We start from the raw sequence: 277,243 nt of genomic DNA on the forward strand, positions 1-277,243 counted from the left end.
AAGAAAATGTCCATCAACATATCAGGATCAGGCTCAATTGTGAAGTGAAATCACTAATAAGAAAAGAAGTTGCTCTTAGTAATAATCTGACATAATTAATTGTGAGAGCTGGTATAAGAAGTGCTCTGCTGACCTTTGGGGCTCAGCATCTGGGATATTTAAGGAAAGCTGAAGCTACCAGATGTGAGATGGGCTGAGAGAAACCCTCTGCTGACCAAGGCTGAATTTCCAAGACAGGTCAGTGGAGCACATGGAGATACCCAAGTGTGCAGTGGTCACATCATGCAAAGTTCAGATTGGTGAGTCTCCACATTTGTTCCCAAACCTGGTTCCCCAAACCCTTGTGGAACAGGAACAGTTGATACAGGAGGCATTTCAAATAACACACATGAGAGAAAAATATTTTCTGGCTGAAGAAAGGAGAAGAAATATAAGATGTATGACTCTCCCAATATCTGAAGAGCTTTTTTGGCAATTTTGGCTGGCCCTGGCTGTGTTGGCCGTGGTATGGCAGCTCTGTTCCAGCAGCCCTGTGTGTCCCTGCCCTGGCACAATGGGCTCTGTTTACCTTGCACTGTGTGAAGGCTCTGTAAACGTACAGTGTGTATGTAAGTGCAGGTTGTTACACGCACTTACTACTTGAAGCAACTCAGAGCAGCTCTTGGGTCACTATTTGCATGAAGAATGTGTGTGGGTTTATCATTATGCAAAAGGTATCAGACACACCTGCTAGAACAAATGAAACATTTCTAGAAAAAACAAGCCTGCCTTTTGCTGTATTGAATATCTGCAGACTGTTCTCCTGCATGTTGCACCATTTCACCACACTTGGAACGTCAATAGTGCCTTGGGAAAGCTTGTGCCACCCCGTTTCATTCAGCTCCTTAAACAAATGTTCGGGAAACAAATTAAATCTGAAGCAACGTGAAACAGGCTAAAGAGGGAAGAGACAACATCTAGCTCAGGAAAAACTAAGGTTATGTCAACATAGTACAATGCTGCACAGAGCCAGCACATTAATACTCCTAAGCAGCACTGTGCATTTGGATGTGACAACGTGAGGTAACTTCTTGAACTACCTCCATATGACAGGTGTTCGCTTGTCAGAGCTTGGTGGCAGTGCAGCTTGGCATCATCACAGCAGTTCTTCACCTCACATGGAGCTTGTGCTGGGTTTGTCCCATCTTTCTTTCAGGTGTTTCAATAGCTCAGTGCTGTTTTATGGGAAGTCACATCCTCGGGCTGCCTGTGAACCCAGGCTCTCCTTTCCAGGAGGTGCAAGTGTCCCTGGCTCCCTGCTGCCTCTGAGTCTCTGCTGAGATCTGGAGCAGCCTCATTCTGCACAGAGGAACATTCCAGGCCTTCCCCTTTTCACATGCATGAAAGGGGATTGTCCCATTCCAGGAGTAAAAACATGCTTTGGAGGCTAAAGTTCAGTTTACCCTGCCTACCTTTTATTTATTCTGTTTGCTCTTTATTAAATGCAGTCTCACCCACAGACTGTGGGTCTGTGAGGCTGTTGAGGCTTCTGCAAAAGCTCTGTTAATTGTGCTATGCTGAACCAAAAAAAAAAAAAAATTAACTATAGATCATATATATATATAAAGAATGAACAAGGTTCCACTTTTAAAATAAGCAATGAAAAAGCCAAGTAATATAGGAGGCAAACCACAAATGTTGTTAATTATCCTAATTGCTTGTGAACAAGAAACTGCTTTAACATCGAAGAAGTAACAGTGACTGTGAAATAAAAGGAATAGTGAAGCAGTGAATGCCAGTTTAGGGTAAGGTGCTGTAAGTAGCAATGTGTTAAATATATTAATACAAGAGCTATAAAGGGTTCAGGCTTTCCTTATTGTTCAGTGTTGTTGGGCACTAACTGGTGGTGCATGGATGAAAAAGGGTCTCATAATGGACATGAACATAATAGACAATTTACTTCCAGTGTTTCTTGTTGCAAAGGCAGGAATTAGCTCTGTATAACATTTGTGCATAACAGGTCTGAAATCTGTTTTCAGTGTCGTAAGAGAAATTCACCTGCAGAGTCCTGAACCTGTCAGAACAATCTCATGTTTCTCAATCAGTGCAACAGTGATGTGCCAGGTCATCTTGGTTTACTCACCTGCATCACTTAAGCACACTTTGGCTTGGTCTAGTTTTGCTTCCCTGTGCTCCTGCCCCCCCAATATTAAACTGGATTAGTGCTCAGACCTTTGATGGAGAGACAGAGAGAGACTGAAGTGCAATTTCTCTGTTTCTTTCTGGATTTTGTCATTGTTGTGGGCATGGTTAACCTGTGCTGTCAAACAGCAAGGCTTTTTGCTAGTGTCAGGGAAAGAGAGTGAGGTAAGTGCCTTTATTCTTCCTGTCAGGCTGATAAAATGTAACAGAAAGGGAGGGGGATGGTATCAATGTAAAGGAAAGGGTGCAGGCTTACTGCATACACATATCCCCTTACACCTGCACACAAACCATGACATGCATTTAGTGAAACTGTGCTTCAGTTTCCCAGGGGCATGGACGAATGAATAGGCAGGGAAACCAATATGCCAAGAGAATCTTTCAAGTCACTCCATTAAGGACACACATTTTGCATCTTTTGGCCAGTAGAGTGATCTCTCAAATGAATTTGTGCTTCTATTTTATTTAGAAAAACCAAGACCAGGTTTTACACCTGCTTTAAAGCATTTAAGTAATCCTAAAGGATTGAGCATGATTCTTTGCATGTTTTGTATCATCAAATCTGGCAACCCCCCTTGCTGCCAATATGTATCCACATATGAAAATAATTAGTTGAATATCCATCCACTTGTCTGAGAGGCAGTGTCATCTGCTCAGGAGCTGATTGGAAGTACTATTGAAAGATGGAGATATTAGGAGAAATAAAAAAGAACAAGAAGAAATATGTAGTGGTACAAAAAGAAATACTAGAGATGAACATAAAGAGAACTATTCAAGTGATACTGAAAATCAAGTTCTTCTCATTCTTTTTATATATTACAAAAAGAGGGTACACAGTAAAATTAAAAGTATACACTTACAACCACAGCATACATCTTCTTTTCCTATTGTGCTTTTGTGGCCTGGAAGATCTCTCTTCAACTGAACCATCTGGGTAGGAAAGCAAATTCACTGTTCTTTTCTGTCTTGCCCCTCGAAGCAGGAGACAAAAGGAGCAGGAGCACACAGCTTAGCTAGTTGCTGGTGGTGTTAGTGCAGTGTATTTGTCCCTGAGGTTCCTGCCTGTGACACTGCACTCTCCACAAAACCCACTGGTGAATGCTATTCTGGAATGTCCAGGAAAGTCTGAAAGAATCACCTTGACTTGGTGAGACTGTTTAATGATGACTAAATCAGCCTACATTTCTCTGTAAAGAAAAAAAAAAAGGGTGAAAAGCAGAAAAAAGGAATCTTTCATTCTTCTTCCCTTGACAGAGTTGTTTGCATTTTCCAGCAGATGATACAAATAATGAAAAATAGCTGAGGTCTTCCTTGTTTTTACTCAATGGCATTAACTCCTTTGGGCTCTTCAACAGCCAAGATAACTCCCCTATAAAGTTTATATTTCATTTATTTAGCTTAGATTTTTATGTACAAAGTCTTCAGTGGCTAAGTGTTTCTCATCATCCATTATCTTAAAATTAAATGCATGATCACTACAGGTTCATTTTGCTTATGAAGGGAGTAATGGGGCTAGGAAGTTCTGATGCAGTAATATAATCGTTCAGATTACAAACAGCTCTTTAACTTTGCTTATAAATCAGCTAAAGGATTATACTGGGGCATCTTTGTGGATGTATCACTAATTTGATAATGGGTTGTTATATTTTTAACTACTCTGCCTTTCCTGTTACACAACTCTCCACTAGTTCTCCCTTAACAAATGTGAGAGATTTCCCTCTTGGTTTTGGTTTTACCATAAGCAGTCTCATTTACTAACAATATATTAGCTCTGGCTTCTTGTCTATGAATCTCAGGGACAAACCAACATGGTGAACTTTTTTTCATCACATGATATAAAGATGTCTTTCTTTGACTCTTCCCATCTTCTCTCCAAATGATACCCTCCTACCCTCTGCTGATGGGAAGCTCTGCATCACTATCTGAGGAAAGGGAAAATCCCAAGACACGTGTGTTCACACACAAGTTCCAGGAGTACCTTTCCAACAATGCTCTCAGGGACTTATTCCTAATGCAGATCACACAGGCTGAAATCATCCTCCCTTTAAGGCCTAATTACATCCCTTATATAAGTGGAGCCAGCTGGGGTTTTTTTTTTCCCCAGCTTCTTCAATTCCTAGAAGGTTACTCTAGCACAGGGACTATCAGGTTACTGTTGCCAAGGAGTTTACAGCTGTACTCAGGGATGATAATATACTACCAGTCATCTCATCTGTATCATCACACAAACTTGGTTGATTTTTTTTTTTTTTTTTTTTTAATTTAAAATTTCTGACCCTCTGTCCTCCATCATCTAGGTGCTCTTGAAAGGAGAAAATTACTGGAAGTTTCCAGGTTCTTATACTAAAAAAAAATTCCCTAATGGCTTAACTTCAGCAGTGATGGGGGTGGTGGGTGAGGGGGCTTTTCTTCTGACTGGGAGCCATCACCTGTGTAAAAATCATCCTCATGCTGTAGGATGTTTGGAGGAAGGAAATGCATCTCATATTCCAGTTCTTTATTATGCCAGTCACGTCGGAGGACTTGTTTTGAGCTGTGGTAGGAGACCTTTCTTTTTCTATTCAACAAAGAGTGTTTAAACAGTTTGAAGAACTCTTGTCTCCCTTCCTCTATTTGAGCTCAAGTCCTCAATTAGATGTAATTGAAAAAGGTAGAGTAAATGGCAGGTGCCTGCCTCTTTGGAAGGCATAATTATGACTGTCTTGCAGACTTGGAATTTTGATGACTGAATAATAAAGACAGATGTGTTTGTGTACACACTGACATCAGTATTGACAGGATGACACAGGGACGTTTGTAGCTCTGTAGGATGAGGAGGAAAATGAGGGGTTTGGGCTGCTTTCCCCTTCCTCTTATTTAGAAAATGAGCATTTGTTCTGTCTTCATATCTGTGGATGAGGTGAATTTCTGTTGTGCCTATGAAAGGTAATAACAGTTGGAGTTAGGACTTAGGCAGTGATTTGTGCTAGCTAAGGGGGTCTCATTATCATATTCAGTAAGAGATCTTATTTTGTTTCTCCTTCCACTTTTACTCTATTTTAACTTCTTTATCTTCTCAGCATTCTACAGGCAAGAAGTTTCCTTGAGCCTGAAAAGAAATTGGAATGCGTTGCCAAGTAATCCTCTCTCCTAAACTCAAAGGGATTCTGAAAAAAAAAAAAAAAAAACAAAAAAAAAAACAGCTGTGCATAGGACTTCAATCCCCTTCAAAAGCACTATTATATCCATGTTGCTATGTGATAATTGTATCAATCTAAAAAAAACCAAAACAACAAAACAAAAAAAACAAACAACAAACACCAACAACAAGGGCAAGTACTGCTTGGAGGGGAGCAATAGAATATTTAGGTAACCAAGCTCTTCACAAGGTCTTCATTCTCCCTCTGCCATGGCTTGCAGGTGGTGATACTGGGACAAACAAATCAGTTGAGAATAAGCTGTTATCTAATCTATAGCTTAATGAAATATTGGTGCTTCTAGGACATTAACTATCTTTTCGTCATACGTTGTTAACCTGCCTATCATTATTGTGTCTGATATCAAAAAATGTTCTCAAAACACTGTTTGGTCAGCAGTCCTCTGTGTTTTCCAATTCCTTCTATGTTACAGGTTAATATAGTCATCTATTATGTCATTGTATTCTTTGCAAGCAATCAGAGCATGATCACTGTTGAAAATGACTCACCATTTTTGAATTTGCAAAGGCTCTAAGTGAAAACTGTTGGGTATGTTCTTAACACACACCTTGAGCTAAGTTCAAGAATGATGTGTTAGTTTAGGATGATTTATTTTACGTTTGTTACAAAGATTTCATAAATGGACTGACTCTGCTAGACTTACTCTGATGCCATGTGGAAGGAGTTCTACTTTGCTGGGTATCCCAGCTCTCTTCTCTTTCACTGATATGAAAACTTAAATAGCCAGTATGTTAATTAAAATAGCTTGATGATTATAGAAGCTCTGGTGGTGTACACAGGGCTGAGAAATCTCGATATAAGGACTGGTAACACTGACAGTGTCTTTATTTGCTCATCAGTTGAGACTTTTTCTCTGTTGTAAATACAGTTTCTTGAACAGTATCTGAAAAAGACCATGCAGAAGGTGGTTAGGATTGCATAAGGAAGTGGCTTTGCTCATCTGTTTATCCTGAAAAAACTCAGTTGCCAGGAATATTCTTTTATTGTTCCCCAGGGAATAATGAAAGAAAATAAAATAACTGAGTGTATAATATCTAACTGAATAAGAGATAAAACCAGCTTCCAACAGGGTCTCTTCTTACATTAGAATATTACAAGGTTTATTAGATTGCGGGTTCCTTTAATTCAGCTATTCCCCATTAGCTCACATTTCTTTTATGTTTCCCTCCTCTGTTCTGCTCACTGAGATAAACAATTTTGGTAGCTGAGTATCTATGATGTTGTGTACTCATGTCCTTCAAATATAAAATACTTTCATACTTCTCTTTCTTTCAGTTGAAACAAAGGCTCTCATCAGTGAGATATCTGGGTTCTGATCTGTGTGCCCACTGGTGTGGAGTACTTTGTTGTGTTTTATAGACCTGCAGAGTCTCATCTGCCTTTACACACTTGCACAATGTGCGTTGTTTGCTCCCACAGAGCTTTTTTGGCACATGTCCTGTTACTAACACAGATATGTCATTATTCCTCAGCTTCCTCATGCCCTCTGCCAGTTTTACACCAAGTGTAGAAAGTGTAGAGTTTACCAACATCCCGAGGTTCATTTTTGTGGAATTAAGGTCACTTCTTCTTCTGTTGCTTGGTCTTGCACCTCATGGGTCTGTGTTCATTTTAACAGGCACTGTGCTGGTGCTGCCTGCTCAGTGGTGTCACCCAGATCATTGCTGTGAGAGCTTGGCTCTGCTCTTCACATGATAAAGCAACCACCCATTCCATGTGCTGTGGAATAAAAACCTAGAAGATGAGTGCTTACAAAATTTCTAGTATTAATTCTTGCTGGAAGCACTCCTCCTGCTGCAAGCACTCCTCCTACTGCAAGCACTACAGCTAATATAAAGCATTGTGTTTTCTTTACATAGGAAATGAGGAACATGTGCATTTAATAAGAATAAATTAATTTGTTGTCTAAGGTTATCTTCCTGCTTTTACTGGTGTGAAGTAACCCTCGAAAGTTCATTGCCAGAGGAGCTTCTCCTTATGATATGACTACATTCATAGTACCAACATAGCAATTTTATTTTTATAATTTATTCTTTCTCCTGCTTCCTGTCATAAATTAAAAGAAAACAACTCTCCCAAATTGCAAATAAAGCTTCCTCTGTACCACAAAGACAATAGAACAGTTCTCTTTGCCAATGGTTGTACCTCTTCACAACTCTTGCTACTACCAGGACATCAGCTAAATTTGTGATACAACAGTCTGAATTAAGGAAAAATGTGGTGTGAAGATAAAAAGGAGTGCAAAGAAGGAGGGAAAGGCAAGCTCTTATTCCATTGTTCTATTTAATTTTAAAATATTTTTTCCTAAGATTAAGAAAAGTCAACATTGGGATTTTTCCTCCACTTGGTCTGGTTAAGGAGAGAAAAAATAAGATAATAGCTGCAAAAATAAAATTAGAAGTATTTAAATTATAAAGAATTGGGGTACAACAGTCAATGCACATTCATCTGTTGGGTGGAAGTTACATATGCAGACTTTTGTGGGATCTACCCATGTTGTACAATTTGTAGAGCTGGGGACTGTGAGGGAGAGCTGCAGGGGAGAGTTTGCATAAGAAAGGAAACAAAACTAAGGTCCCACACCATGAAATGCATTCCAGCTGTTGTCCTGAGTGTCAGAAGTCATTCACTTTCATGAAAGATTTTGTATTTTTATCAAGTATTTTGAAGAAAAATATTCTTATGTCAAAAATTATTTTGAAAGCTAAAGAAAATGGAATTCACTTTTTGGATAGCAAGGAGGCTTGAATCTTCTGGAGTTTGAACAACTGTGAAAACACAGGTATATGACCCACACCTTAAGAAAGGGAGCAAAACTTTGGTAAGAAGTTTGCAGTTGGGCTAAAAGGTATATTCATCTGGTCCTTAAATGTGGCATGTCCATTTGCCCTTCAGCCCATTTTGGGCTGATGACATAGACTGCTGTGTAAGAGTGGAGTGCACATGAATACTGCTTGCTTCCCCAAAGATCTAGTCTGTGTGCACTGATAACACACATCTGTCCACAGACTCTGTGCCCAAAAATTAAGTTTCTAGAGTGTTCATATCAAATACACCTCTAGTGCACAAAAAATTTCCTTAAAAGTCAGAAGCTTATATACAGAAGCTATTTAGTAGTACCTCATCCAGAAGAAGTAAGGAAGTATTAAACAATGAAAACTCATTATACAATGCATTGGAATGAGGAACATTTAGAATTGTGCAACATGCACTGCAGTGAATGAGCATATTACAAGCTGCATATGACTGATATGACATAAATGATCATCACTTTCAATGCAGTTTGGAACCTTGCCAGTTACACTTTTGATTAAACACTTGATTCTGATGATGTTCTTATGCTGTACAAATATATCCCCTATTATGTGATACAAATTATGCATTGGTGTAGCTCATGTTACAAGACTGTGTCTCATGCTCCAACTTTTAATTGTCATGAGAATTCAATGTTTTCATTGGAAGCTGGTGTTACAGTAGTTATTCTCTCACATGCAATTATAAAATTTTTCACCTGAAATATTTTTTTCTCTGTGGTGTTAGAACTACTGCAAGTTAGCATTTTCAGTGAGAAAAGTATATTAATCTTCTGATTAGAACAAACAAACAACAAGCAAATAAACAAACAGGAAAAGAGTGAGAAATGTTTTGATTGAATTACAAGTAAGCAGGAAAGGAAGTGGTCAGTCACTTCCCCCAAAATACTGAACAGAAGCAGAGTGCCTGTAGTCACATTCAGGCACAAAATCACTGGTTTTGTACACAGACATTTAATGTTTCTGGGCTATTTCTCATTTAACTGACTACTCACTGCTGTATAGTGCTCTGACTTAACATAATGAGTAGTTGCTTCTTTAAGCAAGGTTTTTAAATACCTGAAAATGTCATTGATATCTGATGTAGAGAACATCTTTTATGTCCTTTGATTCACAGTGATGTTCTGCTTCTCATACTTCTGGCATAGGCCTCTTACCTTAAGGGCTAGTTGCACATGTTTAGACAACAAACACACAATTAATAATCCATGAAAGAGTCTTTTTCTGTTTCATGTGATCTGTTGAGTACACACACATGCTTTGGTTGATATTAATTCCGTAGAATAGGAAAATCACTCTTTGGATGTCTAACAAAGCTGTTACATCCTGAACCCAATTTCTATATTAAGATATTTTGTAGGGTTGTTGTTCCCTCAGGTACTCTGCTGTGTTGCTACTCTCAGTTCTTGACAACCTCTTCGAGATGCTTTCCCTTGCAAAGGGCAACACCTGGCACCTCATTGGCAACTCCCATGCAGTACTATTTTTCTTTTCACATAGTTTCCCATCTCTTTGTTTCCTCTCAAGCTCACAGAAATTTCCACTCTGGTATTTTCATTGTGCACTCTATTTTATTTCTGGGTTTGTTTTTTATTTTGTTTTATTTTATTTCCTGGAGTATTTTAACGAATTCTTAGGAGTTTTCTCTGCTTCAGCCATTGGCATAGCACAGCAATGCCCTGACAATGTGTCCACAGTCATTTCCTGTTCCAAGTACTGCTGTATCTCATATTATATCGCTATGCATAACTCTTGCCAGGAAAAAGGGGTCTCAAATTGATTTTTCACAGAAAAACACGGATATATTTATTTGGTTTGCTACTACAAATATTCTTTCTCTAGGTTGTGACCGGGTGAATTCCAGGCCCATTGAGGCCAATGGAAATCCGTCACTTGACTTCAGTGGAGACAGGATTTCCACCCAAATTTTTGCCTGTTTGGAGAATTAGAACTGACAGTGATTGTTGAAAAAAAAAAAAACCTGGAACAACACAGCAATGTAAAAAAAAAAAAAAATAGTATAATAGTAACAAGATTCTGTCACTTCTGGTAGTATCAAATAATGACTTTTCAGCACGGTGTGAAACTAATTCAAACAACTAAGCTTTATGTTTTTGCTTGGCTTTTTTTTTTTTTTTTAAATAATTCCCTGTTGTTATTTGTGTGATGATAGGATCAAGGAGGCTTAGCCACAGATAAGAACCTCAGTGTTGTATAAACAGAGAAAGAAAACAGAGCCTCCTTCAGGCTTCCCAAAAAAGTGCTTACCAAGAAGTGAGGGAACATGGGAAAACAGAACATCTCCACTGATGGCTGTTGTACGTTGGGCAGTGGAGCAGCACCTGGGAGCCTCTCCCCAGGTTTTTCTATAGGTGTGAAGGCAGAGGAGAGCTTTAGGAGGCATTTTGAAGGACAGAGAGTAGCTCTGTGCTGGCAATGACAGATATCACTTCCAAAACATGAAGAAAAGAGAACGGTGTATGAAGTACCTAGGAAGCTGGTAGGGGATTTGTAAGCTGCTGCCTTTGAGAAGAACAGAGGTGAGGGAAAAGCAAGTTTGGGAAGTGAAGAAAAAGCATCTGTGAAGTGGTAAGGGCAGTAAGAGCAGCACTGGAGAGGCTGGGTGGCCTTTCCTCAGGTGGGGAAGCTGTCTCAATTCACCTCTTCCTTCTGTTATTATGTCCCTTAATGCATCTCTCCGGTGTTTCTAGAGTTGTTTGTATTCACAACTCAAAATTCAGAGTCTCAAATAATGTAACTGTCTGTATCCAGATACTTTTCTCCCACCATCAGCTAGTACTCTTGGAACTGGATGCAGCCCAGCTGGAAATAAGGTGAGGACAAATTTTCTTGAAAGATTTCTCATACGGACAACTTTTAGCTGGGTTGGAAACATCTCAAAAGAAGTAGTTTTTCATTCTATTCCAGCATTTCTTCATCCAGTTAAAGCCAGGGAGTGCAGAGATAATTTTAAAAGAGAAAGGGACTGAAGCCTAATCCCAAAACTACAGTAACTGACACAATAGAAATATGACTAGAGATTATTTTTTTTTAAGAGTAATGGCATTTTCATAAAATCTATGACCCAAATGAGGACTCAAGCAGGCCACTCATTTGCAAGCTATGGCTCATCTTTATTTAAAATACACCGCTCCAAAACAGATCCCTACCCTTAAGTATTTTTAAACTTTAAGGCTCTCTGGAACTTGCATCTGCACTTTATTTTCCATATACTGAGAGTATGTAGCTCATCTAAAGTCAGTTCTCACTAAACATACACCACGATTTTGAAGCACAGAAGTACCTGAGAAGGGCAGCTCTGGAGACCATCCTCTTGGTGAAGCCAGGACTTGGAGACAGCCTGTGCTTAGACACAGATGTGCTGCCCTCAGACACCTTGCACACAGCCCAGCCTCTGCCTTTAAAACTGCTGAGTGGAGCCTGTAGATCAGTGTAGGTGTCTGAAATACTGATTTTAATACTGAGGCTTGTACCCCTCTCTGTTTGACTGACATGAGGCAGATCTCTCTTTTCCATCTCAAGTTCGCTTTCTTCTCTTGAGTCATGGTACACATCTGCCTCTGCTCCTTCAGATTTTGATGTGCTGTGATACTTTTTCTAAACTCTTCCTATATGAGCACTTTAGTAATGCAGACACTCTATATTGGACCCTATATTTTTCTGGCAGTGGTGGGAAGAGGAGATAAATGTTGCTCTTGCGTGTGAACTCGGGTGTTATCATGTACATTCTTGTAACTGCTAACCATATTTCCTGCTGGCTTTGTTACCCACAGCAGTATGTAACTTTCCTTCCTTTGTCCTATTCAAACTCTTAAAAAAAAAGGAATCAATTCAGAAAGCAGTTATGGGTTCACACTTTGTAAATTTTATCTTTTCCTTCTTTTTCCTTTTCTCTCTAGTAGATTCTTTATGAGAATAAGCAATTAGTTATTGTGCTATTCCATAGATGTTCAACATGTCTTCAGTTTCTTAACATGAATATTCCTGCTCTTTCTGACTACAGGACATTAAGAGTTAGAAAGGGGTTGTGCAGAAGCTTGCTTGATATTACCATGACTAGTACTGGACCAGGACTACTTTTCTGTCCCCCAGTCAGGTTTTGTAACCATGACTGCAATCAGTTGGAAATTTTCCCCTTGGGCTGTGGACTTACATTTCTACTATAACTACCAGGTAGATATGAAGATTTTCCAAACATTAGTAATTTTTAACTGAAATTGCCATGTTAACTTTTTTTAAAAAACAAGCAAAATATTTTGTTGCTCTAGAAGCATTTTTATTAATATTTTCTGTGTTGTGAAATTTATCTCATTTATCTAAAGTGACTGTTTCCTGAATAATTGATTTCTTTTTTTTTTCAAATTGGTATTTTCTGACTGGGGAAGTTGTATGAAGAAATTCCCAAGTGGCTTATTTACAAGTTTATCAGTTTAGAATAGTGACGCATTAGAGAGCTGTTTTAAAAATTTAATTTTGCTACTCATGCAGGTTTTATTTAAAGCCTGAAACAAAACTTATTGCAGAAAGCCACTCTCTGCATTAAGTGGACTTCACACTCAGTAAAATCAGAGCCATTGACAGCTGTCAGTAGCTTCATGTGGCATCTCTGTGGAACTCAATGAATTTTCTCAGTTTTCCAGATGCTGAATGTGAAGCCTACTGAAGGTGGAGGCACTGGCCCAAGGAAACACTGTATGTCAGTGGTGAGATCCTGAACAGCAGCAGCAGCACCCCAACACTAGACTTTGGCTTTCAGATTATAGGCTCTGAAGCCATTTATGAAAGAACTTTGTCCCAAACGGATTTTCAACTGGCTGTGCCTAATGTTGACGACAGCCTCAGAGTCCCAACCCAGACCTGGAGTGTCTGCCTGAGCAGCTTAAGCCTTTAAAGCACAGTTCTCCATCCCATGATTTCTTTTCAATGGGGTAATAGCACTTAAAACCCCAGCAACCCTATAGCTGTAACCCAACCCACAGGCTGTTACACTCTCTCCGTGGGGTCACATCCTGAGCAGTTGTTCCAGCAAGAACACATTTCATGGTCTCTATTTCATCTAGACAAGGCTTTTAAAGTTAGATTGGCTCCCACCAAATTTAGTTTGTTACCCCAGACTTTCCTTGAAGGCTGAAAGACATATGCCTGCACTATCACCCTCGCTTAAATTTGCTTTGCAGATCATATGTTTTGTAGCTGGAAAAAAAATAAATATAGTTGTCATTTTTTCAAAATGTGTATCTGGCAAAGATGGTAAAGTGTTTACAGTTAATTTGAAGTTCATAAGGTTCCTATCAGCAAAAATATTGAATATTTTCAATCCATGGCTTAAAATTGCAGCAGCCTTCTTTCCATTGTAGAGCTCCTGATGTCTCAAGCCATCAGTTGTCAGTTGTGACTGTATTTTGCTGTCAGAACTTGAACTAATAACTTCCTTGAACAATTTAAATGTTATGCTTTCTGATATATAAGCAGTTCTGGGACATATTTAATTCTTCCAGTGCTTCAACTTTTTACACTGTCCCTGCTCCATCAGACCATGAGCAACAAATGAACACCAAATTTCCCAATACATATTTCATTATTCTGAGCAATATTCTTATGTCTCCTTTGTCTGCCAGAGGCAGAACTCAACTGAAGCATCCCTCCCACCCTTGCACAGGCATTTTCTTGTTATTGTCAATCTAGTACCTCTTTTATTTTCAAATCATTTTCTTCCACTGGTTTTCCCATGGTAAGAAAACACTATCTCTGTTGGATTTGGTGCCTGTTGTAGATCCAGGCAACCTAAACCCTTGCATGTTCAGATATAATTCTTGTGTCCTGAAATTAACCCAAGCTCTGCTTGAGCAAATCCTCCCATAGGAAGTGCTGCACATACCCAGAGGTGTTGGGCAGGATTATGGTGAGCACTAGCTGGCAGAGCGTTTCAGGTTACAGGGACTGTCTCTTGCTGGGTTCCTACTTAAACAGCCTTGCTGCCTTTTGCTCTCACTCTTTTGTCATCCATCAATTATCTCAGATAGGTCCACTGGGCTCTCTTATTTGGGTAAATCTGAACAAATTTTCAAGGTCTTATGTGTCCTCTAGTGTTCTGCCACACGATACCCACAAATTGGGTTCAGTTGCAGACAGGCTTTTTTTTTTTTTCCTTTCTATTTGTATTCTCTGCTCAAGAACTGCCATCTCTGAAATCTGATTTTTCCACTGGAGTAGAGCCAGCTTCATATTTTTGCCATGTGATCTCACTTCTTGCTGTCTCGATTAATGGAAATCTAAAAATCTACCAGCTGCTTCAGAACCCACTGTTGTCAGAAGCAAGAAGAGATTCTGATTACTTCTTTTTCTGCTCAGATTCAAATACATTTTTATACCTTTTCCAGTTCAGAAAAATCTCAGAGAGGCTCATTCGCAGTGGAGCCTCTGGTGGCCAGCGAATTGTCTTCTCTCTTTCATGTGTATAGCACTCAAAATACAATGTACATTAGGTGCTTAAATTAGAATGTGGAACATATGAGCTTTTTATTCTATGTCTGGCTCTATCTGGCTGTCTGTAACAGGAATTTGACAGAAGATTGAAAAGACCCTCCTGGAAAACTAAAAGCAGAAAGACAAAAGCCCCAACAGGAAAAGGAATTATTTAAGTGCCATTCACTAAAGGCATGGAAATGGGTCTAACCATTAGTGGCACCTGTGGAGCAGTAGTTTGGAGATGTCATAAAATGTGCTACAGTGTTGAGCCAGGAGGACATGCAGTTAGCTGGCATGTATGGTGTCTCGGTTAAAATGGAGCCACACGTTAGGAAAGTGTATTTAAATTAACGTCTTGGGAAACAGTGATCATCCTAGAGTGCTGCTGTGTCTTACCTAGTCCAGTGCATTGCCTGTCTCACTCCCTCGGGGACACTCTCTGTAAGAAGCATCTTTAAAACGTCCTGCAGACACTTAAGCCACAGAAGAACAGGAAGGACTGACTTCTTACAGTCCATGGACAGCCCAGTGTCAATGTGACCCAACACTGTGCTCTCTTGGTGGCATCTTGGGTTACCTCTTTGACCCATTCCACAAAAAGACCTGCCCTGTAATTCGTGTATCCTGCATAATCCTTAGGCTATGAGAAGAAAGGGGCTTTCTTTGCCTCTTTCCACCTCTGTACTTCTGTTGTCATGGCTGTTTAACAATAAATAAGCTGTGAGTTGCTGCTTTGCATCCCAGCTCTTGAACTTGGGATAGGGCTGGCTGCAGCCAGGAGCACAATGTGCAAGAGAGGGAAGGTAGTCTGGCATAAGAGGGCAAAAAAGCACTGTGGCTCAGCCCATTGTGTGTGAAAGGGAGGTCTCATACTCTTGGAGGGAATTACTCTTTTGAACTCTCTCTGGGGTAAGAGCAGCAACAGGCTAGCCATCAGATAAGAGATGGAGCAGCCAGATATCTGCTCCTGCACCAGAGCCAGCCTCCCAGCAGTCACCTGAAACCTCCTCCTGGAGTTTTCACACATTTGCCCAGGAGAAACTGAAGATGATGTGCACAAGCTCTGTTGATTACCACCCTTAAAAGTGGCAGCAAGCAAAACCTACTGACAGACAGGTCATACTGGAAGACCAAGGGACCATGAGGATAATGGCTTGGGGAAAGCATCTTTCTAGAGTAACTGTGTATATATGACACACTGCACAGTTCATTTCTTCACATGCATTCACTTGGACATTAACTTTTGTCATGTGCATAGTTACATACCTGTCTTGAAGGTGTCCTACCCCTGCCTAATTTCTAGTACCAAAACAGCTCTGGGACGTAGTTCAACACACACCATAGTGTAACAGGAAATCATATCCTTCCTGGGATGGAAAAAATGAATTGCAAACCAGTATTCTCTCATTTATTTGCTCTATGCATATTGCAGCAATTGTACCAATTATGTCTCCTGGAGCAGATGCTTTCCTTTGGCTTGCATTGATGTGATGCTAAAAGCCCAGTGTTGTTACCAATATGGCAGGGATGAGATTAATGAGATTCAGGTGTGCCCACTGTCTCCCTGCATTTCATGCCATCCCAGGTCTGGAGAGGAATAGGCTGTGACAAGTAGAAAGGCCAGATCTCCAAGAAGTAAGTGACAAAAGCCCAAGAATGAACATTTGGGAAAGTGATTCATTCATTAGTGTATAAATGCTTTAGGATTTATTCCTGAGTTTATATAACTACTTCTACCCCATCTGTTAAGTGGTTTGTCATTGGCCAGTTAAAATCAAGAGAACGCTGAAGTTAACTGCCTGCCTGACTCTGGAATATGAACAGCTTTGGAGTCCAAGAGAGAAGTGGACATTGGCTTTACAGAATTTTAAATTTGTGCCATGTCCTTCCTAATCTGCAGAGTAAAATACAAAGTTTCAATTAAGTTAATGAAGAAATGGCATTCTTAAAAGCCTGCTTACTTGTTTATTTAACAACTGAACTTCATTCTGAGTTCTCTTTTAATTTGTTGATGAGATCTGTGTTTTGGTGAGGATGCACAGTACGTGCTTTTCAGACTGTAGGCACCTCACAGGCACTCCACAAGCACAGAGCTGTCATCCAAATGGGATGTTTTAGACTGAGAGCAGAGTGCCACGGGGTACAGGACAAAGCTTTTCCCCCAGGCTGATGAAAGGCCCACCCTTGGCTTCTGCTGGAATGCTGTAACTCTTCTGGAAAGGAAAGCAGTGAAGATCAAAGGCAAAATAGCGCCAAAGAATGAAATTTAACAAAGATTCCTCACCCTGTCTAATTATCACATCACACTTTGAGGCAACATGCAAAGCTGCTGGTGCCAGCTGTGAAAAAGGCAATTAATAACCTTAAAACAAGCATAGCTTCAGGCTCAAGAGGAGAAGCTGTGAAGAGCTATGTACAAGTGGTAGACCTGTTGTTTCATCCATTGAAGAGATGCTGGTGAAGCATGTACAGCAGAAAATGCCTTTGAGAGACTTTGAGAAATATGATAAAGGCTAAGTAAATGTTAGATTATCTCTGTTATTCCTAAAAAGGCAGGAATGGCATTTCAAGAGGGCAAGGCAGGTACTGCTCATCATCCAGGCTGGTGTGCTGCTCTGCAAGTGCTGTGGGGGAAGTAGCAAGCAGTTTGTGTTCTGCTGCCCTCAGGTGAACTTCCCAAAGAGAATGTGCTGTTTACTAACACATTAGGCTGTTTGCAACTAGTCTGATGCTGGTGTTCACCTGGGTTCAAAGTCCCAGCTCTGAGCTGAGCTGAGGTTGTCACAAGAGGGCACTTTCTTGGCACTGCATGGCTCTGACTCAGAGAGGAAAGCTATGGCTGGGGAAAGGCTGGGTGTCAGGGGTCTTCATCTTGGTGCCAGTCCTTGAAACAAGATCTCTATTTCATCTTCTAAACAGGTCAGTAACCTCTTCCAGGTACCTTGTAACTTCTCACATCACACACCAAGCAATTGTTATCAGTGACAGGCCTGGGAGACCGAAGGCTGTTCCCCAATACCTGATGTAAGGTTTGTGGAAAGCAGAATTTCATGATCAATTTTACTATGCATTAAAGACAAAAAATAAATGCCCAAGCATGTTTTATATATCCATATAAGAAGAAGTCTATGGTATTTCTGAAGTTGTTTAGAAGCCACCTTGTTCCAATTTGAGATTTTGCTATAAAATAAACCTTCTTAAAAGCTGCATGTCATTATGTTTTGACTTAAAATTAAAGGAACATAGTAACTCCTTTTATTTTGCTAATATTCCAAAAATAAACATTTTTACTTATGAAGATTTTAGGAAAATTCATTCCTGTTTACAGTCCCCAGCACATGCACCATGCTGGTTCCAATTCTGTCAGCCAAGCAGCTGTCCTGCCATTAAGGCTCTTTAGCAGCTGTGTTCTTTCTACTACCTGGGGACCTGTTAAAAAGCGTTTACAGAGTTTCATGTGGACAGGTGTCCCTGAAAAAGCCATGCTGCCTGCAATGGAATGCAATAAGAGCAACCTCTCTCCCAGCACCCTCAGATATTTCAGATATTTTATTTCAGTAATAAAAGAGAAAAGCAAATTATGAAGGCGCTCCACCCACCTACCACTTAGATAATTAAAACAAGGAAGTTGTATAAGTTGTACCCTTGCAAAAGTGTCCCCTGGCACGTCTGCCTCTCTTTGTTTCTGCAGCCCTTTCAAAAATGAGCTGGAAAAGTTCTAATGAATGAAGCAGTGCAGCAGTGATCCTGTACCTCCCTGGCAGCTGCCTTTTTGTGCAGGCTAATGCAACTGAAGTGTCTGCTTTCACACTTAGGTGCTTTGAAGAGAGCACAGAACATTCAACTTTGGAGACATTTGTCCTTTTGTTGGACAAATGTATACATACAATTCTCTGCCGTATCTAAATGCAAAAATGTTTTCACTCACGCTAAAACCAGTTGCAGAACTGGATGTGATTGTGGTCTTGAGAAAAATAACTCAGGTCATACCTCAGTGGTAACTGAACTAAATGTCAGCACTCATGAATGTCTTAGTCAGGCCAGCTCACCAAATTTTCAAATGTGCAGGATTTCCAGAATAAATAAAAAGAAGCTACCTGCCAACATTTTCACATATCAAAGTTAGGTACCTCAACAAAAGTCAGATCCAGGCAATGCAGAGCTGAGCTTGTTTGCTCACAGTCAGTGTGGCTTGCTGCTGTGCTGTTGGCAAATTCTCCCTTTGATACTGGGAAATGAAGCTGTGGGTTTTTCTTGTTTGTTCCTCAGCATTACTGTAATTCTTTAAGAGCCCAGTGACGTCTGCAAGGGTTCCTTGAGAGTGTGATGGACATAAGTAAATCCATGTTGTAACACCCCTGTTAATGCTCTAGTGCATTGTGCATTATGACTAGTGCATTTTGTGGTGGAAGGGTGTCATTGTGAGTGGTCTGTCAGAGGCTGCCAGGTACAAGCAAACTGGCAGAAAGCCTTCAGTCAGGTTTGGCTGCCTCTAGCCAAATAATGTTTTGCAGTGTCTGAGATAAGGAACAGTCTCTGAGGAAAGGTTTGTCCCCACATGGTCCAAGTGCCTCGTGGAAGTCCTTAATTTCTGCAGGGGTGTCTCACAAACCTGAGGGTGACCCATTGTACCTGATGAGCAGGAGGACAGATGAGCACATTGCCAGAGCCTCTCTGTAGAGGTGGATGTAGTATTGGAGACATGCCACAAAACAGGCAGCTGGGTGAGCTCCAAGCCTGCTGATTTAGCAGCCTCAGACCCCAGATGCAGCCCTGCACTCAGACCCCTCAGCCATGAGGAGCACTTGTGTGGGAAACAGGGACTTTTGGTCCAGACCTCTGTCCTGGACCTGAGAGAGGTAAAATCCAGAAAACATAGATGGCATTACTGGAAACAGGCCCTGGGTTCTGGGCTATTAGGTAAGGGATCAGTAGAAACTTGGTGTTGTCTGGCTAGCCCACCTCATATTTTTAACTTCTGGTACTAGAAAAAAAAAAAAGTAAGTAACTGTATATCTAATTGTCTAGCCCTCCCTGCTGGAAAAAAAGAAACCAATGGAGAAGGACAACTTTGGCAGTCATCCAGGAATGGGAGCTCTCTTCTTATTTGCATAAGACATAGACCACAGAAATCTTGCTTGAAGGTAGCCTCTAGATTTCAGATCTCTGCTCTGACTTCACCACCAAAATCCTAAGGTTTGTCTTATGGATTAGGAAGGTAGTGCTGTACAATCTCCTCACTTCTACTTTTCTGCCTGACAGCTCCTCTGGGGAGTTCCTCTCCTCTTGTCAGGCCTGTCCTTTTCCATCAGTTTTACCATTTTTCTGGTTGGGTACAGTTAGATCCTCCTTTTATGTGTGTCTGGAGTTGGCACATGGCAATGCCAGTCTTCCCTTTGCAGATGGTGGGTACAACAAATGGGACACAGAAATTCAGGGAGGAAGGCAAAAATCATCACTTCACTTGCTTAGTGAGGCACCTGCAACTGGAAAAGGACTCACACTGGCATAGCATGAAGCCCCTTGGACTAATTTTTTTCTCCTTAACTTTGCTTTCAGGGTTAAAAATTTTCAGTTAAAGAAAAATAAACAAAAGTGGCTAGCATTGCTCTCATAGACGTGACCAAAGGGGTTTAACCAGCAAAGGAAATAAGGCCGAGAGATTATCTTAAACTTCTTTCCTATTAAAACAATTCATTTCATATATTGCCACAATGCAACAACTTGATCTGAACTTCCTTTCAACCTCTATACACATGTCCTTAAAATGAAAGCTGTGAATTAATATTTGAAAAATACAGTCTCAGTGTGACATTGGGCAAGACTTTTTGCATAGTAGTAGTAGTGGAACTTGCTTTAAAATGAAGCATTGCATTATCAGATCAAAGAGAATTTAGTTGGAAAATATACCTAGTGTGTAAACCAGCTGTAAACTTAATGTATTTTTTTTCAGTCTTTTAGTGAGTTTTGTTGCATAAAACTGTGATTTGGAACTAACACTTACTATGGGGCAGAGAATCCATTGAAATAGTTTGAAAACGTTTATTCAATAAAATAGTTAAGGAAAACAATATATTTTAATTTAATGGTATACTGAAGTGAATTGTAAAGTTTTCTGCTAGGGAATAACCCTTTTTGCTACTCAGTCTCATTCTCTGGAAGGTGCAATGTTTTTTCAGTGAGTGATGAGAAAATAATGGATTGAGAGGCAAAGTGCCTGTTTTAGGCACCCACTCAGCAGAGTGACAAGAATTGGTGCTGTCATTCAGCAAGGACAGCATTATTTTGTTACTGCTGGGATTATCTGCAGGAGGGTTCTGTGGGAGACTGTGAAAGGAGTTACAGAAGAGGAAGTTTCTTATATGCATGACCCTAAAATGAATGAAGAAAAATAAGATTGTGTGTCTAGCCTTTTTATTTTTTTTTTTAAATTAACATTTAAAGCCCTTAAATTTGGATTCTCATTTGGTTCCTGCTACTATAATGTGAGCATGGGTAATGAGCATGGGCATACCTGCTGCATTAGCTGCAAAAATATATTCTGGGGAAACCATAGCTACAATGGAAAATTTAAGACTTGAGATCAAGGGAAGGACTATCAGACCTTTCCCATGGCTTTTGCTCTCAGCTTACTGCCCCTGTGTGGCTTCCTTCCCTTTCAAAGCTGTTTCATCACACTCCAAGCAGATTTTCCTTCATGGGGATAGGAAGGGGGTTTATAGATTTTAAAGTTGTTGCCTCATGGTCTGTAGTCCAGTTTCATGTACCATAAGTGGGTATCAGCAAATCAGTGTGGGTGAGGAAGCACTTCACTGTGTTTTGGGTTGGGAACAAGGGGCAGAACCAGGGAAGACTTCCCAAGCCACCCAGGTATTTCCAGTAGGGCTGTGCTTCCATGCAGTGAAGGGTGAAGGGTTTGGGGTGCCCTCCTTGATGTGCCATTAGACAGCAAGTTGCCAGGAAGCAAAGAGTCACTGCTTTTAGAAGACTTTCACAAGGGGACCCCACACCAAAGGCTCAGAGGGGCAAGTAACACTCCTCAGCATGGGGCAGACATCCACAGACAGGGATGCTCAGGTGCACACAGGAGGATCAGCAAGTTTGGCCAAACCCTGTGCCAACAGCAAGCTCATCTTATTTCCAAATGAGGGCTGGGTCCCAGGGGGGACCCCACACCTCCCACCCCACTCCCTCTTCTCTACCTGTGTGTTCTTTCCTGAGGGGATTTTATTTCTTCTCCCCTGGCAACAGCTCCATGGCAGTTTTATGCTGCCAACAGCAGCAGGCAGCAGATGTTTTGTACACCTTGGAACAGCTTCTTTTACAGGGCACACTGTGGAACAAATCTGAGCAGCTGAGTTGCTGTCAGTGCACAGGAGCTAATTTCCTCCATGCATGGATCTGCCTAAATTGGACTGAGCTCCACAGGAGATGTTTAAATGTCTGGTTAGGGCTTCAGGGAAAGCTGTGAAGGGCACACAAGAGAATGGAGACCTAAAGAGTGGGGATTTGTGGTGAATTCTGAACTGCTGTGTTTCTGTAGTTAAAAAAAATCACTTACAATGCCAAGGTGAAAGTTGGTCCATTTTTTTCTGTATTTTTTGGGTTTTTTTCCTTTTTTTTTTTCCTTTCAATTGTACTTGTTTGGAACACATCCTGATTTAGGAAAGACAACTTGTGCCTCTGGAAAGCCAGGTGTTCTGAGAACTAAATAGATCTTGAGAGTCAGTTTGGAAAGCTCAGATGGCTCTTCTGGATGTCACACCTCACTCAAAGGACAATTTAGTTTGTGAAAGCAGTCTGGATCAACTGGAAGACCCCATTTTTTCTGTGCAGTGAAGTTTGCATTTGAACCTGAACAAACATAAAGAATAGAAACTAGAAACAATATAGAACAAGGTAGGGATAACTTCATCTTCAACAGCCACCTAAATTTCTTACATACAATATTTAAGGGTTAAAAGTGCTCTCAAGATATTTGTCCCAAATTTCAATGCCTGGCAGTGAAAGAGTGTTGTTAGTCTGCTGTTCCACATCTGCCTTTTCTGTGTCCCCATCATAACTGATCTCCTGCCTGTCTGCATGCCTGCCTGCCAGGCATTCCCCCCTGCAAGATGATGGTGCCTTCATGCTGGCTCTTACTGGAGAAGCTCATTCTAATTTTCTGTTTATCTGCCAGAGCAGTGTGATCAGGCACGCCATTTGAAAGGTGTATTGGGGTTTCTAAGCCTCATGAAACAAGGCAGAGGTTAACCCAGGCAACCATCAGGCTGTAGTTGAAAATTGGCCTGCCTTCAGAGGATAAAAGAGCAGTGGGAGGGTCTCTTTAGGCAAACACAGCTATCTAGTGAATTGCTAAAAAAAAAAAAAAAAAAAAAAAAAAAACAACAAAAAAACCTTGATCTTCAGGATGCAGAAAGAAGGAGCTTTCTGAACTTGGAGAAGGTTGGTAAACAGGAGGTTGACAGGCAAATGTTGGTGCCCCCCCACATTGAGGGAATGGGGACTGTGTTGCATGGATGCATTCCAGCTGGAGGAGAGCTTTGCTATGCGGAGATGCTCTCGGGTCAGGTGAAGACAGCAGGATTCTTGCAAACCAGATAGGTAAGTCAGCTCCTCAGAGCTGGATTTCAAATGAAACCTGGGCCAGTTCATTATTGCAGGGTGGAACCAGGAATTTCCATGGCTTTGATCAAAATCCTACAAAAGTAATGGTTGTGGAGATGGCTCGCTTTGAAGTTTCGAATTTGGATTTTGAGAGAATCCAAAATGCAAGCTAGAATAGGCTGAAATTTGTTTCAATAAAAACATTTTGGGGGAAAAAATAAAGAAAACCCCAAACTATGAACTCTCATGGAAATTAAGTGTCTTCTTAAATGCACTTTCAAACTCAATGAGAAATGTACATCATGTTTGGAATCATCTTGGTGAAAAGATGGTAACACCCTTAAACTGAAAAAATTGTAATATTTTCAGTGAAGAGCAGACGAGTTTTACGCATTAAGTTTTCCCTCTTTTTTTTTTTTTTTTTTTTTTTTTTTTAATTATTTTAATTTCAGCAGAAAAAATACAGACTTTATTGTGATAATGCAGTTTTATGAGGAGCAAGGTTGGGAATTTTCTCCCTGTTTTCCAACTTGCAAAAGTCTTGAAAAAGATAAATAACCTTTCATTTATTCCCTGAACCTTCCTTCGGGAAAAGCTTTCAACTTTACAAACATTTTTTCCTTCCATAAAAATTCTTTTGAGCCAAAATTCTAACTTGCTATCAATCTCTAGTGCAAATGAAACATAAAATCACTTTGTACAAACAGTGGTGATCAGAGACGGCTGACCTTAGCCCTACTCTGTTCCTTCTAGGGATTACTGTAACTGTGGTTATTGAAGAGGTAGGAGAAATATTTTAATGGAACTCCAGATGTGGTTTGCATCTGTATGTGTGTGTGTACATGAAAATATTATATTTATGTGTGTGTGTATATACATATAGGTACTATATATGTGTGTGTATGTGTGCATATAGAAAGTACATGAATTTGTGTTTTCCAGTTTACTGGGAACTCATAGCAAGACAGTGACATTTGATTGCATCCTGTGAGATGAATAGTTTACACATAGCTGAAGAACAGAGTCACTATTTAAACTGTAAAATATTCTGGTTTGCTCCACTTTCATCTTGATAGACGTTAATGTAACTTTCTTTTGCCAAACTGAAGATAAACTGTTTGTCTTGCAGTCTCATTCCAAAATAGAGAAATTACTTAAGTGCCTCACCCCTAAAAGGAACAGTATGTGATGAAACAGAATATGCCTGAACTTATATTTAATTTTGCTGACAAATGTCTTTTGAATGACTGACTGTACCTCAGCTTCTTTTCCAGCCCTTTATTTTTATGAGTTTCCACAAACTGGTGACACAATGACATTTCAAGACTGGAATTTGTCAGAACATGTCTGATGAAATAAATTTAACTAAAATATGCTCCTTCTTGGATGCCAAAACATCTTGGAGAAGTGCTGGTGTTGATGAGAGGGGAGTTTTCTGTATCCCAGGTTGAGGTCTCTGGTTATGTCTGATCTGAAAACTCAATCTAACTCAGAAATAGATGTTTCAACACAATTCCACACCCTTCCATTTTAGAAGATTTTGTTTTCATTTCAAGACCATACAAAAAAAATTGGAAAACCTGCACATTTTGGAATGGACTTGTTCCACTATCACCCAGCCAGCTCTGCTCGACACCTTCTCTCCCACAAATGACTCCTGCCAGGTTTCCAGAAGTGGGCGTGGGGCTACAGCTACAGCTTTTTTTTTTTTTTCTTTCCCCAGAAGTCACCTGTCATCTCACTGCAGCTTGAGCTTCCACAGGCTTCTTTTTTTCCACTGAGTCAGGCTGTGAGAGCAGAGCACAAGCTCACAAGAAGCCAGGGCTGTGGCTTGGCTGCTTGGCTCCGGGTTGCTGTTCCAGCTGTCCGGGCTGGTTTCAGCAGGGCGACCACTGCGGGTACACAAACAAACAAACCAAAAAAAAGTTTACAAATGTTTGTCTTCAGATTCCTGCACAAGGGTAACTTAATTGAAACCCACACCTGGTTAAGCAGGGTTAGGCTGTGCCAAAGAAAGCCTCTGTGCCTGTTTCATTTGAAACCAATGGAGGGAAGATATTTCGTTAAGTCTGCGGTTTCCAGAAATGTCTCTGATGTGGAGTTAAACTCCTTATGTTTTGAACTCTTGTTTTGTTAAATGAGTGCAGTGTTAGTTGTACAGCCTGAATTTTAATGACCTGTTTCTTGGTTTAGAAGATGGAGTCGCATTTTCAACCTTTGAGGCTGTGGTTGGAGATTAGGTAGATAACTCCCTGACCAACTCCCCTAATTAGGTTTTGGTTCTTGCACTATATGCTGAACTTTACAGGTCATGTTTCCACATACTGAACTCTCAGTCCATTTCCCAACACACCTTGAACTTAGAGTAAAACTTGAAATTTCTTATCAGAAGTATTTTTTCTTTGGATTTCCTTGAAGTCCTAGACTTAACTTTCAGAAAAATACTATTTTTTTTTCCTTTTCTCACAAAATTAATGTATCCTTTGAAATAGTTTTGAAAACTATCTCTCGTCAAAATAGTAACAGCAATTACTATGTTCTTCTTTGAAAAGCAGTAGACACTTCTATCACACTTCTTCCATAGAGGACTTTGTGTTGCCATTCTTGTGTTGCACAAGGGTCAAATTTTCCAAGAGGTCATAACCCACCAACCATATCAGGAATCAAAAAAGTAGTGCATGGAGAGGTGGCCTTTGGAGAATGGAGAACTGGTACCTGTCTGACAGGCTGTGGGCTCCTGATCCCCTAGACCATTTGTGAAAATGGGATTTGGGGTTGTTGCCTTAGGTTTTATATTTTCCAGAACCTCTGCTGCTTAGTGCATAATTCTGAAACTTCATATTGGGTGTTGTAAGTTCTCTTCACAGAGTAGTTAGACAAAAGAATTCCTTCCTAGCTAGAGAATCAAGCACAACTGGTACCCAAAAAGCATAAACAACAGGGAGGGAAAGGGGGCAAGGCAGGGGGCTGAGACTTCATAGCCTAGAGCTGTGGTTGGATAATTGACCCCAATGTGTAGATGAACCAAAACTTATAAAAGTGTAAAGACTTGTGACCAAAATCCATCTCAGATTTGATTTGGATGTAACCCCAGCCAGGCTCTCACACTGCCCAAAGCGTATCCTTTCAATAAATACCTATTTTATCCCTTTTGCTCTGTCTAATCTCTGTTCCAGGGCAGCCTTTCCAGGCATCAGGGTCACTGAAGAGCCATAGGAAAATGACCTGCAGACCTTTGGGAGATGCATCCTTGGGGATGGTCTCTGCAATTGGTTTGACACTGTTAGGTGTAAAATTTAGTCTGGCAGATTGTATGTGTTTCAGCCAGTTTAAACTACCTCACATGTGTGCTCCACAGCTGGTGGGCAGGAATCAAAAAGGAGCTTATAGAGGATGTCACTGAGATGAATGCAGAACATTAAGGCAAAAACATCCAACTCCACCTTCTCCAAGCAGGAATTTATCATTGTGCCTAGCTGTTACAGTGGGTGGTCTCTGTATTGCTAATATGATGTCACTGTTAGAAAGGTATTTCCATCCCTCATAATTTTCTGGTGTTTACTTACCCTTGCTGTGACACTGCTATTGACTCTGAAGTTGTAATTATAACTAATAATTCAGTAATCCTGATGATATATTGCAACAAATTGACCAACAATTACATGGGAAATAGTGCTGTGGCAGTCACCAGGGGCTGCCTGGCATCAGACAACTTTAATTAGATCTGACTAATACCTTATCCAGCCTCCAGGGTGCAGAAGATTTTGAGTGCTAAATGCTAACATTTCTAATAATTTACATGATCTTAGGAAATGTCAGTTTGCTAATTGTTCAAATAAAGGAATCTCATTTTGCAAAAATAGCATAGTTTACAGAACACAGAGGAAAATTATTTCAGAGGCTATTAACTTTAGCTGAAAGCACCAGCATCCTGAGTTGCCAAGATCAATCAGTTCTATAGGGACAAGAGGAAGTGCTTGCAGAAGTGTCTGGCTCCCCTACAGGCATTAAGTTGAAATTTCTTCTTCCTGTATTCAGAAAACATTTTGAAATTCAAAATATGTGTGTAGCAATTTTAGTTGGTTATCCAAAGAAGAACTATGCACATGAACTAGATAGGAAAACTACCCTTCCCCATGCCAGCCTCTGCAAGAATGATGTTTCTATTTCAGTGAAACGTGTCTTTCTCTTTTTTCAATATATAGTGAGATGCAACATGACAAGCTCTTGAGATTTATTGGCTACTTGTAAAGGATCTTTAAACTACAAATCAGGAAAAGATAATCCTTATATTCTGTGTCCAACCTCAAAATACATATCCATTTGCTTTAAAGAAAAATGTGCTGTTTCCACAAGGGGAAATCACAGCTTGCAACAACACCACAGGAGAGATCATCAGATACCTACCTGTCTGTCATGTGGAGGGCTGCCATGCCAGGGATCCCTGTGCTTTCCTCCACAGCACCTCTAATACAGGCACTACCATAATCCCTGTCTTGCTCTTGAACTGCATTCCCAAATGTAGCTCTGCTACGAAACCAGCCCCTCTGTGGTGGCTGCAGGGCAGTGGAATAAATGCATTCAATTACATACACAAACCATGGAGAGCTAAAATGGGTTCAGCTTCTCCCATACCTTCCTTATCTTGCCTGTTTCCTAAGCTTTGGAACAGGAGCCTTGTTTAAACATAAGTTAGCATAACACCCTAATTTTAAATATGGACCTGTAGGCAGCAGTATAACATAAGTGTTAATGCAATAACTTTGAATGCAGACCTTAGCTGAACCCTAGAGCTGTGGTGGTTCTGCAGTACAAATGCAGTCATTCAGTGGTGATCCTTTGCTTGGATAAAATGCTTCCATTCAAAAGAAACGATAGTGTTTGAATTAATTAAGTTATAACTGAAGTTTTTCCATGATGCTATCTTAAAATAATAACCTAGCCGTGGTACCCACAGCCTAATCAAAATCAGGCTTTGTGGTTTTAGGTGATACACAAACACTTCTGTAGACCTGAGGTGAAAAATGTGGAGCATTTCTAAGGGAATTAAGAACCTCACCTTCTGAAGTGATCTTGCTACTTAGGAGCAGCTTTTTCAAAGTGTTTATTGCCCCTTTCAACAGTAGCAAAGGGGAAGTGATAAATAGAGAGTGCAAGCCATAGGTGAGGATTTCAGCAAGCCTGAGGTGCCAGTGCAGCATTGTCTGTCACTAGCACAACTGGGTTGAGGTGAGATTTCAATTAATCTGGTGGAATCAGGAAGAGGGCTTGAGCATGGCTGTGGTGTAAGATACACTTGAGAGAATTTTTACTGTGTCTGAACCAAGCTTGAGTTAATCCTGAAGCTAATTTGAGATCAAAAGCACAGAGACTGTTTGAAATCTTATCTGAATCAGACTGCCAGAGCATTTAAGGCAAACATTAAATAAGATTGCTTCAATTACTCCAATCAGTCAATCTTGGTAACTGAGATTGAGCTCTTCAGTTCAGAGACTGATCAACTACTGTTAGATTCAGGAAATAAATGGGGTAAATTAACTGGCAGGTACTTCTCAGTGCTGTAGCTGGGCATCTGGAAAGATACATCCTGCACACTGGGACCACACCATGGCACAGACACAGCTTGGATTCACAAATCCAGGGCTGTTATCTCCAGCATACAAAGGGCTCAGAGTCAGCATTTGAGTTTTGACCTACTGTCAGTTTAGGCACAAAAATATTTTCACCTTTTCCAGGGCACTGCCTTTCTTAATAGACTTAGACCATTAGATAAAAAAATACTCCATGAAAATTGAGTGGCCTTAGGAGATGATCACTACAATATGAGATAATAATTACAACTGTTTTAACTGAACCTATAGTGCACTAAAATTCTGGCTGAAATCCAGACAAAATCTGCTCATTTAAAAATGCAGCTGTGTGTGAGGAGATTGGCTGTTTCATCAGCAATTGTTTGTGTTAGAAGGTATATCAGGTATATGCACAGAATTTTGCAGATCTTTTTCCTAGCAGAGCTTTTTTTTTTTTTTTTTCCCTCTTTTCCTGATTGATTTTGGTCTGCAGATCCTATGATTTAGAGTTCAAGTTGGGCAGCTGCAACTCAAAACTGGAAAGGTGGGGCCAAGTTTCTGGCCTCTGCTTTCCATTGCCTGTCCCAAGTAAGGTCCCAGGGTACATACTCACCTCTCTTCCCAGACTATAAAATTACTATCAAAAGGTTTGCCTGCCTCAAAAATTAGTTGAACCCTCTGAACAACTGCACAGTGAAAAGGGCTTTTACTTTTCCCCCTGGTTTTAAGATGTTTAGGACACGTAACTCTTGTCTATTTTTCACTTTGGTCATTCCCTTTCTTTTTTGGAGTAGGAAGAAAGTATAAAGTTGTTATAAAAAAATGTTTGTTTCAGAAAAAAAAAAATTGTTGCTCTGAATTACAGATTTTCAGCTCCCAAAGACACGAACTTGTGGTTCAAACTAGAGCCAGGCATAGGTATTCTCTTTTTCCTTGCTATAAATGCAGCTATTTCTGTACCCAAATAGGGACTCAGAGCAAGGCCAGCAGATTCCTGGGGCGGGGTCTGAATTCAGATAAAAGGGTGAGTCAAGCCACCAAGTCACCTCCCATGTGAAAGAGGCCAGAGGAACCAATAACATATGTACTTCACAGCATTGCAGTAACAGTGGAATTTTATAGTGGCTTTCACTTATAGCCTTGAAATTGATTTCTTTACCTTCTGTGTATTAAATATGCACAACACTTACTGGGAGCAAGCCAAGTGATGTGCATCAGATCCCAGTACATCAAACAAGCCCAGTGTAATGCTGCCACCCATTTATTTTGGGTGCCTATGGTATATGGTAAACTATGAAGCTCAAATATGCTTGCCTCTCTTTCCACACATACTTCACAAGTTCACAAGGCATAGCTTTAATATTATCAGCAAATTGTTATTTGAGGGAAAAAAAAAAAAAAAAGCAAATTCTTTGGTAAATATAATAAACATCTGGTTGTGATTGGGGAAGAGATTGCTATTTGAAGTCATTCTGAGAGGCTGATAATGATTCTCCTAAAACTATCTTCAAAATCCCCTCCCTCTTTTGCCCCAAGGCTTAAAAATATATCTTTCTTTTCCCCTTTGATATCCTGACACTTTCTCTCAGGAAAGATCTAGTAGGAAACAGTGTTTAAGATCCAAGGGAAAGGTTCTTATCTATTGCCTCAAACTACAGCTTTTACCTGCTTAACACCTGTAGTTTGATTGATAACACTTTACAAGATGTGATAAAGACCCTTAATGCCATTAGCAATATTCACACCCTGGCAATCTTTGCTCAGAGTTACATGTTCTGTTATTACAGTAGTAGTTTCTATTTTCAACTGCAAGCCAATTTATCGGGGCGTGCAAACTTCGCTGAGGACATGCAGTCCCAGCACAAATATGACCAAGCACATTCTTGTTTCATGATTAGATCTGAATGAAAATGAGGAGGCAGTGCCTGCAGTTGCTTGTGTTGTGAAGCAGCTGTAGACAAACCTGTTGCTGTGACAGTGTGAGAGAGCAGTTGGGAGATTTGGCTGACAAGCTCAGCCTGAAAAAACTTCTTATTTCTGCCTTTGTCTTCTCGGATGTGACGTACAGGTTGGTGAGATCCTACACAGGTTTGCACACCAGCCTCCAGACACCTTTGGGAAAAGACAGATATTTTAGCAGAAGCACAACCCTGTACTTTGTTCTGCAGTTTTCTTAGTGCACAGCCCCAATTTTTGGAATGTCATACTGGCTCAGAGATCCTGGTTTTTCTCTGATCTAGCTTCTTGTGTGGTTACTGTTTGTTTTCACAAAATTAGTGTATGCTGCTCTGTAGTGGTGTAAATGAGTTTTACCAGGTGCCAGGTGAAACATCAGAGATTCAAATTAATAAGAAGAAGCAAAGAAAAGAAAGGAAGGGAAATCAGAAAGCAGGATCATCTTAATGTCCCCTGGGGCTGTACAGTTGCAGCAGTGGGAAAAGAAGATTTCATAATGGTGGATCTGGGAGAGAGGGATAGGCCACCCTATAGGACATCCAGAAGTTAAGGGCTACCACTTGGACTGCTGGCATTTCAATGCAGTCCTGCCAGGTGAGGCTTAATACCTTCTACACCTACCAGTCTACAGGACAGGGCAAGGAAGGATCACTTCCAGGTCCCCAGGTTTGTCTATACTTTGTTCTTCTTCCAAGGCTGTTCTCTGTGCCTCCATAGTGCCAAATCCCACCCTGACAAAAATCTTTTCAACCACTGGGGTGTTCTATAGAAGGCCACATCACTCTGATCAGCTCCTGCATTAAGGTTATTAAATAAACAAATATTCCTATTCATTCCAGGTAAAATGGCAGGCACCAGCTGGCTGGATTTCTGTACATGGAAGAAGGCAGAGGTCTTCTTCCCATCACTCTTCTGCATCACAAAAAAAAAAAATTCTCTTCAGGGGACACAAAGACAATGTTTGTAAAGCTCTTCCTGGTCACTCATTCTGTAGGGAAGTGTTTTAACATTTTTTTGGTGTGTGATATTTTTAAATAATAAGATCAATATTTGCAAATGACAGAAAGTGAAGCCTTAAATACCTGTAAAAAAAAAAAGTAACTGTATTATGATCTCATCAGCAGGATAGTTGTGCTTTCTAATTGTTCACTTCCATTGCAAAGAGTTGCTAATTAAAGATGTCATGTAGACCCACACAGGAAGGAAAGAATTTCACAAAATATCCTGTTTCCCACCCATCGGATGGGAATAGAGTGGGGGGTGAGAGAATGAATCAAAGGATGAGCACAAAAACATAAAGCTAAAGCTGCAATAGTGACAATAAGGGTTTGTTCTTTTCCACAGGAGCCTGTCCCAAGAAAGGATTCCTGATGGGACATTTCCTGTTCACATTACTGTCTTTCTCATGAGAATCCACTCTCAGACCCCGTGCCTCCTTGTGGACTCTGACAGATGGTGGCATCCAACTGGACCCTGGCTGAGCAAAGCAAGGAAGAGTCAGTGACATGAGACAATCCTGGTGGTGCTGGAGTGTGGGGCATAATCCACAGCCAACACTCATGTTCCAAAACTGCAACAAGAATAAAAAACACTTGTGTGATTGCTTGTGGTCACACCAAATAAAAACAATGCTACAGATCTCAAGAATGCAAAGATGCTCCAAGAGCTTTATTCTGTTTTGGTTAATGCATGATAAATTATACCTATGGGGTCCTCTTCCTATGAAAAGATTTCTTGAGAAGTGTTAAGCATATCTGATGATTATCAAGAATGCTTAGGAATAATCAAATATATTTGATACTCTGTATGTCTGCCCTTGGAATAGACATCCTGCCAGTGGCACTTGTGGTCTAAACTCCCACTCCCATCTGTCTTGAGGGTTTCAGAAAACAGTATTTGCTAAGTAGATATGCTTAGGATGCTGTTCAGCTGTGCAGTGGTTTGCTGTGCCTATGCAGGACACCTTGCCTCTCTTATTGGGAAATTGGACCCTTCAATTAGTAATTCACACATTCTGGACCTAGAAGTCTCTGTTGTTAACTTGGTGCTTCTTGTAGATGCCAGAAGAAACCTACCCAGACAACACCCGACCTATGGAAAACACTGAAGATTATTTTTTAAACTGTTGGGTGGCCTTTGGTACAAGGAATTAAAAAAAAAAAAAAAAAAAAAAAAAACAAACCACAAAACCAGGTATCTACCTACAAGTTTCAGAAGTTCAGTAAACACCAATATGTGGAGAATATAACTGGGACATAAAACTATTACAGAAAGCATGTGAGGAAGAAATAGCAGAGAAACTTTATAGGTCTGATATGAAATTTAAGAAGGATTTCCCTATTCAACAGGATTCTGTTGGTTCTACAGAAATAATCTAAAAGCCACTGAGAGAAAAACATTATTTTTTCCTCTAATACAAAATTACCACTTTTTGGAACTACTTTTATTCCCTGTAAGTTGGCAGAAACTTTAAAGAGAATTGATAAGAGAAGGGCAGTGCTGTCCTTTAGACTGTGAAGTCTGGTACTCTTGTCCAGTCATGGTGATGTCTGCCTGGCTGAGTGCAGTCACTAAATCCTGTGAAAAAATGCAAATAAATGCAAAGCCAGAGTTCTGTCCTGACAGAGAGCAAGTTAATGTTTCTCTGGAAAAAGCCTGAGACACAACCTTGGAATATTTATTGTGAAATTTAATGCAAATTTGAATTCCTGCTTCTGTTAAGGTGATACTTTGTTCCTCTACATTTTATGAAAGGGTTTATGAATTACTAATCTTAGTTTATACCATTATTGGATAATTAATGTAGATGGTGGAAAAATGTGAGAGGGTGGATTTTTGAAAACATCATCACATGCTCAAGTTTCCAGTTTCATCCCTAGTGACACTGCCCAGAAAGCAATGACAGTCACAGGAGCTAAGATTTGGCTATGCACTTCTACAACAGCAGGTGTGGATCTTCTTTTCCTTTGAGGGGGGTCTCTAGTGGTATGTTTTGAAGGAGTTAGTAAGGGCTATAAAAGAAATATTTTCTCTGGAGTAAAAAAATGGAAATAATCAAAGGCAATGCAGAACACAAACTTTTGCAATTTTCTGCAGACCTGAGGTATTGGATACACTCATTGCACAGTAGCAGCAACACAGTTTAGCTGGTTTTACATTTATATGCTCTCTATTACATCTGAAAGAACAATTCCAGGAGAACTAAAGTGGAGAGAGCTTTCTCAGTAGTTCCTCTTCCAGAACAACTCTCCTACCACTGTTGTTCAGGAATAGCTGTACACCCTATCTGTGACAGCACCCACTGGAGACAGACCTGCGTTGGCTGACATCAAAGGCAATATTATACATTTCCTTACTAGGTCTGTGAATTGCCCATCAAGATCATCTCAAAAGGGAAGAGAAGTTGCCTATGGGCTGTGAGAGGTGACAGCAAGCATTGCTAAAGGGAAGTCCAAGGGATTATGTGCCTCACTGAAAAAATTCACACTTATACTCCTGTATTTGAGTATTTTCACTAATAAATCCTACTCAGGAAAGGTGGTTTAATTTGTGGTTTGTTTTTTTATTTTTCTTTTCCTTTTGACTAATTGTTACTTTTTACCTGAAATCACTGTTTATATCATTCAGTATTTTATCACCAAGAACACCTGTGTGGGAACTGGAGGTGATAAGGAATTTTTCAATATATCACTGTTTTCTATTAGCAAGGTGTGAGCATGTATAGAAGTTGCTATCTGTCTCCTATTTAAGTAAGATAAGGGAATTACAAAGTGGGGTGTGTTCTACCCATGGTTAATTTGTAAAATCCCACCTGAAGAGATAAACACTAAGAAGCTGTAAATTAAATGCTAAAATAATGTCTCAAAAATGTTCACTAAGGGATTTTATCATTCATTTTTTGTTCCAGAGCAAATCTTGTATTATTTTATTATTTCTATTAAACTTGTTAACAGCTATGCCACAGAGAAGTATTCACTTACATGGCACTTGGGAGCTGTGTTTGGGCAGCTTCTGGGTTTTATTCTGTATCAGTATTTTCAAGGATGTATGGTTGAATGCAAATATGGAGAAAATCCTTAATATAACAGAGTGGTTTGGGGTAAACAAATTTTGAGGGGTTGTGCTGAGCTAATGTGTGGGTTCATTTTTGTAACTTCAGGGCAAGTAGATAGGAAAGAAGACTTGTTCTTTGAAAATACTCGCTTGAAAACATCCTGAGCTGAGAATGACCCAATGAATGAAGGATGGGTTTTATGGACATCCTGGGAATTAGGATACCTGCCATGTGTTTTCACAACTCTTCCTTTCTCTCACAGATGAAAAGTGCCTAAATAGTCCTGGATTCAGAAGCCCCAATTCTTTTGTGAATCTGTTAATTTCCTCCTTATTCTTGAGTTCTCTGATGGAATACCAGTGCCACTATGCTTCTCACTTCCTTTAGACTGAAAGCTTCTAAACTGCTCTTGCCCTGTGCATATTGCTGTGACAATGTAAGGTGGATCTGCCTCAGACTGATGTAGTTGTGTGCCTGTAGTCAGTCCTTCCACACAGAGCTGAAAAACATAGGAACACTGTTGTCTAACCCGAGGCATTCTCCTACCTCCATGTTTAATATGCAAATGTGGAGTCTGGCTTTTCGATCTGTTGAATGCCTAAAGCATCTTACCTCTCTTTGAAGAGTTGATTTGGCTTATCTTACTTTTTTGAAACTTCTCAAATATCTGCTTTTCTCCAGAATATGAGACAAGTATTCCCAATGGCATGGTGCAGACCTCCTAGCATGCTAGCCCATCACTAGCTTGGAAAACTTTGCCAATCTTGCTCTTCATTGATCAAGGTTTATCCCTGTGACTGCACACAGACTGCACAGAAGTCATGTTTCCCATGACACAAAACAGCCAGGAGGCTTTTGTTTAGCCCAGAGATCTTGACTCTGTCTCCCTGATCAGCCCTATGCTGAAAAAGCCTTGCCATCCTGCTGCTTTTTAGGGTTCTTCTCACAGCTCTGATTCCAGTGTGACTCCCTGTCTTCTGGTACCAGGACTGATGAGTGTCCCTGTGTGAGCTTAGCTCTCTCTGCCCATGCCAGGCAGCCTCCATTGCTAGCAGCTGCTTTGCTACATGAAGGGAATGAAGTGTTGCTTCCATTGAACTGAAAAGTCTGGACTTGGCCAGCTCCTTGGCTAAATGAGGGCTGCAAGCTGTCTTTGAATCCAAGACTCCCATGATGGTTATTGTTAGCACTTTTCGACACAGCAGTCTTTATATGGGGTAAAATATTCAAAAGTGATTAAGTGAAGGTCAATAAGACCTAGCTATTAAAATAAATAAATAAATAAATAAACCCCAGACCCATAATTAACAGATGTTTGTGGTCCTGCAATAAGTGAAAGTATTTTAACAGCCCTTTGGTAGAAACCAAATGCTGAAGTAACCCTTTGGTTAAAAAGCAGCATAACTGTGTAGCCTGATGGGAAGGGCTCCCTCACTGAGAATGAAGGAGCCTCTGGGTTCAGGGAACAGCTTACTGCACAGACAAACCAAAACAGAGCCAAAGGGAGGGTGCCTGGAAGAGCTCCCACCTGCAGAGCTGTACCTTGGGGGAGCATCTTGTCTGCAGCAGGGTAACCTGCTGCTTTCCAGGCAGCTGGCTCAGGTGGTGACACCTCACCTCCTTTCCCTGCGAGCTGCTTCCACGTCTGGGGCAGCAGGAGGCAGGCAGCACAGAGGAAAGCTGCACAGCACACTGGCTGCATGGAAAGCCACAGCCTGGTGGTCCCCCTGAAGCTGAGGGGTGGTAAGTGCAGCTCCAGGGAAAAGGGATGGCAGCTCCAAAGACCTCAGGAAACCAAGTACTTGTCTCTTGCATACTGGCTACTGAATCAGAGTGCTGAGAACACCATTTCTTCCTTTATGAAATTTAGCCTTTAAATTTCCTTTGCTTTTACTATGTGTGCCCAAAAACAAAGTGTTTCATTTTGGGGATCAGAAGGAGGTTTTCAGTGCACACGAGGCTCTCCTCTTTTCATTTCATGGAAAAAAATAAGAGCAGGGGGAGAAAGGGAAGTTGCATCAGTTTAATGCAAGCTTACAAAGTATTTTGAATTCAGCAGCCACAGTGAAATCAAATGCAATTATTCACACAGCTCTATTCACTTTGCACACAGAAGCAGTGAGATGATTCACAGCTAAAGATATTTCATTTTAAATCATTCATTTACACAGTGAAGTAGCAATGTTGAGCATGGGAATGTGTGTTTTTGATTCAGGACCTGGGTTTGTGAGCATATATGATGGAAATCGAGTCAAAATCTCACTTAGATTTGGGTTCCTCCTCCTGGTAAAGCCTGCAGCTTCTGCAGGCTATCTGATTGTTACTTGCTTTAGTAATAACAGCCTGGTGTAGGCTGGAATAAAAGCTTTTCACAATAAACCTCATCTCTACTGATCTGACTAGCTTTGACCCAAGTATTAGACTGCTTTCTCCTGCAGGTTGTGGAGGTATGGTGTAAAATGAAAGAATCATTTGCCTTTAGGGTTAGCAAATGAAACCCAATTTATGGCAACAAAAACCTTGGAGGCTAACTTGCTGTCTCATTTATCCTTCTAAACATAAATGAAAATCACATGTAAAATGTTATTAATAAAACAACTGTCACTTTTGGTTATTTTAAGCCTGAACTCTGCCAAATGCAAATACAATAAATAATTTTAGAGAGAAAACTGGGTAAGCCAGCCCAAAATCTGCTTTTATATTTTTTTATAGAGATGCCAAGACTGTTTGATCAGCATGGGAGAGCAATTTGTTGACTCACGGACCCAGCTCTCTCTGATTACTGCTTACATAGCACTTTGGAAAGGTTGGCCAAATACTTTCAAGTCAAGTACCTTGTTATTATGAACATGAGTGCCAGTAACAAAGAAAAAATAGCCTACATGTCATTTAATAATAAATCATGGAGGCAAATAAATGGCTTTTCTAAGAAATGCTCTATTTACATTTTGTCACATGACACGGCTTTGCTTATGCTCATGGACGTGATAACACTTAAAAGAATACTTCCTTTTCACTGCAGCATCTTGGCATCAATCATCTCAGTGCAACTGCATATCCTGGGATCTGTTTGCAATCAGGCAAGCTAAGCAACAAGGGAGATTTAGTGGTAAGACCCATTTTTAGCTGGAATGCTGGAGCTGTTGTAGGTAAACGTAGCTGGCCTTACTCAGTGGTCATAAACTGCCTCCCTCACACGAGCCTTTGCCATAATTACTCATGCAGAACAGGTATTCATCCTCTCTAAGCACCACATAAATGAGGCCATGGTAAAGTTATGCAAAGGAAATATGTATCCAATCTGATAAGAAGTCCCTAATAATTGCTGGTATTTTCCATAATATTAGTTTAGGGCTAGAGCCACAAAAAAGGTTTAGGCATGTAAGCTCTGCCTAACTGCCTTGTAGGCATTTGTGGCCAATATTTAGATCCTCAAAACCCCTGTTCAGCTACTGCCTAACCCTAGAGGCGTCTGAAGTCTGCAAGTGCCTATGTTCCTGCCAGTAAAATTCCTGAGGTGCCCAAAGGTCTGCTCCTGGGCATGCCTGGGACTGCCTCTGTTTTTTCTTTCTCCTTTTTTTGTTTTTTTTTCTCCTCTTCTCCTCCTGAGCTCAGTAAGTAGACACTCAGTTCATGTTTAACCCCTGATGGCATCCACCAATGGGAGTTCTGACAAATATCATTTGAGAAGCCTCCCACCAGAAAACCCACAACCCCAAAAGTAGTGCAGCTGCTGGAAATAGCTTTTTAATCTCAGTCTAAGCTCTCCACAGTGACAGGACACCCGACATCAGGTCCTTTCCCTGCCAGAGGGGACACTCCTCCTTATTGCTGTTCTCCAAGCTAAAGGCAAGGATTGTTATCTGTCAGGGCATCATGAGGGTTTCCCCAGATGAGGCTGATGCTCTTTTGCAGGGTGTAGACCTGCCTCTCTTGGCTGCATGAGGGATGTCCCTGGAGCTCTGCTCCAGCTGGCAAGTGTCCCTGTGTCCGTCTGTCCAGCCAGCAGTTCTGCTTCCCTGTGCCAGTTAACACCCTGGGGTGCCAGGCACAGTGCCAGCTCCAGCAGGGAGCACTGCAGCTTTCTGGTGATCCAGGCATTTGGCAGGAGTCTCAGGCTGTGCTTCCAGATGGCCAAACCAGCCATCCCTGCTGCCTTCTGCCTCACCCCACAGTCAGGAGCCCTGCCCTCTCCTGGGGCAGTTCTGGCATCACCAGCCTCTGCTGAGGCAATTCAACTTCCCAAAGTGCCAGAAAGATTCCCCCCCAGTAGCCTTCTGCAGGTTTAGTGAGTTATGTCATGCCAGGAAGGGATCCAGCCACCCCCAGACTGGCTGGGGAGAAAGCCTTGTGAGCAGCCCTGCTGGTGGGGATGAGCTGGTGCCAGCTCCAGGAAAGGCTTTCTTCAGAAAACTAGCTAAGAAGCTTAACTTTTTTCCTTTCTCTTTCGGGGAAGAAGTTCAATGGCCGTTCTGTAAAATCAGCCTGTGGCTGTCTTGCTCAGGAGCTGATGTTCACAAGAAGTGGCTAGTGTAGGTACCCTACCCCAAAGGAAGGTGCTGGCCAACACGAGACTGCTCCTTTTTTGTCAGCTAGATACTTTTCTAGTGGTTTTTTTTCACTGTCTTCAGATGAATCATGTGAAAGCAGTTGTGGAAAAGTGCTCCAGGTTAATATGAATCAGGTGAATGGGATGGAGGCATTTGCCCCTTCCTGCTTTTCACCCTGTAAAATGAGACTTTGGAGATCAATAATAAAGCTAATGCCAAACAGAGCAGGTAGGAGAGTCAGCAGAAGGAAAGTGAGATAAATAGCCAGAATACAGCTGGTACTGGGAGGAAGAAGCAATAGCCCATGGCTTTCCTGGATTTAGTAGCCTGCTGCTTCACAGTAAGTGGCCACCTCCACCTCTTCAGTTAAAAAAGTCATGATAAAACACCTCACAGATGTTTTATTTGTGTTCTTTCTATTGGGCTTTTAGGAAGGAGACCTCAGCCTGATTGGGTGTAGCTGGGTACAAGCATTTAGAAGCCCAGATGGAGTGCAAATTACTCAGATATGGAGCTGCAATTTGCCTTTCTCAAAATGCTAGGACTCTTCTGGATTTAAGTTCTTGTGCACAGGTAGGTGGCTACTTAATTTCAAACTTGTCACTGATCCATCTTTTGTTTTGGTGAAGAAACAGCAGAATAATTTTTTTCTGTGGCCATCCAGGCTTGGATGAATTGAGCACATGGTGTGACCCTTGGGGTGTCCTGTGCAGGGCCAGGAGATGGATTTCAGTGATCCTCATGGGTCCCTTCCAACTCAGGTACTGTAGGATTCTAAGGAACTGGGGCAGTTGCATGGGATGGCTGGTGAGGTTTGAGTTTGAGAGCAGTGTCAAATGCACATGATGCAAGTGTGAGAAGGACAGGACTTGCACTTCACATCTGCTGGTGGCTCCTTTGCTTAATGCTAGGTCAGCTATATGGCATCTCTTATTTGGTCTCAAAAATGAATATTTCATTTCTTTGCCTTTTCAATATGTGGTCACTTCATATAAATATCATGACTTGGTAGATACACTACAGAACAGCAGGATAATGCCTCCAACTTGTTTTCTGTCACATGTATGTTTATTTTAAGATTTTCTGTCAGTGTTGAGTGCTGTACATATGGAGCTGTACATGTTGAGCCCTTCTGCATATCTGTGAATTGTTACAGCACCAAAGGCAGAGTCCTAACCACCTGGAGGGTGGTGATATAGAATTGCAAACCTTTATTTGCAAGTAGTGTGTGATATCCAATTAGAAAACAAAAAAATGGTTTGTTGTTCAAGTGTCTGCTTCTTCCAGATTCTACCATGCAGTGAGCTTAAAATGCCTGGGATGCTTTTGCTTTGCTTTCTTCTTATCTCACCCAATTTCAAGCATAGCATAAACCATGGGGTTTTTCTCAATTAAAGAATTAAATGCATGTTAAATAAATAGTGTTGTCAGCTTTTGCTGTCTTACAACAGCTTGAATTTGAGACGTATTATAGGAGGTCTACAGTGCTCCTGCTCTCTCCCCTGCTCTCAGCTCTGCTGCTTGGTCTGTGAGAAAATGTGTCCTCCTGGTAGTGCCATATTAGAAAGGAGGGGTGAGTGTTTCCTGTCTAGTGGAGCTATCATCAAGTTTCAGTCCAAATAAAGCTGAAAGGGTCTGCAGATTGGGAGGCTTTTCTGGTGAGATTTGCTCTGTACATTTGTTTTTATAGTACTATAGTTGCCAATCAAAGAAGCAAGCAAGTCACTGCTTAATCCAATGCAGACTAAACAGCAAGGGGACTGGTTATGGGAATTTGCTTACAAAGAGATTTCCTGTTCTGTTTGGAGGTCAGTCCCAGTAAAAATAAGATAGTAGACGGATTTACTTGGTCACCCAACATATAAGTGTACAAGTGATAATCCCAGGTTAGCATGTGAAGAGTATGGGCAGGAATCTGAGAAACACCCACAGAGAGAGACTTTCTCAATTGTATTGAGGGGGGACCATTTCAAACTGACAAATGCCTTAGTTTTGTCTTGGTTGTCTTACTTTTCAGTAAGGTGTATATCCTGGAAAGACAAATTATGGCAGGTTATTCTTCTGTATTCATACTGGCAAGTTTCTCTCTTAGAGATGAGCTAAACTTTTAGCATGTTTTACAACCTCATTTTATTTTGGTTATCCTGAATTCTCATGTAAATGAGGGAGTAGTTACTCAAAAATCCAGTCTCCAGGCATAGTTTTAGAAATTAGTTAGAATATCAAATAGTTTCATCTGATGTAATCACACTCTTCCAAATGGGAAGACTAGAGCAGGTTTGTCGTTTGTGTTGCCTTGGGGAACTCCAGGATGTTTTATGTAATCACAATGCCATATTATGGTGAAGTTAGAAAAAAGGTGAGGTCAAATTCACAAACTCAGGACACCCCTGGGCAGCAGTGCCCAGCTCATAAAGAAGCACAGCTTGGGAACTTTTTGCATAAGGCAGTGAAAGTTTGTTCCTTCTATTATCCTCTGAAGAAGTAGAACTGAAGCTGGTTTTCCAAACAGGTTTTAAATTAATGTCCTCATTCTTCCTATACTGCATAATACAAGTTCTCCAAAGCAGTTTCGAGGATGGCAGATTGCATTTTTGCATTGGAAAATCAACCAGTGACAATTTCTATGTAAGTTAGTTGGTGCAGTGTTAGGGACTCTTGCTGTCCAGCAGCGTGATTAATGACTGATAGTTGTTTGGCTTATTTCTCATGGATATTCCCATTCCTTCTGAGAAAGGGAGCAAAGATGGGCTTTTCCATCACTTACTGTGGGTATGATAGTCCAGATGGGGGAACAGTGTGGGCAGGAGCTACATGTAAAGAGCTGGAGAAGGGCAGAGCTGCAGCTCCTGGTGACTGGAGGTGTTGGCACCTGCAGTCACTCCTGGCTGTGAATCAACACAGAGGAAGGAGCTCATAGCACTGGTCAGTAAAGTCATAGGAACCACAATTACAGCCACTGCCCTGTCAAAGCTCTTTTACTCCTCATCTCATTTAGAAACAGATGTACCAGCAAGCAGTTTTGAATTACTGGAGTCCAGTCAGAGTTCATCTGAGCCTACATCAGGGTGAACCTTTCTTTTTTAGGTGTGCTACAGGCATGAACATGGCACCTGCCAGTCCAGTCTTTTCTGGCTGCTCTCTGCCCTTTGTGTTACAAAGCCCCATGTATTTTCCTTGTGTTGAGTAATGGTTTTTGGCCCTGCTCTCCTGTGTATCCCTCTTTTAGCACATGTTCTATTTTCATTCTTAATGTATAACCTATAAATTTTCTCCTAGCCTTCTGAATAGCTTTTGGTTGTTAAGCTGACAGATTCATCTTTACTTTTGCCATAGTTTTGCTCCCTTGGATATCTATTTGCTTTCAGAAGTCTACAGGCACCTGTTTTTATCTCTGATGCATTTCCAGCCCTCATATCCATATATCCAACTGGAAATGCTGATCAAGTTGAAAATCTGCAGTTTAATTCTTAAGACACAGACTTTCAATGAACAAATGCAGTTTACTCCACTAAATGCAGTTGTTGCCTGTTGTGACACTAAAATTCCTTTCATATTTTGAGATCCCTTCAATATTCCAAGATTCATGCGTTTAGACTTAAGCTGCAGTTGTGATCTGTGAGCATTCCTCTATTCAGGTGAGGTGCACGATGCTTGTAGCAGATCATTTCTTTTCCAAATACATGTTTGATTCTTTTTTGTAACCCTGGCCAAAATCTTCATCTGTACTTGCATATACACCAAATTGTCAAGCACATGAGCTATATGTTGTTAACATACAACAGTTATATTCACTGTTTCTGTGTGTCTCCTGATATAATATCTACTTGTGTTGTTCATCTGCACTTTATCTTAATAGTGACATGGATGTCACTATTTGGATGCAAAGCCAAACAAGGGCAATAAGAAAAGGTTTGACAATGAGGTCTGTGCTGCATATCTTTAACTGGAAAATTGAATCTTAATATCAAATTTTGCTCATATCAATTATCTTTTCTTGTAAATGTTAATTTGCTCAGTAAGTGTCAATTTCTCCAGTTATTTGCTTTACTAAATCTTCCATTTCTTTATTTGGATATGAAATACAATGCTTCATAGTTCTGGGTGTTAATCTTGTTGTCTAAACCAATCCCTTCTTATGACATTGATCCATTTGGCATCTCTTGAAAGCATTCTGCAGATTTCATAATCTCATTCATCCTTGCTTTGAGTTTCCTCATATGAGAACAATTACAGTTTTAGCCAAATACACAATGCTATGATGTGGAAAGAGCTGTGACATATCAATATAGATTGCTGGTGCTGTACTAACTCAAATTTGTTAGTGTTTTCTATTTGAAATTGCAGCATTTATGTTTAGTGCACCAGCTTGTTGCTGTTAACTTCCCTGGTGCTTCTTGGGTTGTTTGGGTTTTTGTTTTTTTTTTTTAAGTTAAAGCTTCAGTTTTTCCACATGTCAGTTAGAGTAGTTTCCCATTTCCTCTATAAACTTAGATCCTGGAAAGATGATACAGATTTCCCTCTACAGCAAAGTTTGGGTAATCTAGTTGGGAGTTCCATGCTTGGGTGCTATTGTTTGGCAGCATTTGTCTTCCAGTTAGGAAGCAGGGCAGCTGTCCCATTTCCACCAGTTTTCCTAAATTCTGGGTCCACCCAGAACAGCTTGAAGCCCAAGAGGAGGTAAAAATGCTAATTGCCCAGAGACATGGCCAGGACTTCCACCTAACCCTGAGCTGAGAGAACAGAGGCACCACCACGTGTCCCTCCCAGAGATGGGGAAGCAAACACAAAGCACAAAGGGCATGGGAGGCACCTGCCCCACCTGGAGGAGAGAAGGGAGGTTTGTGAGGGCTCCTGGCAGAGGCCAGTCCTGGTCAGCTCTGGAGCAAAAGCTGGCAAAGGTGTCATCCCCTCCAGGAACAGTGCAGTCTCCCCAAGGGCTGCACCTCTCCCAAAGTGCTCTTTCCTTTAATCCTCAGTCTTTCCTCCTCTCTTACATGGAAGTTGTTGGTGTGCACATTAATGGGATGCTTTTCTTTAGTTCTCCCTCACTGCACAATGACCTTTGTCTTAAGTAAAAGTTTCTATGCAAACAATAAAACTGCAACTTCAGTTTTTCCCCAGGTGGCACAGCCTCTAGGTCTTTACAGAATTTATTGTGCTTTATTCCATAAAGAATATTTTTACTTTCAATGTTTGGAGGCAAGAGTAGCTATGCAGTCTTTCATAAAAAAATGTCTTTTGACAATATCCATAAGCTTTCTAATATATTTACTTTAAAATTATTTAGGATTCACTGTATGTTTCCTACAAATTAAAGCTGATAAAAATCATGTGTCATATTAAGTACTTGATCTCCCCCAAATATTCAGTTACTTTTTACTCAAACAATGAATTAATTTTTTTGTTATCTGGATGACAAAGGCCAGCCAGAATGTATTTTATTTTTTTTTCTTTTGAAATACTTTCTTAAAAGCTTGCATTTCACTCTGAGAAACTTTTTGTAAACTGGTAAAAATCTGAATGCATCTAGAGAATTTTAAAATACTTTAGTATTATCACTATTGTAAATTTTGTAACACACAGAACCAGAAACCTCAGTAAAAACCAGCATGTTCTTCTGCATGTAATTTTTGCATCATTCCCTGAAATAAATCACTGTAAAAAGTGTCAAAATTATGGCTTTGGCTACTAAAGAATGTTAGTGAATGCTAATTTTAAAAGTTTGGTTCTCTTGATCAGAATTTGAGTTACACAGGGAAACATGCAGAAGTGTATGCAGAAATAAATTGTTGTTTAAAATGTGGTTGTAGAAAGTCAGACTTGTGAACATGAATTCTCTGGTAATCTTCTGGAGTGGGAAGATTCAATAACAGAAAAATGTTTTAAATATTACCTATGTCTAAATATTTAAAAAAAGTGCCACCCTGTCAGTATCATAATGCCATGAGAGACCTGCCTGTCAATAAAGAAGTATTTTGTGATGTACTGTGTATCCTAATGTGCAGATGATGTGAATTAAAAATAGAAGTTAATGAAAAATGGATGTTGTCCCAGAATAAAATAGGATGTTAAAGGGCAACAGGTTTTGAAACAGCTGTCCTGAGACACAGAGAAATGAAATGAGATTGGGGGTTTTTTCTGGTTTAGCTCAAGAAAGTTTCAAAATTTCTCACTGTACTGTTGGAATTTGTTCTTCCACGTATTTCTTGGAAAACTTTATATGTGTATAACCTTTGATCCTGCCAAGATGTTCTGAGACCTGCACTATCTTCCACATGAAAAGGGACAGTAAAAACAGAGAAGTTAAAGGTATATAAAACAACAAGAGTTAGAAAGAATTTAGATCTAGTTCTCCTGTTTGGTCGTTCATAACAGGAGGATTAGAGCACACAGCCATGAAAGGCAACAAGTTTGAACAGCTAGAATTCTTTGTGTTTTTCTTTTAAATAAAACACAAAAGTTACATTTTGAAAATACAGCCCTCTTAGGTTGTCTTACCCTAGAACTGTGAGACAGAGCAGCCAGTGTACTCTTAGAGATGGTCACACCACTTAAAACAAAATTAGTGGGCTGGATGTGTTTTGAGTCAGACATTATCTGATGAGCTCTTTGGATGCTGGAAAGGGCTTTGGCAGCAATTGCTTTGAAGAAAGCCCCTGATCATTATGGATAAACCTGCTGGAGGGAGGGAGGTGGCTGGGAAGAAAATGGTGTGTGAGGCTCCCCTCCACAGCCCCTCATCAGCTGGGGTGGGAAATGGGCTGAAGCTGAGCATAGCCCATCAGTCGCTCTGTGTGTGTGTGTCTGACTCCACCTGCCTGTAAATTGGCTGAATGTGCTGGAGGTGCCTCAAGGGGCAGCCTGAGTGTTCAGGGTCCCAGAAACCCTCACCAAGCATGGCACTGAGGCTGCCCAAAGAGCCCAGTGTGGCCCATGCTTCAGCTCATGGGGTGCTAGAAAGTTCTCTGAGGAATTACAGATCATTGAGGCAGGAAGAGGGAACAGCTTTGCAGCCTGCAGCAGCCACTTCTGACTTCACAAGGCTTCAAGCCCTCTTTGCTCCCACTCTACCATCAGAAGTGGTGTGTCTGAATCCCCCTAACTGCATTGTGCTGGAAGCTCACAGAAGGTGTATTTTGCAACATTTTTAGTTCCTCCATAGACCCTAGTCCTTCCACTGAAATAGCTCAGGGAGTCCAACACTTAGAGACCCAGAAAAGTTGATAGTCAAACCATTCCAGAGAAAAACAAGAAAGCAAGTTCACAGAAAGTGCTACCTAATCCACATTCAGGACAAAATTGTTGTAAATTGTGGCATGTCTTTTCATCTCACTTCACTTTAGAGGGGTAAAACTGCAGAACCACACCTAAGACTTCTCAGAAAAAAAAAAAAAAAAAAGCAAACAAAAACCTGACAGGACAAACTTATTTATAAATGATTGGAACAAAAGGTATTTCTAAACTAAAAGAAAAGATAAAATAGTAGCCAAAGACATACTTTTAGCCAATTTATCTGCAGACCATTTTCTGACCACAGTGGAAATGTATCACATCTGCTTTAAGAGTTACATTTTTTCAATATAATAGTTCTTTCATTATTCATTTTTAAGCTGAGAAGATATATTTTGAATGATACAAAGGACTCCTACCATTATTCTTTAACAGTACTCCATACAATTCACCTCTGACTCATTTTAAGAAGCTTCTGTCTTTCTATTACTTTATAGGTGTTATTTATTGTGAGGAATTACCCCTAATTTTAGGGAATAACTGTGTATGTAACCACAACATACAGAAACTTTTTGTGAAATTCTTCCTTTGTTTACAGTAGCATAACTCATACTAACCTCAGTTAATATGGAAAAAAAAAAAAAATCAAGACATTTCAGAACTTATATCTGGATTTAAGATCTAAGCTTAGTTGAGTGAAAGTAAGTCCTAACTTTTTCCTATTTTAAGAATTTATTTTGAAGTTACTGCTTTTGATTGGAGCTATGAGTTTAAATACCTTTCAAAACTGTTAACCAATGTGATATGCTTTAAGTCACACAGTCAGGATCAGCCCTGAGGATGACCCTGAATCATTTTCTTCTGTTGGTTTCTTCCTACTTGAGCTTTTAAACCTTTCTCCTGATGTCTAAACACTAATTGGTGACTATGCATTTTCACACTAAAAAAGAAGAACAAAAAAGCAAAGAATGCCTTTTTATGTGAGGCATTACTGCCTCACCTGGTATTCAAAAGAGAAAAGAAGTGTGAATATTGTAAGATAGATACAGATATATGCATATAAAAATGGAAAATGCACCTTCTTGCCCCTTCCTCAAAAGATAAAATGTTGCTCCATACATTAGCACAAAAGCAAATAGAATCCTAATTGCTCTATTTTAATTATATCACTGATAACAATTACCATTTTAATGTTCAAAACTGCTAGCTCCTCCTTTTTATCATGAAACTGCCCCTTCTCCACTCCCTTAGAAAGGATCATCACCTATTTAGCAGTCTTGACGTAGCATTAGAATCCAGCACATGTAAGTTCTTCCTACTTTAAAGTTTTACTGTAGCAATTGCTAATATTTTTTTTCTGATTCCTTTAGACTTAAAATCCCTCTGCATCATGCCAACAGACCTGCATAGAAATCTGGGGGAAAATTAACCAGATTTAATGTAAAACACCAGTAGGAGTTTCATTATTAAGTTATTGCAATACTTCAGAGTACTAAAATATTAAATATTGAATTAATATTTTTCAAATATTTAAGTCATAACAAAAAGTAAAATTTAATTTCTCTTGACCTAAGATGATAAAATATTCAAAATATTTTTGAATTATTTTCTTTAATTTTTTTTCTGGCATTGCCAGTGCCTTTAGGATCTCAGTTCAAAAATATATTCAAACCTCAGGAAAGCATATAGCAATTTCACTCTCTTAACATGCAATTTAGAAATAACAGTCTTCATTCATCACTCAGGCAAAACAAAGCTGTTCTGCCATTGATTTGAAGGTTGCAATGAATGCATATTGTCTCCTAGAAAACAGAGTGTTGCAGATCTGAGGTTTCCTCCTATTAGCCAGAGTGCAGCTTGAGATAAGCTGCTCCTGTGCTTGTGGAATAGCTGCTGTTTCCAAAGTGGGAGGTGCTCATCTTCCTTCACCTTCCACCAAAAAGCAGAACTGCATCCAGCATGTAAATCTGCCAGCATCTTAGCCTGGTAAATTCATAAATGCTCAAAAACATGCACAGGCTTGGTACTTATTGAACCAATGAGTTACTCATGTGCATCTGAAGGTAATTGAGATTCTTTTCTGAGGGTTTGTTCTTAGGAGCCAAAAGTTTTCTAAGTGATCTAATGGGACTTTGTAAAATAGGCTGGTGTTATAGGATTTTCTTGTCCCTTTGCCCAAAATAGACCTGTAACTTCCTGAAACAAGTTTTCACCATTTGGGGTTTAAACTGTGCCTTCCATTCCACTGCTGTACCAGAAATACAGGCTTGGCTATTCAATCTTGTGGTGGCCACAATATCTGGTTAATGAAGCCTTAGAGTGAGCTGCAGATAACTGCTGGGCACTTCACAGACCTGGGCCCAAAGAAATGTTAAAAGCTGCCTGAACCAGCTGATTCAGGATATACTTTGAGGTTTGGCATTCTCATAAAGAACGTTTCATGAACACAAAGAAACTTTAATGGGAATGTTTGGGAAGCCTGAAATATACTTTAATCAACTGTAGAAATTTATAAGAGAATAAAAGTAAGTGAAAGTCTGGGTCATACCACCAAAGATTCCAATCCTACACAGTTCAATCTTGAAACCCATTTGAAATAATGAAAAGCTGGTTATCTCTGAAGTAAACCTCCTGATATGAATCAGTGTGTGAATTTCAGTTGTTTTGATTACTTTTAGTTGTTCGGGTGTGGTTTTTGTTTGGTTTTTTTTAGTTTGTTTTTCCTTTTGTTATTGCTACTTCTATTAATTACTGTTTCAAATGAAACAAAAATACCCCAGACACATCAGTTCAAAAAAGCACAACACTAGATCTTTTTACTCTAAGTCAGTTCAATGCTAATGTATTTCACAGAAAAGAGCATGCTTGGGTCAAGACTATTAAATCCCATTAAATATTAAAAGCAGTCTGTAATTCTACAATGAACAATACTAGCAATCACAGTTTAACATCTGTGGAGTATGAATCAGAAATATTTTATTTTTCTGCCAAAGAAAATGTGCAGGAAAATTAATTTCTCTTATGGAGACAAAAATTTTGAAATGGGAAGTTAAATGGCAAACTGTTTCTCATTTTGGATTTTTTTCTTTTAAATATGAACATTAGAGCAGGTAGAAAAAAGTTTGAACATGTTTCAAAAACTTCTTAGCATGTCATCTGGCACAACAGGTGTGTTCTTTGTTGATTGACTTTTTGAATGGGTCAATACCTTTAGTATCTTAAAGGGAGCAAGTGGAAAAAGAAGAGAGAGTGTTAAGGCTCTTTCCAACCTGTAATGCTGAAATTCTTTGCTTTGTAGCTCCATTTCAAGACATATATAAATATTTTTATAACAGTTCAACTATCCATTGCAAAATCTAAAACTCTCTGTTTCTACCACAAGTTATTACATTTTCTAAAAAAAAAATTGTTGAGTAAAATCCTAGGGTTGCTGTTTTGCAGGAAAGCACTGTGGCTGATCATGCTGTTGCCTTCTAGCCATAAATTTTCAAAGGCTTGAAAAGTTTCAGCTTGACAAACCTAGCCTAGGATATTTACACCTATTTCTCTGACCTGGCCTTTTTGTAAATGGCAGATTTATTTATGCACAGGCAAGGTGCTAGGGTAGACTAGGGGCTGTTTTCTGATTTCAGTGTTTTTGTCTGCTATGATGTACTTCTACATTAAGCCCAGATGTTATGTAGTAGGTTTAATATAAATAAAATAAATATGTTTCAGCTTGGCCAGTATTGGACTCCCTAAGCTCTGTGTAGATGCCTTGGCATAAAGAGCAAAATCCTTTTTGTGAAATGTGGTCACAATGGATGTGATTTTCAGAGGCAAATTATGTTTAGCTTTATTCTGGTGACTCTGAAGTGTATCAAAGACTTCCATTGATTTCAGTGGGGATAGAATAATTAGGTCAGCAGAGATGGTTTCTGATGGACTGATTTTAAAGCAGTGGCTGTTTTCCGTAACAGGTCTGACCTTTCTGCCTTTGGTCAGAACTGGCTGTTATATTCCAAGTCACCTGTCAGCAGTCTAAAGGCTGCTTATTTTGAGGGATATTCTGAGATATTTCAAAGCAAAAAGTGCTGTAACAGCTGCATTGCTTTGCTTATGTTGTTTGTTAAAAAGAACCTGTGAGACAGTGGCTACTGCTCATAGGAACAAAACTTTTCCTCAAGCCATTGCCCATTATATGGTTTGTTAGATCCTATGCCCTCATACATTCATCTTCATGCCTGCACAGTGCTGGTGTGTGTCTAGACCTCTTGGAAGTGTTTAAAAACAAGAGAAAAAGCAATATTTGTGTTGTCTTCAAACACATCCCCAGTCAATGCAAGGCAGAGGTGAGCACCAAGGCCAGATGTTTGATTGCTGTGTATGCTCAGAGTTTCCTATGAACGAGTATGGGTCAAGAATTAAGCCTGTTCTGGGATTTAATATCATGAGGTTCTGATAAAAATGTGAATAGCCAGAGTGCTGTTCTCCCCATTTAACAAGAATCACACTTCAGTGCTCATTCTCTATTCAGCAAAGAAGAACTACATGTACTGCCATTCATCCTCATCAATATGGTTATCAAAATCAGGCCTACATTATGAGTAAAGTTCCAATCCTTTTTTTTCTTTTCTTTTAAGCTCTCCTTTTAGTGTCCATAAACTGGAAAAGTATTAAAGCTATTCCTGAGTGTTTGTTAGGTTCCCTCTACACAAGTAGGGCAGCTCCTTTCACTCCCTTAATAGAAGTTACTGTTTTGAAAGCTGAAGACTATTAGGAGTTCTAGTTATACATGACTGGCTTGTGTGATGCCTGTTTGTACAATATGTGGCTATAGAATCAGCCAACTCCATCCTGCCCAGAATGTTTTCCAAGCGCAGGTTATGGAGGCCAAAACAATTCTGGGTTTAAAAAAAATAGGTTAACCTACTTTATAGAGCCTTTTACACTCCATGATTTAGAGTTGCTTTCAATTGTGATTCTAATGATTTGAAACCTTGAAAAATGTGTGAAAACCATCTGAGGGCTGAAATGCATTGAGGTCTAGAGGTGCAACTTGGAAAACTTGCCCTTTTTTTTTCCAGTTCTAAGGTATTTGAATCTCTCTGAAGGGGACTACTTTAAAATTCTTTTTCTCACTAGTCAAGATTTCCTTGAAACTTATGAGTCAGAAGAGCAATTTTTGGAGAGTCTGGAAATGTAATCATAAATATGTAAATGTTATCTAGAAGAATGGGCACATAAGACGTGTTGCTAGCTTAAGTAAGGCATGAGACAGAAATTTTCAGTGTGCCAGTTTAAGAAAAATGTTGAAATAATGAATGGAAACTATTATTAGTTTTAAAATTGTTATTTATAATTTTGATTAGTGTGTTTACCTCTCTAGCTGCAGTTACCAAGGAGGATCCATTGAAGGTCTCTACTGTGTCCAGGGCTGTGCAGGTGAAATATGCATCCTATAAGGTAGTCTCTAGTCTAACCATACAATTTAAGACATCTCTTCATGTTGTCCTAGAATACTCCTAAAACCCATGGAGCTTCATAAATACTTAACAGTTCAGGAGCTATAATACAAAATTTTGAGCTTGACAGGTCTCAGTGTTCTGTTTCTGCCAACAAGAATTTCTACTTGCCTGTGGTTTGTAAGCTGCTGACTGTCTAAATATTTATGGAAAATAACTTATTCAATGCTACTTACCTGTTTCCCATTTAAGGTCTATCTCTTTGAAATTATTCTTAGGCTTGTGCCTCTTTTAATTTCAGCTCTCAAATAATAAAGACCTAGGCATTTTGAATTAATACAAACTGACATTTTTTTCTTCCCTCGTACAGTCTCTATTTCTCTGTTCACTTATACATAGGCCCCTAGTTTGTTTAAAAATCAAATTGTTGCAGGGCAGACAGCTATAGCTGCTCAGTTCTTGTGCTGCAGGACTGCCTACAGTCACACTTGCAAGCTCAGGTTTCCCATGTTAACAGGGGCTGGGCAGACAATTGTGCTGCACAGTGTGAGCTTTGCTCTGGCTGTCTCCACCTGAACAAGGCAGAGGCTCTTTGCTTCATCCCCTTCCCCTCTCCACAGTAAATCTGTGCCTGTCAGTTGTTGATATAAAGTGTTGCAGGCTGGGCCATCGTGCCCCTCATGTGAGAAAGAATTGGAAATGCTGGCACAGTGTAGTTCTTCATGTTGCTGTTAATAATGCTGCTCCTCTGTTTAGCAGCACTGCAGAGAGCTATTCAAAGTGCAAATTGGAGGAGCAGATGGCATTTTGGCATTGTTTTAGTTTGCCTGGGTTTATATGGTTCCAATGGTCTTTGCAAGATCACTGAGGGACTGAGGCTGGGACATGAGGGATGGGGCCATGCCCCCCTTGGAGATGTGGGCTCTGCCTTCTGGGAGCTCAGCTTCAGCATCCTCCACCAAAGCACTGTGAGATGTACTTGGCACTAGACACATCCAATTCCCAGAAAAGCACTCTGCATGTGATGAGGCATTGGGTGAACAGGGAAAGAATATTAAGATTTTAGATGGGGTTGTGAGCTTTTTTAAAATCAGGTTGTTGTTTTCTGCATACTTTGTTCAGCTTGAGCCTGAGAGATTTTTAGAGATGCTGAGCACTCACTGCAGGAGAGTTGAATAGGAGTAGCAAATGCAGGATGCTTACAAAAACCAGAATTTTCCCAGAAAACAGCAAAGAAGAACCAGCATTTCTGGATGCTTGTGTCCTTAATGAATAAAACAGAAACTGGAAAAAAGAAGTGTGACAAACTCTACTCCTGATGTACCAACAGGGTATCTCTGGTTTCAGCCAGGCACAAATAAGCATGAAAGGATACAAATTTCCTTGAGGCTGACCTAGCAGAGCAAGTGATTTATGACCATACTAAGGAAAAGTGGGTTTGAATGAGCTTCCATGAGCAGAGTCATCCTTTGGACTTTACTGAGCCCTGCTGAGTTCAGAGGAAGCCTAACACTCTCACCAGGTCAGATTCTCCTCCTATTAATGCTAGTGGAAGTTTTGCCTGGATGTAACTGGGAGCAGGTTCAGAGTTATCACCTATAGCAAAACTCCCTCCCACCCACATTTATATAATGGTATAAATATAATAACAAGTGGTTTAATTTCAGTATATATTTCCCAGGTCTCAAAAAATGGTCTGATAATAAAAAGCCCTAATAAGAGACATATGTTTTTGTAAATACATAAATAGTTGAAGCTAGTCTTTAGTTGTGTTACATGACTTGTCCTTTCTAGGACCCCACCTTTCCAAGAAATTTTCCCAATTAATTGAAAAGAAGGGTGGGGTACATACAGCCCCAAAAGCATTTTGTTCATCATATCACAGTGTTTTCCTACATTTCAGTGGCAACCAAGGGTCCCAGATGTCGAATTGTTCTGGATACGTTTCCCCAAGAGCATCTGGCTGCCTGGCAGAAACTCCCAACCTGTTGCACTGACAGCTGTTTATCCCTTGGAGCTGCTTCATGCTCCAGGAGCAGCGTGGCTTTGTTGTCTCCCTGAATAACCATGCTCACATGGATGCTGCATGCCTGTGATCCTCATAGTTTAGCTCTTGGTTGTTTTCTCATTGGCTGTACAAGTATAGATAGATCTCTTGCTGGGATTATTGGGCAGCAATTTAATGCAGGAAACATTCCAGCAGTCCCCAGGTACATGCTGGAGTGTCCTCATTGTTAGGGAACCTTTCTTCAGGCCTATGAATAGCATCTCTAAACACTAGTGCCAGCTCCTTTCCCAACATCCAGATTGTCTGGATAGAGGCACTCCCTACCCCAGCCCTGGGCAGCCACCAGGCAGGGTTTCTTGGTCAGGATGCTGGGAAACAGAGGTCAGTCTGAAACAAGGCTTGTCGAGGAACACAGTTAGCAAAGGAAGGGAGAAAAGTGAGGCAGCAGCATTTTTTAAAAAACACACACACACAAGTGTGTATATTTATTTATATTTGTGTGGGCAGGCATTGCTGTCGATGAACTGTGCACTTCTTCTCCATAAAAGTTTTGGGTCAGCTGAGCTGTTGCCTTGAGCAAAAAGGAAAGTAGAGTTGGTTGAAATTTTCCTCTTCAGATCTTGATTGGATTTTTTATCTTTGAAAGATTCAGAGGTGTTTGCAATTCCTCTCTCCTCACCACCCCTTTATTCACAATGAGCTATAACAAGGGGGAATTAGTCCAAGGAACAGAAGCACTTCTGGGTGTTGAAGGAAGGGTTAAGAGAGCTGGGGTCTGAGAGGGAAGGTGTAAGTGAGTTGGAAGCAGAACAGTGTGGAGAAGAGCCAACAGAATTCTCCAATAGAAGAAAAAACTCATAATTTTTGCCAGTAGTGACTGATGTGTTTTGTGCAGTGTTTGGGAAGAAAGGCACACTGGAGGCAGCAGATAGGACGTGCTTTACCCCAGCACTGCTGCTGGAACCAAGCAGTTAAAAAAAAAAAAACAAAAACAAAAAACTTCCTTCTTCAACTGTTCAGCTGCCTCTGAGCCCTGATACAAGCCCTGTGCACAGCAGTCTTGTTGAAATCTTGCTCTGACACAAGTTTCTACTCTGAAGTCCTCCAAAACTCCTAAAGTCTGCTTAGTTTTATTTAAAAAGTTCCTCGATTTTGAGCCATTTTTTTGTGCAAACAATGTTTCCCAATAAAGTTTTGAAACTTCCCATGAAGCACATCCTTCTAAAAGTGCTCTGGTCATGGCCCTTGCCTTTGATGGAAAAAGGCAGTGTCAGTATGAAAAAAAGCACTCTGATTTGGAACATGTTTGAGTGAACACACATGCTGGTATTAATTGGCACAGCCCCACTGAACTGGCTCAGTCTCTTACAAGAAAATACCATCTAGACCTTGGTTTCTCAACGTTGTTACTAGAATCAGAGATTTATGGCAGTGCTCCAAGGATGTTAGAGAGATTGTCTTTCCTGCTAGGACAGGAGAAGCCCACATTTTCTGCAGGGGTCAAGAAACCTGAAGGTCATATTTTCCTCCTAGAAATTCACTGTCTTTATTTCTTCAGCTGTGTAGCACAAAAACATCTACACACAACATATGTGTCAAATGGGGAATGGCTGTTGGAAGAAATCTGAATTTGCAAATATTATATTCAATTCACTGTAACTTTCACACACCCCACTCTTTAATCTACTTAGTGTGATTAGCTTTGAATTTATGTCCAGTCTTGGCAGGTCAGTACCTGGTTATCTAATCCTACCTTTAGGTTGGCCTTTGCTACATTGATAGAGTTATGGCTGTGATTTTTTTTTTTTTTTCCCCAGTCTCCTGCTGAGAAATTCTGGATGTAGCATGGTGTGACTCAAATTTAGATCACAACCATTGCTCCTGAGGAACAGGCAGAAATGTTTCTGAATTACATCATTTTATGAGCACTTACAGAGACAGAACTTCATCATCCAGAGGTCATGTTTTGTTGTCTCCAACGCTGAAATAAACAGTTCTAAAATAATTATATGACTGGTTTTCTACTTAAGACAGAATAAAGCTAGAACTGTCTTTTAGATAAAGATGGTATTGTTTTATCCTGTACAAACAAGCTGTATAGCAAGCAATGTTTTGAGTCAGCAGTCATTATAACTGAGAGCAGGAAAAAAGGTTGAATATGGAAAAGTTCATTATACTGCAAGTGTGTTATTATATTTACAGAGCTATTGCATTTAATAAGAAGAACAGTTTGTATGCCAGCAGGAGAGCATATATAAGTGTTCTAAATTGTGGTCAAAATGTGCAAGTAAATTGTTTTTTCGAAGGACAAGCAATTGTACAGTCAGTAAGAAAATTAGCAAAAAAATTCTTTTTTCTGCATTTGACTTATTTTTTCAATTTGATTGATTATCAGAGGCATTTTTTGTATTATTTTATTATTTGTCCTGATAAAAAATTGTTAGGAAAGAAATCCTTCTTCAAAAACCCAATTATTTATGTAAGGCAAAAAGCATTTATGTTGAGGTATGTTTATAAGCTTATATTTTCTTTCCATGAAAAATAGAACCATCTGAATATTAATTAAAATAGCTTGATCATTAAAGCCCTCTAATCATTACCACAGACACTGGCCCTGGTTCAGGAAAGTTCTTAAATACATGCTGGTTTATATTTTTCTGTCTCAGGGATTTTCCTGGGTTCTAGTATGTGTGCAAAAGCATTCTTCCCAATTCCAGGTCCTCTCCTTGAACTGGCATTGGCAAAGCCTTGTCTCTCTCCACATGCAGACACAGCCAGGATTTGTAATGCAGGTTCAGCCACAGCACCCAGTTCTCGTGTTCTGATTCTGCAGCTCTTGAGTTGTATTCATGGAATATAAGGCTGAGATATTTCCCTGTTATGCAAAGTTGCACGTTTGACTCGCTGTTGTTTTAACCCCCCTGGAAGCTTGAGACTGAAGTCTGTTTCCTTGCTGCTGCAGAAGCTTTGCTTTTCTATTGTGTGTGTGTCCCGGGTTGTTATTGCAGGGTTGTGATCTCGGGCTGTTTGGCTAGCTGTGTTTCTTTTTTAGCTTTAGTTCAGTGGAGCATTTGATCTGAAACAAAGTGAGCTACATGTGAACTGAATTTTTTTTAAAAGCACAGATTTGGCACCTGGTATGACTATATCCATAACTTATGGAAAAATTTTTTTACTTGCTATATCCGTAACTTTTGGATAAGTTTTGGGACGTAGAGACACATTCCCCACACAATCAGTTTGCTGGATTGCTTTGCTTCTGAAGTAGAAGCCTGAAATACATCTCTCATGGGAGTGTGGGGAGGAAAAAGAAGTGAATGACAAACCTTGCGGTGCTGTATGAGCACAAACTGAAACACTTGCGAGTGGACACTGCCAGAGTAACGCTTGTGAGTGGAATTGCTTATAAACGCAGAGGGAATAAAAAGGATGCGGCAGCAGCCGGGGAAATGCCTGCAGAGCAGGGTACCAAACCCCGGCTCTGGGGATGGTTTGTCACTCCGCTCCCCCTCGGGGCACCGAGAGCGATTTTGGGAGGTCTCGGCTGACCCCTGGTGGCTGCCGGGCCGCCCCTCCTGCATCCCTGCATCCTGCATCCCTGCATCCTGCATCCCTGCATCCTGCATCCCTGCAGCTGCTTCCCCCTCCCCGCTCCATCATCCGCAGCAGGTTTGCATCTCAGGCTGCATGAAAGGCGACTTGAAATCATTGTGCAGCTTTTTCTTGTCCTGGTGGAATCTTTGCTCCTTCAGTTTACTTTTTTTTTTAGTACTTACAAGAAAAAAGTTGGGTTTTTTGTTGTTGTTGTTTGTTGTTGTTTTGGTTTTCTTTATGTAAAGAAAAAATATTTAACATTTAAAAGAAACTTGTGTCTCCAAACTGTCCCAGAAAAGGTACAACTACACATCCGCTCTTAACAATCCCTACTGCATAAAATACATCTGAACCTTCTTTCAAGTTTTCTTGGAAAAAATAGAGCAGAAAGGCATATTTATTGCCTTACAGCACACCTAAACTTTTTGGCTTTTCATGCCCAAAGCTTTTCAGACTTTCAACAGGTATTTGGTTTGGTTTTTTATAAGAGGATGAAAGACACTCTGTCAGTGTAAATTCTTTGAAATAAACTGATTTGTGAGAAGTCAAAGTTCATTGAATCAGACAAACCCTTGGAGCCTGGAAAAGGAGCAGGCAGAGCAACAGCTAAAGAAAGGAAGAACAAATGAAAGCAGAAGAGAGGAAATGTAGAAAGAAGTAAGATGAGTAATGCACCTTAATACCAAGATCTGTTTTATGGATGTATTCTGTGCAATCATAAAGAAAGGATCTTTTTCTGTTTTTTCGGAGTGGCTGGGGTTTTCTACTGAGTAAACAGGAATGAATAGGTATTATGTAGAGTTGATATTATACAAATACTTCCAGATCCAATCCTGACTTAGTACACAGTACCTGGGCACATCTTTTGTGCATATAACACTTGGTTTCAGTCTCACAAAACTAGTTTCAGTGGATTTGCTTTATGACTTATGTGATGTGTGTATAAATGAAAGAAGAATTAGGTCTTTTGTTTGGGTTTGATTTTAATAGAGAAAATCTGTAGAACTAAACTAAATCCAGTGAAATGGCAAACTCACATTTATGTCTCCTGCAAAAAGCATCTCCCCATTTTTTTTTTTCTAAATTTCCATTCAGGATTGCCAAGATACATACAGTAAGTGTAAGGAAGCCTTCCTCATCTGAATAGCAATATGAATTTTTTATGTCACAGTCTCCTATTTTTGAAGGGACTTGCTAAAAAGGAAATCCCACAATCTTGTTGCATTTATAAAGATAAATAGTATTCCTACTGGATTCATTATCAAAAAGATCAGTGTAGTTGTATTCCCACATTCTCATTTCTCCTTTCAATGTATTCCAAGCTCTTTTCCTTTTTTTTTTTTCTGTCTGAAAGTGTTGTATATTTTTCATGAGACCTTTCTGACCACTTCCCACTAAATCAGAAGGGTGAAGTGAATGTATCTGGCTATGTTACAACCTCCTCCTACTGGGCCCTTTGCAAAATGTTTGCAGCCTTTGAGAGAACTCTGTACTTGTACCCACAGAGCTGTAAAACTGTTCAAGAGAAGCAGCCAAAGCACAAAGCAGAGGTTAGAGAGTTTGATGCAGTTTGTTTTGCATTTTCAGTCATTCTTCATGACCTCCTGGCATTTCTCTTTATACCAAGTGCCTCTGCAATAATGAACTCAACCAGTCATGTCACCTAAATGTAATCCAGAATTTGGCCCTAGACTAAATTGCTGAATTAGAAAGCTTTTTTATTGGCAGTTTTACCCTTATTGTTTTTTTAATCGTTTGCTTAAGAGATGGAGAAAAGCTCTCTGTCCCTGCAAATTATGGAGTTTCATTGCCTTCTTGAGGAATAACTCTTGCAGAATAAGGATGAAACTGAGATCCTTTGGGTTCACTTCTGCAGGTGTTCCAGCTGCTGGGTTCCAGCTTTGTCCCTGTAAAGTGGATAGGCTGTCATGTCAGGCACCACCTATGGAATGTCATGCTCACACTGCAGCTATATGAAGGATATCTTTGGGCACTAAAAATCCCAGTTTTATGGCATCTGCCCAGTTTTGAAGAATTACAATCATTGAATTGATTTTGCATTTAAAGGCAAGCTGAATTCCATGAGTCATGCCTTCCCTTAGGCTGCAGCCTGGGTGACATGGCTGTGAGCACCAGGCCATTTCATACCTGATCTAGACAAGGGTCTTTCCCTCAAGCAAGTCCAAAGCTGCCTTAACAGGATGATTGAGGAGTAGATTATTTGGCTGCACATAAGATGACCTCCAGATCCTTGTTGGGTTTTCTCAAAATTCTGATGCAGCTTTGGAGTGATGGACAGAACCAAAGGTGACAGAGGTCTTTGTTTTAACCAAGTCTTCAAACAAAATCTTCAAATAGCTCAACTGTTTTCTTGCTTGCTGTTGTAAGCAAAATTTGCTCTTGTCTTGGATCTTTAAAACAATTCCAATTCAGCCATTATTAGGTGAGGATCTTTGTAGAAGAATATGAGGAAAATCAGCTTTGGCTGAGTGAAGTGTTTACCTCCTGGCCTTAAAAAGTGTGAGAAGTTGTGCATTCCCTGATGGTGTGTGGATGAATAAAGTTAATAGGATTTTTAATATAAGATACAACCAGTGGATCCAAATCTACCACTGCTTTAAAATATGGAATAAATACTTACCTCATAAAGCTAGAAAGATTTTTGTTGGTAGCCATGGCAATTTACAGGTGTTAAATTAGCCACAAAGGAACTGCCTAGTTCCCTGATGCAACAGAAATATTTTCAGACTTACCATGAAAAGATTATTAAAGCTCTGCAATATAGAGAGTATAAAGTTCAAACAAAAATGGAGAGTGCAAAGTTTTATCTGTATTTCTATGAAATTTCATAAAATGGGGTTTTACACTGCATAATACAACCTACTGCTTCAACCAAAATAAGGAACATAGTTTGATATTTTCATTAAATGCAAAGTATTTGTAGACACTGGTGGCAATTAGGTGTTGCAAATGCAGTCATCAGTTTGAAACTGAGCATATAAAATGGTATTTTAATAAAAAATACAGTCACCTTGGTACCTGAATCTACCCTTATTGTATTGCATGGCAGACACTCTGCATTCGACTGCAGTCACAGGTTAACAAGAAGGGAAATTTCAAGGCATAGAATTAGCTACAGGAAAGTTCTCCCATTATTGAATGAATGCAATAAAGACACAGCAAAATTTACAAGGAAAAATTTAATAAAATATTGACTGTAAAGGCTACAACATTCTACGTCTGCTCCACAGCTTACATCCAAAACTGTGCGTGTTCAAAAGTCCATGCAAATTGGACTTAATTTACTTTGCTTCTATTTCCTTCTTCAGGAATATGAAGTGAGCACAATAATTTTCCTTTATTTTATCTATAAATGGTTTCCTATATAGGAGCTTATTAAAAGGGAGGCAGGGTTTGGCTGTCCAGGATGTTAGAGTGATTATGTCTTGGCAGCTCAAGAAGAGGCTGAGTCCAAGGCCCTGACTGCTTGTAGACTCTCGCCAGCACCACGGATTCCCCTGATCAGGCTAAGAAATGTATGGACAGTGACAAGTGGACTCTTTCCCAGCTCATTTTTTTTTCATTCCTGCCAACTGACAGCTTTTGGTATGATATTAATCTCTGGCTGCATAGAGAGCAATGGAAATTGCCATGTTGAAGTCTGCCATGGATGCCCAAGTTTCCCTATTAAATTTCCACATTAAAAAAAAAAAAGTTACTTTCACTGCAAATATTTCTATTGTGAAACAAGAGAGGGGAAAAAGAGTGTTACTAGGGAGGCTGTGCCTTCTGTCCTTTTTCCCAGGAAAAGCTCATAAGGTGTAGGGGACACATATGGCTGTTCTCTAGATGGTTTTTAAGCACATAAAGGTCCAATCCACAGACATAAGAATTAAGCTAATTTCAGGTCACATCTCTTGACATAATAAATTTATCCAGATGTAGTTTACCAATTGGTAGGGTATTGATTTTTCTATTGCATTGCATGGCTGTTTTTGGAGCTGGACTGGCAATGGTTGTGAGGGACCAAGTTTGCCAGTTCCTGTCTCTGCACAGAAATGCTCTTCACTGTGCAGCTGTGGTGGAGTGTCATCCTAACAGGGAGTACATCAGCACACCATACACCCCTTGAGCATCTGAGAGCATACATGGAAAAAGCTAAAGATCCATCCAAATTGTCCCAAAGAGGTCTGGACAACATTCCTATTGAAGGTTTACCCTGGGTTGAAGCTTTTCCCATGATCACAGTTTTCTGGACAAATGGCCTGTCAGGGCACCTGCACCTAGTTAATATCACCACAGGAAGAAACTTGCCAGCTCCAGATGGATAATGTGTTAGGAATAGTGGTAACCCTTTGTCTTCCATAGGCCCAGGTTTCAATGTCTTCTTGGAAAAAAAAAAAAAAAAAAGGAAAAAAAACCACAACAAAAACAAACCTTGGAAGTCAAGTGAAAGTTCTGGCCCAAGAAAGGTGCTCTGTATGAAGTGTTTTGCACAGTTTTACTTCTGCAATAGTTTATAGATGAATGGGGGAATGTATATTATTTATGTGTAGTATGGCCCAACTGCTTCTCAACCTTATCTGCCATTTCCCTTCATCCTTGTTATCTTACTACCCATGGTGGTCCACAGTGAGTCTGCCTGTATCCTCAGCCAGTAGACAAAGTGACTTAGTTGCTTTAAAACCTGTGGTGTTGCTGTGCCAGCATTGTCAGTGACTCCAGGCAGTGATTGAACACAGAAGTATTTTTCCCTACATTTATGAAACATAAAGATATTTGTTTTGATTCCATCACTGTCACCTCATTAGGCACCAGGAAAGTTAGGTTATACATTGAATCAGTTTTGCACTTGGTTTTGTTTACTTTTCATAAATTAACATGGTAATTCACTGTAATAAAATTCTTCGTTTACACAAAGATATCAAAAGGCATCGTCCATTATTCTCCTTAATGTTACAGCTTTAGAATGTGCTGTGAAAAGCTCTGTTTACATTGCAGCTGGATGGAGCACTTACCCCAGAGCGTCACATCCCAGATATGCTCTGCGGCACAGAAATGCCAAATCATGAAGGAAAGAAAAAAAGGATCCCACGCAACTATCACCACCCCCAAAAAATCACCTTCTCCACTAAAATGTCTCTCATCTCACTGAATTAATTATCCTGAACTCTGCCTATTTCCATTTGCACTCCTGTTTCTTGGCCTAGCAGGTAGCAATGAGGTGCCCTCCTAAAGGCTTGAGAGGCTGAGTCCTGTTACTTGCAGTGGTCACAAAGGCTGTTCACAGTCAGTAGAGCAAGAGCCATCTGCAGTGAAGGCAGCAGAGAATTTGGACAGACTGTGCACTCTTATCATAGCAAACCACTGATCCTCTACCATCAAAGGCACAAATCAGCCCCTCTATGCCTTAGCAGATTTTGAATTCAGGGTGCCCTTCCCTACTGATCCAAAGTGGTTTTGTTCTCCAAAGAGAAAATTGTTTGTACTGCCTAATTTCTGATGCTGCTTGGTGTTTGCAAACATGTTGTTTCTTTCTGCTATGTAGCTTTGCTTTGGGGTTTAAGGCTATAGAAGAAAATATTATTCACTTCTCACATGTGGAAGTGAGTTACTGAGAGCAAAACAAAGCCTAGCTTAAGCTTCTGTTTCTTCTTTTCTCTCTCTTTCCTCTTTAAGGACTGTTTATGTTAGCATGACCTGCAGGGGAACTGGAAGTGCACTAGATGATCTAGCAAAGCACAAAACCTCCACAAGTATGTGTGTTTTATCTTTGCCTCTCTGAAAGTTTTTGGGGGAAAAAAAAGTAGAAAAAGGAAAGGATCTGATGGGTTAAAAATTCACTATTGTGCTTTACATCAGATAACATTCTGGCCTACATTTGCAGCAGTCTCAGCTGATGTCACTGAATGGGCAACACAAGGCAAATGAGATCCAGCCATGCTTTGCCACAGCACACAACAAAAGCACCCACAAGAAGAGATTTTCTTCTGGGCTTTCAATATTGATATTTTAAGAAACAGGAGGTATACTTTAAAGGGCCATTTTTTATGTACAAAACTTTTCCAGAAGTTTTTATGAGCATGTACGGAACATATACATCAAAGAAATCTTGCAGGTTTAATCTTTGGGATTAAAGAATAAAAATTATGGCACTTAGAAATAGACTAATAATTAAACCTTTTGTGTAAAATACACAAACATCTTGTATCCTTGATGGATGACACGATGACAAAGAGTAATTTTTACCGACTTCTGTATTATCATCCATTCAAGATAAGGGGCGATAAATTAACTGTGTTCTGGAAATCCACAGCTCAGAGAAAGTTTTATCACACTGTTTCCAGCATGTGGTTTGTGGGGGGCTGGGTGCAGCTCCTTTACTTGCTGGAGCTCTTCTCCAACACACAGGATTGCAGAGGCTGTAGGGCAGGGTGGATCCCCCCACATGGCACACACCAGTGGGCACAGTGGATGTGGTGGGCTAAGTCCTGCAGAGGAGGTGTCACTGTGGCCACTGCAGCTGTGGTGCAGGCAAGCATTGAGCTGTAAGGGGGAGGGAAATCACCTCAAACTCTTCCAAGATCCTTCAGCCAAGTTAGGGAAAACATGGAGCAAGAAGTACTGGGATATTAGGGAGTAACAGTACCCAGGGAAAGCTCTCAGCACAGCTAAGTGTTTTAGTGGTTTGGCAACATCTCCAGGTGGAAAAAGCCTTCCTACTCCATGGGTCGTGTCCCCAGGCTGCCTGAAGCACATCAGCAGGTGGTGGGGCCGTCCTCCTCCACACAAATGGTCCCTTGCCTCTCTCCCACTTCCTGAGAGACTCCTCTTGCCACGAGGGCTTCCCATTGGGCTTGATACCAAATCCACACAGTTTATGGAAAGGTTTCTACTACGGTCAACTTCTTTGGTTTGAGTCAGTGCACAGAGGCTCTCTTGAATTTTGGGAGTTCAGAGTGGGTTGCTGAGGCTCCATCAAACGTTGGGGAGGATGGCAGCAGGCATGGCAATTCCTGAGAAGGGCCAGGGTGACTTGAACTTGTTCTCTGCCTTCCCCCTCCTGCATTTTAGGGATTTTTATGGAAAACACATTTGTAATGTATTCAATTGCATCTATGCAGTGGAGAATTAGATTGGCATAAAGGTAAACAACTGGCAAATTATTCATAACTCAAAATCTGCCCGATGTCTCTTTGTTCCAAAACGTTAGAAATTAGAGACTGCTCACCAGATGTTATAAAAGAAATTACTAATTTAACTGCTAAACTGCTAAAAGGCTCGCTCTAGTAATATTTTCTTGCAGAAAAAGTCTGTGTCTTGTTAAATGTTTATTGAATACTGTAATTATATTACATTTGCTGTTAAACGATATTGACATTTTTGAATGAAAAGGGGGTTTTTTTTGTGTGTGGGGTTTTTTTTTTTAATCCAGGCAGGATCTATAACATGAACATCTGGTTGCAACCTAATGTGTGGCATTGAAACAAAAAAAAAACCCTCCCCACCCTCAATGAAAAAAAGCCTTCTGCCAATGTTTTTCTCTGTGTATTGTTTTTTCTAAGTAGCCCCGGCTTTTGTAGCACCAGCTATGATTAAGTACCAGGACTTTCTCACTATCAGCAAACGTTTAAAGGCAAGTAACCAGCAAAGCTTCAGCAAGTTGATGGCTGGTGAAATAAGGATATATTTAGTAATGAAACAGCTGTTTCTTGAGCAATAACCCAGCTGTTTGGCTTTGAAAATACCTGCTAGAGTTATTAATCATATTAAAAAGTAGAAAAAAATGCCCTGACTCTGGAAGGCATGAAACAGACATTTTAAATGCCATTTTTTCCTTAATAAAAAAGGTGGCTTTGTCACTATAGTGAGTGTAAAGGAAAAAAATGGGGAGAGGGGTTTGGAATATTTTAGAAGTACACAGGTATTAAAATAGATGCACTTATTATTCCTGCCAGCTGCCAATCAAGTTTCCTGTCATTATTTAATGAACTATTCTCTTGTAAAACTCTTGCAAAATGCCTTGTAGCATGGTAATTTTCCTATTAATTCCCTCCCCTCACTTTTTCTGTTGAATGATTGATATTAGGAAAGGTTCAGATGCGATGTTGACTAATTGCACCGCTCTGAATACATTTAATTTTTCCCATTTCCTACTGAGTAATGGAGGACAGAAATTTGTCTCTCTTAGGTCTTGGGACCTATCCATAACTCAAAGAATGTGAATTCTACTGGAGGCTAAGAGTAAGGAGCACATTTAAAATTTTACCATCTAACTGGAATGTTAGAGACAGACCTTCTTTCATGGGGTTTCCCTGTCATGCATTAGATTTAATCAAGAGAACCAATTACAGTGTGCTGGACCCAAAAGCACGTGAGACCCAACTCAAGTATTTAAATTGCAACTTTTACTATTCATAAGGGTGTTGCTGGCTGGAAACATCTTCAATAGCAAGAGTTTTCTTGTATGTAGATAGGACCCAATCCTGGCTGCTGTAAATGCATGAAAAGTAATTCTAGTGGCTCCATTGTTATTCCAGGTGGTCCTACACTGCACAGCTGGAACCACTGCAAGAAAGACCTATGTATGTACAAAGCACATGTTCTTTGGACAATGCCTTAATTCACTAAAACGTGGACAGATACATTTCTTTTGGCTAGGTTTTTGGATTTTCTGACTTAGGGTATTCAAGTTTTCTTTTGCTTTACGTCTTTTAAAGAAGAAGTAAATAGAATAAAACTCATATATGTTAAACATCATAGACCTGAACTACTTTTTTCAACTGGAACTGAATATAGCAAGAGTTTTAAATCAGAATGCACTATGTTAATACCTGTTAAAATTGCATATCATTTACAGGAATCTGAATTGGAGAAATTATACTTTTTTTATTTATTTCATCACTTTTTATAAAATCACCCATGTGAACAGAAATGTGTCTATCAACAATGCAAATAGCTCAGACTTCCATTAAAGAATTAACCCATGCATTGAAGCCTACATGGACTATCACAGCTAAAATCTGCTCCCATTTATCATGGTTTACATTTTTTGTACTAAGAGTAATCTGCCTGCTGAACAGCAATGACTTGAGGGTCTGGCACCATTCCCTCCCAGACTCACGTGGTAGAGGATGAATGTGCACAGTTTGCCCTGGGGCTGGACATTCCCTTGCCTCACTGGATATAAGCTTATCTTTCTCCTTGCAATCCTGTGACTTCAGACTCGAGGAGGTTTTGGGAAGGAGGCAAATAATTAGCAGAGCACATCATGATCCCTTTTTTGGCCACCCCCAGCATTAACCCTCTAATTGACACCATGACATCCAGAAAATAAATCACCTCAACAGCTAAGCATATGATAAAAATGTGTTTGGACTCAGTAAATATTATGCCAAAGTATCATGTCCACATACACACAAACAGCTTACAGTGTGTCAAACTAGCAGGAAGATAATTTTATATGTAAATGGAATCATTCCTAGCTTGCAAAAGGTGTTTTTGTTTCCAGATTCTCCATTTCCCCCAGAACACCACCATGACCTAGCTTGCACATGTATTTTCACTGCAAGGCCTTCTTTCAAACAAAATTGAGGACAAAACTTGAATTGCAGGCAAGCAAATGCCCACATTACTTCAGGTATGTGAATGGGTGGAGTTTAAGCCTGGTCCTCATCAGAATCAGGATGCCAGAGTGTTGTGGTTTATTCTGTAGTGATTTATCTATACTGGCATTAGAATACATCACTGGAGGCTAGCAGAAATGACCCAGGGAAAAGGATTCTGTGGAACAGGCAGCAGCCAGTGAGCACTGAAGCCTGTCTCCATCACTCACTGTGCTGCCCCACATCCCATTCAGGGTTCTGTGGTTTCACCTGAGGCTGGGGCATCTGTGCAGAGGTGAATGGGGCAGATGAGCTTTTGCAGTGGTTACTGGTGCCCTGCTAGGTTCAGTGTGAGTGCTGGCTTCTGGAAAGGGTCTCAAAATCAGGAATGGCAAAATTTGTCTCAAGGTACCACCAATAGCAACAGGCCTGACGTGTTGGCTGTTCATCCTTTTTTTTTCTCTCTTAGAGGAACACAAAATGCTGGGTATAATTCAACATTGCATATCATTATAAAACATTATAAAAATTACAGTACTATAATTGCATTTATAGCTTTATAAATTATAATTTTATTCATAAATACACACATACTATAGATGTGTGTATATATTTTACAGAAAGATAAACAGAAAAGTCTTGATAATATTATCAATCTAAAAAGTTTAAAGAAAAAAAAAGGGTCAATTGCCTAAGTGTATTCCTTGAAAAAAAAAAATCATTGTTTGTTGTTTCTGAGCATTTTCAGCACTCTGGAGCAAATGAAGATGTCCATTTTTTTGTGGAGTTGATATGGTGTGAATTTTTAAAAAGTTCTCAAGAACTTTTTAACCAGCTTAATCATTGCTGAACAGCTATTCAACGAGCCAAAGGAGAATTAAGACATTTGCCAGGATCTGAAACAAATATGACAAAGAGCCTGCCAGAGTTCCCAAAGGAGCCCCTCCCAAGTGCTGTTAACTCTTTCTAGTCCATTGTATGGAAAACCAGAAATGTATATTGTCATTTTGTTTGCTCCTCATGGGATGGGTCCCAGAACAAGAGGGGAGCCCCTCTGCTCATCTCCCATCCTGAAGCTGGTTGCTCTGCAATTGTCTCCTCCCCACATGCTAGTGTATCAAGATATAAATGCTAAAAAATATTAAAAGCTAATGACATAATCAATATTTTATCATCTGTGAAATGCCACCTTTTCTGACAGTAAGCATTCCAGAAGATTAACACTGTATTAATACATGAGGAAATTTTGAAATTATTAGTTTTTCTGTAGTTTTAACCCTTTTTGTCCACACATTTCCAGGCTGATCACAGTTGGCATGTAATTCTGTAGAACTTTGCAATATTTGTGCATTGGTTTCTAATGCACAGCATTTGCCATTGCTCTCTTTTTCAGTCACTGTTGTTGGCTAACTCAGAGCTCTGCTTCTGCTGCCTGGCTGGATTAGTGTCCTTGTGAAATATTTGTGATCACATCTCTGTTAATTATACTAGAATGGGAACAGAATAGTATCTAAACAGTAAGCATTTATTTTTAAGACTGTACTTACGTACCATTTATTAAATCCCTGCTTCCTCATCCAAATTCTAACATTTTATTAGTGCTCTTATTTATTTATTGTCTTTTACAGAGCAAGGATATGAAGTTAGGTTTCAGAACACAAAGCTTTGTTTTATATACAGTTACTAAGTGTAGCTGAATCCAAGGCAAAATATACTAGAAAGTAGAAGGCGCCAACTGTTAGGAGCTTTTTTTTCTTGGATGGTTTTTATTCAGATATGTGTTTCTCTTCATGCAAAATTCAAACATGCTTGCTTGAGCAATGCCATCTGCATGATTTATAAAGATGGTGACTCTGTTCCTCCAGATCTCCTTTTTTCAGACTTAAATCTATCCTGAATGTGTGCATCTACCAGCAAGGTGTTTTCTGCCTCCTAACTTCCCACTGCAGGTATAAAAGTACTGTCAAAAGCAGCCTGTATGCTTGAGACTCAGAAAAGAGGAAAAACAATCCTGTCCCTTACAGTCTGTGGGGACTGCAGTCCCCAGAGTTGTCAGAATCAGGAATCATAGAGGGTGTTCTCTTGAACAGTGCAGATGATAGACAGGTTGCACGCCTCTTTCTCCCAGTAACCCTGAACAAGGTCATTGGCTGTCACCTTGTAGTTCATCTCTTTCCACAGTTTAGCTTGATTCAGTTGAGGATGTTTCATTCCTTTTACCTGAAGAGTGATGGCATGTTCTAATTCTTGTCTATTTTTTCAACTATTTTAGTTTCATAAGAAACAATACCTTTTTCTACACATCTGGCCTTGGTTTTACCCTTAGACCATTATTGCTACTACACTACTTACAAAAAGCAATGCACCTAAAAATAATGTCCTTTAAAAAAAAGTCTTATCAAGTATAAGTGAAACGTCAACATTTTCATAATCTATGAGTACCATGAGCAAAAACAGGATGTAGAAATGTTGGTGGTCTGATCCCTAATTGATTCAAAAGACAATAAGATAGATTGTTTCTTTTAAGGCTCTGCACTTTCTTTTCCTAACTCGTAATCGCTGCTCTCCTCTACTCAGTGATAATCTCTCTCACTGATAATTCTGCATGGATCTCACTCCCTGGAAAGGTCCTTATAAAGCTTTGTATCTTAGCACCTATTTGTTCTTGGAAGAATCTTTTTATCATGTCATGCAAAGCAGAAGTTAAAGTCAATTCTTCTTTCTCAGTCATTATGTCTGTGAGCTAGAAGGATCAAGGCATGGATGACATATCATTAACTGTTTGAACATTGTAGTGTTAGAAAGAGCAAATGATACGCAACCCTGGAAGCCAGTGGAAGGACCACTGGGAGCCCAGAGGGCTCAGCTGTTTATCCATTTTTAGCTTTTTTGTTTATGCTGCAGTTGAAGTACTGACACATCACCTAAGGAAAGAATTAAAATAAACCTATGTTCCCTGGTTTAGAAACTTCATGCATGAACACTAAATCTGACCTAACATTTGCCCTGCCTCTGAAGGTTCAAATTATTCTGTGACTCTAAATACCATTTTTTTACAGTGAAATATTTTTTGCTGGTGAGTTACAAAAAATTCCGCTATGAGGGAAATCGGCATCACAAGGATTGGTTTTGTACAGCAGTCTGTAGGATGGAGACCTGTGCACTAGCTTGATCAAATCCTGTTTTGCTATTTTATTGTGAATGCTCTGTGTTGTAGAGCATTTTTTTTACATCTTGCAGTCATGCCAATTTCTTTCTGGAGCTTTGCATCATCTCCTATCTCCTGTTCCTTTTACTTCATGTTGTGTGTGCATACACAAAATGAGCACCACTTACAATTCTTCATTACCAACATTATCTACATGTAGAGAGCTATCCCTCAGTTATACTCCCTCTTCAAAAAAACCACAACTGTAGCCTTTAGGAAGCTAATGCTAAACCTCATTTCTTTATTTCAAGGCTTGGAAGGACACATAAATCATCACATTGGGAGTTTGTAAAGACAACATTAAGTCAGTATCAACCTGATGTAAGTATTTCATGAAGAGCTATCTGCCCTCAAATGATTATGCTTACTGCTTGTTCTCTAGTATTGCAAAGCTATGCTGACTAAGATCTATGGAAAGCTATAAAAGTGCCTTTCACCTGGTATTGTGATGCCTTCACATAGGAGGGTGTTCTCATGTTTACAGCATGGGGCAGGAAGACCTTTCTTCATTGCCTGCCCTCACTCAGATTTTCTGCAGGACTTCAAACAAGTCATCAGGGCAGGTGCAACAGAATGGACAGAGCAGATTGTTGATCAGAGGTCAGCATGTACAAACCTGCAAGGGTAAGAAATGAGGGAGGTAAAATTTTAAAATGGTTATATAACTATAGTAAATGAATGTTTTCTAGATTGCACTGCATGAGGTTCTTTCTATGAACTTCAATAGGTAAGCACATGGGCCTTTTCCTTATCTTTTCCCCACCTCTCCTTCTTTTCAGGTTTTGCAGGAAGTTCTCGAGAATCAAATCAGTGTTTCACCATTGACAAAATGAGCCATATTGTTATCAGATATTTACATAATTATTCATTGCTATTGCTCACATGAATATATACATGATCTTTTTTTTTTTTTTTTTTGCAATGCTTTCATAAATCTCCAGATGAGGTTGATTCCTTCTGCTGAGAGATTTAATTGTTCGTATATGTTTTCCATGGGAATGATGAAAGCCAGCTAGAATTACTGCTGAGTGAACTAGAGCAATCCTGGATTATGATGAATGGAAGTAGTGAGTGATGTAAGCAAAACATTACTGAGTTTGATGCACCTATAATTAGAGGGTCATGATATTTCAATTGAAAGTTGCCATGTCAAACATGGGACAAATACAATACTTGTCTTTTACTCCTGAAAGCTTTTGAGCAAGAAATTAGTTAATCACAAAAATGGCATGTGGTTATTACACAGCAAGCTTGCATAACTTCTTCAGAACAGGTCTCATTTACATCAGGAATTAATTTAGCAAGTGAGAGCGAAAACATTGGGAAATGTTCCCTTGGATCTTGAGCTGATCCTGGATACACAAAGTGCTGAAATCGCACGAAAAAATTTAGTCTTGTCACTAATAAAGAGCTAACCTTTTTTACTACAGCTTCTCATACCTGCTAGGCTCCTGGCTTAAATAAATCAGGAAACTTTAATCTGGGTTCAGGTTGCTCCCTGGAAATTCCTTGTTTGACTCATTTAATTTGAATCAAAATGTTTGACTTGTTTAATTAAACGTTTGACTCATTCAATGTGAATCAATAGCTCATTTTTTTTATTTGTTGGCCCCATAGAAGATTTGGCTCACAGACTACAGGGTGGTTACGTCAGGACATGTCAGGAGGCAGCTGGAAAACTTACCTCTAAGGATAGTATTTACACAGATGATGACTGTACTTAAAAGGATGTGACCTATATACAGGAAATCATGGAGATAAAGTAGCCCTGTTTTTCTAGTAAAACTCATTTCTTATGAAATCTAAGAGTTTCTGAGACATAACTCAAAACTGAGTGTGACCAAGAGGAGACTGTAAAAGCATCATTTCTGGACAAGAAACCAAGCAGGTCAAAATAATTGGCTTTAATTAGAGGAGACAGAAAGTGGACAGAATACTGCATTTTAGAGGCAAGACATCAGGAGTGCAGATCCTCACCTCCTGTTCAAAGTAGTGTGTATCATCAGAATCCTGGTGGCACACAGTGAACCTTAAGTTCACCTCAGTCCTCATTTCCTGAGGTTCTTTGACACCATTGAAGTCTATTAAAGACAATCTTCTCTGGCAGTATTTCAAGACAGAAGGGATATGAAATGCAGCAAGAGCAGAGAAAAATAAATGATCATCAGTAATGTCCTTTTAACATTGTGTGTGTAGAGGGGGAGTGTGAGCATGTGCACACATGTAAGTAATCTGCATTTAAACTGATTTTTAAATTAAATTTGACAGAAATTAAAATTAAAATTAAAATTCGACATGCACAAAATGAACAGAAGAAAGAAAGTTTCTATTCTGCATTGCCTGCTTTTGGATAAGCTTGGCTGATAATAACTCTGAGTAAAGAGAAATAAGAGAAAAGCAAATCACAGTGGTGGTGCTGCTTCAGGAGAAAAAACTGGTAACCAGTTGTGGTGCTCCATATAGGCTTTGTTACATCTCTTTTCCTTTGCCTCTCTAAAGGGAAATAGATCAGGGCCAGCACACTGTATATATTAGCAGGTTAACATACTGGGCTATACTTGCACTTTACTGTAAATGTTTTTGGTACTTCTTCTAAGTCTGTGTTTACCTTGGGTATTTTCTTAGTTCACACATGTGAAATAACAGCTGGGACTTGCCAAAATATAGCAGTCAAGTGCTGTACATGTAGTAGCTTTAAAACTAACACAGGTGTCCTAGATCCCTTACGCAGAATAAACAGAAGCACACGATCAAGAGTGTGTCCAACTCCTCTCTTCTGGAAATGACGTGTCTTGAAATGCTTGATCTGACAGTCGTGGCCTCTCAAGAAAGAACTATCACAGAGGTGAAATGCTGTTGATTTCTACAAACAAGTGCACTGTCTTTATTTCTTTCATATAAATGCATTATCGTCATAACTTGGATCTATCTGTTTCCACCCTTTTCTTTTTCAAAGGAGAGGCAAGTACCTTTAATGAGCTCAGTTCACTCCTGGGTCACACCAGAGCAGAAGGACAAGACCTCCATTGCTGGAAAGACCACCCAGAGAGGAGGAAGCTCTGCTTGCCCAGGAGGGAGGTAAGACAAGAAGGTCCCAGCAATTTTCTTCCAAAGCCCAAGGCATGAGCACCAGCAGCCTCACAAGCAGGAGCCATGGGGCCCTGGCCATGCAGAAGGGGTCTGTTTCTTTTCAGTGTGAGCACACCTCGCTTCCTTTGTGCTGGAGAGGCTGTCTGTGAACAAAACAATACCATTGCATTGAGGTGCTCGGTGTTTTTATGGCTTCTCTTGTTTTTGTCTCCATGATTTTACACTGCCCTCCTCTTTCTATATCTGAAAGAGAAATTAAATAGGATACAGTACAGCAATGGTAGCTAATATACACAGAGGAGGAACTTGCCATAGGCTTGTCCAGCTGTAGGCAACTACAATTGCGTAAATAACCAAAGAATCTCTCTGATAATGCACAGGAGTAGTGGAAATTCAGGACAAAATTCAGGGAGGATGACATACACAAGCGTCACATTCCCATGGAACACTTGTGCTGTCCTGTTGCTTGCATAAAGGACTGGAAGTAGGTAAACAAGTTCAGGCACATACAAGAAAGAATAGCAGCAGGTTGCCCCTCCCAAAGAGGTACTGCTTAGCAAAGGTGCCCTTAGAGTAGCACTCAAAGTACTGTAACTGAAGACATTCACTTGGCAAGTTCACTCAAGAGGAACTTGCATTTTCCATAGTAATTCCGTTGACCTACACTTTCTCGTGAAAGAAAGTGATTCATACTGTCTGTAAGAATAGACATTAGGCCCTTGGAAAAGGACCACTGACCCTCTGGAATCAATGTACTAAGCTTAAAAATCTGTGAGACTGGACAGACACTTCCAATACTACAAATATAATTAATTTTGACAAATGTATCTGCATTATTAGTACTAGCATACAAATTCCTGTGGGTGGCTCTAATGAAAATAAAAGCTGAAAAATTATTTCTTATTACACCATGAAAATGTTTTTCATAAAGATTATAAAAGATTATCCTAGAGGATTATTTGTGTAAATTTCCAATGCTAAAAGACTTATATTCACTGCAGGACTAATCTAAACTGAACTTCAGATGTTGCCCATAGTTGCACTGGGTCTCTGTGCCTCAAATGTTGTATTCTTTTTCCAGCTGGATCAGTTGATCTGATGAAAGATATTGCTTCTCCTTAGAGCTTACCTTGCTGTTCTTGTAGCTATCATAAATCTTATTGAGTGTTTCATCCTGACCTTTCTGTAGAGGTAAAAGTGTCTTGGATTCAGATCTAGATCCCTGAATACTTTCCTTGCAGATAATGTGATACATTTAGTTTTCCACATTGTGCCTGGCCAGCACAGGATTAGCATGGCATTAACTGATTGCAGGAGGATCAAGTAAATGGATTAGAGGTGCTTCACAACCAAGAAAGTTGATGATCCTGAATGTAAACTCCCTCAACTGGGGACACGAGACGAAGAAAAGAAAATTTAATGAACTGCTTTGAGAAATGGGAAAAGCCAGACTATGTCCTTGTTTCCCAGTATATTCCAGTTATCTCTTGGGATAACTATATTTTAATAGAATGCCAACTTTCTTTTTAATATGATCTTTGTAATTTCTTTTAAGCCACCTAAAATGTCATGGCTTTTTCCTTCATCAATCAAAACATATTTTTTTTAACTATGGGATGTTTGTTCAGTGGAGCTCACTGTTTTTCTTTCATTGATTTTCTTTTTAACATGCAGTTGTTGAAAACTTAATTTTTAGTTTAGTCAGCTTTGTTAAAGATGCAGTGCTATTCCAAGTAGAATTTGTGGTATGTTTTCTGCAGTTCAGTGTAAGGGATGTAAGGCATGATGGATGATGTTTGGAATGGAAAGATGAATGAACAGACCCATTACCAAAACTGCTCTCTTGATCTGAAAAGAGAAATCCATTTCTTTGTTGCTTCTTGGTTGCTTCTTGATAAGGAATTTACAGCAGCGTTGTGTTGGAAAAAATTGCATCTGAAAAAAAAATTATTTAGATTTAGGACTGAGTTTTGTGGGTTTTGTCTTTTAAAAACCTTGTGAATATAAAAACATTTTAGAAATGTTGGTGAAGGGAGTATGTTCCTATTTTAACTCTATGCTCATTTATTAATCTTTCTATGCAAAACTGGCACTTCTTCCCCTGGAAAATTTTTCTCCTATCTGTATTAGTGTTGCCCACCCAATGCTAGTAAAAAGCACTGGTTATTCCTACTTCTAAATTCCTGCCTAGCAAGGTCCATCAAGTTCTCAGTCACAGTGTCAGGTTGGGGCAGGCATGCAGACTGGCCAGGGCTCAAAACCCCCTGACCAGAAGTGATGCAGCTCTGTTACACCAGTATGGCAACACTTGGGAATCCATACACAGTTTATTTTCTTCGTATTCCTTCTTAGTTGTGTGGGTGTATTTGGCCATGGAAAGCACCATAATGTTTGAGAATGGAAGATACTAATGGAACAGTATCTTTCAACACCACACCCATTTGCATGCTTCATTTAAATACTGCAATTGTCTGCCCAGTGACTTGTTTTGTGTGGTGTGAAATCTGCATGAAAACTGCAAGTCCCTTCTGTAAAACAGCTCAAATATAGGATCTCCCCCACAGCAAATACTTATTATAAATTATCTTGAATTCTCAGCCAGCATGAACATGCATAGCTCCCTATTCCAGATGTTGCCTTACACCAGCTGAGAATCTGACCCAAATAACTTTATGCTTCCTGTCCTAATGGTAAATGATTTTTTACTGCATGGCAAAAAAGCAGTAACAGCCTTACAGGTTACAAGCAAAACATAAGGCCTCAGAAGTCCTGGAGCAAAAAAAAAAAACAAATTTTCAAATACTTTGAAGGCTAAAGAAGACAAAGCATCCTCATTCAAGAGTATAATCCTGAAAATGCAGTGACAAATAGGATAGTAAACTAACAGCTTCATTCTGAATTTCTGAGTGCAGGCAGATTTGGCCTCTGTATCTGCAGATAAAGTTGTTAGCCAATATGATTACCTTGCTGATAGCACAGAAATCTCCCAGGAAACAAGTTGTGCCTGAACCACCACACAAACCCTGACAGATCTCCCCCACACACACCTCTCCACTCACATCCACACTCTCTTCCCCCTTTAGCTTTCTTGGTACTCATTGCCTCTGAGGGGCAGGGATACAAAAACTCTGCATCTCACACAAGGGAGTATCACCAAGACCTGGGAGCTTCCCAGGATGCGGCACCACTGGCTTGCTAGAGGAATCTGTGACACTGTCACTGATTTTAGGAGGGCTCACTGTTGCTCTCCAAGAAACAGATCTCTAACCTTCATAGCTGTAGAGAAAAATATTAAGGCTGAATTCCCAACAGATCAATAAAAGAAGGATAAAAGAAAGGAACTCAATTTTCTAATGTTAAAGTATTTTTGGTTTTACTTTCTCTCCAGCTGTGACTGAACCCCAGGGCTGCTGCTCTGTGAACAAGAGGCAGCAGCTGGTGCCAGCAAGGGAACTGGGGTGATCTTTCCTTTCTCTGCTGTTCCTTCTGTCTATCCACACCTGCAGGCAGGTCATGGGGCAAAAAGCCCCCTTCCAGCCTCCCACAGCTGCAGTGTGTCAGGGCAGAGAACTGGAGGAGGCCAGTGTGGAGCTGAGCATGCCAGCATCGTGGGGACCACACGAATGTGACTGTAAGGTCTTGGCTGCGTGTCCTCAGACAGGAGAACATGCTGCTTCCCAGAAGTGCTTTTGTCCATGGTAAGCCCAATGCCCTCTTTCAGAAAAGGCTTCCAGACACATACCCCCAAAAAGGAAAAAGGAAGTTTTGAAAGGTGGGATCTGAGGAGAGGAAGTGACTCATGGGCTCAAAGAGAGATGGGCAGGGAGTGACAGCCAGCCGAGGCACAGCAGTGATCCCCAACTGTGCCGAGTCGTGGGAATGGGGGTGAGGAAGGAGCCTGAGGCTGGGGGGCTGAGTTTCAGGAACAGCTAAAGTCCTACACTGGCCTCCTGGGCATAGGATTTCTGATGCATCCCACCACAGCCAGCTCTCAGGCTTTCCAGTGGGCCTGGCTGCACTGTGCCTGTGCCTGGGAGGTGACTCCAGCTGCTGTTCCCGACAGCAGAGCCCTGTCAGACCCCATGGGGTGACACCCACTGTGCCTGGCATGCCACCCTATAGCCCCTGGGGTGGCCACCCTGCCCTCCTCACCTGCGTGGGCACACCACCACCACCTGCCATGGCACTCCAGCCCTGGATGCAGGTCCAAGATGAGGACAGGTATCTGCAATTTACATGAAGAACATGAGATTTTTGTCCTGTTTTTCCATTTTGCAAATAGCTATCTTTTGACACATTGGAACAGTAAGAGCAGATGTAGATTGGGTTTTATGGGGTTTCATCAGAGATGTGATATGAGAGTCATATTTGGGGGTTCTGCACTGGTCCCTTGCAGAAAACTTTGTCAGGATGGACTGTCTCCACTGATGGGATGCCCTTTTCTACCTGATGCAGGCAACAGCATTTTTCCTTCATCCTTTTCTGCACCTTGTGATCTGTGTGCCCTCCAGTAGAATAAGTTTTCTCTCCTAATGAGGAAGCTCCAGCAGCCAGGACTTTGTGAACACTAAACGAGGAATTTCCTGGCTTTCAAACAATTTCCCCCTTAATGATGATGTTCTAATAATATCCTCTTTTTTTTAATTAACTGGTCTCTACTTGATTCCTCATCTACAGAGTACTCAGATAATAAACTGGCTTCAATTCTGTCCTGTGTCTCCTAAAAGGAAGTGAAACAGAGATAACATGATGTTACCTTTTGTTTCTTTTATTTATTTTTCATTTAAGTGTCTTTAATGAGTTATCCTATGGACCAAGCAAGGTAGATCAGATAGAGTGCTCATTTTACTGTAGACTTAGACCCCTTTTTTGCTAAGATCAGTAATGTTACAGAACTCACTGGTGTAGACAAAATGTGCACTGCAAAAATATTACAAGTCCAAGTTTTACTGGGTTTTGCTTTGTGGCATTGACCAGTCGATTTGTAATATGGATGTAAACAGAACTGCATATTAGTCAAGCCCTTCTGGCATTGTTTAAATCAACTTCTTCCCCAGAGCACTACAGAGCTAAAACTGGGAAAGAACTATTTCCTCCACTGCTGAGGTCACAGGAGTGAAACAAGTGGTAAGATTTGCTGTAACAGATGAAAATAATGCTCTACATCAGTTACATCTGTAAAAGCTGCAGGCAATTATATTCATGTGCATCTCCAGAACAACGGCTGAAGTTTGCTTTGAAAAATGTTGCAGTTAAAACCTGTGACAATTCATCAAGGGAAAGATGTGTACAGTATCACAGAATCACAGCATGGCTTGACTTGGAAAGGACTTTAAAGATCATCTAGTCTCAACATTGCTGCCATGGGCAGGGACACCTTGCATTAGACTAGGGTGCTCAAAGATGTTTTTCCTTCTATGCCCAAAATAAAAAGGAGTGTGCTGTAGAGCCTTTCCTGGGAGCTAATAAAGGTAAAGAATCACTTCTTGGCCACAGCAAATGGAGCTCATCTAATCTTCATTAATTTCACTTAGCTGTTCAAAGAAACAGTGTTTTCATGTGTCAGATCCTGCTATCCTGATCTTACCTTTTGTCCATCTTCCTCTTAGGCTTTTCTGCAAATTGAACTTTTAATTTTTTCCCATATCTATAAAACTAGGACATACATCCTGAAAGTATTGACCTGGAAAGGGAAAACAAATTATATGCCATTTCCCATATCATGATGCCAAACTTCCTGGGCTTTTCCTAGGATCTACACTTGTCTGATGCTTTTGAACCTTCTGGAAGAACCTTCATATAAAGTAATGTAGCAAGAAATCATCACTTATACTTGACATTTATAGCTTTCTCTGGTAAGAGTGGTCTGGTACCATCCACATAGTTCCTTATTTATTTTGTTTTCTAGATAAGGCAATGCTTAGCTGGATCAGTCAGTGACCAGCTGATGAAAAGCCAAATCAGTAGCAAGTCATATAGTATGTCTACATTTTGAAGTTCTTCTCTGTGATGGTCATGCAGTCAGTGCTTCATGACACTGTGCTCCTCTTTTATCCAAAGAATCAGCTTTTCCCCAGTGATTACCTTAGCAATCAGCATAAGGGAGTAAACAGTGGCAGTCATGAGAGGCAGCCCTGAGGCCATCTCATTAATAACTTCACTTATGGTTTGTGCACCTGATAGGGTTAAACAGATGCAGCAGTGGAGCTCAAAATTATATTCCTAAATGATTATGTATTGTATGGCTTCCTATGTAATTTCACCTCTAATGTGTATCTTTTGGCACACTCAGACTGTTCTGGGTTGTATTCTTAATTGTCAGGACTAAATTTAAAATACTCTTTTAATATAGTTTTTTGTGTTTCACCCATCATTGTCCAGAACTTTAGCATCTATGTGAATCTTGGTGAATGAGCAATTAGTGTATTCCTTTGAAGCCCAAAGACAGCTTAATTCTTGCTCCATATTGTTTCATTGCTGACTCTAGCACAACTTTACTTATATTTATGAGAGGTTTTGGGCTCCCTCTGGTGGTTTTTGAAAACCAGAAAGTTGAACAGAGCATAAATCAAATAAACAATAGTTGTGTGCACGAGAAGTTCTTATAATTTGCAGAAGACTGCATGCTTAATTCCTCCTCTGTCTTTTACCACACTTATTTTTGAGCTAGTTTGTTTACAGAGGTCTTTTTCTGTGGTGATTTATCTTGAGAAAGGAGAAAGGCACAGTGATATATCCAAGATCAACAAAGTAGGTATTTCAGCTAAGGGGCTGTGCTTTCATTAATGGTTTCACAAAACCTGCATGTGTCTGTTAGTTTTCTACCTACTTCTTCTACTAGTTCTTCAGCTCCTGCACTGGATTTGAAATTAATCCATAGCTATTTACTGTGGAAAAATATGGTTAAATTATTTCACTCTTGATGGCTACAGTGAAAATTAGGTATACCATAAATGGAAACTCAGACCCCACTCTCAAATTTTTATGTTCTCAATTTAGCACTTGTGCCTGGAGGCTGAAAGGAAAACAAAAATAATACCTCAACAACAGGTTTCTCTTTCTCCCCAGGCTCAAATCCATGGGTATGCCTCTTGCTGATGAAAAGAGAACTTGTATAGAAATGTTCCGCGTTAATGCACAGTTAATTACAAACATACAGAACACACAAGGTGAAAACTGCTTCTGATCACTCTCTGCTTCTGCTGAAGTCAGTGCTGCTTTGCAAGCAGCCTGGCAGTGGGCTAGGATTTCAGTGCAGGTGTATGCATGGGGGCTGGGGCCCCAAATCTGCAGCTGAGATTCTCAGGTGTTGGTTGAGCATCTGCTGCATGACTGCTGCAGGAGTGTGTGGGCAACCAGGTGACTGTCAGAGCACAGGAATGTCTCCAGGACAGTCTCCTCACCTTTTATTCTTTTATTATCTACCCTTTTGTTGTTCTTCTTTTTTTTACTTTTTTTTTTTTTTATTTTTTTTTTTTCCCCCAGAGCAATTATATGATGGTCTGGACAGGAAAGCAGGAAAGGTATATACATATATATGATATACAGGAGCCCAGAGGTATTGTGGTTATACTTCCTTTAGATTTTCCTGCCTTCCTAAATAGAAAAAGCTTTTCTTCCTTTTTTTTTTTTTTTTTTCTTCTTTTCTTTTTTTCCTGTCCTACAAGTACAGGAAAGAAGGGATGAAGACATAGAATTAAGAACGTGTTACCTGGGCAAAGGTGTGAGGTTGTGTTCAAAAGATTTCTAAATTACTGTAATTTTTTTGATTACTAACTTGATCCTTCTGTCCCATTTGATTAAAATTCAGGAAATAAATCAGTTGCATTAAAATAACACAACTTCCACCTTTTTTATTTTGATTGTATTAAGCAGACATTATTGGATGATTTGGTCACTGGTCATAGGAAATTGCCATTTAACTTAATATTAGAGTGATATTTGGAGTCAGAACAAGGCTCCAAATCAGCCTGTGTCATGTAAAAGGGACGCACAAAATGCTGGGCCCATGTCAAAAATGGAAATTTATCCCATTTTTTTCCATGGAACCAGGATTTTTACTCAAATTACTTCACTAAAAGTCTTATTGTTCAACTTTATGTATATAATTATATTTCTGAAATCAGTTGGTAGATTCCATCAGGTTCTCCCTTTCTTCTCAGGGTGTTACTGGTGTTACTTACCTATCACAATTAGAAAATGTGTTTTTTGGGTTTTTGTGTTGTTTTTTGGGGTTTTTAAAATTATTTTTATCAATAACCTTTTTCCGGCTAAGGAATTTGTTCAGTGTTGAAAGTTTCTGCCCAGAGTGTCAGCAAAGGGCTCAGTCCTTCAAATTCCCATCCAGCAAGTCACTTGGGCATGTCCTTAATCTCAAACATGGGTCTCATCCCCAGGACGTCACCAAACAGAGGCCAAAGACCCTGCAGATGCGACCTCCCAAGCCTCCTCTCCATTGGTCCTCTGCAGAGCTTCCATAGATTTGTTATAGTAATATGGTAAGAATTAAGCCGATGGCATTCAAGGTATTGTTATAAAAATACTGCACAAAGATAATACATGCTGTATTGTACAGTGTATCAGTTTTCAGACCAGGCAAATGAAGCTTTCTGCAAGCCTGAGGTCCTTTGTTTCTTCGTACAAAAGGGAACACTCTTGTAGCATCTTACGTGGTTTTGATTATAGCATTTGTGACTCTTTAAATATTTATTCTTCAGCAGTTAAGAAACTTGGTGAAGGGGAACTTTATAAACATTTATCGTGGATTGAGTGTTCATGTGGAAAAGAAAATGAGGCACTCTCTCCTATAGGGAAGAAATACCTTTACATAAAATCTGTATCCTCAGTTCAGCAGAGCATCTTGTTCAGGACAATTATTGAGAATATATCCAGCCTTACACAGATATCCAAGTTTCTGTCCAGGCTTCACAAATTAGATGAAGTGTGCCCTGAATTGATGTTTGTTCCACATAGCTGCCCATGGATCACTTCAGCAGTATTAGATGTGCCACTCAGCTTTCACAGCATGCAGCTCTCCAGAAGACAGGCGAGCAAACGCTTTCTTCACCACCTGAAAGATTTATTTGCTTTGGGGTGATTGGCAGCAGTGTCATGTAAAACACCACAGGGCAAATTCCATTTGATTAAATAATTATCACATATGACCAAAAAATGTACCATTATGTGTGAACACAAATATAAACTACCCAAATTCCCTCCACTTCCTCCCTTGCTCTGTTAATTTCTCTTTCATAGGCAAGTGACACAATTACTGACTTTAAACTAAAAAGGTTCCAGGGTATGGATTGTACTCAGAACTTAAAATACTATGTGCTGATTAAAATTTTATACAGCTTATTTAAAACAGCTTCCCTGAGAAGAAGTGGAAAGTGCATCACTCAATGGACCCGAAGCAGTTTTCAGCAAATTCAATCCCACAGAACATTTCCTAGGGAGAGGCAGAGACTGAAAAGGCATTGTTTCTGCCTCCTATTGCAAATAATTAGGGTCTCTTTTTGTGGCCCAGTTTTTCCAGGCTCTATCTGGGCAGATTTCCCAGTGACTTTAGTGCAATTAGAACTGTTAAAAAGACTTGCAGGATGGCTTCCAGTTCTCTGAACAGAGAAAGACAATGAAAACGGTGTGTACCTCATAAATAAATATGACCAACCACTAGAGGCACAGCCTGTGATTTAAGTGGGTGCCCGGGGTCAGGGCAGCACAGCTGGGCATGGCTGGCTGCTTGCTGTGACTTGGGATCATGCCTGCACTGGTATCATGGTAAAGATTCCAGTGAAAAATCCGCCATCTCTTCCCCATTTCCACTGGGGTTTTTTTGTGCTCCTGTGCCAGCCACCTTCTGTAAAGACAGCAGAGGCAGTGGATGGGTCTGGCTGAGGGGATGAGGGTCTCCTGTGATGCTGCAGTGCCACCCTCAGCTGACACTCACAACATCAGTTGGATAGAGTGAAAGAGGAGGACACTTGAGGGAAAGGTTGGCTGGATTCTTTAGCTGGTTTTCCTCATTAAGTTTCTTTGCATTATTAATTTTGTTCTTGTTTTAGGCACTTAATTTCAGGATGAAGGTCTGGCACAGCATCTTCTGTCATCAATGGGAGCCCTTCCTCTGATTTGCAGAAAGAGAGGTAGTGTGTTCCTTTGTGATTTTCAATTCATGCTTTGTCCAACTCAGTCTTCAAATACCTTCCAAATACCACTTTGTCTACAAAGGCTGTGCTAAAGGAAAAGTGTTTGATTCCTGGTACTGTGTGTATCTGCTTGATTGGGCAGTAATTCTGGATTCCAGGCAGGTTCATTCTAAAAGTGGCATCACTCTATCTCGGTCGGCATCTTTTGCTGGGATTACTCCAAACAAGCTTGACCTGTTGAATGTAATGTTTCTCATACTAGTTTCCCAAACTAGTGAGGCTGTTGCTATTTCAGGTGGCTTAAAAATATGTGCACAGTTTGTACTTTGAATGTTTAATAAGCTTAAAACATGAAATATATAATGCAGTTTGAACTTTCTAGTGTTATTTCATCACCAAAAAAGCAAAGTCTTGAGGCTCAGCAATTGCCTTTGTCAGAATGTAAATTCCAGCATGTAATACCCAGGCTGTATGTTTCAGGAAATCAGTATTAACCTATTAGTATGCAGTTTTCCTTGGAGAAGAGCCATCTTCACACTGAGCCTGTATTCCTGCTTCAAACCTTCCTGTCACTGTTCCGTATCCACGACCCAGCCTAAGGCTGCCTTTGACGGTTCTCCAGCCATTTCCTGCATACTGCACTAGCACTAATTGAAAATTTGGGTGGCCTTGCTTATTTATTTTCCTGGAATGTAGTGGGTTATATTTTCATGGCACTTTCTCAGCAGTGCAACGTTTCAATTTCAAAACCACTGCAATATGAGGAAAAGTAACCCCCAAAATTAAAAAAATAACAATAAAAAGCAGCATATCTTTGATTAATTTTTACAGTAGTTCTTTTGTAAAAATATATAATGGAAAAAGAATTCAATGTTGCTTTTGTCTCTCAAGATCAGAGGCAGGAGAAGCAATTTAAATACATGTACAAGATGATCACATGCAGGCACAATGAGGCATGAAACTTCAAATGTACAGATGCCATGGAAATGAAAAGATAATATAAAGTGTGTTCTTTGCAAGTCTTGCAGAGTTCAATAGCTACATAATGTGTGTGGAGGGAAAAGAGAAACAGCCCCCCTGCACTCTCTAGGAAAATTCCAACTATGTCTGGATGTGCCATTGGCACTAGTGTTGTGCTTTGCCTCCCTGGATTTCTGCAGGAATGTAATTCCACAGCAGACAGGGTTAGTATGTCACTGTTACCTCTGTGCTTGGAGATGAACGTGCTTGGGCATGAGTATCTGTTGCAAATTTCAAGTTTTGATCAAAAGAAATTCATGATCCCTTGACAAAATTTCTAGTCTACAGAATTCTTTTCTCTTCATGCCTGACTATTTTGTTTTATGGTGATTTTTTACTGTGTATGCAAAAATTAAAGATTGGCGTGATCCTGTTCATTTTTTTCTTAATACACTAAGTTCAACTATTGAAGTCTTTTGGGAATTATGTTTTGTTCCCAGAATTCAGGCATAAGGAAATGTTTGACAATAAATATACAATTAAGGTGCTGATCTGTATCTCAGAAATTATTTGGAAGAAGAGTCAATTGAAGATGGAGTCTGTTTTTACCTACAGGCACACATCTTTAAGACTACCCAACTATTTGAATTTATAGATGTTCCAGAATGGAGATAAAACTGAATGCTGAAAGGAAAAGAAATTTGAAAAAACAAAATGTCTCTCCTATTTCTGAGTTTTCAGAGTGCTATTTTGGTGTTCAATCTATAAATCTGAAATCTGGAGACCTTTTAGTCAATCACCAAACATTTCTTGCAATTTCCTGAAGTAACAAAATAAGCAGATGAGGTTTTTTGTTTGGTTGGCTTGTTGTGGTGTTTTGTTGTGAGATTTTATTTTGAGGTTTTGTTGTTTGTTTTTTTTGTTGTTGTTGGGGATTTGGGGGGTTTTGGTTTTTTAACAGAAGCGATCTCAAATCAAAATATCAGCCCAAGCATTCCTCCATATTTCCATTTCCTTCTTTGAAAAGTCAAGATCTCCCCACTGGGGAAGTTCAGATTTTAACTGGAGCTTTCCAGCCTGTTCTGAATCTTATTTTCAAACTCCCTCATGATACATTCCCGGTGAGAAAGTTGATTTTGGCAGTTAAAAAATGCCCCAAGCTAAGGGTTGAGCAGCAATCGATCAAAGTGTATCTTGCATGCACATATTGTGCGTCGTTGCAATTAACAGTGAGTTTTGCTTCAGCTGAATATTACAAATTCCCTGAGGTGAATGGCTGAGAAAACTGGGATTGTTCTGCCTGGAAATAAGAAAGCTTCAGAGTAATCTAATTGCAGCCTTCCAGTACCTGAAAAGAATTTACAGGAAAGATGTGGCAACGCTCTTTACAAGAGCATGTAGTGACAGGACAACAGGGAAGGGGTTCAAATAAAAATTTAGATTAGATATTAGGAAAAAATTCTTTACAGTGGGAGTGGTGAGGCACCGGAACAGGTTGCCCAGGGAAGCTGTGGATGCCCAATCCCCTGGAAGTGTTCAAGGCCAGATTGGATGGGGTTCTGTGCAACCTGATGGAGTTGAAGATGTCCCTGGCCTTGGCAGTAGAGTTGAACCTAGGTGATATTTTAAGGTCCTTTCCAACTCATTCTGTGATTCTAAGAAGGGCAACACAAGTGAGTAATTGAGGACTTAACTTTTTTATTTATAGCTGGTTAATTTTGCCTTGTAAATGAGCGCAGTAATTAATTGGGAAAGATGGGTTGAAATGGAAGAAGACAGAGCTCCTCCAGCCCTGTCTCTCCTCCATGAGGGTTTTCTACCTTGTTGAGGACACAGTCACACCATCAGCTTGGCATTTGGCACAACTGAGACACAGCACAGAAATGGAGGGATCTTGTAGTGGGCATATGGGCACTTTCAGAAGTGGGTTTGCTGCACATTGAGGTTGTATCTCTTACAGTGTTGAGCAATAACTAGCAATTGTCACATTCACAAATACTACTAACTCCTCTAATTCTGATTTTGTTTTGGTTTTTTTCTGTAAATGCCTTTAGAGAAAACAGGATTTCTGTCAGATCACAACTGATGTTGTCTTTCACTGCAGCTGATAGCTTTGGGAAATGAACAAATGGAATGGAGACTATTCTAGCCAGTTTTCACAGGCCGTCCTTTTTTTTTTCTGTGGCCAGAAATACAATCCAAAGAAATCTGTTTACTCCTGTTGCTTGCTCACAACTGGATCATGACACAGGCCCTAAGTGGGCAAGTGTAACGATATCAGCACAGAAAGCTAGCCAATACATAGCAAGAGCAAACACAAGCCTGATGTCGAAATTTAAAAGTTGCACAGAGCTACAAGGCACCTAATGAATGTGCCTAGTACATCTTGCCTCTTAAGGAAAGACTGACTATAGCTCCAGAAATAGAATTTCTCCTGGAGGTGCTTTAGCTACTTCTTAAAGGCTTCCAATGAGCAAGGTTCGATGGATTCCCTAAACAATCTATACCAATATTTCATTGTCTTCAGTGTTACAGTTCTTCCTAATATCTTTGTTATTGTGATCATCCCATTCCTCCCAGACATGGAAAACTGACTCTTAACCACTGTGGTGCAAGGTTTATCTGGCTTTTAGAAGTGGTTGATTATTTCCCACAAGCAGGATTTGGGCATTCAAAACACTATTAGTATCATTATCATTATCATTATCATTATTCTTGTTGTAGTTATTATTATTATTATTATTTTATATTATATATAATAATAATAATAATAATAATAATAATAATAATAATAATAATAATAATAATAATAATAATAATAGTATAGAAACAGGACAGAATAATAATTATAAATGTATTCAGGTATTGACCATATTTTAAAATGTATGTCTCAAAGAGTAAAGTGAGTCAGTGTCTCAGATATGAGCTGACCTGAACTGGGGACTCTATAAGGCTAAGTCCAACAGGCTACTTAATGCTCATGCATAATTTTAAGTATTTGAGTTCAGTACTTTAGGTAAAGTGAATAATAGACCTGAAAGTGTTTTTAAGTTAATGGGAACTCGTAAGTGCTTTCTTGGATCACAGCCCAAGAGCTCAGCACATTGCAGGGCTAAATACAGATTTAACAGTCTAAATTTAGGCCTCTGTGTTTTAAAACACTGGCTAACATTCTTCTCAAAAATTTCTGTGGAAATTGCTGAAGATCTGAAGTCAAGGCCAAACACCCCTTAGACTTCTGGGTCTAAGAATAAATGTCACTAAGAAACACTAAAGACTAGAACTGTAGTTCATTAAAATCAAATATTGTCATGTGTTTAACGGGTGTCAGATGAAGCTGTCTGATCCAGAGCCTTTGATCATGCATTTAAGGCACAGACCAAGATTCATATTTTAATGTTAATTGCTCTTCTGAGATACTAAAATATTTTTTCTCTCTGAAAGGAACTTAATAATTATATCTAATTGATGTAAAATGCAACCTCTTGCTAATAGCATAGTTGTGATGCTAGTCTGAATATAAATTATCTAAGAAGTAAAGTTTTGAAAAAAACAATTATACTTGGCCCAGTTTCATAGTTTATTTATCTCATCCCCATTCTCATTCCCTTTTTTCTGAGCCATATTTTTAATTTTCCTTTTCTTTTTCACCCTAAGAGACTTAGGGATCAGTTGGTTAGGAGAAACAAAAGAATAAAGAAGAAGAGAGAGACTGATAGGGAGAATTATGAAGGAAGAAAAAAAAAGGAAAACAATAAGGCATTTAGTAATAGATGGAATCTTTATTTGTAATACTAAACACAAGAACTCATGTATCATTTTCTTTAAAATAAGTAGTTTTGCAGAGACACTGAATGAGGCAAGTTAGGGAAATAACTTGGTTCCATCAAAAGGGGTCAAACTGATAATTAAATAATAGTTCTTTGTTACTCAAGTTGATTTTCACTAGGATACATTGGCTGCTACTGGAGCAGACATATACTCCCTTCCAGTGGAGTGGACCTGGGGTGCTCAGGCAGCAATGAACACTCCCATGGGTACAGTTCAATTCAGAACAGATCTGATCTCTGTGCTCACCCAACATGATTTCAGAAGTCTGAAAAAATATCTGATTAACAGTTTTTCCCTGCTTATTCCCAAAGTATGGAAATTAAAGCAGTTGTGCCATAGTTCGTTCTTGTGGAAAAGGGAAACAGAATCTCACCTGGAACCTGAAGGACAAGACCTGCCAAATGGCCTTTGAAGTGGGATATATTTTTCCTTTGAGAAAGAAAAGGGGCAAAATTTTAAGTTGGTTTAGAGTTCAACTTCTCCCCATCTATTTTTTTTACAATACCCCGGAACAGAAAGGTTGGTCCCAGGAAGTATTTAAACTGATGCAACTTAGTAGTGACACTCCTGACAGAGCTGTGGTATACAGCATTCAGTATTTTTAGCTGCACAAAGTAATTTAGTAATTTGTTTCATTGGTGCTGTTTAGAGAAACAATGCCTCTGGGTCAGTAGTGCACAGATTCCTTGGATAAGTCTTGAAAGGGAAGAATTAGGGTGGTGTTAGCCAAGAAAGTAAAAGAGTGAGAGAATTTTGTGTACTGTTGGAAATGGTTGAAAGTGCAAAGACTATATTTTTTGTTTGATGTGGAAAAAGTGACTGTACGTGTTCTGGAAGAAAACTCAAAATATTGTGTGCATTAATTTATATGTTGTTTTTCTTGAAGCATACCAGAAATCATCTGGGAGAAAACACTGATCAGTAAGTTGTTTCTTTCTCTCTCGCCTTTCAGTGAAGATAAATATATTTCACTTCACAATGAAAGTTTCTGGCTTAAGCTCCCGGATAACAGCCAAATGCTGCCAAGGTCAAAGAATTTATTTCTGTACCTATGTATTAAAAAAAGAAATGGAAAAAAAGAGAAATAGAGCCATAAGATTTAAGTAGATCAGCTCCTGGATGCTGGCTTGACAACACAGATCCAGGTGATATTCAGTTTAGGAGGAATCAGAAAGCAGCTGGTCTTGGGAGCAAAATATAATGCAGAAAATCTGCTTGTAAATTTAAATATCTGTATGATTTTTTAAATAAAATCGATGGGAATTTCTAGAAACCAATATTCACAGGGATATTTCATCAATGGTTCAAGAAAATAAAGGGAAGTGGAACCAATGAGGTGAAGAAAGGTTGTGCAGTGATTATAGATTTGTTACAGCAGGCAAGGATGTGTTTGGCTTCTTGGCTCTGTTCTTGTTCTTGTTCTTGTTTTTGTTCTTGTTCTACTGCCATGGCTTTGGCAGGTTACTGGTATCCATGTTAGAAGACACAATATGGTCATGGAAGCAGCCCTCTTAATTTCAAATTGGCTGTAGATTATGTACACACAGGAAAATAGGAGGAGCTGATGAGTTATAAATCAAATAGGCTCAGTTTGTAAAAGCTTTAAACGATGTTTCATGTGAATAAGCAAAGACAATATGGTCCAAATTGAAAACCCCATAGTTTCAGAAAAGGCAGGGCCATTTCTGAGGAAGAGTTAGCAAAATGGGGCCATTATCAAAAGGAGAGATGTATTGAAAGAGGTTTCTCAAGAGTCTATCCTGTATCTGATACTCCTTATAAAGCATCCAAAGAACAGAGTAGAGACAAAGCTTGATATATTTGAAGATGACATGAAGAAGACAGCAGATAAAAGAGTGCTAGAGAACAGAATTAGAATTCAGAGGGAATTTGTCAAACTAGCTATGAGGGTTTTTTTTTTTTAAGAAAAACACAAAAGATGGTATTCAGTAGGTGCAATAGATCATCAGCTCTCCAGATACAGGATGGGGAAAAGTAAACAGGATTACAGTTGCCTGGAAAAAATGTAGAGTGAATCACAGGCTAAGCACGAGTCACCACTGCTACGCTGTTGTAAAAAGGAAAATGCCATACAAATGGGGTAGAAACAGGAAAAGAGCCTGCAAAATAGGCAAAGCAATTATTTTGCTCTGCTGCCCCATGGTACAGCTTAAATTTTAGTGTTTTGGCTTGGGTTTTTTTCCAAGTTTTTCACCTGAATCATGCTTGGCTTGGGGAATTGGGTTTCCAGAATGACATTGGATGTCTGCAGAAGAGTGTAGGGGAGTTCAAGCTTGTTTACCAGTGCAGAAAACATTAAATATCAGGATATTAATGGGACTGTTCGGGATAGCAAGGCAAAGAAGATATAAGGCCTTTAAATATGGAAACAACTGCTACAGGGAGGAAGCAAAGAGTCATTTCGCCAGGCCAGAAAAGACAGACCTTTCACTGATGGACTGAAGTTGCACTAGGGGATATGTTCAGAGCATACATTAGAAAAAAAGACCTCTAGTGATAAGGGTAGAGAAACATTGGGAAAGATTGCCTGAGGAGATGGCAAAAGCACCATACTGGGAAGCCTTTAAGAACAAGATTGAAAAAACAGTCATGTTACAACAAAAGAGTAGTTGATCCTGTCTTGGGGCAAGTAAAAGAACTAGAAAGAGTGATTTCTTAAAGTCATTTTCAACCTTATGCTTCTTAGCATTTTTCTGTTCCTCAGATTTCCCTGGTTATAATATTCACCTTACAAATTTAAACAGGAGTAGGAGGAGGTCTGGTTTGGATGTCCACATGCCAAAAAAATTTAGGTAATAGCTGTAAGCTTGAAGGCATTCAGAAAACAGTTCTGGAAAGGCACTTATACAGTGCAGAATCAAAGTTAATCCACACAGTTTGTCAAGAGAAGGTGAAGGAGTAAATCTGCTGCATTTCACAAACATCTTCAAAAGGAAGATATTTCTGTTAACAAGAAGCAGGCTTGCAATGGACAGATGCTGCAGCTAGATGAATTTACCTTTTCAAACAACATTTATATTTCTATCAGGTTTTTTTTTACACATTAAGGTAGTGTGGTCTGTGTTAGCTTAACCACCGAGAAATCTTCAAAAGTGCAATGACGGATTTGCCATTTCTCCAAAATAAATAAATAACACATTTTATTCCTTGAAATAAAATGAAGATGCTTTTTTTCAAAACAGCTACAGAAAGATCTTCGTGTGGGAATGGCTGAAGGAAACTCTACAGCTTTCAATATTCAGGTTAGACAAGATGATCATAATAATCTCTCTGGCTTTCAAATCTGTTTACCCAACTTTGTAGAGAGATGTAATGTTTACAGATCACTGTCAGATCTGCATAAATGGATTAGAAAAAGGCATGAATGAGCAATTACTCTTGTGACCTCTATGAGGTATAACACTTACTATTTACCCGGTCATTACATTACAAATTGTCACTTCTTTCCTCAGTTTTAACTGCATAGATTAATCTCTTTAGCAGCATCTGGAGCTCCATAGAGTAATATATTTATATTAGCAGCATTATATATGACAGCAAATATATACTATATATTATGGTATATACATCATAAGTTATATATATATGACAGATACATATATATATTTTAACCACACTAGTTTTCTTCCTTTTTTTCCAAAGAGATATGTGGGGTGGTGTTTCTTTTCTCCAGAGGGTCACATCTGCAGTCAGTCACTGTCAGCTTTGTTCTGGAGTCACAGAAGGGGTAGGTGATGGTCACTAAACATCAGCTGGGGAAACCACCCACAGCAGATTCAACAAAGTGCACCACACAGGAAGTTCTGCATTGACAGTATTATCCAGGGCCCTATAGATCATAAGATTCCTGGATGCTGCTTCTGGAAATAGGAGGATTTGCCTGTGTGAATGCCAGTGAAGAAAATACATATGCCTTTTATAAGGTTTCTCTGTTCTTGCAGAGGTTAGCCTGGTCGTGCTGTTCTGACAAATTCCCAAGGACCACGATCTGCATAAAAACACTGCTGAGCAGCTTTTTAGAAACAGCAGCTTAAAATCTCTAAAGGCTAGGTGACATTTTCAAAAGCAAAAGGTCTGTCAGCTTGGCCTCACTTGGGGGATTAACACTGGAGAGGTTGACTCTCTGCAAGTTCAGGTTCCCTCTTCTTAATGATTCACCTATTCAGGATCTTTTCACTTACAACAGAGGTGAATATTCAATCAGATCTGCAACCAAACTACAGTTTGGCACTGAAATTTATCACTTGAAACTTGGTTGTTTATTATAAAACCTTCTGGGTACACAGTTTGCTTTATGGACTCCCACAAAAGTCAATGGGCTTTTTGGGCACAGGTATCACCTCTCAGTGGGCTGGGACCCAGGTATGCAGTGTGCTAGGTGGGGCCTTCTGAATCCACCAAACCTCTCAAAGGGCAGCTTTCTTTGGCACATCTGATGACAGACACTCAATGAGAAAATTCAAACAAGCTGTCATGGAGGAAAAATATAATTTTGAAATGGGTGGCAAATGGTTGCACTTTTTTTAAATCTGGTGCTAACCTTACTTTTCTTGGAGAACTGAGGAGCCTCTTTTCTGCATCAGATCTCAGCAGAAGACTGCAGTTAGTAGCTACAACTTTGGAAGTAATTATAGAAAAGAGGCATCATCTGCTTTTGGTTTTTCCCATAAAGATACTGTGTAATGTTTTACAGGGAAAAGGAAAGAGTCAGAAAATATTGCTTATGGTATGACATATTCCAGTCTACTAATTTAACCTGAGCATGTTTAACCTACGAGAAAACGTTAGGAAATGTGTGGGGTTTGGCCTTAATGTTTTTTATGGTTCTTTAAGGTTTTATGCAATATAATTTCTTTTCCCATTAATGCCCTGCTTTGGCAAAACTGAGGAATGGATTCTTCCTTTCTGGTTTTTTTTTTTGTTTGTTTGTTTGGGTTTTTTTTTTTTTTTTTTTTTTTTTTTTCTCTCCTTCCCAGTAAGATTTGGTCTGAATTTGTCTTTTGCAACGAAATATTGAAAAATACCAGCAAAAAGTGAAAAAAGAGATCTCCTGACTCTTTCCATAAGGAAAAGAACTTGTGTTCAGAATCCACCCAGGCAGCCAACAGGTTTGGGAAGAAATATTTTTACTGGTTTATGGCAAAAAGAGATTTATGTCACCTGGGGCTGACAGCACTGCTTGAGTACTTGTGCCTGGGCTTTTGCCCACCACCTGTCCTTCTGCACCTCCCCTCACAGAATCACAGAATGGTTGGGGTTGGAAGGAACCTGTGGAGCAGGTGACACAGGGACGTGTCCAGGTGGGTTTGGAATGTCTCCAGAGAGGGAGACTCCATGACCTCCATGGGCAGCCTCCTTTGCACACCATCCTGGGAGTCCCAACACTACTGCTGGGTCAGCTTCTGTCTGAAGGGACAGCGCTTGGGAGTGGTTTTACCTTCATTTATTCCTGCTGTTCACAGAATCGGCTGAGCTGGAAGGGACCCACAAGGATCACCAAGTCCAGCTCCTGCCCAGGGTCACTCCATGGGCCTGAGGGCATTGTCCAAATGAATCCTGAGCTCTGTCAGCCTGGTGCTGTGACCACTGCCCTGGGGAGCCTGTCCCAGTGCCCAGACATCCTCTGAGGGAAGAACCTTTTCCTGATACCAACCTAAACCCTCCTGGCACAACTTCAGGCCATTCCCTCGGCTCCTGTCGTTGTTGTCCTTGCCGCAGTCAAGACTGCCATAATTAAGTTTGTATTTTTTTTTTTCCTTTGATCCTCATCACCAGTCCCGCTTCCTCCGGACGCCCTCAGCACCCCCAGCTCCGGGCTGAGGGGCGGGAGGAGGGCGGGGACGGGGCCGGCTCCCGGTTCTGCGGTTCTGCTCGGCGCTCCCTCGATGCGCTCGGGTGCGGCTGGCGCTGCCTGCGGGCGGCGGGCGCTGCCGGGAGCGGGGCGGCCGCAGGTGCCGGATGCGAGCGGCGGCGGGCGGTGAGTGACCGGCCCCGGCCCCGGCCCCCGCCCCGGCCCCCGTCGGGCGCTGCGGGGCAGCTCCGGCCCCTTCCCTTTCCCCCCTGCCGCCTCCCCGGGGCGCAGGCCGTCCCCCTCCCTCTGCCTCCCCCCGCCTTCCGCTCCCCGGGCGGGGTCGAGCGTGGCGTCCCGCCCCGGCCCCGTGGGGACGGCGCTGGCGGCGATGGCTCTCGGGGGCGGGGGGCGTCCCTGGGCTCCCGCCGTCTCCCCCCCGGTGACTTCCCGGCTGCAGCAGCTCTTCCTCCTCCCCAGCCCCCTGCCAGGAGCCGGGCACTGCCGGCGGGGCGGGGGGTTCCTGCCAGCTGCGGCTTCCCCGGGGGCACACGGTGTCCTGCTGGGTGACGCTGCCTGCGAGCCAGGGCCCGGCCGGGGAGCCCTTCCCAGCGCTGGTGGTGCTGTCCCTGCGAGCCGGGGCCCGGCCGGGGAGCTCTTCCCAGCGCTGGTGGTGCTGTCCCTGCGAGCCGGGGCCCGGCCGGGGAGCCCTTCCCAGCGCTGGTGGTGCTGTCCCTGCGAGCCAGGGCCCGGCCGGGGAGCCCTTCCCAGCGCTGGTGGTGCTGTCCCTGCGAGCCGGGGCCCGGCCGGGGAGCTCTTCCCATCGCTGTCCTTGCGAGCCAGGGCCCGGTCCGGGAGCCCTTCCCATCGCTGTTCCTGCGAGCCAGGGCACGGTCCGGGAGCCCTTCCCATCGCTGTTCCTGCGAGCCAGGGCCCGGTCCGGGAGCCCTTCCCATCGCTGTTCCTGCGAGCCAGGGCCCGGTCCGGGAGCCCTTCCCATCGCTGTCCCTGCGAGCCGGGGCCCGGTCCGGGAGCCCTTCCCATCGCTGTCCCTGCGAGCCAAGGCCCGGTCCGGGAGCCCTTCCCATTGCTGTTCCTGCGAGCCAGGGCCCGGTCCGGGAGCCCTTCCCATCGCTGTCCCTGCGAGCCAGGGCCCGGCAGCAGCAGCAGCTCCGTGGCCTTCGCCGCTGTCTCAGTCTGACAGCGGCCTGGGGCAGCGCCGGCGCCCGCTGGGCTGCACGGGCTGGGCCAGAGCTGTGCGGGGTCCCAGAGTCCCAGAGTTAGGTTGGGAAAGGCTTCTGACATCAGCCTCTCCGACCCATGCGAAATGATGGAGTCGTTCGGCTCAGTGAAGTGTGGGTGGTGCTGGGGGGGGGTATAGAGGAAATAAACAGGGTAGAGAGGTGAGTCAAAGCTGGTTACTTGCAGGACTGATTTTTTTTTTTAAAGGTCTTTTTTTTTGTCTGTTTCGGTATTTTTTGGTTGGTTTGGGGGGGAGGGGGGGTTTACTTTTTTTTTTTTTTTTTTTCTTTTTAACCCCACATTTAGTTGTGCCATTAAGTTTCAGATGCAGCTCCCCAAACCGACTGAGTACCTAGGCAAGTGCAGTAGGGAAATAACAGGGTGAAGAATGTGGAAGGAATTGCTATAACATGCTGTTTGATAGATGGTTGCTTTCATTCATAACTGTCTGGAGATATTACACTTCTCTGAGACTCAGATTTTTTTTCCCAACTTCCTGCACGGTTTCTGCCTCATTTGGACTGCCTCGCAGTCCAGAAGTGTCCATGAGCTGCGTGACCAAACATCTTTCCTCCTTGCTTCTTCAGTATCCTAATTAGAAACCTGAAAGTGGTCTCTTAGCAAGGCATAGATGTCTGAAATTTAGGATGATCTTCTTTCCAAAAGGTAGTTTCCCATTCTATCCAGTTTTACTGTTTTTTAAAATAGTCTTCCTTCTGCAATTTCCTCACTCATTGCAAGTTAACAGCTTCTAGCCATAGACTCAAAAGCTCTGAATCAAAAGCCAGTAAAATATTAAGCCATCCTAGCTCTGACAGGACATCAGATTAAATCTAAACTCCAGATAGTCATTATTTTAAATGTAGTTAAAAACATAATCTTACTTCAGTTTTCCAAGTTTTCTGATTGTTCTTGTAGCAAGCAAACAGTCTCCTTTCTCCTTCAGTGACTTCTCTGCGTTTCATTGCTATAAACTTTTTTTGGTTTTACTTTTGGTAGTTTGATTTTGCTTATGATAAATTTGTCAGAATAGTTCAGTACTGTAAATAAACAAACCCATGGCAAACAGGTCTGTTTTCTTCCTTTACGTTTTGCTCACCTGAAGAAGAAATGCTCTATAATTCTTACTTCACTATTTTTATTCTATCTAATCATAGCTTGCACTGACCCAGCAAGAGGCATGTCTTGCTGCTGATTTCTTACCTATGGATAGCTTAGTTTACAGTTCTTGTGGTTTATGCCCACTTCTTGGACAACAGTGTTTTTACTTAGCTGGAATTTCTGTTGTCTGAAACATCATTTAAAACAAATGCAGTTATTTTCATTATACAGGTTGGACTTAGTTAAGATTATTTTAAGTTGTAATGGTAAGGGCAGTTTTCTTTTGGAAAACATATTTTAGGATGTGTCACAGGTGAAGCAATGTAATTAAAAGATTGTTATCCATCAAACTTACACTGGGTTTTTAAAAAATATATATATAGTTGTCTTGTATTTTTCTGGTCTTCATTCAATAAATGAAAATGTTTTTACAGACTTGATAGTTGGGCTTTTTTTTTTTAATGTTCTTATTGCGTCTTCATATTTTAGAGCTAAGTAAAAGTCTAGGTTAATGAAATTCAAAATTAATTTTTTTTTAAAAAGTGCAGTTCTAAGTCATGAACAGTAAAAACAATCTAAAATTGTAGGATTTCTTGTGAAAGTGAGCAAGGGTTGTATGCTAGCTGTTGAGAGCATTTGAGGCAAAACTTAATAGTAAAGACATTAAAATCAAATTCACCAACTGTTTTCCTGTGGTCCTATTAGAAAGGAACTGTATCTACTGATACAGTCCTTTCTTTATTATGCTGCTCTTCCCAGAGAAGCTGGACTAAAGCAAAATAAGTAGGTTGACTAGAAAGGCAGAGGCCACTGACCTCTTTTATTAATCAAAACTTTCAGATATGTTATGTTAAACCACAATCAATTTCTTTCAGTGTAGTGGTATGTTTAGCTGTAAATTCAGTAAGTCTTAATCACTGTACTTAAAATGAAACGCCAGTTTTGAGTTATTTTAGTTCTGTTTATTCTGTGCTTTTTGGTTTTCTGACTTTACTTTAAAAAAGAAAAGATAAAACCAACTAAGAATGAAAAAAGTATTTATCTCAATAGGATGGTGACAAAAGACTGAATATAAAAAGTGTTCTAAAACACAGATTCTGACAACTATGGAAAATACCCATTAAATAATACACAGTTAGAGTTCTATACACCAGGACAAAAGCTTGTGGAGCACATACAGATACTACCTGAATGGATTTTGAATGCCTGTGGGTCACTGTTTGTGTAAACAGGCAAAGAAAACATTCTGCAGGAGAAGTCAGAAGTACTTCATTTTACAGCCATGGACTGCAAAAATGTACTCAGAAGACTGTAGATGTTATAGTGAATTTGTTTCCTATGTGAGTTTATCAGACAGAGTGGAACCTAGTGCTTTACTTGAAGCCAGCTGAAGGTTCAAAATCCAAAAACAGCTGAATTACTATCTTAGCAGAAGTCAGATGTTAGCTCTTCAGCTTAACTTTGACCTTCTGTCTTGGACCACCTACATTCTGTAAATCTGGGCTGTGCAACATTGTCTTTCAAATTACTTTTCCCAGGGGAGAAATATGGTGTTTGGTAATGGAGGGAATCTTGTTTGTAAAGGTGCTTGGAGGATGAGGGATGATGAGACAGCACATGCACGGTGCAGTCACATCAGATTCATGTTTCATCTTTTCTGCTGAACATGAAAGTGAAGGGTTGTGTTTACAGCTTGCAAAGTATGAGTTCAAAAATCTGGCTGATGAAAATTTTTGTATTTTACCCTGAAAATTATTTTAGGGAATTTCTATCAGCATTTTAGTTCAAAAGCACGTAGATTATTCTCCCAGTGTCAAAAGTTATCAGGAGAAGGGAAGGGCAGCAGGGAGAAAAAAATAATTTTTGTGATATCCTAGAGTGAAAAAACCCCTCAAAACCCCCCTCAAGCAACTTCCCTAGAAACCAAGTAATGACAGAAATGCCTGAAAAAAATTATTAATTGTGTGATTGCCGTGTTACAGACTTTGCATAGAGAAAGGTAAGATATGTAGTTAGTAGTTTAAACACGTCATACGCTTTAATCAGGTCATACGCTTCACTCCTCTGGAGAAATTATTTGTAATTGTACTTTTTATATTATTTTGGAAGTATTTGGTGATTTTTCTCCAAAAAGAACTTGGTCTGTGTAGTCTTCCCTTGACTACAACGTTATTAATCTGCAGGATGTTCAGCTTTTTCATTAGAAAATGCTGAGATTACGCCTGGTGATGAGTGTGAAAGCCCGTGTTTCCTTTCTAATTTTGTTTGCTTTGTTTTTAAGGAAAACAAAGTTTCTGAGACACCAGGTCCTTAATGGGTCTGGTTTTCCCTTGACCTTAACGGAACTGCAGATTCCCAGATTTTCAGTTTTAGGCAGAGGCAAAGACAGAGCTTAGACTATATTGTGCAGAAATCAGTGGGGTCTCTGGCAGTGTGAAACTGTCTGTGGATCAGATTACAGTATAAACCAAGGATTTTTAGGTATATTTAAACTTGGGTGGTTTTTTTTTTCCTTTGACACTGTTGATAACCCAAAAGCAATGTACCCCGTATTTGGAAGTTCATAAAAAACCCTACATTAGTTGAAGATCTAAGGCTATGCTAAGAAAAATTTTCTTTTTAAATAGTCACTTTTGTGCTAAAGACAAGCTAAACGGATTTTTTTTTTTTTTTAGAGACTCATGTCTTGATTTAAATAGCAAATTACTTTCAGTTTTCAGTTTAAGAATTCTGTGAGATTGTGACACTTTGAATCTCAGAGTGATTTTAACAGGTGTGCCTTGCTTCTTGCTGAAAAACCATGCACTAAATTTTTGGCAAAACGTTAAAAAGCTATGTATATAGCAGATGAGTTCTTCACTAGTTTCCTTAGCAGAGAAAGCAGGGAGACTGTGTTTCTCACAAGATAACCTCACTACTCCGTAAGTGTGATCACTCCATACACCAGGGAGATGGAGTTTTAGGTGGACGAGTGGAAATTACTTGTAAGGCAAAGAGAGGCTTTTGTTAGAAAAATACCTGTGCACACAGTGGGTCAGGGAAGTATTTGAGTGTGTATTGGACCATGTGAATTGAGGAAAATGCTGTAGCATATGACTTGAGTACTTCCATGAGCAAAGGCCAGAAAGAGGTGTTGGGGGAGAGAACATGAAAAATACAAGAATCTTGGTAACACAAGTGTATGTCTCATCTTTGAAATATTTTTAAACAAAAGGAATTGCCAAAATAGTCACACAGTAAGTGTTAGTGTTGCAGTCCTACCAACAAGCAGCCAAGTTAAAACTTCAACCATGTGAACTGTGTAATTACAGTGGTTATATGGTGTTTTTATAAAGAATATTGTGTATAGTTACAAGGCTTAGAAAAAAAAATCTGTGGTGTCTTGTTTCTTTTCTCTAGAAAAAAAATTATCCCTTTGGGATTCATTTAGTTTATTTTTCTGAACTTCTGGATCTTTCTGAATGCATTTGCATAAGTATATTTGAAAGATTTTGATGCTTGGAGTATTGTTTTCGAATTTCTGCATGTGAATAACATAAGATCAAGGGATAATGCAGGATTAATATTTTTTACCGTTTTCCTATTAATTAAATTATGTACCAAAAATTAATCATAACTTTGGAACAAAAGAGGGACCAATTGCTTAACTGGAGGAGAGTAGCATAATGACTTCTGGATGAGGCAAACATTGCGGAATGTTGGAGGTAGAAGCAGATGTAGGAAGATGTGCTTTGTGAGAATTTAGAAATTAATGGGAGATTTATGGCCATCTGCAAAACAGTTTTGTATAAAGATGAGTTGACTTTTTATATATATGTTTATATATAGATGTTTAGGACTTTTCTTTACAATGTTGCTAGATTATAGTGATGTGTCACATAGTAAATACAGAAGCTTTTAACAAGTAGATGAATTAATTTCTGGGGAATTGCAATGTAATTTATAAGGAAAGTAGCGGAAATTTTGGGGAGAAACAGCTGTGTTCAAACTTTCTTTAATTATATTTCCTTCTATACTATTGCCCTTTTCCCAGCAAGCCATTATGACCAAAACAGACATTCACAAAAATTAAATTTATTTGACTTGAGTCTTGGTAATGAATAGATGCTGTTACATTGAATATATCAGCAAAAGTGTTCATTCAAGAACTGGTATAAACCAGCATGTTGACCTAATTAATAAGTTGGGGAAAGAAATTATTCTCAGTGGGAAGTTACAGAACTTTGAAGCTTAAAATGTATTTGGTAAGGTGAATTTTTTTTTTTAAATTTTTTTCTCAAGGTTTTCACAAACACAAATACATGCATCCAAGTGTATAAGGCTGTTACTGACATGTGGATTATTGTAGTTTTGATGGTTTTGTGGCACTTGGAGATTGTCATTGTCACTTAGGTAAAAAGATTTTGAACTGAGGTGAAAATGTGGCTGTGGTTCTGGGTTGTCCAGATGTGTATGTATTAAATTAGATTTGTGTGCTGGTGAGCTTGATGGGAGAGGTATGTGTGTTCATGGTTGCAGAACAGAGGGAAGGAAATCTTTTTTTAAAGTAGACTCACTGAAATAGATTTTATGAGTCTTCAAACATTTTATTCCGCTTTCTCTGTTTGAACAGGTGACATAATTGGCAGATGAAATGATTTCTGAGTTAAAAGAAACAAAGACTCCCCCCTCCCCCCCATTTTAAAAGTCTCTGTTCATCTGTATTATAGGCTGTTGTTGGCTTTAATCTATTTTTAGTGTTTTGCTATTTTTACTTCTTGCTGCTGATGAGTTACAAACTCGGTGTTATGTGTTGACTCATTAACTTCCTTCAGGTTGTTTATGATATATGATGCTAATGAACAAAACTTCATTTTACAATGGAATGTTTTTGGAGAAAAGTCAGTGTTTTGATGTCATCATGTCATCTGTGTGGTTGATTGTTCTCTGTGGGGAATATCTCTCCCCTCTCCAAATAAATAACATCTGAGAACTCCTGATGTAAAAATAGGTCAATATATAGGTATTTTTCACAATGTAAGTGACAGGATGCTGTCATTTAAAATGTGCAAGGAAATGGATTTATACTAGTCTAGATTTTTTTTCTGACATGTGATAGATAGAAGGTTAATTGATGTTAAATGGATGCTTTGTTAGCCCTTCATCAGCTACTAAACTGGTACAGGAGGAGTGCAAATCATTACTACAAAAGGCCAAGGCCACTATGTTTTCTTAGTGAGCTTTATAGGTCTTTTTTCTTATCCCTTCCTTCTTTCCCTCCTTCCAAGCACACAAAACATAACCAGCTGTAATGATAGGGGGAGAGAGCGAGCAGCTTTTCTAAACACACACACCCCCCACTCTCGCACTCCGGCCCCTCTCTCCGCTCATACCTCAGCAGAGTGACAGCCTCTAGATGTTGCGTGCGAGTGAGTTCAGCTGGTGCTGTGTGGTCTGGGTGTGTGGTCTCCAGCTCAACCGAGAGGCTGCTAACAGGGTGGATGAGAGAGAGCAACACTGTTTACTTTAATTTATTTCGGATGCCGGAACTGTGCCCGGAGTTTCTCCCGAGCCGGGTTCCACCGTCAGCGGTGTCAATCCCTCGCAGCTGCAGCCCAGGCTGCGGCGGGCGGTGAACTCCTCTGCCGAGGGCTCTCCCAGCACCTGCCCCGGGTCCGAGCCTTTTAATCCCTTGTGACTCAGAAATGTTAATGGCATCGCTGAGTGCTGGGATTATTTTGCTTTCGCTCCGTCGAGATACATCGCCATGAAGATGTACCTTGCTGGGTTAAGGAAAGCGGGACCTGTGAGATACTGAAGGGAATCTGCAAAGACGGGCTGCTGTGAAAGCAAAACTGCACTCGTTCCCTGTCCACCCTAAAACTAAAATGTCTAGTGTGCCCTTTGTGGCTGATTGGAATATTCAGGAGCCTTTTGAAAAAACACGGGGTATCATATTATGTCATTTAATACTCCGAGTCTTTTCTTTTTCTGTCTTTTGCCCTCTCTGTCACAAAACTTGCACGTCGTCCCAAATTGGAACTGATTTTTGGCATGTAACTTAACATGTTTGTCAGTGTTAATATTGGCTTGAAACAACACGCCGGATATGACAGGGCAAGACAAATGAGGCTTTGTTTTTCCTCTGTGACAGTGAAATTACCCACTTTTTTGTGTTTGTTCATCTTTTCATTATAAGTAGCTTAGTGGTGTTATGAAGAGTTTCTTTCCCCTAAATGTAAGATTCATGAACGCTTCTTGTTTAAATTGACAAGTCTTCTTTTATTATTTAAATAAACATGCATAGATTCTTAATATCACTTGGAATTTCAGCATTGTTTAGCTTATTCACTTCCCAGTCTTTTCTGGCAGGCTTGCAGGAATCGACTTTATATTATTAATGCAGTGTTGAAGGCTGTGGCAATTCTAGGGCACTGAAGATCTCCAGAGGGGTTAATAAATGTCAGTTATTTTCACAGTGCTGCTTTTTGGATGCTTTTAATTCTTGGTTTATGTAGATTGTCTGTGTGAATTTATATTGTTGGGAAGATAAAACACAGAATAGGTTGTAATAGTGTTTTTCATCATTTTGTAATGGTTTTGAGTACAGACATCTAGGAAACATTTTGCTTTGTCGTTCTTCTTGGGGTCATTTGCTGTGTCCTTTCACTGACTTTGTCATAGTGTGTTGTACTCAGGAGACTCTCTGGGTTTTCTAGTGAAAACAAATTATTAGATTTATGTACTAGAAGCACCAGTTTGTGTAGTTTAAGGTTAAAAGGCCATCAGCTACATTCTGGAATCTGAGCATTTATTGCTTGTTTGAAAGGCATGTCATAAATCTTTCCATTTGGGAATCGTTTAATGCCATGATGTTAGTGAAGCTCACCTATTGTTTTCAGGTTGGTTTTCTTGTGGGTTTTTTTTAAGTAAGCAACATCTGAGGTACACTGTGATTTGCACATGGGTGATGCTTTGCTGTTCCTGGCTCAACATTTTTTTAATTGTATTCTGTCACATATATGTGATTAAGAACAAATAAATACCTGATACCTGAAGGTTTAAATGCTTGCTTGTAACTGAGACTTTGTCAATGATGACAAATTGGGTTTTTCTTCCCTCCCTTCTTGACAGCTTTTTATTCCTTTTGCTAGATGACCATGGCACTTGCATTGATCTTGAGTCTGTCTTCCTCCAAGAGAATCTTTTAAGTTCAGTGTCTGTGTCAAAGTATCACTGAAAGCTTTAATTAAACTGAATTTTCAGTCACTGGAACCATCTTGGTATTTTGTTTTAGAAATCAGAAACTCTGTTTTAAAACACTTCAACTGCTAATTTTTTCCACTGGTGAAATTTGTAAGGTGGTAGCGTATTATTACTCATCTTCCAAAGTTCCATGCCTTCACAATGTTTATAGTTTCTCTTTAGGATTTGAAATTACCACCCAGTTTAATATTCATCAATCCTGAACTTTAACCAGAGTATTTTGTGTTTCATGTATTTCATGTTTTGGTGGTACTTCAGAGTATAGTAAAATGTAGAAAGTAGAACTTTCCTTTACAGAACAGGTGTGGTAGCTATTGGCATTTTACTTTGGGTTTCTCCTCTGTTTGCCATTGAAAGTTGTATGAAGAAACCTATGTAAGAACTCACATTTCAAACCAATTTTAAACTGAAGGCTTACAAAACTGAAAAAACCCCAAAAACAAATAGACTTGTGCTTTCCCTTACACTGGGCGATAATTCATTGCTTTGTTATTTATTTTAGAATGGATTTTCTTAACGCAAAGATGGAAGGTGTCTTCTCTTTAGCAAGCTTTTAATCCTCAGAATTGTCTGGATTTTTTTGTTTTTAACCTTTGTGAGAGGACAGTTTATTTGAGGAACTGGTGTAAAGACAAAGGTGTTGTTTATGAAAGGCATTTTTCAAGAGGACTTTGTAGTAGGTGGTCTTTGCAGAGGTTTTCTAACTCCTTGTGCTTTTATGACAAGAATTATGACAGAATAATAGAATAGTATGGATAAGATCATGGGAGCAGTCAATCAGATATCCATGTTAAATTGTTGGGGAGATACTGAGAGGAAATTAAGTTTAAAAAAAAAGTGAGTGGAGAGAAATAAAGAGGGAGAGACAGCTCTGCTAATGTAGAAGATTGTCCGTTGTAAAAAAGTCTTGTTGAAACCTCTTCTGTGCGCCTGGCTCCCGAGAGGAAAGAGCTTGTATAGAAAACTTTCTGCAGTCTCTCCTTGTCTGCATGAGAATCAGTCTTTCAGGAAGAGGGCTGTTTTTAAAAAAATACTATTTTATGTATAATACATATTTTGTAAAGAATAGATTTTATCTTTAGGGAAACATACAGAATTGCAACAAAAGCTCAGAATTAAGTGGTTGTCATGTTTTGTGAAATGAAAATGTAATTTTTTTTTAGATTTGCCTTAAATATTTAAAAAAAAAAAATTTAGAAACTTCCCACAGCGGTATAGTAGCTAGGCTTCCCAGTAAGCATCTCAGTCATGTCAGCTATTGACATCTGTCCTAAGAAGGAGAGGAAATATTATAAATGAATTAAAGTCTCCCAAGCATTTGCTTGATATTTATAATAATGACATATTACAAAGAGTTCTCTTTGAAATAAGTGAAAGCAATTGCTGTTTAAAAATAATAATAATAGAGCATCTCAGTGCTGTACTGCTTTGAAATGTGTTGAGATTTACTGTGGTATTCTCATTCCAGTGAGGTATTTTAAAGCAATTGTGCAGTAAGTATGGAAATACTTTAGAAGAAATACTAGATCTCAGGAGGATCAGCATTTTTATTACATTTATTTAGGTCATCATGAAGAGGGATCTAGTGCTGATTTCTGAAATCCAGAAAAAGATGTTGTAATATTACTTTTGAGGTTTGGTATTGAAACAAGCCAACTACCTGTGTGCTGGGGTGTTTTGAAAGCAACAATATCTGAAATGCAAGGGAATTACAACATTTGGGAGGGGGTCAACCCGACAATACCACACAAATAACACCACAGTAGCTACTATTTTACTTGTGTTTCTCAAGGTTTTTTTCCTCCCCATATTACCTGATGTCCCTGAAGATGCCTTTTTTACTTTGGTGCTACTGATTAATATTCCACATAAGTATTTACAGAAAAATTGCTCCAAAATAAAGAAGGTGTTTTATATTGACTAACTGGTATCTAGACACTTGTTGCTTCCTGCAGAAGGTGGTTGTGTGCATGGGAGGACATAACACCACTGTTCCTTTACAGTTCTTGTATATCCTTGAGCTCTGCTGGGGATCTGTGAGAAAAGCTGTGAAGGCTATATGGATAAGATTATGAGGAATAGGTGCAGTTTGTTCTCCTCCCTCTTGGTAAAATTAGGGGCCTGATTCTTCTCTAGCATTATATTTCTATTGTGCTGCCCACTGTTTTGTTGAGCAGTGGTGTGGTGGTGTAGTTTTGAATGCAGCACAGATGAGAGGAAAGCTGGAAAAGCCTTATGACTCTAGGATTAGGGATGTTGACGGAAGATGAGGTCTGTAATTTCCACCTGTGGCAAGTAAGTGGATCAGTGGTTGTGCAGATGATCTATCTGGACAGGAAGGCTTGGAGTAGGGAATGCGAGGTAAGAGGAATTACCAAGGTGTCTGGATTTGAAAGGAGGATGAAATAGTAACATACCTCTCCCTCCCTGCTTGAACTTATGGGTAAAACATCAGAGGGAAAATCGACAGGCTAGGAGCAGAAACAGTTTGCCTGCAAGCTGAGGACCTGGCCTCAGTTTTGAAGTGAGGCAGGAACTGTCTCTGTGTAACGGAGGAGCAGGAGAAGCCAGTTCAGTAAAATAAATAGGAGTAGGGCACTAGCACGGAGCACAGTATTCTCTGCTGTAGCTGGAGATGCCTGTCAGCTGATTTCTTTGTAATCTGGTGATGCAGTTCTTTTCTTCACTGCTGTCCTACCCTTATAGCCTGCATCTGTTAACTGCTTGTATCTCCAGCCTCATGTTGGGTTCGTGTAAAATGTTCCACTATTTTACTGGAGACTAATATAAGGCTATTAAGAGCATCCATATAGTAATATATAACTTAATTCCTTTTTCGTCAGTTGGTTGTTTGCAAAAAGCCAGAGAAACCAATATTATATTAAGCACATCATGTAGTTTTTAATGTCAAGAAATATTATGAGGTTTGCCAGGTAAAGATACAAAGCCAAACTAGATATACATTGTGTGTCTTACCATGGGTGCTTATCAGCCTCCTTCATACACTGGACATGGCTCACTTACTGCAATTTACAATGTCCTTGGTTGTTCAGCATGAATTTACATCTCTTATTAATTGCACACTGTTCAGTCTGGAAAATTCTCTGAAGACATTAATACTTCTGCTGTGTTCAGGGTATCTAAATGCCTTTTCTGTGTTAATGAATTTGTTTTCAAAAATAACTTTTGAGATGAGTGATAGCATTCCTATTTTAAATATGTAAAACCAAGAAACAGACATTTAAAATCAGACATATTTATAGAATTGAGATGATTGTTTAGGACCTCAGTATTTCAAAGCATTGTGCAGTGTTCACTATATTCAGGATGCATTTCTTACTGACTTTAGGTATGGCTGTGGGCTGTGGTTGTTGGATCAGAATTCAGAGTTTTGTCATAGGTGACATGCTATGCTCCTACGGTATGGACAGACAGACAGGAGATCCTGTTCTGAGAGCAGTATTTGATTACTTTTAGCATGAGATCCTTCCTCCCCTTTGTGTCTTGTCTATTTCCATCTTAATTTTCAGTGTGTGTTCCAACTTTGGAATGTGAAGAAAGAAACCAGTCAGTGGGAGCTTTGATTCTCATGTCAGATCTAGGTACTACCACTGAAAAATGTGGGGAGGCTTTTTTGAAGCATGGAGTGTGTTGGTACAAAAAAGTATTTTGTATATGCAGAAGCAGCTGAAACAAGTATGTCTTAATTCTACTATGTTTTAACTGCAGGTACTTGGAAACTGCAGTTTTGCTGCCATTTATTGTTAGAGGTGGTTTAGAGAGTTTCTGGGTTTCATGAACTTGACTGTTTGCAAATAGAAGTAGAAAATACATTTTGATTCAAAAAACAATAGCTAAGAGGAGCCTTATGAAGTTTGGCTTTATTCCACATATTTTTTACCAACCTGAACTTCCAAAAGTGTTTACAGTGTTGTGTATGTGTAACTGAGGTTTTGGAATGGTGATGGTATTTAATAAGTATTGTAATTCAGGTTATACTTACCATATATATGTATGTATGTATATATATATGTATGTATGTATGTATGTATATATACTCAGCTTCTTATAGCTGTTTATAGCTGCAGAGCTACTCAAAGGAAACTGCTAATAAAAAATAGGAATTTGTGATCAGTTGCATAGTAAACTAAATGTAGACCACATTACATAGGTACCATATTTTTGTTTGAGCTACAGAGCTTATTAATGACAGACCTGTTCTGACTTGACTCAATTTCTGGGCCAAAGGAATACTCTTCTAGAAATGCTTCTTCAATAATTTTATGTACATTTTTGTTGATATGTTGGGGTATTGTTTGTTTTGTTGATGATCTCTGCTAGTGTGGTGTTTGCAAGTCATTCGTAGTGCATGTCAACGTTGGTACTTTGTACAAATAAGTGCTGAGGGCTTCCTCACATGGGGCTATCTATGTCAGTAAGTTTTATTTTGATGGAGAAGTTACTCAAATATGTAATCATAGTCTATTACTTACCTTAGATGTATAATAAAATACTAGGTTGGAATAGACTCATTTGAATTCTGACAAAAGTGATTTGAAGTCTGTGTATACATCTTCATTAAGAATTCAATATGTTTAATTCTCGATATACTTTTTCTTTCTTTCAGAAAGCTATATTTAATTTTTTAAAAAAGTGCAAATAAGGTATAATTTTTCTTTCTTGTTTTATGACTTTGTCAAAAAAAGACTTGTAGAATGGTGTTCCATATTTACATTTATATTTCCCTGCCATTTTAGAAGAACAAGTTGAAATGCTTTTAATATTTTTTTATATAATTAGTGGGATTTTAATTTATTATTTCTTGATGAACAGATAAAAGGAGCTCAGATTGCAGTAACTGAACAGTCGTCATGTCTCGAGCACGGCAACCCCCACTTGTTACTGGTATCTCTCCCAATGAAGGCATCTCATGGACAAAAGTGACAATTAGAGGAGAAAATTTGGGGACTGGACCTACAGACCTCCTAGGTAAGTTGAAAAAACACCCTTTTGATACTAAAGAAGATAATATTTTGGATATGATTAGAGATAAATTTTTTGCATTATAGAATCTGTGTTGTATGTTTTGAAGATGCCCTTTTCCCAAATATGCTCTTGAATCCATAAATTCAGGGATGCTACCCAATGTGTAACTAATCAGACTGACTGTGCCTTTTTAGATGAACCCTTAATCTGACTCAGCATCCTGTGCTGAACATGGAAATGAAGAGTGAATGCTTTTTGCCTTGTACTAGAAGAGGGTAGATGTAATGAGATGCTCCTTGTTACTTTCTCAGGAACTGAGAATTTCCACATTGGAATTTTCGTGTCAGAAGTGTTTTCAGTGTATTCAGAAAGTCACTGGGGATTGCTGTGCCTTGAGTTAAAGTCAGTTTGTGTATTTGTAGCAGGTATGACCGGGCAGGTTCCATGATTTAGCTACACAGTATATCATTGCTGCTTTGGTTTTTAGCACAGTAATTTTGCTAGAATCATCATAGCTCTGGTGCTGAAGGAGGGGAAATGATCTTTTCACTGGTTCTCCTGGTCCCAGACTTTGTTAATTACTGCTCTGTTGCTTCCTTTTCAGGCTGTAATGTCTTGGTTAATTTAAATTTTCTGCATGTATCCTTGGCCTTTCTTCTTGCTCTTCAGCACATCTCTTATAGTTTCACTACCAGTCACAGGTGACATATTTTGGTTGTGTGCAGTGTTCAGGATGTGAATGCCCTGTGGCATAACTCTGTGCTTTCACTTTTGTTTTGTATTTCGGGCATAGAGTTCTGTTTTTTGTATAAGTCCTACTGAGAATCAAACTAATGTTTTTGTTGTTCTGTGAATGTAAGGTTTTGCCTGTGTGCATCTTGTCTTTGTTCAATGAATTTTGGCTGTTGTGTTATAATATCTACATTATGGTGCATCACTCAGTCTAGTAAGTTCTGGCTTACATTTTTCTGGGGTTTATGGTCTTCACGCTCTGAATAAATGAATATCATCAGCAAACTTTATAACCTCTTTATCTTGTCATTTATATATGTATTGAACATAAGTGATCCTGACATATACCCTGTGGAAACTTTCCTCAGTCAAAACACTTCATTTACTGTAACCCTGTTTCTATTGCTGAGCAATTTAGCCATTAGAGGTTCATATCCCATATCTGCTTCATTTTCATAAGCCTTTCGAGAAGGACTCTGTAAAATCTACTGGAAATCCAAGTTAACTATAACTACTGGAATTTCCCTTATTTCTTTTGTAAGTTATGCATATGTGTACTTCAGTAGTTATGTTAGAGACAATTTGTCTAATTTGTTGTGGAATCATGACTCCTCTGAAGGCCATTGGAATTTTGTTTGGCTTTGCTAGAAAAAATATTTCACTTCATGGTTGTAAACCAATGTTCACAAATTCCATTCATGGCCACCACAATGAGCTTTATGGCCAAGCATAAGCTAGTGGAGTTTTCCACTCCACTTCAGTATGCTGTCTCTCAAAAGGGGAAGTAGTATTTTCTTGAGCTGCTAGGTGAGGTTGCAGTACATTATAGAATCCATATTGGGAAATCCTCAAATAACTGATGATGCTAGGGGTGAGTATATTTCTGTGTATTTGTGTGGCTGATGTACTTCAATAGCCTCGTTAGTTCATTGGTATGATCCTCTTAGAAATGATCAGTGCTATGTTCTTGGAAGGAAGGCATGTCCTGAACTGTACTGTAGCGTTACAGCTGACCAACTGCTAAAATTTCTTCTTATATTTCTTTCAGAGTAACATTTCTAACACACAACTGTTAATAATTTTATGCTTTGAGGTAAAAATAAATAATGCATTGCCTTATTTTTTCCTTAGCTTAGTTGTCAGCTTTCTCCAGTAAGCGACTAAGGCCCCAGATATGTAAAGATTTCTTTTAATGGTTAAATTAGGCATGTAAATATTCTGTTACTTGAATGGAAATACTTGGAAAAGTAAGGCTTTGTAGGCATAAGAGTTAAGCGAGTTTGAGTGAGGTCTTTATAAAGTTTATAAAGTTTGAGATGCATTAGTGTAAAATGAAAAGCAAGAAACTTTTCTTCTATATATAAACACGGTATCACATAATAGAAGAACATTCTTTTGGTTTCATTTCAGAGAGAGCCTTCTAGTAATCTCTTTGTATCTTTGAAACCAAATAAACTTTTTATTTGTAACTTGATAGCTCATGGTACAAAATGTCAAATCCAAGAGATACCTGTAACATTTGTGCTTTCAAGGTTTAGCTTGCCTTTTAAGACATTTGTATTTTTTAGAAGATTGTCCATATATAAGCTTAACTGAAATCAGAATGTCTCCATAAGAGTATTACTTATGCCTATTTATAGAAAGGCACGTAAAGAGTAGAAGCCGGGAATGATGTTCTCAGAGATCTTTGTACCATGCAACAGATTCAAATTCAGTTTTATTTAAAGGGGAGTTTCTTATTTCTGGAGAAAGAAATATGGTAACTCTGCTGTCAGAACTTCTGTCCTACCATGCCTTTATTTGCTTTAAAAATTGTGTTGTGCTATTTCTGTGTTTCATGTGGCATATGAAGTGTTGATAGCGACTTAACTTCCTTTTGCATTTTTAAGAAACAGGTAAAGGCCGTTTCCTGCCATCTCAAAAGTATTGGACCTTATGATCTTGTTCTCTTGAGAGCTTTTGAAACCTCTTAGTAGACAATAATTGATACAAGGATCTTCAAACAGTTGTTCAAAATTTTTTACCCTGCTAAATTACTATAGCTTAGCTCTGGATTTTAAAGTATTGCTCAATTTAACATGAATTTAGAAATTAAAGGGTGAAAACATCTTTATGGATCCTTTGGGCAGGGTATTTCAGTTGTCTTAGTTGCTATCACAATCATTTTTTCTTTAGAGAAGATGCTAGCATAAAACTCTAAGGTATGTAATAATATAACAATATAATATAAGGTTATATTATTGCATTTATGTAATATGCATCTTAATGTATGGGATTTTTTCTTTCCCCCATGAAACTAAAACTTGACATGGTTAAATTTTTATTAGTAAATAAGCAAAATTTTTTTTTAAGTCTTTCTATGTGTATATTCTATTTCATCCTGCTCCTTCCCTTTTATTCAGAAAGAATATTTAAGAAATAAATCTACTGTCCTTTCTCAAGTAAAATTAATTTCAGTTGTAATAAGATTCAGTGCCTTTCCATTTTTTATTTCTTGGATTTCATTTTCAAGATAGTTTTTGGCAGGGAGTAATGCATTTTTATGTCTGACAGCCATGAAAACTGCCAAATTTGTCTGCTGTGTCATGTCAGAGACTTAAATTGTGAGAGAAAATAAGTGTGAAGCTTTGGTACTAAGCCACATATGCTGACCCTTTTCTGTCTCTAAGTATTTTCTAAATTGGTCAGAGCTTTCTAGAAATTAAAAACAAAAGTTAAGCCAACAGGGGAGGAACTGCTCCGCCTGACGAATTTGTACTTTAGTATAGCCAATACACTAGTACAGCCTTGTTTTTTTGAATGTAAGACAAACTTCTAGCTAAGGGTGTTATTTAAGAATAACCTAATGAAGTTGTTCTCCAAATTGATACTAGAGCAGTTAGGATCTTCCCAGTTTTCTAGGACAGCAGAACTCCAGCTACAAATATGGAAATTATTCTTCTAGATCTGAGAAAACAATTAATTTACTGCAGTATCCAGAGTCCTGATCTGACCAGAACCAATTGGTTGGTGATGGATTGGATTGATCAGACCTTATATTAAGGTGCACTTTGACTCTTTAAGTCATAAGAGGTGTTCTTGAACACTAAAGCTTGTCAGTCTCTTCCTATGAGAAAAGACCTTCTTGTATTTCATAGTTTGTTATCCTTCTTGTGAGAAAGTGTAGAAGAGGGAATAGATGAATATTACATGATTATTCTTTCATATAACAAGGACAGTTTATTCATCAGAATCAGTCTTTCATCATGGTTCTTTTACAGAAGAGATTGGGATGGAATATTTGTCAATTAATACAACTTCAGCCAAAACAGCCTTGTGTGTTCACAAAAGTACTGCTAAACAAATAAGGTTGAAGAGACGTGGTTCATTGTCAATATTTACAGAGTGTCTTCTTTTATTTTTTTTCTTCTGTGCAAAGTCATATAGACTAAACTTGTGAAAGATTTGCTGCATGCAGCTTTTAATGGAAGTTCCACAGAAATACAATACTGAACAGCAGTTCTCCAGTGTCTTGCAGGATATCTATTGTACTACATGAAGGAAGAGTCGCAGTAGCCCAAAAGTAGTGAAACAGATTAAATAAGTTTCATACAGCACTGTTTGTGTCTTCATGAATTGTTGCTGGGACAAAATACCTGAAGTCACCAAGGAAATATCTGAAAAATATATTTGTGACTCCTCGACTGTAATTGACTGTAGGGGACTGATGAAGAGTTACATATTTATGTAAAACACATGTAGCATCATAAATGAATTTGCATTGCAGAATTTCAGAATATGCTTCTGTTCACAGTAATATATTTCTTTTCTTTTTTTTTTTTTCTTCTTTTTCCCAGGTTTAACAATCTGTGGGCACAACTGTCTCCTCACTGCAGAATGGATGTCTGCCAGTAAAATTGTGTGTCGAGTTGGACAGGCTAAAAATGACAAGGGAGACATTATTGTTACTACAAAGTCTGGTGGCAGAGGAACTTCAACTGTTTCCTTCAAACTCCTTAAACCTGAAAAAATAGGTATATTTCATGTTCAGATCCATATCTATTTTCTTTGCTGAGCAAATACATGACTGAATGCTTCTTTGTATAAAATGTATGTTTGAAATGGATCCACCTCAGGACAGTTTTGAGTTGTTTAGAAAATGCAGAGTGTATCAATAAAATGTCCATATATAGAGAGAGAGGGAGTGAATGAGAGAGAGAGAGAAACTCAGCGTATATGTAAAATTCTTCCTTTCTCAGTAACTTGATAAAATCCTCAGTGATGAATGAAAAGTCCCCTTTTATTTTTCTTTATGGGATAGCTCTAAACTTCTGAAATTTTAAGATACTTAATAACATATCCAGTAATTACTCTTAAGCACACTAGATAAACACAAAATCTGGGCCAACTCATGAGCTTTACACCTAAATCCTGAGCTGACAGTTAATCCTTTAAAGAAAGTTGAGTCTTCAGTGCCATTTCTTATTTGTAATTCAAACCATCCTGCAAGACAAAGTCTTAAGTATTTCTCATGAGATGCTTAACCATTGAAATTATTTTGCCAAGCAGTCTAGGACCTCTGCTTAACATAGAATCCAGTCTAAATACCCTCTGGATTGAAAATATTTCTCTGAGAACCCCTCATTGATGAAGCTGGATAGTTATCTTTCCTAACACAAAAGTTCCCACAAGAACTGGTTTAGATTTTTATTCTCAGCCCTTCAGTGATAGTTAAATAGCATATAATTTCTCCCAAGCTGCACTAATACCTTAATAACAGAAAGGTGAAATGTGTAAGTGCAAATGTTATATAGTGGAGCTTTTGGTGATAAGAGAGGGGAATTCATACTTGAAAATATAGGGAAGTGTGGGGATGGAGTAATTTCTGGTATTGAGTATCTGATGGGTATGTTAAATGAGGGGAAGGCCAAGGGTATGGCTGGCTCCATTTTCAGCTGAGATTCCAGGACGTATTATGCCTTGCCTTCATGCACTGTCTGTACTAAGGCATTGGAAGTAAAGTGAGTTCTGTGTCCTTGAAGTCATTTATCTTGGCATGTGGCCAAAGTTCAGTTACCTTTTGGATAGCAAATGGGACAGAAAAGGAATCTTCCCTGAAATATGCAAATAAGAAGACTTTCAATTAATTGCTCTTTTGAAAGCAGCAGATAACAAGGTTTGGACAGATACCAAAATACTTGTAGGAATGAAAATACTAATACTTTGTGGTTAGGATAATGCTCCTAATATACATGAAACTGTGCAGTCTGCAAGAGGATAATGTTTGATGCCCAGCCATGAATACCTTTTCAGCAGCTATAATAAAATAATTTAGCATAATTGCATCCAGGTTGTTTTGCCATGTATCTTGCAATATATTACCTAGGCATGCATTTTATATTTATCAGGATTTTTCAAATTAATTCAGTATGTTAGAAGTTGATGGTGCTGGAGTGCCCTTGTTATTTTAAGGATCTGTGCTTTGTTTTCCCTAGGTATCTTGGATCAGTCTGCTGTCTGGGTGGATGAAATGAACTATTATGACATGCGCACTGACAGGAACAAAGGGATTCCCCCCTTGTCCTTACGTCCGGCTAATCCGCTTGGTATTGAGATAGACAAGTGAGTACCAAATGCCTTTAATCCACTTTTTTAGTGCTTTTCTCTATATGTGTCTGTGAATTCCAGGAAAGTTTAATGGTTTGCAGGGCAGGGAAAGATCTAAAAACACATACATCTATTAGCTGCTGGGATTCCATTTGGTGCTCAGAGTTGTTAGTGCACATTGTATCTTACTTCATAATCCTCTGTTTTGGATCATCAATTAGAACTGTAGATAATCTAAAAGCCTGGTATATTGAACCCTAGTGATGTTTAGATTTTGAGGATTGGTAAATAACCTAAGGCTTCAGATTTATATGTTGTAGTTACGGAATACCTACTGTTGCATTTGAGTTTCACGGGGCTTTTAAGGATAGTAGATTGCTATCTGTTGCTAAAATTACACTGTAAATGTGATTTATTATGCCATATCAGCTAGTTTATTTTATTGAAATACTAATACTGTTTTCCAGCCCAGAGTCTTCTTTACTTTAGTTCCTAAGTATGGTGGAATTTATGACTTTTTTTGTCCAAAATAGTAACTTTATAGTGAATGAGAAATGGAATTAGGGGTCTTTAAATGGAACGCTCTTTAAACCTGACCAACTCTTCGAAACGGCATCAGGAATACTTTTCTCAGTCAAGATGCCAGCTTTACCAAACAAAAGGCTATTTAAAATTAAACTATTACTAAGGTTTCATCTGCTGAATACTGTTGTTTGTGAGATGGAGTGCATTGGAAAAAATCTGCACTGTCCATTGTTACCTTGTTCTGATGAGAAAGCTGCACTTTTCCAAAATCCGGATTTCTAGTAGATCCACGTCACCTTCCAGCCTCTGGCTGTGCATTTCTTTCCTAGGTTGAATATGTATTTTTCTTTCTTTTCAAAGTACTAACCCAATCTTTTGTAATAAGCTGGAGATTTTATCTCTTTGGTGTATCTTTGGTGTATCTCTTTAGCCTTTGGTGTAACTTCTGACAGGTAATTCTTTCATGTTCCTCAGTTTTCCAATTCCTGACAAAACATGGACCTTCATACTATGGATAGTATTCCAGTGTGTTACTAAAAGACTTTCTGTCTTCCACTTTCCCTCCCCTTTTTGTAAATTAAAAACCCCATAACAATCCTTTTTTTATCACTGTGCTGCACAGCAACTGGCAGTGAGTGCTTTGTTAGCTTGTTCTCTTGAGTAACTATTTATAGTAAAGACATTGTCCATATGATAGAGTAAGCATTATCATATAGAAGCTTAAGCTGCATTAGTTTAGGATTTGCATGCTCTAGAGTTATCTGTTTGGATGTTTGTTAGATAGAAAACCAGCCATGTTATATTTTTAAATGCTTCTTCTAAAAGCATTAAAAAATTTGTTACTGAAACCTGAAGTTTTGTGTGAAAATAAATAAATTAGAAACATGTAAATACAACCAGGAAATAACCTTTTGTAGTGGGAGGGAATTAGGAAATCTTTGGGCAAGCGTATTAAGCCTAGTTCATTGTTCTTGATCTCCCAGGTTCATTGCAGGAGAAGCAGGGAGATGATGGCAAGCACCAGTTTAAGAGTTGAGTAACACTGATCATCATAACAAGTAGCTGTGTGGGGGAATTGAAGGGTTACATTGTGCAGAGGGGAGAGGAAAAGCTGGTCTGTCCTCATGCTATGATTGACAGCACAGTTCTGACTGTAGCTGAACATTCTGAGTTTAATTAAAGAATGCCTTCTCAATGGAAAATCTTTCATAATTTTCTTGATAAATTGGAGCAATGTGAGGTTTATTTCTAGAAAATAATTTTTAATACCATATAGTTTAGCTAAACTCACATGTTTGCAAATAATTTACATATGGAATGGGTAAGTATTGAGAAGTTGTACAAGGTAGTGAAAAAAGGCAATTGTAAACTAAGAAAGAGAGTGAATAAGCAAGAAATTAGCAATAACCATTACTAGATATGGGAATATTTGTCACTAGAAGTGGTAAAAATTGTTAGGATGCTTTAAAATAGAAGAAATCCTAACATGATCCTATTAATACTGTTTAGTATGAAGATAGGATTTGAAACATGGGTTTCTCTTTTATTCATACCTTTGGTTTCTTTAAACTTTTTCTTTAAACATGTGCAAATTGGAATATATTTTAACTTTGAAGCTGAAGCATTTGGCATTGGTCTCATTTGTTGGGATTTACAACCCTTGCAGCCTGATGCCTGACGAGGAAGGGAAAGGAGTTGTATTGGTTATGCAAATAGTGATAAACAAAAGAAACATTAATTGAGAGCTCAGTGAGAAAAGCAGTGAAAAACAGATGTGATAAAATGGAATAGGAATAAACTATATAGGAGCACACTGAAGAGAAGGCAGAGGGAGGTGATTAGACTACAGATCAAAAGAGAAAGATGCCCTCTTTGTAAAAAGTGATTATCAGGCATTAGCAAATGATACAGAAAAGACGAGCTGCAACATGGGAATGATTTAGTTGGTTTTTTTGGAGGAGTTTTTTTGGTTTTATTTATTTATTTTTAATATGGCTTATACTTGGTTTTAAAAGTTCCTTTTGTGGCTTTTAAAAATATTTTTATGGTAATTTGTACATTTGAAATATGTTTAAAAATTAATTGTACCTTTTGAACCATTCTGGTGGATGCTTTCAAGGTGCTGCAAATGAGACCTTGAAATTAGAGAAAAAAGACCTTGTGAGTAATGAAAGGAAGAGCTTCAGTACAGCAGTTGGCTAAATTATTAGGCATGCACAGGGACAAAAAAAAGTTATTCAGATTCAGTAGATAAAAGATTGGAGTTTAATTGGGATTGACTGAGGTTTAAGTGAACAAAAGGTTTGAACTGTGAATTAAGGGAAATATGTAATAGTAGGTCTGATGTTCTATTAATAATTAGAATACTGCCTACAGATGTGTTGTAGGAGTAACATATATATACTCAAAATATGCACTGGAATTGTCTATTCATATTCATATTCAAATGTTGCAAGGATGCAAAAAAGGTAACTATGTATATATAGTCATCTTTCTGGCTGTTCTTTAACATAAACCAAGATATTTTAAATGTTACATGTATAGTCAAGGTATTTTAACTCTACATGTATACTTAATGTTCAGGCCATTATCTTTCAGCCTGCAGGTTTAGCAAGTAGTAAGTATACATAAATGCTGGCTGATAAGTTCTTCACATTTTCCAAAAATAAATTGCAGTTTCTGTGTCAAGTAACTAAGAATCTCACTTGCTAATAAAAAAATCCTCACCACCTCAATCTTCCTGAGTCGAGGGGCCCAGAACTGGACACAGCGATTTTGGAGTCAGTAAGTCAGAAGTCTCTCTGAAGAATTCAGAGAGAAATCAAAGTACAGGGATTGAATTACAGCTTTTGGATAGATTAAAGTATGTTAAGCTACTCACACATAAAGTAGAGATGTAAGTTTAAGTTTTAAGATAAGTAAGTAATTAAGTCAGTAAGTTTTAGTATGAGCTCTAGTGCTTTTAGTAAGTTAAAAGTTTCAAATACCAGAGTAGCAGTGCAAGTTCTAGTAAAAATTGAAAAACATACTAGTGTTTTCAATAGAGGCTTCAAGAACATAATTTTAGACATAATAGAACTATAGTAGCAATATTGCTTACATTTTTCAGATAGAACAAGGTAAACTATATGCATAGTTTATATGTAACCTGACATGTTGTAAAAGTAGAATTCTAATAGTCTAAGAAATAGTAGTCCGAGTTTGTGTCTTAGCTTGTTGAAAAGGTTCTATATAAGAGCATGCATTGGGGAGAGCTGGTGCTTTTTGCCACTTCTGTTTGCCATCACTTTCTACCATTACTTTGCTTTGCTCTCTTGCTGCCATCGTCATCACCCAAGAAGAAGATAGGAGCTGCTGCAGCAACATCAGCTTCCTGGGACCTTGACAGGAGCAGCTTCTGCTTCTATTTAGAACTCTATACCAAAACTTAACATAAACTTTAATGTCTGTGACTTTACTTTCGAGACTTTGTAGTAAAGGACTTTATAACAACTACTGGCTGCTTTGCTCATTTAAAAAAATAACCTGACAAAGTCAGTGCCCAGAACATCAAAGGTCTGACCTCACACAGCACTCAAGGTGTGGCCTCACCAGTGCTGAGTATAGGGGGATAGTCACTGCCCTTGTCCTGCTAGACACAAGTGCTGATACAGGCCAGTATGACCTTGGCTTTCTTGCCCTTGTGGGCACACACTGGCTCACATTCAGCTGCTGTCAGCCAGCACCCCCAAGTTCTTTTCTGACAGGCAGCTTTACAGCCACTCTGCCCCTAGCCTGTAGCTGCCTGGGGTGGTTGTGACACAGGCAAGATTCAGCCTTGTTGAACCTCCTACAGGTGGCTTCAGCCCATGAATCCAGCCTGTCCAGATCCCTCTGCAGAGCCTCCCTTCCCTCCAGCAGATCAATGCTCCTACCCAACTTGCTGTTAACTGCCAACTTATTTAGAGTACACTCAATCCCGTTGTCCAGATAATTGATAAAGATACTGAACCGGACTGGCCCCAGTACTGACCCTTGGGGAATCCCAGCAGTGACCATGCAACAGCTGGAGGTAACTCCATTCACCACCACTCCATGGGCATGGCCATCCAGTTTTTAATCCAGCAAAGAGTGTGCCTGTCCAAGCGTTGGATTGCCAACTTCTCCAGGAGAAGTCTTAAATAGTCTGAAATATGTTGATGGAAAATTCAGATCTACGTGAGATTTGTGAATAAATTGCTTATCCTGATGTACCACATACTTCCCCCTGCTGCATGACAAGTCCTTGTTTAACCAAGGGTTCCCTGACTCTTAGCTACTAGGTCAAACTAAGAAAATTCATTCTCTGCGAAACAGTAACATCAGTCAGACCTAGTGGCGGTTACAAAATTTTTGAATACTGTTTGTTGTTTTGCGTGTAGCAGAGGTCACTGTGGTGGATCCATCTCATACATGAAAGCAAAGGCTGACATGCTAAGTACATTCCACATACTTCTGTGTCCACCCACTCAATACGGATGCTTCCCTCTTCCCACGCCAGCTTCCAAAACAGTTCATCTGGGAGAAGGAAACAGATGATCTTACGCTGCCATCTAATGGTAAATGTCAGCTTGCCACCACGAGATAGGAAAAGACTTTCTGGAGGCTGAGATGTTTATTTTTAAATGGAAATGCAGTAAATTTCATCACTGAAGTGATGGGTGTGTGGAAACCTGATCACAGAGATACATGCCAAAAAATTCGGAAAGCTGCAAAAGGCAGTTGCACTGTAGTCCTAGCTTTATGATATTAGAAAATGAAGTAGCACTTCCTGCTTGTTAGGCTGATGCATCAGCTGCAGCTACCAGCCTATAAACTCTTAGATTTCTCTTACCATATTCTGCCAGTTCTAAAATACAGTTGCAACTTTGTTTTCATATTTCTAATGAACCCAATGCTGCTAGGGAGGAATTGCCAGAGTACACCCTTGTCTTGTTGCTGTTGGAGAGACCTTTGTTAACACCTTCTGATTGGCTGTGTTTAGTCTACACCAGTGTCCCTTACGCTGGTCTTTTTGCATGCATTATTAACACAGTACAGCTGGTACAAAGCCAGCTTCAAGGAGTCTGACTGGTACCAGACAGAGGGGGATGTGTACAGCAGCTCTAGCTGGAGCTTGTTTATGCTGGTTGCTATTCAGAATCTGTGTTTATTTAAAGTTGCTCCTTTTGACCTTTTGTAAACTCCTGTGGAACTGAGCTTCAAGTTACCTTTTGGTGGATGTATCTTGCTTTGGGATGCATCTTTAATCTGCAAATATTGTCATATATGCTGAAATTATTACTGTAAGATTCTGAAGTTCTGGGAGCAAAACAAATTTTACAGAGAAATTACTGCTTGCTAAACTGCCTTCATTGTCAGTCTTTGTTAATTAGTATCTGTTGCATAATTAGTATCTGTTGCTCTTACTCAATTGTGGCTCCTTGGAGGCTGTGATTTACCCACGGAGATTCCCAACTGATCTCTGGAGAATAGAAATTCTGTGTATGGACAGAAATTCTGTAGTGGAATTTGTAAGAGCCCATGTATCCTATACTGTTAAATTAGGTTTATTCCTATTAGGCTATATAGAACCTGAAGTTTGGGATAGTGCAAGGAGGGACTTCTATTGATGGGCACTTGTGGCACAAGTAAATTGATTGTACTCCACGTTTTGAATCCAAAGGAAATGTGCATGACCTTTATATGGATACAAGGACCACTACTTCTAATGTAATATGACTCTATTAACTGTACTAAAAATGTGTTTGAGAAAAGTGAAAGTGTATAGTGGCTTGTAACCAAATGTATTTTTGTTATACTTCTCATTAATATAACCACTATGTGAAATCTCAGTTTCTTTTGTATTTAAAATTGTTGCTGAAGCATAAAAACGACTATTTTAAAGTGTTCACTATAGGTCTAGTACCAGATCTAGTTCTATTCTAGGTAAAATAATGTGCCTTGAAGAAAATACTAGTATACAAATCCAGTATGTGTACGTTTGCTGAAATTGTAAAGGTAGAGTAGTAGTTAGGGTTGTCAAGGGTGATAAGCTTCACTCTTCTTTTTCTGAGGTTTTCTGGATTCAGTTTGTGGTTCTCAGTTTCTTTTACAGTGATTACTTTTTAATAATGATTAAGTATTCTTCATTAATTGATTCTTGTATAATGAGCAAATCAACAGAAAAATTATTTACAGTTTAATTGCATGTCATCATGATCTAAGCTTTTGCTACTAGTTCCTCTTCACCCCATAATGCTGAAAGAATAAACCAGAAATACTTTCTCAAGTCACATATGGGCTTGTTTATAAGTAAACAGTAAGCAACTTTTCATGAGAACAAATTCCAAAAACTGACTTATTTAATTTACTAATGGAAGTTAATGAAACAAACTTGTGTGTATGTGGAGTCAGTCTCTTTTTAGATGCATCTGGCCAGACATTCTAGAAATACAGTTGCTTTCAGTTTGAAAATTTTAGTGTACACTTTGTTTTGAAGACAGCTGTAGCAAATCTGTATGGAGCAAGCTGTAGTGTATCTGCTAGTGGGAAAACTACTGCTAAAATGTACAATAAAAATAAGGATACTAAACCATGGAGTATAACATATTGTTAACATACCTCACACATTCGCATTCATGTTTCTAGTCTGTTGTGACTATGTCTAAAATACGTCTGCACAGATAAAAGCATTGTTAATTTATGGTTCTGCATAAATACATCTGCTGGAAAAACCTCCTAATAACTTTTCAAGGCAGTCAAACATCAAACTGGAAAAAAAAATCCCTTCATTTGTGTCCCTCTTTCTGTAGACAAGATTCATTTGCAGTAATTGATTACAAATCTTGGTCTTTCTATATATATACTATATATTTTAAATAGTTTTTTTCTTCCCCCTAGGAATTGTATAGCTCATAGGCTTAAATTGTCATGCATATCCCTTTCAAACCTGCAGTAATGAGTAGCCTTTGATAGTGTGTGTGCTTTTTTTCTTGTATCCATCTCTTTTGGTTTTGGAGAACATACATGGAAATTCTGAGAATATGAGCGAAATTCCACTTCTAAGTTGATTGCATTTACTTAAACAGTGCTTGTACAGAATGTCCAAGTCTCTCCTGGGAACTTGAATTTGCTTTCTTGGTTTTGTTTTTTAGCACTAAAAATGCGGCTATCCACAAAGATATGGATCTAATATAAATGCTTTTTTTACAATTGTACTGTGTATCACACATGAAGTACTATCCTTCATGTTCCTACTGGGCACTTTTGACTAATTTGAGGGTAAAATAAATATCTTAAATTGTCTTTAAATGAATAACATGGACCTTTCTTCTTTCATCCGTCAGCAATATTTTCTGCTTACTGTCATTCATGAAACTTAAGATCATTGAAAATCCTGAATCTAGCTACTTATGTCTAAAACTTTTAACATCATCACTTTTTCATTGAACACAGGCAAATGTTGGGACCCTCATTTTTTCTTGCTGCTTTTGTTTCTCACACCATTTTCCCTGTATCTCTACTTTTCATATCTGTCATCACTTTTCCTTGCATCTCATTTGATTTTTTTTCTGGTTTTTAAAAAGTATTGTTTCATGCCCCTGCTGTAATCAGGTGCTACTGATGAAAGACTTCTGTACCATGTCATTATGTACGTAGATCCTTTGTACCTGCTTGTGCTAATGGCCATTTGGATATGGAAAGAAACTTCCAGGAAACAACTCCTCTCCATATAATTGTACTTTTTAATGTGCCCGCTTTTAGATTTGTTTCGCTTAATCTGCTGTTTGCTTTTTTGTAATAAAAACAGCTTTAGCTATCTTGAAACATGTTTAGATTACAGGAAAAACTAAAACTAACAGATCACTGCTTTTGTGTCCATTTAAATGGCTTTCCATATGTGTTAAATGTAATTCTTATAACTGACTCTGGATTGCTATTCCCACCCAAGTTTGGTCTCAAATGAAAAGTATGGCAGATTTTCATTTGCATACAGTGTACTTTGTATAGCAAAGCTCACGTAAATTGGGAGCATCAGAGAGAGACTTCATTGTCCCTTGAGTTGAATGTGATCCGAAAATGAAATAGTTAATTTTTGGAATAGATGAGAATATTTCAGTTGAAAGAGACTTAAGTCCATCTAGTCCAACTGACTGACCCATTTAGGGCTGACCAAAAGTCATTTTTTTGCCACAAGTAGTCTCTGAAGATGGGATGCAGCTGGTGGTGAAGATGAGAGGAGTATGTGCACCTGGTGATATATTGAGTGCATGATGGGATGAATATGACCAAGTGTTGAGTGTGTGTCCAGACTAAGGGAAGGAGGTTGTCATGTTTTTCATCAAAAAGTGCTTTAAATATTTTTATTACACAGACTTAAAGTGAATGGAATACATTTTCTGGATGAGTATGTTAGAAACTACTTACAGTTTTAAAAATGCTGTTGTTGAGAATCTGTTTCCACAAGGAATTGGCTTGCATGCATTTGTAAGACTGAATAAAAAATAACAGAACCTGCTGGCTGTCACTTGAGATAAGCCTGTTTTTCCTTTGTTTTGTGTATGATGAACAGACAGATCATTGTGTTCTGTTTTGCAAAAGAATTATTTTAACTCACTATTATACTTTTTTCACTAGTTTGTATATGATGGAAGTATATTCTGTGTATCTCCTTTTCATGTTTCTGTGTGACTTCTGCTGCTCATGAATCAATAGACAGTAATTGTGTGAGATCATTTATTTACAAGCTATCAGACTTCTGATGTCCTGCCATTTTGAAGTTAAATAGAAGCATTTTGTACAGTCAGCATTTCTGTCTTATGTATAATAGTGAAATCAAAAATGGTAAAAGTAATTTTAGAGACTTCAGTCAGTCATAATATATGTGTCCGTAATAGCGGATTTAATTCTAAAATGAGCTACAAGTTAATGTTCCCATCTTACAGGGAAATGATTTGGTGTTTGTTGTTAGTTTAGGGATTTTTGTGACTGTTTTAATTGTAAACTGTTTACAAGGCTATGTTTCACTGAAAAAATGAATTTTCATTCTTCAGGGGCAGATTTCCTCAAAAAGATTTAGAGTCGCTGTTTCCTGGGATGAGCGCTGATTTCACAAGTGAAAACTTTTCTGCTGCCTGGTACCTGATTGAGAATCATTCAACAACAAGGTTTGTTGCTGTCATATAAGTAACTTTTAAATGCAAGTCACTGATGGTATTTCATTATGCAGTAGATGTGTCAATGGTGGTTTGCATTTACAGCAGTAGAACTGTAGTTGCAATTGTCTCTGGTGTTTCTGCTTGACCTGAAACTTGAATCAGCCAGTTTGTTTAATCTGCTTCCGAGAAAGACTTTGTTTTTAACCAGACCTAATTTATGATGGGGATTTTCTTTATCCCCATTCCCCAGTGTCAGATGGAAACTGTCTTTCTTCAAACTTTAGGAATCAAGAAGTTAACACAGCCTTGAGTGGAAACTCCAGGTGTTAACTCATGAACAGAGACACAGGTTATGGGCACTGAACAGATTACTAAAATTGTTAGTCTCAATTAGGTTGTAGTTAATACTTGTGGAAGATGCTATAGTAGCAAAAGTTAGACAAGCAAAATGAAAAGGTAAATCTCTTAAAATCTTGACAATTAAAATCCTAATTTAGAAAGATAGTTGATAGTATGTATTTACATTAATGTATTACATTAATATATTTTTGCATGTATAGCTGAGTTCCAAAACTTTTATCTGCTTGTGTTCACATAATATTAGAAGCCATTTTTAGTAGAGAAGATGAACTTTTTTTTGTTGTTTTCAGCTAGATACTTCGATTGGTATTTTAAAGGGAAATGCCACTTTACAAATTGTTTTAGTTTTGTTTCCTACTAATAGAAAAAGGTTTGAGTTACTTCTTGGTTTTGGGGGTGGGAAGATATTTGGTTTTTGAAGCTCCAGAAATAACCATCCCACTACTTGGGAAATACTTACATTTCCTCTCAAAATGATGGTACTTTAAAGGGTCAGAACAGCAAGAGAACATTATTACCTAATACACGTATAGTGACAACATCTTTTGAACTCAAGTAACTTAGAGGAGTTATTCCAAATTAATTCTATCTGACAGAATCTGATAACTTGGGGATCATCAAGTTTTGTTAAAAAATTAAGGGGATTATAAAGTAATAAGGAGTAAACAGCTTTCGATGTAGGTCTTCCTAAAAAATTTTCTCTATGTTTGGCCCTTGGACTGTTTGCACTTTGTTGCTCATCCATGTGGGCACCAGTGACACTGCCCAGAGAGATGTAGAACAGATCACAAGTGGTTGCAGACTGGGGACAACAGTGAAGAATGTGGGAGCCTAGATATTCCCTTTGATTTATGCTTGAAGTGGAAAGTTTCAGGTAATAGGGATTTATCCTGTAGATTCACAGATGGTTTCAAAAGCAGCACTTTTTACTTCTGTAGCCTGATCCGTGATTAAAGAACAAATACTGCTGGTGAGAAATGGAATTCATTTGAAAAAGCAGGTTTGCACTTTGATGTCAAAAACTTCAAATTCAGAATATCAGGGGATGGTGATAACAGCCTGCAGTTAAATGAAGGGACAGAGTGCTACCTGTGGGTTCAGTGATGGCATTAAGAATGCTGTAAGTAGTTACAAAACTAACTGACTGTCTAACCTCAAGTGCCTTTACACACTCATGTGCAGTCTGAGAAACAAGTAAGAGTCAATTAGACAAACATACCACTGGAATAAAGTGGGATAGCTCATGTACCTAGTATTTTGGGGTGCATAGCAGGAGGCCACCTGGAACAGATACTCAGGAAAGAAGAGAGGTATTTGACCTTCATGTGAAGAACAGCTGGAATAAATATATGAGCCCTATTATGGAACAGGATGGTTGAGATCTTGTTCAGGAGTCTGGAATGGTGTCACTGCAGTGGCATGAGGAAGTGAACAGAATCTTCTTTAAGCAACTTGGGGAAGTTTACAGAGAGCAGACATCAGTCTTTGTACAAGACTCTAATGTCTTTCATATCTACCTGAGGGGCAGCAATCCCAGGAGGCTTGTGAGGAGTTCTGGAAGTGACTTCTAACATAGCTGCAGTGTGGACCTTCAGGGGTGCTGCTCTTCTGGATCTAATTCTTACAAGCAAGTCAGGGGATATGATAACCAGTGGTAGCCATGGCTGTAGCAATTGTGAAATAGTTGAATTCAAGACACAAAGTGGGGAAGGCAAGCAGGAAAGTACACACCTGGGATTGGAGAGCAGTCATGCAGAAGACAATCTAGTGTTTGTTAAAGTTGACTGTCCAGTGCAAATCATCTTCTGGGGTGTATCAGCAGCAACATGTTAGGTAAGGTGTGGAGATAATTATTCTGCTTGTCATTGTACTGCTTTTTTTTATGAGAGCTGAGCCACAAGCTCAGGAGTGGATGAATTTTGATGGCTATACAGCTTGAATGAGGCGCTTTTAGGAAAAAAAAAAAAAAAAAAACAACAAAACATTTTTTAACACTTTTTCTAGTATCAGCTTAAGTACTTCATCATTCTTGCAGAAAAAAATTCCATTGATTTGTGTCTTTGCATGTCAACAGATTCAAGCAATGATCTCCTCCATCCAATGGAATAAAAAGTGTTAATTTGTATTTTTAAATGAAATCTAGAGCTTTTTGTGTATTAACTCCATTTATATTGGTTTATAAAATCTGAATCTTAGTGTTGAAGGTCCAAGAGCAGTGTAAAATCTCAACAAGAATAAATGCTCAGAAGTTAGGGTGAATCCAGCCATGTTTTGTATCTAACTATACGTATCTCTTTAAACAAAGAAGCAGCAAAATTATTTGGTTTTCATTTTCTTCCCAATTCAAAATGTGTAGTCTTAAAAGTATTCTGGAATTGTATAAATATTTGTCCTATATAATTTATGCTTTTTTTCTGAAAACACAACAATGGTTCAGTTCTTGTCCTCTACATAACCTAGCTATTGGAAATGGTAAATGGCATTTTGGTTAGCTTATGTCTGTTTTTAACTTGAAGGACATTCTTTTTAAGAAATCAATATAACATCTTTTTTACTAATTCTTTTAATCCTGGAAATATCCTTTAAATATAAATAAACTATTTTGACACACTGTTAGATCATCAGATAACATGAAACAGTGCCTAAAAGGAGAACTGTACAGATTTTTTTTATTTTGAAAATGCTACTGGTAAGTACTTCTCAGATGACCTAGTGGACCAATGCAGGTAATGAGTAATCATATTTCTGTCCAGCAGATGGAAACAGAAAATTAGGCAAAACGTTGTGACATAATCAGTATAAAAAGAAAAGTGTTTCTGAGTGCACCGGTGTGCTTTGTCTCCTAGCAGGTGGTGATAGCCTTCTCATTGCCTGGACTGAAATTTGGTTTGTTCTCTTAATGTGTCTTTTTGTACCATCTCTTTTTAAAATGGGCAGAATATTGATGGAATTGTCTTATGTCTTAGTTTTCTACTTCATTGATTCCTACACCTCACATAGGTGTAGAGTAGATATTTGGGTTTGGGGTTTTTTTTTTTGTTTGTTTTGGGGGGTTTTTTATTTATTTTTGGTTTTTTTTATTTTTATTAGGGAGATTGCTTTAGCCTGCAGCTAGGAAGAAAGACTTTAAAGATGAAAATTATTTGCTATATTTGTATTTCTGAGCTTTTTCATAGTTTTTATAGTTAATCAAGTAATATAACTACTGAGGTCATATTAATCATCATCAACAAAAAATTATTTACAATTAATTAAGATTTTTTCACAACATAAGACTTCTCAATTATTTGCAGGTGCTTGCAAAAAATAAAGATGTGAAATCAAATGTAAGCTGGCAAAAATTGAGAAATATTATGAAGCTAAGATAAAAAGAAAGCCACTATACCAACAACGATGAGCTGGTAGTTAATATTGCCCTATGAAGTGTCTTTCAAAAATATTTCAGTAGATTGCATGTAAAAACCATACTGTTCATAAAGCAGGAATCTGTTTAGCTTTTCTTTATTTTGCACTAATATGGTATTCAATTCTGAACTGTGTGTCCAAAGCAAAATAAAAATATTGAATGAATTCAGAAACAAAAGTGGGAAAGGACTGTGAGTAAAGCTGCAGAGTTAAACAAATCCCATTATTAATGAGACTTCTAACATCTCACTAGTTAATCTACTGTGTGCTAAGTATAGTGAATTCTACCTATTTAATGTACTACAGACAGTTAAGGAAGAGCAATGTTGTGTGTTTAGAAGAAACATCTTGACTAGTTTGTATTACAAAGAAGTCTCTTCCATCACAAGTGATAGGAGCCCTCTATTTAGGGTTGAAACTAAAAAAATCTTATAGATCTTTGGACTAAGAATAAACTCCCATTATTGGAAAGCACACTCATTAGCAATTACTTTACCCTTACTAGTTTGTCTGAAAGGAAGTGGCTTTATTTTCCAAGTAGTTTGTTCTGTTTATTTATTAGCTGACTTTATTGTTTGAATGTCTCTGAGGTTTTCTTGTTTGTTTTCAGTTTTGATCAGCTCAAAACGGCTGTTGTGAATTTGAAGAAACAAGCCAATAAGAAAAATGAAGGGAGTCTAGCTTATGTGAAAGGAGGTCTCAGCACATTTTTTGAAGCACAAGATGCTTTGTCAGGTAAAGATTCTTTGCACTTACTAAGTACAGTATAAAAAGAAAATACTTAAATGCATATATGGTTGAATTTAGTAATTAAAAAAAATATTGTTTATCTTCATAGTCTGTACTAAAATTGTATAATGAGCCTAAAATCTGAGTTGTGTTGGTTACAAGCTAGAACTGATTGATGTGGTTTATTTGCAAAAGATGTCACCAGCTGTATCTTACAGGAGCTGAAGGCATTTCATCAAATTGCTTAGACCACAAATGCAAGAAAGAGAAGTGTTAAACTGGAGTTAATATTAAGATGACTTGCAAACTGTAGCAACAGAAAAACTTGATTTTCATGATGGCTTATTCAATAGTCAGATGGTAATATTTATATGAATACTTTTATGAATATCCAGACAGTTGTTACTTTGTGAAATCAGAGGGTCTTTCTGTTCTGCTTGCCAGTGGGAGACTGCAGGGCACTAGTGAGAGTATTGTAGTTGCCATTTATTTATTTATTGTGTATACACACACACAGATACACTCTTAAAGCGTCAAATGTCCCACAGGTCAACCTTGTAGGCTACTGTAGTCCTGTCTAGTGAGGCTCTGGTCTGGATAAGATGGCAACAGTGCACAGGAAACCAGCTTTAATAGGTTTGTCTTTTACCACTATGCTGATTATCCATCCTGGTCATTGACCACTTCAGCCAAAGTCTGACTACATTCAATAACAGTATTAAAGAATTTAGCAGAAAACCTGAAGAATGTGGTGATATTCATAGGAAAAGACTGTAAGAAGAACCATTATTTGGCATTCTTTCACCTTTTTAAGCTGAATTTTCATTAAATGCAAGGAAAAGTAACAGGCTTTCTTTATAGTTCTTACACATCTTGAAAATATTGAAATCCTATTTTTTTCTTAAATTATCTCAAACATAATCCCAAAAAATATTGAGATGTGGCTTGTTTTTCACAACCAAATCTGCTTTGCATATGGAATATCAAATGCTTTAAAAGAGTGAGACTTCTGTTCCCAACGAGCTGCTCCTATAGATAAAAAATAATGCTAACGCTGTTACCTTGTAAGTTTTTTTTTGGATCCACAAATACTTAGTAGGATTTGAAGAAAGATAAGGCAAACCATGAATGTTATGAGGTTTTAGAAAAGGCTGAGCACAATGAAGTAATTTTCTTTTGTTCCATTTCTTAGTAGCATTTTGCCTTTGGAGACTGATTTTCTGGTAAATGAGGAGGTCAACGAGCAAGTAGTAATGTGAGAAATATTAATAAAATAATGGTAGGGAAAGCAACCTAATTTATTTTATTAACTACTGTAGTCTCAAATTTTAAAAAATTATAAGCTGTAATAATATTTTGCATCTTTTACCTTTATCAGTGTTATTTTTACCTAAAATCAGGGTTTATCAGTGCAGTTCTGCAGTTCTTTATCTAAATTAGTACTTTAAACTTGGGATGACTCAAGTGGTTCTTGATGTCACTTTTTGTCTGTAATCAAAATGGCTTGGCTTTGTCTTTCCCTGGGTGATCTATCTCCCTTTGGTGCTCAAAAGGAAGAAGACTTTCAGCTTATACAGTGAATTAAAGTGGTATAATGAAAGAACGGTCCTGATGTGCTGTTGTAAAAGAAAATCAGAGACTTAAATCCTTACTCTTATAAATTCAAAACTGTAGCACTGAAGTTCAAGGGCAACATCAATATATAACTTAGTTTTCAAATTGTGAACCCAAATTCTGTATGAGAATGCAGCACAGGTCACAGATGCCTTCTGTAGCATTTTAATACACATTTCTCTCATTGAAATGTCACATTAATTGCATGTGCAAAAGGGGTTTTGCTTCTTTTCACTTGATAAACCCACTCTCACTGCATATGAATTTCAGTTTTGAATGCAGAACTACTTATTTGCCTGTTCTTCTTCCCTATGTAGGATATTTTTGAAAGAGTATAGCCGGAAAAATTGCATAAATTTTTGAAGACTTGAGCTTGTGATAGGTACAATCAATTGTTAAGTAGCAAGAAGAAAAAAAGGACTTCATTGATGCCATCATCCAGCCCTACTGCCAGATGTCACAGCTTTTTCCAGGACATTTGATCACTACATTTTTCTCAAATGAAAGATGCTGAGAATTAGAGTAAGCATTATTAGCATTGTTCTAGAGAAACAGCTCAGATGCAGATTTTAAAAAACCACCAACAGACTACCGAACAAAAACCTCCAAGCAAACAAACCCCCCATTAATTCTTCCATGTGTAGTTACGGAATCCAAGCTTTTTAACAGGAGAACATTAAATTAAAAATATAATCTGGCTAGACAGTGATTGTGCAAGATAATGGAATGGCACTTTTTTGCCCTTACACATGTAAGGATGAATTTTTATGTCTTATTTTCTCCTTTAATAGGGTGCAACTAGAATTTGTATGCATTTCAACAAAACTACTTGAGGAGTAGCTTGTATTTGAAAGCTGAACAGTTGTTTCAGCCCAAATTCTTAGGGCTATAGCCATTGTTCTGCAAACTTCCATTATTTGATGATAAGCATACAACTGTCACAGATGAAAAGTGACTCAAGGGAAGATCCTTACTGAATACATTTTTTCTGTCTTCCAATATGGTTACATTTTCTGAGTTGGTTCATTTTGATTTAGATATTTTTTAACTCTCTTTCTTTGGGAAGATTTCTAAAATCTAATTTATTTTGTAAAGAGATGGGTTTTTTGAGGACAAAAAAGTTAGACTCTCAGTTTTCCCCTTCAGATATCTTTGAACACATCTTCTAGCCTCATTGGTTATGCTTCATAAACTGCAGGTCTGTTGCATTGCAGTTATAGAATGGAGCTACTTGTGAGCAGTTATTTCTCTTAAGTCTCCCTAAATTACTACAGGAGACCTTTCTGCAAGAGGATCACATTGGGAGATATAACACTTGCTTCTCCAGTTACTTCATACTCATTTACAGCTTTTATACATGCTTTTTAGAATTTATATGCATTTAATAATGTTTATTTCAAATATGTTACCTTCCAGCATTACTGATCATTCTGCATTTCATTAGTTAGGACCAGTAAATTCTGTCTGATCTTAAGGGTACTGTCAGACTCTATTATGCATTTAAATATTTTCATAAATAAGCAATGGAAAGCATAAAAAGCAGTCCTAAGATGTTTATTGTATTTTATGATTTAAAGGCTGTTTACTAAGAAAATAAGAGCTCAAATGTACCAGAACCTTTCTTTGTTTGGTTTAATTTCTGGGAAAATAGAACAGCCTTATCAGATCCCCGTGTGTCTCTGCCTCTCTCTTAGCTTGGCTGACAGTTTGACAGTGACTCTGCAGAGGAGATGTTCAACAGGAAGTTTGTTTCGTCAGCTGAATGGAGCTGTAAACTGAGCTGAGGGGAGCAGGGTTTATCTCAACTTGACCCACTTGTCAGTGTCGGGGAGTTCAGCTGGTTTATTTCCTGTAATTCTGGTTGTAACCTAGAAAGTAGCATTCCTGAAAGGGTGGCTGTTTATATATTTGTAGTTAAGACGTGTTTTATCATCATGAGCAAATCAGGTCCCCCACAGAAGTCATTAGGAAAGTTAGAAAATTAATTTTCTCCCAGTATATTCTTTTCTGAAATGCTCTTTGCAATTGACCTAAGGCTGCAGTTTCTTCTTATTTAAACAAAAGGAAAAAAATTGGGAAATTACTACTTCAGTCGCTCACACAAAAACATTAGGTATGACATCTCTATTGGCAGGTAAAGAATATGCTGTAATGTCTTTAAAACACATATCATGAACAAATTTGAGGTTTAGATTTGGCTCTCTAGTTTCCTATGGCAACAATTTTTTTGCAATTACAACTACAAACATATTTTTCATGATTTTCAGGAAGTCTGTACAAAAGAAGCACTGCTGGCTATTACAGCACTGTTCCTTTTTTCCCTTTTCCCTTTTTGGGAATACCTCCATGATAGGGACCTTGGACCATAGTTGGCCTTTTGTCTGCTACCTATCTTAATACATAAGCAAGGATAGTGTGGCTGAAATTACCTGGCTGAAAGGATCCTAATCTGGCCAGTGCCTGTTCTTTTGATTTGCTTTGGTATTTTTCTTCCTATGGATTATTTTTACAGTTCATTCCCTAAGGCTCATTCTAGAATGAGCATGTTAGTGATCCAGGATTGGATTAAGGATGAGTAAGTCTGTGCTGCTGCCATTATGTCTGTTAAATTCATTTTCTCTGAAAGTAAAAGAAAAATATCACCTGAGCTATATTCAATTCTTAGTTAGACTGGAAGTTTGAGAAGCTAAAAACTGATGCTAGTCTGTCATAAATGTGTCCCTTTGCTTCAGACTTTCAATCTTAAATCTAAAGAGATTATATAGAGCCAACCAAATTTTTCGTTAGTGATTCTGTTTGCAAACTAGATTGATGATTAATTTTGAAATGGTTTTCTTTTGCCCAATTAAATGCTAGTGCATGACTGTTTTTGCTTGGTAGTGTGGTATTAAAATGGCATATGAGGTTTTGTTGTTGTCACATTGCTGTTTTGTAACAAACCTATTTCACACTTTTGCTTTACTTTACTCTCGAGTCTATTTTTTTGAATAATGTGGATTTTTGTTAAACCTATGAGTTTGAGTAAATAAAATTCATATATGATTGCTACCTAAATATGCAGGTGATGTGAAATGTCTGGAATAGCTCTAATTCTCTGTGTGATGTGTGTCTGTTAACGTTATCTTCCTCATCCTACTTCAGCTGATAGAATATTGTCTTTGCAGGGTAAGAACAGTCTGCTGTTACAACTAGTGATTTTAAAGATTATAATTTCTAGATCATAAGAAAGAATAGGGCCATGGAAACAAACTGGCAGGAGTAGAAAAATGATGCTGCGTGTATTGGAAGTGTATTGGATACACTTCAGAGTAGCAGTTCCCTTGCATGTAAGTGCCCCATAGTAGGTGCAAGTTAGATGATTTCAAGTTTAAAGTTATGATCATGCCTCCATGTTGTCATCATGAAGCTGATGTGCTCTCTACTCAGTGTCTAGCTTTCCAAGTGGATCCTCCTACCTGAATACTTCAGTGAGCTTTGTGCTACCCTTACAGACAAAAGCTGAATGAGAAGGATAAGTGCTATCGTTGCTTCATATTTGTACTTACCTTTATAGGCCAATTCAGCCTTCAAAATTAAAAAAATAGATGTGCTAAATTAGTCATTCTAAAAATAGCCATGCTAAATAAAACCTAATTTTGCTTGTTTTAATTTTAATTTTGCTTGTTGGAATCTTGTGTTCTGATCTTTCAGCACTAGATAACAAGAGGGACATTGAAATGAGAAATGCATTCTGAGAGAAAGATGACCTGACAAAGGGATGCAGTAAAGTATCTTAAGTGGTGGTAGATAGTTTAGTCTGGAGTGAATGCTTCCTCTGGTCAATTTTTGTAGCAACCAATTGTTACCTTAATGCAACTTTATAAAAGCAAAAGTTATCACAATTGATAAAAGGCTCAAACTTTCATGCTGGCACTAGCATGGCATTCTGTAGGGAGTTGTTTTTGTTTTGGCTTTTTTTTGTCTCAAGCAAGAGAAAATCTGATTAGAAAATGTGAGTAACAGCAGAAATTGTCACAGACCATAGTGAAAATTCTCTGCCCAAGCCTGTACTTGCTTTTATGTTGGCTGCTCATGTAGCTTCTTCATCAGTTATTGTTATAGAGATGTGAGCTAATTACTAGCAGAATTTCTCCAAAGGGATGCTGTTTTGGCAGCTTATAGTTACTGTGTGGCTATCATATTTTATGAACTTGTTTATTTTCATGTACGTTAACTGTTTTGTTTGAATTTGAAAAATAGTAAAGCATGTAGAAAAAGAAATAAGTTTTGCAATTTTCAAACAGCAAATTCTGCAATTGATTGCAAGTGTGCAAAAAAGTTACCTATGATTAAATTTGACCCAGACTTACCCTGCAAGCCATAAAACTACCATAGTTTCATGCTACGTTATTCCATTTTGATTTCCATACCACCTTTTAAATGCAACATTTAAAAGCTGCTTTTATTTTTACTATTTTTATCTTTCACAGATGCAGAAGGTTAGCGCCAGTAAAGAGAGAGTAGCATGTTCTGTACTCTTTAATTTTGAAGTATTCTGGCAGAGACCTGGATTCAGTCCTGGACCTTTTAGTGCATCCATAGGCAGAATAATAAGCCATATTTTCCTGTCTATTTCCAACATATTTGCCCAGAAATATCAGACTTACTTTAATGTAAGTACATCTGAGAGCAAGTAGTCTGGGCTCATAATGTTTTTAGACTAAAATTTTCGGGGTTTACATATCAATAAAGCCTCCCTTCCTAGCACTGTGCTTTAATTACCTTAAAATATCATGTTAAGTCTGTCCATTTTCTTAGTTTTTTTCCACTCTGTTGGGTGAACAGGCTTGAAGAAGTAAATGCTAAAGAAACAAAACACAAAAAGGCAACTTAAGACAATACTGCATTTAGTTCAATATTTTGTCGTTTTTGCCAGGATTAATAATGTTAACCAAATCAAAGCCCAGTTTGCTTTGCCAATGCAAAAATACCTAGAATTCTCAAGGGGCACTGCAGGAATGACCAGACCAAACTTCACTTTGTGCTATTAACTAATGGCCATAGAGAAAGAACTACTACGGGTTTTTTTTGGTTTTTTTTTTTAGATTTTCATAGAGTAATGTATTAAGAGCTTTGTTCATGGCATGCTGTCTTTATTTCTTTCCTCTTTATATACAGCCCTGCAGTCTTGTTGAATCCATCCAGAACAGTTTTTACCTTACATAGAGATACTGTCCTCATCAATATCCTTCTTATATTTTGCTAGAATTGCAAAAAATAGTTAATCTTCCAATAAAGGAAACCAAAGGTACTTTTATTCATGCATTGAGCACAAATCCTGGCAGTGTGCTAACATGTGTTCTTCATTCCTCCATTACTGTTCTTTGGTGCCAGGTTCTTAGTTACCACATCAGATCATCAGAAATGTTTCGCTGACTCGGCCTTGCCCTTCTTGTATTTTTCTCCCTCCTGTTTTCTGCATCTGACTAAAAGGATGTGATTTATTTCAAGTACTTTTTTTCTTTAACCACATTTCTTTGAAAATGAGTAAGATTTTCAGATATGCCAAATGCATTTCTAGCCATTCTTTAGTCAGAAAATGATAGAAAATGTTCATCTGTGTTGCTTTGAGCTGAGAGTTAGGCTGACGAACTTTTGAGAATGCCATGCCTGGTGCCTATCTCAAAATATGTTTTAAAAATATCTAATGAGGAAATCAAATATGAAATTTGCAAATCAAAAGCTGCATGATCCTGGCAAGTGGTTTAATTTACTAGATTTATAGTTGCCATAAATCTAGCAAAAATACCCATATTCTTTCTTAGATTAAATAAAATTGTTTTCAACTCAAGTAGTAATGAATTAGTTGCCATTTGTCTTAATACAGGGCCTGTTTTATGGCTTATTTGCCAGATTGAATTTTACAATGTGTTCTGGTGTATTTAGTTACAGTTAGAGGTTGTGAGTTTTGTAGTTAGTTTCTTCACTATTATTAATCAGTATCTGCCTGCAGCTGTGATTTAGATATTCTGACTTAGCTGGGAAGCACGAACACCTACTGGCAAGAATGATACAAAATACAGTTATTATCTGGCCTTAGTTGAAACATCCAGATGTAGCCTTTCTTCATTTTTATTTATTGTGTGCTTCTTACAGTAAAGCTCCTAAAAATAAGGAACAGATTCTGCTAGGTTTCCAGCTGCTTTTCCAACTTGTATAGTGTGTGCCAGGTAAATCCAGGGTAACTGGCAGTTCAAGAAAAATCCCATCTGTCCTTTACTTCAAGCCTTCAAGACCTAAAAGTTTCTCCTTACTCTTCTTATTGCATCCAGTGATGAGCTGAGCATAAAAAGTTGCATTTGAAGGTTATCTTAAATACTGGGTAGTATGGGAAGAGTTGGATGGCTTTCTACCTTCCCTTGGCCATATGCTCCTTGCCTTATACTGCAGTGCTGCCACTAAGGCAAGATTTAAACAAGCTCACTGATCAGTAAAGTAGCATTTCTTCCTTAGTGGGTTAGTTTGGCACCAAATTATCTCACTACAGCTGCCCTGCAGCTAGATTGTGTGATTTTTAGATTGAGGAAAAGGAAGCCCTTTGGGTACAGAACAGGGAGTACTGTCCCAACCAGTACCATACCATTATTAGATGGATTTAGCACTTTAGGAGAAAAAACTAACTTGAGTATCTCTACATTCCTTCCAAAGATGAGGTTTACAGATACTTTTCTTGACTGCATATAGTTTCACTTGTCTAAACTTCTAAATCAAAGACTTTTTGTCTGGTCCCCATGCAAGGAACAGGCACTTGGCTTTCTCAAAATCATTTCATGCAAAGCTCAGACTTTATTAGAAAACCTTTTTCACTGTGAAAACTTAAGAATTATTTTTTTCTTTTGTAACTCAGCCTTGGAACACAATGAAAGGTGCCTATTGCTAAATCTAATTATAATGTGTAAAAATAGCTACAGTGAACAAAGTAGCTTAAACATTTAGAAGGAAATATAAGAAATTTATTGTGTGAACACAGAGGAATTTAAGTACTTTTAGACTTTAGAATGTCCTAAAATACCTTATTTCAGACAATGGTTCAAAAATGCCTTTTGGTTTACACTCCAAGTTACCTATGCTTAATATGTCTTTATCTGTACTCTGCAATGCTTTCCACGTTTCTGAAACTTAACACTTTGGTTTATTTTTATTTTTTTTGTCCCACTGACATACTTTTCTGTGTCTGAATGTGCATTATGAATTGATTTAATGGGACCATTCTTCCTGAGTTTCCAACATCAAAATTTTCAAACTGCTTAAAGATCATGATACTTTAATTTTAATATCATCATAATTTCTAAATAAGCTGCCTTTATAATAAGAAGCTACATTTCGAGACTTTTTGAAGATTCTAACATGGTAAATAGTGCTCTTTCAAAACTTATGTACAAGAAAGAAGTCCTCATCATATTTTACCTTTTGTTGCCAGTATGTGTGTTTTGATAGAGGTTTAGATTTACAAGTCACTTTTGGAAATGCTTAGGTTTTCCCCCTTCACATTTACATTATATTGAATTGGTCAGCAATTAACTGTATGTAATTAATAGTTTCAAAACGCTAAATTTTAAAAATCTCTGAGGCAGTATGGAACTTAGATTTTTATTCATGTCTCTTTTTAAAGTATCTTTCAAAAGTATGTGTCATAGAATGATTTCAAAAGATGTGAATTAAAATCATTACAGTTTTATGTGATTCCAATAGTACTTACAGCATTTAGCTTTAAAATGTCTATTTATGTTGTGGTTGCTGTTCTGCTGAGCTTGCTTTTCGGTATGTAACAATAATTACACTACAGTAATTGGCTTCTTCTGACTGAAAATGATATATAGGAATGAAATAATGTCAATAGAGCCACTAATGTTTTTGTTATAAAACTGTAGAAGAATTCTTGTTGGTAAGTGCTGTCCACAATGCACACAAAATACATGTGACAGTGAACAACACACCATCTTTTATGATAGATCTCTCTCCTTAAAATATGCAAGAATCTGAATCTGTTGATTGTCTTAAGAAATATGGTTTCCTAGTTAGATTTTTTTCCCCCTCTGATGACTTTAAGAATGAAAATTGAGTTGCTCTTGTATTTTCATGTAAGCAAGAGTTCCTGTAATTCTTTGTGTAGGATCAAGGGATTGAAGGGTCAAATATGATGTTCAAGAATAATGTAATTTTCCTTCTTTTTTCTTCTTTTTTTTAAATTGCACTCTGGTGTTACCTATCTCCTCTATCTCCCTCCCAATGAAAATTCCTCCTTTGAAAGAGGCTAGAGACTAAAAAGGGCCATGCTGTTTCAGAATAGCCCCCCTTGCTCAGGACTGAGGCCACGGGGTTCCTGTCCCTGTTCACTTGTTAGCGTGCATCTACATGGCATGGGCAAGTAAGGATGGCACTGGAGAGGAAACCAGTTGGCAATGGCATCTCTGTATGCATGATATGTGCAGTTTATGGCAATATTTCAGACCTAGCTCATATTCCACCCAGTGGATTAAATTCCAGATATCTCTTTCAAGGCATCAGGTGTAGTCTTGGGGTGCTTCTTGTAATGTTGTTTCACCTTAAAAGAATCCAGTTGAGAAGCTCAGGTTGCTCTGCCTTACAAACTGGAACAAGATAAGCTGGAACAATTGAGAGGCTGCTTGCAGAACTGTACCTGTGTTTTGAACTAAAATATATAATTACTTGCTTTTTTCAAAGCACTGAGTCATCACTGTTTTCAAAGGTAGTAGCTTAGCCTCACTCCATTCTACAGAGAACCAGCAGAAAGCAGTAGGAGGTTTTTTTAAGCCTCAAATATATCTAAAGCAATAGGAACTGATGGCCACTTGATAGAGCAGATTTTACCCATTAACAGATTAAAAATATGAAAGGGAAATAATATTTTATATGTGCTGCATATATACAGGAGTAATACCTTAAAAGAGAAATACTGGTTTGTGCAGGTTGGGCTGAACAGTAGAAGAGGAAAGGAGGGCTGTGTGAGAGAGGGGAAGTCTATCTACACTACATTCACTTTTCATATTTTCAGAGTAAGATAGTTTCATCAGGCTCTGCTGTTAAGTCTCCCCTCCCTGAAAAAGAATTAATTATGAGAGTAAATTATATTATTGTTATTATTTTATATTATTATCTTGTTATATTTTATTGTTATTATTAATTTATTTTTTATTATGTTGTTACTATTATTAACTCTTGTTAGTTAAAAGAGTAAATTATACTAAAAGAACAATTAGTGCTGGTACTGTGCATTTCCACCTCCATTAGTAATAATGCCACACAGAAATAAGAGTTTGGGATTTTAGCATATTAAGACAGGAGAAAAATAGCATCTAAAAAAAAAATAAAGCAACCTCCCCTCTGTTTTCCTGTTGTTTTAAGCAAAATTACACAGAAACATTGTAATTATGGTTAATGTTCCAATAAACTCTTAAATTGTATTTTAGGAGTGCCTTTTATAGATGAAAAGAAGTGATGGGGGAATGTTCTAGCACTTGATTTTGGGATCATCCAGATTCCCAGTGACTCTCTTTCTATAGAGAAAGAGAAAACCCTTTAATTATTGGTATTTTCTTTTTTGTGATATCAGTGACTTACAAAGCAGAATTATTATATATTTAAATGGTACTTTTCAAAATACAAATTTTAATTAATGCCTGTACAAGATGGCTAATTTAGATTATAATCACTGATAGATTATTCTGTCCATGTGTTTCTGGGTCTTTTTCTTTAAGCATTACTGTCTTGTTCAAGAAGATACAGGAAGTGTGTGTCAAAGTAATAGTTAAAATTCTGCAGTTTCTGGCTCTGAGCCCTGTCCTCCACTAGACTCTGCTGCCATGAAGCATGTTTGTATTTTTTGTGTCTAAAAAGAAAAATAACACTTTATTTTTAATTTTAAAAATGTTTAAAAGTGTCACTTTGATGTAATGTGTTCCCACCTATTAAAATGTTCTGCATTTTAACTAGACGCTTTATTCCAGCAATCCATCAAAAACTGGAAGCGGATGGAACGGAAAAAGTAGAAGGATCCATGACGCAAAAACTGGAGAATGTACTGAACAGTAAGTTTTGTCCTTCCAGCAGCAACTATTTATGGACTTTGGACTTTCTAACACACTTTAATATTTTCCTAATATTTCCTATTGTAGAAAGTAGAAAACAGCCTCTCGTCCCTGCCCTGTTTGGTGATAGTGATTCCAGGGATATGACAATGCATCTTTTGAAATAAGTAGCAGCGCTTACCACGACTTGTGGCAGTGTTTGTGATAACAAATATCAAAATAAAGATGTTCTAAAGTGTTTACTTTGGATTAATTTAGGTGGCATTGCAATTTTGAAAGGGTGAGGAAAACAGAGAACTGTATGGATAGACAAAAGTGTAGAAGGATGAGCTGAGCCAAATACAAGGATTGTAAGATATTCAAGTAAAGGCAGAAAAAAAGCCAATTATAAGAGTTTGCAGTAACAAGGTCTATTGACAGGATCTTTTTCACTTAATGTGCTGGCATTTAGACTATTTGGCATGAGCATTCTTTCTAGAAACCTTGAAAAGCTGTCAGTACTTTGTTTTCTTTTTCTGTATTAGCTGTAAGGTTGTATTGAGAGAGATGGCTTGAATTTGCTGCAGTTCGGTATGTGTTTCATCAGATCAAAAACGTTACTTTTCTTTAACTTTTTTTTTTTTTTCTTTTTTTTTTGTAAATTCTGGGACTTCTGCCAAGGTAATTTTACTTTGTTTCATTGTGATTTTTTTCACAGAGGAAGGGATGTTTCCCTTAGTGCTGTATCAATAAGCAGGAATGACATGCAGATAGCTGACTCAGTGTTGGAAAGTCTCAGTGTGTTTTATGAAATCAAGAAAGTGACATGGAAGTTCACTGTTTTTCTTCTCTTGTATGAAGAAAGCAGTGACTGTATGTGTGTTTGTGTGGGGAGCACAAAGAAAGCAGGGGGTTTTGTGAACAGCTCTAGCCCTTTTCAGTAGGGATTCCTTCATGCTCACAATAAAGGTTGAACTTTGTTATTCACTCATCCTAATGCCTGAAATGAAATTTTTAAAAATGCTAAAAAAATTTAAAAACACCAAAAGCCACCACATAAAATCTCACACTTCTATATAAAGACTGTAGCATGTGTCTACTGTGAAGAATATTTGGTACATCTAGATAGGAGAAAAAAAAGCATTTGCTGAAAGCAAATCCAAGCATTTCCAGTGCAATCCTCTGTATTTAGGCCTTGTCATACACCAAGCACAGATTCCTTGGAGAGCACTTTCCCTTGTACTAAATAGTATGACAGATTTTAAATAAAAAAGCAAAAATTTAGGTCTGTGATATTTCTTATATACACTAATATAAGACAAATTTACCTATAATATATAATTACTGTTTCATTTGATAAATGGTGGCTGAAGTCTGTGTGTAGACAATGCAAGTTGTCTTTTTCAAGCTGGATCTGTAGAGGAACTTGTGCCAGACACTTCAGAGTGGTTTGATGTTTGGCTCTGCTATGAAAAGAATTGGCTGCTTTTCCTCACGATACTTTGCAAGTCATGATGGGTGGGAGGCAGGGAAGTAGGAATACATGGATTTAAAAAGTGTAAATAATATTATGCAAAGTAGTTTAGGATCAAAGCTTTGTTTCTTGTCTGATCATTGAAAAGCTTCCATAATCCATGAGTAGCAGGGACTGCTTTCAAACATTACTTTAATTCTTTAGTTGACTTGTGCGTTTTTATGGACTGTAGGTGCATGTTTTGAGAGATAACTGCTGTTATGTGAGCTTGGTTACAAACCCTTAACAATGAGCATGTTTTCCACAGCATCTGAATGTATGTAAAGAGGATTCTGAATTCTTGAATTGAAATGGCATGGAATAGTAAAAGAACAGTTTGGGGGTTTAGCTGGAATTATAGATGTTTGGAATTATTGCTCAATTTAATTGCTAAACAAGCTGTTAAATTTATATTATTAGAAACCTGCAGTGTCTTATAATTAATTTAATGAAGAATTTTTTACTAGAGAAAGTAAATCAAATTCCTATATGTAGTGTTTTTGTCAGGCTCTAACACAGACAACTGTTGAATAACTAGAGATTTATTTTGAAGTAAAAAAATTAACACACTGTCAATGAATCATCCATTTTGAAAACACAGTCATTATAAGAACTGAAACTTTATCCATGGATGGTTCATCAGTAATCAAGAGATAAAGATTGTTATTGTAGAAAGGATTTGGAGGGATGAGGAGGAAAGAAATGTTACAGTATATTAATTCTAAAAAGATAGAACTATTTGCATGAAGTATTGAATTACATTAATACACTAATAAGTAATTTGATATATTTCAATTTCTTATAAAGCAGAAAAAGTACCCTTAAAAAAAAAAGTAGGATCATTTCCTGGAATTGAGAATTTCATAAAGAGATTAAGATAGAAATCACTTTGGTCTTCCTGCAGTTGTTAATTACCTTTTAAAAACGGTTCGCATTGAGTCAAGAAAAAAACAACTTTGTGAATATAACTTTAATTCCCAGGTAGAGCACATTGCTCCTGGGCTGTTAAAAGAATGGACTAGAAACATATGAATTCAAACAAACGAAATGTTACTTACTAGAAGGGTTTACAAAACAATCATTTCTTATAACCTTGAGAAAAATCATACTTTACCAGTGATCTGTATTTAAATGTCCAGCTAACTGTTTTCATTTTGCATTTCTCCTTAATGGATTAAAGTATTCTATGCTGAATAATATGTGGTGGAAATAGATGTCCTGACAGAACTTTTTTTTACATCAAGGCTTCAAAATTTCAACAAAGTTTAAACATTATTTAGATATAACAATTATTTTACAAAGACTACTTTTAACATGAGCAGGCCACCCACAGTGTTGACTAGAGAAAATGGCATGCAAGCCACCCAGCGAGACTGATGTAATTTTTTTCATCTTTGCTTAAAGTATAGTCACTAGACCAGATAATGTAGAAACTTCTACACGCAATGATCAAAAAGGCTAAAGCAGCTCCACTTTTTTTTGTTTTGTTAATTAAAAGTAAGTCATAAGTTGAAAAATGCAAATATTCATATGCAGTGTAAGTCTTCTCTACTGCAAATGAAAATTTATTATTCTAACTTAGGAAACAATCTTTATTAGAAACTAGAATGTTTTTTAGTTTGGATAGAAAATGTTTTAGGATGATATTTAATGGTTTTTTTTAAGAGTATTCATTGATAATATAGCAACTTAAATATGTGAAATTGTTGATCACAGCTTCATCCTGTGTGTGATGAAGCCAGTAAGAGTTTTAGTGCGATTTGAAGACAATTTGTATTCATTCTGTTACAGTGACCAGCTAGTTAGACTTTTTTAGTTGTGACACTGTCTTTATCTTAACCATTGGTACTTTTAAGTGGTTCAAATATTGTTAATAATTTTTAAGACTTGAAAACATTTAAAAATTGTTTGTGAAACCCAGTGATAACTTTAGAAGCTCTGACATTAATTACCAATATGAAATTATATTTTTTAAAAAAATAAAGCTTTCTATGATTTTTTCTATATCCTGAGATGCGTAATTTGGTTGTAAAATGTACATCTGGAGCCAAAGCAAACTATAAAATATCTGCAGCAAAGCTAAGCATTTGAAATAGGAAAGAGTGATTGTTTTTAATCGCACAGAGGTCTTACCACATTAAAATGCTAAGGGGTTCACTTTGAAATAGAATTTCAGCAGTTGTAAAATGTTAACGCAGTTGAACAAAAAAGTATAAAAATCTGCAATAATTACTGATTTGCTCTAAAAAAAACTTGAATAACTCATTAAAATGAAGAAAATCTGTTTGTCATTTCTACTGATTACTTACTCTTTTTCTTATTGTCACCCTTTTTGAAATAGGAGCCAGTAACACAGCAGATACCTTATTTCAAGAAGTGCTGGGTCGCAAGGACAAAGCTGATTCAACGAGAAACGCGCTTAATGTTCTTCAACGCTTTAAATTTCTTTTCAATCTTCCCTTAAATATTGAAAGAAATATCCAGAAGGTATAAAACTTTAAAAATAATTTTATATTTGCTGAAAGTAGCCTTTTGACATTAGTCTTTTTCTTGACAAATGTAAATGCTTGGTTTTGTTTTTAAGGGCGATTATGATGTGGTTATTAATGACTACGAAAAAGCCAAGTCCCTCTTTGGAAAGACAGAGGTTCAAGTGTTCAAAAAATGTAAGATATGAGTTCTGTTATTTAATGGTTTGGGGTTTTTTTTTTACTTAAAGGCTAAAAAGCACATAGGAGACCAAAGAGCCTTATGTGGTTTTGATACGGATTTTCATCCATACAAATTATGAATTTATAGGAGCCAATTACTCTAGGCAATATTTCTAGCAAGTTTTCTGAATGAGATATATACTACAAAATGTGACATCACAGTCAATTTTATTTATTTATTTATGCTTGGTATTATTGGACATAATAAAAGATTACAGTAATTAAAATGTGACTTTGAGTGTCTTTCTCACATATTGTTGGAAAGACTTGAAAGTCTAATTCTCTGTTTTTTAGAACTGTCATGTAATATTTTTAGATGTGGCTTGTTATAAAATGATTTATATTGATTTCCACATTAACTCCAGAAGTGTCTGATACCCTAGTAAAATATAATTTTCAGTTCATGACTTTGCTTAAGGACACATTGATTTTATTCCTGCTCCCTATTCCTAGATTATGCTGAAGTTGAAACCAGAATTGAAGCTTTACGGGAACTTTTGTTGGATAAGCTGCTTGAAACTCCGTCAACGTTGCATGATCAGAAACGTTATATAAGGTATTCATTTGCCTAGTGCCTTCATCAGACATATGGTGTTAAATGTGTGTTTAAATGTTTCCTAAATAGGGTAGAGACTAGTTTTACTATGGTTTAAATACTGATTTTAAAGCTGTGAGTATTTTGAGACTTTATGATTATATAAATAATGGCAATGGAATGGTACTGGTTTGTTTATTGAAGGACTGAAGAACAGTTCTTGAATGAGAACAATTTAATGAAGCATAAATGAGATTTGAATTTAATTCTTGAAATCTTTAAGGCATGTTAAGATTTTGTCGCTTTCTGTAAACTGACATATTGCAAGCTGTGTTTGAAATGACCACTCCTAGTTTGCATACCTCAAAATAGATTCCTTATTAACTTGTCTTACACTTTAGCTTGACTTGATATTGAAATGGAATCATCCTGAGTCAGATGACAGGGAGGCTTTAATCCAGACTATTCTGTTGTTTGAAAGTGATATTGGCTCTTTTACTGCTCAGGCTAAACAATGAAGTTCTTTTTTATTTCATTAACATGAACATGCCCATTTTTCATTGGCACTTACAGATTTTTCTGTTTTTCACAAAGCTGATGTCTTCTGTAGGGCTGCTGAGATGAGTAGACTTTAACCTTTCAGACCTTGTTGCCAAACTTTAGCATGCTCTGGAACATTTGATGCCTTTATTTAGAAAGCTTTTGAGATTTGGATGCTACCAGGGCCCCTAGTGTGTCTTGAGAATCTCAGTGTTTTTACCAGTTATTGTAAAAGAAGCAGACCAAAGTGCTGTGCAGGAAGCATTTGTAAAATTCAAACCAGACACCTGCACAAGGTCTTGAGTGTTTTGTGCGTGCACCAGGCACAGTTGCACAGGCCCAAGTGTAGTGTTGGTGTTTTAGGTCCCTTTTGCATCTGTGAATTTATGCCTATGGTGAGCTCTGTGTATTTATATAGAGTGCTTCTCATTCTTCTGAATACCACATAAATATTGCCTATTAACTGGAATTGTTTTTTAAGATGCACAGTTCAGCATTTTCTGTCTGTGAAGGTGGCACTGGCTATTCCTTTTCTCTGTGACACTTGAAAACTTTAAAGAGCATCTGCTTAACCTAAGCCAGGTCCTAGGACCTGTCCTAAGGATTCTTTGAAAGACTCATAGTTGCACGTGTGCTTGATTCTGCTTTTTTGTTTAGGGTTTTTTGGTTGGCTGTGTTTTATTGTTTCTTCCTTGAGTTTTTGAGGTTGGTTGTTTTGGTTGGTTGTTTTTAAGGTGTTTTGTTTTTTAGCCCCTTCACCTTGAACTACCGAATCTTTAAAAATACCCCAGCCTATGTTAAAGCAGACTCTGCTAATGTAACCAAATGCATTCCACATGTAGAAGTATAATAAAGAAGAGCAGGGAGTGGATGAATGTGGAATAATTTAGTTCTAATGAATCAACACAATCCCTGCCTAGGAAATTGTTAAATTAGTTTCATTACTCTAAATATACATGGGTGTGTTAGTGTAAATTTTCTGAAGGCAAGGTATGAAGTAAAATTTCTTCAGGGGACTTCAGCAAAAATAAAACTAACAAAATCCAAATTGTAAAATAGTTTGCATAAACCCTGCTGCTTTATGAGGGTTTTTTCTTCCTTGATACACTTGTTTTGTATGTCTCTGAAGTTGAAGTCTGACCAAGACCTAATATACTTTAGTTTTCTCCTTCCGATATTTAATGTTTATAATTAGGCTTCAATTCATATTTTCATCTCATTGTATTAGGGTGTTTACACTGTTAATTATTTTATACTGTTCAGAAATAGTTTAGCATCACACTTAGGAGCCGAGCAGATGTATTTCAAGATTTTGTGCCTAAGAAAAGACTAAAGTCCCTCATAACACTGAAAAGGACTTGAGCTCATAATTTATAAATGTCACCCTGTCAAAATGGTTAGTTGTGTAATTTTCTCACCCATCCAACCAATCCTACTTTGACAGTTTATTTTTTGTTCAAATGCTGCAGACGTTTGTCAGAGAAGACAGAATTCAACAGTCCTAATTAACATTAGGTATTATTGTAGTAAAACAGCTTTTGTGAGGGAGTAAACATTCCCTGCACTGCTTCAGAAAATACATCAGTACAGTTCACATTAAGCATCTTGACTTTTATAATCTGTCCCAAGTTTCATTAATCCAGAATATAACAGTGTGCCTTAAACTGTAGAGCAGCTACCACTTTTTGAAAATACTCTTTTGAAAGTACTGTCATCAGATAGTCTTGAGTGCCATACATGAGACTACATTCCTTTTGTGTTCTCTTCAAAATCACAACAGCTGGCTTCTAATACTCCTCTCTCCCTAAAGACAGACAGTTTTTGCTTCTGCAAGTTAGAAGCCACTTTTTGTTATCTCTTCCCCCTCTTTTTATTCAAACTGTGCATGGACAAAAAAACACCAAAAGGAACAAACAAAAAGACAACCCTTGAGCCTGCTTTACATAAGTTTGTGCAGGCATGTGATAAAATGAATGAGCTGGCAGAAATTAATTCCTTCTGTAATTACTTAAGATTATATGATGATACAGTCATATACAGTAAGAAGAAAAATACTGTGTTTTATGTGCTTGAGATGCCATCACTGGTTCCACTCAAATCTGAAGCACTAAACTGCAACCTTGCAGATAAAGAGTTTGTTTTCCTGAATACTTTGCTAGAGACACAACTGGAAATACATACTAATATGATATTAATGGGTTTTATTTCTGTAAGATTTTTTGGTGGAATTTTGTCTCACTAATTGAAGAAGATAAAACACAAATCCGTTTGCAGATATGAGTGTATCTTAATACCTATTCTTGAATTTTTAAAATTATGTAAAAAATAAAGTATTTCTTAGTACATGCTTGGTCTGTTTTAATGAGGCCTTCAGTGTGTCAAGTCAGAACTGTTATTTTTGGACTGGATTTTGCAGATATCTTTCTGATCTTCATGCACCTGGAGACCCAGCTTGGCAGTGCATTGGTGCTCAACATCAGTGGATTCTGCAGCTCATGCACAACTGTAAGGAGAGCTATGTTAAAGAACAAAAAGGCAAGGATACATTTTTATTTTACCTTCATATATATATATGTATGTATATTTCACATTTAGGAATTTGGCATTCTGTTTTATTTTATTCTATTTTACAGAGGACATTTTAGTTTTTTCCCCCTCTATTTAGACTTTTTACAAAGTTGAAAACTGACTTTTTTTTTTTCTTTATTCCATTATTAAAAACAAAACAGCAGTTGGAGTTTTCTTTTTGATTCATTTATAACTTTTAAGCTCTTTACATGGGAAAAGCATTACATTTCAATCATTTATCAATGGTTTACTGTCCTCTTGAAACATTTCCTTGAGGTCATATCAAGTTTGGATTGTTCTCTGAATCTGCCAGTTAGATTTCTTTATCACAAGATAGTCTGTTAGTATATGGATACACAAACATTGAGGCACGGTGGAATAATGCTTAATTCTTTGACATGTAATGAATGATATTATGGAGTCCTCTTCTTTCTTTGTGTGCAGTTTTAAAATTCAAGTTACACTGAATCTGCACAGGTCATGGGGAGCTGGACAAAGGGGATATTTAGGTAAAGTTATTATTAAGACCAATATGAATACAGAATTATATTCTGTTTTTGACAACATTGCTCCTCAAAGAAAAGTGGAAGTATTGCTTGCAGGTGTGGCAGCAGTTTAGCTACAAATTAACATGAACTATCATATTAAAACCTTCCAGCAGGTGGAAGGCTGCTAGCCTGACATTTCTAGTAGTAAAATCTGAAAACTGGTTTTGCAAAATTAGGAAATAGAAGCAGTGCCTTGTTTCTCAAGAAGTCTTACAGAGTTGCTGCCAGTTCTGAAATGAATAGCGTGTTGGAATCTGGCATCCCTTGGCTTATAGGTAACTCCCATGTTTAGTGATAGTGCATCAAATAAGGTATTTTATTCTGAGAAACCACAGAAGTTTTACTGAGTTGGAGCTGCTGTAGAAATGTGCTGTAAATTTTCTGCAGAGGTTTTAACTCTCTGTTGCACAGGTTGTGACATGAGGTATCGAGTTCACAGAGTTCATCACTTGTGACAGCAATGCCAGTAAGTTTTAGTTTAAAAGTATGCACAGGACCACCTTTGTTCCACTCCATGGTGTAAAGTACTGTGGAACCAGGTGGAATGCCACACTGTTTTCCTGGCCTCTTGGTCAAAATTCAGAATGTTTCCAACCCCCCGCCATCTTCTTTCCTTGTCAAAAGCCCTCATAAGGCACTGTCACCAGCTTCACAACAATTAAGTTATCAGGAGCAAAACTCACTTGTGAAAACAGCCATTGCTAATAGTTCTAAGCTTCCTTCTTCACTCACTTGAAAAATTTTGCATGCTAGTTTTCCAACTTTTTAGCAAGAAAAATAGAGGCATGATGATACTTAATGCTTAAAACTTTTTGTTTTAGTAGTCTATATGATTTTGATATGCTGGCTTCAGTGAATGAATAGAAAATGTGTCTAAATTCCTAGATTTGTCTTGAAAAATCTCAACATGTTTGGTATTTTTCTTGCAACAAAACTACTTACCTCAGCCTTAATGTCAAAGGGGCCATTATGATACAGCTTTGTTTGACTCACAGCAGAGGGAATTTAAATGACTTGAATGCCCAGCAAATCAATAGTTAATATTTTGTGCTGAAATAAATGAAAGAAATGCTAACAGCTCATCAAACTGCCTTCTATGTGGTGTTCCACTGATAGAATTTTTTGTACAGGTTTTAAAATACTCAAAAATCAATCCTAGCTGATTGAATTTCTCACTTAGTATCTAGCAGGACAAAGGAAAGTTGCTAAGCATGATTTTTACTTTCCATAGGTATTTTATTTTGGCATACACCAGGTGGGACATGGAAAAAAGAAAACTCAGAAGGATTGGTTTTAACTGCCAAGTAGAACAACGCTGATTGTGATCAGAGTCATGGCATGCATTTTAATCTACTTCAACAGGGGAAGTGTGGAGATGTACTCAGTTTGCTTATGCAAGGCTGTGGGATCTATTCAACTTAAACAAGTTAGAAATGTTCTTTATATGTTCATATATTCATAGACTCTTTTTAAGATAAAATATAAAAATAAGTTTTCAAACATTTAAGTGTTCCACTTAACACCTGCTTTAAAAATAGATTTACTTTTTAGTTTATCAAGCATTTGGAAGAAGAGATGGGTCATAAGCCTGGGATTCTAATGAAAAGGGCATTAAATTTTTTCTAGGTTTCCATTGTTTCTGGCAGATGGCAGTCTTTGTATTATGAATGCTGGAACAAGCAGACAGCAATTGTAGTTCCACCTTGAGCATACCAGCTCTTTCTTGGCTATTCTTACCGTAGTTCTTTTGCCAGCTGAATCTGTGGGCTCAAACTGATTGAGTCAAAACTTTTCAGCATAGTAAACTTAAACCTCTGTAGCAGATTCTATCTGCTTTTACATTTCTGCAAAATTTTTCACCTTTCAGCTGAGCTTGTGCCAAAGCATTTTGCTGCTACTTTATTCGTTTTGGAAGGAGAGCTGCTCTGAGTCATTACACGTGACTTTTGCTACTTTGAATAGGTTTGGAATTAACAAAGTCTCTGCTTTTCTTACCTGTATAAGGTTGGAATGGGGTTTTTTAACTCATTAGACATTCTGGACAGGATTTTTTCAGATGATTTTCAAATATTCTCAAAGAATTTATTTGAAGGGAAGGCAAACACTGCAATTATTTGTTAAACAAGCTGAAACAGAATCCTAAACTAATTCTAAGGAGAAACTTACTCCAAATTTAATCACTACTATATGGGACAAAATTGTTCTGGTTGTCTCCACACAACTAGAATGCTGACATTAGTCATTACAACTGAAATAATTTCATTTTCTTATATAGAAATAGCATCTTCTCCTGTCATCTGCAAGAAGTTTTGATTTATCCAGGCCAATAGTAATGGCAGTCAGGAAAAATCCCCAATATTGACGAGAAGTCTAGTTTTCTACATCTTCTCTAGGGACCCCACCTGATAATTGCCCTCTTGTTAATAACTTCCAAGGATTTCCATATTGAAGGACAAGAGTGAGCTAATTCAGATACCAAGGTATTGGAATGTGCTATCAGAACTTTGTGTATTAAAGATATATTTAAATACATGGGGTTTTTTAGGTTGATATCTAAGTGTGTATTTTTGATCTAAATGTGAATCCTTCACTACTATCACAAGATTTAAAAAAAAAAAACAACTTCTGGGCTTGTATACTACCAGATACGAGCTCCATTTTATAAGAAATACTCAGCAATTTGAATGATGTTCGAGATGTACAAAGTATCATTTAATATCATAGCATGGTCCAGTCTCTGATGCAACCTGAAAGAAGAAACTGTGGCAAGTTTACATGACAGTAATGATCTTTGAGTTCTTTCTCAGTTTTTCTTTCAGGGGTCAGCAGAAATTCTGTTTCCAGTTAATCCAGTTTCTGTTAATATTATTTCCAAAAACTGAAAGGGCATATCCAGCTGTGCTAAGCTTTGTCAAGTAACTTGATGTTGTGACTTAAAAAGCTGACAACTGCCAACAGCAAATTCTTTAACTGAATCTTTCCTTTGATTTTATTAGACATTGATCATCTATTATAATCTGATCGTTAGCTAATTGGTTTATATTTCAGTGGGTGCAAGTAGGACAGGGAATTCTCTCAAATTATGTTTATGAAGTACTTCACAGCAGCATTTTGGAGTGTATTATTTCCCTTGAGGAATAACTCTGTATTTGCATGCACATAAGTGTTTCCCCTCAGTCTAAACAACCCTGTTGGTTTGCTGATTAATCTTGCATTATGTCGATTAATGTTTCATTTTGTACTAAGATGGCAGTTGTTATTCACCTATAAATGCCTTTAGCCTTTCTTGCTATAGCAGACCTTCCACATTTATGAGGCAAAGAAAAAAAGCAGGCATGTGATGTTCTTATTATGAAAAACTGCTTGAATCCAAGCCCACATGTTTTAAGGAGTGAGTGAAAGTGCAGGTAAGAGAGCAGGTCAGAATTTCTCCTGCACTGAAGTATAAGTAGCCAGGATAGAAAGACCAAACAGAATTGTCAAAGGCATAGTGAGGCAGTGCAGGGGATAGCCAAATCATAAAGCTCCCATGCTTCTCTCCTTGTATTAAGCCATTCTCCCATTTCTCTGGTGATCAGATTCTTTGGTTAAAGGTGCAGCTGTAGATGTGGGACCCATGTGCAATTGACTGGAGCTCTAGCTTATGTAGTAGTGCTTGTAAATGTATGGATTTTTCTGCATTAAATAGAAAACTTAAAATGCTTTCTGCCTTACTCATGTTGTTTCAGTTGTGCTCCTTTATTGTTTTAAAAAATTTTTTAAATGGTTATGAAGTTTTCCTGAAGCATAGGTGAATTAGTGTTATCTATCTAGTCATATCCCACTCTTTTTTCCACGGGGAGGACTTCAAGTAAAGCCAGTTTGGTGCTGTTACAGTATGTAGACATGTTAAAGAGATGGAAATACATGAGAAAAAAAAATGGAAAAAGCATTTTTTTTCAAGCCATGAATATAAAGGTTACCATGGAAGAACTTATGCTCAGCCAAAACAGTATTTACTACATGTCTAGTAAGAAATATTTGAGTGATAAACTGAATTGTGCTGATATTTTATGCCTTGTATTGGCTAAAGTCCGAATTGCTGCTTTTGACCCCTGATCTTATGATTTGTAGACATCTAGGGACTTTCAGTTCTGGTACCTGGATACTAAATAGTATCCTTCAGTTAAATTTTTTCATGTTTTTAAATTGTAACTATACTTGGCAATTCCTCTATTATTAAAGCATAATTGTAGTTTTTCACTATGGTTTATGCTTCCCAGATTTGTTGGAGTGCTGGAAACATGGAGAACGTAATGATATAAAATGACATGAAAATAAATGTAAATAAATGAGATTTAGTTTAAAATTTTCCTGAGGCACTGGGCAGATAGCCAAAAGGAGTTAAGCAATGGGATTCTTAATGTGAGTATCAGGGAAAGAAGCTGAGGAGGTTAAGACTGTTTTCTGTGTGGCCAGTGGTTATTTGCTTAGACTTTAATAGTGGCTTAGTAGGTTTCATGATCCTTTGAACTGAAATGGGGAGGAACTCCCATCCAGTTATCGTCAAACTGGCTGAGAAAGCCTTACTTTCTTAGCAGGTTGTTGTGAACTTTGTCAAGTCTCACTCCTATAAATTCTTATTAAAACCACTTTTGCCAGTACCTTTGATGGTGATTCTTTGAGTCACCTAAATCACTCACTTGTGATGATCTTTGAGATTTTATATAATATTATTGCAAATAAGCTACCTGTTAAGAGCTAGCCTGATTAGAAACTAAAGCTGTAAATGGAAACACTGACATGGTTGCAGTGTGATCTTTCTGCTGTCCTTTGGTTTGCAAAATATATAATACAAAACCTACTGAAGTTCCCAATGTGGAGCCAGCTCTTCAAACAGGCATATGATAGTACAGTCACTATAATTTTTTTTAAATTATTATAATTTTTTTTGTCTTTTTAGTTCTTATTGCTGAAAAAAGTTTAATTTTTTGCAGAACTGAGTATGATGCATGGATCTCCAGATATTGTAAAAAACTCTGCAGGGTTTTTCTGTGCCAGAGTAACAGCAGCTGTACTTGGTGTGAAAGAGAGAAATGGATGCTTAGACCACGTTGCTCTTTTTTTCTGTGCCACACTGAGATTCTATTCACCTTGCAATGAATGATCCATCTTTGTTAGATCAGACAGGCCGGCAAGGCTTGTGTCAAAAGGGCCTTTTCAATTTGTTATCCTAGCAGCTGGTTCTCTTCCACTGCCTTTGCTTACTGTACATCTGGAAGAAGAATTCTTGCAGCTGGGAGCCATTTCATGTCTAAACCACATCCCCTGTCCATAGCAGAAATACCCTTTTGACAGCAGATGTCAAGCAAGCCCTTAATGGGTTATTAATTTAAAAAACAAAAAAAAAAAAAAGTGAGAGAGAGAATAAAAATTGATTAGTACAAAAATTAATAGCAGTTTCACTTTCCTCTTCTACTACCTGTATTTGTAAGTTTGCTGTAATTTAGAAATTTTAGTTGAATCCAGTCGAATTCAGGAGTTCAGGAGGCATTCTTATTTTATGTAATACTTTAAATTATATTAAAGTACTGTAAAGAGAGTAACTATTGGTATTAAAAAGCAACACAGGTAGCTTAAAATCAAAATTTTAAAGATTATTATGAATGAAGATAGATTGAAACTCTTCAGTGGCCAGAATTTTACCTTTGTTTCTGCTCCAGTCTTCAGTACTTTTTCAGGCAGTTGAATTAAAGAAAGTTTTTCCAAAAGTGCTGATGATCTTAATGTCTGCTGGAGCTAGTAAAATGAAGTAATTTTTATTTATGTGCTGAACTAGAATGCTTGGCTCTTGTTTCAGAATTTTTTGGCCTGAAGGGCTGACAATAAGGCATATCCTTAGGCTGTGAAATACTTAGAACACCACTACAATAGGTCCAGTTACCATTTTTTGCAGTAAACTGAAGAACAGTTTCATTATAAATGCATTTACAGTAATGAAGACTAGCCTTAAGTTTTAAAAAAGCATTCATTTTTAAGTATCTCCCAAAAGCATTTTTTCTCTCCTTTTTAATCTTCCATGCTCATCTCTTTTCTAGAGAAACAATCCATTTTCTTCTTCATCACTATAAAATGTAAGGTTAGAAAGAAAAAGTACTTAAAAAAAAAGAATAAAATGCAATTATTCATCTGCTGAGCAGGTTAATTTTTCAGTAATTTCTCCTGCTCCCCTAATTTCTTGCCTAGACAAACTGAAATTCTCAATGCAATGTCATTGAAAGGAGTCTTATCCTGATTGTGTCGGTGCGGGCTCCAGGCACTGTGTGTTTGGTCAACAAGCAACAGTGGGTGGTCAGGCTGCAGCACAGGACAAGGGCCTGCTGTGCACAGGAAAAAATGTTCAAAGGTGTTTAAGGCTGGTAAGGAAGTCTGCTGCCCTTCAGAGAGTCGGGAGGCTGTAGATCAGCCTTCCCGCACTATTGTAGCCTGTGAGAAAATTCACTGTAAGATACATAATGGGTGAGAAAACACAGTGGCTGTATTCACCTGGTTGCACATCTTGTAGGGTCTTTTTTTTAATTAATCTTGCTCATATACATGATGTGTATGCTGTATGTACCTGTGTTGTATATGAGCAAGTTTCTGTAATGGCTGACATTTGACTTAACATGGAAAATCTCGCTGAAAAATTAATCTAAGGTTGGTCACTTGTTAACAATTTCCTTTGTCACTGCAGGAAGTGCTGGCACAATATTAATCCCCTGATCACCAGTAGCTTTTGTAAAAATCTTTCCTGGAAGTCATGTAATTGGTGCACTGGGCTGGCAGAATTGCAGAGTAGCTGAGGCTGGATTATCGAGGGAGGTGAGAGATGTGTGACTCCTTCAAGAAACCTCTGTGTGCCAGACTGCAGAGGGAGGGAAAAACTCAGGCAGTTGTGGAGCAATGGATATTGCAGAACAATTTTACACTCAGTTTGGTAATAGTTTAGGAATATGAAAGTAAAGCAGCTTTTAAAATTTTAAATCTTTGACCGGTTTGCATATCCTGGAAAAATTTATTTTAGGCAAATTTCATGGCAGCTGTCTTTTTAATGGAGGTTGTAACACACTGCTTGCCAAGAGTTTGCAGGTAACAATCAGAAAAACAGGGTTGAGGTTTGTACGTGAGCTATGGGTACTGCAGGAACAGAAGTACCCTATAGTATGATAAGCCTGCCATTCAGATGGCTTTTGATTTACAGAAAGTTAGAGAATTAATATCAAATATCAAAGAATTGTGCTTTTACTGTGTTCTTTAGATTCTTGTTTTGGTAATATCTTGCTGCACTAGAACAGAAAAAGAGTGAACAAAACCGCTGAACTATTTTTATTTCACACAGCCTCTGAATGCGTACCTTCAAAATATCTGTGCACAAAAAGATGAAACCCACTAAAATCCTTTTAAAAATAAAATAAAAGCAGTATTGAGATCCTTAAAACTTCATATTTGACCTTCTCTTGATTATATAGTTGTAAATGTAATAAGGCATTAATTATACTTCTGTTTTGTCATTACTGTTGGGTAAAAGAAGAGAATGTAATACTTTTATTTTTTCTGTGTTTCCTTGGTTAAATATACACTTGGCCCTGGAGTCACTGACAGATAATGCTTCATGTAGATGCTGTATTTTGGAAAAAAGCACTTTTGTAGCTTCAAAGATGCAGTGTATTTTTTAAAAGTAAAGATCTACCGGGAGTATTTTTTTCATGTTGTGTATACTTCTTAAAACCTGTTAGCACAGTAAAAAGTTAAATTCTCAAAACTTTAAATTGTTGCTGTCCTACATTCAGGATCTAGGAATGTAAAAATAGTACACAAATCAAATACTGAGTGGGCAGTAAATTATTATTTGGTTAGTTTATTTAGGTTTATAAATATTATTGTCTGCAGTCCATACTACTATTAATTCATTGTATTACATTACACTGCTAAATTTAAGCTGCTGGCTCCAGAGAGGGAATGAGTTGGGATAGAAGAAAAATTGTTTGTAAGTTAACTCTCACTTTTTTTCCAAGATTTATGCGTTAGTGTGCAGTCTTCAAGCGCTATCTTCTGGTAGGGTGAAAGCAAGATCAGCTCTGCTAATGTAGTCCAGATGTTTATTAGTCCTGAGGGTATATGTGCTGTTGTAGTTCCCTGCTGCTGTGTTATACTTGCTTGTAATGCTAGACAACCAATTAAGAAATTAGTTCATGTTAAACTTTCTTTTCCTGGTACGCCAGCAAACTGATGATGTGGTTTTTCTGGTGGAACAAGAGAGTATTCTCTAGTTTTCTGTTACTGGTGAATATATAAACCATTCAGGCTGCATGGTCTTAGTGCATCAGCAGCAATACAGCTACCTCGAGCAAGTGGTTTTAATTGAACTAATTCATATTAAGGTGTTTTGGTAAGTGTGTCTGTTTTTCTTAATTCTGAGGTTTAATTGGCACTGTCATTTTTAGAGACCATCTGTTTACAAGACATGCCTTATATTAACACACTGTCTGAAAGCTGAGAACTTAAATTCTGTGCAGAGAGATCAGAGGGATTTTTTTGTTGTAGTTTTTGTGAAAACAACATTGCTACACTCTTGATAGTCTTTTTTTAATAAAATATGTTTTAAATAGCAATGCCTGTGACAATTCTGAGTTAGCCTTCTTGACATACTTTTTTTTTTTCCCCCAAATAAAATGCAAATATATTGAATCTCACTCAAATGCTCCTGAAATCACAGAAGCTATTTGAGAAAAATAAATTTTCTCAGGGTCTTCTGCAATTTTCTTTTTATTCTGTGTAGAATTTCTGTAAGATAATGAATATATATATTTTTTTAATCTGAAGAGATATTAATTTGTTTTGATTTTACTTAATTCTGTGAAGTGCTGGATTGTTTTCCTCAATGCTGATGATTGCAAAGCTTTAGTTTTTTGCTTTCTCATTATTGTGCATTTTTTAGTTCTTTCAACAGGAAAAATCTTTCCGCAAATTCTTGTTCAAACTCAGTGTAGATCTTGTCTGTGGTGACAGTGGATAATACACTTAAATCACTGCAGCAGATTCTGTATTGCTGAAAAGTCATCACTTTTAAAGCTGTCATAAAGATAAGTTGTGTTTAATAAGTGGTGTAGGAGTTAAATAGTGAAGAGAATCTTAGCACAGCCTGAGATAGGAAGGCTGAGTTAACTGAGTCAGTTAATACAGTGTGTCAATCACAAATGCAAATGATATAGCAAATTGCATCTATTTACTTATGTGTCTTATACTATGAACAGTAAAAAGATGAGTGGAAGAACTGACAGTTATTTTGGTAATGGAAGGCTGAAGGCAATTCCTCTAAAAGCCTTTAAAGAATTATAAGAGAAAGAACTTCTTTTGAAGTGAACTAAAACCCAATACTGTCACCTATTGGAAGTTTGTGATATGTTTCACAATACTTTATATTGCTCTTTAAGCCTGAGCTGTTTAAAAGGATTCGGTATATCTTTTCTGCCATGCTGCTCTGACACCAGAGTAAATATGCTTTGAATAGTTTTTACTTTGTGTTCCTCCTGAATCTGAGTATTTCAGTGTTACAGCTGGTGGTCATCCTGTCTGACCTTCCTGTTATTTTAGGTGAGTGTAGGTATCAATGGAAAATATCAACAGTATAAACTCAAATGCCAGGATTCTCACTACAAAATTCTGCATGAATTGCCAGGGGCAGTTTCATAAGTAGAAGTATATTTTAGTCTAAGAAAATATTTTTTTGCATTGAGAACAATCAATCACTGAAGTAAGCCCCCCAGTGACGTTGTAAAGTTGCCAGTACTGGAGGTTTTCAGCATTGAACTGGACAGGGTGTTAGATAATTTCACCCTGGCTCACTTTCGCATGAAAGGTTGGACTGGATGGTCTGAAATCCTTTCCAACTTGGACTGTTCTATAATTCTGGGAATTTTGGTTCATTTACTTGTTACAGCTTAGCTGAGCAATTCTGAAATAATTTTTGATGACTACTTTCAGAAATATCTCCATAAGAGGAAATGCATAAAGCAGCAATTTAGACTTTTAAAAAGTTATTGGCAGTGTCACAGTACGTTAAAAAATTATCATAGTCCCCTTATTCTTCTTATATGGCTGTTTTTCAAAATGCATGTTATACTCCAAGTATCCACCTCCATCAGATTAGATCCTTGCTTAGACTTGTAAATAGTGACCTACATGTGGACAGGCACCCAAAGTACAAAATAATTGTTTGATACACTGGAAAATATTTTGTGGGTTTGTAGTTATGTATAAATAAGGACATTTACAAAGGAAGCATGCTGTTAGTTCATCTGATTCCTGATGGATGGATTTTTTTTTCTACGTGAACTCTGTGGAGGCAAAACAGCTAAGTAATAGTTGAACACTCTGACCTTAACTGCTTTAGCTAGACACAAAAGAAACTTCTGCTGTTGAAAAGTATATTTAGGACATACACCAGAAAAAAAGCATGGGCAATGTCACTAATGGCATAAACACCTATTTATCCATGGCTTTCAAGCAACTAATTGTAGGGCATTAATTATAAACAGAGAAAGATACAGACCAAAGAATGGCATTTTCCCCATGGTACTTAGGCTTTTGGGTTTGCTACAGGAGCCAATAGTGGTGGTATTGAAGAGCTTTGATACAGATGAACAGAGAGTCTAAATAAAGCAAGGTTGAGAATGTTTTTGTAAGATAACATTTGTATCACTGAATTAAATTAGAATTCCACATTCAACATGTAGTTTCATGTCAACTGATGTGCAAAACTATTCTAACTTTCGGGTTTTTTCCCCTCTGCCCAGGCAACGCCTTGCTCCACAGCCCCATGCTGGACCTGGACAGCGATGTGCGTCCGTCGCCGATTGGCCACCTCAGCCAAACTGCTTCACTGAAAAGGGGCAGCAGCTTTCAGTCTGGCCGTGATGATGGTAGGCATCTGTTCTGTTTGAAAAAAACCTGCAGCCCCCACTGTCCACTGTGTGGTGTAGTCAAAAAGCCAAACAAAAACCTACACTCTGTGTCTTTGTTTTGTATTGTTGTAAAATACTTTTCTTCTTATGCATCACTGTTGCTTACTAAAGAAGTCCTCCATGTTTTGTGCAAGGAAAGAGCAGTTCATAAAATTTAAATTCACGTTCAAAATTTACTTCTTAGAATGTAGTTAAAGTACTAAAAGTCTTCTTTTCTACAAGACCAGATATTTTCTCTTGCATGCATAGCCACCTGCTGCCTACTGCATTTTGCTTGTTATAGCTTTTGTATCTGTTTGCTCAGATGGTTCTCCTTGCATTTGTACCTTCTGTGAGTTCACATATCTGGCTCTCTGATTCTTTAAACCCAAAATGAGAAACAAAATGTTTGACTAAGCTGAAGCAGTCTGTCTGTCCACAAGCAGCTGAGGCTTTCTGAGTTGTAAGTGTCCTCAATACCATTGTCCAAACAACTTCTTCTCAGGAATCTTTCAATGGTGACATCACAGGAGACAGAAGACATACTTTTCACAGAATAGATCATTCCTTACTTAAATAGCTGTCTTACTGTTACCCTTGTCATTTCTCAGCCCAAAGCCTTGCTTGGAGGTGATAGCAAGTGTTACAAAGCAAAACACTAAACTACTGGTTGTTTTTGAGTGCCATCCACTAACAATACTAATGCCACACTTAATGTAGCAAGCAACACCCAGAATGCAGTTTAAGTTGTTTGAATTCTTTTGCATTAGCAGGGTCTTAATTGCCTATATGGATGGCAACTCCACTTCAGTTATTTTGCTTTTAGAGTCTTACTTATGTATCTGTTACCTTTTACAAACTGAAAAAGGTAAATTTTCAGCAAGTTCTGCATAGACGCCAATTTAAACCAAGATTCAAAGGAAAACTAGAGAATTGGGGCACTATAATAATCCATCCTAATTTCTTAGAGGTAGAATGAGTTGCCTCTGTGTTGAGCTCCTTGGTGCTTAGGTGCACATGACCACTGATGGCTCTGCCATCCTTATTCTTCTCTGAGTGGAGAAACAAAGCAAATCAAGGAAAACAGGATGCCCGTGCAAGAGCTGCCATTCCAAATGTGCCATGATGTGTTCTGTTTTCAGTTTGCTTGTGGATGTTTTTGTTTTTTGGTAAGTTTAAGAAATGGCATCTCAAGGCTTTTTTGGTGATTTGGTGTGTTTGGGTTTGTTTTTTTTCTCCAATAGGTTTGACAGTGATTGTCCAAGATATTGGTTAAAGGAATAGCTATGAATTCAAAACTGCAGTGGTCAGATAACATTCAGCTCTTGCTTGAGCATATGTTCATGAAAATGTATAAACAATAGACAATAGCTCTAGAATGGTACAGCACAGATTATAGTAGAATCAATGGAATAAAATATAGATTGGAGCTTTTTCTAATAACAAAGTAGAAATATCCTGAATTTATGACCATACATAACCTTTTGATACAATGTGTAGTAGCTTATTCTAAGAGGTATCTGCTGTCTGCCGACTTGGGACTAAGCCTGAAATATGCTTCCTCGAGGGGAAAAGAATTTCATAGATGAAGTAAATCTTGCCAGTATGTTTCCAGTTACCAAGTGACATCCCTGGTTATAACCTTGAATTAGTGCTGGAGCTTTTGGCAAAGATGAAATAGTTTTTCAAAGGAACTGATTTTTTTTTTTCCTTAGAAGTTGGAGTTTCTAGAAGTTACAAAGCCTCTGCTGCTATAGCTCTGTTGGCACAGCTTCCTGATGTAGTCACAGCTTGTTTATGAGAGTTTTTCTGCCACTGGGTCTAGACCAGTTCTCTGGCAGTCATAAACCAAGCTGGTGAAAGTATCTTACCTGTGTCCACACTAGGAACTTTTCTAGTTGAGCTTCGACGTTTCTATGCATTCTAAACAGATATATCACACTCAGCACAGTTGTACTTAAGTTATGTCAGACCCTCTTTTCAAATTTTGGGCTTCCTTTATGATTTTATTTTCAAATGCTAATTCAAAATGCCTAAACTTTTTGGCCATGAGAAGAAATGGGTAGAACAGATGTTCAATTCTCCAGTGAACAAATGGAGCAATACATGATCCACACCTTGACAAATGGAAGCTGCTGAAGGCATGCTGTACTTCAAGGAGATTCAAAACTGTCTACCAACACAATAAAATAGTGAGGCTCTGGTGAAGACTACTAGTATGTAATGTGCTATGAGGCAACTATTTTTGCCTAACTGGTGAATTCCTTTTGTGTGTAGGCAACATTCTTTAGGAAAGTAGATACAAAAAGTGCTATTTTACGCAACATTTTTCTGCATTTCCAGTGTTACACAGGCTGATACTGTATTTTTAAATTTATCATTTCTACAAGACCTGAGTTTACCAATTAAAAAAACACCACATTAGTGCACATGTAATTTTAAAATGGTTTGGGGCTTTGGCTATTTGTTTTGGAGTTTTTCAAAAAATATGTGATCTTTGTCCAAGTGTTCCAAAGCAGACTTTAGTTCCTGAAGTGAAATGTAAGTCTCTTATCACTGTTGTGCTGTTTTCTTAAACCATTGTAATGAAGGTTTCAATGGAGAACATAGGTGGTTATGGAAGAATATTTCATAAGGCTTCCTTTATTTTCTGTGTTAATGAGTACTTCTGTCTCTGTTCAGCTTTCTCTTTACCCCCTTTTGCTTATTGCAGAGGAAACTGAAAAAAATTATCTGTCGCCAAGATTTCATTTGGAACTTTTCTAATGTCTTGATTGCTTTCACACTACCATACATTTTAGAGTGTTTTGAAGACAGAAGACTGAATGCATTTTTGGTGGATTGCCTTAGATATCCCCACAAGGGGAACTATTCTGTAGATACAGTCATAGTGCTGGCACCTTGTAAGCATACAAGAGGAAGAGAAAGAGCTTGTATGTGTACAAATTGTGTACACATAATATGGACTGGCCCTTAAACTTTTTATTTTTACCCAGAAGGTTTTTTATGTACTGTATAGTCACTTGTGCAGCAGCAAGCTAGTAGTACATTCTTGTTATTTTTAAGAATGTAATGTCTTTTCCATCTCCTCTCCCCCATTTAGCTTGGCGATACAAAGCTCCTCAGCAAGTTGTATTTGTTGAAAAGCTGACAAAACTTGTTGTGAGTCAGCTGCCCAACTTCTGGAAGCTCTGGGTTTCTTATGTGAATGGAAGTTTATTCAGTGAGGTATGGATTCTTCTATATAAAGGACTTGCAAGTAACAAAGGTCTGTAATAATTATATTTGAAGTATTATATTTCACTGGTAGAAGTAATAACTTACTTTAGTACGAGATTTTTCTTTTTAAAATAATGTAAGCATACAGTGGAATTATTTTAAATTCTGACAGTGGGGATTGTGGCTGTGGCTGTGGCTGTATTCCAGTTGCTGGACTCAACAATATCTGTGTACTTTCATCTCTTACTCATAGCTGGCCCTTCACTGGTGATCTGAAGAAATAGCACATTGCATGAAGGGTAGAGATATGTAAAAGGCAGAGTCATACAGAAAAAATATTGTTTCTTTTCTTTGGAAAAGGAGTACTCATTTCTTGAGTTTTAAGTATTTGGAAGTGAGGTTAGGTTCAAGACCAGAGTTGCAAAATAACCAAGGCACAGAACAGAATTCACAGACCCATTATAGGGAATTATATTATAGGGAGTCTAGCCTGGAAGGTTAGTCAGCTGCAACCACCTGTGCTACTACTCCTTCTTGCTCAGATGATCTGATTTTTCCAAACCATGCAAATATAATCCTGATAATCCAAGAAGGTTTAAAAAAAAATAAATTATTTATGACACATGCTACTTTTATATGCAGACTATTAACAAATTTTGAAAAGATATCTCTCAAAATTAATTTTTGATAAATTAGTTTGTGGTATACTATGTTCTGCTGTGTTAAAATTCTGAAGTCATCATGTCTATCTACTATTCATTGCAGCTTTGGTAGAAAACACAAAAGCCTTTGAAAGAGAACATTTGGAAGCTAATGTTCTTATTTTCCATTTCTCTAATCAATGAGATTTCCATTTCTCTAGCCAAATTAATTTATTGATTTATTACTACTGTTTATAAATCAATATACTTTTTTCATATGATGATACTAATAGGTAATATAGCTCTTTACATGTTGAACACAATGTACAGGGCATTATAGCTTCAGTGAAATAGGTGCTATATGTGATCCTCATTTTACATTAGAAAAATCAAAAGAAAGATATGACATTCACACATAATGTTCAGTGAAGGATGTAAAATCAAGAATAAACCTTAGTACTGTCAACTTTCACAAAAATAATTTATTTCATAAGGAAAATTATAACCTTTCTTTTTGACACCAGTACTTGCTGCAGAAAATTAAACTTTACAAAGTCACCTGATAAGTTACTGTGTTCTTTTTTTTCTGCATACAATGAAATAGAAAACAGTTTCTAGGGAAATGAAGACTTGAACTGTGAAAAAGGCTAAGAAATCCTGCTCATGAAAATGACTGCAAGTGGAAAATATAGTGAACTTCTGTCCTGCCTGAACAAAACCTTGTTTCAGTGTTTAAAATAAATAAATAAATAAATAAAGGCAGTTTTCTTGTTAGTCTGTAAGGTACATATGTTCTTCTATGTTTGGGCCTAATTGTGAACTCCTGAGAAATTAATTCCCATACATTTGATTTCTTCTGCTCCTTTGGTTCTTACAGAAGCCCCCCAAGATCTTGGGGAGATAGGAAGGAATCCATCCTCCTGTGTGTTCTGCATGCCACAGTCAATTGAGGATGAGTGGGAGGAGGGATTGACATAAGATGGAAGACTTCTAGAGCACCTAAGAATATCTGTCATCACAGTGCATTCAAGACTGAAAGTTTGTGTTTTGCTGTCAGAAACAGTACAGATTTTAATTGCCCATGAAGAAAATACTTTTATCTTTGCTTTGCTTGCTATTATTCATCATTCAGGAAGCAAGGCTATTGCTACATTTTTTAAGAAACATCCTATAAAAAATGGTATACAGGGTTATTTCAGTTAGCTTAGACATTTTAAAAATGTAGAAAAAAAATCTCCACATATGCATTTCAAGATGTATTTTAAGTTGTTCAGTTTGTAGGGTTTTGGTGGGGAAGGGGTTCTTTTTAGTTCTGAAAGGTTAGCTGTATGCCTTAAAATATTGTCAGTTAAGATGTATGTGGTATTTTAACAGTTTGAAAAGTTGAGTTCTTTGAATCACTCTGGGTGAAGTCACAAATGTAAGTAGTAACCGTTGATTTTACCACAAGATAGTTTTGGTCTGTCTGTGCAGGAAAGGTTTAAGATTGGTCTTTCAGCAAAACCACTGAAAAAAAAAAAGATATCAAAGATCTATGAATTGCTCTGTTTAATCCAGCTGTAAACCAGTGTGAACTTAAAGTTGCTATCTGAAGTTTCAAGGAATACAACTTATTTTCTTTTTAAAGCTTTAGAAGAGAGAAGCGGGAGTTAAATGCAGCAATAATTTCAAGGTTGTAGTCCTTGTCTGAAATGGTATAATTCAGAGTTTTAGCATACAAGAGTTTTATAGCTATGTAATTTCCAAAACTGTTTTTTTTTTCCATTTTTGCTCACTTCAAATTATTTATTTTATCTTAAAAATCTTAAGTGCTTTAATTGAAGAAGGATTTTGAAAAACACAGTGTTTCAAATGAATTATTTGAAAGTAAACTGATTGTCTTTGAGGACACCTCTATCATGTTATTGCACTTCTTGTCCAGTAGATGTTGCTGTACAAACATAAAATAGGAGATTTTCTAAGTATAAAATTCGGCATCTCCCTTCACCTAGGATTTGAAATAACTTTTTCAATGTAATTTACTAAGATCTCAGTACTCTCCACAGAAGGGTAGAACTACAAACAGGAAGACTATTAGTCAAATCATGTTTTTCTTCAACTGTAACTGTCTCATGCAAAGTGTAGTCATGTTCCTCTGTCCTTAGAGAAGTGACAATAAAGATGTTGCTTATTTTGCAGCCTCTTTTACAATTAGCTGAATTATTTAAAGAGCATTGTAACAAAATACTGTTGCTAAACCAAACAAAAACCCTGCAACCCTCCCCCTCACATTATGCATTTCTAAGTTGCCTTCATTCCAAAAATTGGTTCCCACTTCTCATTGATGTCTTTCAACTTCCATGTTAAAAATACAGTTTCTTCATGTAAACTTGATGCACAAATGGACTGCATATGTTTTAGATGTCACTAACACTGCAGTGAGAAAACTTTAACCTCAGGAAATTTGTACTGCTTGAGCTACTCTTGTGCTTGTCTCTGACTTAGTCTTAAGCACACATTTTTCCTCAGAATTAAACATTAGGATACTTACCTGTAGTAAGTTGAGTTAATTGAGATATATTTAGTCTTTGCTTAGTGAAATGCCCTGAGTTCATTTTTATAGTTACATCATAAACTCATCAGTTTTCACTTCTTCACTTTGAAAGCCCCTTTTTCAGATTTTAACAGTGGTTATAAGATACTTACCCTTTTCAATTTTCTCATTTTCACAAGACTGCTGAAAAATCTGGCCAAATGGAAAGATCGAAGAAAAATGCTAGGCAAAGACAAAATGATTTCAAGGTAAGTAGTTGGGGGAGATGTGGTGGAGAGAACCTTAGTTTCTTTCATATGTCCTTCATGGCAAGATACTTTATTGTCATCTTGAAAAATAAGATTTCTTAAATAATTTGTGTACCCTCATACCTCCTTCTTCTCTCTTATATACCATATGAAGCCACCTGTAAATCTAACATTTCTACCTGTTGTATATTGCAAGTACATGGTTGCTTAAGCATCTTGATAGAGATTTTTTTCTTGATTTTTCTTCCCCTTCTAATGCAGAAAATGATTCAGGAAGTGATGCACTCTCTGGTCAAACTTATACGTGGAGCCTTGCTTCCATTCAGCCTCAGAGAAGGAGAATTAAGACAGTATGGTGGCTGGGAGATGAAATCTGAACTTTCTGGCCAGTGGCTAACACATGTTATCCAGACTGTAAGGTAAATGGATCTCTGGACCCATAAAATCATTCTATTCGTATATAGAATATGTGCTTTAGGACAAAATGTTTTGTTCATTGCGTTAAATACCCTGAATGTTGAGAGCCTTAACATTTTCAAAATTAGGATTGAAAAAAAATGGCTTATGTCAGATTTAGGATTCTATGTGTAAGTGTAATTAAAGATGTCTCATGGTATAGTCTTATTACATAATATTACATGTTATTACATAATAATATATTCATTTTTTCCCATAGCATCTTATGAAAAAGTTTTAACAAAATATTTGTCTGGCACAGCATAGAGCATAGACACTCAGTGAATCAAACACAATTTGATTCTTTAGGGTAGAAAGCAATTATTTGCTGCATTTGCTACATGTCTTCCCATTTTTGCCAAAATTTCACTGTAATTATTCTTAGATCATAATTTACCATTACAGTTGTTTAATGGAAGGTGATACTCCTGCTTATAATGTCATGCTACTTAGATTTTTTTATAAAATTATTAATGTACCTTTCATTAATTGCAAAATTACTCCCTAATACACAGAATTTGCTTGCATATGTCTATAGGGCCTCCAAGAATTGTCATTGTTTTTTGAAAAGTAACTACTCATTTGAGCAATACCTGGGTATGATACTGTACTTTTTATCTCAAGTTTCCAAAGCAGGTAACAGGCAAAGCACAGATGAATAAAAGAAAGGGGTATAATCATATAGATGCTCTTAGTGCTAATGGGGTGATGCACACCTGTTGTCAAGTCTGTTTAACACTTTCACTCTGTTGTGACTTAAATTTTCTGTACTGTAACCACATAGAAAAATATTTCCACATGAAGTTTGTTATTCTGGCTAAATTTTATGGAATGCTTTCCATTTAGGAATGAACTGACTTGATGAAAAGATATAAAGGGGCATCAGTGTTGCCCTTTCATGAGAAGCAAGCCATGCACTTCACACAATTTATAAAACTGTAGATTTCAGCACTTGCCCATTTGTAATACTGGCTTGGAAATGTAAGCAACGGTTCTCTAAAGGTTCACTGTGCTTTTGCCATCTGAGATAATATCCAGGCTGAGGCTACAGACTATATGAAGACACTCTTTCAGAGAATCTCCTTTTGCTTTCCGGGCACTACCCTTGTAATGAGCAATTGAACTGAGCTGGGGAAATCCTCCCTCCCTCCTACTCCTTTCCCCACCTTGTTTTCTTAGTGGTGGCACTTGAGCAAAGTGGGCTAGACGTTGCTGCAAAGTGATCAAAAGCAGAGAAGGAAAGGGGGCATCTGGAGAAGAGGAATGCAGTGTGTCGTCACAGAGTATTGATTAGTGATGACCAGGTCAGAACTTTATGCTAGGGCTGCAAATGCATTAATTTTCAAGCCCCCACATTTGGACAGTCTGACAAAATTCTTGTGACTCACTAATGATTAAGGTGGGCTGTTTCCAAGAGGAGTCTACACATTGCCTAAGACCTTTATTTGTTACAAAGTTGTGTAATAGCTTAAAGCCTTATTTTCACAATGTGTAACTAAAAGTCATTGTGAAGCACACGATAGAATTTTAAACTTTTCTGTCATCTCACAAATTATTTTCTGTTTTCTGCTTGTATTTAAGAGTTAAGATAAAACTCACAGTATTAAATAACAATGAGATGTCGTTACATCTGTGTGATCTTAATTTTTCTGCTCGTTTGTAAGTTTCACACAATATGTATGTATCACACATACATATTTGTATTACACTGTCTTTCTCTTGTCATCACATCTCTCATCCTGTAATTGCCCAGTATTAATAGGTTCTGGATTATAAATTAAACTATGCAATCAAGTGAGCCATTGCTGACAAGACTTTTTTCTTACTATGATGGTATGAAAGGTATGTATTTGTTAGGGTGTATTACAAGAGAAAAAGGATGATGTTAGGGATGTGACAGCTGTGTGCTCAGTGGAATCAACTCTAGAGTACAGGGCTTCTGTGCAGTCTAAAGTAACTTAAATTTCTTACATATGGGTATTTGCATTCTCTTTCCTGGCTGGCTGAGAAGGACAGATTTTTCTAATCTAGTAATTCAGTAGTTGTTCTGGGTGATGAGCATCCTGGTTAATGATGGGGGTTTGGTGATTTGTGCCCAATACCACAGGTATGGAACTGGAGCCTACAGGTGGATGACTGGAAATGTTCCACTTGTTAGGTTTTTGCCTTCCTATTCCTCCACCTTGGCACTTTCTATTACCTGTGCTTTCCTCAGCATTAGCAGTAGGGCAGATGGCAGTGACTGCCTTTGAAATGTCCTTGCTTACATATCCAGGAGCTGGATAAAAGCAGTGAACATCTGTCTTGTGCCTCTAACCAAGTCTGAGCATCACTGCAGCTTTTTAGTTGAAGCTGAAATGTTAATTCTTGCAAGTAGCTGTTGTATTACTATTTCTAATGGAAAAAAAAATAACCCAGAAATCAATGTCTCCATCCTCACCTGTAGTACCAGCAATCCATGCCTGACCATAGTTGGAAGCAAAACAGTGAATTAATTTACTCTGCACATGGTGCAGTGGCTGTATTTTGGCTCCTTGAAAATGTATATTCTTAACAATCTGATGCACGACCACATCACCATTTCTGACAGCTTAATACCTGTTACTGTTTTCATGCAAGTAAAAAATATCTCAGAAACCCAGTTGTGGATCTTCAGTTTGTCCTAGGCATTTATCTAAAAACAAAACAAAGAAATTGCTTCTACTCCAGAAGGATTATTCTTGGATCATAGGACAGGAGATCAAGCAGGAAAGTGCAAGAAGACAGTAAAAAAAGGTGGCATGTTGCAGTGATGACATTATTGTAATCTTAGAGAAAAATAAATCTGCATTTCCAATCTTCTTATTTAAATAAATAATTAATCTTCTCAGAATGGGATAATTAGTTTTCACAGATACAGTGAGAATGGAGCTATTGTATTTACATATGCAGAAAACAACTGAAAAACTCAATGTAGTTGTATCAGCTTAAAAAAAAACCTTTAGATTTACACTTCCATCTAACTTTATTTGTTTTGCAGGCTAAGTTCTGAGTCTCTTACTGCCCTGGAGATACCCAATGACATGCTTCAGATCATCCAGGATCTTATTCTGGACCTTCGTGTCCGTTGCATTATCGTGACCTTACAACACACAGCTGAAGGTAATAGAAGGCTGCAGGTCCCCTTGCTCACTGTCATTCTTTGTGCCCCTAATTAGTCCAAACCATGTTCTCAAAGATAACTGTGTTTATTACAGATGCTGTAGTGGCATGGTTCTGTAGTCCCCCACAAGTGTTATTCAAATGCCTCATTTTTCTGCTGGAAATAAGTTATGAGTATTTTCTTCCCTCAGTTCAATAAACAGAGTAGGTTAGACTTGTTTCTTTTGGGTTGAGACAGTTCTACAATGCAAGTTAGTTATTTCACGATGCAGCTTTTCCATGTTGGAAATGGAATTTATTTTCTTTCTTGAGATTTTCTATAACATGACAAATTAAATAAGCAGTGTCCCATCACCAAGGACAAAAAAAAAGCCCAAAAAACAATCCACAGGCTTCTATAAAGTATTTTAGTTGTATGGTTTCCAGGGCTTTTTACTAACATTGTAATCCCCAGGGTTTCCTGCTGTGTATACAACTTTTGCCATAAATGTCCAGATTGTGAAGGCCAGTCACACATTCTCTATATCTAATGTGACTCTATGCCATCAGAGGCCATTCTTCTTGCTGTCTTGTATTCAACTCTGAAATTTAAATTTCAATGAAGTAGATCTCCTAGAAATAAATTTCTCCTAAAATCAGGACAGATTGATCTGCTATTCTCTAAGCAGGGCCATGGGGTTTTTTCCCAAAAGACTACTTACCTTCAATGTTAAAAAAATTAGGGATTTTTAATATTACAATTTAATCATTTTTAATTTTTAACATACGATTTTATGTAAAGGCTAAGAGTTTTACTCTAGGCTTAAGTGTGCCAAGCATAGGTGGCTATATCAAGCAAGTTTTTAAACTTTTGGTGACAATAAATCATTAGTTATCTATGGTTTATTTGTTACAATATTGATTTGGATTGCATTCTTGGCTCTTGTTTTATTAAATCCCATTGCACAATTAACATTATTTCTCTGCATTAATATCAAGCAAGCTGGCTGAATAAGTTCATACATTGTCTTGTCTCCTTAAAACTCTGTGAAGTATTATCACTATTTCAGATTTCACATAAAGTATGAGAAAGTAATTTTTCTTTTCATCCCTTAGCACAATTGAGTTCAATTGTTTATTCTTGATGATGTAAGAGATTTTTTTTCTTTTAATTGTGAGGTGAGGATGGTCTTATTGATCTGACTTATTCCTCTGTCTAGGAACTGTGAGTGTTTCCTAAGATGTCCTGCTGTTTTAAAGGAAGGAAGTATTTAGCTCTCAGCCATTTTCTTGACAGTCCTCAGCTTATCCAATCTCTCAGCTACCTACCTAGCTTCTCCAGCACAGTCCAGAGAGCTTCAATATGTGACCAATGATGGAAAAATCTGTCGTGTTACTGGTTTCACCTACTTGTTGAATCATGGCAATAGCCCAGTTCTTTGTTCAGATGCAGAGTTTCTGCTCCACATGTTCTGATTGCTGTGTAGGAAAAACTCTTGTGGTAATCTGCACCTTAGTTTTTAATACAGGCAATTCATACTTTTCTTTCTTGAATCAAAAGCAAGCAGATCCCTAGAGATGCTGGTAGGTGTTATTGGCTGGATAATGTAGCTCTCTTTTGTCTAGCCATAACAGGAGCCTTCCTTGGCCCCTGCTTCCATCCCCTATCAGTGAAGAGTTCTGTGTGTGGCTATAGCATCAAACAGGTGGAAAGATGCCTGCTTGTATCATAACTCTCATTCCATACTGTTACATTGCATGCCTTATCTGTGGGCCCCTTTTTTTTGTTCTTTGCCTACTAAAGAATATCATACTTCTGGAATGTATTTAAGATAGTGGGGATGTTTTCTGCACACGACTAGGTTAATTGGGCCCTTGAAAAAACTCTTATTATTAACTGATAATGGATATTCTCATGGAGCTATGTAAATGTATCTCACAAGTAGCTATATCTGTAATACATAAGTCAAAAAGGCTCCTCCTGGACTTGAATGTCACCTCTCTAATATCTCTGAAATATGACTAAAGTGTTGATACAAGCTTCAATCTCATCTCTTGCTGCATGTTGTAAGTTGGTAAATATTCAAATGTAGTTAAAATATTCATTAGAGCACTTTGCTTTTCAAATACGATAAACCTGCCCACGCACAGGGGTTTTTTTGTTGTCTTATGATAAACACCATATACACACACTGGCCCTGAGAGGCAGCCTGTGTTCTTTCCCTCCCATATGTGGTCACTGGTCATAAAGGTCATGAAAGAGAAATTATGTGAATGCCAGACTAGACAGGGAGTTTACATGAATGTATTTGACTGGAATTCGATGAGCAGTGAAGTATGAGAAAGAAATTTGGTGGGTTTTATATTTGTATTAGCTAAGAACAGACTGCAGAAGTCAGCAGCCACAAGAACAAGTGAAGGCTGACCAGTGCAATCTAAACCCTTAGAAGAGTATCAGTTCAATTAAGTAGAAAAGTGAACAGAGTAATTATTCTGCATAATCCCTTAATGCTTTTTATCCTCACTGAGCCTATACTTCCATAAGAGTTGCAGAGTATGACTCTATAACTAAGCTTCTTAATTTAGCTACAGAAAGCACTAAGATTTTGAAGATACCTTTCAGCATGCATTAGTTATCATCTTTTCTTGGATTTTTAGAAGAGATGGTAGTTCACTGAAATTTTTGTTCGTTTAAAAGGGAGTTTCTTGATGTGCAGGCACTTCTGATGAGCAATTTCTTTGTGGGAAAACTGTATGTCAAAGCACCACAAACTGCACACAGTTCATCTTTGTTCTGTTTACATTCAGTTAAGCCCAGAACACAGTGATGATATACAGTGCACACCATCCATAGGAATTGTGTTTTTATAGTTTTGAATTCACATCCCAATAAATAGTTATATAGTAAGCCTGTATAAGTTGCCACCTTCTGGGTAGTGGAAGAGTGGTTTTTGCATATATGTTCGTGTACTTTTGAAGAAAATTAGCACCATGGATCCTTGACTCTGAGTGAGGACCATGTACCTCTTTTATAGTTCTGAATATGAACTGTATGCTGTCCTTTCTGTCTTTGCTAAAACACTAGGCAGTTGTTCTTTCATTTTTAATTAAGAGCTAGAGTATTATATACTATATGAGTATCGGGTTCTTAGTTAAAGTATTTTATATTGTGATTAAAAATTTACAAAATAAAAACAAACCCAAAGCCTTAACAATATTCCTTTAATTCTAAGCTTTCCAGTAAGCTGTGTGCTTCATGCAAGTCCTGCCATGTATCATAGATGTGTTTCTCTGTGTGGTGTCAGCAGCACCATGTGGTTCCATTCTTAGTCATTTGAGAGTACTGAAGGCTTTGAAGCTTGTAGTGCTGTTTGCTTGTATGCCTAGTCATTGCAGTTCCAGTGTCTGTGGTTTCTTTTCAAGTTCAAGGAGTTTTTAATAATTAAAATTTATACCTTCTCTCCCCACCCACCCATCCCATGTTTCCCCAATTACTCTGTCCTGCAGATATAAAGAGATTAGCTGAAAAGGAGGACTGGGTTGTCGACAATGAAGGTTTGACATCATTGGTGGGTATATTTGGTGTCTTGTAGGCACTTTCTTTGCTGGATTTTTTCTTACTTTTGCATGTGTAATGAAAACTATTTCTATATTCTCCAAAATTTAGATTACTTTAGACACTTTATCTGTGTGTGCATACTGGTGTCTGTAGTTTTATTAAAATATGAAAATATGAGAAGCTAAGGTTTTTTATATTGTTTGAATGGTTGCCTGTTTAAATGGTTTACTGGAGCAAAAAGTCATACTTGAGGTCACAAGTTCAGTTCACATCAAAATGCTTCATAACTTAGTAGGCACACTACCATGGAATTGGCCTGTAGCTAAATAAAGAGGTCACTTATATGTTATAATGAGAAATTGAACTGAAAAGCAACTAATTTAGGATATTGCCTGCATGCAAACAACCAATGACTTGAAACCAAATTCAGATAAATTAGTGAGATGCTTTCTGGAAATAAACAGTAATGAGTAATGCCTAAAACACAGCAAGCGCGTTGTAGGTGTGACTTAAATACAATCTGCGAAAGCAGAAAAGGCCTGTGGGAGGGAGAGCTGCTTTGTGTATGTTATCTAAGGGAATGCTCCACAGACTTTTTTAGTTCTTCTTACTTCCTTCTATAAATAAGTGTTTGAAGTTGAGTAGGAGGACATTAAGCAGTCACAACATGCACACCGTAGGAAGGAGTGTTGTTGTCAATTGTAGTACTATAACCAGATTTACAGCTTCTGGTCTTGATTTCAGTTGCTGCTGCTATGGGCAATTCCCTTAACTTTTCTGTTTGTCACTATGTTCATCTGCTAAATGAAGGCGGGGGGAAGGTTCTTCCACAGAAGTGTTGTTTCTTTATGCTTGTGCTGTAGCCTAACACATCTTTATTAAAAAAATATTTAAGTCATTTTTTTGCTTAGAAATCACCCATTCATTCCTTGTATACAGTACTTCACTAAGATACCTTTTGAGGCCATGGTTGTAACATGCTGAATTTTAATGGTGGAAGCAGACTGTGCTTTGTCATAGCAAGATTATTTGCCTATTAAAGTAGAATTCATTGGGATAATCTTAGAGCAAAGGTTAACCAGTATAAAAAGGGGCCAGGTAGTCTCTTTAGGGACATTTTAGGCTTGAGGTAGAAATTGTATTTTAAGTTTGTAGGAAAGGTTGAAGACCCTTTTAGCATTTATATTCCAGGTAAAAGATACAGTGAGATACAGAAACAGTTTTTCTCAGCTTCATAATATCCAAAGAATCAGACATCTAAACACCTTTCTTCTCCTGAGATGTGATGTTTTATAGTGTATAAGCAAAAACCCAAGAGGAGCACTTTACTGCTGGCCTTCTTCTTTTAAGGGATCCAAAAATACTAAATACAAATTCTCTTAGTGGCTTTTTTAATTATTTCTGTTTTGCCATGTGAGCATCAGTTCCCCAACCCACCTCCACCATTTACAGAAATAAAAGTTATTCCTCAGCCTAAAGTTGATGGCATACCATTAACTACCTACTGAATGAAAAGCAAGTTTTCAGGACTTACATACTTTTTTTGTCCACTTCTTTGACCCAAATCCAGTGAGATGATGTCCCTCTGTTCTGGAGCAGTGATTGCTTCATGTCGCCCTGCACAACAAGTTCCTGACCAAATGCTAGCAGACAAATGCATTAAAAAAATAAAGTGTGACTTATCAGGGAAGAGAAAAAGACAAGGAAAAAGTGACTAATGACTCTGCTGTGAACTTGTTTGCCCTTTCAGGATGAAATTGATATATGTTATCCAGACACTGATATTTCAGGTTTGGAAACTTGAAGATAACAACAGCCCATCAAACCATTTTTTGTTCCATTGGAAACAAGCTTCAGTCTGATTTTCTTAAAAACCTTTTGCTGAAATACAATGCAGAAATACTGGATATCCCAGGTGAAATTCTGTCCATCTTGGATCAAGGAGTGGAGAAGGGAGTGTCAACAGGAATCTGTAATGCTTCCACAAAAAGCTCTAAAAATCTTTCATAAGCCTTTTACATGAGGCTGCTGGGTATAAAAGTCTCTCATTCAGATAAAAAAATGTACATTGATGTATGGTAATAATTCTGTAGATAATTTACATACAAAAGCACATCACTATGAAAGGATCCTCTGGTAATACATGAAGTGTGATTTTTTTTTTCCCTCCCACCCCTAGTTTGCGATATTTTGGAAATAGTTTACTGTATATCTTGTAAATGTTTATGTATTTGTGTAGTGTATATTTAATGTGCTTGTCTACAGCTAACAACTCGTTTGACTTTCAGCCATCCCAGTTTGAACAGTGCATTATTCATTCCTTGCAATCTCTTAAAACTGTGTTGGACTGCAAACCTGGAGAAGCCAGTGTAAGTCTTGATTTATGTTTTCATTTTTGTTCTTCTTCTGAAACCCAGTAGTAATTTATATGAAAAGAACTTTCAGAGAATGATCCAAGGATATAACTTTCCTCTTTATTTCCTCTTTATTTTTTTTCTCATGTGCACCTTTTCACTTATGCTAGCTTTTAAACTTCTGTTTGTACTTCATTTGTTAAGGGTAATTTGTGTTTGTGGGACGGATGGAACCTGTATTTAAATCCTTAAAGCTGTTCTTCTGGAAAAAATGGTGCTACTCACATAATTTTCAGATAGGACAAGACATTATATCTAAAATAAAAGAGGGAGAGGCCATTCCTAGGAGTTACTCTTCACTCAGTGTTGGATCCAAATTACTTGAATACTTAAATTCGGTTTCTTGTCCCCATCTGCTCAGTACCTTGAGGCCCTAATTGATTGAAACACTGATATATTTTCTTTCAGGTTTCAGTGTTTTGAGGGAATTTAACACTTTTCCAAACTCCTTTGGGGCCCTGTGTATAGATATTGTTTCTCTCTTCTCATTTACATTAATCTTTCTGGCTAGCTTGTCTTTTTTCTTAATGAACATTATTCAAAAGGATCTGCAGTTAATTCACCTGCATGATGAATCCTCCTTTTTAGGACACAAAGACCTTGAAATATCCTGGGAGGTTTTGCTGCATTAGCCAACAATGACACATACTACATGTACTACAACTTGCTTCCTTTTACTGTACTATCTCCTCATGCTTATCAAACTGTTTACTGGGTCTTGTATTGTCTCTCCCATTTTTAGGATGGAGAAGAAAAATTGAAATTGATCCATAAGAAAAGAGTGTCCCAGCAGACATTCCTTTAATTGTGTCATCTCTTTAGGGATAAGTCACTCAGGCCTTCCTTGAGAATAAGGCCATGTAAAGTTGTTCTGCTAATATAATATGCTTGCATCCTCAGGTTTTCCAGCAGCAGAAAACACAGGAGGATGTGTGCCAGCTAAGCATTGGGATCATGCAGGTAACTTGAGCACTTTGAAGTACAAAACTGTCAACACAAGTGACGATCAAAAAAATTTGTGCTGTACCTTATTCACCTCCCAAAAGGTAGCTTAAGTTGATGACTATGTTATTCCTCTGGTACACTCTGGGATTCTGAGAAGTGTTTGTCTTTAAAAGTAGGTAGAACCTATTAGCTCAATCCAGTGACAGCAAATGCTCAGAGAGTAAGTGACATATTCAAGAATTTTACTGAAGGTAAGATTTGTTCGAGATTTTACCAACAATTGATACCTCTTGAGCTGATGCCATCTAACATCTACACACTACAGTGAGAAGAAAAATGCTGATTTTCATCAGCTGAATATCTGGCTTTTAATTTTTGCAGCAGAAAACAGTGTTCTTTGTAACAAAATCTGGTTTTTAAAAATTGATTTGAAATTAGGTAATAGTCTCCTTGAATAAGAAGTCATGAGCCAAAACAACAAAAGGAGTATAGTGAGGCTTCTGCTATTTTTACTTGGGATCCATTATTCAGATTGAGCACATGAAAACTGTTAACCATGCTAATCAACAGATTATCACTGCATAATTTTAGACATGCATCATGAAAATTACTTATCAGGATAAAAAATTATTTTCTTACAAGTAAACTGATGGATGCAAACTAGAAAATAGGCATTCAAAAGTTGTTACTAAACATTACTGCATTTATGTAAGGTGATGATGATTACTCTGCTTTTATTGAGTATAGTTAAAGTGAATTTTAGAATTTTTTTTTAGTTCTGGCACAAAAGTTAGATCTTGCTTTATTATTTCCTAGGGCTTTATAGATTGTTTGGAACAACTGAGCACAAAACCTGATGGTGACATAGATACATCACAGTAAGTAAAAAGAAATAAGATTTATGTGTAGTATTCTGCAATTGTGTGTGCAAATCTTAAATTTCAGTGGGAGTGTGGTTTTATCCCTTCTGTATTTTATATTTCATGTGAATATTTTGCCTCTGAATAGTGATGCTTTGAAATAAGAGCAGGTATTATTTATGCCAAAACGTTGTGTGGCATCATGTAATAAAGACTGTACAAGATAATTAATATTACTTTACTTACACCATTTTATTCAGTGACCCAATTTGTGTGCTGTTGAAGCAGATGTGTTGGTTTTGACATGACTTTACATGGAATCAGTTGTACTTGTCACTAAGTAACGTCCAGTCATGGTGAAACGTCCCCTTTCTTTTCTTCCTTTCTATTTTTTTACTCATTGTATTTGTATTTCTGCTGAATTCATGAAAATTGTTTGTTCAATATACGCTTATGAGCCACTTATTTTAGAAACCAAAGCAAGTCAGAGTAGCTTGAGTTTCCAAGAGGAACAAACATTTGTGAAAAGCCAGAGACTTGACAAATACCAATGTGCATTGGAAAGGGCAAATTAACTCTGGTTTTAATGAAATTTCTTTTTCTTCCTATTCAGATGACCAACCATTGTCTGGATAGGTGTAAAAACAGAATCTGTGGCAAAACAGAAAAATTGAAAAATGCTTTAGGAAGGAAAGGAAAGGTCTGTAGCTAGAATAGTACAATCAGACCACCAAGCTTCTCATGCAGGCTTTGTAGGCATCTTGGAAAAACTGAACAACGTGGGCTGCTTTGTTTTCTGGTGTAAGGGGGGTTTGAAACAGGATTGCATTCATTCCTCTTGATTTGAATCCACCATGCATAAATTTCTTTTTCATGTATTAAAAGCACTATACTTTTGTATATACTTACTTTTTAAACAATATTCCTAGTCTTTCAGTTGACGTTTCATCTCCAGACTTGTTCGGAAGCATTCATGAAGAATCGAGTCTTTCTTCAGTAAGTTTGGCTTCTATATCTAAAAGTTGATGTGAAAATACTTCTCAAAGATACAAGAATGTGGCTCTTTTTTATTGTTGCAGTATTGTAAATATTGGGATTTTTGGTTTCTTTTATAGAGAACAATTTTGTATTCTGCAGGGATTTCTCTTGTTGAAAACACTGGTTTTTATGGTTTCTTAGTGTACCATGTTAAGGTAACTTGTGAAAGTGATTTTTGAAAGTGGGTCTACAGAAACTAAAATGGAATCACAGAAATCAGTGAAAATAGTACTGGTGTTAAGTCAGCTGAGGATTTGACTTTTGATTTATGACCTTGTTTTAGATTAGAATCAGTCTGATTATTAGTTACTTTTTAAAACCCACAAAGATACAGATATTCAGTAATACAGTTTCCCCCAGAAAATTTGCTGAGACTAAGTATTGGTTATTTTCTTGGCTTGTTAGCTTTTGAGTTTTTAGGAAGTTGGAAAAAGATTTCTAATATTCTTGTCACTTTGGTAAATGTACTTTCTTCCATTTAAGCAGCTGATGAAAAAATATAGGTTTTACCTGCAAGAGACCTACTGAGAATCTCTTGTGAAATTAATATTCCTTAGTACAGGTTTTAAGTGTTGTCAGAAGCCCAGCTTTGCCTAATTTACAAGAGCAATAAGCATTTCTGCTGCAATAAAGAATCACAGATTGCCAAATTGGGGCAAGTTTCTGAACTGTAGACTATAATAACTAGTTCTTTATATAATTTTATTCTTGCAACACATAGATTTGAGATTATTTATTGACTTGTGGCTGGGGCTTCTTCCTATATGTCATAGGTACAAACACTTAAAAAAAAAAAAAAAAAGAGTTATAATTTTAGACAGTGTCTGGTTTCCATGGTTCCATGGTATCCTTTTCTTATGTAAATCACAATATATTTTGTCTTCTCTTTCTTGAATGAGAACAGAGAAAGTGAGTGATTGGAGTAAGATTTTTAATTCTCATTTTTCGAATGGACTGCTTACTGCCTGATTATAACTTAAAGTAGAAGGCAACTCTCAGTCTTAGTCATTGTATTACTGAAATACAAAACTGTCAGGAGTTCTGGGTCTGAAAACCAATATCATTTTTAATCAGATCAGTGCTGTTATGGTGACTTTAATGTCAAATAATTTTATTTTCAAAATATTTTCTCAGTTGATTTTTAACTTTCATCTGAGGTAGAAAAATAGTTTGAAATTAAAAGAAGAGGGGAAGAGGGAAGACCCAATCTATTTAAATAGTAGCTCTGTCTTGTTTGGTTCTTTGTTTGGAAACTATATCTTATTATATCAAGATCAAAGAAAGGCAATTGTGGTATCTCAACTACAGAATGTATTTGACTCCCTTGTAGTTAAAAGAAATATTGAAGGATGGACATTTCTTCAAACTGCTGAAATTATATAATGTAGTTGAGAACCTTCTAGTATTTTAGAGTTGGTGAGTGCATTTGTTCAGTACTTGCTTCCCTTGTTTTAGCCAGCTTCATGGGAAAGTGAAGATGATCTTAAGTTGATTTTATGATGGTCATAATTCTTAGTATATTTCTTGAAACCAAGTAAAATCCAGAAACAGCTTCCTGGAAAGCTGTCCAAACCTAATTTTTGTAAAGAAGTCTTAACCACAGTTCTGTATTAGTCACAACTATTCCAATGAATGCTCCGGATCCTATAAAAAGAAGCATCTTGTTCAACATCACACCTGATACTCATTCAGTTCTCAGTAGTTTATTGACAAAAGTATTTATAAACCCTACTTTATTTATAAGAATATTTATTGTGCACAGAGAGTCAGTAAAATATTCTATGTACATTTACAGTGTTGGTTATGCTGATACTTTTTTCAGCTGTTATGCTCTTCCTTCTCTTACATTTTAGGAGCAGAGACTTTTAATTGCACTCAGTAACTGCCGTTACCTGGAACGACATACCTTCCTAAATATAGCTGAACATTTTGAGAAACATGGCTTCCAAGGTGTTGATAAAATAACTCAAGTAAGTGAGAGCACTGGAATGAAGCATCAATGCTTGAAGATTTTTATTTGATTTACCTTCTGTGAATAGTAGGTGCAAGTGTCCAAACAACCAAAATGACTCCTGGGTGAGCCTTCCACAAATGGGTGAGACTGGAAGCATTAGCTGGATGCAACAACAGGAATGTGATCCTGTGTGTTCATACAGGCCTCAAGCAGCCAGTATAGAAAATGTGAGCTCTTGTTCAGGACTTGTGTATTCAATGGCAGAGCTTATCAGATTTCTTAGTAAAGCTGTTTAATGTCACTGTGTTCTCTCAATGCAGAAAGTAAAAGATTGTTATCTCAGGAATATACTTGATAAATTATTTCATCTGGAAATCTGCATTACTGATAGCTCTTGTTCGTAAACTAGTTCACAGTTTTTTTGTTGTGTTTTGGGGGGAGTTTTTGTTGTTTTTTCTTTTTCAAAGAACGAAAATGTCAAAGTGGGTGGCAGTAGCTGTCTCATTTTCCTGCCTTTTTGTAAAGATTAATCACTTCTTATGAGAAATGCTGTGACTTAATCCTTAGGACCATAAAGTTAGTTTATTTACAGAAATATTTGTTGGCTGGAAGTAAAATGTTATCTTTTCCAGTACAGAGTACAGTATTTCACTCAAACTGATTGTTCAACTGTGTAGAACATACATCCTTAGTCCCATTATGCCTGAATGTTGCTTGAATTTCTACAGACTAAGTAGTTTTGAATAGCATTTCATAGGGATTGCTATGATTTGTATGATTAGAACAATATAGAAAATTACTCTGGATGTTGCCATTTTTTGCTGCTGAGAGTTGAGCCTGGTACAGTTGGAAGCAGCTAAGACATCTGTTAGTATGTGTTCAACAACCTGCCTTGCACAGCCACATCAAAGTATTGCCACTAAAATTTTAGTACGTTTATAAATTACCAAATTCAAGTGGCAGATGGATTTCCAATATGTGTTGACCCTTTGAAAACTATGACTGGTGCAATACTGCATGTGTGGGACACATCAATGGGTAATGCTGGAGGGATTTGGATAATCAGATAGTCATCATAATAGGGCAGATTTTGAGCCCTTTATTAATTTTAAATGAGGATGGAAGCTCACAGATGTTTAGAGGGATAGGTTGATTGTTTAAGTTTTTTGTTCTGCCACCTAAACTTCTGAAAGTTTTTAATTTATTTAAATATTATATTAAAAAGTTGTAATAAGGAATTGGCAATTTTTTTAAAAAATTAGTTTTTATCTGGAAAGACTGAAACTAAATTATACTTTTAAATTCTGTCAGCTTTATAAATTTAATTTTAAAGTGAATTTGGTAGTGTGTTTTAGTAAAAAATTATCTGTTCTTACACTGGGCTGTTTTTTTTAAGTTGCCTTTGTTAGTAGGGAAATCGTTATTATCTAATATTCTGAAATACAGAAATTATAAATGGTAGCCAAGAACATTTCCTTACATTCTATATGGTTATTTCAATTTTTTTTCTTAGTGTGCCAAATGCAAAATTACGTAAAGCAGCCAAACATTACACTGTGCTTTTAGCACATTCTACCTTGGCACATACTCATGACTTTTGCTCTTCTCTGTGGAGATGCTTTAATTCAACTTATCATCAGTTTAGTAGTTTAAAAAGTAGAAAAAAAGATGTATCCTATAAAATTCATCCAGCTTATTGATTAAGCTTCTGAATAAAATTGTTTCCACCGTGCTGATAATTAGATAACATCAAAGGGTAGAGGCTCAAAATGGTTTTAATGCAAGAACTGAAAACTGTAGTCACAGGGATGTTCATAGCAGAAGGACAGCAATGTGAGAATTGTATATTTTTGTAAGCATTTAGTCCACTTGAGGGTCAGGAAAATGGGCATACACAGTGGATGTTAAGGAATTCTGCACTGCTTCTTTTCCCCAATCCTGGGTTCATAATTACTTTCAGCTTAATTGTTCATTCTTTCTTGCAACCTTTCCACCAGCTGAAAAACCAGGTTACCACTATCTTAATTGTGTATTGATCTTGAAACAGGCTGAAAAGAACTTGCATGAAGCAAAAAAACCTGCATTGAATGTGCAGATTATCTTTTGTACTGAATGACTGCAAAAGTGGAAGGTGGAATTACTTAATTCTCTAACACTTCGCTGAGGAACACTGAAGCAGTTGTTTCACAGATTCTTTGAATGGCTGCATATTTGCAGGGACTTTGCACTCAAACTTACTTTTCCCTCTAGTTCAAAGCTAAATAGGAATGGTCTAAGGGTTGTTATTCTCCCTAATAAGAAATTGAAGTAAAAAATGTCTTGAAACCTGCGTAAGAGGAAAAAAGAGGGAGATTTCTGTACCTTTTTTAATGTATTCTTTTTCAAAATAGGCAGTCAGGTAAAAGGAAAAGAGGAAGAAAATAGCCTTGATCTTCTTATGCCTTATAGAAAGCTTTCCTTTGGGATAGAGATCCTCTTGTGACAAATCAAAGAAGATTCATCACCTAGAAAAGCAGGAAAGTTGTGGTGTGTCTTGTCTCTCACCAACTTTACCATCCCAACTTTCCTAACATCTGCTTTGACCTCAATAACAACTGTTTTCCCCTACACTTGTGATCTTCCTGAAAGCCTCTCTGCTTCTGTTCCTGACTCAAATATTACAGTTCCTTTTTCTCTTCATTTAACAATGTAGGCATACCAGAGTAGAGCACAATTTAGAGACATCCCTCTAGTGAATAAGCTTCAACCCTTACTCTACAGTTTGCAGTATTAAATCCTTAGAGAGGAAGGATTTTCTTTTTCTGAATTCCCAGTCTGATCTAGAGACCTGCTTTTAAAGCAGACCTCATTTTTACACCCCTTTACTTCTGAAAATTATTATTCATATATACGTGTGGGTGTGGGTGTGCCTTTTCCCCTAATTGTTGAGGAAAACGAACACTATTTTAAAAGCTTTATTTTTGTGTTGCTTAAGCTCTTATTTATAAACAGATAAATGTATTTCAGCAGAAGTCATGTGAGATTTTGATCTTAATTTTCATTTCATTTTATTTATATTTTGCATCCATTACTATGCTTAGATACTGGTGTTCTACTTCAACACTTTATGATACGCATTATGTTATAGAATCATTGTAGAAGCTATAATTACAGGGGATACCTATGTTTAATAAAAAGCCTTGTAAAAAATTCGAAGTTGCTCAGATATAGTGAACAAACTGTCTGTATCCTCAGCTTTCAGTGTGGCTAAGTTGTGTGAATTACGAAAAAATACATGGAGAGCTGTTAAAGGGAAGGGTTCTGCAGATGTTAATGAGCTGCAGCTTCTGTTTCTATTGTACAGAGGTTTGTTGAAGTAGAGAGGGGAAGTCCATAGGTTCAGTTTCAGAAGACAGAGACTTCTAAATAAATAATGTATTTTTTTAAATATAGTGAGAAATTTTAAAGTTAAAATTGATAAATCTAAAGTATTATACAAAAATCTTCATGTTTAAGGATGGAAATTTTTATGGGTATGTTTTAAAGCATTCATAAAATTCTGTTGTTTACTTTGCAAGATAAAGACCTCCTGACATGCTGGAAAGAAAATCATGCCAGTAGACAGTTACTGAATTATCTGCCTGCTTAGACATTTCTTGTATTTTTCATGAAAATGTCAATTGCTGAATACAATCAGGAAAAAAAAAACTATACTGGGTAGGATGGACAGGTAATATGGAAATTCTTAAGTTTTTATATACATAATTATGAATTGAAATGTGTCAGTAATCACTGCTTTTTGCTGAAATTAAAGACATGAAGAAACCTTTGGGGTATGTAATTAAATTCTTGTAGTTAATGATTATTTATTATGTTCTTTCTCTTTCCTTTTCTTGTTTAATTTTGTAGGTTAGTATGGAATCCTTGAAAGACCTGGATCAAAGACTGTTTGAAATGTACATTGAATTCAAGGCAGATCCAATAGTTGGGTCATTAGAACCTGGCATTTATGCAGGATATTTTGATTGGAAAGATTGTCTTGTTCCAACAGGTAAATATCTGCTTATTAAACTCAAATGATTTTAACAGTGATTGATAGGAGCTAAAACATACTGTACAATTAAAAACTTTTATCTAGTCTGTGTTTTTAACTTTTGACATGTTCTCATTATGAGTTCTTTCTCACAGACTTTACTTAATTCCTAAATCATTTTTCAAATACCCCCAAATGATTAAAACTGCTTTCATTATTGATAATCTCTTTAATACTTGTTTTTTGTGATTATTTTGCTTCATTGCTTGTATATAATAGAAAGAATTATAAAAGCCGTCGTTGCTATTTTCTTATGAAATTCATTGAGGTAGTTTGGGATATTTTTCAATAGAATCTGGCTACTTTGATAATAGACATAATTACAGTTCTCAAAAGGTAAAATTATGAGAAAATGTGTATTGTAACAGTAGTTCAGCAAAGAATGTTAAACCATCGAAGGGCAGGTATAAGGTGTTTAAAATGACTGAGATGTTAGTCATTATTGAGCTGTTTTTAATATCCTCTGTTTTGCGGGGGCATAATATATAAATGAGTCTGCCTTCTTTTTTTTGCAGTAGTGAATACTGTGCACCCTTAGGTCCTCTGAACACATAATTTTTGCTCTGTAAAATTGATACATTTAAATGCCTTATCATATGAATGCCTGGTTGATACCAAGTAGAAATTGTGACATAGTACAGGGCATTTTGAAGGTGATCTTATCCTAAACAATTTGTACATTCTTGTTTTGATTTTTTCATGGAGTTGTATGCAGCAGACTTAGTGAAAATTCTGTGGTACTTAAAAATTGGATATGGAAGTAATTACAAGAGGCACACTGGTAATCTGTGAATCCAGAGCTGCAAGTGCTTGTTTGCTCAAAAGCAAAAGGTTCTTAGAGTTTATTACTTTACACAAGTGTCTCTTCCATCTCTTGTTACTACTTTTGTGCTCAGAATATACACTGTGATTCAACATACTGCAGAAATAACTTAGATACTCATCTTGCACATTCAAAAACATATCTGAATAATACATAACTTATCATCATATTTGAAGTATGTTTTCACTTGACACATTTGGATTCCCACCAGCTAATCAAAACAAAGACATTGTGTCAGCTTTTTATATGCTCATTTCTTGATCTAGTGCATTGGCATCTACTTGCTAGGCTCACATTGACTTTAGGATTATTCTACAGTCGTTTTTATGTTAAAAGGAATATTGCATTTCTAATACAGGTTGGCCTTAGCCTTCTTGTTATCCAATTTGTTGTTGGTTTAATATACTTTCTCTATAACTTCGTGGCAAAAATTAAAGTGAAGACAGTGAATATTAGAAATACCTCTTCAGGATTATGCATCATAATGTTGGCCAATTCAAAATAGTAGAAAAGTTGTTAGGGATTTTTTTTGCTAATCCCCAAGCTAGATATGTTAAAAAGGAACATGGAGAGACTTCTGTGCTTCTCCACCTTAATCATGAATTACCTTTCCGATTAATTAACCTCTGCCAAATGTACTCTGTTGACTACTGGTATAAATATGTCACAATTTAACATCAACCAGTAACTAAGCATCACACAGCTGCTCTGTCACACTCCCCTCCTGCCCTGGTGAAATGAGGGGAAAAATCAGAAGGGTAAAAGGAACAAAAATACATGTGTTGAGATAAGGACAGTTTAATAATTGAAATAAAATAATAATAATAAATTTTAATGAAAAGGAAAATAACCAAAAGATCAATAAACCACAAGGAAGAAGAAAGAAAAACAAGTGATGCAAATGAAAAACAGTCAGTCACCACTAAGTAAACAATGCCCAGCGCATCCCAGGCAGCTTTCCCCGTACTTTAGATACTGAGCATGACATCACATGGTATGGAATAACATTTGGCCAGTCAGGGAAAGCTGCCTAGCTGTGTCCCTTCCCAGATTGTTGTGGATCCCCACCCACTCATTAGCAAGGCAGCATGACACACTTAATCCCAGGATCACGGGTTTGTGCCGCACATTGGGCGCCAACTGACAGGGGCTACCGGAGCACAGGCTAGCTCTTCAGAGGCACACCAGTGCCATGCCAGGTGTGGAGAACTGCCCCAGGGTTAGATTTCCTGGAGGCAGAACCTTAAGACCTAGTAGCTCTTTGGTGTGGCCCACATCAAGGATTGGGTAAAGGAGGCGAGGGAGGCTCTCTGTTTCTGAGGTTCCAAAGGCTTTATTGCAGCTTGAGGATTCAGGTACAAAGAGCCCTGAGCCGTGCTGTGCTTGGGATTAAATACAGGGGCAGATCAGGGGGTGGGTAAAAACAACTGACCAATTGAAGGGTCCTTTGGGGAAGAGTGGTGGGCAGGGTCTTACAGGGTTACAACCAATGAGGGGAGCAGGAGGAGGAGAAAGGGTTACATGGGCCAATGGGACATCGAGTAATAGGGGATTTACAAAGTGTGGAACAACTAGGGTTTGGCCATGGGTAACACTGACAAGGAAGGTGCTAGAAAAAGGGACAGGGTTACAATGATGGACAAGGGGTGGAGAAAGCCAAATAAGATAGTTTCAGGAGTGGATACCACTTGGGAACAGACCAACTGGGGAAAACATAGGGGAACATAGAAACAAACCATTGTAACAATAAACTGAATAAAATTAAATAAACATGTGCTGCAACATTAGAGTAAGCCTTGCTCAGCAGCACCTGGGTCATGGATGTATCATCAACATTCTCATAGTAAATGCAGTAATATACAAGCTCCTAGGAAGAAGATTGACTCTAGTCCAGTTAAAACCCAGTCAAAGAGTAGCTTTGAGGACCTTCAGTTTGTTTGATTTTAGCAACGGTTCATTGACCCTGGAAATATTTGGTGCTATGAAGATAAAATTAGTAAGTGATTTATAGATAACCTTTTCATGAAGGTAGAGAAACTTGGTTACTGGAAAAGACTGGATGAAAAAAAGTCTCTTTATGCAGCAAATGAGAATCAGATTTTTTCCAGTATTTAATCAAAAAAAGTAAAAGATCACCCAAGACCCATATCATTGATTTTTTTTTCAATAAATGGTATTTACAAACAACTTTAAATTGTACTGTAAAGTTTTAATTGAGAAAATATACATAATCTAAACAATGCAGTTAATACTGCAGTAGACATGTTATCTTTTTTTTTTCCTGTTAAGAAAACCCAGAACAAACAAAGCTCTATGTTACACTTAATCTCCAACAGCATTGAAAAATACCTACTTTATTAAACTGAAATAGCATACATATGACTGGGAGTGGGTCTAACTTGAGTCAAACACACCCTTCACTCAAGGACTTGTTAAAGAGTGACCTACAAATTTGTTAAGAAAAAATCATATATTGGAAATTATTATCTGTTTTCAGTAATCTTTATGGCTGCAAAATGTAAAAATTTGATTTGTATCATTTTCCTGGTTTGGATTTTGACTTTCAAAGCCTTAATTACCAAAAAAAAAAAAAAAAAAAAAAAAAAAAAAAACTATTTAGGTCTCAGTTGTGTTCCTGAGTGGTGCTATCAGTGATGTGTAGTGTTGCATTCTTACTGGATGATTGCCAGGACATTGGAGTTTGGCATTAAGTTATGTATGTTAGTTATGTGTTAAGGGGGGTTTTTACGTGCTATTTCTGTATCAGCTTTCAAATAGTACTAATGATGATAGTAAAAAGGCAAATTTTGACAAGAGCAGTTCTTTTTCTAAAGGGAAAGAAGGGGTCAAAACCTCAATTTGCTCCTAGGTAAAGGTTAAGGAAAAAGGAAATAGCTTCTCTGATTCAGTCTGAAACTTTCAAGCCGTCTGGCCATTGAAAATCTGACCAGAATTGGGGGCATGTTGACACATTCTGCAAAGGACACTTTTGAAAATGTGCCTATGAACATACTCATTATTTGGTTAGGAACAAGATTTAAGAATTTTCTAGTGGTGAATTTCCTTTCTAGTCCAGAGCTTCAAGACCATAGCTGTTTCTGAACAGTTCTCTGCAGAGGACACCTGATATGGACTACGGGAAGTAATGCTTTTGGGTAGATGGAATTATTCAGGGGGAGAATGCTCATGCTGAGATAGGAAATAATGTAAATAATGCAAGAGAGGGAGAGACTGAACAAAAAGCTTATGATGAAGATTGGTATCAAGAAAGGAGTGGAGGTGGAGCAAGGTGGGAAACCAGGACTGGATGAGCAAGTTAAAAACATAAATTAAGATAGGATTTAGAAATGAAATTAAATAGAATTAGTCCATTTTAATTTAAAAATAAAAATGGATTGCACAGAATTCTTCAAGCAAGAGACAAGCTTGAAGTGCAAGTAAAAGGACAGAGAAATCTGGTACTCAGTAGACAAGTAAGCATACCAGAGCCTGCTGTGTAATTAAAAAAATTCCCTCAGTCTTGCACTTCTATCCTCTAGGGGTAACATTTTATTAATATTACTGATTACTTTCTTTGCACAGGTTACAGAAGTTATGTATGAATTACTGCATACTTGGAGTATCTCTACAGGCAATGCTATATCAGGCAATACTGCTGGATAGCACAGCAATTGCCAAAATGTTTTGCCTTGACAGTGTTATCAATTTGGGAACCAAAGCTTCAAAAGTCAAGGTCTACATAATCAGCAAAATGAATCAAATCCACATAAATTTCCTGTACAGAAATTTCATGTATTTATTGCCAATATTTTTGTTGAGCCATGTAGACCAATGCAGTAAGAGAATTTTCTCTTTTCCAGTCTGTTTTTTTGTTTGTTTTCTTTTCCATATCTGTAAAAATTATGCACAAAAAAACACTATACAAATGCAATAATTTGTAATTCCATCTTTAAATAATATTTTTTTTCCCACATGAGTACACTTGACTTGCTTCATAAAATGACAGTTGATTTGGAAATACAGCTGTTTTTTATATTAAGTGGAACTGATACAAATACAAAAATCTATCCTGAGCTATTACAGAATTTGAGGAGTGAGTGAAGCATAATCTGGGTAGGGAAAAAAGGTGCAGGTAGGTTTCTGTCCACAGTTTGCTATGTCATAAATAATTCACTTAAGCATTTTTGTCTTTATATTTAAAATACCTTCTTTGAATCCTGACAGTTTGAACATTCATGGTTAATTTGAGTAGCTAAAGTCTTGTAAGTTATAGAACATTCAGAAAAATCTTATCCAAAAACCTTGATCCTATTTATCATTGGCAGCTCTGCAGGCATCTGGCTGTAAGTACTGGGGACAACAATTTCTTGCATTGTAAAATTCATAGGAAAATACAAGAATGAGAAAAACTGTATTAAATGAATAGCTCTGAAGAAGAATTTAGAATAAAATTAAGAGGCTTGCCTTTTGAGCAAGCTTTGAAAAATATGGACTATTCAAGTGTGGTATCCTGTTTCTGTCAGTGTGGAAGAAGCTTATGCCTTGCTCATTTAGGCAGTTGTCCTGTAATTATCAGATATTTTCTTATACGTATGCTTTGTGTTACAGTCTTAAATATAAAAAGGGATAAATTGTTTGCATGGGGCAAATTTTCATTTAGCCTACGTGCTAAAATATTTACTGTTAGTTTTTCAACATCCATGAGCTTTTTAGTATGAAAGATCTGAATGTCAGTGCTTGTGCACAAAGTGATTTTATATTTGGCTCTTTATTTTGATCTAAGGTGTGACTGCTGTTATTAGACGGCAGTTTTATTAGCTTTATTGGATTTATTGTTAATAAATAACTCATTTAAGTTTTCACTTTAATTTCAATGTAGACTTCTGAGTCTTTACAAGACAGACTTCAATGTTAACATGCTGCAGCAGTGAAATCTAGTTAAGTTCTTTTCTTTTGTTTGAAATATTGTTCTAATTTATTCTACATTATTAACACAATTAGAAAAGATGAAAGGAACAATAGGAAACATAGTGTTAATCATTGGCCAAGTATGTATTTAGGTTGGTTTTTTGGTGTACACTGATCAATCTAATAGTTTAACATACATGGGGGTGGGGGGTTTCTTCCTGTTCATACATCTCTTTTTAGGTAGTAAATTGTGTTTTGTTGTGGGTTTTTTATTATCTAGTTTGAAAAGCATAAGTTGTGTCTTAGTTGTGTGACAAAATTAGGCAGCTTTTTATTTTTATTTTTGCATTCTTCTTTTATATTTAAAAAATTTATCTTCTTGGACAGAAAAGATTTCTATGTATTAATGTTTGTGTAATACAAGCAAAGGTAGTTGTAGTATGTGGGCTTTTGCATAGAAAGGGCAAATTACTTTTCATAATATGGCAAGTTTGATTATATTTAATTTGTTTAAATATTCAACTAATGTATTAATTTCTGTAAGACTGTAGTATGTGAGGATTTGTTTACCACACAAAAGGTTGATGTTCATTTATTTTTCTGAACAATTCAGATAATGGTGATATCTCTTCATAATTTACTTTTGAAATGCTGGCTGCTGTGCAGTCTAGCCAGCATTCACTCAGAGTTCACAAGGATACAGATTTTCAGCTGCTATTCTAACAATCTCTTTTAAATATATATCTTCTGTGTTTCACTTGTATTGTCAGATATTGGGGGGTAGGGGTTGTATTTAAAAATTCACATTGCTTTGAAAGTTTTAGGTGATTTTGCACTTTCAACTGAAAGGTGATTGTGGTTTTGAGATATTCATTCTGTACTTGGCATAAATTGAATATAGTCAAGTTATATCTGAATTTCTTCCTCTTTGGTATGTTAAGAGATCATTGTTTAAAACATTTCAAATATATGAAATGCTGCTATCGCAGTAAAAGATTATGTGCGTCAGATCTGCTAAATCAGATTTTTTTATACTTGTCACATCTTTTTATCTGTTATTTGTCTAATTTAATAATCTAATAAAAAACTTCTAATGGCAATAGCCTGATGAAAAGGTACTCAACAGTTAAAAATTAAATATCAAAAGGCATATTTAATTTGTAGTTACGCAGCGACATACTTGTCAACCCTAACTTTTCTTCTTTTGTTTAATTTGGGGCACTAGTACCCTGCTTACATGAAAGATGACAAGTGCATTTACATCTTAAAAACATTTGGATATAGTACAAATCATTTTCTTTTTCTTTCTTTTTTTTTTGCTAGAAATAAGCAATTACTTTTTGACTGAAATGTACAAAATAGTTTTGTTTGAAATCTCTGTAACTCTTTCAATTTCTCCTAATAGTTTAAAAAAATGGCTTCAGAATTATCTTACGTACATCACGTAGATGATTTGAACTCCAACAATCCTCAAAGTGTTGATGTCCTGGCTTTAGGAATTGTCTGAAATTTTATGCTTTAGTAAGGCCAAATTCTGGTATTTTGATGCAGGGATAAAATGTGCCATGTATGTGAACAGGAAGAAAACAATGTTTTGCAGGTCTGTTGCATATAATGTTAAGGGAAAAAAATATTCTCTACTGGCAAATGAAGTTGCTGAAGGACTTGTCAGTTTGGGGGTTTTTGTTACAAAATGCTAATATTTTGTTTGTGACACAGGAAGATTCTTAGACACAGCAGTCTTTAAATAGTCCAGTTAAAATATGCTGGTTTTCATTCAAGGTAACTGCTCTTGCAACATACATTAGTAAATTGATGTTTTTGTGCTTCTGGTAAGGAAATACCAACTATATAACAATCAAATTTGAATTAGGATGAGTTGAATTCATTCATCCTTAAATGACCCATTCAATCAGCAAGTGCAACAATCCATGCATTGAATGACTACTGTTCTTGAATTTGTTTTACTACACATAATTCTTCACAGAGTAAAATCATGTACTAAAATTGTGAAGTCAAGGGCCTTCATATTGTAGCCTTGCCATTTTTTGTGAAAAATTAATTTGCTGCTTGAAACATAAGCAAAAATTTCAAGTACCTTCATTTGTGTCATTTCATTTTAACCTGAAATTTTCCTTTAATTTCACTTTGAGACATTTAGGTTTCATTCTATTTCTCACTTCTAACAACACTGTATTGTCATATTATATTGGTTTGAATATGGAATTTAAATACATACATAATATTATATATGTATTTGTTTTATATAATATTGTATATTTTAATATAATGTATATATATATATATGTATACGTATATATGAAATCTAAAATTTTAAGGATTGTTCTAGCTGATGAAATGGCGTGCACATTGTCCTTGCAAAAGATGAGAACAGAAGATGACAATGGCTCTTCAGCTTTCTATAGTTTCTGCCAACACGTTACCTTTAATTTCTGACTATTATAGAAATCCCATTAGAAACTGTCCTGGAGAGACATCGCATTTTCCTACTTGATACACACTGAGTTGCACTTGTATGTTGACTTTATATTAAATATCTTCTTGTTCTTCTCCAGTTTCTTGCATGCAAGATTTTCTGCTGCAAATTTTGATTCAAGTTTTTGTTGGCTGGTCTCAACAGCCTCTAGATTCCACCTGTACAAGCATGCAGTAGAGTTTATCTACATCTTATCTAGTTTATACTTTATGCTTCCTCTTGCTTTTCACATGTTCTCACACACTCACAGTTCTGATTTAGGGCATTTTCTGCTGTTAAGCCTACTAGTAGTTCTTTACTAGTCTGCTATCCATCACTCTTCCAGCTTCTCTTTGGCTTTACCTGTAAAACTTGCTAGGATATCTTGTGGCATTTCTCTCTGTGTCTGTGCCTTGCTAAAGACTGTTAAGCTTCATGAATTAAGCTTCAAAAACATTTTATCTTCGGGTTTGTTCATTAAAAGTTGGAAAACCTGCATTCTTCTCAAACTATAAAATTAATTGTTCAGCACATTTTAAAATTGACTGGTTTTTTTTTTTAAAAAGGTGTATTTTTAAAAGGGAAATAATGTATTTGGGAAAAGAGTCTGTCTCATTTGAAAAGTTTGAAGACCTAAATGAGACTTCATTTATATTGCTTTAGGGATGGGAAGCACATGAGTGCAAAATCCTTGTATGCTTGAAATGGACTCTTGCTGTGATTCCTTGGTCAGATGGCAGCTTAGGCTTGTAGCTTGAGAATTGTTTCTGCTCACATACCTGTTCTAACTGATGGTATGACAAGTCACTCTAATACCTGAATGTGATTATAGTTCTTGTAACTTCAGAGGATTTACTTATCAGGCATGTCTGACAACTCACAAGTCTCTTCTGTTGTCTACCCAGTTGTAGGAAGTTGTGTGATACTTGTCATCAGTTCAGCATTTTCTTGTTTATACAGTCAGCCTCTGTGAGGACACATGTTGATGTGAGCAACCTTTGTTTTGGTTGTTTTTGATTTTATTACAAGATGGCCTTAATTTTTTTAGCCCCTCAAGCAAACTCTTTGAGAAACACATAAGGTCTTCTAATATAATTTAGTATTTTTATGACTGTCTTTGGTAATAGAATCTAATCCCTGCATTGCTCAAAGCAGAAAGCTAATTGGAGATTGGAATCAATGATAACATAGAGGAGAAAGGGCAAGCATTTTTTCCCCCTCTTCCAGCACTCCTTATTTACAAGCATGAATGAGGGTATATCCACACAAGTTTTGTACTGTCTCAACCCTTTCAATAAAACAAAAGTAGTAATAAATTGTGTCATCAACAAAACAATACTCCATGGTCTAGCTTGTTGGCACAGTGAATGCTTTCATGTTTATGTTGCATGTAATAGGCATATGTTTTCTGTCTGATTTACTGAATTCTTTGGATGCCCCAGTGTTGTGGAATGATGCAGAGAAGAGTTTTGGAGCACAGGCAGGTTGGGTTTGCAGGGTAGATAGCTGAGCAGAAATGAATGGCTGGAAGTGTGTGAGAGGAAGAGCTCAATGGGGTTGGTTCAGATGGGTTTGGAAGTCAGAACTGAGGACTGAGGACTAGGGAGGTGAGGGAGGTTTGAGAAGATCATAGGCCAAAAAGCTTAGAACTCCAAGTCAATAGTCACTATTACTAGTACTTGCTTTTATTTCATTGCTAGTGGGGTTATAAGCCAAAATAAATTCAAACCCTGGCTGTGAATGAGGTGTTTGAGCTGTGTTAGACTGCTCCTTCAATTGTTACTCTTAGAAACCAGAATTCTTATTATCTTGGTAATACTCAAGGTAATCTCTGTGGCAATCTTAAACAAACTGAGGTGTAATGAAACTAGTGGAGTGGGGAAAGTAAGTCACATGGAAAGTAAAATTACCTGTAGTCCCAAACTATGGGTTCAGATCTATTCTGGAGTTCCTAGCTAGGCTTTTTTGCTTGGATTTATTGTCTTCCTTCGAAGATTTATTTCCACAGGTGTGTTAATTGTAGGCACTTCACTCTTTCTCTCAGAATATGCAATTGGGTAGTGTTAGCTGGTAAAAGATGTTGTGGCTGCTCTCTTCTTCTGCCCAGAACTGTTTCCAAGTCCCTCTGGCAATCTTTACCCAGATCTACTGGAGTCATCATCACAGTTTCAGAAGACAGTATGCATGGGAGCACTGTGAGATCAAGAAGCATTTACAGATCATGATTAATATTTGGGAAGCCTAATTGTGGTGGTGTCACCTATTCATAGGTGAGTGAAGGTGGCTCCCATTTAAGGTTGATCTGTAGAAGAGGTTGGTTTGCCGGTATTTGTAGCTAAGTCATAGTCCTCTAGCTCAAATTATAAAGAGATTTGTGTGTGATATTTAGATGGAAAGTCCCAAGTTAAAACTTTGGTATTGGTCCAAATAAACTCAGCTCTATTAAAATTACCAGACTTCTCTGTGCATGGAACTGCCTGTGTAGTTCCTATAATTCACACTGTTGAGCTTAGAGAATGGTTTTATCTTGTTAACCTTTAGCATGTAGGTGCTCATTAGAAACAATCCGTAACAATGAGTGATCTCTCCTGATAAAGGTGCTTAGTATCTTGTGGTAGAATTTCTTCAAGGGCCATATGAAACACAACATTATACTACCTCCTGTGCAGATGCAAACAATCATCTTAAAACATCTGGAATTTGCCCCAGACTACTCAGGAAAGGAGGTCCAAAAACTTTGATGCCCTTAGTGAACCCGCTGGTCAGTTCACATTCTTGGTTATGGTTTGAAGTTTTGCCTAAGGGTTCTATGGTCAAACATAAAACAATACTGATATCAAGATGAAAGATGAGTAGTAAAAAACTATTATTTTCTAAACCCTGAATGTATGCAGTAGTTAAGGATGCTGAAGTTTTTAACATTTTTAAAACACTTATGCAAATAGTCTCCAAAATGAACCTTGCAACTGGATAGACTTGCAGAACACTACTAGCACAGTGGGAAAATAGCTGTCTCCTCAGTACTTCATAGCACTTTCTGCCCAAGGGTGTGTGCGTGTTTTTAAGTTAAAAATTCTAGTGAAACAAAAAGCCTCAGCTTTCTCTATACAAAACTTCTATACAAAATTCAGCCTGGAGCATATTCTCTCAGTAGCCAAGTTATCAAGCCCTTGAACTCTTACTTTTTAAGTGGGAAAATATGATCGACTTCTAACAGTACAGTAGATCCATTGTAATAAAAAACATTTCATTAGTTTAAAATTTCTTTACACAACGAATAGCAATTTAAATTTAATGAAACACTTAAACTTTATTGATGTGTGGATGAAATTAGTGTTGGGCTTTTTCAGCAGTTGAAGTAATTCAAAAATATTAAAAGCCTTTACTTTGAACTGTGAAAAATCTTAAGCTTTCCAGTTATTGTGGGTCACTCCTGAGTCAAGATAGCTTCCAAATGTTGATTTTGGATTAAATAATTTTTTAAGAATCTATTGTTCAGGTCATGCAGAAACATTCTTCATTTCAAATCCATGCCCTTTTCAAAATGCTGTAGGAATTCAGTAAAGCTTGAAAGTGAAAAAACAATTAAATAGTAGCACTGGAAGTCAGCACAAGTTCTTACCTTCCCACTAATAAATAGGATTAATTTTCTCATCGAATACTGTATGTGTCCTAAAACATTTTTTCTCTCATTTTCTCCTTTCTCATAGTAGACTAAAAGACAGTAAGGTGGCGTGGATTTTTTTGTTTTGTTTGATTGTTGGGGTTTGGTTGGGTGGTTTTGTTGTTGGGATTTTGGTTGGTTTTCATTTTCTGCAGTAACATCTCTAAAAGCTGCTGTTATCTGGTTCCAACACACTTGTTATTTAAGCAGACAGACAAGTAAAGCTATAGATAAAATTCAACCTAGAGCATTTTTTGCTGTAAATTTAAGGTATACTCTTGTAAGTAATTATTCCTGATATACTGATCTACATGCATTCGACTGCAGTACGTGTTGCAGTTTTTAAATACATACATTGGTGGAAGTAAGGGCTGACTAAAAGGCAAAATGGTGATTACCCCTTCAAGGTCATCCCAAGTTACCAAGTCTGTGGAAAGGAACCAAACAACTAGATTTTACCATAGAAATCAAATTTGAGAATTTGGTGAAATGAAGCAGAGCACAACCTCCTACTACATTTTCCAAAGAATCCACTGAATATGTAATCAAAGTCCCTTTCTTTAATCAACTCTTTCCCATGACTCGATACTTCCATCATGCATACTAAATACTGCTCCCTGTCTGTAAGTTAATACAGTGGCTTTGATTTAGTTGCCAATTTGATGAATTTAGTTACTAAAGACAAATAAAAATTTCATATACTTTCATGTATTTCATGTACAATTGGTACACAAAGCAATTTGGAAGAAAGTATGTAAAAATATTCTGCGCTTTTTTTCATTGTGGTGACTGCTTGCATTTTTGAATTAAGAACATTCCCAGATCTTTGCAGAATCAGGTCCCAAAAGTATTGGGTTTTTATCTTATGCATTGTCACCTACTTGTTATCATTGTACATTTGTATTATTCAATAGAAATGTCAACTTTCAAAAAATCATCAGTGTTAAAAACAAAACATACTGTAAGAAACATAAACATTGTGCATCTCAGTGCTGCTCATAAGCTTTTTCTCAAAGCACCACTTTTGAAGTTGCTTACTTTAAAACAAGTCTTTAAAATGTCCATTCTCTACTTTCTCTTGCCAATTTTGCCTTTGCTTTTACTTACCCAAGTATATCTGTCGTAAGTCACTCTAATAAATGCAGAACATGTTTCACAGGTAATTAAAATTTTTTCAGTAACTAACAGAAGGTTAGAGAGATGCAGAGCAAAACTGGACACTAAAATTATTAGTGTCTGTATTGTTCCAAACACTTTATTTGTGAAATTAGTCTCTTTTGGATCAATTGACTTCAGTTTTCTCATTTCTTATAATAATAATATTTGAGTGACAACCAAAGTAAATTCATAAACATAGTATATCTCTAAGCCCATTCTTCATTTTTGAAATTGCTGTCATTTTGCATTTGACAGGCTATTATTAAAGTACCAGTGACTTCAGGAATTATGAGAAGAACACACAGTTTCCTGAGTGAGTCTGTGTTTTGAAAGGTTTTAATAATTTTAGGTTTTATAAAATCATGAAAGGACAACTTCAGGGTGCCTTAAAATGATGTGTTTGAAAGAAATAAATTAATATTCTTTCAGACTATGCTTGGTTTGTGTTAATGAAAGGAAATACTGCTTGAGATTTTTGGATTCAACTGTTCTCAGTTTTGATAGAGTTGTTGATTTTTAGTTGATTTTAGTTTTTAGATTTACAATTAAAGGAGTAACTGACTTTTCCTGTTGAATTGGTCATCCTGTATCTTTATGGGGTGAACAGAGCTACTCTTTTATCTGTGGAACACCTTTTTAAATTAACATTATTCTCATTACATAAATCTTCCTGTGTGGGGGCCTCTGGGGGCAGTCTGAAGGGGTTAGTCTGCTGCCTTTGACCCCCACTGACACCACTGTACCACTGACTTCACTTCTGTAAAGTGAGACAGGTCTGGAAGTGGCATGGACCCCCAGGTGTGATGAGTTACCTCACTCAGGCTTTTGGAAGCCTATGTCAAAGTTATCAAGGGTACAATTGCTTGGTTTTTTTTTATCTTAAGAGGCTCACTTGTGAAGAAAATGGAAAATAAATGGCAAACAGGTTACATTACTGGAAATTATGTGAGTGCCAGGCTTCAGAGGTATGTAGGCACTAGTTTTACAAGATGATGATGCTCTTCATTTGTCTACTACCCACCAGGTGGTCTGTTTATCAATGTTTTTTAAATCTGAAAAAAAAAAATAGGAAGAGAGCTTTTAAGCAGCAGAGCTCTTTATTGGTCAGTATAATCAAACTTTATTTCAGGAAAAAACTGTTGATGCACACGGCTGTTTGAAAATATGTCCAATGCATAGCAAATGTTTATATACCTTTTGTAGTCTGTTCCCTCTTTTGTGCAATATTGTGTCAGTGCTTCTTTTACCTACAGACTTTGGAAACTTAAGAAAATTCTCTGACCAGGAGGGAGCTATTAAATTTCCACTGTGCTACATTTCCTGGATACACACAGAAGTATCACAGTCCTGTCTTACAAATTGCTAAAATCAGTGGGAACCTAGTCATACCAGGGACATGTGCTCTGTTTTCAGCACCTTGCCTGTTGTCTATTAATAGTCTCTGCTTTATCAAAAGAAAATCCTTTAACATTAAAATTATTCCTATAGTGGAAATCTAGTGATAGTAGAAGTTAGATGCATAATGCTATGACATTTATATGCTGAAAATCAAGGGGGCAGAGGGAAGAAATTTGTTAAAAATTTTTCTTCTGGAAAATGAAGCAGCATTCTACAGAAAATGGATTGCTGGTAGATAAAGTTCAGGTAATACTGAGTCATCCTTAGATGTATTCATTTTTGTGTCAAGAAGGAGGGTTTGTTATATCTGAGTGTCTCGCATAAATTTCATTCTTCAGAACCTGTTTTGTTCCATTCAGGAAGAAAAATGGGTTTGGTTTAGATGTTATGTTTTAGCTGGGTGAAATATCTTTTCTTGTGGCGCAGGGTTTTTTTCATCTTTCTCAAACCACCTACTTTAATATCTAAAAATTGTAATTAATTTCTACTGTTATGGGTTACAGCCACACATTGGTGCTTGCACTTGTTGAGCACTGTAAAGGCTGAAACTCTGCCAGACCATGTTGTTCTTGCTTAAATGACAACAACAAAAGGACAAATTTCTGTGGGTCATTTATCTCAAGTACTGGGTTCATCTGAGGATCATCGATGCATTTCTTTACCAGTGGTGATGTGAGTGAGCTGAAACCTATGTATGCTTAGATGGACAGGTATGAATGGCTATAAACTCTGAAATAATTATTTTTTTACATTAGTGTGTTGAACTTTTTTGTTTAAGGGGTTTGGAGCTTTTTTGTTTGTTGTTCTTTCACCATTTACATTCTTTGTTACCTGATTTGTGGGTTGAAATTTGGCTGATTCTGCAATAATTTGAGTAATTTGAGAGTCTTCATGGTTCAATTTTAAGTATTATATGCTGCATCTTTTGCTCAAGACCTTCATGTCTGGATTGGTAAAATTCCCTTTATGCTTTGTTACTGTGTTTGGAAGAAGAAGTAAAACTAAATCCATCTCTTAACAAAATCCCTGCAAGAACATGCTTACATATCAAATTGGCCTTCAGCTACTTTCTCGTCCTTTAAATATTTGATCCTAGCAAACATTTCTCCTTCCCAAGTGAAGCACTGTTGGGTTTCACATTTTCTGTTGTAGTCTTCCGCAATTACAGATTTTGCTCCTTCCTAATAATAAAGGAAATTGTTTTCTATCCCATCCCAGAAGCAGTGGAGTTTAATATCTGTAAGGAATGCAGCAGTATTGGGTCGACCTCTCCAACCGTCCCCCAGATCATTCTGTGGTTTAAATGAGGTAGCAGAAAGTTCAGAACAGCCTCAGCTTCAATTTTAAAGATATCTCAGTTTGGGCTATGCAAGAAGGCACAGAACCAATATTATTCTCTTGGTGTTTTCCTCTTGTAGACTAAAGTTAATGCATAGATAAGGGTATTAATTGCAGTATTGGCAGTCTTTAGAGCTCCTGCTACTCCAAGGCAGCTGAAACACAGAAACTTTCAGGTTCTTTGAATGTCATGATATAATTTCTATTGATTGAATTGAAATAGTTCAAAAACTACAGGTAGCATAAGCCTGAAAAGCCTTCACATTTAATATTTTTAGAAATTAGTTTTGTAGCTACTTATGTCAGGTCCTTCAAATGACATTCACTGTGTTAGATCAATACACTACCATGGCTTAAAATAAGTGCAAGGTGACTAATTCAAAGATGTAACATTCTGGCCTTCAGATCTCAAGATATTTAGAAAGGTTCTGACTTTGCATGATCAGCCTTTTCCCTTGCTTCAGAACTTGTTATTTGAGCACTTTGCCTCATAGGTTACCAGTAATTTCTTCATTAAATTTCAATTATTGATAGCTATTTTTTAGGTCACTATTAGTTCTTGGGACTTTTTCTCAGATTCCTAAGGCACGCTATATTTACCATGAGATCTAATTACCATGAGATATGCAGACAAGAATTTCAAGAAAACATTAATCTGATTCACAGTTTAATTACTATGGAGCTAGTAAGAACAATAGATTTATCAAAACATTTTCAGTTTTACCAAGAAAAACCTGCTAATGAACTATTTATAGCACACTTGTATCTATTTTTGTCAGTAGTCTAAGGACTGACTTAGGACAAATGGGTTAAAAAACAGGAAATGTGGTTAAATAAGTGGGTAATCTCTCCAGAGAGTTTCCAGTTTGCCTACACGTTCACATTTTCTTCTTAATGTACTTTCAAAACAACATTAAGTACAGTACCTTGAAATCCATCTCTGTTTAAAGGAGGGAATGTTTCCAGCAATAGCAGGAAGTGGCCTAGTGAGAAATTTCACATTCTTGTTTAAATCAAAATGAGATTCTGGAGTCCCTGTTTTTAAGTGGGGTTTTCTGCTTTAATGACAATGGAGCAGTTGTGTGACATTTAACTTGGCTCAGGTGTATCATATGGATCCATAAAACTCTGTGAATGCTGTAATTATGTCTTTCATTCTAGACTGGTTTTAAATATTTACTTTCCTGTAACTTACCTTTTTCTTATATCTGTATTTTTTATATATGTATTTATTTTTATGATATTTATGGTATTACCTGTATTTATTTGTTAAGATACTAGGCACATATTCTAAAAAATATTAATTATCATGTTTGAAGGTTGTAAAAATAGTGTTACTAATCAGACTGCATAAATCTTGCTGTGAAGTAAGGAATTTACTGAGCATGGCAATGTCCATTTAATTCTCTAAGAGGTGGTATCTCTATTTCTTTGACCAAACAGAAGCAATAAGTACATGAAAGCCATTATTTCCACTGCTGTATATTTTGGTTTTGACAGCTACTAATTATTAACTTCTTTGAAATCAACTTGAAAAATATTAGTGAGTCGAAACAAGGAGGGAATATAAAACACAAATAAGGCCACTTATGTGGTGGTAAAGTTTGTGACCTGGTGGATCTCCTGTATTTTGAGAGCTATTGCCAGATATGTGTTCTGCTCTTAGCATCCTGCAGGCAGTTTTCTGAAAATGTTTTTATCCAGGGTAAACAACAAAGCATGATAGCAAAACTATTTTTAGTAATTAGGAAGAAACAAGCAGGCTTGTCTAGCTGCCTTAATTTAGAAAACAGACCAGTGGTAGTACCGTTAGCTGAAGCTGATTTCCTATCAACTGTCTTTTGAGGGAGAAACCTTTGTGCTGCTCTGAAGAATAAAGGTGAGCTGCTTTGTTATGTCCATGGGGAAATTCCAAGTCACATCTCCACTTTTTTTAATATATATATTTTTTTAGTATCTGTGGGGTGTCAGGTTAGATGATATCACTGTGTGGGTGGGGGCACTTCAGTAAAATAGCATGACATACTCATGTACCAGTGCTGTAGTTCATGAAAGGCTCATGCATGCAAACAAGTTAGGTTTCTGTCTATTCCTATAGGTTAGGGAACTATCTGGAAAGGTGTAGGCTGCTTGGAAATTAAAAGACTACTTTTCTAAATGAGATATCACATTTACTGTAGTAATTGCAAATAGTTGCTAGCTTTTAAAATAATTTTTGAGAAACAATTAATAATTCGGGGCATTTTCTAATGAGGCAAATATAGTTTGTTGTTCTGGGAAGATACAAAATTAAACAGACTGTCAGTCACATTAACCTTTCCCCTGGTTATAAATATTAGATTTCTGAGTAGTTTTGAGGGCCATCACCTTTTTTTCAAATGCATTTAATGCAGCCTCAAGCATGCCGTGCTGTTGGTCCTAGTAGATAGTAGATGTTAGCCTTTTTCATGTCATCCTGGGCACTTGATTCTAATCCAAATTGGTATGGTTTTTTTTCAAATCCAAGTTAAGTGCTCTGAAAAATTCAAGTAATAAGTTTATTCCTTCATAAATATCTTGCCAATACCAACATAATGTAAACTGGTTTTTGCTATATGTACTCCTCACTCCAGTACCCTAAGTCTCTGAAATATTTTACATATAAGGTACATTATAAGTCATGTTTATTTGTAATCTTGCACCCTAAAAAATAAAAATATTTTGGTGTTCATTTGAATTTTCACTTTTAGTCTGTTCTGCTTCCTGTTCATTTCTTGGGATAAGGTAATTGGTAGATCTTTGCATGCACTGGAGGTGTCAGGCAGTGATCCATAACTATGGGAAGCCTGGAGTTATCTGTGATCTCATAAATTAAAGTTTTTCTACCAAGACACATCTGCACAGATAACCTTTTTTTAAAATTGTTCCAGCAGCCTTTTCATAGAGGCAGTGCTGACTGCTCTACTGACCTGCTGTGACCTCAGACAGTGTTTTATTTTACTGTGTAGAGCCTCTTCCCCCTCCCACCTGCTCTGCCTTACCTGTTTAAATGTTTGGGGTTTGGAAAGAGGTTACTTCATTTTAGCTGGAAGTTATTGTTTAGGATAGATTTGGGTGTGTGGGGTTTTTTAGGAGGTATCCATCTAAGCTTGAAATTCCCACATGGACTGCATGGGGCAGAGTGAGGCTCACTTGGTGTGTTGCAGAGCACAGTCTGCCTTTTCAAGAGCTGCAGAAGTACAAATAATTGTTTGCCATCCCAAAAGGAATCTTACTAGTCCTTACCACTGCTTCTATAACAGGGGTTGCTTTGGGGAAGAGTGTGACCACATTAGAAATTGTGCCAGAATAATTTTAGTTAAAGCAGGTATTAAATACTGCTCTTGCAGCTGCAATGCAGCCAGAGCCTAGAGGAAACTTAACAGTTAAAATCAGACTGTTTAAAGAAGTTACATCCACATGGCTTTGTGGATACCATTCATTAGTTTCTTTTTTAATGTGCACTACACAGCACTGATTAACGACTTGCAGTAGATGTGTGCAGCTTTTTTTTTCCAACAGTTTCACATAGCAGATTAAAAACTTACAGAAGAGCTGCAGGAGCTTAACTGACATGCAGTTCAGAACATTTTGTGTGTGACTTGTTGTAAAGTTTGGCATGATATATCTGAAGCTTAGAAATTAGCCTTTCCAATACCGTTTTGCTTAAATCTGGCAATAGGGTGTAATATAACTGAAAAGAATATATATATAAAAAATTAAAAGCCAGTTCCTTTATTAGAACAGAGCAGATTAAATACTTTTTTGCATTTTTCCCTCCTCTAAATTTACTATCAGAGTAGCAAATGAAATGTCCAGGAGCAGGCAATTATTGGTGTTCTGCAGCTAGGTATGAAAAATATTAATATTTTTAGATCACCAAATTCTGTACATTTCTGTATTTTCAGGAAAGTTTTCATTAAAAAATAATCAGGAAAAAAAAGAGGTTTCAGACTGATTGACTGTTACTGGCGTAACCCATCAAACAGAACAATAAATTGTAAAAAACAGTGCATACAATTGGATGTGTCTTAAAATGCAAAATTTCAGACTCCCAGGCATCAATTTTCCTATCTCCACCAAGTCATGCTCAAGCCTCAAGGCCAACAAATTTAGTGCTCTCTTTTCAGAAGCACTAAGAAACATTGCTACACCAGCAGCAGTTGCTTGCCTAGTTAAGTATTGACCTCCTACAGAATGGCCTTAGAATGCTCTCTGTTGTTCACTAAATTGGTGGCTCTGTGCCTACCCAACATTCATTTCTGTTTCAGTCCCTCAGAGCTTAGGTTTCTGCTAAGTCAATAAGTTAAACAAGTCTGGTAGCTTAGTCAACATCTTAAGAACTGTTCAGTCTTTGCTTTATTTTTTAAAAAAAAAGTGGCGGCTTTCAAACTCTAAAATTTCCTGTGGATGGCTTTTCTAGCTCCTTCAGAAAGGAACAGCAGCTTTCAAAATTCCTGCATGATTTCTCTTTAACCAAATCCACCTTTTTTCTTTTCTTTTGACGCTTCATAGCCTTTCGTCCTCTGTCTGGTTTACTGCTGATGAGCAGAGGTGCCTGCTGACATCACCTGCCTTTTCTAAACAGTTTTGTACATTTATCCTCTCCTCCTTTTTGCACAAGAGGCAACTGAAAAGGCTGGTTTGGTGAGAGGCAGCAGCAAGGTTGGATTCCCAGCTGTCCATCTCAACTGAGGTTCCAATCTCACAAGAGTTAAAAGTGTGTCATATTTGGTCTACCTGGGTTAAAATTTCCTGTGTGTTTCAGTTGTCCTCACTGAATTTCAGTTCATTCTTTGAACTCTTGAGTCTGCAGAAGGCTTAAAAAATGTTTGAAGCTCATATCATCCTTTGTGTTATCAGTTTACTGTAGAAGGACTGGTAACATTTGAGGATCCAAGTTAGCTTCTGGCACATAAAAAGCAGCCTGTGGAGTTCAGTTTTACTGTGTGTGCAACCTTTGCTCTTTTTCTGCATGCAAGTTTTTGTAGCCTCTCTGTGTTTTAGAATTACACAATGTGGTATTGGAGTCCCAGCTCTTGCATGCTTATTCAGTCACTTCAGGGGTTTCGTAGTATAATGATGTCATATAAGTACTTGGGGGAAACATATCTCTGAGAACTACAAGTGGGACAACTGGTAGCACCTACACCATCTGAAGATCTCCTGAATGACTCCTATATTGGCAAGCTAGAAGTTTGGTTTCTGTTAATCCTCAGAACCACAAACCTTTTTCCCTTCTGCTTTTCCCATCATTCACACAGTCATCCTTGCTACAGCTTTACAGTGTTGCTAAAATTGCTTTGAAACATACTCTGACACATTCAAGTTGTAAAAGAAAAAAATTTTAAAATATTTTAAAAATTAATAGGTGGTGTAAATTGGAGATTAATGGAATAATTTTGTCATATGTTTCTCCAGTAGAAAGTACAGTGGAGAGTCCAAAATTGGAAGATGCTATTTTAAAATTTCTGTCAGCCATTGTCGTAGTTGATGGCTGAAAATGTCCTTCATTTTTATGTCTTGAGTCTTCCCATCCATTTTTCTTTAGAGCAATGCTGGGCTTTGTTAGTGGCAGCTAGAATTCCAGCAAGTCAGTCTTTGGTATTAAGAATAGAGTGGGAGTGGAATGCATTTATGTTGTAACAGAATAATAACATTTTCCTTAGAGAAACTGCAAGGGCTTGTTGAGACTTTCTTTAACACGTTTCTGTCAGAAGCAGTGGAAAGGCATTGTATTTGTGCTTCAATATGCTAAATAAGAGGTATTTTAAACTTAAGAATGTTATGTTTCACTTGATTAGCCTAATAGTTGCAACCTACAGTTACATGGTGCATTAGCTTTCAGTGCTGTATAATAGGACTGGCAGCATGGTGTCCCAAAAACTGTAATTGCGTGGGCTGCTGAACAGTTGTAGAGAAAGCTGCACAAGAATTCTATTCTAGACAGAATTTTTTCATTTTGAAATGAATTTCACAACAAATTCACAGTTGGATGTCACTGCTTGTATTTCCAGTGAATCATACTCCAGAAAAGTAATACTTCGCTTCAGCAAAGCTTGCCACAAACAGTACAGTGATATAAATCAGAAATTGGATCTTTTTTAATTGTAACTTTTCAAAATATGGTACAGTTATTAACTATGCCTGCAGGTCCTGACATTCCAATATGTTTGGCCTTGTCTCTACATCCAAAAATTAAATCCTTCACAAATAAGACAAAAGGGGGGGAGCTGGGGGGAAATATTATTTTTACTTATCTTCTATTTGTGGTAGGAAACTGATCCCCCCCCAACAGCAATGATTGTCATAAAATCACATATTTCATAGCTTAGCTAGAGCAAACCTTTACACAGTGACCTTTAATTTCCAGCCTAACTTCACTGATGGTCAGTTCATTTATACTTTTCTTTCTTTCTTTCTTTCTTGTGCTGCCTATGTTGTTCTTTGCCTTGCATAGTTCTCCCTTCTTTCCCTGTCTGGTTCCACTAACTGGCATTTTTAGAATGCAATTGCATGTTCTTTCTGTCTTTGACTTGTTTAGCTTACCAAGACAAGGTCTTTCAAGTTATTAAATGCTGCAGTTAAGGCAACTGCAGTTTCATATACATAGACTGTCTCTAAACTGCATAGCTTTGCACAGTTTATGCTGAATTATTTGCTCTTAAATTGTAAAGCCTGTCGAAGAAACTGAGGAAATGTTTGTGCTGGTACTGAGCTCCCTGATCCTGCAGTCATTGCAGGAGTGAGCCTGCTATGAAAGGTCAGGAACACCTAATTATTTCTTGCAATCCCAATAGCACTAATCTCCTTTTGTCCTTGTGTGTGGTACAAGGATGGAAGATAAAATATGTCTGCTTATGCCCTTTCACTGAGGTTTAAGTTAACAATTTTATCATGCATCTGGGATAGGCTAACAGTACATGATACGAAGCTACTCTCACTTCATTTTTACCATAGCTTCCATCTCCATTCCATTTATTGAATTCATTCTGAGCTCTGGCATAACTAACCATTTACCTTAGCTGAGAATCATCAGACAATTGTGTTCAACACCTGGCGCTAAAGTTGCTGATTTTAGTAATTCATGCTTTTAGAAATTACCAGTACTTAGGTAGTTACAGCAGTGATGGCAACTTGGTAACTAACTCTTCATGAAATATGTTGTAGAAAGTTTCTGCAGATGTAGTGACAGATAACTTTTACTAGCGCAGTGAAAAGCTTTAATTGGGTTGTTTAATTTGGGTGCTTAGAGCAGCAGACAGAATTAGCAGCTCCTACCCTGAGCCAAGTTGCATGAATGCATGAGAAGAGGCATGCTACCTCGGGGGTTTAGGTGGGATAGGTGGGAAATGAGGTTTCTTCCTTGGAACCACATCACCCTCTTACACAACCCACTTCAGTCTCAATCCACCCCAGCTTTTCACTCACCTCTTTGATAACACTTCTTCCCAGCTCAGCTTGCTGGCCACCTCTGTAGGAGACACACTGTTCTTTCCTTACTGCTCCCCAGCAGTAGCAGGGTTTGAGTGAGATACTTTGTTAAGGAACACATTTGGGCCAAAGAAATGCTGCTTAGGTCACAACTGAAATTTGATTAACTGAGGAACACACCATGCCAGTGCTCAGGTATCCATAAAGAAGGGGGACTGTCAAGGTCTTAATCTTGTGAAGCATTGGTGCAAAAGTAAAATCACAGTTCCTGCATGAGAGATCCTACTGTAACAAGATGAGGCTGGTAGACAGCCAAAAGTTTAATACCACATAGATGAAAAGCAACACTTTGCATCCTGAGGTTAACTGTAAATAAGCTCCCAAATTCACCCTGCGCCTTTTGATGTGATTTGCATACCATTGTTCAGTGTCTGGTCAAGTTGTATTTGCTTCTGGAGTGTGATAGAAATTTTGACCTCTGTGGTATGAAGTGTGTAGAGGATTTAAGAAGGCGCAGAGTGAAGTAAAAGAAGGAAAACAGTAGAAGAGGAAAAAGGAAGGGGGTGTTGCATTTCCACATATACCTGTGATCTTTTGGTGTGGTTCAAGTATTGGTGTGTAACATTCTTGCTTTGTTTTGCAAGGTTACAGGGCAGGAGAAAAAGTCAGTTTCATAAAATTTCTGGTATTGCTTTAGTCCTCACTCACTTCCTTGCTAAGATGAAAGAAATTTTAAGTTTGCAACCTGGTATACAGTACAGTTTGACTTGTCTTTGGGTTAACTTAAACAGAAAAAAACTGTTGATATTTTCAAGGGGATGTATAAAAAGAAAAGACACTAGAGATATTTTGGAATGTGTGGAGAAAGGCTTGTGTTTTTCTATAACCAGGCTGCATCCCATTGCACATCCTAGATGTTTGTTCCTCATGCAAGACAGTCCTGTCATCCTTGTGTCCTACTTTTATAAAATATCTATCCGTAATTGTCTAAAAAAGAAAAATGTCACCTTTTTATATCTTGAGGCAAGTTGTGGGATCAATGGTTAAAGTATGAGCATGACTGAGGTGGCAGTAGTGAGATACTCTTCTCACAGAATAACTCATTTTGATGATCTTGGGTAACTGCTTTTAAAGCTGTTTTTTGTAGCAGGACTAAGTTTCTGCATTGGTGTTATCTGAGGAAAGGTGGAGCAAGTAAGATGAACTGATTAAAGGTTCACTTTGTAATTTTTATAGCATTAGCCTTAATCACACTGTGATCTCTGAGCTGTGTGGTGTCACCTGTCTTTGTCCATGATTCTCATATTTTACTGTGGATTGAATATATTGAAGAGAGGGGTGGGGTCATTGCACTTTCTCTGATTTGTGGTAGACTAATCAAAATCAGAAGCTGAGGTCATGTGGATCACTAACCCTCTCTCATTACCTTGTTTGTATTTCCAGAATTTATACATACTTAATGAGTTGAATGCTTTCTAATTTTCCCTTACCTACAAAGTTAAGTAGCCATAAAAACAAGTGAGGCAATTTTAGATTTTTGCCTATTTTAAATCTTAGACTGGAGTACAGGCTGAGAAAGTTACAGAATTACAGCAGCAGAGAGTACTAAGAGGCTGTCCTAATTAAAGCACATGCTGCTGGATGTTCTTCTGTTTAGAATTCACTTCTTAGTGTAAATTCACAAGCGTTTCATAAGCTTGGCAAAGAAAATGCTTATTTGACTTCTCCACCTTCCCCAAAAGGAAATTTCTACTAAGGCATGACATCTCCTATAAACTGCCATGAGTAATATATTCTGAACCTCTTTCAGATAAACAAGAGACCTTGCTATTCCTATCTACAATAATTCACAGATAGAGAAGCTGATAAAGTAGTAAGATCATGAAGACTGTTATACAAAGAAAACCTCTTGACTTTGTTCTGTGGTGCATGTTCTGTGCCATGGTGTGTATATTCTAGCAAAAGATCCAGAATTTATTGTTTGATAATGCTAGTTTTTTATTAAATTGCAAAGTTGGTGAAATTATGTTGCTAGAGAAGAATACTAAAACAGGAACCTACTGGTTTTTTTAAACTTCTGCTGTAAGGAAATGTGCCTTTCTCCATTTGATTTTAAAAAGGAAATAGACTGGTGGTGTGGCTGTGGAACTTTCTCTTTCTGCCTCTGATTGCAAAAGTAGTAAAATATGAAAATAAGAAGTACAGTATTGAACAGCAGAATATTATGATGTTGTTGTGACAACAGAATGAAAGTAATTATTTGGCTTCTTCTGTTTCAGGTGTCAGAAACTACTTGAAAGAAGCATTAGTGAATATCATTGCTGTGCATGCAGAGGTGAGGAGAAACTTCAGATCGTTTCATGCTTATATTCATATGATTTCAGTGTACTTTTCCTGGTAAATCCTGGCTTTCACCAGGATTTTCACCCTTTTATTGAAGTGTCTTCGTTATAGATGTGTTTTAGATTAGGTTTAGCCAACCTGTTATACAACAGATAACTTTTTTTTTTTTATGGGCAGAAGGAGATGAGTAGTTCCTGTTTATCCTCTCTAACACTCCATTACACCTTTTTGTCTCTGTTATCTGATAAAGAGGAAAGCCAAATTCTGAAGTTAAATTCTCCCTTTCCATGCAGATAATACCTAGATATATGGTTAGTTATGATGCTCTCTTTCTCTGATTATCTTTATTTTCCAAAATATCTGTAAATTAAGTTCTGTTTAACCTTGAAAGAAATGTTTAACACGTGCCACTCAGAGTGAAAAGCCAATATATGTCAGTCTTCTACATACAATGGAAATAGGAAAGCTAAAAAGAAAGTTTTACAGTCTTTGTACAGCACAAATACTGCTTGAAATATCTAAGTAGTTAATGGCTACCTAAGCTAGGGAGTGCATGTTAAAACATTGCTTATAACATGATAAGCTTGGAGGAGCTGCAGTTATTTAGCCTTTTGGGATTATGTGCAGGAATTTTCTATGGTTCTTTAAACTAGAGCCTGTGTTTTACATAATCTAATCATCAAGAGTGTTAACTTTTTTCAAGATTTTTTCTGTTCTAACTGGTTTTTTTCAAGATTACTGTTGCTCCTGGGAGAAGCATTGGTAGTAATACTACTCTTACCTGCCAAAATACCACAAGTATGGCTGCTCTACCTTTTCCCTGTAATTAAAATATAATGAAATTCACTTGAGGCTTTTACTTTCTTATTCCTTCTTAAATTACAAGAATTAATATAAATTAAAATATTTTCAGGAACTTCAAATTTGACTTGCTGTATTTTTGATACTATTTCAGTGTTAGATTATAGCAGAAGCACTTTCACGGAAGCATAGTGATTTTTACCAAATGCTTCCAAATGGGGGAATAAGAAACACTAAAAACATATGCCAACATGATACCCATTATTAATATTGTTTTTCAGTGTAGTGGAAATTGATTCATTGATGCTTTAAAAAAATTCAAATGTGACTTATTGAGCCAGTCTTGTAAGCATGCATCCTTGTTAAAATGCTGAGGCAGAAAGGTTCATTGCTGTTCACTCTTCATTGAGACCAATACTGATTCTGGCCTAAATAGCACAGCCTCATAAATTTCTATATGTGAAATATTATAGAAATATGAGAACGTGTGTCAAGACAAAACTGCCATTTCTGCTGGTGAAATTCTGTTAAGATGGGTCAGGTTTAAGTTTAGTTAGCAAGGCAGCAAGTTTCTGTAGTTTGAAACAGCAAAAAATAACCATCAGATGAACAACAAGGATAGACTCAAATGGAAAGAAAATTGTTTCTCTACCTTTGAATTCAAATTTAGCTGAAATCAAAATAAGGTCTTCTTGTTGCAAATTTGTGATGATTCACCCTTGCTGAGAATTATTTTTCCTGGATTCTGTAAAGTAACTTCAAGAGGACTCATTGCAGACAGAAATATTCTCTTCTCAGTAGAAGATCTTTGGGCATGTTCCTGGTATGTTTGTGTTGCATTGGTCAGCAGTGTTTGGTGCTGAGTAAGATGACTCCTTTCCATCACTGGTAACAGCTGGTAGCTGACATTTATGGGGTCAGTGCTCTTGGCCTGTGGTGCAGACTTGCCTTTTGGAATGGTCAGCCTTATGGGATGCCTGCTACATAATTCTTTATTAAAATCACTGAAAACTCTGCAGGAATCTTTCTTTCATTGTTTTTGGGGTTTTTTCCCCCTTGTTTATTTTTATACATATATATTAATATCTTCTGTCAATTACTAAATTTCCTTGTCAGACATGGGATCTAAACTTTGCATAAAAGTTAATGTGTTCCAGCAAAACAATCCACTACTTAATTCTTTAGACTATTTCAAAGCAGAAACTAGGGAGGTGTTTCAAAACTTTATACATTTAATTTTCCTTCTTGTACCAATCCAGTCACGTACTTCAGCTTACAAACACCACTCCATCTTCTTGTGTCATCTTCCCTCCCAGCCCTGTGCAGTTTAATGCAGCTTTATCATCACCTTTAACCTTTGGCCCAAGTTTGGTGTGTCTAACCTGTAGTCTCACTTCCTCCTATATCCCAACCTCTTGGCCTGCATTTTCCCGAATTCTGTATAAAAAAATCATACTTTCTTGTTTTTAAATCCACAACAATTTCTCACTTCTGTAAAGCTCCCTTTAAGAAAGATTGGTCTCTTCATACTTTGCTTCAAGCATAGATTTAATAATTTTGTGTTGCAGTTACGATTCTAAATATGCCACTTTTAAAAGTTATACAAATAAGCTGTTAAAAAGATGGTCTTGATGCATGGGAAAGCCAGTAAGGTTTAATATTTTTTGCCAGGGAACTAATATAAATGAAAGTCCATTGACACCCTCATACTTGCTCAGGCTGTCAAATGTTTCTCTCTACCACAGAGTATAACAGCACTAGCCATTCAACAGTGGTCAAATATAAAGGAGTCTAGAAGAAATAGCAAAATATCAGTAAAAATTGTCTGAATGTGTAACTATATCAGTCAGACACACAACTCTGAATTAAAGTTGCTATGCACAAGACAGCAGTCTATCTGGCTACCTGCATCCACCAGCCAAAAGCACATATTTTGGAGTTTAGCTGCCTTTTGATATAGCAAGAAGGTTATCACAAATCACATAGGCAAATTTGCTATTAACAGAGGGGATTTGGTCAAAATGCAGGGCAAGCATCAAAAGACATCCTTCATATTCTAGTTTATTTTGAATTTTTTGTATATTGATAAAAAATGAAGGAGATCTTTCAGTCAAAGAGGCTTATGTTTTGTATTGAAAATATTCCTGTTAAGGTGTTGTGCTCATGGTTCTTCTTTCATAAAACTTAGGTGTTTACCATTTCCAAAGACTTAGTTCCTCGGGTAATGTCAAGGGTTGTAGAAGCAGTCTCGGAAGAACTGAGTCGACTGATGCAGTGTGTTTCATCCTTCAGCAAAAATGGAGCTTTACAGGTAACCAAATAGTTCATACTGTCAAACATCTGAATCTAGGAAACTGAGACAGAGATATAATCTTGGTGTTTGTTTGGTTTATTGTAGCAGTGAAAGCAAGCAGATAAAAAGGATTAGTTTACAACCTGTGTCAAATTTATGGATGAATACACTTTGGGATAGTAGTTCTTGGGTTTGATTATATTTTAGGGTTATCTTTATGTTAGATGGCATTAAAAGGCTACCTGTATCCTGTGAGACAAAAAGCATCCTAATAGTATCTCTTTGAAATGATGTCACATACTCTCTTTGGCTTGACATTAAAAAATCACTTTAAAAGTGATTGTAGTGATATTTTGAGATTTAAAAATCCCTAAAACAGGCTGCATTAGGATCTTGTAGGACTTCACAGGACTAGTCACTTGTTTGTTATACTCTCTCTACAATACCTTGTTGTTGTAACATGGGAAGAATAGCTTTGCTGTCTTTATTTACAGCTGGAGTGGTAGTTGTTCTTGCTATTGGGTAAGCTTTAAAGGACTCTAAGAAAAAGACCTTTTTTAAAAAAATTCCTTTGAGTCAGATTGGTATGGCTGTAACAGAAGAAGGGCAAACTCCCTATTTTCATTGTACATGACAGCATTCTTGCATTATGATGGGAAAATAATTATCCAGTTGTAAGCCTTGTTTTCCAATTGCTGCTAGTAATGGCATTGGACAGAGAATTAGTATAGGAGGATCACAGCCAAGTAAGATTGACTCCGTGTTTAAACCAAACCCATTAATAACAACAAAGCTACACCTAAATCCCTTTTTTCTGATGAACCCACTGTAGGTACTTACTGCCTAAACCCATAACAGAAAGGCTTTTTCTCCTTACTGTAAGTTTGTCACTCATGGTCATTTTCTGTTCCCTTGAACATGGAAAATCCTGTCTGACAGCCAGCAGCAGTGAGAGTAATCCAAGCCTTGTTAGGCTGGACAAAAAGTTCTCACTCAAGGCCTCACTCTGTATTCCCATGTCCCATGACCCACAGCTTTGCAGGGCTCACCCTTCCACAGGGTTTATTTAGGCTGTGGTGCTTGAGAATGGGGTACAGGTACCTCCTAAAATGTAGAAAAGACTCCAGAATCTTAGGCATAGGACTTCAAAAAGTTCACAGCTTTTGAGCTTGGAGCACTATACAAAATGAGGTAAAATATTCTGTGTTGAAAAAAGCATTTCTTATGAGTATAAAATTTGGGGTGGGTATATTGTGTTTTGTGCCAGAAAGTTCTGGCTCTAAAACAGCATAAATTGTAGCTGTCTTCCTACCTAGAGAAGGGATGAGGGGAGATAGCTAAAAGCCAAAGGCTTTCATTAGAAATGGAATTAGTTATCTGTGTAGCATTGTCAAAAGTTTTGTTTTGGAAGATTAACATCATTGGTTATGTCTAAATGTTGCTGTAATGTCTGACTGGATTAAATTTCATCTTTATGCTTAAAAGAACAAAATGTTAATTTTTATTAAGTTCACTTTGTATTTTTAAATGATATTACTTAATGATCTCTTGCAGAATGTTTCTATTTAATCTAAAAGTTGTGATGACAATAATTGCTTTTCAAAGACTAAAGGATGATCTATGAAGTTTGTTTAATCTGTGAGTTCAGTCTCCTCCACGGTTTGCCTAAATGAAAATAATACCTGGGGAGACAGTACAGTGCAGGAGTAAAATCCCCAAGCTCTTGTGCCCACCAGGTGACACAAAAGAAACAAAGTACAATCATTCTACTTCCTCATCTGATGGAAAAAAATGAATTAACCAGAAGAACCAAGCATAAAATGTGTATTGACAGATTTTTGTATTTTTGTGTTTCCTTCCTCTCTGGCTGAGCAGTGCTGTGAGAAGTTAAGCTCACTGTATTTCATTTTAAAAAAAAAAGAAAAAAAAAGTTGCATCCTTCTATCTTTCTATCACAGTACAGAAAAGGTGAAACAGAATTGAAGATTTATTACTGTTACTGAGAGAAAAACCAGTGTTTTTTGACTACTACATAGTGACCATGTAAACACTTTGACTTGAATCAAAAGTATGAAATTGTTCCTTTGAGCAGTCTCCTGACAGAGCAACGTGGCAACAAAGAATACAGGAAATAAACTGTTAAAAGCTAAGGCTGCTTACAAGGGCAGCATGCAATAGTATTTTGACTCTCAAGCAGGTGAAGCTTTGGGATACTTGTATACACCTGGTGAAAAGACATTGTGTCATTGTTTCTGTATTTGTATTTCTGTCTTTAGGCAAAACTTGAAATCTGTGCACTGAGGGATACCGTGGCCATATACCTAACACCTGAAAGCAAGTAAGATGTGCTGTAATGTCACTTTTTGCAGTGTAATGGAATCCTTGGTAAACATGCAAAAACACAATGTAAATTTAGAATGAAGGAATTTTGCTTCAAATAGAATATGTGATCTACTGTGTAAATATACCAAAAACAGACACATAGCAAGATTTTATCAGTTGAAAGAAAATAGTTACTTTTTTGTTGTTTTTTCCTTGGCCTTTTAGGCACAAACTAATATTTGCCACCAAAAACAAATTGTAAAACTTCTTAACAGCAGTACAGCTAGTGAGGATAGTTATGCTAAAGCCAGACACAGAGCAGATCTTGATGAGTTTTAACCAGTTTTTCACAGCAACCTCATAAAGTATAAAGCAAATAACCTGCCAGATGCATCTACAGATGAGTCTACAGATCCAGATACTGGCAGGAATATGGAGAATTAGGGCTCTCCATAGGCTTATGTATTATCCTGCTCCTTCTCCACACACCTAATAGGGAAAGGGAATTCAGCTTCACACTGTCTCCTGGAATCAACACCTTCAAAGGGCTTTCAACAATTTATCATTTCTCACTGAAGCAACACTAAAGATAAACAGTGTGGGGAACACTCACACACATTAATATTAAGGGAGAAGGAAAAGCATTAGCACCATCAGTGGTTGATGCAGCCAAGACATGTAAAAACAGGTTATGATAGCTGTCAGCAGTTTTGAGGAAAGTTGACTGATTGAAATTTTCTAGGTGATTATGGTGGGGATTGGATACAGGCAGATTCATTCATTATTTAAATTACTTTCACTTCTTTTAAGATTGTCATTACACGTCCGTACAGGTGGCAATTTGGTCACTTTACCTAATCAACAGTTTTGTAGGAGACATGGCAGGTCTTAATGGGTCTTCATAGTCACACATAGTGTCCATTGGTGTCACTGCATTCCAGTTGAGAGTACTCACTTTGCTATTCTGAGTGTCTGATAGTGACAAAGGCTTTTAGAAGAAAACTAGTTGGCACTGGCTCAGGTTGGATAAAATTGAAGTTATATTGTCTGTAATAGTGCAAAGCACAGTGAACCCTGAAAGCTGGTGCTTTGTAGAGGTTTTTTTATCCCTGGGCTTTTCACTAGCAGTCATTGCCACAAGTCACCATATTGAATCTTTTGCTGACAAGATTCTACCTATATGTGCAGGTCCTGCGCTGTTCCCTCGTTTCTGTTCCACATCTGTTGCCCAGAGTGGGGTGGGAACCCCTTCTTTGAAGTTACTTAACACTTGACTGGATAATGGAACAAAGAAACTTCCTCTAACCTTGAAATTGGCCATACTTGGAGATCAGGGTTGCACCTAAAGTCCCTTCCAACCTAAATTGTTCTATGACTCTATGTTAACTCAATGCAAACCCATTGTAATACTCTTTGTAGGCACCCTTCTGTAAAACAGAATGCAGTGGCCTATCTAGAGCACAGAGAGACAAAATCAATCTGTTCTTCATACACCAATGGTCACTTAGTTCTAGGCAGAAGGCAGCTGGCCACAACCTGTTAATTTTTGAACAGTCCAGGATGTGCCAGTCTTCAGTCAGCTGCTGATTTAACATTTCCTGTTGATGTATGGTGTCCATCACATTAGGAATGACAAGATACCTGCTTGACCCTATGATTATTTTATGTTCAATTTGCACATGGATATCAGGTCTATGGTAAATATTTTGTCAATTTATTGAAAAAAATAATGAATAAAATATAAAATAAAATATAGCGTCATTCTGTAGGACTTAAATAAATGCTGTGTCTTGTGCTGGCAGAATATGAGTATTTTTGTTTTCCTTGCAGATCAAGCTTTAAGCAAGCTTTGGAAGCCTTGCCTCAGCTCTCAAGTGGGACTGACAGAAAGTGAGTACAATGCGCCCTCTTGTTTCCCTTATGGTCTTTGGAGCTACTGCTTTTTATTCTTGTAAGAAAACTTTGCTATAAAAGGGTTAACTTTCACTATATTTGACCCTTCTGAATTACAGAACAGAAGGTTTTTTGGACAGAGTCAAGAGTAAGCTCAGTCCTTGCTCATGGCCTATTAAATTACCCAGAAGAGCCAATGGCTTTGTGACATCCTGCTTGCCTGTTGCAGTCTTATCAGTTCAGTGTAGCTTTGCATTTGTCTTGTAGTATCAGTCTATTTTAGCCTTCCTTGTTTATCTTGAGTTCCACTGTGTTGTTTTACTGAATTTAGTAGCAATAAAAAAATGGTCAAGAAAAAAGTTCAGGCTTTTGCAAGCTGATATATGGGGAACTCATAAAACTGGCATGTTTCCTTTTAAAAACAAATAAGGAGATCCACGGCTCTTTGTTAACATCAGGAGGAGGAATTTTGGGTTCTACTTTTTCCACCATAATGACCTTTGACAACAGGTTGCTTTGCTACATCCAGCCTGTGTTTTGTAGTCCATTCTACAACCACAGCTTAATAAAAAGTAAAACTAGTATAGATTTGTAATGAGTAGAGTAGTGTAGGTATAGATGGTTTGAACTAGAGATTGGTTTCATTGTACTTTCCAGCATCAAATCAGTTTGCACTTAGCAGTCAGAATTTAGAATATTTTGTAGACACATAAAGAGACTGTTGGTACAGCTCACAGTCCGTGGTCTGTGCCTTCTTCCAGATGTCCTCTGTCTATGTAGTCAAACCTGCTCTTCGCTAGCCACAAGAAGTCTCAAGACAGCTCCTCATCTTACTTATCTCTTGTGCTTTAATAAAGTTAGAAATCAGTTTTGAGTAAGGAGAGATCTTTTAACTCAAATTTTCCAAAACACCTGTAGAATTTTTTTCTTCAGTTAGTCATGAGCATCTGAGCTTCATGAGACAAATGAGAATCAAGAACTGCATTGTTATTACATCTGCCTCAGTGTTCTGAGCCCCAGACAGTGCAGAGAACTTGTTCTGTTTTCCAGGTTATGGGAATGGCAATTGTCATTGCTTCAGGCAGCTCATTGTAATCTACATGTATTTGTGTAAAATAACACATGCTCTGACTGAGAGCTGTTTGTGTGCTTTCATTCACAATCACTACTATGATGCCAAGTTATTAATATGGACATGATCATTTTCTAGAGCACCCTCTGGGGAAGCAGATATTGATTTTTCGGTTTAAGTTGCTATTCTTGGGCTAGTTTGTTTTTTTAACACATGGTGTAATTTTTTTTCTGAGACTGACTGTTTAGTAATGCAGCATGCCAAAATGTTCAGGTAATACATGTCTGCCCTATATGGCTTGGCTTTGAAATAGGGCAGAAAGTTCAGAGATCACATTATTCGCTAGATTTGGAGAAAATAAAACACCCAGCCAAGACTGTAAAACAATTTCATGCATCTCCACTGTTACAGTCAATATTTTCTACAACGGGCCCTCAACACCATTGCTCCTACACCTGTGGTTTGTGGATTATTATAAATACCATCCACTGCACCAGGTACTTTATTGACAGCCCAGTAGATGTGAATTAACTATTTTTATAGTTAATGAACTCATACACTATTTATTTATTAGGGGCAAAACAGCATGATTGGGGTGGATTAATGTTTCTCCTAGGAAAGTCATACTATTTCTGATCTTTCAGTCATATGTAAGTCATATTTAATCTACAAATACCTTCCAAAGACAAGGCTGAGAACTGAAATTTGCAATTCAGCTACAATAGAAAAGCAGACAGTGTACCTGAAGTCACAGACAGAATAATAAAAACCTGCAGTAACTGTTCCCTTTTCAGAATTTCCTAAAGTTGTAACTGTTTTCTCTTTACAGGTTATTAGAAGAGCTGCTAAACAAATTCAAAAGCAGCATGCACTTGCAGCTGACCTGTTTTCAAGCTTCTTCATCAGCCATGATGAAAACATAGACAAAAACACAGTGCAGACAAATGTGCTTAAACGTTGTACATTTTTTCTGGACTGCTTCAATTCCTTTCAACACTCTAAAAAAACTAAAAAGAATTCCACTGGAAAATAAATTGAGATACTGCTTTTTCAGTAATGTTATGGGGTGTCCTGCTGAGTGAGACTTCTGTTCCTAAATACTTTGATAAAATGGTTTTCTGTCTACTTTTTTTCACTCTGTGGAGGGGATTTAGTCAATTTTGTTTACATACACTTGTTCATGAAGAAATATTCATCATTGTTCTGCAGTCTCAGTTTCACTTGTTAAAAATACATTGAAAAGTATTTTTAGCAAATGTCAGCTTAAATTTGAGTATTACTCATGTTCAGTGTATCAATCTTAATTTCTAGATGTAGAGTGATACTGAAGTGACTGGAAGACATAAATTCTGTAAACTATCGAAAAGTATATAATAAGCATTGTCCCCTAGAGCTGACTAATAAATGTCCAGATACCATATTAAGTATACTGCTTCTTTTGCATTTAAAAATGGTAACCTTTTTTTTCCTGTTCTCATCTACAGTTTTGGTGGTTAAAAGTCTGATTTCTTGGGGGCTTCTATCTTCTTACTTATTTTTAATCAAACATGTTGCTGCCTCTCATGTTTCTCTCTTCTATTCAAAGAGTTGATTGATGGTAACCTTCACATCTGAAATAAGATCTACTTTCATTGGCAATTAACAGAAAAGCACTCAGAGTTTATAAGATAAGGAAAAATGTCCAAGTAAAATATTCTTTGGTGTTAAGGAGTAGAATAGTTAATAGCTTCTCATATAGTAAAGAAGAGCACAAAATGTCATTTGTTTTGCTTCTTCCTTCTTACTCTTGTCTTTTCTTGCTCTTACAGGCTTTCAACCACTGTCTCCTCTTGTTAGTCAGTCCTCTTTTCCTCTTTTCACCACTAGTCATTGGCTTTATATGGCGGGAAATAGGGATTGAGGAGAGAAGAACAGTTTTGATGCCATTGTTATAGGGGGTAACAAATGGGTTTAATTTTATAACTGATATCATGTCTTGGAATTAAATAATGCAGTAATAATATATTATTTCTGTAATTGCAGTAATTTTGAGTAAATTGTTTCAGGAATAGTGCATAGTTTTCAAACAATTTCTTAATGTCAGCTCATTTGTTTTGCCCGTTCATTTATGTGCTTTAACAATGCAGCATACAATTCCTATAATATGTAATTTTGGGGAAAGTTTGATGCACATGTAGTTACTTGTTAAAAAAGTTATGTGTAAGTAGTAGCATCATGTTGAATGGAAGTGTGAGACTTCAAATATATGTTATTATCATTAAGCACCTGGAGCAATGTTGTTTTGTTAAGTGTTGTCCAATCTGTGGTGGTCACAGTCTCAACTGTTGATGTTAACTGAAATGGTCATCCAGTTCTGTAAAAGATTTCACTTCAGAATAATAAAATATTAAGAAATATGATCATAAGCTCTTCTTTAATTCCTTACTGTCCAAGAAATGTGATTATCTTTGAATTTTGCCAGTCTACAATTTCTGTATTTCTGTCAGACGTGTTCTAAGTATTGAAAACCTGTTCTGTTGTCTGTACTGTCTTAACATACATTCAGACATTTATTGTACATCATTCTCTTACTCATCTTTTACTGCAGCAGCTCATTGCTTGTCCTTAAAACTTGAAGTCAGACTTTGGTGTAGGTGTGTCTCTGAAGTAACTTATGCTTCAGAACATCTCATTGACAGCAATGAGAATAATGTGGAATCGATCAAAATATTCCTTGTATTCCATCTGTTATGAATAAATGTTCACAGTCAAGTCAGAACACTGCATTTGAATACATCCACTTTGTGGATTAAGGAAGTCAGCGAGCATCGTGCTGCAACAGGAGATTTTGGAATCTCTTTGCGTGAAAGGGGGTTGGGACTGCTGAGGCTTCATTGCTAAGGTACAGCAGTTCCTCTGAAAAGTAGAGTACAAAAAACAAGAAGTGGTCAGTGTGGGTTTTACAATAAAAAAACTGTTAGAAGATACAATTAGGTTTAAAAAGTGTTGTTGAAAGTGGAAAAAGATAGGGAGACCAGACCAGAACAACCATCAGTCACAGCTTGCAGAGAAGAGACACAGCAAGGAAATCAAAGTAACAGAAGTGAAAGGCTCTGACATTTAAAGCAAGGTAAATGCTGAAAACAGTGCAAGGGAAAATAAAGTGAATTATTACATGAACTTTGAACCTCTAGAAAGATCTAAAATTTATACAAACTGGAAAAAATTTGTTCTTGAAATAAAAACCTAAAGAACTTCATTTCTTATGTAAGTGAAAAATATTGGGAGTAATAAGGCTGTAAAATACCTCTGACTAAAATTAAGTAAAGATTACAGGAAAATTTAACCATAATATGCTGTGTTGAGATATTCAGCCTCTGGAGATGTTGAGGCTTTCTTCTATTACTGTATTTTGACATTTATTTTGCATAGTCTTGAGTAGTTCAAGAGGTAGGCAAAGAGGAAATAAAAAAGAAATTCTGCATCTATGCAATAAGGGAACTACACAGGAAAAATATTTTAATCCCTCTGTAAAGTGATGGGAAAAAATATGCAAAAATAGGAAAAAGTCATTACATATCTGGGGGTTAACTTAATGGAATAGCCTCAAATAAGTAGCCTGAAAGAATGAAGAAATCATGTTCCTTCTCACTCACAAAATTTTTTTTTTTAATTTAAATTTAGAAATCATTTATGAAATGTGCTCATAGTGTGTCATTGTCCAAGTTAAACATCTTCCTATGGCTTTTTAAAAGCCAATTGGTTTATTAAACAGAAAGAACCACAGTCCTGCTGCTTTTCATGCCTGTGCTGAACTTCAAGGATAAGAACAGGCATGAGATGACTGAGGATCAGGCAGGTTGTATTCTGTGTGATAAACCCCTTGCACCTTCCTAGGACTCTGACCAGTTTAATTTCACTGTATGGCAACAGAGAAGGAAATAAGAAGCAGCTGTGCTTTGCAGGAGGCTTTTGGCTGCTCCATAACATGTGCCTGTTGGCTCTGTAAAAAAAGTCCAGTCTCTCAACCTTTGCCAAAGCTATTGCATCTCCCTGAAGTGAAAGTACTTTATGGTGAAGGTGAGATTTATTTTTTTCTCTACTCAGGCAGCCTTTTGCCATCCAGAACCAAGGAAACATTTCTGAAGCAATAGCATGTTTCCCTGCTCTACTGGTGAGCAGTGAGATGCAGATAGAATAGGCCTATGAAAACTAGTGTAACGTTGTACAGGACATGAAGCTGGGAAAAAAAACCAGAAAACTTAATTATTGCTTATTCTGATTCTACTGTAGTTAAAAATGTATGTTCAGGGGGAAAAACAAGAATTGATTGTTGATATAAAGGTGGACATAAGACATATATTTTAAGAAATCATTATAGAAGAATTTAATGGCATTTCTTTGCTGAGTCTGACAAGCAAAAAATCCCTCACCTGCAAAAGTCTAATACTTAGTGAAGCAATGCCCTAGGAAATTAATCATAAAAGTATTCACAAACTCCTTTTGAGCATTGAATGTATTGAAATTCAACTCCTTTTTAGAGTTGAAGGTATAGATAGACATTTTCTGTTTCTAATGTAAAAGAAGGTAGAAGATTGCAGTTTCCTAGATACAGTTTTGGTCCCATGAAGAAGGAAGTTTCAAGAATCTTTTGCCATGGTTACCATGATCATCAGAGACAGTCCTAAACAGGAGATTGATACTTCACAACATATTGCCAGACCACATTTAAGTCAACTCCAGACAACAACTTTGGATGTGTCCAGCTGAGATACTCTTAGCTGTGTTCTTCCTGAGGATATTAAATACTGATTGTATCAATGGGTACAAATACTGATCTTTGTATCCAAACAGATTTCTGGACTCACTAGAAATTAGGGAGTTTACATGTTTTACCCACTATAAACACAACTGCTATTTTGCTCTTACCATTGTATAATATCTATAAAAATTAGAAGCACATGACCTTTAACCTCATCAGAACACGTTGAAACTGAAAATTAATGCAGTGCCACTGCTGAAGCCTGGGATTCAGGATTCACATCTGGATCTTTAAGCTTATAAAGTTTTAGCTCTCTGGATCTGATTGATGAGGTGCATCTTATCCAGGGGTGGAAGGAGAGACCCCTGAGGATATCTCACATCTGCAATCTGCTTCAGATTCTTAGGAACTGTAGCTCCTGCGTGGCACTTAAAATTTTAGCATCAGTCAGGAGTTAGTAATGGACTCTGACTACTGTCTAAACAAGCCACAGCACATGCATTATTTAACAAGTAAGATGCAAATATGATTTGAATTAGTCAGGCTTCCAGATATTTTGAAATATTTAGGAATTTGTTAAACATGGTGGTGGACTTCAAATAGGGCTTCAGTCCTTTTGCATTTCTGGTCTCACTGTGTAACAAGGGGATTTCTGGTTGACTGCCCTCATTTGAAGATAAAAATAATTATAAATTCCTTTAAAAGATTTTTAGGAGAGAATTTGGTGTGTTTACCTTTCAAAGATAAAAACATCCTTAGTTGCATGCCTGTCTGTCCATACAGTGATAAAGAGATGGTTCCATTTACCATCACATTAGCATGGGCATCTCCCATGCCTAGCCATGGCCTCATTAGCAGCTCTCCTGTTTTTCTGTATCAAACATTAGTATGAAGTGTGCACAAGTGAGGCTGGCCATAGCTAGAAATGCTTCTGCAGTGCTAACACAGGACACTACCCTTTGGTTCTTCCAGCATTCTTAAAGAGAGCCAAAAAAGGGGAGCTAGATGGTTAATTATAGCAAGAATAATTTTGCACAAGCTGTGTTACGTATTAAGGGTATTTTGGCTCCATGTGGTTGACAGGCTGTTTTCTGACTTAGCATCACTTACTAGAGTTTTTTTGGCATGAAATGAAAGGCAAAACTGGGAGTAACAGGGAACACAGTTTCATAAGGGAACACGATAGCCATTTCTGTCTTCACCTTTTTTAAGTTCTGGTTTTTCATAGTGCTGCCAAGGGTTACAGAGGAGATATGTGCAATTCAGTTCCATTTCTCTTGTGCTGTTTTGAGCTGCAGAGATCTAAAAGCTTGTCTTTAATGAAGGTATTATGAGAGCATGTCCAAAATGGCATATTTATTTCAGAACAAGGTGTTTATCATGTAAATTATATACTCCTTTCAGTATTACATGACAACCCAAGGGGGCTTTCCTTTGGAGAATCACCAGCACAACCTTGAAGTCTTTTAAAGCAATGTGCCTTGCTGAGTAACTTAAATGCCACAGTCTGTGGCATTTATCACTGCACTGAGCAGCTTTTGGAGCAGCAGCACTGACAGATCTGCTGCAGGTTTTTTTGGGGAGCAAATGGGGGGACTGGGTGAGCTTCTTTCCTGTACCTAATTACTTCTAGTTTGAACATCCCAAAAAGCAACTGTATTCCTTTCCTCTCACACCCCTACTATTTAAAGGCTTGTAGTAGTTTTTGTACAACTCTGCTGCAAGCAGCCCTCCTTGAGCTCAAGACCAAGTAAGGGAAATCTTCAGCCAAATTCCTTTTGAATTGGAAAATTTAAACAACTTGAGGAAAAAGGAGTAAGACAATGGAAAGTGGAATCCAGCCTTATTTGTAACAGATGCTATTAACACATGCTTAGTTTTATAGCCTATTCTGGCAGCCTTTCACCTCTTTCTTCTCAAAAAAACTTATAATATTAAAAGTTCATTGCCAGTCCCAGGCAAAAGTACCCAAATAAATTGGGCTGATGGTCTCAATATAGCTCATGAAAAATGCATAAAATACAAGTTTAGAATTATCTTTTCCTTTATTCCTGAAATGGGGTGCAGGTAGGGGAAAGGAAAGCTTTGCTGCATGCTTCTGTGCTTTGATGACACCTGTGTGGTGAAATTACTGCAGTTCTGATGTGACTGCAGATAAGCAGGGGGCTCAGCACAGACTCAAACCTGAAGCCCTGTGCACCCAGTTATTTCTAAACACAGGGTGATCTAGAAACAGCCATGAGAGTCTTCATTTTGGTGGCACAGGGTTCCATGCTGCAGTACTAATGCAACATTATTTTTGCAGCCACACATTCTGCTTTGACCAAGTGGAGCACATGCCTTGCTTTTCTTGGTTCATAAGCAGATTTTTAGCGCAGAATGTCAAATCAGATAATTTATAAAGTAAAATTAGCAAAATGAAACATTTTTTTTCACTGCTCATTACTCATTTTTTCTGATAAATTTCACTCATTTTAACTAGACTGTACTTCTCACAGAGGGGCTTCCCGTTCCAGCTTATCTTTTTAGATACTCAGCAGATAATTCAAATTCAAAATGTTAATGGTGCTACTTATTTTTAGAACCTGACATAAACACAGGTTTGAAAATAAGTTAGGAGAGACCACAGAACTCTGAACCATTTGGGTAAAAAATGTTGGTAGACACCTGTCCTAGCTGTCTTTGGTACAGCCTGCACAGGAAAGGGAATCTCCATTGCTGTCACTTCAGACATCTCCACCTACTCATACTGGAGTAGAGGAGAATGTGATATCTTGGTGCAAAAAGTGAGATGATTCTTTGTAATAATTAAAAATGCTACAAGACTGAATAGAATGAACCCCAGCATAGTCTTCTGCCTCACAAGAATAAAACCTACTCTACATTTTGAAATTTCCAAATTAAGCAGCACGACTGGACTAGTTCTGATACCATCTCTGAGGAAGACATCTCTCTCAGGCACGTTTTATCCTTGTGCTGCTGCCCAGGTTGACCTTTTTGGGTCATTATTTAAGTGTTGAGTCAAACAGGAAAACTGATTAAACTGATTTCTAGCTCATGTGAGCAAGTGGCAGCTTTACAAACCCAGGTGGTTCATGGATTAGCTCATGGACAAAATATACAATTTTTCTTAGGGTTCCGTTTGTGTGAATGTTGAAACTCTTTATAAACCCTGATAAACTCTACTCTCTGGGGACCCTGAGTGCCAGTGCAATATGTTCTGTATGTTTGTGGTTTTCTGCTCCTGAGAGTACCCATTGCACAGACCCACCTGAGTTGTGTTAATCCATATTTCAGTCCAGCCTCCTGGGACCCACCCCATAGCAAATCAGAACTTGTGTGACAACTTTTCCAATACCAATCCCATTGGTTTTTGCACCCAGCTTCACAAGCAGACTTTGACACCTAAGATGGGATGTGAGCTGCTGTAGATTGTGCTATGGTAAGGAGTCCCAGTTATTCTGGTTTAAATTGGTGCAGGAAGGAACTGGTGGACAAGAGGCTCCAGCAATGTGCACCCACAGCCCAGAAAGCCAACTGTGTCCTGGGCTACATCCAAAGCAGTGTGGCCAGCAGGGAGAGGGAGAGAATTCTGCCTCTCTGCTCTCCTCTGCTCTGGTGAGACCCCACCTGCATTTCTGCATCAGCTCTGACATTGACCTGTTAGAGCAAATCCAGAGGAGGAGCACAAAGATGATCAGAGGGCTCCTCTGAGAGCACCTCTCCTATGAAGACAGACTCAGACAGTTGTGTTTGTTCAGCCTGGAGGGAAGAAGGCTCTGGAGACACCACCTAGCACATTGCAGTACCTAAAGGGGGCCTGCAAGAGAGCTGGACAAGGATGTTTTACAAGGATGTATAGTAGTAGTACAAGGGGGAATGGCTTAAAAATGAATGAGGAGAGGTTTAGATTAGATATTAGGAAGAAAGTCTTTACTGTGAGGGTGGGTACATTCTGGAAGAGAGTGCCCAGAGAGGTTTTGGATGCCCCATCCCTGGAAGTGTTCAAGGCCAGGTTGGATGGGGCTTTGACAAACCTGGTCTAGTGAAAACTGTCCCTGACCATGGCAGGGGGGCTGGAGTGAGGTGAGACCTAAGGTCTCTTCCAGCCTAAACATTCTGTGATTGAGTCCATGAATTCAAGATTTCTTTGGTCAGAAAAAAAGGAGCCAAGTGGTGTTTTATAGCTTTAAGTGAGAATTGAGGATAGGTGAAGATCAACATCTCAGTTTTGAAGACTGACTAAGTGTTGCAGTGAAGGATTGTTTAAATATGAACTTCTGGCTTCTTCTAACAACTTGTGTAGGTGTCTCTTCATGCAACTTAAGTGCCCTTGAGATACACTTGGGCTCTTCTTATGGCATTAAAAGTGTGTGGGACTGAGGAACTGCAAAGCTGGAAACAGCACTTCAACACATGGCTCTGAGGAGTGTGAGGCTGCTGCATGGCTACCCTGGCCAAGAGCTCCACTTTGCCTCAAATACATCATCTGTTGCATCAGATCACTGAGCAGATGACTGCCAAACACAAGTGCTGGCACAAAGAAGAGGGTAGGGACAAGGAATGCATGGTCTAGAGCTGGGTGGGTCAAGAGCAGCCCCGCTTGAGGTGGGACAAAGTGCCCAAGGTTCCCCTCCTGACATGGGATCAGCCTTGGTGCCTCCCCTGTGCCACATGCATTGATGCAAGAGCAGATACCTGAGCCTGAAGTCCTCCTGGAGCAGAGCCATGGTACATCTGGGTGGATCATGCATGACAAGCCTTGCTTGATGCTACAGTGAAGGCAGCAGTGCTCTCACTCCTCTGCCACCCTCACATGCAACCTATGAACACACTGAAAACTCAAATTAGCTTCTCTCTGACACCTTTGATCTCTGACTTGAGTGCAGTTTGCAGGGATGAGCACCAGAGGCTGTGAAAGCCAGCAGACACCACCCATTGGCTTTGACAGCCCCCAAGTCATGTGCCTGCGCTGGCTGTCTTTAAGAGCAGAGCTGTGCCACCAGGTGTGCCACCATGTCCCCAGGAGCTGTGGAGCCAGGAGTGACTCAGCCCAGCGGCCAGAGTCAGTGCCAGTGGCAGGGGTGGAAGTGAGATGCTCAAAGCCCTGGGGCTCTGCTCTGCCCTGCAGACCGCGCCCTCCAGGGTTTCCTGCCTGCGGTGACTTGTGTCGGGTTTTATCTGTGAGACAGGTTTAAAAGCAAAAAACAAAAGAAAGAAAAAAATAAAACCCCCCAAAAAACAAGCAAGCAAACAAACAAACAGTAAAACCAACTCAGTTCTCATGAATGAAAAACTACCCAGCCTTGAAAAGCTTTCTCAGCCTTTCGGGGAGCAGCGTGTCACTCAAATAACTGAAGAAATGTTGTGGGTTTCCTCTAGTTCTTATGACCTTCAGTCTGACTAGCTAGCTTTTACCAGTGATAGTGAGTGATAAACACTCACTGATAAAAATGGTTCTGCCTTTCTGGGGGGCCTTTTTATCAGGTTGACCACTTTGGGGAAAACAGCTCAGATTTTGGTCAAAGCCTGTCGGCTCCATTGAGCTACAGAAATGAAGGTTGAGTCAAGCACATTCCCCCTCTCCCCCATACACGCCTCTATTTAAGGAAAGTGAAACTAATACACCAGGGCTGTAATAATCAGACTTGGACACGACATGGTCAGCCACAACTGGCCACATGGTGGTAAGCACTCATCTAGAAATAGGTGTTTGAGACTTGCTGGGAGGTGCTATCTGTATTCATAGTGTCACATTCTCTCTAATGGGGTGTTTTTCCCATCAGCCAGATCCAAGATGAAGTGTGTTGGCAAGATCAGTTTGGTTGCTTTACACTTGTTGTTCTTTTTATTTTGTTGTTTGTTTCAGCTTATACAAGTATGAGTGACTCTCACTAAATGACTCTCCTTTGAAAGTGGTCGATGGCCAATTTGCCATCAAACATCCTTCCTGTGCTTTTATCATGCTGCAGAGAGCAGGGAGGAGAACAAAGACACAGTGGGCTGGTGGAGCATCATCTGAAGTGACTCACACCATGAAGTGTGGGCTTTTTGGAATGATGCCCCGAGTGTTTATTTCCTTCTGTTCTTCATCTTGTTGGATTTTTGTTTTGTGTTTTCTTCCCACTTCCCATATCTGCATTTTGTTTGGGTTTATATCTACTCAGTTCCTCAAATTCCAATAAAACCCAGTTGCTGCCATTTTGTCAGAGTCTTGGGACTGGTTGGTCCTTCTGGGGTTTGTGTTTCATGTGTTTTGCTTGGTCTTTCGTTGAGAAGAGGTTTTTTGTATATTTGATTTATTGGAAGGGGGCATTTCTGAGGGTGATTTTGCAGTGGCAATATCTTTTCTTTTTTTGAAAAAAATTACACTTCTCTCCAGTGTAATATTTCAGCTTAACTTCAACGTAACAAAGGTTTCCTTTCTGGCAAAACAGAATCTGTTTTACACATTCTGTTATATCACATTTGAAATTGTGCCATTTTGGCCCTGGGAAAGAAGAGGATGTGTGGTGGGAGCAACACCAGCAGGAGTTAGGGGTGAGCAAAGGTTCAGCCTCCTCAGACCTGTCCATTAGTAGATCTACCCCTATAAATTCACATCATTTTGCTTTTATGTTCATCCCGCAGGATGAAAACTGAAGCTGGGACTGCTCTAAAAAGCACAATGCATTCCTGAGCATTAGGAGGAGTGCTCTGGCTTTACAGGACATCATCTTCCCTTCCTGCATACCTGATGGAAGATTCCACTGCAGCATCCCTGCAGCTCTTACCACCTGCATGAGACTTTTATTGCTGTACCACTCTGCTCTTCCCAACAGCCATACAGATGAGGGGCAAGGGCTTGACTTACCAGGCTCTTAATTTTTGCTGTGGAGCTTTTGCCTCAGCAATGCTTGGTGGCAGTGAGTCCACAGGTTAGAGAGAGTGAGTAAGTTTGGGGTTTTTTTCTGGTTTTAGCTCCTGTGCTCATGTGCTATTTTCCTGGGGCTGCCCAGAACCTCCTCAAATGCCCCACTGGTCTCTGCCTGGCCAGGCTGACCAGGACAGCATGGTCTCTTGTGACCCCCCAGCAAGTTCAGAGATAAGGATGAAAGGCTCACAAATACATTTCATGGAAGCCAGCTCAGAATAAAAAGCAACCTTTCATTTCTGGAAACCTCGTTTTTCATTTGTAAAACACTTTCATTCAGAAAAAAAGGGGAGGTGGGGAGAGAAGCAAAGCAGGGTGCTGCTTCTTCCCAACCATAGCAAATATACTGTAGAGCAACTTTCAGTCTTTGAAAAATGTAAAAATGGGGCACCAGGAAATCCAGCAGTTGTTTCTTAGTTACAGTTCCTTGTAATTTGGGGCTAAAATATCCCAGGTTGGAGTCTGCCCCAGTCTATTTTCTTTGCCTGGAAATTTTAAGTAGCTGCTGATCATTTAGCTGGAAGAAAATATACTCTTTCTACTCCACTCCATGCTTCAAGAAACTTGGTGACCTTTTCCTCATGTCCCCAGGCTTTGGAAAAAGGGCTTGAAATGGGGCAGGACTTTGGCTTGTGAGTCAAGAATGTGCTGCAAAAAGCCTCCATCCAAATTTTGCCAAGTTATAGACCTCTGAACAAATAAATCATCTTGTTCACAAGCACTCTCTAGAGCTGGACAGCTAAAAAAATCCTCCCTAGTTTTATTCCACACCAGGGCCCCCCTGGGGTCTGCACCAGAGCCCCCCTGCATGGGAGCTGGTGTTGGGAGTGGGTCTTGGTGGGTCTCACCCAGGAGGGAGGTCCCACCACTGCAGGCTCCAACAGTGCTGGCAGCAGCAGCCTGAGCCCTGGGCAAGGCAGGAGCTGGGGGTGGAGGGGAAGGCTTGGGGTGGGATGAGGGATGAGAGAGGAGGGAGAAGTTGTGCCTTAGAGATGGTGGTGGTGATGGGAAAGGGAAGCAGTGAAGTGCCTGGAGCATATTGGGACATACTGGGTGAGGATTAATCATAAGGATGGCAATTCAGAGTACCCCTAGGAGCTGCAGCATCAGGCTGCAGCCAAAAAGGGTCTAATGAAATGCACCCCACCCTGTTGCTTTAAATGTGCTGTCCCTTCCATCTCTGTCTCCTTAAGCTAAGGGAGCCACCTGCCCAGACACACAGACATCACACAGACAAGCCAAATGCTGACATCTATTAAACTTGCCTGTGTGGCCTTCATAATATTCTCCTCTGTCTGCAAAATACTGTAAGTGAAGTGCAAAATAGGAATAAAAGAAAAACCAACCCAAAGCAAAGAAGCAGTGTGAGACTTGTGTGATTAAAGAGATTTCCTTTGAGAGTTCAAGGCTTTGTAAATAAGCAGATTTGTAAGTGATGAGTGGGTTTGTAAACAAAGGGTTGACTTTCTGAAGAGCTGAACACCCACCACTTCAGACAATGCTACAGTGGTGACCAGCACCTCTGGATCATGGGCCATGAGACCTTTCTGTGTTCTGAGACCTGGGCCAAAACTATCCCTTATCTCTGCTCTTTGCCCCTAGCTTGCCAAAAAGACCTTTCATTCTTCCACTCTTTTAGCCTTTTGCACCCACAGAGGTACCTGGCCCTGGCAGGACATGGTGGGTAATCACTCCAGTCAATCCCAATCACTATTCAGAATTCTGGCATTTCCTTCTTAATTAGGGTAATGGATGCAATTGCTCACAAAAATAGGTTGCTGGGGCTTGGGTCTTACTTTTGGTTTTACTTTTGATAGGTATTGATGGTTGCTCTGTCCAGTCAAAGGCAATTTCCAGGGCCCTGTGTCTGCAGCTGCCTCTCAGTGCCACCACAGAGCCACCAGGCACCATCCATCCCACCATGGGTCCAGCCAGCACCATGAGGTCCTTGGCAAAGTGACAGCTTGTGAATCGATGCCACAAGCTCCCCACCAACCCCACATCTCTGAACACCCTGTTGAGACCCTGACTGTCCATGCAGGGCTGGAAAAGGCTCCTGCCAGCCTCCTGCAGCTGTGCCTGATCCTTCATTTCTCACCTGCCTGTGAGCAAGCACAAGCAGGGAGCAGCATCAGCTCCTGGAAATGCTCTTTTCACCACCACCTAGGACAGCACTACCTGGGCAAGGGCAAAATCTCAGCTATGAGCTCAGGAGGGAGAGCTAATGAGGCTTTCTGGAGCTGGGCACCCCAAGGGCTCCTTGCAGCAGCCCTGAGTATCCAGGGCAGGTGCAGGTTTTGTGCCTAAGACTGTAAAGAGGTCCATGGTCTGATTTCCTGTTCTTATAGGAATATGACTCCATTCAAAAAAATGCTGTCCATATTTTAATTTTTTTTTCAACCATCAAAACCATCATATTTTTTTCTTATCAACCCTCTCATTATATCACTTTTTCAAAAGTAGCAAGGGAGAGATCTAGTTAGTAATGTTTCCATCTTCTGCCACTTGCCCCATTGACTTAGACAGGAAACTTCTGAGGGCAAGAAATGTCACTTATTAGAAGCTACTGCAGCTGCCAACCTCATTTTGGTTTGGTGTCTAGACAGTAAAGCAGAAGAGAGCATTAATTAAAACTGAGCAACCAAATACCTGGAAGTTCTTGTTTGAATGTCTCAAGCTCACCTTCACACGAGGTGAAATCAAACCTGTGAGTTTTTTGAGGGGTTTTGTTGGGTTTGGGTTTTTTGGTGTCTGTTTTGAATTTGACTCCAACACGAAGATGACCTGATTTGTGTATGTGTCTTGTGCATACACGTGTGCTCATTGTGCCTTGCTTCTATTCACTGAAGAAGGAAACTTCTTATGGGATGTGCTGCTTTTTCAGAAGATATGCTGTTAATGCTGGAAAAAGGAAAATCAGGTCAATTCTGTAAAGTGACCAGTATGGAAAGATGTCCCTTGCTTTTGAATTCCCTAACTCCAAGTAGGGTAGCCTCAGTGTTTAAAAAGAGATAAATCTTTCTGTTTATCTCTGCTTACAATCACGTGAGCCAAGGACTCACGTTTGTGTGAATCTTTTCTAGGAAAACACTTCAGACTCCTCCATTGAGCTCTCCAGCCTGTTACAAATCCCTGTTTATGTTGCCATAGCTTCATGAAAATGCCAGGAGAGAAAGCAGCCAGCCCCATTTATGTGTGCTCTGAATTGCTGTCACAAACAGGGGCCTGGATTCGTTGGTTTGGGAATCCTTGCAGTGAAAGCATCACCATGCTGTGAGCTGGGAAAGGGCAGCAGGAATGCTGTGGCTCCTCAGGACATTTGGTTGGTGGATCTGGGGATCTCCTGAGTTCCATATAAACTGAGAGGCCCATTGCTGCCTCCAGCACCAGAGTTCCTGGAGGTGAGGCCAAACCAGCACTGCTCTCTTTCCTTCCCTCTGGGCACAGGTTTTGAGCTAATGTGCTTCCTGGCATTGGACACCTCCCTTGAAAAGACTGGAGAAATAATCCACTCTCACATCATCCTGCATTGCAGGGAAATAAACCTCTTAATTTTGCAGCTTGGCTATGCTTGTTTAAAATCTGGGGGGCTGTGGGGAGGGAAAGAAATCAGAAAAACAGCAACAGGAAGGAAAATATTAATAAAAATGCTCTTGGTCTCTCCCTGGGGACAAAGAAGAGCCCCCACTATGGCTTCCCTTTGATATTTATTTTAATTTAATTTAATTTAATTTAATTTAATTTAATTTAATTTAATTTTATTTTATTTTATTATTTTATTTTATTTTATTTTATTTTATTTTATTTTATTTTATTTATTTTATTTTATTTTATTTTATTATTTCTTATTATTTCTTGGAGACTTTTTTCCCCCAAGAAAAATCTTAATGAAATCTTGCTTTCCCTCCATCCCTCGCTGAATTAAAAAAAACAACAAACTAGACAACAAACAAAAGCCCAAATTCCAAATGTCACAAAACTCCCTGTTCCTTCTGCAGAACAGAATTCTTATTGTCTTGCAGCCCCAACTTATTGACAGGCAGAGGCAAAGCAGACAGACCTGTGGCTGCAGTAGGAAAGAAAAAAAAAAAAGTGAACAAGAAGGAAAAAACACAAACACTTCCACTTGGGATGCAGCTCAAATCCCGAGGTGCTTCTGCTGGTTCATTGCCCAGGCTGCAGAGCCATGAGCTGCTGGGGCCAGAAGCTTCCCCATCCCCCAGGACAAGGGCTCTGTCCACATGCCATGGGGATGGACAGGGTCTAACACAGGGCAGGGCTGCGTGAACACCAAGGGGTTTGTTTTGCTGCCTGTCCAAGCCAAACCAGCACAGGCAGAGACAATGTCACTGTTGCAAAAATAATGAACACCAGTGAGCCACCTCCCTCCTCAGCCAGTGCTTCTGAATCGCAGGGAGGCAGAAGCAGTAAGTGAGAACAAACGAGCAGTGGGGAAGGAAGAGCAGGAGGCAGCCCCATTCAAACTGGGTAGGAGAAAAAAACAACTTTAAAAAAAAAAAAATCACTGGTGTGAAGTTCCTGATGCCAACCACAGAACAAAAGGAACTACCCTTTGGTCTAAGTAAATGTGGTCAAGTAGCTGTTCTCTCCTCGGGCAGGCTCCCAACAGTAACATGGGTTTTACCTGCAGGTGAAGCATCCTGGTCCCTCCCCGCAGTGCCCAGCTCATGCAATTCCCATCACTGAGCAGCAGGAGCTGCCCTTCTCAGGAGCAGCTGGAAGAGAAAACCCTTTCAGGCAGCAAAACACCCAATACCATCAGCTGTGGAACAGGGGGCTGCAAAGCCCTGGAATGGCTGGAGCTGTGCCCTGTGGACCTGTGCATCACACAGCCATGCTCTTGTTAGATTTGCTTTGGTCGCATTCTTGAGTTATGCTGCTGTGGGGGTTTTCAATATCCTGGAGAGGTTTGAGCACTCATTTAGTGGTATTAAGGCATCCCTGATGGCACAGGAGACCCTCTGCCTCTCCTCTACTGTTTTCCTGGGGATGGCCCTGTAGCTGGTGGTAGAGGATGCTGCAGGACACACTCGCAGGCTCTGTTTTCCAAGACACGGGCACGGCCAGGATGGTTGTGCCCTACAGGATGCCAGCAAGTGTGTGCTAGTGCTTTGTGTGTTGTAAGATGTGCTACAGCAATTCTACTCCTTGGCTGCATTTGTTATATTCACCCTGCCACCTTCTCCCAGACTTTGCAGTGTGGCACCACACAGAGCTCCCAGCTGGAGCCACCAGCTCATCTCAGTGCTAAGTGACAGAGAAATGCCCGTGCATTGTGCCAGAGTGGTTGTAGTCTGATTTCAACCAAGACAAGATGCAGACAAGAAACTCACCAAAGCCAGCATGGGAACATCAGGATGGGTCAGAGGTAATGCCAGTTCAAGTCTGAGCTTTTCCAGATTTACTCTGTTCTGTACCTCTTTGAAATGACAGAGCTAAGTCCAGAGCATATTCTCTCTGTTTCCATTGACAAAATATATTAGCAGGTGCAGGAGGGGGAGGACCTACATATTTATTTTATTTTTGCTGTTATGCATTTGAGGAGACACAAGACCTGTTAGAAGGCTGAGCCTGACTTAGTATGAGGAGTTTGGTACCAGCCTGGGCTGGCCCATTTCAAATCAGAGTAAGAGCTGTGAGTAGGAGCACAGCACTGCAGGGGAATCCCTGCTCCAGTGTGAGAGGCAGCACGTACTTGGGAGCACAGAAACTGTCCCTCTCTGTGCTGCACCTCAGTTCTGGCTCTCTCTCAAAACACTGACTGAAAGATTAAGCCATTGAGAGGCTGGAGTTCGTTATTTATGGGCAATTTTCTTTAAAAGTGAGTTTTGATACAGAAATATTTCCTCCTCATGCAAACCATCCGAGGTGGTCCGGAGGGAATTTGCATCCTACGGACTGTTCTGTAGGATGGAGCACTCAGAATCAGCACAGATGGCCTTTTTATCTTTGTGATGGTGGAATGATGAACACAGAGAGGCAGAGGCAGAGGAAGGTGCTATTAGATACATCTGGGTTATCATGCCTGATACAGCCATTAGGCAGAGTCTGATTCACTTCTGGAAAAACTCTGATCCGACACCGCAGCCAGACTGCTGAGCCTGTGGCTGCTGCAAGTACGAGGTGAATCAGCCACACCACAGGCAGACTTTTTAGGTAAAGCTGACAGCTGCCACAGAGAGAGAGCAAGAGCAGCTCAGCACTCCTGGCAGCCAGACCTGCATCTCCTACCTGCCCTGTGCACAGCTCTGGCGTCCTGGGCTCTGTTTCACCCACAGAGACCTGGAGTACCTGCCCCTTGCACTCTGCAGTGAGCTCAGAGCTGCCTGTGTGCCGCTGTGACTCCACACCCTTCCCATGGAGATGGAGGCCCCCCATCTATTCTTGTAAAGGAACTGATTCAAGTAAATTCTGACTCTATATTCCCACCTTTGCTTGACAAACAGAACAGGGAAATGCCATTAACACGCAAGCCTTCCTCAAACCACCTTGTTTTCGCTAGTCGCTCGCTGCCAGTCACAGTGGAAACAACACCACTTCCTCCCACATGCTGTCAGTGCCTAGACTGTAGTTATTTGCTTTTAATTGAATTAGCCAGCCCATTGCTTTTTTGTTATCCTATACAAAGCGCTAAGTTCTGCAAACACCTTGCCGGAGTGACAAAATCAGACGGTGAGATAATTATTTCCACCACATCAGTTGCTTCAGTTCCAAATTGGCCATCAAAACAGAGGCAGGTGGCTGTGTGAGGTTCATGGGATGTCCTCAGCAGTTAGGTAACACCACAGACCCACTCCCAAATAGCTGAAGTCATCTCTGGTTTTTTAAAACATAGACTTTTCTCTCAGGGGTGACATCTCAGCCCCACAGTCAGTGGAATCAGGACTTTGAGCCTCTACCCCAGCCCTGTCCTGCTCCAGCTTCTTAGATTGTGTTTCACCAACACCTCAGTTTCCACTAAAATAATACTTATTCTGTTGTTGTCACTGCTGTCATTAACACAATTGCACTCAGTTCACAATATTCCTTGCAGAGAAAAGAAAACCTTTGCTTTAATCTTCAGCATAAAAAGTGATAAACGGCACATTTGCTCTGTGCATTTATCTTAAAACTCACCTGCTTCCAGTGCATTTAAAAGCAAACCTGAGAGAGTTCTCACAAATAAGCTCAGGGCTATTTTAGGGATGAAAGGATAGCTTTGGGTAGCCTGTAATCATGGGTTTACTCTGGACCTACCCCTAACTTTTATCTGCCCCTTAGCAAACCTCAAAAGGTGTTTCCCCACATATTCTGGGGCCAGGTTAACTTTCCCTCTTGCCAGGGAGAAGACCTTGTCCCATGAACCCTCCTCTGCCATCAGGTAGGTGACTTAGCCTGGTGCATTTAGCCTCTCCCCTCCACCCATGGGATGGGGAGAGGAGTGGTGGCTCCCCCAGCCCACAGAGGAGCTGCAAGGGGCTCAGAGGAGATGGAGACAATTGATGTGCAAGGCTTGGCTGCATGCTCATGGAAAAGGAAGGACATTTCTGCTGGACTGTGTGATCCAGAGCAATCCCATGCGTTCTGGGAACATGGCATTCCTTGCACTCGTGCAGCTCACAGCATCTTCTTGCTGGGAGCATGGTCATGGCATTGGCAGTCCAAGGACCTGGGCTTTCCAGAAAAGAAGTGCTGACTAGCAATGGCAGCTTGTACTTTTGCATCATTGGCAATAAAATCAATGATTAATTGAACTATTCACTACTTAAAATCTGCCTTCTTGGCCCATTAAACCCTTGGCAGCCTTGATGAGATTCCCTGGTGGACTGCACAGGAACTGCTGTCTTTGTTCCAAAAGTAATACTCTTCACTTTCTGCTTCCAAACATGGAGCTGGAGATGGCTGGGCAGGAGCAGGAGCACGTGGGTGTCTGTGGGAAGATATTCACCTGAAGCCAAGGAAGATTGGCTTGACTTTGTTGAGGAACTGAGGAAATATTCAACATCCCACTTTCACTAAGGCTTCACCACATCAGGACCACTTGTTAACTTTCACTCCTCTTAAAAACATTCTTCAGGCTATGCTCTGCTCCTTATCTGATCTCTGGGCTCTCAGTTCCTTCTCTATGGCCACCTTTGTCTCTCCCTCAGCATCATCTCCTTGTCTCTCCACCTGGCCTTGCTGTGACCTTGGCTGTATCACTGGCTGTGGCTTTGCTGCTTGTTTCAGCCTCTCCTTGTCCCTCTGCACAAAGATTATTCAGGTCCTCTCCAACAGCTCTGAGGCCCCTGATTTTATGTCTCTGTAGCACTGGGTTCACTCTGGCTCACTCTATCCCAGCTCCTGAGCTACTTTTACCCCATTCTCCAAGTGTGGATGAAAGCCTCCTGGCAATGCCTTCCAAAACCATCTCCTCCAGCTTCTCTAGACCCAGCCACACACCTAACATTGAGTCTCCTAAACACAATCAGATCCTTGCTTCTGACCATCATCAACCTCCATCCTCTTCTTCTTTCCTGGCCTCCTTTTGTCCTGCTTGCCAGAGCACCAATGGCTGCAGCATCCCTCTTGCTATGCTGCCTTCTCTCCAAGCTTCTTTTCTCCCTCCCAAGCTCTCTTCCCCACTCCAACCACAACTTGCTATCACTTACACCCACACTTAGCAGCCCCACTGTCACCTTCCCTAATGGCCCAGACCCCACTCTGCCCCTTGAGGGGGCCTTTCCCTCCCTTTGCCCTCTTCCATCCTCCCCTAGGATGGTCTCCAGGCTTGCTCCTGGCCCATTCTGTTCTGGTATCCCTCTCTCAACTCCCACTGAGCTCTTCCAGACCTGCCCTCATAACAGCTCCCTTTCCCCCATCCCCTACATAATTGACCCTGTGCAGCCACAAACAGGAGCTCATACCTGCATACCTGTCCACCTCTTTTCCCAGCCAAGTTTAGCTATTTAACTTGTTGTTTTTTTTTTGTTTTTTTTTTTTTTTTTTTTTTGAGGGGAAGACCTGTCTTTATGCACTGATTTTTATTTTTACATTTTTCATGCCTTTCCTGCTCCCCATGTCTGCATGTGCAGCCTTGTTTCTGAGAACTAGCTGACTTCTCCTGGCCAAAACCCACTTCTCTACTTCAGACCCTTGTGAAAGGCAGAACACACTCAATGGCCCTAATGAACCCTGACTGTACCTGCAACTGAACTGCCCTCAACCCAGTGCCCTTCTCCCCACTTTGCTCCTTGCATTCACCAGGTTCATGCCTGCAGACACTGTCCTCTGTCTCCTCTGAAAAATTAAGTGCCTAATACACGTTGAGAGCCTGCAGCAGATGCTGATTTGCACTTGATCTTTTTGCCTCTCCCCCAGCCCAATATTTTCATACAATTTTTAGGATGCCATTAGCACCTCCCTCACATGGAAATAAACCCTGCCAATTGTGTAAAAGATTATTGGAGAGGGGTGAGGGTGGCTTGCTAGCTGCACACACACACACACTGTATGCAATACCTTCATGTTTTATTTAATGATTCTGGCTTTGACATAAACTTCGCAACTACAAAAAAAAAAAAAAAAAAAAAAAAAAAAAAAAAAAAAAAAAAAAGCAATTAACCTTTACAATAAAAAAAATGAAGCCAGGCCAAATGACTTTGCAGGATGGTAAGCAGCATTGAAGTCATGCTTCAACTTCCTGCGCGCATCCCCTGCCGCCGGAGCCTCCCTCCCCGAAATGAGCTCATTCATTTCCAGAAAGCGCCGCCCGTCCCCTGCCTGCGGGGGCACCCGGCTGTCCCTCGGGCTGTCGCAGGTCACCCAGGACACAGGTCCAGCCCAGCCAGGTGCCGCTCCGGGCTGCGGGAGGGGCTGGCGGTGTCGCCTCCGCGGGTCCCCGTCACACGCAGCCTGTCACCGCTCAAGGTTCGCTTCAAACTTCCTTTTCTTCGTTCCTGCGGTTTGCGTCGCCTCGATTTATTCATTTCCTTGTAATTTGCAGATAGACATCGATGCTTGCTATATTTAAACAGTGCCTGTAACTCTGTGGGGAGTGCAGGCAAACCATTTTATTTGTAGAGCGATGGTTTTAAAGGAAAGTGAGACTTCAGTCATCCTTCAGGCGGGCGCTGTGACCTGCATCAGCCCAGTGACAATTAAAACTTCCAGGATTCAGTTATACCGGGGGTGGAAGAAGCTCCAGAAGAAAACACTGTGTTTGGTTGTAAAGGGCAAAAAGGATTTGCAGCATTCCCAATATTTGCAGACATCTGTCATTTATTTCACCGCTTTCCTTTGGAAAGTCCATGTTGAGCAATGGAACATAGGATGGTATTCTCTGTCAAAAACCACTACTCTGGATGGAGGGTCACCAACCAGTTTGAGAAAAGATGAGATAAAGGGTGAGGACACCAAGAATTCTTCAGACCCAGTCTGGGCTTTTTAGCTGAGTTGTGAAAACCCCATTGCCCTAAACAGCTCTGACCTTTCCTATTTCTTGGAGACTGACGTCTCCACGGTAGATGAGGTCACTCACCCTGTTTTTGAAGTCTTTCTCTCTCACTACTCCTTGCATGGGTTTTTTCCTGTGGGAGGGGACAGTCATGAAGAGGACTAAAGCTCTTGATCATGTGTGAAAAAAGGAAATGAAAATGAGCTATTGGAGATGTATCAAGGCCCGACCCATAACTTTGGTTTCTGAGGATATAAAACCATAAAACACAGACGTTTGAGAGGAAAAAAGTAGGATATGTAGCTCCACAAGCGATTTTATTGGAGGCTATGTGCTCTTTGCTAGAAACTAGAAATGCTCAGCCTTTGTTTCTTTGAGACAGTCATGAATGGCTCTGGCAGGAGTGTGAGAAACCATTGATTCAATCACCTTGAGAAACTGCAATTTGAATGTGGTGCCTCGGGTGGAGAGAAGCTGCACACCAGCTCCCTACGGGAAAGCCTAGCACAAGTGATTGCCATGATTAGATTCTGCTGATCAGCTCAGGGGTTTGAGCATCAGAACCACAGCTGGGAAGACACAAGAACATCCTACTCACAATTACAGGAATTGTGGTGCTGTCTGGAGATTAACCTTCAAAGGTTGTGCCCCATCTTGCTTGGCATGCACAACTAAGAGGCACTGTCTGCCTTTAGATCTTGCTGCCAGTGTAAAGGAAAACTGATAGAGGACCCAAGAGAGAGTCAAAAAGGTTAGCTACATCCACAGCAAGCAATGCACGTTACTAGATGGCTGCAACCACCAGGAAAAAATGGAATTTCTTGATGACCATTTGCCACGAAGAGAAGGCATAAGACTGTATGAGATAAATAGTGCCTGATAGAATTGTAGGATTTACCCATGGACAATGACAGGCTAATGCATTTTGGAGACAAACAGCAGAGAGGCTTGAACCTGAAAGCATCTGACCACTGCCTGTGCTGTGCTGGCCATTCCCAGGTCAGAGAGAGAATCTGCATCTTGCAGACCTGAGGAAATCAGGGGTCCCTATCTGCCTGATCTAGATTTAAACATCTGCTCTTTATGAAGGAAGTGAGAAGGAACAAGATGAAAAATATAGTGAGGATGGGATGAAATGTGCTTCATGCACATAGTGATGTACACACTGCACTTGCACTGGCATAGCTGAGGGAGCTTGGAAAGCATATTTCAGGTAAGGTGCAAGTGTCTGCTCTAACCTCACCTGGTTCACATGGGCATTCAGAGAACTTCCTTTGGGAGGTGGTTCCATTAATAGTACACAGACATCACTTCTGCATGGCTAGGAAAGGGATTAAAAGCTGGGCTAAGCAGACAGCACAACCAGAGTCCATAAGTTTTTAGATTTCAGACATTCCTAGAGCAAGAATTCAAAAGCTGGTCTCAGAACCAAAACAGAGAAAGCCCAATGGTCAAAGATGAAAACACTTCTCAGGAATATGGAGGGCATCCATTAGCTGTGGTTTGTGAAAAGTCACCTGGATCTGCCTATTCTCTTAGCTTAAAAAACAGATTTTTTGCATAATTCATGACCTGTCTTTTGTAGGGAGCAGGAAATGATAGCTGAAGCCTGGAAAACTGATCTGAGAGAAGTGCCCAGCACTCCAGGCCTGGCCCCAGCTGGCAGCACTGCAAACTGGAGCTGCCTGCAGAGATGTACGAGGCAGCCATGCTGTGCAGAAACAATAAAAATGCATTTGCAAAATGAAGTCCTTGTTTTATTGCCATTGTTTACCAGGGCATGACGCTGCTCCTATCTAAGAGATGAAAACCTGGACTGGGCTCTTTGCACTCTCGAAAATTGCCTTTTTGTGGAACATCACCCTGTGCAGAACCACTCAGACATCAGCTGTCCAGTCAGCCTCTGCTAGGACCAAGCAGAAAAATGAGTCCAAACCCAGAACCAAGGCATCTGGCCTGTGTTTCAGTTTCTACTTGAGCACAGGTGATTGCCTTTTCCTCTTGCCAGATGCCAAAAGGACAGTGACAACCCATCCAATTGATGTGTTCTTAAGTTATTTAAGATCTATCATGTCAAGAGCCTTATTCTGAGACAGCTAAGTCAGCTCCTCCTTCACTGTCATTTCAGCACAGCCAGGGCCTGGAGCACTCTGCAGGAGTCGGGACAGTGGCTCCTGAACCCAGCAGTGGAGCTGCTTGTGGGTCACAGGGGATGTGACCACTCCTCTGGGATGAACAAGGATGTGCTTACCTTTGAAAGCTAAGTGCTTGAATGGCTGCACATCACCTACCTGGCAATATCCCGAGTCACAGGGACCTGCTGATGTCTCTTCCGAGCCAACCAAACTCACAAGCATTAAATCAAAAATCAGTAACTCTGAGCTTACTACCAGCCAGATCAGAGTTCAGATAAAAACCACCCTGGCAATCTTTATTGTTGTACCATCCAAGTTCATCTAAGTCTGACACACAGCCCTGCCTGGGATAGGCGATACGATTGTTTCAATCTGCTTGGCCTTTTGGGTGAGCACTCCCTTTCTCTCTTCCCTCCCCCAGCACACACACGCAGCGATCTGAGCGTGCAAGAGAAAATGCTTTACATTTTCCTGACAGCCCTGTGCCCAGGGCGGTGTTTCCCCACCTCCACGCTGCTGACAAACGCTGATGTAAACATCCTTATGCCCGTCCAAAAGGCCACGGGGGTTTTCACGTGAATCCTGCGTGTTTTCCACAAACCCCCTTACACTGTACTTCAGCTTAAAACACATCTCCTTGCTTCTGGTTAACCTACAACCCCTCTAAGGCTACTACAGTTGACAGCAGCAGGCAAAACTACTCAGCAGAACCAAATTTGGAATATAGGTGCTTCTCTGCTACAAAACCCTTTCAAGAAACAGTTGCAGCTGTGGCTGTATTAAAATCAGAAAAACCAATAGTGACACAAAAAAAAACGTTTGAGAACAAAACCAAACAGCTATGCCTTCGGTGTTGATGGGAGTAAAACATGTCCCCTACAATGCCACTGAAAACATAACAGGAAGGAAGTAGACCTCAAACTATAAACAGAATTTAACAGAGGTAGGAAGTACCTCAAATGCTTTCACATAGTGACTGCAAAAAAGATACTAAAAGGAGAAAATGTTTCCAGGTTTTTTCTCTTGTTTAGTTTTTGTTTCTTCCCCACTTCAGGTATTCCGTTATTTTGAACTGTAAGAAATGCTCACAAAAGTAAATGTAGCTTTAAGTCCTCATATGCAAAACAATTTATGGCACAAATAACAGCTTGATTTTCCTTCCATTCACCCCCCTGCACCATTCCTTCAAGGAAGTTGTGTTTGGCCAGGAATTAGATGGTGCCCTTTTCCCTCCCTTCTCTCTCCACAGCTGCCAGTTTTAAATTATGATACTTCAAGGAAAATAATTAATAGAACATTCTAAAGCCAAAAATTATAATGCACCTCAATAGTCAATAGAAGTCAGCACAAAAAGAGAAAATACTCTTCCCCCCCACTCATCTTCAGATGCTTCACAGATCCCATAACTGTATTTCACATCTTGCTTGCTCTGCAATCACCTGCACCAAAAACCCTCTGAGGATCCTGATGTCCAGCAAAGAGGGGCTGGTAAATTCCCTCCTATTTGTAACTTCACTACTTTAGTTCACTTTACCATCTTCCTTTTCATGCTTTACTCACTTTGAAGTGCACTGGAAGCTGTAACAGCCAGGGACTAAGGGCAGCCAGAGGATCCCCACATGCTGGGCTGGCCAGGAGAGCACAGCCTGGTCCCCAGCCCCAGAAGCCCTGGAGGGGCAGGGGCAGAGCATGGCAGCAGCAGGTCCCCAGCTGCAGGGCTCTGCTGCACTGTCCATGGACTGGAAACCAACAGCCAAGGGGGAACCTCCCCATTTTCCCTTTCTCTGCTACCTGTGGCTAATACTGCAGACATTTCCGTAAACAAAAATCCTTACCTTTTGACCTTTCTCTGCACTTTTGGCTCAGAGCAGAGTTCCCCATAGACAGCCAGCACTGCTGTTCACAGTGCAGAACCACAGGAGTCACATTTGTCCCACTACTGAAAACAACACATAGGCACCGAGCTGATAGGGAAATAGAACTTTATTCCAAGACATGAGCTGAAGCAATGAGCATATGAAGCAACAACCACTAGAAAAAGTGAAAAACACATCAAATACTTGTATTGTACCAGTTAAGTTTGAACACAGAAGTCCCTTTCAGTAAAATGTAGGCGCAGGACCAAAGCACAAGCGAAGCTCAGATGGTCACCTAGAGCATTGCTTTTAATGTCTGAGAAAGAGGTCTCCCCTACAAAAATCTTTAAGCCAGGACAAAAAAAAAAAAAAAAAAAAAAAAAAAAAAAAAAAAAAAAAAAAACCTTCAAGTAACAAAGCAGAAATGATCTGTTCATTCTGCTTGGCACTGTGGAGAAGGAGGGGGATAATATATCCCAAAAGTGTATGCATCTTTAAGATGTATAAATTCAAAGTCCCTAAGACACAAGTCTGCTGCCAGACCAAGTACCGTTTTTCCTTCCTCATTTAGGAAGTCAAGTGAAGTATGCCTGCTAAGCACAGGAGGATCATGTTCTGGAGGGAAAGCTGCAAAGATCACATGGTCTGACTGCCAAGGAAACTTCACTGGCACACACACCAACAGACCTCTCCTCTTTGTCTAACAGCACCCCATCACTGAAAGCTGCAAACTGCATCAAACTCTGCAAACATTCAAACAGGTATTTCCTTGACTGTCTTAGTACAGGAGGCCAAATGCTGCTCTCCTTGAGCTCTCCCTTCACATTCACTTCAGTACCACTGGAAGAAAGCTGCAAGTGCTCACAAACAGCAGATTCGGCTCTGTGTAAGTCAGAGGTGGTGGTTATTTTAACCTGGCTTGTGCATGTGACATCAAAGAGGGGTAGCTGGACCATTTCTGTGCTATTTGCAAGGTCTGCTAACTTCATTCTAATGCATACTTATATACATACATATATATGTATAATGCACGCATAGTAGCTTACAATAAGAAAAATGCAATTTATTTATAAACCTGCTCTTTGGGACTCTAGAGTTTTAGTGGTTAATCCACTAAATTCACAGGTAATACGAGTTGAATGGTCACTTTTCTTAACACAGTACCATAAATGCATCACTTTAGAAACTGCTATCATGGAAGCTAATCCAATAACAACAATGGCAGCAACAAAATTCATTGTCAGGACAAGTGTCAGTCAGGCATTAAAAAAATATGTCTCTGAAGAACTGCATTGTTTTCAAAAAATACACTGAAATATTCTATACAAGAATATAGGCCTCACACTTAGGAATCTAAATTTATAACCACATACATGTCTTAACTATTCTCAATAAACCATCTACGTCTGCTACCCACCTACAGTAGCTACAGTTTCAAATTGGGAACATCACAAGTTGATGTACTTTCCCTGAGATCAGTAATCCAAAATAAATAGCCCTGCAAAGGTAACAGTGTAAACTCTGGATTTAAGTCTTCAGTAAGGATCAGTCCTCAAAAGCCAAGGAGAACACTAAGCAAACGTAAACACAGCAATCATTTTGTCAGTTTCCAGTTAATTCTCAGCGACAGTGGAACCCTATGTGAGACGTAGCATCCAAATGAAGACTCGTCATTTTTATTGTACAATACAGTTGTCCTAGTTGGTCACTTTCCTATCATTGAACCCCTGGATCCAGCTGGATTGTGGATCTCCAAATCATGACCCAGATCTGCTCTTCCACTCTGCACAGTCTTTACAGTGCCTTTAAAACCACTCTTTCTGAGGTTCTTACTCTTGAATGGAGGAATGGCGAATAGATCTGTGATAATCCTCTGGGCTAGTCACAAGTTCTGGTAAATCATAGCCTCTCAGCAGATGTCCACTGTTTTGTTGAGCAAAGTAATACAGCTGCCTGGCAAACATTGGTTCAACCTTAAGAACAGACAAAATGTTAATCAGACATGTGGCAAAACTTCACGCTCCTCATCTTAGTTATTCAGGGTGGTTTTAAGCAAGAAACAAGATGGGACAGAACAGTTCTGCTTACCAGAACAGGAACACAATTTCAGTGGTTTCACTAAACTGTTTTAAACTAGGTCTTGCCTAGCCTAGCCTAGCTCTGCTGCCTACCTGCACACACTCCTTACCTTCACCACCTTCATTAGAACAGACTGTGGCAGTGACAACTAATGTATGAAAAATTGCAGTCCCTCAGCCAGCCCCAGGATGTGAGCCAGGGCACACATGCCCACAGCCATTCAAAGTGTTTAAATACATGTTGAACACACCAGAAGTCTTGTCTGCCTTGCAAAGTACTTTGAGGACTTGCAATGTTGGAGCCACCAGGTAGGCTGAGGTATGTCGCCAAATGACTGTGTCTGATATTAGATTTCAACTTAACATCAAGGTTACTCTTGTTTCTGTTCATTCAAGCTCTGATGAGGAATTTGTTCAACCACCATGTGGGATTTGTATGAGTTAACACTGCCTTCACTTCTGTCTCTTCAGAAACCACCACTCCCTCTAAGGTCTTTGGGCTCTGACTGTAAATATTTGAGCTGCACACTGAGAACAAACACCTCCTAACTCTCAGTGAAGATGGATGACACTTGTCCACAACCCTCTGCTGGTCAGCCAATCCCTCCATATATATATTAAAGGACACAGTAACTGTTTTGGAGGAAATAAATGCCATGGTGGAGATGGGAAGGCAGAGGGACAGGTGCCCCAGGCAGCTTCCAGTGCATAACTGTTTGGTGGGATGGTAGAGCCCCAGACAGATCAAGAGGATGGGCAGATTGAGCAACTGGCAAAGGGGAAGCAAAGTCCTGGGATAAGCAAGAGGTAGAGGCTCACAGAGAAAAAAATCAGCACAAGAGATGGATAAGGGGGCTGGAGGGAGGATGCTAGAAAGCAGGGATGGAAAGCTGGAAAGCAAAAATTGGAATGGAAAAGATTTGAAGGAGAGTCAGGGATGGGCAACCATCTCTAACTAGTCATTGCACAGCTCAGCATGGGTTTGTGAGCTTCTCAACTTCCACCGCAGAGACCTGCTAGGCAGCATTATGGCAGCACAAAAGTTACTCAGCCTAAGGAGAGGCCACAGCTTAAGGTAGAAGTCTGACTTGGGATCCATCCTGCTACTGAAGGGGCTTTCAACAAATATTCAAGAGACACCAGTTTTCTTCTCAAAGATGCAGCAAGCTAAGCCCTGCCACTAATGTGAGCATTACCACCTCTCTTGTGGTTTTCTGGGCCAATACAGCCAATTCAGAAAGTACCAGGTCTCAGTCTCTGCCATCACCCTCCCTCAGAAAGCATCCTGAAACAGCAGCTTTGAGTGTGTGTGAACTGAGGTGAGTCAGCCCAAGAGCCTGACAGCTACTGAACCCCTGCACAGGCAGCCCTGCATCCCATTAAGGGCTGAGCTCCTTGAGACAGGCTGGGATTCTGGAGCAGCTTCAGGTGCAGTGGGTGCAAAAGCAGCACATCCTGCACTGGCCAGGCAGCCCAAGGAGCTGCACAACTGGGCTGGTGGTGCCAACACAGCCCAGCAGCTGCAGGTACATTTCAGCTTTAACTGGGATTTGCAACAGATCACATGTGACACTTCTGCTCTGCAGAGAGGGAGGATTAGCTGCTCTGCTGAGGGTTATCAGTCAGTCCTTGGCAGACCTGGGGATTAAACCTTGTTCTGGAAAGTGCTGCATTTTCAACAACTTACTACTTCACTCAATCTACATAAGGCACAAAAGCCTGACTGGCAAATTCATATCCTCCAAGGAGTGTGCTTGTTTTAGGCAAGGCAGAAATCCTACTTACATGGGCTGTAATTAGTTTCCTCTGCCTCTGAGGATCTGGAAATTCCTCCCCAAAGCACAGAGCGACCTGGTACCTCGGCAGAGGACGTCCATGGTGAGCAAAGGCTTGCAGCTCTGGGAAGAGAGAAAGTACTGTGCTGTGAAATAATCATGGGAGACAGGCAAGCAGCACACAGCTACTCACTCACTCCCACCACCATGGGAGAGAAAAACAGAATGGAAAAAGGAAAAAAAAACTGTGGGTTGAGATAAAGACAGTTTAATGGGTGAAAAAGAAACAAAGAAGACAAAACAAGGAAAAACAAATGATGGAGAAAGCAATCACTTGTTACCAGCTGACCTATACATAGCCAGTGCCCAAGCAACAGCAACCTCTGGCAAATTCCCCCATGCCCTGTTTTACTGCAGAACTCAAGGTCACATGGAATGCAATATCCCTCAGCTGGGGTCAGGTGCCCTGGCTCTGCCCTTCCCAGACTCCTGTCCACCCCAGACTGAGCCTGTGAGGGCAGAGCAAGACACAGAGAAAGCCTTGACATAGTCCTTGCACTGCTCAACATCAGCTAAACTGTCCCTGTGTTATCAGCACTGTTTAGGTCACAAATACAAACCATAGCACCACATGGACAGCTATGAAAAAAATTAATCAAAATTAATCAAAACCAGTACAGGCCAGTAAGACAGACTTTGTGGATGACCCTGGAGCACAGTGGAGAAGATAAAGTTACTCCAGGAGATGATGAGAGAGGTCAGGAAAAAGGCAAAAGGTAAGCACAGAGTTTGGAGACTTGCCCTCAGATCAGGGGGAGTGAGTTACAACACTGCAACTTTTCTGTTTGCTTTGTCTCACAATTAATTTCATATGCACAAACCGAGATCTCTTCCAATTAGTCCTTCTAAGGGACCCCAACAGAACCCCTGGAGCAGACACTGCTGGGAGCTGGGAACCATTCAAGCAGACACACAAGAGCAACACTGAAACCAATGTCTTGGTAGTGCCAGAAACACAAAATAGTGCCAGGAATAAAATTTAGCCCCAGCCAGACTGTCACAGAGCCACTGCCATGGCTGTGCCCAGTGCAGGACACTGAGGTAAGGGAAGGGAAAGGGGCTCTACTTCAGCCATGTACTGAGCCAGCAAAAGAGCTTTTTGTGTCTTCTGTGCCCCTGCACTCTCTTCCCTAACCCATTACCTTGTGCAAAATGAAATTATCAGATTATATTATTATTCTAATAGTCAGTCTCCCCTATGAAAAGTAGCAGTGGAGGCCTTTATAAGGTACTTCCACTCAAACCAAAATCTACAGTGTTATGGACCAAAGGTTTGACACTGCATTTCTATCCAGAAAAAATTCCATCCAATACAATATCCTTGCTAAAGTGTGTGTTAAGTGCTGTGTTTCTACACATCTGATAGGTAAATATTCCATTTTAATTTATAACCCTGTTCATGCTCTCTGGGAAAGGCTGCAATTAATATTATAGCCAATATATTATAACGAAGCACCCTCCCCGCTAGAGAAGGAAAGGAGAGCCTTTGAACTTGGCATGACAAATCATCTTTTCCCAAAATACATCCCTGCCATTCCTTCTCTAACTGCAAGCTTTTCAATCCAAGGTGTGGATTCAGTGGCTACCAGAACAGCATCCCAACCCTGGCTTGGACTACCAGCCTTACTGAGAGGGCCAGTAAAACAAGTAAAACTATGGGCAGCTCATTCAGAATGTGGAGTAAAGTATATCTTTCCCCCAAGTGTCCCCCAAAGCCCCTGAAGAGTGCCATGAGCACTCTGGGGATAAGGCAAGAAAGATGAGATATTTTCCATGGGACTCTGCTTCCCTCTGAGTGCTACAGGACAGAGAAGGATGATCCACCCAAGGCAAATCCAGCCACACTGCTAATGTGAAACTTCTTTCAACTTCCTCTTCCCCTTGTTTTACATGGCTTCAGCAATTTTCCAAACCTGTGGAAGTGCCCATAGCACAGACCTGGAGAAGAAAGCCCTTTCTTTCCCACCACCAGGATAATCATGGTTTGAGGTCAGCCCTGAGCTTCTCCAGAACCTTCCACTCACTCCACCTTCCTTCCCAGGCCCAAGTGCATCATCCAACACCAAAGGGCTCCCCATGTCCCTCCCCAAACCTTTCCCACCCCCTGATACTCCAGCTGCCACTCCTTCTGTCCACCAACCATTCTCTGGCTGCTACTCTCACACTCCAAGCTCTTTTCTTCTGTTCTTCTACTCTCTACCCAGCCCAATGTACAATTACAATGCATTTATCTCTCCCCACAGAGACCATTCCCCTGGTTTCTGGTTTATTGCCCCATTTCAGCTTTCTCAGCAGCAGAGGCTTCTCAGCACAGCCCCCAATGCTCCAGTGCAGTTTGCATTTCAGGGTTCAGCTCCTCAGTGGTTTCCCAAGAGCTGTGGTTGGCTCACAGCAGCTCTGCCTCTGTCCCTCCCTCTGCTGTTCATGATTCCCTCTCCTGGCAGAGATCTCCTGCCTCTCTTTGCAGGGAAGTCCCAGTTTCCCAGCACAGGGGAATCCCAGAGCTCACTTGCAGGCTGGGACCTCAGCACATTCAATTAACACACAGATGTGACAGGCCCATGACAAGTCACTTACAAACTTCACTGAGCATCATCACATGCAAAATCTCACTTTGCACACGCCACAGACTGTGACTGCAACCACACACTTGGGTTTGCACAGGCACTGGTGCATAAGTAATTTAGGAGGGGTGAAAAATAACTACTGCTTGAGCTTATCTTTGGGGTTAGGTGTCTAAAAAGAGATGTCCTGTCAACCATTTGGAAGAACCCAGAGCACGTCTAAAAAACCACCTGAGAAAAGGGAAAGGGATTTCCAAAACCATCACCAGGCACAGAATTATACATCTTTAAATTAGCATGTGATTGAAGCCCAGCCCAATACCTGACCTCAAATTCCCCTTTTTAACTGTCAATTCTCACATCTATATAAGATTTCTCTCTTTAAATAAATTTTTTTCTTGGCTGTTTCTCTAAGAGAGTGTATCAGCTTTGGAATATATAGAATGCTAAAGCTGATGAATTGGATTTAGTTTGTTGGGGTTTTCTAAATTTTGCAAGGCATTATTTACCTGCCAGTGTCATGCCAGGGCTGATGCCCTGTTCTAGTAAGAAAACACACCAAATCACAGCCACTTATTTCACCTCTAAGCCATGGCAGAAACATCAAAAAGAGGCCAATGTCTATTCCTGCTGCCCAAGCTGTCCTCTGGGACAGTGACCATCTCCCACCAGTCCCTCTGGGTGGACAGCTCTCCTCTCTCACTGCTCAGGTGTGCTGGGAAGTGAGGTTGAAGCTCTGCCCCTTCCCTTCATGGGCTGGAAGGGGAAGGCACTGTCCTGAAGCACTCCCCTGCTCCCTCTGCACTGCCTTGGGCAAAAGGAGACCCTTCCAGAGAGCTCTGGTGAGGTATGCACCTCCTTGCTCAGAATATTAGGCAATCCTGAAATTGCAGAGTTTGTGAAATCCTTTTGAATTCCTAGATATCTTGAGACACTGGCACAGACTGAAAAGAAGGCTTGCTACTGAAATTTGTATACTCTGGGCAAGACTTCAGGCTTGCTCTGGGTCAAGCTGAGAGGAGTGCAGGTGCAGACCACAGACCTATCCAAGACCTAGACCAGCAAATCCAAGATAAGGATCCAGTTCTCTATGTCAATTTATGGAAAAAACTATGTTGCTAGGTTCCTCCTTATGCTTTGTATAGAAATGTGAGGGATTGGGTGTCACCAGCTGAGCCTCAGTTGACTCCAGCTAGTCTGTGCAGGGGCACTGAATGTGCAGAGAGCACAGAAATTTATAGGATTACTCAGGATTCAAGCACCCCTTGGCTGCATTTGCCCAGAAGTATCAAGGGGCAATGCTCACTTTAATGAAAAGAGCACCCCCATAATGGGGACAGTGCCCAGGTGACATTTCCAAGAGGGTATCAAAGCCATAGTGGGAATTACCTGCCAGAAACTGCTGAGTATCAAAGAGCTTGCACGTCTGGTCCCGCTCCAGCTTGTTGGGTCGGTCACTGCAGAGTGCCAGGGGCCCATCCCAGTAGATCCTGCTCTGGCAAAGTCTCTTGGCATAGAGGCCATCAGGGGCCATCCATAGAATTACTCCTCGCTCCAGGTGGCTCAGCAGCTTCTCTATGTTCTTCCTCTGGCCATTATCCTCTGGATAAGGGAAGATAACCTGGTCCAGGCTGCTGACCTCGTAGCTTTGGCCGTGGGATATCCTACAGCCTTCAGGACTGGAAGTTGTCACCTCCTTCACCAGTATTTCACGGTAATACAGGCAGATGTGGAGCCGGCAGTCTACAAGGAGAAACAAACAGACAAACAAAAAACAATCACTGTGACACATTAGTATGGATGTTTGATGTTTCAGGTCTGTGCTAAGGCCAAGAGACAAGTGGTCAGCACCACTCAGAAGCTCATATTAGTAAAAAAATTTTAAAAATATAAATACTGAAATGTTTTGGGCACAGTAGCATTAATGCTCTCTCATCTTATTTAAAGGGCTACTGATGTATGGGAATTTGGCAGGAACCAAAATCCCACAAACATCACATTTCCATTTAAGAGGAAAAACCTGCACAGAAAAAGTTGATGTTGGTCACATTTTCCAAGTTCACGTCACAATTAAACCCACCAGCTCAGTATACTTCCTCAGATTTAACAAGGAAGTAGCTGTGTTTCCCCCCAGGCTTTGCATAGAAAAGGCTTCTGCACAGGGGACCTGCAAACTTGCACTGGAGGGAAGCAACTGCTGGCTCCAGCTCCAACAGGGCTGGAGTACCCCAAATCCCCTGCCTTGCTTTCAAATGGCCATTTGGTCCACTTGGCTGACTCCTACAGATTCACACAGCACTGAAAATATATACATATACATACATATAGTATATACATTTGTGTACAATATATGTTCACATACACACACTGATCCTGACTCAGGAGAACAATCCCACTTAAGAAACCCACCAAGTATCACTTTACAGGTCTATCCCTTATTTCTGTGAAAAGCACATTTCCACACCTTTTTTCCAGAATTCCTTAGAAAGTTCCCCAGCATCCAGACATCTGCAAACCTGGCTGAAGTAACTTCCCTTTTCTTCCCTGAATGTCTATTTTTTTTTTCCACCAGGAATAAAAAGCAGAACAAAGACAGATGGCACCAACAGGAGCACTACAAGGTACCCAGGCAACAAAATTTTTTTGGGGGGAGAGGGGGGTGCTCCTCCAAAATGAAAACCTGATCCTTAAGTACTGACACTACTAAACTACAGGCAAACTTCCCTGGCAAGTTCTGATTTGGTGTCTCACCAAAGCAACCCAGCACTAATACCACAACCCAGCACTTCCATTACCTTTAACCACCTCCATCCCTTGGAGCTGGGGCTGGAAATGCTAAAGTATTCTGGAAAACAGACTGACAATCATACACCAAATGCATTCATTAAAGTTTATTTTTTCCTTTCATCTGAAAGGAGAGATGGTGCCTGGGCAAGGCAGAAGTGAGAGTCTCTTGTCAAGCTCCCCAGGAAGCCTGGGGGGTTATGGACCTTACCTGACAGAGCCAGGGCTTCACCAGACCTTATGCTTGGCTCAATCGGGATGCCAGGAGTCTGGGACTCAGGAGGAGCACAAGCATAAAAGGTTCCTGTCACCTGACAACCTGTTTTCACAAACAAAAGTCAGTGACAGAGGCCTAAATCCTAAAAGAAAAGCTAGGGCAGAGATCACAGAAATGCAAAAGTGAGTCTTCCTGGGCCCCAACATGAACTCTCTCTCGCTTTCCCCTTCTTAAAAAGGGTCCTACTTGCCAATTCCTCCAGGTAGGCCAACTCTACCAATCATTCCAGATGTTACCTGGACTGTATTTTCATTTGAGTCTGCATGAAACAGTCCCTTAGCTTTCTACATTCCCCCTGAACATGTTATTCCATTGGAGAAATAATTTACATTTTTAACTCTACTACAGTGCTCTTCAAAGTCCCTCGCATAACACAATTTGTATTTCCAAAAAACTTACTAATGATGGGTATAACAATAAAGCTGGGATTAACAGAGTTTAAGTGTAAGTAAAGAAAAATGTGCAGCAGGAGATTATTAGGGTTTTATGAGCAGAACTAGTATTAAACTAGTTTAGAGCCCAGTGAGAAACACAGTATCAACCACTAACAACTGCCTACAAATATCTAAGTGCTGCAGAGCATGTACTTCAGGGTAGAGCTCATTCTGCTTGCTACCTTGATTTTTTATTAGCAAATAGCACAACTAAAAGCAAAGCATTCTGCCTAATAATTCCAATATAGTGCCAGCTAAAGTTGCAATGCACTGAGTATTTACTTTTTAGCAGATCCAAAGATTTCTCTGCATCAAAACTGGGAGAGCTGTCCTCTGAAAATATAGCACCTGCTCCAGGAGTCCTTTCTTGCTTCCCATCCTTTCCTGCCCTTCTGGGCCACCAGCTTCTCCTCACAAAGCAAATGCTTGCATCCTCAGGTGAGTTACCCTGCAAGGGTCTACAGTACACCATTCCCTTTCTCTTATGTTTTATTCCCTTTCTCTTATGTTTTATTCCCTTTCTCTTATGTTTTATTCCCTGCAGGCTTCAGCACTACCAGTTTTCACAATTTGGGTTTTTCCCTACAGATGCAGAGCTTGGAAAGCCATGATTGTGTTAGGCTCTGGTACTGTGAGATTTTTGGGGAAGGAAACATCCCTTTCTTCTGTTTCTGCTGTACCAGCCCCAAGAGAATGTCAATCCATGACAAGTTGTCCCACTGCCACAGCACTAAAATAAAGTAATAATTCTAGCTTTCCTCTAGGGAGAATAATGCCAGTCGAACCCACAAGGCTGGAGGGAAAATCTCACTGGTGTATGCCTCAAAAAGTCCAAAATCAGAGAGAAAAGCTAGAGAACATATGTTCCCATTTGGGGGTTTTGTGAGGGTTGGTTGCCTTCTTTATTGCTCAGGGCTTTTGAGACAGCTGAGGACTTTTGGGGGCTGATTTCTATCACTGCAGAGAACTGCACAGCCAACACACCACACATACAGTGGCAGCAAATACAAGAGCCAGCACAAAGGCAGCTCCCTTTCAAGGGAGCCCAGCACTCCTCCCCATCCACATCTGCTAATTCCAACCAAAGCCACAAGTAACAAGCCTGGGATCTGAGGTCCCTCCAGATGTCCAGCCCCAGCAAGCAGCCCCAAACAGGGGTGTCTTACCATTTTCACAGGCAGGGCCCTGCCAGTGATGGCCGCGGGAGGCGAAGGGGACGCTGGCGCACTGGTAGGGAATGTCGGGATGCGGCTGCTCCGGGGCAAACTCCCTCCAGTTCCGCTCGTGGGGCACCATGTAGTTGGGTACCTGCTCAGTTTAAGGTATTCTTTTAGCAGGCAGCTGCCAGGACTAATGCTATGCATTGCATCAGCTTCCCCATCTCAGCTCCTTGATTTTCCCTGCCAAAGCCCGTGGAGGTCTGAGCCGTGCCCAGGCGATGCGGATGGCACTCGGCCACCGCCACCAATGAGGCTTTCAAACGAGTTTCTCACCACTGGTGTGAATAATAAGGGGACTGGAATAACAAAAGGCAGTCAAAGCACTGCTGGTAAATGTCTGCTTGAAAGAGCAGGGCTTCACTGGGTGCTTGCATTCTGGCACCAACAGAACGGCAGTGCACTAGGAACTGTCGTCCAACAGAAAAGAGCTATTACTCTGGGATAAACAACACCAAGGGAAATCAATTGCCCTGTGGCCTCATCTGACATTAGAAAAGTTGCCTCTCAATTTCTCAGTTTTCAAAATGAGGTTTCTTCACAGGGAGAACCTGAGAGCCCCACCAGCAAGGACAGACATAGCACAGAGCAATTGTGCTGTTCAGTGTAGAGGCACCAAGCAAAACACTCGACTAATGCCATACCTGGGATGGTAGTGCAGTGTAAGGAGATGCTATTGGAAAGGGATGGTTCATCATTAATGGCTGTTCCTCCATGCTGATCTGTTTTGCACCTGTATTCACCAGAGGGACGAAAATAAATTATGTCAACCACACCTTAAGGAAACCAGAATTCTGCACATTAAAGACAAATCCATGCAACCTGCCACTGAACAGAGAGAGGACCAAAATGCCCTCCAGCACCCACTTGGGACTGGATTTCCTGGCCAAGCTCTGGGAAGCAGCCTGTCCTGCTGGGCTCTGCACTGCACCACAGCACAGTGATGCCAAGCTTTGGCCTCCCACAGGCACTGCCTGGCACCAGGACCTTCCTGGAGAGCAGGCACTGCCCTGCCCCTGCCCTGGAGGCTGCAGGCTGGCATCCCTCACTCCCAGCTCTTTCCCCCCAAGGCAACTACCTATTGTCTGCCCCAAAATCACTCTTCCCTGTATTCAGAACCTAGATCCAGCATGTAATTTTTTTTTCTGCCTGTCCCTTGAGCTGCCTGCTTGGCTCTCACTACACAAAGCTGGCAGGAAGGCTCCAGCTAAAAGAGCAATTCCTCCAGTGATGTGCAGGCGCCTGTCTGCATCTTCCTGCAGAGCTCCCTTTCAGTGCTCCAACTCAAACACCAGCAGTCCTCCTGCAGATGCAGCCTCTCAAGTCACCCAGAACAAGCTGCACTTGAGCCCTCATTTTGGTCCCTTAAAAGACTTTAAAAGGCTGCAGGGCCATTCCAGAAAAGAACACTTCAGTCCTCATATGCTTGCAATGAGACATATTCACATTCTGTTACACAAGGAATTTGAGATGCTTTACCTTTTTTGGCTCCTTCTGGCACTATTCTGTACACTTTATAGGGATCTGAGATGTCCAGCTGGCTTCTCTCCACCAGTTCTTCAAAGTCATTGCTCTTGTTCAAAGCACACCTTAATCTTGTCTTCCAGGTAGGGGGATCTGGTTTATCAATGCCCTCTCTGAACTTTCCTTTAAAAAGAGCCCAAGCCTGGAAACATTTCAGATAATCAAAAGAGAAGGAAAATGAGAAAAGGGGAAAAAAAAAAAAAAAAAAGGAAAAAAGAAAAAAAGGGAGAAAAAGATTTAACTACAAGGCACAATGCTTGAAACAGCATATGTGTGTGTGCTTACATGTGCATGCAGTGCTCATGAATTTACTCCCTATGGGTTTAGGCTTTAAAAAAGCAGCATGCTAAGGTACAGAAATGGTTTAGTGGGCATAAGAAAGGGGAATGAATGTGGAAACGGATGTGCTGCTGTCCCAGAAGCACTTAGCTCCACACAGAGAACTGTGGAAGGACACAGGGACACCAGGGCACAGCCAGCACCAGCAGCAGCCAAGCAGCAGAAGCAGAGGCAAGGATGGGATGGTGAGGGGCATCCCTCCTGCCCTGCCAGTGCCCCACAAGCCCCAGCCCAGGCTGAGCCCCACCTTGAAGAGGGCGGCGTCCTCCTCCCGGTTGTAGTCCTGCTTGCCGGCGTGCTTCCAGGGGATGCGGAAGATGCTCTTCTCGTCGTTCTCCCACACCAGCCCGGGGTACTTGCCGCTGTCTATCTGGTCGATCAGCCACTGCCGGAGCTTCCCATTGCCACAGCTCACCGAGTTCATCCCGCACTCGCCCAGCTCCAAGTTCATGCCACTCGTGTCAGAGGTTGGGCAGGGGGTTTTGGGGCGCCCCACCGAGCTGACCTCTCCGCACACGTCCGAGCACCGGCTCTCTGGGAGGCTCTGGAGGAGGGGGAAACGGGAAGGATGTGGGGAGAGGCAAACCCACAGGTCAGCTAACCCACAGGGCTAAGCCTGCACCAGCGGTGCCCAGCCCCTGATGCCACACACACCACACCAAACAGCAGCCACGGCACGCAGGGAGGCCCCGGGGGCCCCGGGAAACACGGTACAGAGCCTCAGGAAACCGGGCACAGCCCCCCACAGCCCTCCCCAGACACTGCCTGTGCTGCAGACTCTGACAGACTTCCCCCTGTCCCGATACTGCCTCGCATGAACAGACATGGGTCGCTGACATTTCTACTGCAAGTGACTCAAGGCACAACTCCCTTGTCCTGCTGAGAGTTCAACTGGCGGTTTGCTTTTCAACCAAAAGAGGAAAAAACTGCACTAAAATATACTTGCATATGATCGTGCACATGTGTGATACCGGGCACATCACACAACACGATTCACATGCAGTTGTGGTTTATATGGCATCTATCTATAACACCAAAGCAGCTCTCACAAGCTCACTTCAGCAAGACGCACTTGAACACATGATGTCCTATACATATCTACCCCTCCAACTGCTCCCAGCACGCACACATAGCAACACTCACATCTACACGCTGCACATACCTAAAAGTGGAACGACAGCAACCCACAGAGCCCGGCAGAAGGGCACTTCTGTGCCCAGGGACGTGGGAGCTTGCAGCCCACCACACAGAGCCCCAGAGCTGCGCGCAGAGGCGCGGGCGCGCACGGAGAGCGGCGCGGCTCCGCAGGGATGGGAACTCGCTGGGAAGGTGCAAACGCCAGGACACCGGCACCAGGGATGGGGACCTGGAGTCAGGTTTGACTCACCGACCTGGAGAATGCTTAGTTTGGCGGGTTCCCACTCCACCCCCCTATTACATCCAACAAAATTAAGCGATTCCTCACCCAGGAATCTTTGCCTCTACCCACGGGGAGCCTTCCCGAGCCCTTGCCAGACAGGCGCACAGTGCTGTGGGCAGACAGGCAGCACCGCTCCGCACCCCTTACACCCTCCGCAGGGGCAGCATCCCCCCGGACACCAAACCCGGTCCCGCGGAATCTCCCTTGCACATGGTGCGTCTGGGGGCATGGGGCGCGCTCGGGACGGAGCCCGCAGGAGTCCATGCGGACACCTCAAAAAAGTCACTTTCCCTCCCCCCTTTCACTGTGCACGAAGCCGATCCCTCCCACACATTCCCGCGACCCTCCCGAGGGCAGCGGGAGCAAGCCGGGCTGGGGGCCGGTGCGCGCCTTCGCCTAAGGAGCAGATAACGGGCGGGTATTATTTCTTTTGCTTTGCATTAAGGAAAAAATAGGATGAGGGGAGAAAATTAAAAGGAAAAATAAAAAAAGGCAAAGGGCTCGCTCAGGTGCCACAGCCACAGGAGATGCCCCGAGCGGGGGAAGCAGAGGCGCCGCACCGCCCACCCCGCTCCCTGCCCGGCGGGGTCGGGGGTCCCGGGGGCTCGGCCCGGCGGGGCTGGGGGTCCCGGGGGCTCGGACCGGCGGGGCTGGGGGTCCCGGGGGCTCGGACCGGCGGGGCTGGGGGTCCCGGGGCTCGGCCGCCCCCCGCTTACCTCTGTGCTGGCGCTGGCAGCGGGCAGGGGCCGCCGGCTGCCGGGCGGCTGCTGAGACGGGGCGCAGAGCGACTGGGCCGGCGGCACCGGGAAGTTTCTTTATATGATGGAGGGCGTCGTGCCGGGCGGGGGGAGGCGGGCCCCGCCCCGGGGTGGAGCCGGCGGAGGAGAGCGGGGACTCGGCGAGCTGGAAAACATCTGAAGGCAGTGACACATCCCCATTGCTGGTAAACAGGCTGCGGGCGGGAGGGCGTGCAACCCGGCGCGCTCCGCGTCCCCGCTAGGTTGGGTTTTTTAAAATCTGTACAGACAGGCGCACATACATAAATAGCCCGGGAAACTCCTACCAGTGAGAGCCGGGCGGCTTTTACTGTAAAGACCCAGCTCGCTACACCCACCAGAACCGTCCTAGACGGCGCCGGCCGGCCCCCGGGATGCTCGGGAGACGCGGGGGCATCGCCCCACCGCCCCCGCCGTGCCGGGCTCGCTGCCCCGGCGGCACCCTCTGCCACCCAGCCCCTCTGTGCTCTCAGAGCCGGCATCGCGGGGTGGGATCACACACACGCCCGCCTCTTTTGCCCCCAGGCTCGGCTCAGCCCGGAGGGTGTGAGGTGCAGGGCAGCAGCGGCGGCGGGGCTGGGGGCAGCGATCCCCGACGGGGCGGCAGCACCGGCAGCGGGGACAGCCCCCGGAGCCGCTCCCACCCGCTGAGCCCAGGGGTGCTGCCTCCCCAAAGCCCATCTTGTGGCACCAGGGCTGGAACACGCTCTCTCTCCTGCCTTCAGAGCCTCCTGCCCTAACCGGGTGGGAGCTCCGGGCTCGCACAAAGTCTCTCTTGCCGCCTTTCGGGTTTCGAGCACGTGTTTGGTGCCGCGACACTCTGGTGTTGTTCTGCCCTAACGTCCCCGGCGCACATCCATCCACATCCTCTCTTGCTGCAACGTCTCAGGTCACAGAATCTGTCACTGCGCCGCGCCGGAGGTTTAGGATATTAATTGCAATTCTTCAACGCCATCTTCTGAAATTTAAATGTAATTATCGCCACGTTTGGAGGGAGAAGTGAGGAGCGCAGGCGTTTTCAGGTATTGTGTTTGTAACGCACCATCCATTCTCTAAAAAACGCATTGGCAGGGCCAGTATGAAATCCTCTCAGTCATGAACCAAGACACCTTTGGAACACTGGAATACATGTTTGAGATTGGAGGTGACTGCTGCCATAAATCAAGACGAGTAACCTCAGCTTTACCAAAAGGAATCTGAAAGACTTCCTAAAAATCCAATTCCAATTTGTAGGGTTAAGGTTGAGTGGTACTCAGGGTGCCAGCTGTAATTTCACTTAGTATAAAACCATCTTGAAATATATCACTGTAAAAGGAACGCTTCTCAGGTCTTCTCTTTTGTGGTTTAAAATTGTGGTCCAAATTCAGGACCAGGGTGAAAAATGCAGATTGGATCTGTACTAGGTCAAACCCTTCAGGAGAAAAAGAAAAACCTTCTTTCTCAAATGCTGGAGTATATTTTTAAAAAAAAAAATAATGCTCTCCATGTGTAGATGGAGAGGTAGTTAAGTTGAGAGTAAATATGTAGGAAATTACCTGGCTGGGTGGTTGGTTGCTTTAAGCAGCAAGAACTCTGTTACAAAACTATCTCCAATTGCCTAAATGTTAGAGGAGATGATTAAAGCCAGACCCCCACATGCACACTGGGCCTTTGCAAATCAGTCTTCTCATGAGTAAGACATTCTAATCTCATTAGCTTTGCTGACTTCGTTACCCAGTGTTTCTGGACATCACTCATTTCCATTTAAGACGGCAAAAATATGTAGGACCACCATGTTGGTCTGCAAAGTAGAAAGCTCTGATCAATAACACAACTGTGGTGTCCCCATTAAATGCTGGGTGCTTTTTGCATACCCTGAGAGACAATGTCTCCGTATTTCAGCCTAGCTGGTGACACGAACACTGCAGCTCCTCACAGCCTGTTCATCCATTTCTGGTGTTTTCCACACCATTGCGAGTGCCTGACTCTTCAAACCTTGCCCAAAAGCCCTGCTGCCTTCATGGAAGTTCTGTGAGTTAATGACTGAAGTCCTCTTGCGAAAATGCTCTTGCTGCTGTTTAACCACGGCACTCACCACCGGGCCCCCTGTTTTTCACACTCTTAAGGTCACACTGACTAAAGGCATGCCAGGAAAAGTGACTGTTTCTTCTCAACAGTCACTCACAAGCCCTCAGCGCACAGAAAGATGTCTTCTGCTTTCACCAAGCCCCTCTGAAGTCCCAGCTGACTCACCTGGGAATTGCACACAGAGGTACAAAAGCAAAGACAGACATCATCTCAAAGCAGCTGCCGGGGGCTCTCTGAAGTGGGTCCCCGCAGAAAGGGGCAGTGCTGAGCCATGGGGCACACATTAAATACTCTTCAACCCAGGAGTTTACTCCTCCTTTCCTTCAGGAAGGCTTTCCTCCCTCTCTGGGTACAAAGGCTCTCCTGTCTCCCTAAAATACCAGTGGGTGAACTCAGTCCCTAAGCCAGGGGGACCTGTTAGAGATGTCCCAGGGACAGTAAGTCTGGCAGCAGAGAGATTTGAGGACTGTGGCTTGTTCAGGGGCTGTCTCGGCAGCAGAGACATGAAATCCCCTCGGGCATCAGCAGAGGGGAGTTCCACGGTGCAGAAGAGGAACCTGCAGAGGGGAGTGAGGGGTGCCCATTCCCTGGCACTGCTCTGCCCTGGCGTGGGAGGGCTGCCCTGCATTCCATCTGTGCGTGGCTCTGCTGGGAGTGTGCCCGTGGGGACAGGTCCCAGTGCTCAGGGAAGGTCTGAGCTGCAGCCCAGGGCAGACCCACCAGTGAGCAGGAGCGTGGCAGCTCCTTCCCCAGCTCTCCCCTCAAGTGAAGACCCTGGCCAGGACTCTTCAGGACCCCAGCAAACCTTGTGCTGAAGCCCTTGACAAATGACATTGGTAAAAGCATTTTCACAAGTGCATTAAGCCCCTAAAAGTATTTTTGGAAAGCCTGCAGCTATTTGTCTACACCTTTAGGCATCCCAAAACCTGTTTCCTGAGATGGACAACACAGGTTTCTACCGTGGGTTTTCATCCCTTAGAAGTCCTTGTCAATCCTGGTTGCAAGTCCCTGTGGAATGATGTCCTCCACTGCCCAAAGCAGCAGCACAGCTCACACCCAAACAGGGGCACTTTTAAAGCCTCCTAACACCACGCTTCCATCAACAGCTCTGAGGCATGGGGCTGAGTTCAGAAGTCATTAATACATCAGAAAGATATCTGTGGATGTAACTGAACGAATTCAGAGACACTGTGGAAATTTGGGGCAGATTTCTGATTACTTTGATTTATTCTAGCAAAGCACCTGCTCTGTAAGCAGTTTAACATGATTCAAACAAAAACAACACACAATTTTACGCATCTTCTATTGTACTAACTTTGACTTCTGATGTCATAAGACCTGCCTTCTCATTTTGGAAGGGTATTTGCAGTTGCCCCATTTAAAATAGTGACTCCTAAAACAGTATTAGTCAGTTATATATTTTTCATAATACTAACTGCAGAGACATTTTAAACTACTAGAAATAAACAAACTGGCAAGCATAGCTATGTCTTTGAAGCAGAAGAGTGTCACAGCCCAGTTGACATTATTTTAGGTGGATTTGGTGGATGTTTTGTTTTCTTTTCCTGTAATTCCCCTTGTTTCATAGCCAAGAATGTTTCAAACCAATTCCCATTAGGCTGCTTTCCTGCCTCTGTACATCAGCCTGTGCACAGGACTCAAAGAGCCTTCCACCATGTCCTCACTTCTGAGTCATTATAGAATCATGGATTCAGTTACCTTGGAAAAGCCCTTTAAAATCAGCAAGTGCAATTGTTAACCTAGCACTGGCCAAGTCCACTGCAAGATAAGACAATACATTAACTGCAAAGTCTGTAGTTTAGAGAAATCTGCAAATTTACATCACATAAAAATGTTATTCTGTGGCTTTCCTTTGGAGAGAAAAAGTTGGCAAGCACATCCAACCAATGTGGCACACAAGCAGCGTGGTGCCCTTCCCTGGTGCCCAGATGTCAGGCCAAGAGCTTGGAAAGCCTGGGTTGACACTTTCACCTCTGAAAACCAACAGCAAAATTTTTATGGACTTTCTGCTCCTCAGGGAAGGAGGAGCCTCCTGACTGAATAGCCTTCCCATCTCCCCAAAGCATTTCAACCTGTAGCATTCCAGCTAGCAGCTGTCATGAATCTAAAAAGGAAAAAAAGAAAAACTATAGAAAAAGAAAAAAAAATAAAGTAGTTTTCAAATAAGAAAAAATAAGGAAAGCACATGATGCAGACCAGGAGAGACCAACCTCTTCCTTAACTCAGATAATCTGAGACTTTCATCTCTGCAGGGCAGTTAGCAAGGACTGTCTGGGACTGCTGGCATGGAAGCAAAGGAATCATGGTCCTCTGCCAGTGAAGTGAGGCACAGCATGGCCATGTGTCCCCTATTCCCTGGAGTAACAGGTCCAGCTCACTGTCACCTGGTAACCTGTGTTACCCTTCATGCAGTGGAAAAGGCAAATCCAAATTATAGGACTTCTCTTTTTTCATATCCAGCCTCCTTTATTTGCAGTAAAAAGATGGAATGACAGGTAGGAATTTCAGACCATCAGCCCACCTGACCAAATTTCCACATCTGTGTTGTGTCCTCAGAGTATTTCCCATAAAGGCAGCATACAGGCTGCACTCAAACACATCCCAAATACAATAAGCACTGACAAAAAAAAACACTTACTGCAATTTGATCACAGAAGTTAGGCCAAGCTAGGGATGGACTCTCACCATAGTGGAGAAGTGGGATTGCTCCAGAGGTGGTACCTGATCTAAACACAATTTATTACAGAAAGAACAAGGTAAAGACTGAATTGCTGCCTTGGAAACATTCCATGTTTGGAGTCCATTTCCAGCCTGTGGGACACACGAGGAGAGGGCCAGGCTGACTGGTGACAGGGGTGCTGCCACCTGCGTGCCTTGCTTGGGACACCCCCAGGATCACTCTCTTAAATCCATTCCTACAGGGAACAAGGGAGTTTCCAGGGAATTGGGGAGCACTGTGCACCGTGTGGCTGACACACTGTTTGATTCCTGGCACATTCTGAGCTTGTCAAGAGTCTGTGGCTGGATGACACTCCAAGTGAGAGCCCTATGCCCAGGGGAAGGGAGGCTGCATACACACTTCAAATACTTTTCACTTTTACCAATTGTTGCCAGCTTTCATACCAGCAAATGTAAGCAATGTGCTTGGGTTCCCTCCTGTCTAAATTCAAACCCACATAATTTCCTGGGTTCAAAAGATCAGCCTGGTTCTGTGTATTTTGGGGTTGAGGCTCCATTTCCAAGGAAGTGAGCTGCAAGGAGCCTTGTTAAAAATAAAATTATTTGGAGAGGGGAGGGATTAGGGCAGCACAACAAGAAAACTCACCAAAAGCTAAGCACTGAATATTAAACAAGAATATTCTGAAAAGCAGTGCAAAGCAGGAATTTAAATGATAAAGGAACTCAGGTGAAAGGGAGTTTTGGGAAGTTCCACAAAAGTCATAGATGTGGGTGCCACTAGGATTTCCCTTCTTTAAAGAAACTGGGAGGATTGCCAGTGGCACACTTGGGGCACATACAACACTGTGGAAGGAGCTTCACCATTTCAAGCATTAATTTGGTTTCACCCTGTCTTGATTAGCAAGGGGTAAATCCCCAACCCAGATTTACTGAGCAGATGGTGATGACATGCAGATCGTTGTGAGAAGGAGGTGGTGATGGTCTAGCAGTTTGTTACATTCTTCTTTCTGATAGACAAAAGAGGAACCCAGAGCCCCAAAGGAAAAATACTTAGTGAGGAAGGAGGGCTATAATCTACAGTATTTAAAGAAAAAGGAAAACCCATTTATCTATTGCTCTTCTTTAGACAGCAATGAAAATAACGTGCCTACATTTTTCTGTTGAGGAAAGACCTGGCTCATCATTCGAAGGGGTGCAATGTGAGTTTGGCTGTGATCTGCAGGGAGTGAGCAATCAAGCCCTAAATGAATGTACTGTGGTATTTCACTTTGAAAAGAAGCAGGTCGGCGCTATTAGATGTGCAGGAGAATGATTTAAAAGGAAACAAGTCTTTGTAAACAAGGATTTCAGTGGAGGGCAAGAATGGAGGGGAGCAAGTCAGAATTTCTCTTGCTATCAATGATCAGTCTAGCACATACATAAACTGGTGAAGGCTTTCTAAAAGTTTTCAAAAACATGTAACAGCAAATCCAACCAAAAACCACTTTACAGCACACCACCAGATGAGCCACTGGCTGCTCAGTGTTTTCAGCTCTATCCCTTGGGTCAGCAGGCCCCACAAAGCTCTCCACTGGCCAGCTGTCCTGGGCAGGGCTTTAGTGCAGGATCCTGCAGGGGAAATTCATCCTTCTGCAGTCCTGTGACAACTGGGACATTTGTGTTGCAGTCCTCGTTGTCGGGTGTCTTTACAGATAAGAAGGAATGAGAGCATGGGGAGTGCTTGGCAGCTCAAAGTAACCCCTCTCTCCTGGGATGTCAGCACCTTTCAGCCTAAAGCAGCTTTGGCACGTTTTTCAGCCTGGGTGAGGGAGGATAAACCCACTAAATGTGAGGGGAAATTCACAAGAGCTGCAGTGTTGTCAGAAGACAGGAGGAAACTTCACAGCACTGTGATGCTGTGGCCACTTCAGAAAAAGAGACTTGGCTGCTTTTGGAAACGTGTGCCAGAACAATGAATACATGAAATTAGAGTAACAACACACTATTACCTCTCCTCTCACCTTTCTCCAGCCCAGATCACAGCAGCTTTTGGCATCATTGGAAAAGGAAGGGCCATGGCAAGTGCAGTGCTGTATCCACTACAGGCTCATCAAGGGAACAGCATCTGGGACCACCAGAGCTGGTCAGATTTGCAGAAGAGCAGGTTTGCAAAAGTAGAGGGGGAAGTTCTCAATGGCAGGGAATTGCTGCTTTCCTTCCAGTGATATGGGAAATGCTCCCCTTATTAGACAAATGGCCTGTGTGGCTTAATTTCACTCCATCTCAGGAAAATTGTGAATATTCTCTCAATTTTGCCTGACAGTTGGTGCAGGCCCACGATGCCTTCTGAGGATTGAACAGCTGCAGTGACTGTTGACAGCTGATGCTGCCTGGATGGCCTCTTTCATTGACTTTTGTACTAGGTTGCTCTTTTTTAGTGGTGAAAAAAGAAGAGATCTTTGCATGCATGGCTACTCATGGTTAGCATGAACAGGAAGGATGCTCTGAAGGGTGACTTACTAGCATGGGGGAATGCTTCCCTTTTGAAGCAAAATAATTTTTTTCACATTGTCAGTGATGAAATCTTAGCCACATACACTTCTGCTGAAGGTAGCTGCATGCTAGAAAACACCAAGAAATTCCCTCACCCACTAAGCATTACTCATTTTGTTACATAATTTATTTTTTTTTTTCCCTTTTGCTTTGGATTGGGTCAATAAATACACTGGCCCTTAAAAACCCAGCTGTTGTGTTTGTTTATAGCAAATGCAATTTTGGCTGTGACTGAGCGGGAAGGCACCATGGGTTACTGGTCCCATCAAGATGTTATTAATATCTTGCCTCTGGTTTTATTGCTGCACCTCAGACCCACCGTGGGACAGTTCACCTCTGGATATTCAGACCTACCAGCCTTGCAAAGGCCTTCAAAACCCTCTTGCAGTGCTACTCAGCTCTTGCTGTCCAGCAGGACACAAGTCATGCCACTGGTTGCTGTAGGGAGCATATTGCCAAATGTGCTACATTGTTTAAGCTTTTTCAAACCCTTTTCTTTCAGTTAGTCCTTGCAGATGGGAGAATTTATTGGTGATATGAGAAGTGAGATTAAATCCCATTGCATCTCTATGTAAAGCAAAATCCTGTTACATCTCTCTATTGCTGCATGAGCCTTTCACCACACTGGTGCTGCAGCTGGCTGTCTTGAGAAAGGGAAACATTTTTTTCAAAATAAAGAAATGACCATTTGGTGGCCTTAAACTGCTGCTCAAAGCACTGAAAGTCAGATCCTGCTGTCTCTGAACTGGGGAAGAGTTCCCCCTTTTTGTTCCTTGGGAACAAAGTGTCCAGGCCAGGAGATGCCTGTTGCACAGGGACAGACAGCCCCAGTCCTGCCAATGCAAGAGGCTGCCTGCTGCTACACTGCCCCAGCAGCTGTGAATTATGAGGTTTCCCTCCACAGCTGCAGGGCAATGACTTTTTAAAAGACTTTTTTAAAAGGACAGACAGCAGTGTTTAAGGGGATGCAAACAAAATTCCCTGCTGACACAGTAAAGCTTCTTGAGTAACAGTAAATGCTCCACATAAAATGGCAGATGTATTGGGTTTCTGAGGCATCTCTGGGGCAAGCACTTCACTGCCACAGCTACTTCCAAGTCACCACAGCACTGACATGACTGTCAGCAGTCCCATGACACAGCTTCAGTGATGTCCCCAATCCATCTAAACTCCAGCCTAGACCAATATCTGTTTAACATTTATGCATGACATGTCTGGGATAGGTGTGCCCTCCACATCAGGCAGTCAGATAAAGTCCTGTTTGCACATTCTGGGAAAGCTCCAAGACTGGTGTTTATGTTTTCATAAGGCAAATGAGGAACACATCATGTAGTGTTGGAGAAGCAGCAGGACAGGCTGTCCTCATTAGGAAAAAAAGTGTTTGAGAGGGAACTCAAGAACATCATTATTGCTGCCCAAGGCTCATTTGGGAAACCATATTAAAAGGGCTCTGCTTGGGACCAATTCTTCCCTCAAAGGTTCACTTAATCAAGTTCTCATAATTTTGACACTTGCCAGAGATCAAATAGGATTCTTTTAGCAACTCTCAGTCTATAAATCTACACAAATATTAGCTCACATTTCCAGAGCACAGAGGCTGTTCAAAGGTCACAAATGCCTCCTGTGCCTTGGGGTGAGGATTGTTGTTGGTGTCACTAAAGAGCACAAGCGAAGGATCTGGTGTTACACCTGCAGAACTGAGAAAAACTGTTCAGCTCAGTGCACTTTCATGAAGCTCCTCACAGCTTAAGGGAGAAGAGGTTGTTGGTTCGTTTCACCTCTCTGCATGGGCAGGAGTTTAAAATATAAAATATCAGTACCAAGTGGAGCTGCTCAGGAGAACATCAGAAATCAGCATGGGCTCATGTAGCCTAAGTCTGCAGGTCTTACCATGGAATCACACAGTACCAGGTTGGAAGGGATCCCAAGTCTCATCTGGTACAGTCTTTCTTGGCAAAAGCATGGTCTAGACAAGATGGCCCAGCACCCTGTCCAGCTGATTCTTGAAAGCATCCAACACTGAGGAATCTACCACTTGGCTGATGAGATTGTGCCAATGCCTGATTCTTCTCATTGTAAGACATTTCCCTCTTGTGACCAATAGTAATCTCCCCAAGAGTAACCTATACCCGTTACTCCTCATCTTTTCCACATGAATTCTCTTAAAAGGGAGTCTCCATCTTCTTTGTAGCCACCTATAAATACTGGGACACAGTGATAAAGTCCTCTCTGATCCTTCTTTTCTCAATCTGTTTGTCCACCAGGACCAACCCCAGGTCTGGGTAGATCCCAGTCTGTGATACAGTCCTGATTATGCTTTCCAAGGTACAAGATAATACACTTGTCCTTCATAAGGTTCTTCTTCACTTGCTCTTTCAATCTATCCAGCAGGGTGGCTCTCCCTTACAAAGTGTCCTCTTTCCCTCTCACTTTGGCATCATCACCAGATTTCATCAGGATATCCTTGATCTCATCATTCAGACTGCTTATGAGGATATTGAACAGCATTGGGTCCAATATTCTCTACCAATGGTGTTCATGCTCCTTCCTCATATTCCTGCTCCACAATATTGGAATGGTGCTCTAACCATTGGCCTGCCAAGTGCAGCTCACTGCCAGCTAGTTTGTGTATCCACTCTGGACTAGAACCATCAGTTTGCTCATGGTTTCATTATTGGGTTCTGGGGAGGTTTTGGTGCACTGAGATACAATAGCCAATGTAATTCTCCAAGTAAGTGTCCTTTTCCTTTCACCTTTCTGATACACACAATATCAGCCATCTTTTCTGCCCTCTCAGTAATTCCAGAACAAAACCTTTACTCTACCTCACAGTGTCTTACACAGTTCCTGAAATTCCTCCAATTGTTCCTTCCAGCTCCTGCAAGTGCCACTATTTGCTTGTAGAGTTTTTTCCCCTGTGATAAAGCAGCAGGAAAGCAACAGACCAAAACCAAAGCCTGACTTGGCTTTCCTCTAAAAGCATCACTATGCTTTTCTCTTTACCTTCACTAAGCTGGAGCACTACAAACCCCCTTAAGATCAGCTTATCTGATATGACTGTTCATCTCCAGGGGCTTAACAAGGGTGCACCATGGCTGCCAACACACCAACAGTGACACAAACTGAGAGTCACTGATGCAAAGCTCTAGAAGACCATAGGAAAAAGAGAAAATGACAATCCAAAGTCCTACCATGACTATGAGCTTTTCTCTTCTACTAAATATTATGTGCTACATTTAAAGATGATTGCAGCAGATAGATACCTGCCTAACTCAAAGTACTCTTTTGTTCATTGTTGCTGCTATCAGATGTCAGATCTACCACCTTGCTGGAAGATCTTTTGAAACCATAGCTTTGGGCTATACTCCATCAGTAGTCTTGTTTAAATAAATAAATAATGTCTCTCTAGAGGGGATCTTCATAATCTCTTCCCACATCTAGTTTTTACTGACAGGTGGAAGGGAAGATATATCATAGCAGAGGTCCTCCTTTTTGTGACTGCTATGACTCTGCTCCAGGAATGACTGTGTACCTGCAGGGCCTGGCTAAAGTCATCCCTGAAATGGGAAGCTGCTGTTCCATAAAGCTGCAAAAACATGCAACAGACCACGAATATTGATCACCTTCCTTTGAAGGATGGCCAGAAAGCAAAGCTGCCAAAAGCATCGTTGACTTCTGAAAATGTGCATTAAAGGCTTATCTTAGGGTTGCACTCAAATGTTTAAAGCTTCCCCTGCAGATGGTCAGGCTAATCCTCTCCCAAACTGAACCCGCTCAGCACCACCAGTGCACAATCAGCTCCCAGCTCCCTGGGGTATGGCTCATGAAATTTGCCTGTAAACCACGGCATGTCCCAGCTCATCAGCCCTCTGGGAGGCCAGGGCATGTCGTGTTGAAGCACAGAACCAGCTGGGATGCACAGCTGGCAACCCTCCTCACTGTGCAGGTTCCACTCCAGGTGATGGAGACTGGACCCTATTTATCACCATCTCCCAGGAGAATTTCACACAACTCCATTGCTGAGTGTTTCCTTCAGGCATCATCTTGGCATTTTCTGTTGAAATGGGGTTTCTAGTGTGTCATTCCATCCCTTCTCAAAAAAAGTACCCAGCTGCAGCCTAGCACTACTTACAGAAGGCTCCTTCTTGCTTTAATTGTAACCTCTTGTCTAAAATATCCACTGCCCATCTGCCCTCCCTCTCCCCAAACAGGCACACAGGTGGAAATTCTCTTGCTCATAGGTTCACTTCACGAAATATTAAATTAGAATATGGCTGGTTTAAAACAGCTACTAATGCCTTTCTTCTACAGCCCACAAAGCATTCTTGTAACCAAAGCCACAAAAAAGGAGGTATTTTTAAATGAGCTCTGCGGATTGATTCACCGATTACTGTCTCTTCCTCCCCTTTATTGTTTCCCATCAGAGCTCACAAATCCTCTCAGAGCACTCACCAAACAAAGCTCTCCCTACTCTTACCTCTGCTATTTCCACAGCCTGGTCCCCACACAAGTTATTTTCAGCTAGGTAAATAATCTATTAGTTTCTAATCACTCTAATGTACATGCTTCCAATTAAAAGTGGATTAAACATTTTGACTTTCTTGGACAAGTGATCAGCACAGGGTTCCAACCACCACCTCCAGTCTTGAAGGGAGGGAGGAAAGCCTGGGGGGACTAATAAGGTCCTAATTACCCAGCTTAGTGCTTGAGGCAACCCTGGAGAGGACAAGGAGACTTTGGCCATCAGTAGAAAGACAGGAGCTTCTCCAATGCACAGTTTGTATCTACTCTGGCTGGAAATTCGAGGTTTTCCTTCTTTAACTGAGGTGCCCACAGCAGGCACTGCAAGTTCCCCAACCCTGCATGAAGTTCAATGTGTTTCAAGCCAGTGAGGCTCCCTGACCACTCAATCTGAGTCCCCACACACAGAAATTACCTGAGAGGTGGCACTGGCAGCATTTCACAGAGTGCAATGCATTCAGAGAAAAACAGCTAAGTCAAGGGGGAGTCCCTTCCTCTGCTGCCTGGAGTTTCCAAGCTGTCTTTGGAAATGAATCAAATTCATGTCTTCCATGAAGCAGTCCAAAAGTAGCAGCAGCATGCTTGGCCAGGGAGACACTGATTTTTTTCTTCCTCCAATTCTCCTCTGCCAGAACAACTTTTATTAGATATATTCATCATATGCACTTTCTTTCCAGAACAAGAAAAATCAGGACAACACTTTTTTTCCTATCACCATAGCCAAATATCCAAAGTACTGTGGAGAATCCCTATTTTTTTAGCCTGCAGACTTTTTCCTGGAGTACATGGAACGTATCAGCACATGCATCAGAAGCTCTAACCATGTTACCCTTAGCTATTCCAATGCTTTAATTTTTTGCCTGCCCACCACTCCCTCCATCATTCTTAAAATCACAAGCACCTTGCATATCCCAACCATTTAATTTTTACCTGTGACTTTATGTCCAACCGATGCGCCAGAGGGATTAATTTTATCTACGACAGTCACCAACAGAATTACTCTGGGCCTCTCTCTCTTCACTCCATTTTTTTCTCATATAGAAATTATGATAGCTGCACTTCATTGTTCATGTTGAAATACAGCAAATGGCCCCTGGGGGAGTAAGATCTTGAATTTTCTCCCATCTGCATCCAAGCACCATCCTGTGGACCTTCATATGCAGGTGGATAAAGGTATTGACACTCCTACAGCTCCTTGCCCTGCTTCAGGATCTCTCTGTTACAAACACATTTTAACACCCTGATGGAGGCCAGATACCTCATTTGAGAAAACACAACCAACACTGATGCAGTGCTTTTCATCAGGGGCATCTCAAAGCTGGACCAGGGAGAGTTGTAGCTGCTTCCCCATTTTACTGGGAAAATGAAGCAAACTAGACTGAAACAATTTGCATAATCACACAGCAAATGGTAGGAGATTCGGCAGCAGAATCCCAAAGGCTGCTCAGTCCAGCATTTTATGGATTGGACAAAGGTGACTCACTCAGTATTCTTTCTTGGCAAGTCAAAACCACAAGTCCTTTGTTTCAAAAAGAACTATGGAAACTTACAGCCTGTCTTAATCCAACACTGGTATTCCTGCAACCATTTCTATGCCATTTGTGCTATTTGTGCATTATCAGGGAGGTATAATTCTAAGGGAGAGAAGCCCAGCTAGAAATACATGATATCTCCCAAGGGAAACATTGATGTATGGTGACCAATTCAGGGAAATGAAGGTCAACTCCAAAAGAAAAGAAAATTGTGTAAAGTATATAAGACTCCTTCAGTGACAGCAGAGTCTAGAGTGCATTTCCAATGAATTACTATATTACATTAATATCCACTGGTGGTTATACCTTTTCCCATTCATCCTCCAGACTTATTACTGATGGCTAACTTCATACAGCCTTACTCAGCTGAGAAGTACACTTGCACAGCCTACAAAAAATATGTGCAAAAATACAAATTTTTTGTTTTTCTCTTTTCTTTCTTCTTTTGAAACATTAAGGGATTTCAAAGGCTGTTTTACTGGGAAGGTCCCATGCTGCAAATTAAACTTGCAAAGACTTCCAAAATGCAATCCTTGGAAAAATACAGAGCACGCATATACACAGCCATAATTCTGACACCTTCAACATGTACTTCCTGTAACACACAGGACAGAGTTTTCTCCACTTAGAAACTTTCAACAAAGTCCCATCTTGCCTTAAAATAGAAGGGAGATAATCAAGAAAAATTTTTGCAACCTGTAGTAACCTGTGCAAGATGCTTATCCACCAATGAACATTGCTTTTTGGCATACAAATCAGAAATAAAATATCCCTTTTTAATGTTTTCAGTAACAGGCTTAACACTCTCATAGATCAGTAGTACTTATCCAAAGCATCCAGTGCTGTACAAGAGCCAGAAGTCCACAGAAGATGACAACATCCAACAGAAGGCACATCAAGCTTGGAGAGCACCAGCCCAGCCATAACAGGACAGATACACAGACAGACAAAGTGTACTAGTTAATACAATTAATTAAATCAGCAACTGTATAACAAGAGCATTTATTAATATAAATACATACTTACAGGAAACAGATTGTTTGCAAGCCACACACTGGCACTTACCCTGACTCAAGAGGTCTGGGATAAATACTAGTTATTAAAAAAAACCAAAAAAAACCAAACAAACAAAAAAATAACCTCAGAACAAAAAAACCCAAACAAATCCACACACAGAAAAGAAAAGAAAGGTAAAAGGATGGAAGGAGGGGAAGAAATGCAATAAATTATAACAAAAATCCCATTAGCTGCATTATCTGCTGACAAATGAAATAAAAACTCACTTGCTTCCAGAGAAAGAAGGGAAAAAGGAGAATCAGAACTCAGACTATCAAATGGTCCATTTGTAAATGCTTCATCCCAGGTCTAACACTGCTTTGCCTGTATGAATAAGGACCAGTCAAGCAAACAACCTAAGAACACTTCACACTTCAAGAAGCTTCGATGTCTTGGTTCTGATCTTTCTATTCATAGTTCAATAAATAATGGAGGATACAAACCTGCACATTCATAATTGTCTCAGCTAAAATGGAAACTGGGCTCAGGTCTGGCTGAAAATCCCAATTTTTGAGGCTGCTTGCAAATGAGTTTTAGTCCCAGTTCACTGCAGATGTGTTTGGCTCACATGAGCTGAACCAAGTCTCCTACAACTGTTCAGTCTCAGGACTGAGCTATGTAGCTGCTCAATGGCAAAAGGACACCTCTTGCTGACACTTCATTAATGCCCATTCCTAATATTTACACTAGAAACTACATGGAAAACTACAGGAAGTCCTTGCTACTCACAAGCTATTTGGTTTTGGTAAACAGCAGTTGGCATAATTCACTAGAGCAAAGCACACATTCAAATATATAAAGAAGAATTTGTTCCTTGGCTGAGGGGAGAATAACAATATTGGACAGAACAGCTAAATGTAGCAGTGAAATAGTTAAGCACAGGAGCTGAGCTACATGGAAAACAAGACCCACATTTAAAGCTCTGCTGGGAACGAAGTGTGAAATTAGCTGTTTCTGTCATGTGCCTTGTATCTCCAGGGGTATCTACAGAAACACTGCACAGTGCAATATCATCTTCTTCATGCAAGTATTTTCTTCAGACCATCATAATTTTCCCTCTGCCAATGCAACCTTCTTGAGGAGGAGGAAGGACTCTCATAATTTTCTGGCAAAGCTAAAACTCCTTATCAGGTTATAAGCACATCTAAGGACATGCAAGTTTGCCTTCTACTTCCCTCAGCAGACTGCATGATGGTATAGGACTCCAGGAATCAGATCAAAACTGGAACTTTCCAGAACTCACAACAGTTCCATGTAACACTGGAGGGAAGGAGATCCACAGCCAGGAACAGCAATGCAGCACCACGGTTCCAGCACAGTTTTTGCATGTGATTTGGTTAAAAATTACCCTTGAAAAGTACTAAGCGGTCAAAAGAAGGATGAAGCAATAATGCAGTTTTCATTTGGAAACTGCTGCTTTCCTTTAGGCAGAGGAGAAGAACTTATGAGGTCTCCCTAATGCAGAAGGGATTACACTGTTGACCTGGAACAGAGACTAGACAGAGCAAAAGGGATAAAATAGGTATTTATTGAAAGGATACACCTTGGGCAGTGCAAGAGCCCAGCCAGGGTTACACCCAAATCAAATCTAAGATGGATCTTGGTCACACTTTTATAAGTTTTAGTTCATCTACACATTGAGGTCAATTATCCAACCACAGCTCTAGGCTATGAAGTCTCAGCCCCCTGGCTTGCCCCCTTTTCCTCACTGTTGTTTATGTTTTTTGGGTACTAGTTGTCCTTGATTCGCTAGCTAGGAAGGAATTGTTTTGTCTAACTATCCTGTGAGGAGAACTTACAACACCTAATACGAAGATTCAGAGTTACACACTAAACAGCAGAGTTTCCGAAAAATATAAAAACTAAAACCCAAGGCATCAATACTTTAAGCATATTTTCTGCCTCATCACTGTTGTAGCACATATATCTAAGACACTGCTAAAGATAACAGATGGGAGAAAAAGGTAATCACTAATTCAAGTGTCACATAGCAGTCTGTACTGAATTTAAAGTCTCTTCATAGAAGGATAT

At 39.2% G+C, this 277,243-nt stretch overlaps 2 protein-coding genes across 2 annotated transcripts; one reads left to right on the plus strand and one right to left on the minus strand.

Annotated features, from left to right (window-relative positions):
• Positions 1-94,420: 94,420 nt before the first annotated feature.
• On the plus strand, positions 94,421-221,875 carry EXOC2 (exocyst complex component 2). Its single transcript, XM_056484250.1, has 28 exons — positions 94,421-94,536; positions 108,769-108,924; positions 113,490-113,666; positions 115,128-115,254; positions 124,818-124,931; positions 129,298-129,422; positions 141,038-141,118; positions 144,952-145,097; positions 145,195-145,276; positions 145,775-145,877; positions 148,813-148,931; positions 160,330-160,455; positions 163,580-163,704; positions 167,049-167,117; positions 167,379-167,536; positions 170,593-170,714; positions 174,201-174,262; positions 176,541-176,621; positions 177,567-177,626; positions 178,428-178,489; positions 179,401-179,467; positions 181,363-181,479; positions 185,352-185,493; positions 211,032-211,087; positions 214,085-214,207; positions 216,466-216,527; positions 218,342-218,401; positions 220,306-221,875. The coding sequence occupies exons 2-28, from the start codon at positions 108,807-108,809 to the stop codon at positions 220,397-220,399; spliced, it is 2,778 nt and encodes a 925-aa protein (XP_056340225.1). The 5' UTR covers positions 94,421-94,536; positions 108,769-108,806; the 3' UTR covers positions 220,400-221,875.
• A 23,801-nt stretch (positions 221,876-245,676) lies between these two features.
• On the minus strand, positions 245,677-260,817 carry IRF4 (interferon regulatory factor 4). The gene is made up of 9 exons (XM_056483867.1): positions 260,745-260,817; positions 258,856-259,152; positions 258,225-258,411; positions 257,390-257,478; positions 256,695-256,836; positions 255,029-255,136; positions 253,423-253,776; positions 249,420-249,532; positions 245,677-247,529 (listed from the first exon to the last, which is right to left on the minus strand). Exons 2-9 carry the CDS (start codon positions 259,057-259,059, stop codon positions 247,386-247,388), a joined length of 1,341 nt encoding a protein of 446 aa, XP_056339842.1. The 5' UTR covers positions 259,060-259,152; positions 260,745-260,817; the 3' UTR covers positions 245,677-247,385.
• Positions 260,818-277,243: the final 16,426 nt, after the last annotated feature.

This window comes from Oenanthe melanoleuca, chromosome 2 (genome assembly GCF_029582105.1).
Source record: "Oenanthe melanoleuca isolate GR-GAL-2019-014 chromosome 2, OMel1.0, whole genome shotgun sequence".
Lineage (NCBI taxonomy): Eukaryota > Metazoa > Chordata > Aves > Passeriformes > Muscicapidae > Oenanthe > Oenanthe melanoleuca.

Coding starts and splice junctions, on each gene's coding strand:
- EXOC2 (XM_056484250.1), top strand. CDS start 108,807: ATGTCTCGAGCACGGCAACCCCCACTTGTTACTGGTATCTCTCCCAAT. Junction 170,715..174,200: donor CTTACAACACACAGCTGAAG/GTAATAGAAGGC, acceptor TCTGTCCTGCAG/ATATAAAGAGATTAGCTGAA. Junction 214,208..216,465: donor GCAAAAATGGAGCTTTACAG/GTAACCAAATAG, acceptor TTCTGTCTTTAG/GCAAAACTTGAAATCTGTGC.
- IRF4 (XM_056483867.1), bottom strand. CDS start 259,059: ATGAACTTGGAGCTGGGCGAGTGCGGGATGAACTCGGTGAGCTGTGGC. Junction 249,533..253,422: donor TACTCAGCAGTTTCTGGCAG/GTAATTCCCACT, acceptor CTCTCTTCCCAG/AGCTGCAAGCCTTTGCTCAC. Junction 247,530..249,419: donor GGAAACTAATTACAGCCCAT/GTAAGTAGGATT, acceptor TCTGTTCTTAAG/GTTGAACCAATGTTTGCCAG.